At 41.4% G+C, this 288,358-nt stretch overlaps 1 protein-coding gene and 1 long non-coding RNA gene across 2 annotated transcripts; both read right to left on the minus strand.

The window, feature by feature from the left end:
* Window positions 1-1,544: 1,544 nt before the first annotated feature.
* Window positions 1,545-55,972, minus strand: LOC106091016 (uncharacterized). Its single transcript, XM_013257406.2, has 4 exons — window positions 54,586-55,972; window positions 32,380-32,696; window positions 21,879-22,054; window positions 1,545-4,021 (listed from the first exon to the last, which is right to left on the minus strand). Exons 1-4 carry the CDS (start codon window positions 55,846-55,848, stop codon window positions 2,181-2,183), a joined length of 3,597 nt encoding a protein of 1,198 aa, XP_013112860.2. The 5' UTR covers window positions 55,849-55,972; the 3' UTR covers window positions 1,545-2,180.
* Window positions 55,973-56,225: 253 nt separating this feature from the next.
* On the minus strand, window positions 56,226-218,437 carry LOC131994220 (uncharacterized). Its single transcript, XR_009396547.1, has 4 exons — window positions 217,613-218,437; window positions 178,782-178,828; window positions 99,773-99,816; window positions 56,226-56,582 (listed from the first exon to the last, which is right to left on the minus strand). It is a non-coding gene; the product is annotated as an uncharacterized LOC131994220 (long non-coding RNA).
* Between the last annotated feature and the right edge of the window lie 69,921 nt (window positions 218,438-288,358).

The raw sequence follows: 288,358 nt of genomic DNA on the forward strand, positions 1-288,358 counted from the left end.
CCATGGATCGCATTTGTCGAGTTCTTTTTCCGGCATCTCTTCTTAGGCAAAAAGGGATATAAGAAAAGAGTTGCTCTGCTATTAAAACGATATCAAGATATGGTCCGGTTCGGACCACAATTAAATTATATGTTGGAGACCTGTGTAAAATTTCAGCCAATTCGTATAAGAATTGGTCCCATTGGGGCTCACGAAGTAAAATAGAGAGAACGATTTATATGGGATCTGTATCGGGCTATAGACCGATTCAGACCATAATAAATACGTTTGTTGATGGTCATGCGAGGATCCGTCGTACAAAAGTTCAGGCATATCGGATAATAATGGCGACCTCTAGGGGTCAAGAAGTCAAGATCCCAGATCGGTTTATATGGCAGCTATATCAGGTTATGAACCGATTTGAACCTTATTTGACACAGTTGTTGAAAGTAAAAATAAAATACGTCATGCAAAATTTCAGCCAAATCGGATAGGAATTGCGCCCTCTAAAAGCTCAAGAAGTCAAATCCCCAGATCTGTTTATATGACAGCTATATCAGGTTATGGACCGATTTCAACCATACTTGGCACAGTTTTTGGATATCATAACGAAATACTTCGTGCAAAAATTCATTCAAATCGGATAAGAATTGTGCCCTCTAAAGGCTCAAGAAGTCAAGACCCAAGATCGGTTTATATGGGAGCTATATCAGGTTATGGACCGATTTAAACCATACTTGGCACAGTTGTTGGGTATCATAACAAAACACGTCGTGCGAAATTCCATTCCATTCGGATAAGAATTGCGCCCTCTAGAGGCTCAAGAAGTCAAGACCCAAGATCGGTTTATATGGCAGCTATATCAGGTTATGGGCCGAATTGAACCATACTTGGCACAGTTGTTGGATATAATAACAAAACACGTCATGCAAAATTTCATTCTGATCGGATAAGAATTGCGCACGCTAGAGGCTCAAGAAGTCAAGACCCAAGATCGGTTTATATGGCAGCTATATCAGGTTATGGGCCGATTTGAACTATACTTGGCGCAGTTGTTTGATATCATAACAAAACACGTCGTGCAAAATTTCATTCCAATCGGATAAGAATTGCGCACTCTAGAGGCTCAAGAAGTCAAGACCCAAGATCGGTTTATATGGCAGCTATATCAAAACATGGACCGATATGGCCCATTTACAATACCAACCGACCTACACTAATAAGAAGTATTTGTGCAAAATTTCAAGCGGCTAGCTTTACTCCTTCGGAAGTTAGCGTGCTTTCGACAGACAGACGGACGGACAGACGGACGGACATGGCTAGATCGACATAAAATGTCACGACGATCAAGAATATATACACTTTATGGGGTCTCAGACGAATATCGAGTAGTTACAAACAGAATGACGAAATTAGTATACCCCCCATCTTATGGTGGAGGGTATAAAAACGGAATGTGTAAACTACAGAAGAATAAGTATTGCGCCCTCTAGAAGCCAAAGAAGTCTACTCGGTAGATCGGTTTATATGACGGCTTTATCCGGATATGGATTGATTTAGACCCTATATGACACAGTTGGTGGAAGTCAAAATAAAACACTTCATGCAAAATGTCGGCCAAATCGGATAAGAAAGAATTTGTCACAGAAATAATGTCTGTCATTACACAAAAATACATGCATTAGGAAAATTACATCTAATAGACAGGGTTGTCGAGTGTGGTTAATGTGGTAATTGTATCATAGATGCGTTTTCGCTATTAATACGATTTAAATATAACATACCAACGCACGGCCCTTGAAGCCATCACACCTAATATGGTTGAAAAATCTTCTAACCAAAGACGAAACGCGTTCCATAGCAGTTGGTGTGTGTTGCCATCTATTTTTTGTTCCCTCCACCATAGGATGGGGGTATAGTCTTAGACGCATATTTCGAGGTGTTGCAAATGGAGTGACTAAATTAGTATACCCCTATCCTATGGTGGAGGGTATAACAAAATTAAAAATCCTTTATATGAAGGAAAATAAGTTACACCATTTGTCTTTGTAAGCCTTCGCAGTGCATTGCCAACATATCTATCCATCATCTGATATATTCTTAGATTAAATTTGAAACCAAAAAAAAAAAAAAATTCACATGCAGTGCCATAGTGCATCGCATCCAACAAAAGTCTCAATGGCTTGACATTGTATAGCCATTTACACCAGAGTACCCAGCTGACTAATATCGACCGTATTCATTGCTACCAGGGAGGCTGGTGATGATGTTGCTCCTGCTGATGAGATTGGTAATGCCATAGCCATTGTAGCCTGTATAGGTGCTAATGATGATGATGATGATGCAGCAGCAGAAGGCAGATCTCCAGCCATATTCACAGAGGCTGGGTGTGAATTTGGCAGCCAGGTTAAAGTGTTGGCATGAAATGGAACTGAGGTTTGAAAATGCAGCGGTAGTTGTACAGGCTGCTGATTAAATGTCTGGCATTGCTGTTGTTGTCTGCGACCAAGGGAGGTGATAATTTCAATGGGCTGTGGGGAATTTGCATTTGGTGCAGCAGCTGGTGAGGCAACTCTACCAAGAGCGGGCGTAGGTGCTGTTCTTAATTCCAATGCTAATGAGGTGGAAGTAAGAGTGGGGGTAGACCTGGATGATGTTATTGCTGCTGCTGCTGCATCTGCATCTGTTTCTGATGTTGTTATTGTTGTTCTATGTGCATGAAACATTTGTTTTTTAATGGTTTTGACATTCTGCACATGCAATGATGACAGCATGTTTTTATCTAAAACAACACAGTCGTTGGGGGGCGATTTTGACAAGCTTGTTGTAGGTAATGTTGTTAACAACGATGATGATGCTGCTGATGTTGATGCTGATGTTACCGAAGGCGCTGCTGCTGCTGCTGCGGCAGTTTCTGTCGATGTGGATAGTGAGGCAATTGGTGTGGTTGGCCTGCTTGATAATCTTGTTTGGTGTTTCGTTTTCATAGCTTCTTCTTTTTTGGGCTTATCAATGGATGCAGAAATTAATTGTCCTTCACTGTTGGCAACATCATCACATGGCCTTTCATGGTTTTGTGGTTGTTGATGCAACAAAACTGCCACACTCATTTGATGCGAAGAAAGTTCTGGGCCACCACTCAGCTTGTGCGCCTCTTTGAGTTCCTCCTGCTCCTTTAGGTTCCTCATTTGTGTGGCGACCAACTCAAATCCCGGTTTGGCTATCAGTTTTTGCAATTGCTTGACTTCCTCCACTGATTTGATATTGCTCAAGGATATTTTATTCAGTTCCTTCTGCTCTCGCCCCCCACCACCCCCAGCAGTGGTACAAATCTCATTGGCCATGTTCTGTTGCTGTTCATCGGCATGTTCGATTTCTTGTTGCCTCAAGTATTCCAGACTCAAGCGTTCCAAAATCAAGAGTTTCTTTTGCAGCTGGTCATTGGTTTCCATGAGATTGGCCTCAACCCTACGTATATTGCCGCACTGCAGCGCTAAGCTATTGTCCAATTTATCCATTTCCAATTGCACCTCCTTTTGTGTTTGATTAGCCTTCCTTAGCTGGTGCTTGCGTATCTTTGCCTGCAGTTTGGCCGCCTGCTCCTCCTCCTTGTGCAAATGTTTGTTGATGGTGTAAATTTTTTCCAACCAAAAAATTTGCATTTCCACATCCGCCTTGATTTGTGCCTCCGCATGGGAATCTTTGGAGTTTTCATTGTCCACACTTCCAGGAATATGAGTTGCAACGCTGCCTTCGTACAATTGTTTCAGCAGGCGCTCCTCCTTCTCCTTTGTGGGTCTTTGATGTTTTTCATCTTCTTCGATGAGCTTATCCTTGTGTTGACGTTTCTTTTTCTTGGTGTCTTTTTTGTTGTCTCGATCTTTGTCCCTGGGCCTGAAATTGTCCAGTATATCCATGCCTAAGGTATCCTTGTGAGTTGCCACTATATGCGTAGGGGCTGTACTGCAGTAGGTCGCAGCACAAGTAGTCGTAGTTGATGGCATAGTCCCTCTTCCAGTGACTTGGGGCTCGTATGGTTCATCTGGGATAAGGAAAAAATGAAAGGAAAGAGAAAAAATTCTTTTATTACATTTGATATTTTTTAGTAATTCGGTCAAGTAAAATATTGCAACGAGAAAAGCAGCTAAAAAAAACTTCAACCTTAAAAAATATTAACAACTAAAAGCAGGCTAAGTTCGGCAGGGCCGAATCTTGGGAACATACCACAATGGACAATGGCTAACAATTCATACAAAATATATTTGGTTGGCTGTCAAACCAGCAAAAATTAAAGCTTTCACGAACCGAACAAGGATGATCGAGAAAACGGCTTATATGGGAGACGATCAAAAATATATTGGGTTGCCCAAAAAGTAATTGCGGATTTTTCATATAGTCGGCGTTGACAAATTTTTTCACAGCTTGTGACTCTGTAATTGCATTCTTTCTTCTGTCAGTTATCAGCTGTTACTTTTAGCTTGCTTTAGAAAAAAAGTGTAAAAAAAGTATATTTGTAGTTCATTCTAAGTTTTATTAAAAATGCATTTACTTTCTTTTAAAAAATTCGCAATTACTTTTTGGGCAACCCAATATGTACTTTATGGGGTTTTAGAAGAATATTTCGAAGTGTTATAAACGGAATGACTAGATTAGTATACCCCCATCCCATGGCCTCCCATGCCAGATATGATACCCGAAGCTATACTGACCTCCTTCTTACTTCCTTTAAGTAATAGCCTCGTCTTCTCACGATTCGTATGTCCCCATAGGACTTTCGTCGTCCTACCTACCGTTTCGTTGTTCCACAGTATTACATGAGCGTTCGTTGCCCACACCCTTAACTGCGTCGACCTGAAAGGCTTTGAGTTAACCAAGTTTATTGACCGCAATCTTCTGGCATTCCTCCTTACTTCGCTATGGTATCCAAACAATACCTAGCGTGCCATCCTCAGAAAACGCATTCATCTCCTTTTTTACACTTCAAGACTGTTTGTGACCTTACTGTCATGGTTGTTATGATCCTAATGGCAAGTTCATTGTCCGTTTAGATTTTCATACTCGAAGTCCTCGCGCTAACACCACAACACCTTCCACCTTCCATGATCGTCCAGATCTCCGCCTGCAAAACCGTACTATGGTGAGGCAGACGGAAACACATATCAGTCGCTGGGTTGCCAATGTAGACTCCCAGGCATATGCAGCAGTCTAGCTTTGATTCATCCGTGTGGCATGTAGGTCCAGATGGCAATACCAGAGTTCCGTCAATCAAAGATTAACGCTGGCAGCAGTGTCTCGTACTCGGCTTTAAGTGTCGTCTTAGGTATCCGAACGGAAACCTCTTCCATTAGTTCCAGGTTTCCTATCATCGGATATACCGCGATGCTATGGCCTGCTCCTATCCTCTAACCATTCTCCCATTGCTTTAAGTCTCTTAACCACAGTGGCTGCCTCACGTTAAATCTTTATGTCTATGGGTCGGATATCTAGAATAGTCTCCAGTGCCCTAGTGGGCGTGGTCTTCATCACCTATGCCAAGACAACATGTTCTCTGACCCTGTTGTATTCTCCTAACGTTCCACTTTTTCTACATCGCAGTCCACCAACTACTGACCCGTATGTAAGTATCATCGCTTAGAACGCTCCTGCAGAGTCAGTGGATTATCCTCGGATTTAGGCCCATCTCAAGCTTACGGCCCGAACATCGGTGAGCCTACTCAGTACGTTCCTGAATGTGACACATCCAATTCAGTTTCCTGTGCAGGATCACTTCTAAGTACTTGAGTATTTTCTTGTCCAAGATCACTCCTAAGTATTTGACCTTGTCAGATTCGAAATCGTTGAAAAGGTGGTGCGACAAATTAGCTCATCTTCGTCTTCCTGGTGAACAGGCAGAATTCAATCTTCTCCGGGTTAATATTGAGACCCCTGAGTCTAGCCCAATAATATGCCATATGTAAGACATTTTCGGCCCTTCTGCATAGCTGGTTCGGATCGTTACCTCTAAGAAGTATTATAACATCATCTGCATAGCAGATGGGTTCAAATACTTCCTCAGTCAGCATGCGTAATAGGCCGATTATGGTGGTCATCCATAGAAGTCGCGATGATATAGCAGCCATATAAATTGATCTTGGATCTTGACTTCTTAACCCCTAAAGGGCGCAATTCTTTTCCGATTTGGCTGAAATTTTGCATGAAGTGTTTTGTTATGACTTCTAAAAACCGTGCCGAGTTTGGTTCAAATTGGTTGATAATCCGATATAGCTGCCATATAAACCGATATTGGATCTTAACTTTTTGAGCCACTAGAGGGCGCAATTCTCATCCAATTTGACTGAAATTTTGCGTGAAGTATTTTGTTATGACTTCCACCAACTGTGCCAAGTATGGTTCAAATCGGTTCAAAAGCTGATTTAGCTGCCATATAAACCGATCTGGGATCTTGAGCCACTAGACGGCGCAATTGTCATCCGATTTGGCTGAAATTTTGCATGAAGTGTTTTGTAATGACTTCCAATAACTGTGCCAAGTATGGTTCAAATCGGTTCATAAGCTGATATAGCTGTCATATAAAACGATCTGGGATCTTGACTTCTTGAGCCACTAGGGGGCGCAACTGTCACCCAATTTAGCTGAAATTTTGCGTGAAGTATTTAGTTCTAACTTCCAACAATTGTGCTAAGAATGATTCAAATCGGTACATAACCCAATGTAGCTGCCATATAAACCGATCTGGGATCTTGACTTCTTCAGCCTCTAGAGGGCGCAATTCTTATTCCATTTGGGTGAAATTTTGTACAACGGCTTCTTCCATGACCTTCAACAAACGTATGAAATATGATCTGAAGCGTTCTATAGCCTAATACAGCTCTCATATAAACCGATCACCCGATTATGCTTCTTGAGCACCTACAAATCGCAATTCTTATTCGAATGGACTGAAATATTACCCAATGACTTCTGCTATGGTCTTCAACATTTAATTCATGTAGGGTCCGAATCGGACTATAACTTGATATAGCTCCAATAGCATAACAATTCCTACCCATTATTTTTTGTGTTTTTCCTTTATAGAGATACCGTTGAGGAACTCAACAAATGCAATCCTTGGTAAAGGGTATATAAGATTCGGCCCGGCCCGGCCCGGATCTTAGCACGCTCTTACTTGTTTTAAAGTGAATAAAATTGTTAATTCAGATATGTTTCTTTATAAGACTGTATGAAAATAAAACTTAGTGTCTATGCTGGGAGCTTAAAGCAAAGTTTTAGTGCCGTTGCCTAGTTTATAGTTTGTAAGCCTTCAACGTTGCTTATTCTCCACTTTTTTTTCCAAAGTATGCTTTATCTCTAACAAATAAAAGAAAGTATGATGTAATCATAACTACTACTGAACAAATCCTAAAACTTCTCAAATTAAGTCCTTTTGGATATGACAGTAGCTCAATGATTGCGTATGAATATCTTTATTAAAATATTTTTTTCATAAAAGAAGTGCAAGTTTTGCCCATGAACATTCCGCTTAGGAACAGGTGCAAAGTTCTCATACATCAATAAGTGAAGTCCGAGTTTAAGCTCATTGATAAGGAACCTCCTGTTTAAAGCCAGGTCCGAATGGCGTACCGCAGTACGACACCTCTTTGGAGAGAAGTTTTTACATGGCATAGTACTTCACAAATGTTGCCAGCATTAGGAGGAGAAATCCATCGTTGAAAATTTATTATACCCACCACCATAGGATGGGTGTATACAAATCTAGTTATACCCACCACCATAGAGTAGGGGTATACTAATCTAGTCATTCCGTTTGTAACACCTCGAGATATTCGTTTAAGATCCCCTTAAAGTGTTTACATTCTTGATCGTCTCGACGTCCTGAGTCGATCTAGCCATGTCCGTCCGTCCGTCTGTCAAAATCACGATCGCGGTAGAACGGTAGAACGCGAAGTGCAAGCCGCTTGAAATTTTGCCCAGATACTTAATATTCATGTAGGTCGTTGGGGATTGCAAATGGGCCATATCGGTTCAGATTTCGATATAGTTCCCATATAAACCGGTTTCTCAATTTTCCTTGTTCGGTTCCTTGAAGCTTCAATTTTGCTGGTTTGACAGAACTTTGGTATGTAGAATAAAACCAGTAAGGAAAGGCAAAAGTTGGACTGAGCCGACTATATAATACCCTACACCACCGAGTATACGTAATACTTTTAATAGATAGCACTTATATCCAAATTTAGTCAGATTTTAATTTTGCATACCTAAATTTTGCACACGTATTGGGATGCCAATTAAATCATCTCATGAAAAATTTTGTAGAGATCGGACCAAAATTGTGGCTTCTACAGCCTTAAAAGGTCATATCAGATGAAAAATATATATGGGAGCTATATCTAAATCTGGACCGTTTTTGATGAAACTTTGCTCACATATGAGGACGTTGAATAAAACGGCCCATGCCAAATTTTGTAAAGATCGGCTACAAAATTGTGGCTACTACAGCCTTAAAAGACCATATCGGATGAGAAGTATATATGGGAGCTATATATAAATCTAGACCAATTTTTATGAAACTTTGCACACATATGAGAACGTTGATTAAAACGCTCCATGCCAAATTTTGTAAGGATGGGAACAAAATTGTGGCTACTGCAGCTTTAAAAGGTCATATCGGATGAAAGATATACATGGCAGCTATATATAAATCTGATCTGATTATGATGAAATTTTGCAGACATATTGGGACGTTACAAAAAGCATTTCGTGCCAAGTTTGGTAGAGATCGCATCAAAATTGTGGCTCCCACAGCTTTAAAAGGGCACATCGGATGAAAGATATACATGGCAGCTATATATAAATCTGATCCGATTATGATGAAATTTTGCAGACATATTGGGACGTTATAAAAAGCACTTTGTGCCAAAGTTTGCAAAGATCGGACTAAAATTGTGCCTTCTACAGCCTTAATAGGTCAAATCTGACGAAAGTTATATATAGGAGCTATATCTAAATCTGAACCAATTTAAATGAAATTTTGCAGATCTCCGATCATTGAACTCGTCTCAAAAGAGAAACAAATAAAAATTGCAGAATTAAATGCTCTAACGGGAAAAAAACTTGAAAATGCAAAAATTCGGTAAAGCCCGACCGAGATTCGAACCTGGGGACGCGGAGCAACAGCAAGAGCCGTTGCCGTCGTCTACTGGTCGAAGCCATTAATAAAACTTCCAATAGATGCACAGAATCTTGTACGTATCCACGAAGTAGTGTAATTTGTGCAAACAAAAATTTTGCCATTACACAAAAACACTTGCATTGGGAAAAGTACAGCTAATAGACAGGGTTGTCGAGCGTGGTTAATGTGGCATTTGTAATTAAGTTACAAGTACACAATATACCAACGTACGGCCCTTGTAGCCTTCACACCTAATATGGCTGATGAGTAGTTGTAACCAAATTACGAAACGCTTTCCATAGTGGTTGGTGTGTGTTGCGATCTCTGGGTTTTCTTTTCAACTTACAAAGAAAATCTCCGATCATTGAGCTCGCCTCCAAAGAGAAACAAACTAAAATTGGAAAATTTGGTAGCCCGAAGAATTTTTCGAAATGCCTAGGTGACCAACTTAAGGGGCCTGCCAAAAGGTGCCGGACAACCTAGGGCCTTGAAATTTTGCACTCGATCTCGCTAACACCTTTAACCATTTCAAAGAGTTATCTCTATGCGTTCTCAAATGACATACTTTTTACTAGTTTTTATACCCTCCACCATAGGATGGGGGATGCACTAATTTCGTCATTCCGTTTGTAACACCTAGACATGGCATTTTAAGTCGATCCAGCCATGTCCGTCCGTTCGTCTGTCGAAAGCACGCTAACATTCGAAGGAGTAAAGCTAGACTCTTGAAATTTTGCACAAATACTTCCTAGTAGTGTAGGCCAGTTGGGATTGTAAGTGGGCCAAATCGATCCATGTTTTGATATAAACCGATCTTGGATATTGACTTCTTGAGCCACTACAGGGCGCAATTCTTATCCGATTTTGCTGAAATTTTGCACGAAGTGTTTTGTTATGACTTCCAAAACTGTGCTAAGTATGGTTCAAATCGGTCCATAACCTGGTATAGCTGCCATATAAACCGATCTTGGATTTTGACTTCTTGAGACCTAGAGGGCGCAATTTTTATCCGATTTGGCTGAAGTTTTGCAGGAAGTGTTAACTGTGCTAAATATGGTTCAAATCGATATATAACCTCATATAGCTGCCATATAAACCTATCTGGGATCTTGACTTCTTAAGCTTCGAGAGGGCGCAATTCTTTTAAGATTTGGCTTAAATTTTGCACGTGATGTTTTGGTATCAGCTGCCATATAAACTGATATTGGGTCTTGACTTCTTGAGCCACTAGAGGGCGCAATTCTCATCCGTTTTGGCTGAAATTTTGCACGAAGTGTTTTGTTGACTTCCAACAACTTTGCTAAGTATGGTTTAAATCGGTCTATAATCTGATATAGCTGCCATATATACCGATCTCGGATCTTGACTTCTTGAGCCACTACAGGGCGCAATTCTCATCCGAGTTGGCTAAAATTTTGCAGGAAGTGTTAACTGTGCTAAATATGGTTTAAATCGGTATATAACCTCATATAGTTGCCATATAAACCGATCTGAGATCTTGACTTCTTAAGCCTCTAGAGGGCGCAATTCTTATCCGATTTGGCTTACATTTTGCACGTGATGTTTTGGTATCAGCTGCCATATAAACCGATCTTGGGTCTTGACTTCTTAAGCCTCTAGAGGGCGCAATTCTTATCTGATTTGGCTTACATTTTGCACGTGATGTTTTGGTATCAGCTGCCATATAAACCGATCTTGGGTCTTGACTTCTTGAGCCTCTAGAGGGCGCAATTCGCATCCGATTTGGCTGAAATTGTGCAGGAAGTGTTTTGTTATGATTTTCAACAACTGTGCTAATAATGGTTTAAATTGGTCCATAACCTGATATAGCTGCCATATAAATCGATCTGGGATCTTGACTTCTTGAGCATCTAGAGAGCGCAATTCTTATCCGATTTGGCTGAAATTTTGCACGTAATTTTTTTGTATTACTTCCAACAACTATGCTAAGTATGGTTGAAATCGGTCAGTAACGTCATATAGCTGCCATTTATACCGATCTTGGGTCTTGACTTCTTGAGCATCTAGAGAGCGCAATTCTACTCCGATTTGGCTGAAATTTTGCTAGTGATGTTTCGGTATTACTTCCAACAACTGCGCTAAGTATGGTTCAAATCGGTTCATAACCTGGTATAGCTGCCATATAATCCGATCTTGGGTCTTGACTTCTTGAGCCACTAGAGGGCGCAATTCTCATGCGATTTGGCTAAAATTTTGCAGGAAGTGTTTTGTCATGACTTCCAACAACTGTGCTAAGTATGGTTCAAATCAGTCAATAACGTGATATAGCTGCCATATATACCGATCTGGGATATTGACTTCCTAAGCCTCTAGAGGGCGCAATTCTCATCCGATTTTGCTGAAATTTTGTACAACGGCTTTTCCCATGACCTTCAACATACGTATTTAATATGGTCTTAATCGATAGAGTTCCCATATAAACCGATCTCTCGACTATGCTTTTCGAGCCCCTACAAGGCGCAATTCTTATCCGAATGGACCGAAATATTACCACATGACTTCAACCATGGTCTTCAACGTTCAATTCACTTATGGTCCTAATTGAACCATAACTTTATATATCTCCAATAGCATAACAATTCTTATCCAAAGAACTCGACAAATTCGATCCATGGTGGAGGGTATATAAGATTCGGCCCAGCCGAACTTAGCTCTTACTTGTTTTATTCGATTTTCTCCCACTGTGCGTCATTCAGTGGTGGTTATATAAGAGCAGTAGCAGGAAAGAGGTTCTTCTTGCAATGTTGACAGCTAATAAAATCCGAATTATTTGCGTGACTGGGTGATATGAGGCAACTAAATGTGAGTGCAATAAATTTTCTCTACATTGATTGAAAATGATTCAGCTTTGAGCTACTGTCTGTAACGACAGCATGTATGTCAAATTTAGTAGCAGTCTTAACACAGGGATTTGAAAGTAATTTACAAGGAAATCCTTCTACCATTGACTCAAGGTATACTGGTGGCACGTTGAAGCTCACAAACACACACACACACACACGTACTCAAACACCCACCCATGTACTCAGATATTTGTTTGATATCTGCGCGTGTCAATCATACATTCATCTACAAGTCTACACATAAGAAAGAACGATCAAAGTCGTATGGGTGGGGTTTTGTAGGACCGGGTGGCGCCCCATTTGAATGCAACGAATCTCCATGAGATGAATACTTTTGAAAAACAGAAATGCTCAACGAAAGCAAAAGTCCTTTAATACTTTGCGCTGGCAAAGCCATAGCAGAGCCAACTGACTGTGTGACTGAATGACAAAGAAAGACAAATTAAAATAATTAAGGACGAGCGGAAGTGAATAGAGCAGGGTCTTATTTCTAATGATGATGGAACTCGATTGGCTTCATGGATTTCCCAAAGATTAAATGCATAGATGTTAGTTAGGTGTATTTGAAACATGGTCCATTGTCAAAAGGTCCCTTTTTAATTAATGAATGATTATAGAATGATTGCACATGGATTATTTAGGGAATGAAAAAGGCAACACGAATATAGGGAATTCAATGTTGACATTTTCATGATGGCTATGAAAATGGGGGACGTAGAGTTGTACCAAGCATTAATACTGATTGTCTTTAATTTGGTAAATGCCAATTTTGTTTGAGCCCTCAACTCAAGAGATGACATCAGGGGTCGCCTGGTTAAGCTGGCGACCCACAGCCATTAAAGGTAGTGAGTTTAGGTGTGTGTCAAAGTCCTCAAGTTTTGGGCGTTACACAGTGGGATGGAATCAAAAAAAGAAAAAAAAAATTGGAATAAATCTGCCGTTAGAGAAAGGGTAAATATTACAAATTGCAAGTTAGCCCCTAAACATTATATTAAGAAACAGGGGCAACCTTCTCACATATCAGTGAGTGCTGTTCGATTGAAGTTTTTTTTTAGCTCAACGATAAGGGGCCTCCTTTTTAAAGCCGAGTCCGAACGGCGTGATGTAGTGCGACACCTCTTTGGAGAGAAGTTTTACATGGCATTGTACCACCGCTAAAAATTTTTTCTCATGGTCTCGCCAGGATTCGAACCCAGGCATTCAGCGTTATAGGCGGACTTGCAAACTTCTGCGGTATGGTGGCCTACGGTGGGTAAAGATAACTCTTTAAAAGAAATTGGGAAATTGAATCACAAATGAAGATTCAGCATACCGAACTAATTTTCGATAGGCCAAGGTGAACAAAGGCCCAAGAGGCCCCTTTAAATTTTGCATATCATACATAAACTCTCAACTCAAACTGTTCTCATTTCAAAGACCGTTTTACTTATTTTTCGATCCCTTCCCACTGTGCAACACTGATACAAGTGGCAGTACTTGGCGTGTTTATGGCAAAGATTTTTTCACATGAATTAATCTGAGTAGATGGAGAATATCGGTTTCGCATGAACCATGAGCTCTATGACTATTTTGACAAAACAGCAATTACGTTGGCTAGATTATGTTGTCAGAATGAGTGACCCTGACGTTTAACGCAGTGGGGGAAAAGACAAAAACTGTACAAAACTGGAAAATAAATCTGGAAACAAGTAAAAAGGCGTTAAGTTCGTACGGGCAGAACTTTGGATACCCACCACCTCAGGTATATATGTATATCACCTTTAGTCATAATAAGGAGAAAAATGTATAATTTATTCCGCTATGGAAATATGGTACGATTTGGACCAAATTCGGCACGGACATTGAGTGGTCTTATAGTAAAAGTAATTGTTCAATCTTGCCATGTCCGGCCGTCTGTCCGTCCATCCATCCGCCTGTCTGTCAAAAGCATGCTAACTTTTGAAGGAGTAAAGCCAGCCAAGGAGTAATGGCTGCCATATAAACCGATCTTGGTTTTTGACTCATTGAGGGCGCAATTTTTATCCGATTTGGCTTTTGCACGTAGTGTTTTAGTATCACTTCCAACAACTGTATTAAGTATGGTTTAAATCGGTCCATAACCTGATATAGCTCTCATACAAACCGATCTGGGGTCTTGACTTCGGGAGCCTCTAGAGGGCGCAATTCCCATCTGATTTAGCTGAAATTTAGCATGACGTGTTTCGTTATGATTTCCAACAACTGTACTAAGTACGGTTAAAATCGGTCCATAACCTGATATAGCTCTCATACAAACCTATCTGGGGTCTTGACTTCAGAAGCCTCTAGAGGGCGCAATTCCCATCTGATTTAGCTGAAATTTTGCATGACGTGTTTCGTTATGATTTCCAACAACTGTACTAAGTACGGTTAAAATCGGTCCATAACCTGATATAGCTGCCATATAAACCGATATTGAATCTTGACTTCGAGAGCCTCTAGAGGGCCTAATTCCCATCCGATTTTGCTGAAATTTTGCATGACGTATTTTGTGTTAAGTATGACTGAAATCGGTCCATAACCTGATATAGCTGCCCTATAAACTGATCTGGGGTATTGACTTCTTGAGCCACTGGATGGCGTGTTTCGTTGTGACTTCCAACAACTGTGGCAAATATGGTTCATATCGGTCCATAACATGATATAGCTGTCATATAAACCGCTCTGGGATCTTGACTTCTTCAGCCTCTAGAGGGCTCAAAAATTTTCCGATTTGGCTAAAATATATATATATATGTATAACGGCTTCTCCCATGGCCTTCAACCTATGTGTCAAATATGGTTTGAATGGGTTATAGTTTGATACACCTCCCTATTTTACTTCTTGAGCCCCTAAAGGGCGAAAATTTCTATTCGATTTGGCTGAAATTTTACACAATGACTTCTTCTATGGTCTCCAACATTCAATTCAATTATGGTCCGAATCGGACCATAACTTGATATAGCTCCAATAGCATAGCAATTCTTTTCTTTTATCCTTTGCTTGCCTAAAAAAGAGATACCGGGATAAGAACTCGACAAATGCGATCCATGGTGGAGGGTATATAAGATTCGGCCCGGCCGAAATGGACTCCCCTAACGCTAAAGAGAAAAGGACCATGATTTGGGGATCTGCATCTGGAATGTCCGCACTCTCTATTGAGAAGGTGCAGTATACGCGCTGGTGGATGTATTGGAGAAGTACAAGGCAGATATTACCGCCCTACAGGAAGTGCGATGGATCGGGAATGGCGTCACTACAACACCAAACGGTGACGAACTATACTATAGCGGCCATAACACGAGCCATGAATTTGGCTGTGGGTGACTGAAACACCTTGTCTCCAGCTTTAGGTTAGGTTAGGTTGAAAAGAGGGCGCGAATATTAATCCGCCCTATGCCACTGTGGGCATACTCCTAAGCCAGTAATCGGGTTGTTGTGCGAGCTAGGTGTCTCGATCACAGGATCAAAGAGATCAAAGAAGATCAAAGGTTCGGCGACAGCCAACTAACAACGGAACCATCAAATGGAAGCAAGACCAACATTTGAGTACTTCGTAAATAATGGATGTTCTTTTAAGGCAGATTTATTTTGGAAATATACATCTTTTGGGATTATTAATATTGTACAAAAAAAAAAAAACCGTCAACCAAAAGCGCCACCCTTTATCAGCCATGACAGAACTACCAAAAATATATTAAGATTCGTAAGAACATTGAATGCGAACAAGTATTGAGAATCTGAACACATACAATTTTTTCGATAATCCGCTTCAAAATAAAAGCATTTCAATTGTATAAGCATTGTCATTACACCATGGAATTTTCCGGCTTATTAGGATTTCGATGGCGAAAGGACACGAGAGAAATAACAAAGTTACGCTTAACTCGCATTGTTGAGTCGTTTCTGTTGAAGAAGAATTTTGTGTGACATGGATTTGATGCAAAAACCAACGAAAAAAAAAATAGCCAAAAGGAAATAGGAGGCAACTGAAAAATAAGAAAAATCATACTAAACACGCTTTAAGTCCATATTGAACCATAAAAGTTATTCTATAGAAGCAATGAAACCTTGAAAACAAAAAGAAGAAGTTATTAATTTCTAATTTTAGTCGCCCGTTAGGGCTACGATCATTTTCTTATGATGTGATTATTTCTTCTTCGAGATGAGCTTGATGATGACAAGTTTTATACAACGGAAAAGTGAAAGCCACTGGACTAACCACCAAACCAACCATGAACGTCTACAGGTTGCGGATAGTGGAATGCTCCATACGGAGTAGCTGCAACGGCAGTCGCGAACAATCAACGGTATCGAGCGGAGAGTCTCAGTGAGAAGCCGGGCGGCACCGGCTCTTGCACATACACTGAGTGCCCATGATGCTAATACTAAGGAGCGATCTAGGACAGGAAACTTAATTGAAAGTGACACACTCAAGAGCATACTAAGAAGGCCCATAGATCTCGGGCACTATGTAGAGGGTCCGTGGGCAAGAAATGGGGCTTGAAGGTGAGGATAGTCCACTGACTCTACAGGAGCGTGATTAGACCAATACTTACTTATGCCTCAGTAGTTTATGGACTACTATGGATAACAAGTGGAACATAAGGACCATACAACAGGTTCAGAGAACATTTTGTCCTGGCATAGGCGGAGCGATGAGGACCAAGCCCACTAGGGCACTGGAGACTATTCTAGATATCCGACCCATTGACATACAGATTAAGTGTGGGGCAGCCACTGCGGCTATGAGACTTAAGGCGATGGGAAAATGGGTTGAGGATGGAAGCAGCTCATACCATCGCGGTATAATTGAGGCGACGATAGGAAACCTGGAAGGAAGGTAAGAGGATAGCATATCTGAGATGAACCTTGAGGTCAAGTGCGAGGCACTGCTGCCATCGACACACTCTTGGATTGACGGAACCCTAACATTGCCATCTGGATGATTATGTTATACGGATGGATCAAAGCTAAAGGACAGAGTGGGTCTGGGGGTCTACATTGAGTACCCAGGGACTGAGATCTGTTTTATTGGTTTGCCCAAAAAGTAATTGCGGATTTTTTTAAAGAAAGTAAATGCATTTTTAATAAAACTTAGAATGAACTTTAATCAAATATACTTTTTTACACTTTTTTTTCTAAAGCAAGCTAAAAGTAACAGCTGATAACTGACAGAAGAAAGAATGCAATTACAGAGTCACAAGCTGCGAAAAAAATTTGTCAACGCCGACTATATGAAAAATCCGCAATTACTTTTTGGGCAACCAATAGATCGCCTGACCATAATACGGTCCTGCAGGTGGAGTTCCGGTCATGGAGTGCGTGAAGTGGTGTGGTGCTAACGCGAGGACTTCGATTGTGAACATCTTTACGGACAGTAAAATGGCCATAAGAGCAATAACAACCAGGACGGTAAGGTCACGAACAGTTTTGCTGTGTAAGAAGGAGATTAACGGCTTATCTGAGGATGGAAAAATCCACCATAACGGAGTAAGGGGAAGGCCAGACGATTTGGCGGTGAAGGCCAGAGGACTGCCGTCAATGAACTTGGTTTACCCAAAGCCTTTCGGGTCGACGCAGTCCGAGTTAAGGGAGTGGGCGATGAATGCGCATGCAACATTGTGGAACAGCGAAACGGTCGGTAGGACGGCGAAAATCCTATAGGGGATTCAGAACGTGAGAAGACAAGGCTATTACAGAAAGGAAGTAAGAAGGTGGTCAGTATTGCTATTGGTATCATAACGGGACACATAGGAGTACGAGCTCATTTATGTAAAATCGGTAACGCAAGTGATAGCGGGCATGCCCTGCTTTCGCGTCTAACAGATACCGGCACTTTGGTGGAGACACAATACCAGACATGAACCGACTTAGGGGAGTGGTATGGAAAACGTTTTAAGATTTCATATGTAGCACGGAATTCCTAACTAAAAATTTTCTTTTTAGAGGTTACTTTATAGTTTTTAGAGCGCACAACAAGCTGCTTACTGGCTTAGGTGTATGCCCGTAATGGCATGCGGCAGATTTATATCTGCAAACTCTTTTCAACCTAAACTAACCTTGGGTCTGCAAACTCTTTTCAACCTAAACTAACCTTGGGTCATTTTAGTTTGTGCTATAAATGTACCCCATTCTTAAAAGACTCTATTGAAGCACGAAATTCCCATGGGGATTTTAGGATAGGAACGGCCCCGTATATATCTCGCCTCGAATGTGAATATAAACTCGTTCTTTACTCCCGAATAGCATTAATTTTAACCCCTCATTGACATAATTGGCAAATATGCCCAGTTAAGGGGTTGTTTAGGGGTTGGGTCGGCTAACCAGACACTTAACCCTGAAAAAATATCAGCATCGTGCCATTTATTTGAAACCCATATGGCCATTGGTTTTTGGGGGAGTTTATGGAATGTGGCGTCCCCCAAACATTTGGCCCCAAAATTGGATATCAAATTCGTTTTCTACTCTCAAATAACATTCATTGGAGCCCCTCATTGCCACAGTCGGCAAATATATCCGGTTTGGGAGGTAACCCCTTCAAAACTATCAACGTGCGCTACTCTCGTTGAGCACGAAATTCATCATGTTCAGCATATACGTCCTATTTGGGGGTTGTAATGGAGGTGGGACGGCCCCTAGATACTTTGCCCCAAACGGTGATGCCAGATTTGTGCCCTACTCCCAAATATCTTTCATTTGAGCTCCATATTTCCATAGTCGGCAAACATGTCCGGTTTGGGGGATGGCCCAGCAAATATATAGCAGATTCGTGTTCCACTCTTAAATTCCTTTTATTTGAGCCCCATATTGCAAATGTCAGTCAGCAAATACGTCCAATTTAAGGGGTGTTATAGGGATAGGATGGCCCCATAGACACTTTTCCCGAATATTGATATCAGATTCGCGCTCTACTCCCATAGACCTTCCATTTGAGCACCATATAGCCATGGTCGTAAATTTGTCCTCTTTGGTTCATTGCCGGGTGTTTTGGGGGAGGGACGGCCCCCCCAAAACACTTGGTCCCACATTTGGATATCAGATTCGTCTTCTACACTCACATACCTTTTCTTTGAGCTCCATGTTGTCATGGTCAGGAAAAAAGTCCTGATTGGGGGTGTGTTGGGTAGGGTATCATTTTCGTGTTCTACTTTTAAATATCTTCCATTTGAGTCCCATATTGCCATGGTCGGTAAATATGTCAGATTTAGGGGTATTTTAAGGGGATGGGTGGTCCCCAAACACTTGGATAAGTTTTAAAATCTTAAATACCTTACACTTGAGTTCCATATTGTCGTGATAAGTCTATAGAATTAGTTGCTGCGTTTCGGAGTTGGCCCCCCTGGGTACCCCATCAGAAATTTCGATACCAAATATTTGTTTTTGGGTTACTATAAGAGAGCGCACACAAAATGTCCCTTAAATCGCGGCACTCATCTCCGAAATCTGGAGTTTTTGAATATTAATGTAAGGGGGAGGGTCGGCCCCCTTCAGATAACAACAATGGTAGTACCCTATTTTCACTACGGGATCATTATGCGCCATCTGTAGAAAATTTAAAAAAAAAAATAGGTTCAGCCGTTTTTGGGTCTATACGGAACAGAGAAACAAACAAACAAAAAACACAAATTGATTTTTATATATAAGAAAAGAGAAGAAGACAAGCTGAACCTCACTTTTAATGTCATATTTGTAATCTACTCCCGAATACCTTTTATTTGAGCCCCATATTATCATGAATGTCTAATATGCCCACTTGTGAGGGTTTTGGTTTTGGGGCGGACCCCTTGGTAATTACACCCAAATTTTATACCCACCACCATAGGAAGGGGGTATACTTATCTAGTTATTCCGTTTGTAACACCTCGAAATATTGATCGGAGACCCCATAAAGTATTTATATATTCTGGATCGTCTCTATATTCTGATTTGATCTAGCCATGTCCGTACGTCCGTCTGTCGAAATCACGATAGCGGTGGAACGCGCAAAGCTCTCCGCTTGAAATTTGGCACAGATACTTAACCTCAATGTAGGTCGTTGGGGAATGCAAATGGCCCATATAGGTTTAGACTTGGATATAGCTCCCATATGAACCGATCTCCCGATTTGACTTCTTCATCCCCTGGTAGCCTCAATTTTTATGACTTTCAACAACTGTGCAAGTACGGTCCAAATTGGTCTATAACCTGATATAGCTCCCATATAAACCGATCTTCGGATTTGATTTCTTGAGCTTCTGGAAGCCGCAAATTTCAATCCACTTGGCTGAAATTTTGCACATAGTGTTTTCATATGACTTCCAACAACAGTGTCAAGTACAGTCCAAATAGGTCAATAATCTGATATAAATAGCTCCCACACAAACCGATCTCCCGATTTGACTTCTTCAGCCTCAATTTTCCGCAATTTTCATCCGATTTGGTTGAAATTTTGTACATGACGTTACCTTATGGCTAGGGCGCCCCGGTGGCCGAGTTGGTAGCGTGCTTGGATTACCAGTGCAGGGGTCGTGGGTTCGATTCTCGCTAGAAGCCTTGGTGTGACGCTACTGTGGAATCACAGTGGACCTAAACTTGGCTAAGAGAGTCTGTAAAGGACTTCCACTCTAACCTAACCTACTTTATGACTAACAACAATTGAGCCAAGTGCGGTTCAAATCGGTCTATAAGCCGATATTGCTCCCATATAAACCGATCTCCCGATTTGACTTCTTGGGCCCCTAAAAGCCGCAATTTTCATCCGATTTGGCTGAAATTTTGTACATGACGTTACTTTATGACTAACAACAACAGTGCCAAGTACGGTTCAAATCGGTCTATAACCTGATATTGCTTCCATATAAACCGATCTCCCGATTTGACTTCTTGAGCTCCTGAAAGACGCAATTTTCATCAGATTTGGCTGAAATTTTGTATGTGCTGTTCCCTTATGATTTTCAACAACTGTGCCAAGTACGGTTCAAATCGGTCTATAAGCTGATATTGCTCCCATATAAACCGATCTCACGATTTGAGTTCTTGAGCCCCCGAAGGCCCCAATTTTCATCAGATTTGGATGAAATTTTTTTTTATCCGTTTTGGCTGAAATTTTGTACAAGACGTTCTTTTTTGACTTTCAATAACTGTGCCTAGTACGGTTCAAATCGGACTATAACCTGATAAAGCTCCTATATAAACCGATTTCCTGATTTGACTTCTTAAGCCCCTGGAAGCCACAAATTTCATTCGACTTGGTTGAAAGTTTGCACACAGTGTTTTCTTCCGACTTTCAACAACTGTGCCAAGCAAGGTCCAAATCGGTCTATAACCGGATATAGCTCCCATATAAGCCGATTTCCCGATTTGACTTCTTGAGCGCCTGGAAGCCGCAATTTTCATCCGATTTGGCTGAAATTTTGTACATGACGTTCCTTTATGACTTCCAACAACTGTGCCAAATATGGTCCAAATCGATCTATAACGTGATATAGCTCCCATGTAAATCCATTGCATTTCAACAAAACATATTTTGTATACGTTTTTAGCAGAATCCATAGTGGTGGGTTCCCAAATTTCAGCCCCGCCGAACTTAGCGCGCTTTTACTTGTTAAACAATTAGGCCTTCAATCATATTGAGTTAACTTTTTCATTAACCAAATTCATACCTTTTCTTTGCTATGATATTTCTTTTCAATTTCCTTTAATTCTTTAACCAAGATCATGGGGTAGGTAAGATTGTAATTTAACAAATATTTACTAAACAAAAAATGTCCATTAAGTGTGTGTGTGTGTGTGTGTGTGTGATGGCATATTCAATGAAGGTGCACTAAATTTTGTGGTCATTCCTTTTCAATATTTTATGCAGCACAAATATTTAACTGTCTCTTACCTATGAATATTTCTTCACCTTCCTGTTGGTGTTGGTGCTGGTGCTGGTGCTCCAGCTCAAATTCCGCCTCGTCGAGACCATTTAAGTAGGTTTCTAGCAGATAGTTTTTACCCAGCTCACGTTCGCGTTTACGATGTTTCTCCTCCTCAATCTTGTTAATTTGGCGCTCTTTTTCACTGTGTGTATAGATGTGTGGTTGAATGTGTGTGTGTGTGTGTGTGTGAACGTGTTTGTGTTTGGCAATGTATGCCAGCATCGGTGTGTGTGTGAGTGTGTTTGTGTTTGTGCGGTTGAGTTTTTGGCGAGTTTTGGCAAGGATGTGATTGTGCGCCACAAATGAATGTCGAGCAAGATACATGACCAGCGGGCGTGGATGCCAACATGTTCAAAAGTGAATCGCAAAAACGAAAAAAAAGAAGAAAAAGAAGAAATGATAAAAATTAAAGCAAAGAATTAAGTAGGAAAAAAAAACTCAATTAATTACATAACTGGCATTTCCTTTTAATTATGACCTAAATACACAACAAGCATCCTGGCAGCAGCATAATCGAAAGAGAGTGAACCAAAAACCAACAAGCCAAAAAACATAAATATTTGCCATGGCGTACGTCAGTAAGTCAACACACATTAGGTCAACTCCTAGAGATATCAAGTCCACTATTAAAAGCACATTATGAACGCATTTAAAGAAGCTCCTTAAAGAGCTCTCTGTACATATGACCAAAAACATTGGTAGAGTCGACTTATAAATGGATTTTAATTTAAGGGAGCTCATGTGATGGGCGGATTTCCACATGGAACAGAGGCCAACGAATAGTTTGATAGTATTTTAACTGTAATTACTAGGAATATTTGTGATTATAGTGTATAGTTTGGCGAAACAATGACAAAGAAGGCGTAACAACAGAAGAATGTAACATAAGATATAAGGTAAAGAATTGGCGAAAGCAAGGACAAACGAAAGAGATAAAGGAAACACGAATGGAGGAGCGTGGAACAGTAAGTTGATTAAAGAGAGATAAATCTTATATATAACATTGAATTTGTGTTCGTTTGTCGGTTTGTTTGTTAGTTGCGTACCGATTACCTCGAAGTATTTTAAAATCGGAAGGGGGCGGATACTCCCCCTTACCCCAAAAGTACTACCCAAAACTAAAAGTGAACCGATCGCGACAATATGGGACTTAAATGAAAAGTATTCAGGAGTAGAATAAGAATTTCATATTAAAAATTGGATCCAAGTAACTGGGGGGGGGGGGGGGGGGGTTTGGACAATCATGACAATATGGGACTCAAATGAAAGGCATTCGGAAGGGATACATCTTAAATAAAAATTTAATTTGTGTTGGTTTGTTCCGTATAGACTCAAAAACGGCTAAACCGATTACCTTGAAATTTTGTTGATATCGGAAGGGGGGCGGACCGTCCCCCTTACCCCAAAAGTACTACCCAAAAATAAAAGTGGACCGATCCGGACAATATGGGACTCAAATGAAAGATATTCAGGATTAGAGTACGAATTTCATATTAAAAATTGGGTCCCAGTAACTGGGGGGGCCGCCCCAACCCCAAAACCCCCTAAAATAGATTTTTATTTTGGAAGATCATGACAATATGGGACTTAAATGAAAGGTGAAAGGAAGTAAATTGCAAATATAGTCAAGAAGGAGAAGTAGGCTGTATAATTTGTTGATTTAGGAAGGGGGCGGACCCTCCCCCTTTATCCAAAAACACCATCCTAAAACCCCATAAAATAATTTTTTTTGGACGATCATGACAATATGGGACTCAAATAAAAGGTATTCGGGAGTAAATTGCGAATATGGTCGGGAAGGAGAAATAGGCTGTATAATTTGTTGATTTTGGTAGGGGGTGCACCCTCCCCCTTTACCCAAAAACACCACCCAAAATCAAAAGTGAACCGATCGTGACAATATGGGTATCAAATGAAAGGTATTGGAAAATAGAATACAAATATGGTATTTGGATCTATGTACCCATTGGGCAGCCCCAATCCTGACATTCCTCCCAAACAGACATATTGAGCGTTTATGTCAATATGGGCCTCAAATGAAAGGTATTCGGGGTTAGATTACGAATCTGGCATATAAAATTAGATTGAAGTAAAGGGGGTCACCGTACCAACCCCCCAAAAAACGCCTTAAATGGGCATATAACCCATCATGACTACATGGGATTCGGTTTGTTCGTTTGTTCCGTAGAATCAAAAACGGCTGAACCGATTTTCTTAATATTTTCACAGATTGTGTTAGTTTGTCGGGAAGAAAATATAGACTTTATAATTTTTTAAAATCGGATGGGGGCGATCCCTACCCCAACAAAGCCATCCAAAACCAAAAGTGAACCGATAGGCACAATATGGGTATCAAACGAAAGGTATTGGAGACTAGAAACCGAATGTTGTTTTAAAATGTGGGTCCAAGTACCCAGTGGGCCTTCCTAACCCAAAAACTCCTCTAAACAGTTGTATTCGACGTTCATGTCAATATGGCCCTCAAATGAAATGTATTCGACAGTGGATTACAAATATGGCATACAAAATTACGTCCAAGTAATGGGAGGTCGCCCCACCACCTAGCAACCCACAAATGGGCATATTAGCCTACCATGTCTATATGGGGCTCAAATGAAACGTATTGGGGAGTTGATTACGAATATGACATTAAAATTTGTATTCAAGTCTAGGTGGCGCTTTTCCCCCCAAATATAAGTCAAATAGGTTGATTGAACCATTATGACAATAGGGGACTCAAATGAAAGGTATTTGAGAGTAGAAAACGAATTTTATATACAATTTTGGAGCCAAGTGTTTGGGGATAAGCCTTAAAACACCCCCTAAACTGAACTTCATATCCGATAGTGGCAAAATAAATCTCAAATCAGCGGTTTGTGGGAGTACAGAACGAATTTTATATCTATTTTCAGAGCAAAGTGCCGGCGGCCTACCCAGCTCCAAAGCACCCTCCAAGCATTTCATTTTTACGGACCACGGCAATATGGGGCTCACATTAAATGGATTTGGGAGTGCAGCACTAATTTGATATCCATATTTGAGTCGAAATGTCTGAGTGCCATCCCTCCCCTAACAAGCACTTCTCATTACCCTAATTTGCAAAACCACCAGATCTCGGAGATTGGTATTGCGATTCGTTCGAAATTTTTTTTTGCACTCTGAGAGTCAAAACAAAACATGGTTTCTATATTTGGGGTTGGGTGCCTTGGGGGCCGTCCAAAACCAGCCAAATGGGTTTATAGACCAATCACGACAATATAGAGTTCAAACGAAAGGTGCTTGAGGGGAAAAAAACGGATTTGATATCCAATTGAAGAGACATGTGTTTGGGGAACTGCACCACCCGAAAACACTTCTCACACATCAATGAAAGCTTTCCGATTCAAGTTTAAACTCAATGATAAGGGATTTTTTTATAGCCGAGTCCGAATGGCGTGCCGCAGTGCGACATCTCCTTGGGGAGAATTTTGTACATGACCATGCGTGGCAAATGCCGCCAGCATTAAGAGAGGATCACCACTGCTTAACATTTTGTCCGATGTTATTGCCAGGATTTGAACGCAGGCGTTCAGGGTTATAGGCGGACATAGGCTACAGTGGCACGAATTCGATATACACATTCAGGGCGAAGTGCCCCAACCCTAAAAAGATATTTGAAAGTTAAAGAAGGCGCAGCGGAGCGCCGAACCGGACCAGATAGTAAGAGAATAAATTTGACCACAGGATTCCAAATTATATGAAAGTTCCTGGATCTCAAAGTAAACTTTTGTTGACAATACTTTTCTGAGCTACTATCTCTTTATAGACAAACAGGATAATGGCTAAGAGTTGCTACACCTTTGGAGTTCTGGACCGATTCGGGCCCTACTATGCTTGCATATTGCAGACCATTGTGTACAGTTTCAGCCAAATCAGGAAAATGTTGTGGCCTCAAGGGGCTCAAGAAGTGTAATCAGTTTATAAACCGATTCAGTCCATACTTGCCACGAATATTGAAGGTCATTGTGGCAGCCATTGCGCCAATTGATTTCGGCAAATCGGGTAAGATTTGCGGAGTCTAGGGGCTCAAGAAGTCTACTAGGGAGATGGGTTTATATGGGACCTGTATCAGGTTAAAGACCGATTCAGATCATACTTGACACGAATTTGGAGGTAGTAAATATAAGGTGGAGCAATGGCGAACGCAGGGACTAATGAAAGGATAGGAACACTCTTAGGACCAAAGACGGCCTCAATCAAGCATAATTGCTGCTAAGCAAAACGCAAAAATACTCTAAATAAACAAAGGAATAAAAAAACGAACGGCCGTAGCGCAGAGGTTAGCATATCGGCCTATGACTCTGAACGCCTGGGTTCGAATCCTGGCGAGACCATCAGAAAAAATTTTCAGCGGAGGTTTTCCCCTCCTAATGCTGGCAACATTTCTGAGGTACTATGCCATGTAAAACTTCTCTCCAAAGAGAGAGAGAGAGAGAGAACGGCACGTCGTTCGGTCTCGCCTATAAAAAGAAAGCCCCTTATCATTGAGCTTAAAACTTGAATCGGACTGCACTCATTGGTATGTGAGAAGTTTGCCCCTGTTCCTTAAAGAAATGTTCATGGGCAAATTTTGCATTTTGCATAGAAAAACGGACGCTCCCCATGTTAAAATTCCCCGAAAATTGATTCAGGACCATGGTTAGTGAATCTACGCCTTAAACAACTGAAGAAGAACATGTACGAGGGTTGCCTTTTATATTTCGGGATTGAACAACCCTTGTGTTGGAATCTGTTAACTGACAGCTCTATCGTAAATCTTGACATTTTTGGGGTTATACGTACTCAGAACTTTTTAACATACGAGCGCTATTTATCCTGTTTACAGTAACTTGGAAAATTCATCTCGCCCAAAGAATGGAATTAAATCTGCATCTGTGGATTAACTCAACAACAGTGCAACGATGAACTTAATTCAATATTTGGCGATGAGAGGATGGTATGGTGAATTCAACCAAGGTCGTATTTCACTCCAAGACGAATTTCGTGAAGGTCGTCCAAAAACCATTGATGCTGTACGCCAACTGATATTGGAAGATCCTCATGTGATCTATCGTGAAATTGAGACAACCTTAGGCTTTAGTGGAACCAGCATACATTGAACATTGCATGAACATTTAACAGTCAAAAAAAAATTGTTCACGTCGGATCCCACACAATTTGTCAATCGCTCAAAAAAGGCTGGTGTCGTTTGGTCGAAAGAAATGCTTCAAAAATACGATGGCGTTGCTTCGAAACACGTCTGTGACATCGTGACAGGTGATGAGCCCGAAAGTAAACATCAGTCGACTGTATAGGTGTTTCAAGATGAGCCAAATCCAACAAGAGTTGCTCGCGCACGAAGCAAATGATCGTCCGTTTTTCCGAAAAAACCGGACATGTGACAATCGTACCTCTGGAACAACGCACTACAGCCAATTCTGCGTGGCACACAATCATTTGTTTGCCAGTTGTCTTCCAAAAAATCAGGAAAACCCATCGCCGAAAACGGGTCACTCTTCACCGCGACAATGCGAGCTCTCATACATCGGCTCAAACCACTACATGTTTGAGCACTCAAAACATTGATTTGGAGAGTCATCCGGCGTATAGTCCTGATTTGGCTAGAATAACTTAACTTCAACAAGGGAATGTTCGATAATGGATTGAGCCGCGTAAAAAAACCCAAAAGCATACCGCAAGGAACCCAGGACACCACCAGGAGCGTCGAAATGTTATTATATTCTTCAGAGGAATAGGAATAGGCAGCACAATAGTATATTATATACCCAGCACCATAGGATGGGGGTATACTTACCTAGCTATTCCGATCGTATATTCTGCATCGTCTCGACATTCTGAGTCGATCTATCCGTCCGTCCATCTGTCGAAACCTTGCACAAATACTTCTTATTGCTGTAGGTCGTTGGGGATTGCAATTGAGTCGTATCGGTTCAGATTTGAATATAAGCTAATATAAACCGCTCCCCCGATTTGACTTCTTAATCACCTATAACCCTCAATTTGTATCCGATATGGCTAAAATTTGGAAAAAAAGACTTGTATGACCTCCAGCTGCTAGAGGCAAGGGTGGTATTTATACCCTAGCTCAGCAAGGCAAGTTATGCGACATAAAAGGCCTACAGACCTATAAGCCTTACGTCCTTTCTGCTCAAAACTATGGAACGTATTGTGGATACCATGATAAGGAGTAGGACATCCAGCGAACTGCTCAAATACAAACAGCATGCCTTTGTCAAGGGAAGGTCGGGGGAGACTGCCCTGCTCAAAGTTGTGCATAAAATAGAAGAATCCTTCGATGCCAAGACGTACACATTGGCGGTTCGCATTGACATCGAGGGGGCGTTTAACAGTCATGGTTTGGGTGTAGCATGCCATAACGGGTGTGTTGTAGGCGCCCATACTATAATGTGCGGACCCACACGTTGATCCAACCCTTAGACCTTTACCGGGTGAATCGGGTCCTTAGGGACTGGATAAACTATATGCTAAGGAACAGTTGGATAAATTACGGGTCCCATGACATAAATATAAGGGAGAAAGTGGCACTGGGCTCGCCATAGGGGGGCATTTTATCGCCAATCCTTTAGGTGACCACGTGGGTGGCGGTGTCGGAGAGTCGAAAGGCAGATAAAGCGTTGCCAGGTATGCTCCACCGTCTACCTGTTTCATTACTGTGGAATCTGACGTGGGCAACACTGTATTATTTAAATTTTTATGAAAAATAACGCAGGTCCTCGGCCGAGTACCAGTGCTGGCATAGAATAGTGGATAGTTGATATGGTTCAGTCCAGAAACTTTGTTCCGGGGCGTCCATGGCTCCTGAATTAAGGCAACATGAATCTTGCCTTGGCTGATTTTCTTCATCAGAGCGTGAGTAGCTGTCTCGCTCCGGTGGAGGTTGATCTGTATAACGTCAATCATTGGTCCTCCAGTATATGGGCATCTTGGGAGTGAGTGATAGTCTCATTGTTTGCTCTCTGTTCTTTAGACTGCATTGAGTTTCCTGTCACTGCACTGCCTGATGTTTTATATTACGATCTATGCTTATCCTAGTATTTCGAATCTTGAGATAGTCGGAGATGGTTCCATTGTCGGGTCCCTGTTCGTTAGGCTGATGTTCCAATATTAGGATCTTTGATTTGTCTTCCAAATCTTGAGTAAATGGCCTTCTTGGGAGTAGGTCATAGTCTTATCGCCGGCTCGCTGTGTGTTAGGCGGCGTTAAGTTCTCTATCACTGTACTGCCTGATGTTTCAGCACTATGATCGTTAATCTATCCTAGTCTTCCTAATCTCGAGAAAGTTGTTGATGGTTCGTCTTCGGTTCGTTAGACTATGTTTGGTCTCTCGGCCCTGCACTGCCTGCTGTTTAAGGTATTAGGATCTTTGCTTATCCTAGTCTTCCCAAAATTGAGTGCCTGCAATTGTTCCGTTGTCGCACCCCTGTCCGTTAGGCGTTATCGCGTCTCTCACCACTGCACTGCATGATGGCTCAACATGAGAATATTTGCCTATCCTATCTTCCCAATCTTGAAAAAGACGGCCATGGCCCCGTAGTACGCCATGCCTTTAGTCTTAGCTAAACTTTTCACGGAGACTTGATCAATGCCCACCACCAAGGGAGTTCTTTCCTCCTTCTCCTCCCTGAGGAAAACCTTCCAATTCTTAACGACCAAATCTTGGTTTTGCTTGTTTAAGACTTTCATCATGCGTTCTACATCCTTGATGAAGACTGTCGCCTTGGTGAGCTGTGGGATGTCCATCTTTCTCACAAGGTCGAGTTTGCGCCCCAACGAGATTTTTGATGGTATCCATACATTCCGCTGACGCAAAGCGCAGCGTTAAAATGTGCCCTCTGTACTTGCCCAAAACATGTTCGATAACCCATTCGTTTACCAAATGCCTCACCTGGGATCGACGAATTCTACCGGTTGCACAGCCAATGTCGATGACTGTATAAGTTATCTAATCCCAGGGTACTTGAAAGCGGGGAGCTCATTTTCTTTTTCAGCGTCTTGCCAGTGTTATACTCTTCGAGATATCTGATTCACTTTTCAGCTTCCGTAGAAGTACCTCGAATGTCAGTTCTATCCCAACCAGCATCCTGGACTTTCGCCCGATTGCGCTGCCGGTACACACTCCTCTGTTTCCTTCGTCGTGCACCCGATCGCGTTCTCGATCTGATTGTGAGCTTAGCAAAGCCATCGCTCACTTCTGCCGTCATCCCCCCATCCTCATCTCTCGATTCGGCTGCGAAGACAGCTCGTCTGAATCTTAATCGGAGACACCACCTTTACATAAAGGCTGGGGATGAACTCTGCATCCCTCTGGTTTATCCGTTTCTTCCTCATTTGTTAGTCTGACGACTGGTTGTACGCTTAAAGCATTACTCTCGACTACATGTGTCAAGGCACCCACACTTATAGGAGAGGAGGACAACATTCTACGATCTGATGCCACCACCGCAGCTGTTGAGACTTTTGGGTCCATTTTGAGCCTTCTCCTAAAAGAATTTAAAATTTTTCGTAATCGGTACCATAAAAAAGGGATTCTTGAAAGTCAGACTACAAATGAAAATTTGGCAGCCTGAACAATTTTTCGTAATGCCGAGGCGAGCAAACTTAGGGGTCTGCCAAAAGGCGCCCGGACCGCCTAGGGTCTTGAAATTTGGCACATGACCTCGATCACACCTTAGCTTTAGCCATTTCAAAGAGTATCTCTATACGTTTTCAAATGGCATATTTTTTTTATTAGTTTTTTTCCATCGGTTTTATCCCACTGAGCGAAGTCCGATTACGGCATTATGGTTGGCTGGGGATCTATAGATCCACAAAGATGGGTCGGCAGAGGTACACCTCAAGAAGGTGTACTATCTCCTTATTTCGGATAATAGGCATTGCAAATGCAATTTTGCCCATTGAGGGACAGGAACAAACTTCTCACATACTGCTGAGTGCTGTCCGATTGAAGTTTAAGCTCAATAATAAAGGGCCTTCTTTTTATAGCTATGTCGGACGGCGTGTCGAAGTGCGACACCACTTTGTGGAGGAGATTTTTTGCAATGATTTCCATAACACAAATGTTGCCAGCATTAGGAGCGGAAAACCCCAGCTGAAAAATCGTTATACTCACCACCATAGAATAGGGGTATACAAATCCAGTCATTCCGTTTGAAACACCTCGAAGTATTGATCTAAGTCCCCATTAAGTATTTATATTCTTGATCGGGCAAATGGGCCATATCGGTTCAGATTTAGATATGGCTCCCATATAAACCGATCTCCAGATTTGACTTCTTGAGCCCATGAAAGTCACATTTTTTGTCCGATATGGCTAAAATTTTGTACATAGTGTTCTGTTATGACTTCCAACAAGTGTGCCAAGTACGGCCAACATAGGTCTATAACCTGATATTGCTCCCATGTGAAGCGGTCTCTCGTTCATCCTTGTTTGGATCCCAGAAGTTTATTTTGCATGTTTGACAAAAGTTTGGTATGTAGAATAAAATGATGCCCTACAACTTAATTTATTTTGTATACATTTTTTGCAGAATCCGTGGCGGTGGGTTCCCAAGGCTCGGCCCGGCCGAACTTAGCACGCTTTTAATTGTTTATGATGACGTCGCCAGGATTTGAACCCAGGCATTCAGCATCATGCGCTACGGTGACCTCCAAGCCATTATAGCCATTAACAATATACCAATGTCTCTGGAAGAAAATCGTGTGAAAGTGGTCGCGTATGCTGATGACGTGGTTAGCACTCTTAGAGGTATACTATAGGAATCCCTACGTACGGCAGCAAAGTGGGCTACCAAAATGCCCGATGTGAGTGAAGAAGCTCCAGCTAAGAAACTTCAATGGAAAGATCTAGTGGAGGAAGTCATCTCGAAACTGGATGTCAGAGACTATAGAAAAAGCGCAAAAGATCATGGAGCTTGAGAATTCATTCTATGCTCCAATAATGGAACATATGCTCTGTAATAGCACCTAAGTAAGTAAGATCTATTGATGGACCTTTTTCGATTGTGTTAGGTGCATGGTGGGCAATTTTTAGACAGACGTCTACAAGTCGAGAAACAAGTTGATCTGAAAGCTGTTTTTTTTTCTAAATTTTAAACAAAATCCTAGGGGTGGGTTTTTAAGATTGGATCCGCTTTAGCTTATTTGTCCCATCTACCTCTAACAATCCACTTATGATCACCAATAAAATTTTTCTTTTTTTTCACCAACTTTTGCTTCTGTTGGCAAATAGCTAAAATTTTTGAGATTATTAATGACAATTTCAAGTTTCGAAATTCCCCATGGACTGTAGTACCACGTAGAGTTCACCTTTGAATTAACCAAAATCCCTGCACATTCATTAAGACGGCTAATGAAGATGTTGACAATGGTGCTGCTTAATGCTCATAAATTCAATAAAGTCTGACTTACCGTAGCAGAGACAATTGCCGTTGTATTGTCTCGTCTTGGGCCAATATAATTTTGAGCAGACGTTCATTGGCCGTGGCCGTGCAGCGGGACAATTTCGGGTGTAGTGTATTGGCCTGGGCCAACCACTGCGATGATTTATGTTTGCGGCGACGGAATTTCGCACTCCTCGCACTGCCCACAGGGCTGCCCATGCCGCTGTCCTTATCCGTGGAGATTAATGAAGACAGTTGGGGCGTAGCTGTATGCTGCTGGTGTTGGTGATGGGCATAGGCATAGGATATGGGCGCTGGTCCCAAACGCCGTAACAACAATTCACACTGCAGGAGGAATAGAGAAACAAAAGAAACTCAATTTAGTCACCAAGTTGGGCAAGGAAATATTCTTTAGGTCACTTATGATTTATCATAAGTATTGGAGGATTTTATATTTCGTTTATCTTTTCTGTTGAGCTTCTTTTGTCTTAATGTTCACATTTTAGTTGTTGTTGTTGTTGTTGGTTTTAGCAGAAAACACATAAAATAAACTAAGGTACACCAAGTTTTACGTGACTTGGTCGAATTCATTGTGCTTTTTCACCATTTACTCGTTTAATGGTTTTTTTTCTTTTCTCTCTCTCCCTCTGGATTCACTTTATCATGACATAATTGCTCTTAATTTTAAGCCCCCACCGCAGGCTATCACAAAAACAAAAACTTTTGAATTATTTATCTGTTTCAAGGAGCACAACCAAAACTGAATGTCAAGACTCAAAGCTAGCAAGCCAAAATAAAATAATTGATACAATTATTTAAGGCTTCAAGTCATATGACCCAATGAATGAAGTGATCAATTGGTAACAGTGGACCAAAGCGAAAACTTTAAAGGAAAACAAGTGTGTTAAGGAAAAAATCATTTTGAAGGATGGAAACATGGCTGACGCGAAGTGTTGCCAAGTTCACATCGATATATCTCTTCAAGTAGATTAGTGGTGCACAAAATAAAAATGAGATGGTATGAGTGATTTACGCTCTTCAATTTTTATACCCTACACCACTACTGTGGTACAGGGTATTATAACTTAGTGAATTAGTTTGTAACACTCAAAAGGAAGAGAGATAGACCCATTGATAAGTATTCCGATCGACTCAGAATCACTTTCTAATTCGATCTATCTGTCTGTCTGCCCGTCTGTCTGTCCATGTTAATTTGTGTACAAAGTACAGGTCGCAGTTTTCATCCGATCGTCTTCAAATTTGGTACAGTCATGTTTTTCGGCCTAGAGACGAAGCCTATTAAAATTGGAAAAAATCGGTTCAGATCTGGATATAGCTCCCATGTATATGTTTGTCCGATTTTCAGTAAAAATGCAATAAAATGGTCATTTGTTAACCGATTCTCTCGAAATTTGGCATGAAAGACTTTTTTACGACTGTCGACATTACTGGTGAATTTCATGGAAATCGGTTCAGATTTAGATATAGCTTTCATATGTATATATTGCCCGATTTTCACTTCTAGAGCCACTGCAAGCACATTTATTGACCAATCTTGCCAAAATATTGTACAACGCTTTCCTCGTTCACTACCACAATATACATAGATTTTGGTCAAAATCGGTTCAGATTTAGATATAGCTCCCATATATATGTTCGCCCGATTTCCAGTAATATTGCAATAAAATGGCCTTTTGTTAACCGATTTTCTCGATATTCGGCAGGAGGGATTTTCTCTTGACTCTTAATATTACTGGTGAATTTCATGGAAATCGGTTCAGATTTAGATATAGCTCTCATATATATGTTCGTCTGATTTTGAGAAATATTGCAAAAAAGTGATCATTTGTTATCCGATTCTGTCGAAATTTTGCAGGAAGGAATTTCTTATGACTCAATATTACTGGCGAATTTTATATAGAAATCGACCCAGATTTAGATAAAGCTGTCATATATGTATATCGCCCGATTTTCACTTTAAGAGCCACTGCAAGCGCATTTATTGACCAATCTTGCCAAAATTTTGCACAATACTTTCCTCGACGACTATCACATTATCTGGGAAGTTTGCTCGAAATCGGTTCAGAATTAGATATAGCTTCCATATATACGTTCGTTAGATTATGGGTTATTTGCCATAATGTTGTCATTTGTCAACCGTGGTTTTTACAGTTTGAACATATTGGGTTGCCCAAAAAGTAATTGCGGAGGTAAATGCATTTTTAATAAAACTTAGAATGAACTTTAATCAAATATATTTTTTTACACTTTTTTTCTAAAGCAAGCTAAAAGTAACAGCTGATAACTGACAGAAGAAAGAATGCAATTACAAAGTCACAAGCTGTGAAAATTTTGTCAACGCCGACTATATGAAAAATTGGGCAACCCAATATTTGCTCGCCGAGGTTCATCAAAATTGGTTCAGATATATTGGATATAGGTCCCACATTGTACTTATAGGGTAGGTGTTGGGTATTATACAGTCGGCACCGCCCGACTTTTGCCCTTCCTTACTGGGTTTTAATTCTCTCTGTGACTAAAGATTAAATTACTTGACAGAACGAATGAAGTTTTTTTAAATCAAACGAAGGCCACCGTAGCGCAGACGTTAGCATGTCCGCCTATGACGCTGAACATCTGGTCCTGCTCCGTCAAGTCCTGGCGTCCATATCGGACCATATTTGGATATAGCTGCCATATAGACCGATCTCTCGATATGGAGTATTGAGCCCATAAAAGGAGCATTTCCCATACGATTTTAATGAAATTTCAAACAGTGCGTTTTGATAGACCTCTACACCTGTTTGTTGAATATCGTCCAGATCGGAGCATATTTGGATATAGCTGCCATATAGACCACTCTCCCGAAATAGAGTATTGAGCCCATAAAAGCAGCATTTTTCATCTGATTTTGATGAAATTTGAAACAGTGCATTTTGGTTCCACTCTATAGCATTTTGTAGAATATCGTCCAGATTGGGCCATATAGGGAATATGGGCCAGATATTCTACACAATACTCTATACAATACTCTGTAGAAGTCTATCAAAACGCACTGTTTTAAATGTCACCCAAATCGCATGAAAAATGCTCCTTTTATGGGCTCAAAACTCCATATCGGGAGATCGATCTATATGGCAGCTATATCCAAAAATGGTCCAATCTGGACGATATTCAACAAACAGGTGTGGAGGTCTATCAAAACGCAATGTTTGAAATTTCATCGAAATCGGATGAAAAATGCTCCTTTTATGGGCTCAATACTCCATATCGAGAGATCGGTCTATATGGCAGCTATATCCAAATTTGATCCGTCCTAGATCACATTTCACAAGAATGGGCCGAATCATCATCAAATTCGGGTAATAAATGCATCTTTTATGGCCTCAATACCCTAAATCCGGTAATCGGGTGGTCCGCCTATAGGGTAACTATATCCAAATATAGTCCGATCTGAAGCACACTTCACAGAAATGTGTAAGGGTCTACCAAGATATTTGCAAAATTATAAATACTCAAAAAAGGTATTTACTGCGTATTTACCCAATAAATACCCAAGCGTTGGGTATTTACCCGGTAGAAGCCCATCTCTGGTCATTAACAATATTTCATTATCTCTGGAAGAAAAAGGTGTAAAAATGGTCGCGTATGCTGATGACGTGGTAATTGGGGTTTTCCAGCACTTTTAGAGATATACTTCAGGAAGCTCTATGTGAAACAGCGAATTGGGCTACCGAAAGTTGTAGCGAGTCAATTTGGACTAGTACATGTCATCTTACCCACTGTGCGTCATTAGTTGCCCTGTATTCATTTCATATACGACGTAATAGAATACATTTTACGACTATTCTGGCTACTGTGCACTATTTCGTGGTAACCGTCCACAAATTTTTACATAAATCCGCATGGGCCACACAACCATTCATACACACGTTAGTCATATCCAGCCGAAATGCTAGACACATTTAATTATCTACATACACATGGCCTGCTAACACAGCCATTCATATTTGTATGGGTTTCAGTACAAGAGATGGACATTCAGACACCACCAATGTAAAGGGGATATGGTTGGACATAGAAATGGGCATTTTGCCTAGTGGCACAGGTACTCGCAATGATTTCGTTATTCGACGTATATTTAAACAAGACAAGTGGGAAATAATTCTCATTTGGTTGATGTATTGGGTTGCCCAAAAAGTAATTGCGGATTTTTCATATAGTCGGCGTTGACAAATGTTTTCACAGCTTGTGACTCTGTAATTGCATTCTTTCTTCTGTCAGTTATCAGCTGTTACTTTTAGCTTGCTTTAGAAAAAAAGTATATTTGATTAAAGTTTATTCTAAGTTTTATTAAAAATGCATTTACTTTCTTTTAAAAAATCCGCAATTACTTTTTGGGCAACCCAATAGCAATTGCTACTTAATGACATCTTTCTAAGGAACAGATAGAATGGACACGTGTGGCATAGTCCGCAGTCATAAAGCCTCGAAACGCTGAGGATTTCATCCCCAATTAACGCGATCCGTTCGCATCTTAACGCGACTCGTCCGCATCCTAACGCTGACTTGTTCGTATCTTAACCCGGCTCGTCTACATGCTAATGCTGACTTGTTCGCATCCTAACGCTGACTCGTTCGCAACCTAAAGCGAATTGATCGCATCCAAATGCCGACTTGTTCTCGTCATAATGCTGATTCGTTCGCATCATAATAGGACTTGTCTGCATCATAACGCCGACTTGTTCGCAACCTAATCAGAGAACAGCAGCAAACTACTTTAAAAATGAATGCTCACGATAGACATGAAGTGAATGGTAGTGAATGGTGATGCTTGCGACTCTCAATGATCAAAACATAAAACGTTCCTTTAATATAGGGATACTTAAAACAACTTTCTGTTTCAAATTACATTGAAATCGGATAGTGAATGCGCCTGTTACGGGTATAAGTCCCTAAATCGGCATATTGGTCTATATGGAAGCTAAATGTAAATATGATCCGACATGGACTATATTTACTTTGAATATCGGGGCCCCTATTTTCAGCAAAATCTCACAAAAAATGCGGGCTTAAGACACTAAATCGCCGTATCGCTCTATATGGCAGCTATATCCAAATGGAGTCCGATTTGGTTTAATTCAGAACTTAACCTAAATACGAGTCTGTGCAAAATGTCAACTCAATATCTCAATTTTCTAAGAATGTAGCGTGATTACAACTGGCGGACACACGGACGAACAGACACACGGATATCGACAAATCGTCTTAGACTGTCGATCAGAAATATATATATATTTTTAGGGTCGAAAATGGATATTTCGATGTGTTGCAAATAGAATGACTAAATGAATATGCTACCCGCTCTACAAAACCTGATGTCTCATTCCTCTGCTTGGTTTTGCTTCATATGGCACTCACCTGAGTGGTGTTCATTTACAAACAACACACGATGTCCGTCGACCAAATTGAAAATCACATCTACTGAACGATTAGTAAAACGTTCGTGCGTCTCTCACTCTATTGTATATGTGCTAACTTTGTTTTTATGTGGCATGAGATACAGACAATTGCTTTGGTCAATGTAGCTATTGAGTGCTCAATTTTGGGTCTTATGCAGTTTTCTGATCCTAACGCGACTCGTTTGTATCCTAGCCCTGATATGTCGCACCCTAACGCGACTCGTCTGCGTCCTAACACTGACATGCTAACGCTGATTCGTTATCGTCCGCATGCGGACGCTGACTTGTTCGCATCCTAACGCGGGTTCGTTCGCATCTTAACGCGACTCATTTGCATCCCAACGCTGACTTGTTCGCATCCTAACGTAATCCGTTTGCATCCACACTACATTACACACCTCACCTCTAACTCTTCTCTTGTCTATCCAGTCTCCAGCAGTGAGACCAATGGTGAGCGCATTAACAAAATCTAAGCACCTCGAGCAAGGTCACTTTCGGAAGACAACCGAATACCGTAAAATCCGAATATTAGTCGAATTCTTAACCTTCAGAAAGTTTAAATATTCCGGCCTGTTCGAATACCGAAGAAATCTACCGAATCCCCCGGCCGAGTGTCCAATTGCCTAGAACAGGTAGCTACGGACTAAAAGCGCTTAACTGATTGACACCATTCAACACACTGCGCCAAGGAGCTTAGAACACCATCTTGAATTGCAATTACTGAAGTATATTAACAAAAAATCTGTACGGCGTACTCTGAAAGGGATTTCAGAGTACGCCGGTGTTCAGAGGCGTACTCTGATACAGGATGACTATGAGCACCACACAGGCTGGAACTTTAAGCTCCGACTTGTGTGGTGCCCATCGTTATCACGGGAAGCTTAGCTGAAAGCTACCGGGCGCGTTCACAGATTGTGGATGGTGGAAAGCTCCGTTTTTATGCGGAGTAGCTGCAAATGCGGCCGCGGGCAGACAGCGATTTTCGAGATGACAAGGCGAGTTATTGGCGCCTTCAAATAACCAATGGCCAACATCAGCGTCTGTTCCCAGGTTAGGGGCGGCTGGCGGCGAGCGGCCCGTCACAACGAGGGATACGTGTGCAATCCCACAAAACCCATGCGGTTGGGGCGCTGGGCAAGTAACCCGCCCCCGGAAAACTGAGAACTACAATACTATGAGAAACAAAGGAATAGTAAAAACGGACCCCCCAACGTTGACAACCCACGCAAACGAAAAAAGGACCATGATTTGCGGATCTGCACCTGGAATGTCCGCACTCTTTATAGAGAAGGTGCAGTATACGCGCTTGCGGAAGTATTAGAGAAGTACAAGGCAGATATTTCCGCCTTACAGGAAGTGCGATGGAGTGATGCGATAGCGTCACTACAACACCAAACGGTGACGAAATATACTTTAGCTGCCATAACATGAGGCATGAATTTGGCTGTGGATTTGTGGTTAGTCGGAGACTGAAACACCTTGTCTCAAGCTGTACTCCGGTGGTTGAGAGGATAGCCACAATCCGCATAAAAGCCAAATTCTTCAACATCAGCCTTATTTGTGCCTATGCCCCGACGGAAGACAAAGACGAGCAGACCAAGGATATTTTCTACGAGCGCCTAGAGAGAGAATATGACCGCTGCCCCGTCCATGATATTAAAATCGTTTTGAGAGATTTTAATGCGGGAAGGACGACATTTTTGGCCCAACAGTCGGAAAGTTTAGCCTCCACGAGATAACGTCCAGTAATGGGTTGAGGCTGATAGAAAAAAATTCACAAAGCCACATGGATGTCACCCGATCAAAACACGAGAAACCAAATTGATCACGTTGTGATAGATGGAAGGCATTCATCCAGCGTGTTAGATGTACGATCGATCCGTGGAGCAAATATAGATTCGGATCATTACCTTGTTGCAGCAACGGTTCACACCCGTTTGAACATGGCGAGGATAGTACGATCTGACACTGCACGGAAGCTGGACATTGAAAAGCTGCAAACACAACAAATGGCGGTGGCATACTCCACTCGACTGGCCCAACTGCTTGATGAAAGCACTCCTTGTTTCGATGATATAATGGCGCAGTGGCAAACTATTGGCCACTCCATGGAAAATGCCGCGAAATCCGTACTTGGGTACCGGAAGCCTCCTCCAAGAAACCCATGGTACGACCAAGAGTGTCGAGATGCTACTGAAGCCAAGAATGCGGCATATAGAGCAACCCTACAATCAGTAGCAACGCGCCAGATGAAGGAGAGGTATCGGGAGAAAAGGAGAGAGGAGAAACGTCTATTCCGCAGAAAGAAAAAGGAAATGGAAAGACGTGAGTGCGAGCGAATTGAAATGTACGGGAGTCAGAATGAACTCCGGAAATTCTACCAAAGAATTAAACACCAAACCGATGGCTTTGGTGCAGGCACATCCTCCTGCAGAGACAAAGAAGGAAATCTGGTAACTGACACAGATAACATGCTGAGGATATAGAAAGAGCATTTTACCCAACTGCTAGTGTCCGCAGAACCAATCCCTGATGATGGTATAGAATGTTTACCTCCTAGTCAGAATGAGGTCCAAGTAGCAGTGACCCGACTAAAGAACAATAAGGCAGCAAGAGCCGACGGGTTACCCGCTGAACTATTTAAGACCGGAGGCGACACGCTGATAAGGCGTATGCATCAGCTTATCTGCGCAATCTGGCTAGAAGATCGGATACCCCATGATTGCAATCTCAGCATACTATGTCCCGTACACAAGAAAGGAGACAAGACGTAATGGCCTAACTACATAGGAATAAGTCTCCTCCCCATCGCATACAAGATACTCTCGAGCGTACTGTTTGAAAGATTGAAACCTAAAGTCAATGAGATAATTGGGCCCTATCAATGCGGCTTGAGACCTGGTAAATCCACCCTAGACCAGATATTCACACTGCCTCAAATCCTGGAAAAGACCCGAGATGGCAAATCAACTTTTGCCATCTCTTTGTTGACTAAAAAGCCGACTTCGATACTCCTTTTCTTTCAAAGGTATTTCAAGCAGTGTCTGAGATTTGTATCCTTGCAAAATTAATGAGATTCTGCAGGATGACACTTGCTGACACGCGTTCCTCAATAGGAATAGGAAAGAATCTCTCCGAATCATTTAATACCAAGTGAGGTTTCAGGCAAAGAGACAGCCTATCGTGTGACCTCTTTAATATCCTGCTGGAGAAGATTATACGATATGCAGATGTGAATAGATTATCGCACACTACTCAGAAGAGAACACATACTACTCGCCTATGCCGACGACATCGATATCATAGGTCGGTCACCGGAAGTAGTAACTGCAGCCTTTGAAAGAATCGAAAGACAGTCAGTGAAAATGGGTCTGGCAGTAAATGGAGATAAGACGAAATGGATGGTTTCAACTCCCAAAACGGCTTGTACAACCGATCAGATAAAGAAAATGGAGAAAGCTGGGAACCACAACTTTGAGATTGTCAGTAACCTTATCTTCCTCGGATCCGCCGTAACCGAAACGAATGACACCAGCTTTGAGATAAAGCGAAGAATAATACAGGCAAACAAATGCTACTTTGGACTAAGTAAGCAGTTTAGAAACAAGGCCACCTCTCGACGGACGAAGATTACACTATACAAGACACTGATACTACCAGTGTTGTTATATGGTTCTGAAGCATTGGTACTTATGAAGCAGATGAGGCAGTGCTGGGAGTATTTGAGAGAAAGATTATTCGTTAAATATATGGGCCAGTTTGCGATAATGGAGAGTATAGGCGATGTATGAACCACGAGCTGTATGACGACGATAGCATTGTTAAATGCATCCAAATACAACGGTTGCGTTGGCTAGGTCATGTTGTCATCATGGATGAAGAAGCTCCAGCAAAGAGGTATTTTGAAGGCAAACACGTTGATACACGCAAACCGCGAAGACCAAAATCCCGATAGACGGATCAAGTGGCGGGAGACACCTCGAAACTTGGTGTCAGAGATTTTAGAATGAGCTCAGAAGATCGAGGCGCTTTGAACGCTATTCTACGTTCGGCTGGTGAAACAAGTGTTCTATCATATCCAATTAAAGAAAGAAAGTAAATATCGATTAATAAATATAGGGCCATCTAGCGAATTCCATCTATATAAATTTAACCGAAATTTGGAATAGCGAGTCGGCGACAATGTGCATACATTTCAAGTGCACTAAATATTGTTTTTCCCTTAAACCAACTCCTTCCTCCTATGCCAGCATAAAATTAGAGGAGTTTTCAAAGCTTTTCAGTTTTTATTTTACTTCTTCTCTGCTGCCTTAACAAATTGCCACATGAGGTGCGAAGAAGAATCCAAACTAAGAACACAAAAAAAAGGTGATTGAAATAGTTCGCGTGACCTGTCTACGCTTAACTGAGTCTTGTCGGGTTGCACACAACAACATAAAAAAAAACTTCAATGGAAACTGTCAGTGAGCGAGTAACCGCATCAGCACAACTGCAAGCACCAATTAAAAAGCACACCAACATAAATGCGTGTGCGTGCCATTCAAAAAACTGGAGCACAGCGGCAGCAAAGTATGAAAAAAATCACCTCGTGACAGGAGATGAGAAATTTTACAAAATTTAATTTCCGACAAAATTGGAAAAAGAAGCCACAGGTGTAATTGATGTGCCACCAATCATAAAACATCCTCTCATTAGACTGACTGACTGGCTGACAAGTGCCTATTCAATTTTTGCATTCTCATTAAATTTAGGACTAGCAAACAGAAGGTGCGTGAGGATTTACATAAAATGACACCTCCAATTAAAGCCTTTGAACAAAAAGAGAAAAACATTTTAAGTAGGTCTCACAGTGAAGGACTTTAAGGTGTCACTCATGTCAACATTGTAGCAATTTGTTTTGAATCAATCACATGACTTGCTGAATGAGGGTGTAAAGCAGTTAAATACTTTAAGAAATTTTCGCGATTACAGCCGTATGGCAAACAAAGAATATTTTAATACCCACAACCATAGGATGGGCGGTATACAAATTTAGTCATTCCGTTTGTAACTCCTCGAAATGTTGATCTAAGACCCCATAAAGTATTCTGGATCATCCCGACATTCTGCGTCGATCTAGCCGTGTCTGTCCGTCTGTTGAAATCACGATAGCCGTCGTACGCTTAAAGCTAGGTTAGATTAGGTTTAAGTGGCTGTCTATCATCAGACTCATCAGACAGAAGAAGGAAGATGCCTTCTAGTTCCCACCGTTGAACCATCCAGATCGCTTTAAAAATCCCAATAACTTGCGAATGTCCATATTCGCTAAATCGGACAGCATCTCAAATAAATGAGTATCTAAAGTAGAACTCCTTCTGACTGCTAGTGTGGGACACACACACAGGTGTTCTATAGTCTCTTCTTCTTTGATGCCCTCACAGCTTCTCCAATAGTCGTTGCTGGCATCCTTCAGTCTGTCAGCATGTTTTCCGAGTAGGCAGTCACCTGTCATGACAGACACAATAACTGAGACGTCTGTTCTTACCAATGACAGCAAAGCAGTAGACCTCTTCAAGTCTAGATGAGACCACATAGTTTTGGAATGCTCACCGCCCCCACCTTTGTGACCATTTATCATTCGTTGTCCTTCGGACCTGGTCCTGAAAACTTAGCTTACATGTCGCTAGACAAATACCCACAGGTTCCAGTATCCCAGGAATGTCTAGGGTAGTTCCTAGTCTCGCAAGCTCGACCGCTTTACAATTCCCTGGGATATCTCTGTGGCCCGGCACCCAGAACAGATGATTTTTGAACTGTTCAGCCATCTCGTTGAGAAATCTGCGACAATCGAGGGCGGTTTTTGTGTTCAGAAATACGTTATCCAGGGTTTTAATAGCTGCCTGGCTGACTGAGAAGATATTTATGCCAATCGTCGTTATGACATTTTACTTTTAAGACGCCATCCAACAGACCACAAAACCATATATCATTATAGGTCTGACAACTGCAGTATATACCCAATGCATAACATACGGTGTCCCAAAGGGACCCAGTAAACGAACTGCTTCCATCTCTCCAGAGAAGGCTAAAATAAAACAAAAATAAGTTCGGCCGGGCCGAATCTTATATATCCTCCACCATGGATCGCATTTGTCGAGTTCTTTTCGCGGCATCTCTTCTTAGGCAAAAAAAAGGATATAAGAAAAGATTTGCTCTGCTATTAGAGCGATATTAAGATAGGGTCCGGTTTGGACCACAATTAAACTATATTTATGTTGGAGACCTGTATAAAATGTCAGCCAATTCGAATAAGAATTTCGCTCTTTGTGGGCTCAAGAAGTAAAATAGAGAGATCGATTTCTATGGGAGCTGTATCGGGCTATAGACCGATTCAGACCATAATAAACACGTATGTTAATGGTCATGAGAGAATCCGTCGTACAAAATTTCAGGCAAATCGGATAATAATTGCGACCTCTAGAGGCTCAACAAGTCAAGATCCCAGATCGGTTTATATGGCAGCTATATCAGGTTATGAACCGACTTGTACTTTATTTGACATAGTTGTTGAAAGTAACAATAAAAAACGTCTTGCAAAATTTCAGCCAAATCGGATAGGAATTGCGCCCTTTAGAAGCTCAAGAAGTCAAGTCCCCAGATCTGTTTATATGACAGCTATATCAGGTTATAAACCGATTTGAACCATATTTGGCGCAGTTGTTGGATATCATAACAAAATACTACGTGCCAAAATTCATTCAAATTGGATAAGAATTGCGCCCTCTAGAGGCTCAAGAAGTCAAGACACAAGATCGGTTTATATGACGGCTATATAAGGTTATGGACCGATTTGAACCATACTTCGCACAGTTGTTGGATATCATAACAAAACACGTCGTGCAAAATTTCATTCCAATCGGATAAGAATTGCGCACTCTAGAGGCTCAAGAAGTCAAGACCCCAGATCGGTTTATATGCCAGCTATATCAAGTTATGGACCGATTTGAACCATACTTGGCACAATTGTTGGATTTTATAACAAAACACTTCGTGCAAAATTTCATCCCAATCGGATAAGAATTGCGCACTCTAGAGGCTCAAGAAGTCAAGAAGTCAAGACCCAAGATCGGTTTATATGGCACCTATATCAAAACATGGACCGATATGGCCCATTTACAATACTAAACGACCTATACTAATAAGAAGTATTTGTGCAAAATTTCAAACGGCTACCTTTACTCCTTCGGAAGTTAGCGTGCTTTCGACAGACAGACGGACGGACGGACAGACGGACGGACATGGCTAGATCGACATAAAATTTCACGACGATCAAGAATATATATACTTTATAGGGTCTCAGACGAATATTTCGAGTAGTTACAATCAGAATGACGAAATTAGTATACCCCCCCTCTTATGGTGGAGGGTATAACAAGTAAAAGCGTGCTAAGTTCGGCCAGGCAGAACTTTGTGTACCCATCACCTCGGGTATATATGAAGACCACCATTCGTCAAAATCCGATGAAAATTGCACACCTTATGTCCCATAGCAGTTATATCGAAATATGTTCCGACTTCAACTGTGAATAACAAATTATTGATCCTTTTAGTAGCTATATCTAAAAATAAACCGATCTGAACCATAAAGGACACGGACGAGGAAAAGCCTACCATAAGTCACTGTGTCAAATTTCGGTGAAATCGGACAAAATCACGATAGCCGTCGGATTATAAATCCGCCTTTTATGGGGCCAAGACTTTAAATCAAGATATCGGTCTCTATGGCAGCTATATCCAAATATGGACCGATCTGGGCCAAATTGAAGTAGAATGTCGAAGGGCCTAACACAACTCACTGTCCCAAATTTTGACAAAATCGCACAATAAATGTGACTTTTATGAGAACAAACCCTTAAATCGAGAGATCGGTCTATACGGCAGTTATATCTAAATCTGGACCGATCTGTGCCATATTGCATAAGTACGTCAAAGGGAGCTAACCTAAGTAACTGTCCCAAATTTGGCGACACCGGATAATAAATGCGCCTTTTATGGGAACAAAACCTTAAATCGAGAGATCGGTCTATACGGCAGCTATATCTAAATCTGGACCGATCTGGACTAAATTAAAGAAGAATTTCTAGGGGCCTAACGCAACTCACTGTCCCAAATTTCGGCGACTTCTGACAATATATGCACCTTTTATGGGCGCAAGACCATAAATCGAGAGATCGGCCTATGTGGCAGCTATATCCAAATCTGGACAGATCTGGAAGGATGTCGAAGGGCCTAATTAAATTCACTGTCCCAAATTTTGGCGAAATCGGATAATAAATGTGGCTTTTATGGGCCCAAGACCCTAACTTGGCGGATCGGTCTATATGACAGCTATATCCAAATCTGGACCGATCTGGGCCAAATTGAAGAAGGTTGTCGGCTGGCCCAACGCAACTCACTGTCCCAAATTTCAGCAAAATCGGATAATAAATTTGGCTGTTATGGGCCCAAGACCCTAAATCGGCGTATCAGTCTATATGGGGGCCATAACAAGATATGGTCCCGATATAGCCCATTTTCGACTTTAACCTGCTTATGGGCAAAAAAAAAATAATCTGTGCAAAGTTTTAGATCAATATCTTTATTTTTAAAGACTGTAGGTTTATTTCAACAGACAGAGGGACAGACGGACGGACATGGCTAGATCGTTTTAGATTTTTACGCTAATCAAGAATATAAAGACTTTATAGGGTCGGATATGGATATTTCAATGTGTTGCAAACGGAATGACAAAATGAATATATCCCCATCCTTCGGAGGTGGGTATAACAAGTAAAAGCGTGCTAAGTTCGGCCGCGCCGAATCTTGGGAACCCACCACCATGGATTCTGCTAAAAATTTATGCGAAATAAATTTCATTGAAGGGCATGATTTTATTCTACACACCAAACTTCTGTCAAACCAGCTCTAGGAACTGAACAAGCATGATCGAGAAACTGGTTTACATGGACGCTATATCAGGTTCTTGACCGATTTGGACCGTACTTGGCACAGTTGTTGGGAAAAATTGCGACTTCCAGGGGCCCGAGAAGTTAAATCGGGAGATTGCTTTATATGAAAACTATATCAGGTTCTTGACCGATTTGGACCGTGCTTGGCACAGTTGTTGGAAGTACTAACGGAACACCACATCCTAAATTTTAGACAAATTGGACAAAATGTGCGACTTGTAAGGGCTCAAGAAGTCAAATCGGGAGATCGGTTTATAGGAACTGAACAAGGATGATCGAGAAACTGGTTTACATGGACGCTATATCAGGTTCTTGACCGATTTGGACCGTACTTGGCACAGTTGTTGGGAAAAATTGCGACTTCCAGGGGCCCGAGAAGTTAAATCGGGAGATTGCTTTATATGAAAACTATATCAGGTTCTTGATCGATTTGGACCGTGCTTGGCACAGTTGTTGGAAGTACTAACGGAACACCACATCCTAAATTTTAGACAAATTGGACAAAATGTGCGACTTGTAAGGGCTCAAGAAGTCAAATCGGGAGATCGGTTTATATGGGAGCTATATAAGGTTCTTGATCGATTTAGACCGTACTTGGCACAGTTGGTGGGAGTCAAAACAAAACACCATGTAAACAATTTCAGCCAATCCGATGAAAATTACGACTTGTAAGTGCTCAAGAAATCAAATCGGGAGATCGGTATATATGGGAGCTACATCAGGTTATATACCGATTTGGACCGTATTTGGCACAGTTATTGGAAGTCACAACAGAACACTTCATGCATAATTTTAGATAAATCGGATGAAAATTGCGATTATAAGATATGTTTTTTTCCCAAATCTCAGCCAAATCAGGTGAAAATTTAGTATTCCAAGTGCTGAAGAAGTAAAATCCGCGAATCGGTTTTTGTGGGGGCTATATCTGTTGGAGGCTATCGTAGCGCATGTCCGCCTATAACGCTAAACGCCTGGGTTCGAATCCTGGCAAGACCACCAGAAACAATTTTCAGCGGCGGTTTTCCTCTCCTTTTGCTGGCAACATTTGTGAGGTACAATGCCATGTAAAAGTTCTCTCCAAAGAGGTGTCTCGCTGTGGCACGCCGTTCGGACTCGGCTATAAAAAGGAGGCACCTTATATCATTGAGCTTAAACTTGAATAGGATTGCACACATTGATATGTGAGAAGTTTGCCCCTGTTCCTTAGTAGAATGTTCATGAGCAAAATTTGCAATTTGCAATATCTGTGTATAGACCAATTCGGATCATAGTTGCCATGGATGTTAAAAGTCGGCCAAATCGGATGAAGATTGAGGCTTGTAAGGGCTGAAGAATCTAATCCGGGGATCGGTTTATATGGGAGATATATTCAAATCTGTGACAAATTGGGCCATTTGCAATCCCCAGTGTCCCCATCAATAAGAAGTCAAGTCATCTACCCCGTATAGTTTATAAGGTGACAGATCGATTTTACAAATTGTTTTATAAATGCCTTCATTAATGAAACTTTCCTCTTGTTTCAACTTAATTGTGTTGAAGCTTTTATATTGAACAATTTATTTTAAAGCTTTACTAAATTGTTCCATATATGACCATGCCAAGAGTACTCTTCGAATCGATTTAGAAAGAAAACAAAAAACATTTAAACTCATTCGAGTGAAACACATTGAGTATAGAAAATTCTTTGCAATTCTTTCTTTGAACATTTCTGTCTACAATCAAGTCATAAACCCATTACATGGCATGCCTTCCAATTCTCCTTTCACTCTGCCATACAACAATGTGACAGAACACTTCTAAGGCAGAATGTTGAAGCAACGCCAACACAAATAGCCCATGAAGCTGTAAAATAAAGTTACTACAACCATAAATCACAAATCAATGAAACCCTGACCGAGTTTAGACTAGACCACTGGATATCACTGGATAAAAGTATGCCATCAACTTCGTAGTAGTACATGTCTGCATACAACAAACAAACTCGAAGGGCGATGGCATCTTGGCATCAGTGTTAGTTTCCAATTATTTTGTAAGTTATAGATTCTGAAGTATTTATCGGTCCCATGATGGTGTTCTATGCCGCAGATGTAAAAGGTGAAAAGTAAATTTGAAAAAAAAAAAATAATGGTCTAGTCTGCTTTTAGATGTGTTAATAAACTACCAAGAAGTCCACAATATACTTTAATAAGCATTTATTTTTATGAACTCGCATTTAAAGGACAACGGTATATAGGACAGGAAATACTCATTAAGTCATACTTATATTGATTTGCGTCGCAGTAAAGTTTAATGAATATTTATGCCCTGCACTACGACTGTGGTGCAGCCCGAGCACCACAAGGGCTGTAACTTTGAGCACCTTTCCTCATTATCACGAGTAGCTTAGTTGGGAGCTACCGGGCGCGTCCACAAGTCGCGCACACTGAGATGCTCCATACGGAGTACCTGTAATTGCAGTCGCGGACAATCAGAGGTATCAGGTGAATAGATCCACCCGGTTCCACCCGGCCTCTCACTGAGCCTATGATGCCCTATATGACAAAACGTATTATTGGTAGAAATGGGCGATGGGTAAATACCCAATAGGTATTTACCCGGTAAATTGGGTAGTTACCGGGGTATATTTGTCATATAGAGCATCAAAGACTCAGTGAGAGGCCGTGTGGAACCGGGTGGACCTCTTCACCTGATACCACTGATTGTCCGCGACTGCAATTACAGGTACTCCGTATGAAGCATTTCAGTATGCGCAACTTGTGGACGCGCCCGGTAGTTCCCACCAAAGCTTATAATTTTGCAGATATCAAAATTTTTTAATGATTTCGAATTCTTTGCATATAAACCTGATCTTCTGATCTCATAAAGTCGGATTTTAGTTATATATAGCCGCTATATAGACCAATCTCCAGACTTAAAGTCTTGAGGTAAAAAATTGGTAATTTCTCATCCGATTTCGATGAAATTTGGCACAGTGAACTCTGGTTGACCCCTATTCATTTCTCTGAAGTGCGGTTCAGATCGGACTATATTTGGATATAGTTACCCTTAGACCGACCACCCGATCTGCCGATATAGGGTATTGAAGCCATAAAAGGTCCATTTATTACTCGAATTCGACGCAATTTGGCACATTGTTTTCTGATAGACCCCTACCCATTCCTGTCAAATATGGTGCAGATCGGATCATATTTGGATATAGCTGCCATATAGACCGATCTCCCGATATTGTGTAATGAGCGTATAAAAGAAGCATTATTTATCCCATTTTTGTTGAATATCGTTCAGATCGGACCATATAGACCGATCTCCCGAAATAGAGTATTGAGCCCATAAAACGAGCATTTTTCTTCCGATTTTGATGAAAATTTAATATTGGGTATTTACCCAATACTTACCCAAGCGTTAGGTATTTACTCGGTAGAAACCCATCTCTAGTTATTAGCGCCTTAAAATAACAAATGGCCTTCATGTTCCCACGATCGCGATCGGTTTAAGAGCTGGAACAAGCTTACTCATCTATGCAGCTTTGGGAGAATCGCTACCTCCATGTGCAAATGTAAAGGTAACAGGGTATTATGCTTAGTGCATATGTTTGTAAGGCCCATCAGGAAGAGATATTGACTCATTGATAAGTGTATGGATCGACTAAGAATCACTGTCTGATTCGATTTAGCTATGTCCGTATGTCTGCTAAGCCATGTTAATTTGTGTGCTACATTTTTTGATATCTGAAGGGAGGCGGACTCTCCCCCTTACCCTAATTTTCAGAAACGCCAGATCTCGAAGATTGGTCGGGCGATTTAAGCGAAATTTTGTGTGCTCTCATAAAGTACCTTAAAAATAAAAATTTTGTATCCAAATTTCGGATGGGGTACCTAGGAGGACCGCCCCACCCTAAAACCTACCAAACATATATTTAGACCAATCACGACAATATGGCAATCAAATGAAAGGTATTTAGGAAAAGAAAACATATCTGATATCCATTTGTCGAACCAAGTGCTAGGAGGACCACCCCAACCCCCAAAACACCCCTAAATCGGACAAATATACCGACCTTGACAATATGGGACTCTAATGAAAGGTATTTGCAAGTAGAATACGAATCTGATATCCAAATGTGGGGCCACGTTTCTGGGGGTCTACCCCTTCCAAAAAACACCCCCCAAACAGGACTTATTACTGACCATGGGAATATGGGGCTTAAATAAAAGGTATTTGAGTGTAGAATTAAAATCTGATATGCAAATATGACACCAAGTGTCTGGGGGGCCGCCTCTCCCCAAAGGGGACACATTTACGACCATAGCCACATGGAGCTCAAATGAAAGGTCTTCGGGAGTAAAGCACGAATTTGATATCAATATTCGGGAAAAGTGTCTATGGGGCCACCCCACCCCCAAAACACCCCCCAAATAGTAAGTATTTGCTGACTTTTGCAATATGAGGCTCAAATAAGAGGGTTTTTAGAGTGGAACACGAATCCGATATATATTTTCAAGGCCAAATCACTGAGTGGCCGCCCATCCCCCAAAACACCCCCCAAGAAGGTCACGTTTGCCGACTATGAAAATATGGGGCTCAAAGAAAAGGTATTTGGGAGTAGACCACGTATCTGATATCAACATTAGGAACCAACTGTCTAGGGGACGTCACACCACCATAACAACCCCCAAGTATCACTTATTTGCTCACCAAGGCAATTTCCGTCATAAAGAGAGTGGAACTAAATATTTATAGTTTTTAAGGCCAATAACACAAACCGGACATATTTGCTAAGAATAATATAAGAATAGAGCACGTTGCTGATATATTTTCCGGGCTTAGTGGCGACCACCCTAATCTCCAAAACACCCCTAAATCGGCCATATCAATGTGATGCTAAAATAAAAAAAAAATATTCCAAGGAAACTTTTGTTCCATATAAAGTAAAAGAAGGCGCAGCGGAGTGGGCCCGGGTCAGCTAGTTTCATATAAAACGATCTCCCGATTTGACTTCTTGAGCCCCTGGCAGCCTCAATTTCCATCCGATTTGGCTAAAATTTTGTAGAAAGTGTTCTGCTATGACTTCCGATTCTGATTGTGTCAAGTATGGTCCAAATCGGTCTATAAGCTGATATAGCTCCCATATAAACCGATCTCGCGATATGACTTCTTGAGCCCTTACAAGCCACAATGTTTGTTCTATTTCGCTGAAATTGAGCATGTGGTGTTCCGTTATGACTTTCAACAATTGTGTCCAATACGGTCCAAATCGGTCTATAAGCTGATATAGTTCCCATATAAACAGATCTCCCGATTTGACTTCTTGAGCTCTTACAAGCCGCAATTTTTGTCCGATTTCGCTAAAATTGAGCATGTGGTGTTCTGTTATGACTTCCAACAACTGTGCCAAGTACCGATCTCCCGATTTGATTTCTTGAGCCCTAACAAGCCGCAATTTTTGTCCGATTTCTCTGAAAATATGCTCAAAGTAATACCTTATGACTTCCAACAACTGTGCCAAGTACGGTCCACATCGGTGTAGAAACTGTTATAGCTCCCATAAAAACCGATCTACCGATTTGACTTCTTGAGCCACTGGAAGCCGCAATTTTTTTCCAATTTGGCTGAAATGAAACACGCGGTGCTCTGTTATGACTTCCAACAATTATGTCAAGTATGGACCAAATCGGTCTAAAAGCTGATATAGCTCCCATATATAACTTCTTGCGCCCTTACAAGTCGCAAATTTTCCGATTTGGCTGAAATTAAGCATGAGGTGGTCGGTTATGGCCTCCTACAACTGCGCCAAGTACGGTCTGAATCGGTCTATAACCTGATATAGCTCCCATACAAACCGATCTCCCGATTTGACTTCTTGAGCCCCTGGAATCCCCAATTTTTGTCCGATTTGGTTGAAATTTTGCATGTGGTGTTCTGTTATGACTTCCAACAACTGTGCCAGGTATGGTCCAAATCGGTCTATACGCTGATATAGCTCCCATATAAACCGATTTCCTAATATGACCTCTTGAGCCTTTACAAGCCGCAGTTATTGCCCGATTTAACTGAAATTTTGCACGTGGTGTTCTGTTATGACCTCCAACAACTTTACTCAGTAAGAAACAAAACGGTCTATAACTTGATATGGCTCCCGTGTAAACCAATCTCCTGATTTGACTGCTTGAGCCCATGGATGCCGGAATTTTGGCCTGATTTGGCTGAATGGTGCATTCTGTTATGACTTCCAATAACTATGCTAAGAATGGTCCAAATTAGTCTATAACATGGGAGGCCACCGTAGCGCAGAGGTTATCATGTCCGCCTATGACGGACATGATAACGGACGGACGGAATCCTGGCGAGACCACCACAAAAAATTTCAGCGGTGGTTTTCCCCTCCTAATGCTGGCAACAATTGTGAGGTACTATGCCATGTTAAACTTCCCTCCAAAGAGGTGTTGCACTGCGGCACGCCGTTCGGACTCGGCTATAAAAAGGAGGCCCCTTATCATTGAGCTTAAACTTCAATTGGACTGCACTCATTGATATATGAGAAGATTGCCCCTGTTCCTAAGTGGAATGTTCATGGCCAAAACTTGCAATTTGCATAGTCCATAAGATGATATACGTCCCATATAAACCGATCTCCCGATTTTACTTTTTAAGCCCTTCCAAGTCGCAATTTTTGTCCGATTCGGCTGAAATTTTGCATGTGGTGTTCCGTTATGACTTTCAACAAGTGTGTCAAGTACGGTCCAAATCGGTGTAGAAACTGATATATATCTTTCAAGTAATCCGGTCTCTCGTTCGTCCTTGTTCGGTTTCTAGAAAATTTAATTTGTTGTGGTTTTTGCTTGTTGAGTCTCTTATGGGCGCAATTCTTATTTGAATTGGCTGAAATTTGACCTCTTATGTGGTCTCAATTCAATTATGGTCCGAATCGGAGGTACTTTTAACGCTTCCTTTCAACAGGGCTTATAAAGATAGACTTTTTGGTTATTATCTTTTTGACAACAATGGTTTAAACAGCTCACGCACCTTGCGTGTTTTGTTTCGCTGTCAAACATTTTCAGTTTGGTCTATACTTTAACCATGAATCGTCTTACAAACGAACAACGCTTGCAAATCATTGAATTTTATTATCAAAATTCGTGCTCTGTTATGAAAATTCATCGCGTGCTTCTTCCATTCCATCGACGAATCTCATTTTTGGCTCAATTGGTACGTAAATAAGCAGAATTATCGATTTTGGAGTGCAGATAAGCCAGAAGTATTGCAAGAGCTACCAAAGGATCCAGAAAACAGTCACAGTTTGGTGCTGTTTATGGGCTGGTGGCATCATTGGACCGTACTTCTTCAAAGATGATGCGAATCGTAATGTAACTGTGAATGGTGAGCACTATCGTGAGATGTAATCCCACTTTTTTTATGCAAAATGCAAGAGCTTGACTTGCATGACATGTGGTTTCACCAGGACGGTGCCACATGCCACACATCTTCAGCTCTAACGTTTCTAAATTTCAAAGACATATCTCTACCCGTTCTCACATGACATATTTTTTACTAGTTTTTTTTTCGATTGTCTCCCACTGTGAGACGATTGGGTCGGTCCTGAAGCCAGACTTCACAGCCCTGATTTACACTAAGCCCTATCCTCAAAAACCATCCACCATAAAAAGATCTTTCATTTGGCGACTATAAAGCAGCCATGCCATTTTATTTAAAGACTAAGCAAATTCCTCCATAAAATTTGTGTGTTTAAATTCTTCAACTTCTACTAAAATTGTTGGTCACACTCACCTCCTTTTTTTGGGGACTATTGCGTGGCGGCAACACATCGAAAACTTTTGTACTACCATCCAGGTACTCCTCACAATGATGATATTGTTTAACAATGACATACTCTGTGGCCAACTGTGCGGCAGTGGCTATTGCGGGCGGATATGGTAAACTTGAAGTTGTTGAGTTTATGCATGCAGCCAGCATTGTAGCATCACTTCCGCTTCCTGGCTTAGCCATTGTCGTTGTCGTTGTCGTCGTCGTCGTCATTGTCGCTGTAAGTCTTGATGAGTTTTGTGTTACTTTAGGAATTTCTTCTTTGGTATTATTTGGCATTGATTGATTGAAATTGCCCGTAGAGTAGTTGGTGGTACAGGTGGAGGAGGAGAAGGTTTTTGTTGTTGCGGTGCTGGTGCTGGTGGAGGTGGCAGTGTTGTCGGTTTGACATCGGGGGGAACTTTGAGCAGCACTTATTTCAGAGCTGCCAGCGAATGTATTGCCCTTTTCATTGTCCTTTGGTTGTTGCTCTATGAGTTGATTGCTCACTATGCCAGTGCCTGCAGAGACATTAGCATTCACCATCTTTTCGTCCTGACCATTTTGATAATGGAGCAGGGCCATGATTAGATCGGCACATGTCGTTTGTGCATCAACACCGGCAATCCAATGCTTTTCACCATCAATCCAAATTGAGACATTATCCGATAGCGTTTCCATTGAGGCCAGCGAATCATCATCGTCATCGTTATCATCGATGATAATAAGGTTGTCATGGTTGTTGTTGTTGTTGTTGTTGTGACCACCACCACCTCTGGCATCTTTGACAATATTATCAATGTCAGTGGCTACAATGTGGGCGAAAGTTTTTTGGTGTTTGTTGTTGTGGTTGTTGCTGCTGTCATCAACGAAAATAGTTTCTTGTCCAACATTACCCATGAATGTCAATGCATTTGTGTCATCTTTGTGCAAAGCCATTACTCGAACTGTAGGATGATCCTGCCTTGCCGAGTACTCCTCATAGATATCTTCTTCAGTTTCTATGTCTACAACAACAATATCACAGTTATTGGCTTGACCCTTATTCTGTATGCTCCTGCTGTTGGGGCCATTGCTAGTGCTGTTGATGTTATCCTTTAAACTTTTCTTTGCACCATGTGCCAGCGACTGCTGTTCACATTGTTGCTGCTGTCTTGCATGATGTTTCCGACTCTTCATCGGCTCATCGCTAAGCGGGCACAACACATTGCCATTGGTGGCATTGGCATTATTGGAGAACATTGTCATTCGTATGTCGTTGGCATAAAAACGTTGCCGTTGTTGCTGCAACAGCTGTATATGCTGCTGTACACTATTGTCAATGGTGTCGTAGTCCTGATACCATATGCCATGGGCATATGCTTTGATTAGACTACCAGGGGCTGTCATGGCAGTGTCATTAATGTCATTGTCACCACCTCCTCGAAGAGCTTTATTGATTTCACTTGAGTTTGATGGAATATGGTTAGCATTACCATTTGCAAATGTTGATGATGATTGCAGTGGGGCCAGAGTGGACCCCACCAACAACACCATTGGCGATGACGGCCTATTTGTTGAAGCTGACAGAGAGTGGGATACTTTGTTATTACTTTGATTCCGGCCAATGTAGTTGTTGTTGTTGTTGTTGTTGTTATTGCTGCTACTGCTGTTGTTCACATTACTGATGTGGCCGAAGGTCTTATTGGTCATTATTGTCCGTCCTGCTGTTGTTTTTTGCCGTGTTGGTTCCTAATTTTATTTTCCTATGCCAATGTTGCTCTTGACCAGGCCCTTTGTCCCAAAAGGACAACTCCCCTTGAGTGATGTTCCTTGTCTGCCTTATGGCTTCAATTACTATCGATGTCGTAGTCGTTCTCTTTCTTTTTGTTGTTTTTGCTGCTTCTGCTTCTCGTTGCCCTTGATTGTTTCAATCATTGAGAATATCCTCTTTCGCAGAAAGTCGTTAGCGTCTCTTCATTGATGTGTTTAATTGTTGTTATCTGCAAAAATACATATAAAGCATGACTTTCGATTAGATTTGATGAGATGAGCAACAATACGAATATCAAAAGAAACAGAGCTGTACAAATGTATCTGTCTGCCACTACAACAATAATGGGCAAAAAGTCAACGCAATGACTTCCTGCAGGAAATCAAAGTGAATTGTTGAAGTCAATCTTAATAATTAATTGCATGGAAAGGATCATTGTTGGAACGGCCTTAGGATGTTAAATTTGAATTGTCTTCAGAGTTGGAAAACGAATTTTGTAGCAATTAAATTAATAGTCAGTTTATGAACAACCATAGTTGGTAGTTTTGTCTTTGAGATTTTTCACACAGTTTATTTAAAGTAAACAAGAAAAGACTAAAGTCGAGCGGTGCCGACTCTATAATACCATACACCTACCCTTAGATGGAAATTGCCAGCTATATCTTATTATGAACCCTTCCCCATACCAGAAACCAGATCTCGGAGATGGGTGCATTGAAATGTTGTGTGCCACTTTTTGGTACCAGACAAAACACGAATTTGTTATAAAATTTTTGGGGGGGGGACGCCCCATCCCAAAACCCACCCAAACGGACATGTTTACCGATTGGGACAATATGGGTATCAAATGAAAGGTATTTAAGAGTAGAGTACGAATTTGGCATAACAATTTCACCCTAAGTGTCGGTGGGGTCCCCCACCTAAAAAAACAACACCCAACAGAACACTTTTAACGCTTTGGCCAATATGGGTATTAAATGAAAGGTATTTAAAAGTAGAGTACAAATATGACAGAAAAAATTTATTCCTTGGTGTCTGAGGGACCTCCCCACCCCCCAAAACCTCCCAGCAGGACATATTTACCACATGCGACAATATGGATATCAAATGAATGGTATTTGGAAGTTAAATATGAATATGGTATAAAGAATTGGGTCCAAGTACATTGGGGGCCGCCCCAGGCCCCAAAATCCACGCCACAAGTAGCGCCCAAAATCAAAAGTGGACGGGAAAATATGGGACTTAAATGAAAGGTATGGAGGCCACCGTAGCGCAGAGGTTAGCATGTCCGCCTATGACGCTGAACGCCTGGTTTCGAATCCTGGCGAGACCATCAGAAAAAATGTTCAGCGGTGGTTTTCGCCTCCTAATGCTGGCAACATTTGTGAGGCACTATGCCATGTATTAGAACTTCTCTCCAAAGAGGTGTCGCACTGCGGCACGCCGTTCGGACTCGGCTATAAAAAGGAGGCCCCTTATCATTGAGCTTAAATTTGAATCGAACTGCACACATTGATATGTGAGAAGTTTGCCCCTGTTCCTTAGTGGAATGCTCATCGGCAAAATTTGATCTGGAAGGAAACATAGGCTATATAATTTTTTGATATGGGGAGGGGGGCGGAACCTCCCCCTTACCCCAAAAGTACTACCCAAAAATAAAAAAGTGGTGGGATCGGGACAATATGGGATTCAAATGAAAGGTATTCCAGAGTAGAGTAAGAATTTCATAATAAAAGTTGCAAGTACAAGTACCTGGGGGCCGCCCCAGCCCCAAAACCCCTTAAAATAGGTTTATTTGACAATCATAACAATATGGGACTCAAATGAAAGGTAATCGGGAGTAGATTGCGAATATGGTCAGGAAGAAGAAATATGCTTTATAATTTTTTGATAACGGAAACAGGTGAATTTTGAACTGTTCAGCCACCTCGTTGATAGATCTGCGACAGTCGAGGGCGGTTTTTGTGTTCAGAAATAAGTTCTCCAGGGATTTAATGGCTGCCTGGCTGTCTGAGAAGATATTTATGGCAATTGTGGTAAAGACATTATATCTTAGCCATTCCACCACTTCCTTATTTGCAAGGATCTCCGCCTGATACACACTGCAGTGGTCGGGTAACCTTTTCGATATGACCAGTTCTAGATCTTTAGAGTACACCCTAAAGCCCACTTGGCCCTTTAGTTTGGAACCATCCGTATAGAAGTCTATGTAACTTTGGTTACCAGGGATATCGTAGTTCCAATCGCTTCTATCGGGAATAGTGGTACAGTAATTTTTATCAAAAAAGCGGCTCAGGTAGGGCGTAATCCACACTGCCTGGAACATCGGATATTGGGTAAAGAATAACACATTGTCCGTAGCCGCCAGCCACATGACCAGTGAGAAAGCTCCCTTAACCTTACGACAGTGGTCGCTACATTTTGGGTAGCCACAATGGCCAGAGGCATAAGATGTAGCATTTAATTCAGTGCATCACATGGTGTCGACCTCAGTGCGGCTGTGATGATCCGGTTAAGTATTGAGCACTAGGTGGATTTTTCAAGCGCCGTCCACCAGACCACAACACCATATAGCATAATAAGTCTGTCAACTGCAGTATATACCCAATACATGATACGCAGTCTAAATCCCCAACTTTTGCAAATGGCTCACTTGCAGGTGTATAGGGTGAGAGTGGCCTTTTTTGCCCTTTCCAACATGCTGGATTTGAAGTTCAATTTCCTGTCCAGCAAAACACCCAGGTATTTTGCACTTTCTGTAAATGGAACATTCTCTCCACCCAGGTTCCACTGAAGGCAACTTGTATCTCCTGCTGAAAAGAACTACTACTGTCTGTCACGGATTTACGCCAAGACTATTTTCCGTAGGCCACTTCCCTATTGCACGCAGAGCTTCCTGAAGTATATGTCTTAGAGTGCTGGGAACTTTCCTCTAACCGCCATAGCCACGTCATCAGCATACGCGACCACTTTTGCACCTTTTTCTTCCTGAGACAATAATATATATTTTTAATGGCTATATTCCAAGTTAGAGGAGGCAGTACACCTCCTTGAGGTGTTCCTCTGCTAATCCATCTTTTTAGATCCACAGATCCCAAGTCTGACGTAATGCATCTTTTACTAATAAACTTTCTTACGGTAGAGTCGATGCCTATCAACTCTAACTCCTTGATGATTGGTGTCGGTTTTTCCTTGACAGCGAGAGAACCCTCTAGGTAGCCATACGACCCTCTGGGTCGTAAATGGCCATTTCAGTGAACTTGCCTTTACTATATGCATGCTGCTGCCGCGACAGGCGATCTCCAGGCATCTTCACCCCAAGATATATTTCTATCAACCTCTCAAGAGTCTTCAGCATAAATTTTTATATAACATTTCGATAAGCCCCCCATCCTATGGTGGTGGGTACAAAAAAGTTTTCTTTTGCCAAATAGCTTCCATTTTAACCGCCTTGTGGACGGCGTGGGGAATCTTGTAAAATCCCCTATAATTCAGCTAAATTTGAATCGGACATTACTTATTGATATGAGAAACGTTTTCCTGTACCTTAATGCGATGTTCGTGGGAAAATTTAATGGATGGACAAACATAGTCAGAATGTCTCTTACATATAATTTTGTCATATCATCTGATAGAGGGTATAAATGGTAGCAATTTTTTGCAACCGCAAAATCCATTTCAAAAAATTATTTTTTTTTCATATTTCATTTATTTTATAAAAACCACATTCCACGTACATGACCCCTACACAACCAATTAAGCCATTTTCCCAGCATAACAAGCTAAGACCACCACCACATTCCATCATCAAATTGGAATTTTCCCAAGGCCATAATTCAAAGTGGCGATGGGTAGACAGAAACAAGAAACTAAGTAATGTATCAAGCATTTGCCCTTTTTTTGAAAGTTGCGCATTCACAAAGCAGAAAATTGGCAATACAAAAAAAGGCAAAGAAATTTGCATTTGGGATCCTTTAAACTTTTAAAACTAAAAAAAAATAACACATTTCATCCCTTATGCGCTGTGCTTTTCATACACAAGGTGTAACTGGCCGGCCGACCGACCGACCAACCAACCGACCGACCGACCTCATACATCACTTGGTGTCATTGCTCAAAAGAGTTCTTCCTAAAATACTTTTCCTTTAAGTACAGTTCTAAGTGCAATTGACTGTGGCAAACGGCAGAGTAAACGTCAAAGTTGTTACTTTTGTCGTTGTTGTTGTTGTTTTATTTCCTTGATATTATCCCAATGTGATGTATAAATGTACAGGGTGGCTGATGAATATTGCTACAATGATGAATATTGCTACATTTTTTTTTCGGTGTATGGAATACATTTTTCTTTTATTCATGTTAAATTAAATTATTAAATTAATTATTAAATTATTATTAATTAAATTAATTAATTAATTAATTAAATTAATTATTAAATTATTATTATTAAATAGAAAAAAAGTTATTACATTTTTTTTTGGTAGCGGCTTTCATCAGCCACCCTGTACTTTAGTTAAATGCATGATTGCATGTGCGCCAGTCGCTACATATGTGTGTGTCAAATGTGTATTAGGGTGGTTGGAGAATATGGATAAAATTTGGGCAAACTTTTTGGTAGTACGGAAATGGCTATATCGCATAAGGAAGTGTTTGTAAGTCAAGGGGTGTATCAAAACTTTTTTGAAATCTTTTACAGATAGACATTGGCAAACCGCCTCACTTTACTTTTGATACACTTCACTGCAGAACTGCATTAGTATCTGGTCCTACTCGTAGTTTGCACGACGATTCACATACCCAAACGTTTATTAAGCCTCCTACACATAGAAATGTCAGGGGAAAGCAAGTTTTATTCAATAAAGACTAATCAAAGAAAATCCTTTTTTTTGGAAAAAAAATGCAAAAAAAAAAATAAAATTTGTTCACATTTTTTGGCTTGCAAACTGTAGACATACTGAATTATCGTATGTTGAAGCATACTGCAGCAAACTCATTGTAAATCCCAATCATGCATAACAAGTAAAAGTGTGTTATGTTCGGCCGGACCGAATTTTGTATTCCCTAAACCATGGATCGCATTTGTCAAGTTCTTTGCCTCTCTTTATTGGGAAAGAAATGATTATGGATAAAAATGGCTATGCTATTGGAGTTAACCAAGTTATAAACCGATTTGGACCATGCTTGGTTTGACTGTTGGGACCAAAGTGGAAGTCATTGTGCAAAATTTCACCAAAATCGGATAAGAAGTGCTCTCTCTCTCTATAGGCTCAGGAAGAATAATCGGGAGATCGGTTTATAAGGGAGCTATATCAGCAAATGAACCGATTTAGACCAAACTTGGCAAAGTTGTTGAACGTTATATCATAACATTTCATTCTATATGTCAGGCCAATCGGGTAATAGTTGCGCCCTCTAGCGGCTCAAGAAGTCAAGCAGTCAAGATTCGAGATCGGTTTATATAGGAGCTATGTTAGGTAATAAACCAATCTGGACCATACTTGGTGCAGTTGTTACACCCCTTCACCATAGGATGGGGGTATACTAATTTCGTCATTCTGTTTGTAACTCCTCGAAATATGGGTCTAAGACCCCATAAAATACATATATTCTTGATCGTCGTGACATTTTAAGTCGAACTAGCCGTGTCCGCCCGCCTGTCCGTTTGTCTGTCGAAAGCACGCTAACTTTTGAAGGAGTACAGCTAGCCGCTTGAAATTTTGCACAACTACTTCTTATTAATGTAGGTAGGTTGGGATTGCAAATGGGCCAAATCGGTTCATGTTTTTATATAGCTGCCATATAAACCGATCTTCTGTCTTGATTTCTTGAGCTTTTAGAAGGCGGAATTCTTATCCGATTTGACTGAAATTTTACACATAGTGTTTTGATATCACTTCCAACAACTGCGTTAGGTATGGTCCAAATCGGTCCATAACCTAATATAGCTGTCATATAAACCGATCTTGGGTCTTGACTTCTTGAGCTTTTAGAAGGCGGAATTCTTATCCGATTTGACTGAAATTTTACACATAGTGTTTTGATATCACTTCCAACAACTGCGTTAGGTATGGTTCAAATCGGTCCATAACCTAATATAGCTGTCATATAAACCGATCTTGGGTCTTGACTTCTTGAGCTTTTAGAAGGCGGAATCCTTATCCGATTTGACTGAGATTTTACACATAGCGTTTTGATATCAATTCCAAACACTGTGTTAGGTATGGTCCAAATCGGTCCATAACCTGATATAGCTGCCATATAAACCGATATTGGGTCTTGACTTCTTGAGCTTTTAAAAGGCGGAATTCTTATCCGATTTGACTGAAATTTTGCACATAGTGTTTTGATATCACTTCCAACAACTGTGTTAGGTATGGTCCAAATCGGTCCATAACCTGATATAACTGCCATATAAACCGATCTTGGGTCTTGACTTCTTGACCCTTTAGAGAGCGCAATTCTCATCCGATTTGGCACAAACATACATGTGAAATATGATCAGAATCGATCTATAGCTTGATACAGCTCCCATATAAACCGATCTCCCGACTTTGCTTCTTGAGACCAGAATCGGACTATTACTTGATGTAGCTCCTCCACCGTCCGTAGTCATTATTCTTTCTTTGCCTAAAAACAGATACTGCGCAAAGAACTCGGCAGATGCGTCCATGGTGGAGGGTATATAAGATTCGGCCCGGCCGAATTTAGCACGCTCTTACTTGTTGAAAGTTAAAGCGGAACACTTTATGCGAAATTTCAGCCAGATAATCAGATAATAATTGGGCCCTCTAGCGGCTCAAGAAGTCAAGATCCAATATCGGTTTATATGGCAGCTATATCAGGTTTGGAACCAATTTGGACCATACCTAGCTCAGTTGTTGAGAGTTAAAATAAAACACTTCGAGCGAGATTTCAGACAAATCGGAAAATAATTGAGCCCTCTAGCAGCTCAAAAATTCAAGATCGAAGATCGGTTTAGATGGCAGCTATATCAAAACATGGACCATTATGGCTCGTTTACAATCCCAACCCACCAACACTAATAAGAAGTTTTGTGGAAGATTTCAAGCGCCTAGCTTTAATCTTTCGAAAGACAGAAGGACGGACGAACAGACGGACGGACGGACATGGCTAGATCGACTTAAAATGTCATGACGGTCAAGAATATATGTTAAAAATTTAATGACGAAATTTGTATGCCCCTATCCTATGGTGGAGGGTATAAAAATAAAAATCGAACCACAAATGCATTCGTAAATTGCAAAATATTGGTTTGCCCAAAAGAAAGAAAGTAAATGCATTTTTATTAAAACTTAGAATGGACTTTCATCAAATATACTTTTTTTTACACTTTTTTTCTAAAGCAAGCTTAAAGTAACAGCTGATAACTGACAGAAGAAAGAATGCAATTACAGAGTCACAAGCTGTGAAAAAATTTGTCAACGCCGACTATATGAAAAATCCGCAATTACTTTTTGGGCAACCCAATATGAAGCAGGTTTCAGCCAAAATTCCAAAGAAAAATTAAGTGGGAAGATATTGTTAATCTCAAGCGGACTTTGCGGACCTTAAATGGAGATTTGGCAGCCCCAACAAATTTACGAAATACCGAGGTGACCAACTTTAGGGGCCTGTCAAAAGGCACCCGGACTTGAAGTTTTGCACATAATCTCGCTAACAGCTCTGCTCTAAACATTCCGAATTTCAAAGAGATATCTCCAACCGTTCTCACCCGGGATAATTTTTACTAGTTTTTTTCGATTTTCATCCACTGTGCGCCGCATCCTCATCAACATTGTCTCGAGTGTCTGCAGGATCGAGAAGATCTTAGCCTGAAAGACGCTGCACCCGTCCAAATGTCTATAAGATTCTCTAATTTCAAGGAATTCAATGAGGTCTCCTATCCCCATCCGTATACACCGAGGGTCCGTGAAGGGCGGGGTACCCCAAACCCATAGATCCCTTTTCGGGAAAGCGACTTCCAACCCATTTGGTATTTAATCAGTCGCAACGCATATAAAATGGCGCAGCATTGCTATCCCCTCACGTAACAAAAAAATGACTTAAGTTAGAGAAGCGCCATGTAACTGACTTCCTCAGTCTCATGGCGATCTTTGTTGCCACAGGACCAACGTATAGATGCGAAGGCATAAAATAGGGAATGACATTCAGCGCCTCTGTCGGGGCACTCCTACTTGCCCCAGAGATTAGCAATGCCGCAGTACCTTACAACTTTTCGATCATGCTGCGAAAGGCACAGTTGTCCAGAGCTTTGTGCCACACCGGCTCAAAGCCATAGGTGAGGATTAGCTGAACGACCGCCGTAAACATCCAGTGCACCGTCCCCTGTCTTAGCTATAAACTCCTTCCTATCGAGTGCGCCAGGAGCAGATCCCATACAATGCCCTTTTGACACTTTCTTCGACGTTTCTTGGACAACATACCTTCTGGCCAAGAATCACTCCCAAGCACTTGCCCTTCGAAGTTAACGGTAACTCCATCCAGGACAGGTCCCTTAAAAACACACAGCTTCCTCCTCGTGGTGAAAAAGACCAGTTTAGCTTTTCTGGAAGTTCAGTTCAGTCTTTATGCCGATCCTGTTGACACTCGCCCATCTGGACAGCTTTCTCAAAGCTCTCTGAACGAGGTCCGTAAAAGTAGAGAGGAAACGTCCACCCACCATGATGAGAACATTGTCCGCCCAGGACGGGATATCGATATGAGCACCACACAGATCGGACCCTAAAGTTCGAGCCTGTGTGGTGCTCATAGCGGTAACTAGAAGCTTAGCTGCAAGCTACCAGGCGCGTCCAAAGGTTGCGGATATTGGAATGCTCCCTTACGGAGTATCGAGCGGAGAGTCTCAGTGAGAGGCCGGGCGGCACCAGCTATTGGGTAAATACTGAGTGCCTATGATTCTCGATATGACAAGACGAGTTGTTGGCGCCTTTAAATAACCAAAGACCACTATGTTTTCGCGTCGATCGGTCCCTTGGGACGGGCTCGATATCCTTGTTTAATTTGGCCCAGATATGTCAAGATTTGGATTTAGGTGCCGCATATATCGATCTTTCGATTTCAGGAATTGGGACCACCATAGGCGCATTTATTTTACAATTTCGTTGAAATGTGGGAGAGTGAGTTCTGTTAAGATCCTTGAAATCCTTGTTCAATATGGCCAGATCGGTCCAGATTCTTATATAGCTGCCTTATATACCGATTTAAGCGTTTAGGCCTGTAAAAATCGAATTTATTATCCGATTTTACTGGATTAGGCACAATAAGTTGCGCTAGGCCCCTTGACATTCGAAGGCTGAATTGGCTGAAGTTTTGTATGAAGTGTTTTGTTATGGCTTCCAACAACTGTTCCAACTGTGGTTCAAATCGTTTCATAACCTAATATGGCTGTCATATGAACCGATCTCCCGAATGTACTTCTTGAGCCTCTCGAGGGCCCAGTATACGTGCCAAATATGGTCCGCATCGGTGCATAACCGTATATAGCTCCCGTATAAACCAATAAGGCGGAATTCTTATTCGATTTGGATGAAATTTTCCTCAAACTTCCTTCCTTCTTCCACTATGTTCTCCAACAATCAAACCAACAACTGTGCTAAGTACGGTTCGAATCGGTCTATAACCTAATATAGCTGTCATATAAACCGATCTTGAATTTTGCCTTCTTGAGCCTCTCGAGGGCGCAACTCTTGACCGATTTGGCTGAAATTTCTCATGACGTGTTTTGTTATGACTTCTAGCAACTGTGCCAAATATGGTTCAAATCGAGCCATAACCTGATATAACTGTCATTTGAACCGATCTGAGATTTTGACTTTTTGAGCCTCCAGAGGGGGTAATTTTTATCCGATTTGGCTCAAATTTTGTACAACGGCTTCTCCCATAACATTCAACATACGTGGGGAATTTGGTTCGAATCGGACTATAGCCTGATACAGCTCCCATATAAACTAATCTCTCTAACTTACTTCTTGAGCCCCTAAAGAGCGCAATTCTTACTGGAATTGGCTGAAATTTTACACAATGACATTTACTATGGTCTCCAAAATTCAATTCGATTATGGTCCGCATCGGACTGTAATTTGATATAGCTCCAATAGCATAGCAATTGAAAATGCAAATTTTGTCCATGAACATTCCACTAAGGAAAAAACTTCTCACATATCAATGAGTGCAGTCCGATTCAAGTTTAGGCTCAATGATAAGGGACCTCCTTTTTATAGCCGAGTCCGAAAGGCGAGCCACAGTGCGACACCTCTTTGGAGAGAAGGTTTATATGGCATAGTACCTCACAAATGTTGCCAGCATTGGGAGGGGAAAACCACCGTTGAAAATTTTTTCTGATAGTCTCGCCAGGATTCGAAGCCAGGCGACGTTCAGCGTCATAGACGAACATGCTAACCTCTGCGCTACGGTGGCCTCCTGATTGCCCGCGGACAGTGTTTGCTATTTTCGGCAGACTTTTTTCTATGAGTGTATATAAGATTCACCCCAGCAGAGCTTCACATGCTTCGTAAATTGTAAATTTTTCGTTACCATTTCGAGAGTAGCAGCACTTGGAGAAGCATCTGTTGAATTCATTCATTCGTTTAGATGATATCTCAAACTTGAATGTCGTTAACATCATTAAAGTTTGAATTTTCTTTAGCACATTCCCTCTCATCTCTACCTTCCCATAAAAACAAAAAACAAACGCTTCCTCCAGACGAATAGTGTTCAGAGTTTCCTGCACTCATTTTTTAAACAATAACCACATACACACGTCTGCCTACACGGCCATAGATACCATACCATCCAGCAATAATTTGGAACGGAAAAGGTAAAACGAGCATGAAATGAAAATAAAACAAAAGCACTTGCCATTGAAGACCATCCGTCCGATTGGTATCCCTCTCTCGCTCCCTAGGAAACTAACAAATGTGGCAAATACAATAAAACAAAAAATTGTGTTTTTTTTTCTTATTTCGTTTAGTAGCACCTACAACTACCACACACTGAGCCCTGAATGAGAAGAAAGCTGAAAACTATCAAAACAGTTTAAACGCTTCAATAACTGTGCTAAATAAGTTGAAGAGGAAACAAAACCCGACCAAATGGATATCAGGAAAAACACACAAAAGTATTTTAGTTTTCTTTTTCTTTATTTTTCGTTCTAGTGGTTGACGAACGGAGGGTTTTTGTTTCCCCCTATTCAATTGAAAGGGTGCAGCAAATAAGTTGAAATTTATTAACCTTACGTCATGGGAAAGGATATAGGGTCCCTAAACGCAAAAAAAAAAAAACAAGTAAGAGCGTGCTAAGTTCGGCCGGGCCGAATCTTATATGCCCTCCACCATGGATCGTATTTCTCGAGTTCTTTGCGCTGCATCTCTTTTTCGGCAAACAAAGAATATTGAATATGAACTGTTATAATATTGGAGCTATATGAGGGTTATAGTCCTATTCGCACCATAAATGCTGAACATTGTAGAAGTCATTGTGTAATATTACAGTCCATTCGGCTAAGAATTGCGCCTTGTAGGGGCTCAAAAAGCAAAATCGGGAGATCGGTTTATATGGGAGCTATATCAGCTCATTTACCGATTTGCGCCATACTGTGCACAGTTTTTGGAAGTCATAACAAAACACCTCATGCAAAACTTCAGCCAAATCGGTTGAGAATTGCGCCTCCTAGCGGCTCAAGAAGTCGAGATCCAAGATGGGTTTACGTGGCAGCTATACCAGATTATGAACCGATTTCAATCATTATTAGCACAGTCGTTGGAAGTGATACCAAAACACCACGTGCAAAATTACAGCCAAATCGGATAAGAATTGCGCCCTCTAGTCGCTCAAGAAGTCAAGATCCCAGATCGGTTTATATGGCAGCTATATCAGTTTATGTACAGATTTTGACAATACTAAGCGCAGTTGTTAAAAGTGATACCAAAACACCACGTGCAAATTTTCAATCAAATCGAACAAGAATTGCGCCCCCTAGAGGCTAAAGAAGTCAAGACCCAAGCTAGGTTTATACAGCAGCTATACCAAAACATGGACCGATTTGAGCCTATATCAAAACATGGACCGATTTGTTGGATATGATACCAAAACACCACATGCAAATTTTCAGTCAAATCGAACAAGAATTGCGCCCTCTAGAGGCTAAAGAAGTCAAGACCCAAGCTAGGTTTATACAGCAGCTATATCAAAGCATGGACCGATTTGAACCATACTTACCACAGTTGTTGGAATTGATACCAAAACACCACGTGCAAAATTTGAATCTAATCGGACGAGAATTGCGCCCACTAAAGGCTCAAGAAGTCGAGATCCAAGATCGGTTAATGTGGCAGCTATACCAGATTATAAACCGATTTTAATCATACTTAGCACAGTCGTTGGAAATGATACCAAAACACCACATGCAAATTTTCAGTCAAATCGAACAAGAATTGCGCCCTCTATAGGGTCAAGAAGTCAAGACCCAAGATCGGTTTATGTGGCAGCTATATCAAAACATGGACCGATTTAACCCATTGACAATCCCAACCAACCAACCCTAATAAAAAAGTATTTCTGCAAAATGTCAAGCGCCTAGCTTTACTCCTTCAAAACTTAGCGTGTTTTCGACAGACAGACGGATGGGCATGGCTAGATCGACTTAAAACGACATGAAGATCAATAATATATAAACTTTATGGGGTCTCAGACTCATATTTCGAGGTGTTACAAACAGAATGACGAAATTAGTATACCCCCATCCTATGGTGGAGGGTACAAAAATAATTCATTGGCCATAAGTTCCATAACTTCTTTTAGGTAAAACGTTGCAAATTAGTTTACGATAAAATTGCAAGAATGGAAAGGGACGAATACAATATAAACTGGCAAGCAGACATTGATGTTGTTTCAGCATACATAGGGCTGCTGTATTAGCAAACATTTTTTACTGCCATTTCAACTAACAAATTCAGCTATACTGAGTACACAAGTCTGCTGAAATAAAAATTTGTATGCAGACATTACTGCTTTCTCACTTTTAGCAGACAAAAACTGCTGATTTAGCAAACAGTTTTGCTGTTTTGAATAACAAATATGGTTCAGTGTATGGGTCTAGCAGAACTCACTGTCGCAAATTTTATCGAAATCTGATGAAAACTTAGCAGTTTATTGCTTCAAAACTTTAAGTTTGGAAATCGGTTCATATAGCGGCTATGTACAACTACAGTCTGATATTATGAATTCAGAAGATCAGGTTTATATACAAAGGATACGATATATCATCAAAATTGCTTGCAAAATGTTTTATGTAGCCAAGATATTTGCAAAATTATAAATACCCACTTTTTTTGGGTATATATGGGTATTTTCCCGGGCATCATAGGTACTCAGTACTTAAGCAAGAGCCGGTGCCGCCAGGCAGGGTGAGTATTGGTTTGCAATTGCGCCACCAAACAATTTAGTCCGTCGAGTAGAGTATGCCGTTGCCATCTGTTGCATCTGCACCATTCCGAAAACTAACTTTTATACAGTTTCAGATCGTGCGTTTGTCGCAGAATATTAATGGTCCAAATCGATGATCGCTTTTTGGATCAATCGAACGTCTAATACACTGGATGAATGCCTTCCATTCATCAGAACGTGATCATTTTTCTACCCACCACCATAGGACGCAAATGCAAATGCACATTTGCCCATGAACATTCCACTAAGGAACTGGGGCGAACTTCTCACATACCAATGAGTGCTGTCCGATTCAAATTTAAGCTCAATGATAAGGGGCCACCTTTTTATAGACGAGTTCGAACAGCGTGCCGCAGTGGAACAAATTTTTCTGATGTTCACGCCGGGGTTTGAACCCAGGCGTTCAGTGTCATAGGCGGACATGCTAACCTCTGCGCTGCGGTGGCTACCATAGGATGGGGATATAGGTTGCCCAAATAGTAATAGCGGATTTTTCATATAGTCGGCGTTGACAAATTTTTTCACAGCTTGTGACTCTGTAATTGTATTCTTTCTTCTGTCAGTTATCAGCTGTTACCTTTAGCTTGCTTTAGAAAAAAAAATAGTGTAAAAAAGTATATTTGATTAAAGTTCATTCTAAGTTTTATTAAAAATGCATTTACTTTCTTTTAAAAAAAAATCCGCAATTACTTTTTGGGCAACCCAATACTAATCTAGTCATTGCGTTTGTAACACTTCGAAATATTGATCTAGGACCATATAGAGTATATATACTCTTGATCGCCTCTACATCCTGAGTCGATCGAGCCATGTCGGCCCGTCTGTCGAAATCACGATAGCGGTCGAACGCGTTAAGCTAGCAGCTTGAAATTTTGCACAAATACTTAATACTGATGTAGGTCGTTGAGGATTGCAAATGTGCCATATCGGTTCAGATTTCGATATAGCTCCCATATAAACCGATCTACCGATTTGACTTCTTGAGCCCCTGGAAGCCAAAATTTTTGTCCGATTTGGAAGAAATTGTGCACATAGTGTACTGTTATGGCTTCTAATAGCTGTGTTAAGTAGGGTCTACATCGGTCTATAACCTGATATAGCTCTCATATAAACCGATCTCCCGATTTGACTACTTGAGCCTCTGAAATCGCAATTTCCATCCGATTTGGACTTGCAACAACGGTCCGAATCGGCCAAGAACCTGATATAGCTCCCATATAAACCGATCTCCCGATTTGACTTATTGAACCCCTGGAAGCCCCAATGTTTGTCCGATTTGGCTGAAATTTTGCACATAGTGTTCCGTGATGACTTCTAACGGCTGTTCTAAGTACGCTTCAAATCGGTCTAAAAACAGATATGGCTCCAATATTTTAGCGGAATCCATGGTGGTGGATTCCCCAGATTCGGCCCGGCCGAACTTTGCACGAACTTGTTATTGTTATCCTCTGACTCGGTGAACAACCATGTCGCTTTGTGTATATTCCAATCTGGATGTAGGTCCCATATAATTCGATTTGAAGAGGGCAATGGAGGCCACCGTACCGCAGAGGTTAGCATGTCCGCCTATGACGCTGAAAGCCTGGGTTCGAATCCTGGTGTAACCATCAGAAAAAATTTTCAGCGGTGGCTTTCCCCTTTTAATGATGGCAACATTTGTGAGCTACTATGCCATGTAAAACTTCTCTCCAAAAAGGTGTCAAAACTGCGGCTCGCCGTTCGGACTCGGCTATAAAAAGGAGGCCCCTTATCATTGAGCTTAAACTTGAATCGGACTGCACTCATTGATAGGTGAGAAGTTTGCCCCCTGTTCCTTAGTGGAAAGTTTATGGGAAAAATTTGCAATTTGAGGGCAATGCTTATCAAGTTTGGCTTAGTTTACATGTTGAGTTCAGGAAACAGAACCAAAATTCCAATTAAGCTTCTTGAGTTTTTATAGAGCCTAGACCAAATCAAAAAAAGTTTTGGGTGCCCTGATTTCCAACACCACTGTAGCACAGTGGTTAGCATGTCCGCCTATGACGCTGAACGCTTGGGTTCGAGTCCAAGGCTTCTGGCGGGAATCGAACCTATGACTCCTGCACTGGTAATCAAAGCACACTACCAACTCGGCTACCAACTCGGCTACCAACTCGGCTACCTGGCCGCCCTATTTCCCCTTCTAATGCTGGCAACATTTGTACGGTGCCATGTTTTGTAAAAACTTCTCTCCAAAGAGGTATCTCACTGCGGCACGCCGTTCGGACTCGGCTATAAAAAGGAGGCCCCTTATCATTGAGCTTAAACATGATCCCACTTCCAAAAAGTTCATAAGGAAAACATCATCCACACAATTTGCCGAAAGTGATCCATGGTTCAGTGCAAATGCTTAAACTTAACATTTTAACAGTTTTTTAAGTTTCATTGATTTGCCATAAATAGCCCTAAATTAGATTTGTGTTAATTTCATCACTCCACTGCACCCCTTACCCACCCATGTATATTCAGTAAAGACACACAGTTCCCAAAAAAAGAAAGAAGAGGAGCACAAACCAAATTAAAGACTACAGGTTGAAGTATAAATTTTCATACCTTAACTTTGGGTCGATGGTATTTTGTTTGTTTTGTTTTTTTTTTTTCGATTTTTCCACATTGCCTTCAACCCCCCCCCCCCCCCCACTTTGGGAAGAAGATGGAAATTCATGTATCTTGGTAGATTGGTCTGTGGGTTGGTGGGTAAAGTGGATGGGGAATGTGGGTTGGAAGCTCAAATTGATTTCATGTAGGGAACAACATTGTAACGTTAAACGGATAAATGTCAACAATGGATGAATGAAGCGACGAGTATGTATGGAATGGAGCGAATATTGTGAAGTGAAAGCAGATACCGACAGCACAACACAGCCAAAGGGAAACCAGCCAAGCATGTAAATGGATAAATAAAACAACAAAAACAACCGGAAAAAGGCGATGGAACACTATTGTTAAATTGTAGAGTAGTTCGTCAGAGTCCAGCTGCCTTGGTGTAAATGGAGATGAGTGCCAAATTGAAGGTGGCAATGCCAGCAATGGTGATAAAATGGCAATACCCCAAAGCGGAACCGTGTTGTACGCTCTGTTACATTTTCTTGTAGCGCACTGAAGCCATGCCAAGACAATGTTGTAAATTGTTGAAATGACCAAAAATATACATACATACCTATATATTTGGTTATTTCATGGCAAAGCGTATGAAAATAATTGTGAAAGGTGAAAAAATTTACTGCATTAAGGTGTTGTTATTTGCAATTTTCGCCCCTGGTCTCGAATTTTGGCGAGATTATCACAAAATATTTAACTCGGCTAGAAAAAGGAGGTCTCTCATAATTCTCTTATCCCCAATGAAATGCTTATGGGGAAATTTGTAATACCTGTTTTTCGGCTATTCACTTTCGCAAATGGGGGCTGGTCTGAATCATATTTCATTGCGGTTCCGAGAACTCTTATACAAGTCACAGTTTCAGCGAATTCGGGCAACAAATCCGCTTTTAATGGGATTAGGATCCTTAATTGGAAGATCGTCTATATGGCAGCTATATCTTAATATAGCCTGATCAGGACCATATGATGGTCGTATGACGGCAGGCATAATACAAGTGACTGTTTCAAATTCACGCGAAATCCGGCCTACGGGAAATGTGTAATCATTTGCCCCAAATATACCGCTCCTAAACTGGAGCATAAGTTGCCTGTCACAGGACATTTCCTACAGGGAATGAAAAGTTTCCATTGCCATAACTTATGATTCTTAATTGTTTTTATCAAAATTCGCCTCATTATTGTTACAAATTGCTTATCCGTTAACTATTGGTTGCCCAAAAAGTAATTGCGGATTTTTCATATAGTCTGCGTTGGCAAATTTTTTCACAGCTTGTGACTCTGTAATTGCATTCTTTCTTCTGTCACTTATCAGCTGTTACTTTTAGCTTGCTTTAGAAAAAAGTGTAAAAAAAAGTATATTTGATTAAAGTTCATTCTAAGTTTTATTAAAAATGCATTTACTTTCTTTTAAAAAATCCGCAATTACTTTTTGGGCAACCCAATATATATGTAAATTAATGTTGCAAATTTGCAAATCTTGCCCATGAACATTCCACTAAGGAACAGGGACAAACTTCTCAATGAGTGCAGTCCGATTCAAGTTTAGGCTCAATGATAAGGGACCTCCTTTTTATAGCCGAGTCCGAAAGGCGAGCCGCAGTGCGACACCTCTTTGGAGAGAAGTTTTACATGGCATAGTAGCTCACAAATGTTGCCAGCATTAGGAGGGGAAAACCACCGATGAAAATTATTTCTGATGCTCTCGCCAGGATTCGAATCCAGGCATTCAGCGTCATAGGCGAATATGATGCTCTCGCCAGGATTCGAACCCAGGCGTTCAGTGTCATAGGCGGACATGCTAACCTCTGCGCTACGGTGGCTAACTATTGTTATCTCCCTTAAAAAAAACTTGCAAGGCATACTCATCCGTTTTCGAACTGTCCCAGGACATATCCTACGGCATTAGAATGGTGGCAATTCATCACCTCGAGCGACAAACCCTTATAAAAGTGATAGGTTTTTCCATGTAAGGTGACGAGAACTGGGACCGGTACCTATCACCAGAGGACCTATTCCGTGACAGGTTTGGAACCTGTCCCATTTCCCGTAGGTCGGTTATAAATGCCCTTAATCAGCAGATCGGCCTTTATGGCTACTATATTTGAATAAAGACCAATCTGAACCATATTTGAGTTGGATATTAGGAGGTTTTTATGCATTCACTTGTTACGATTTTAGCAAAATCGGATCATGGATCGCATTTTTATACCACCATCATAGGATGGAGGTAAACTAAATTCGTCATTTTGTTTGTAACTCCTCAAAATATTCATCTCAGACCCCATAATGTTTATATATATTCTTGATCGTCATGACATTTTATGTCGAACTAGCCATGTCCGTCCGTCTGTCCGACCGTCCTTCCGACCGTCCGTCCGACCGACCGTCCGTCTGTCTGTCGAAAGCACGCTAACTTTTGAAGGAGTAGAGCTATCCGCTTGAAATTTTGCACAAATACTTCTTAAAGGTGTAGGGCGGTTGGGATTGTAAATGGACCATATGGGTCCATGTTTTGATATAGCTGCCATATAAACCGATCTTGAATCATTACTTCTTGAACCACTACAGGGCCCAATTTTTATCCGATTTGACTGAAATTTTGCAGAAGGTGTTTTTTTTATGATTTGCAACAACTGTGCTAAATATGGTTGAAATCGGTATATAACCTGATGTAGCTGTCATATAAACCGATCTGGGGCCTGACTTCTTGAGCTTCTAGAGAGCGCAATTCCTATCCGATTTGGCTGAAATTTTGAACGACGTAATTTGTTATGATATCCAGCGCCAAGTATGGTTCAAATCGGTATATATCCTGTTATAGCTGCCATATAAATTGATCTTGAGTCTTGACTTCTTGAGCCTAATATATATAGCTGTCATATAAACCGATCTGGGGACCTGACTTCTTGAGCTTCTAGAGAGCGCAATTCCTATTCGATTTGGCTGAAATTTTAAACGACGTAATTTGTTATGATATCCGGCGCAATGTATGGTTCAAATCGGTCCATAACCTGTTATAGCTGCCATATAAACTGAGCTTGGGTCCTGACTTCTTGAGCCTCTAGAGGGCGCAATTCTTATCCGATTGGAATGAAATTTTGCACGACGTGTTTCTTTATGACGTCCAACAACTGTGCTAAGTTAGGTTTAAATCGGTCAATAACCTGATATAGCTACCATATAAACCGATCTCGAATCTTGACTTCTTGAGCCTCTAGAGGTCGCAATTATCATCCGATTTGACTGAAATCTTGCATGAGGTGTTTTTTTTTATGATTTGCAACAACTGTGCTAAGTTAGGTCAATAACCTGATATAACTGTCATATACACCGTTCTGGGGTCTCGATTTCTTGAGCCTTTAGAGGCCGCTAATCCTATCCGATTTCGCTGAAATTTTGCATAACGTGTTTCGTTAGGACTTTCAGCAACTGTGCAAAGTATGGTTCAAATCGGTCCAATCCCCGACAAACCTGCCATATAAACCGATTTGGGATCTTAACTTCTTGAGCCTCTATAGGGCGCAATTATTATTTGATTTGGGTGAAATTTTATGCAACGGCTTCCCTCATGATCTTCAACATACGTGTCACTGTATCAAAACTCAGAGAAATCGGGTACCAAATAAGCCATTTATGGATGAAAGACGGTAAATTGGGAGATGGGCTTATATTCATAGGGCAGCTATAATCAAATATGGTCCTATCTGGATCATACTCTTCACTGACGATGAAAAGCCTAACACAGATCTCAGTGCCAAATTTCAGCAAAATTGGGTAATAAATGAGGCTTCCATTGGCCTATGACCTTACATCGGCAAATCGGTCTATGTGGGGGTTATAACAAGGTATTGTCCGAGGTGAACCATACTGAGGGTACTTAAATAACTCCAAACTACTAAATTTCCCATGAATATTCCATTTAGGAACAGAGGATACTTCTCTCCTATCAATGGGTGCAGTCCGATTAAAGTTTATGCTCAATGAAGAGGAGCCCCCTTTTTTATGCCGAGTCCGAACGGCGTAACATATAGCGACACTACTTGGTAGAAAACTTTTAACATTGCAGGATACCTCACAAATGTAGCCAGCATTAGTAAGGGGATAACCACCGCTGAAAATTTGTCTGATGTTCACGCCGGAATTTGAACCCAGGAATTCGACGTGGACATGCTAACCTCTGGACCTTAGTGACCTCCAACAACACTTTGCCACTTGCCAAATTTCAGCGCAAACTGGGTATAAATGCCCTTTTATGGCCCCAAGACCACTTATATTGCGATCGGTCTATATGGGGACTATCGAGCTTAACCTGCCTATGGTCACCATGGATCGCATGGTGCAGGTTATGAAAGGTATATCGCAGACCATAGTAGAAGTCATTGCTCAAAATTTCATATATATTCATTCAGGGGCTCAAGAACTAAAACCGGGACATGGTTTTATATGGGATCTATGTCAGGTAACGGATGCAGTTGCAAATCATATTTGGCATGTATGTTGAAGGTCATAGAAGAAGTCATTGTGCCAAATTTCAGCCACATCGGTTAATAATTGCTACCTCTGGAGGCTGAAGTAGTCAAATCTGGAGATCGGTTTATATGAATACTACATCCAGATTTGGACCGATTCTTGAGCCTTTACAATTTTTTCTGATGTGGCTTAAATTTTGCATGAAGTATATCAAAAGTGAACCGATAAGGACAATATGGGTATCAAATTAAAAGTATGTGGAAGTAGATAACGAATCTGGCATACAAATTCATGTCCATGTAAAGGGGGTCACCCCACCCCCACAAAAACGTCCATAGTGGGCACATTAGCCAATCACGGATATATGGGACTCGGTTTGTTTGTTCCGTATAGACTGAAAAACGGCAGAACCGATTTCCTGGAAATTGTGTAGGTTGGTCTGGAAGGAAACATAAGCTATATGATTTTCCGATATCGGAAGGGGGACGGACCCTCCGTGTGTGTCAAAAACACATCCTAAAATCAAAAGTGGACCGATCGGTACAATATATATATCAAATGAGAGGTGTTGGGGAGTGGAATACGAATATAGTATTAAAATTTGAGTTTAAGTACCCATCGGGCCGCCCCAACCCCAAAACTCCCCCAAACAGACATATTCGACGTTCATTTCAATGTGGGGCTCAAATGAGAGGTATTCGGTAGTAGATTTCGAATCTGGCATATAAAATCAGATCGAAGTATATGGGGTCACGCCACCCCTCAAAAACGCCATTAGACTCATTAAGGCTATATGATATTTGGCTAAACCGATTTTCTTAAAATTTTCATAGATTGTGTAGGTTGCTCTGCAACGAAACATAGGCTTTATAATTTTTAGATATCGGGTGGAGGCGGACCCTCTCCCTTACCTGAAAAACGCCACCCATATACGAAAGTGGTCCGATGGGCACTACAAGAGTATCAAATAAAAGCTATTAGGGAGTAGATTACGAATTTGACATTTAAATTTGCGTTCAAAGCGCCACCTAGAGCTTTTCCTTCTAAAGATACCTCAAATGGGTTATTTGACCCCTTATGACAATATGGGACTCAAATGAAAGGTATTTGAGAGTAGAAAACGAATTTGATATCCAATTTTGGATCCAAGTATTTGGGGGTACGCCCTAAAGCATCCCCTAAACTGAACTTCATTTGCGTTGGGAAAAAAGAACGAATTTGATATCTATTTCCAGTGCAAAGAGTCGGTGGCCGCCCCAGCCCCCAAAAACGGTTCATATTTACCGACCAAGGCAATATGGGGCTCATTTTAAAGGGATTAGGAAGTGCAGCACGAATTTGATCTCCATATTTGAGTCGCAATGTCTAAGGTGCCATCCCTCCACTAAAAAGCACTTCTCATTACCCTAATTAAAAAAAAAAAAACAGGAACCAAGCAGGTCCAAACTTCTCAAGTTTAAATTCAATGATAAAGGACCTTTCTTTATAGCCGAGCTCGAAAGGCGTCCCCCATGCGACACCTTTTTGGGGAACATTTTTTTGAATGACCATGCATGGCATAGTACGTCGCGAATGTCGCCACCGCTTTGTCCAGGATTCGAATGCGTTCAGCGTCATAGGCTACAATGGCACGAATTCGATATCCGCATTCTGGGCGAAGTGTCCCCGAATGGGTCTATAACCTGATATAGCTCCCATATACACCGATCTCCCGATTTGACTTCTTGAGACCTTACAAGTCAAAATTTTTTTCCGATTTGGCTGAAATTTGGCACATAGTGTTTTGCTATGACTTCCACCAACTGTGTCCAGTATGGTTCAAATCGGTCTATAACCTGATATAGCCCCCATATAAACCGAATTGACTTCTTGAGCCCCCGGAAGCCGCAATTTTTGTCCGATTTGGCTGAAATTTTGCATGTATTGGTTTGCCCAAAAAGTAATTGCGAATTTTTCATATAGTCGGCGTTGACAAATTTTTACACAGCTTGTGACTCTGTAATTGCATTCTTTCTTCTGTCAGTTATCAGCTGTTTATTTTAGCTTGCTTTAGAAAAAAAGTGTAAAAAAGTATATTTGAATAAAGTTCATTCTAAGTTTTATTAAAAATGCATTTACTTTCTTTTGAAAAATCCGCAATTACTTTTTGGGCAACCCAATAGTATTTTGTTATGACTTCCCAAGATTCGGCGAACTTAGCACGCTTTTACTTGTTAGTGTTTAGAGCGCACAACAAGCCGATTACTGGCTTAGGTGCATGTCTATAGTGAATAGGGTCTGATTACTATCCGCACTCTCTTTTCAACCTTACCTAACCTACTTCTTATTGATGTTAGTCGTTGGGGATTGCAAGTGAATATCGATTCTGATTTGGATATACATAGCTTGCATACAAACCGATCTCCCAATTTCATAACTTGTTCTCTGATTTGGCTGAAATTTTGCTCATATTGTTCTGTAGCGACTTCCAACAACAGTGCCAAGTACGGTCCAAATCTGTCTTTAATCAGATATAGCTCCCATATAAACCGCTCTCCCGATTTGAGATCTTGGGCCCCTAGAAGTCCGTATTGTTATAGAATTTGGCTGAAATTCGGCACATGGTGTTCTTTTAGTACTTCCAATAACCGTGGTCTGTACGGTCCAAATCAGTCAGTAACCTGATATAGCTACCATGTAAACAGATGTCCTGCTTTCATTAATTCCTGGAAGCCCAAATTTTTGAGGGATTTGGCTGAAATTTTGGTCGTAGTGTTTTGTCACGAATCCATGGTGTTGGCTTCCCAATATTCGTCTTGGACGAATTCAGCACGTTTTTCCTTTTTTTACCCAATTTTAGCTTAATATCATTCTTTTTAAAAACTGCAGCTATTAAAACTACGAATAGGTGGACTAATTGCCGCAACACTCAGATAAATCGGTAGATAGATGCCTGAATTTTGGTGTTTTATGTTGTGGAAATGACTCTTGACTTTGTTTCTCTTATCCAATAAAACTCTTTGCCTAGTTGCTTCAATGTGGATAATATATCCATTATACCGTTGGATCGACACACCACGCACACTTGGAAGGCCAAAACACAAGCAGCGTAATGTTGCAGTAAACAAACAAGCGGAAATGCGTTCAAAATGTCAAAAGCAGTGTAAGGCGAGAATACGAGTACATGGGTAAACCAATTCAAAACAAAATCGGTAATGCGCGCCAACAGAAACAGAAACCAAATCCAGAAATCGAAACCGAAATAGCAACATTAACAGAAAAAAAATCCCAAATAAGAGCAAAGACATAAAAAAAACCCAAGTCGAAACAGAAATGAAACAAAAGGGGGTAAAACAATGCGGCAGCAACAATAGCAGCAAATGAATAAACTAAAAAGCATTTACAGATCAAATACCCCCTCCTGGTGTTTTTGTTCTCATCAAATACTACGCTCGATGGATGGCCAGGAAACTCGAGACTTGAGTGTAAAACGGTCTGCTTTGTAGCACTTCGTAAGTCATGAATTGGACACCACACACAACATGCTGGCCCCCAGAATTGAGCTTAATGCTCGATGCTAGGCCAAATCGGTGAGGCAGACAAACAAACACAGGCACACACACACACACACACACACAAACGACGTAATGGCAACCACCAGAAAACTAAAACGCCAAAAACAGAAAGAAATCCACACTTGTTCTTGTTGGTCTCTTATCGAGACCCAGTGAAGCGAGCAACCCCACCGAGGCAGAAGGTCAAGAACATTGGCGATAAAACTAGAAACCCTAAAACCAAAGCAAATGGAGGCTATGGCACAAGGAATCACAAGGAAATCCCTTTGCAACCGACATAAGACCCACAGACCTACTCCTGCGGTAGCATGCAATGTCACCTAGCCATCATTTTTTACACAACCAAACATACATGGAAACGGCCAGCCAGCCAACCAACAAAACGACCCACAAACATCACATCAGACCTAAATGGAATGAAAATACTTGTGGTCGACGACCATAAGAGTATTTGTGGCATTTTATTTGCTTAGATGGTATCTGGGAAATATTGTGTGAACCAAGATGATCACCGAGGCAGAGGTTTGTCCGAGGAAGGGTTTTTCTAATCCGATCCAATTTTCACTTGCGTTTATTGCTTAGCGACAATGTTTGAGATACTAAATTCGGAATTAAAGTTTTAACATAAATACAGGCAGGCAAATGTGTCATAATTCATGCTTAAAAACACACCTGATTGAAATTCGGCAAAGCTGTCAATAACAAATGGCCTATCCACTTATCTTTGGTCATTGGCCATACACTGAGCTTAGGAAAAAATACAGCAAGAAATCACTAGAAAATGATTAGATCAATTCTTACAGTCTCGCCCATTTGCCTAGCAGCCACCGCGTTCGCTGTCCGCTCCCTGCCCTAACGCATCCATAACTTAAGGTGTAGCTGAGCTCGTCCGTGAATCTAATTCCATCGGTCGAGTCCATCCCCACGCTCACCTGCATCCTAAATCCTACCCTGTTGCTTGTATTGATATGATCGATGCCCCATCCCCTCCGGGACCGGACCCATCGTAGTACCACCACCCTTCCCTTATAGCTCGAGCTAGACTTTTGTGGGTGCCTGTGTGCTTGTCGACCCCTGTGTGCCCCTTTTTTGTCTTATTCCCATCTCGGGACTGTCACAAGTCTCTCTTCGGGTCTGAAATGCCCCGATTTCGGGTCATCCGTCTGTGGAACGGACGAACACGCAAAGTTAATCGCTTGCAATTTTGCGCAGATATTTCTTTGTCATGAAGGACGTTGGGCATAGCAAGTTGGCAATATCGCACCCTAAATCCTACCCCGTTGCTTGTATTGGTACGATCGACGTCCCACCTCCTGCGGGACCGGACCCATCGCAGTACCACCACCCTTCCCTTTTTGCTCGAGCTAGATCTTTGTGGGTGCCTGTGTGCGTGTCGACACTTGTGTGCCACTTTTCTGTCTTATTCCCATCTCAGGACTGTAACAAGTCTGTCTTCGGGTCTGAAATGCCCCCATTACGGGCCATTTCAACCCTGTCCGTCTGTTTGTGGAACGGATGAACACGTTAAGTTAATCGCTTGAAATTTTGTGCAGATATTTCTTAGTCATGAAGGACGTTGGGCATAGCAAGTTGGCAATATCGCACCCTAAATCCTATCACGTGGCTTGTGTCAGTATGATCGACGCCCCACCCACTCCGGACCGAACCCATCGCAGTACCACCACCCTTCCCTTTTTGCTCGAGCTAGATCTTTGTGGGTGCCTGTGGGCTTGTCGACACTTGTGTGCCACTTTTCTGTCTTATTCCCATCTAGGGACTGTCGCAAGTCTCTCTTCGGGTTTGAAATGCCCCGATTTCGGGTCATCCGTCTGTGATGACCCTATTTCGGGCCATTTCAACTCTTTCCATACGTCTGTGGTCGTCCAAAACGGTGTATAACCTAATATAGGTCGACCACATGGGACCTTGAAAATTTTCACATGATCTCGTTAACACCTCAGCTCTAAGCATTTAAAATTTCAAAGAGTTATCTCTATCCGTTCTCAATATTTTTCGCTAGTTTCTTTCGATTCTATCCCGCTGTGCGACGATCAACTTAAGATTCGGACAACAGATTACCCTGCGGCAGAAATAGAACAGGAACACTTTCTCCTACTGAAGGCTCTGTCTGCAAACTCCGCTGATAGAGGTAGTATTCATACTCTGCCTATTGCCATTAAAAAAATTGCTGGGGGATCCGCCTACAGCATACGAATAGAGCCTTGCTAAGAGCTAGGCACTTCAGAGAGTAATAGGCCACATTTTTTGGCTATGTTGGGGAGGACCACTTTTCTGCAACATTTGTGGTGACAAAAAAAATTAGAAACCAAAAACTCCACAAAACCTAAAGATACCAAAAAACTCTACCATTGAGCAAAAAATTCGTCGTTTTGGGAACATGGTGTTTCGATTTGTATGTGCGCACCTAGTCAATCTGCAAGTTCTATTCCAACCCAAAAGCAGTCCCTCAAATGCAAATTTCCCATGAACATTCTATTAAGGAACAGCAACAAACTACTCAAATATCAATGAGGGCTGTCCGATTCAGTTGCAAGCTCAACGATAACGGGCTTAATTTTTACAGTCGACTCCGAATGGCGTGCCGCAGTGCGACACCTTTTTGGAAAGAAGTCTTGATATGGCAAAGTACCTCACTAATGTCGCCAGCGTAAAGAGGGAATAACCACCACTGAAAAATATTTCTAATGTTCTCGCAAGTATTCGAACCAAGGCATTCAACGTCATGGCCGGACAAGCTAACCTCTGCGTCACAGTGGCCCCAAATGCCAGTCCCTCCGCTTGCAAGAAAAAAAGACAGCACCTTACGATCTCACATCAGGGACCTGTTCAATATAGGGAGCTAGAGTAGCGTCTTCTAGACAGACAGATAACTACTAGTCATGCATTCGATTTAGTCAAGAGAGTGCTCCAGTGGTCATGATGGAGTATCTGACTTTGTCAGGCGAGAATCTGGTGATCATTATGATCCCGACTTTCCTATCTGTAAAGTCAGAAGCTTTAAACCAATCATGAGAAACAGTAATCTTCTTCATTTGTTAGAGTGCCTGATACCGTCACTGCATTACGTTTACTACTAAACCGTCCCAAGGACAACCGAGCGACTTGATCAACTGGAGATAATGTTCTCACAAGGGTGAATGCACATAAACTTGATAGTTAAGTGAAGGTCACCTCCTTACAAACTTAATTTGGCTATGACAAAACATTTATCCCATTAGGCGAACGTAGAATAGCGTTTCAAGCGCCTCGATCCTTTGCGCTGCTTCTAAAATCTCTGCCACCAAGTTTTGAGGTGTCTCCCACCACTTTCCATCTTTCCATCGGGTTCATGGTCATCCCGGTTCACGTGTAGAACCGTAATCTACGCCCCCTTTAAGATCTCTGACACCAAGTTTGGAAGTGTCTCCCACCACTTTCCATATTTTCATCAGTCTCTTAGTCATTCCGGTTTGCGTGTAAAACCTCGATCGCCTTCAAAAGACTATTTTGCTGGGGCTTCTTCATCCATTTTTACAAGACGACCTAGCCAACGCCAAACGCCAATCCAAAATGATATTACGAAGCATTTTTCTCTCAAACACTCCAAATACTACCTCATCTCCCTTCGCAAGTATCCTTGCTTCGGAGCCATACAACAACACCACGGGTAGTATCAGTGTTTTGTAAAGTGCAATTTTCGTCGAGAGGTGGCTTTGCTCCTCATCTGCTTGCCCAATCCAAAGTAGCATCTGTTAGCCAATATTATCTTCCGTTTTACTTCAAAACCAGTGTCATTTGTTTCCGTTATGGCGGTGCCAAGGTAGACAAAATTGCTGACTATCTCAAAGTTGTAGTCATCAACTTTCTCCATTTTGTTTATCTGCTCCTGCTTACAGGGATTTGTGCAAGTTGATATCATCCTATCTTTCTTCTTCTTCTTTAATTGGTTATGACAGAACATTTGTTCCACTAGCCGAACGTGGAATAGCGCTCCAAGCGTCTCGATTTTTCTGCGCTCATCCTAAAATCTCTGACGCCAAGTTTCGAAATGTCTCCCACCACTTGATATTTCCATCGGGCTTTTGGTCTTCCTGGTTTGCGTGTACCAACGTCTTTGCAGGAGCTTCTTCATCCATTCTGACAACATGACCTAACCAACGCAGCCGTTGTATTTTGATGCGTGTAACTATGCTATCGTCGTTATACAGTTCATACAGCTAGAGGTTCATACGTCGCCTATATCCTCGATTAACGCAAACTGGTCCATATGTATTACAAAGAATCTTTCTCTCAAACACTCCAAACACTGCCTCGTCTGCTTTCACAAGTACGCATGCCTCAGAACCATATAACAACACGGGTAGTATCAGTGTCTTGTAAAGTGTAGTCTTCGTCTGTCAAGAGGTGGCATTGTTTCTGAACTGCTCGCTTAATCAAAAGTAGCCAGTATTATTCTTAGCTTAATCTCAAAACTGGTGTCATCCGTTTCGGTTACGGCGGTGCCGAGGTATATAAAGTTACTGACTATCTCAAAGTTGTGGTTTCGTCTTATCTTACTGCCAGACCCATTTTCACTGACTCTCTTTCGATTCTTTCAGAGGCTCCTACTTCCGGTGACCGACCCATGATGTCGATGTCGTCGGCATAGGCGAGTAGCATGTGTTCTCATGTGATTAGTATGCCATATCTATGCACATCTGCATCTCGTATAATCTTCTCCAGCAGGATATTAAAGAGATCACACGATAGGTTGTCTTCTTGTCTGAAACCTCGTTTGGTATTGAGATTCGGGGAGATTCGTTCCTATTCTTACTGAAGAACGCATACAGCAAGCGTCATCTTACAAAGTCGTATCAGTTTTGCAGGGATACAAAACTCAGATATGGCTTGAAATACCTTTGAACTTATAGAGAGATCGAAAATGGCTTTGTAGTCAACAAAAAGAAGGTAGGTGTTGATTTGTCCCTCACGGGACTTTTCCAGGATTTAGCACAGTGTTAATATCTGGTATAAGGCGAATTTACTAAGTCTAAAGCCGCTTTGATAGGGCCCAAATATCTCATTGACCTTAGACTTGAATCTTTTGCAAAGTACGCTCGAATGTAATATGTATGTCATGGGGAGAGGTAGTTGGCACACACCACCTTGTCCCCTTTGTTGTGTATGGGACATAGTATGCTGAGGTTCCAATCAACGGTTATGCGTTTTTGTAGCCAAATTGCGCAGACGAGTTGATGCATACGCCATATCAGCGTGTCGTCTCCGGTCTGAAACAGTTCAGCTGGCAACCCATCGGTTCCTGCTGCTTATTGTTTTTCAATCGGGTTACCGCTACGTGGACTTCGTTTTGACTAGGTGGTACACAATCTATACCATCATCTGGAATTGGTTCTGCGGTGTACTTATGGCAACCATCATCAGATACCAGCAGCTGGGAAAATTGTTCTTCCCATATCCTCAAGCTCACTATCTGTATCAGTTAACAGATTTCCTTCGTTGTCTCTGCTGGAGGATGTGCCTGTACCAAAGCCATCGGTTTATCGGTGTATAATTCTTTGGTAGAATTTTCGGATATCAATTTGGCTCCTGAACATCTCGATTCGCTCACACTCACATTCACGTCGTTCCTTTTTCTTTTCCTTTCTTTCTTTTCTCCCGTTTCCTCTCCTTCATCTGACGCGTTGCTACTGACTATAAGGTAGGCCTGTATGCCGCATTCTTGGCTTCAGTAACTTTTTGACATTTCTGGTCGTACCATAAGTAATGGGCAATGGTTTACCATTGCTATACTATTGCGACAGGGAGTGCTTTCTTCAAGTAATTGGGCCAGCCGAGGGGAGTATGCCGTTTCCCCCGGTAGAATTTGTAGCTTTCTGATGCCCAGATTCCGTGCCGTGTCAGATCGTACCTTTATCACCATACTAAAACGTGCGCGAACCTTTGCTGCAACAAGATAATGTTCGGAATCGATGTTCGCCCCTCCGATCGATCGTACATCCAGTACGCTGGTTGAATGCCTTCCATCCATTACAACAACATCTATTTGGGTTCTCGCGTTTTAATCGGGTTTGCAGCGCCAGATGGCGCCACGTGTGAATCTTTCGAATCTGGTGCTGCTAACTACCATCTTCTTTGTCAGGGGCGAATTCTCTAAGCCTCAATCCTTAATCGGACGTTTCTTTGTGTAAGCTAAATTTCCGACTGTTGGGCCAAAGACATTTTCCTCTCCTATGATAACCTCCACCATAGGCTGGGGGTATACTAATTTCGTCAATCCGTTTGTTACACATCGAAATATTGTTTTGAGACCTAACTCGATTTAGCCATGTCCGTCCGTCTGTCAAAAGCACGCAAGGCTGCGAAGGAATAAAGCTAGGCCCTTGAAATTTTGCACGAATACTTCTTATTTGTGTAGGTCAGTTGCGATTGTAAATGGGCTATATCGGTCCATGTTTTGATATAGCTGTCATATACGCCGATTCTGGATCTTGACTTATTGAGCCTCTAGAGGGCGCAGTTCTTATCCGATTTGTCTGAAATTTTGCATGAGGTGTTTTGCTATGACTTCCAACAACTGTGTTAAGAATAGACCTTTTATAGCTGCCATATAAACTGATCTCGTATTGTGATTTCTTGAGCCGCTGAAGAGCGCAATTTTACGAATATGGTATTAAAAATGAGGTTCAAGTGATAGGAGGAGGAGGTCAATCTTGACTACACGGGGTTCAATAAGTAGTAGGTAGTAGATAAACAAATTGTATTAGGAAAATATATATGGTAGTAAGTAGGATACAAAAGGACTCACGGAGACACAGGAATCTTGGAATAATGAAGTTGATCAAAGGTTTATAATTACGGAATTTATGGTGAAGGAATCCTTGAGGAGCTTCAAACCATTTAAGTCGCCCGGACCTGATGGTATAGATCCGGCTTTGCTACAGAAAGAGGCAGACTATCTGGCGCCTCATGTGCCAAAATTTTCACAGTGTGTCTAGGACTTCCTTATACTACGAAAGCCTGGCAGGAGGCAAGTGTGTGTTTATACCCTAGCCCGACTAGGCAAATTATGCGCCACCAAAGGCCTACGTCCTTTCTACTCAAAACCATGGAACGGATTGTGGACACCATGATAAAGAGTAGGACATCCAGCGAACTGCCCAAATACAAACATCATGCCTATGTCAAGGGAACGTCGGTGGAGACTGACCTGCACGAGGTTGTGCATAACATAGAAGAATCCTTCGATGCCAAGACGTACACATTGGCGGTTCGCATTGACATCGAGGGGGCTTTTAACAAAGTGCGGACCGATACACTTATCCAATCTTTAGACCAGTACCGAGTGGACAAACCATATGCTATGGAACAGGTGGATAAATTGTGTGTCCCATGGCATAAATATAAGGGAGAAAATGGGGGACATTTTATCGCCACTCCTATGGGTGACCACCATAAATGACATATTACGGATGCTGACTGGGGAGGGATATGAACCCGTCTGCTACGCAGACGACATTATAATACTTCTAAGGGGTAAGGATCCGAACGAGCTATGCAGAAGGACCAAAAGGGTCTTCCATATGCCATATTACTGGGCTAGACCCAGAGGTATCAATGTTAACCCAGAGAAGACTGAAATATGACTGTTCACGAGGAAGAAGAAGGTGGACCAATTTAATGCACCACATTTCCTCAATAAGACGATTTCGATATCTGACAAGGTCAAATAGTAAGGTGTGATCTTGGACAGGAAACGGAATTGGAAGTGTCACATTCAGCAACATACTGAGAAGGCTCATAGATATTGGGCACTATGTAGGCGGGCCATAGGCTCGAAATGGGGATGAATCCGAGGATAGTCCACTGGCTCTACAGGAGCGTGATCAGACCAATACTTACTTACGCTTCAGTAGTTTGGTGGACTGCTATGGAGAAGAAGTGCAACATTAGGACCATACAACAAGTTCAGAGAACATGTTGTCTTGGCATAGGTGGAGCGATGAGGACCAGGCCTACTAGGGCACTGGCGATAATTCTAGATGTCCGACCCATTGACATACAGATTAAGTGTGATGCAGCCACTGCGATGGGAGAATGGGTGGCGATGGGAGAATGTATTGAAGATGGGAGCAGCTTACACCATCTCGGTATAATCGAGGCGACGATAGGAAACCTGGAAGGAAGGAAAGAGGTTTCCGATCGGATACCTGAGATGAACCTTGAACTCGAGTGCGAGGCACTGCTGCCATCGGCACAGTCTTGGATTGACGGAACCCTGGTATTGCCATCTGAAAGATCATGTTACAAGGATGGATCAAAGCTAAAGGACAGAGTGGGCCTGGGGGTCTACATTGAGAACCCAGGTACTCAAGACCTGTATAGACTGCGTGACCAAAATATGGTCCTGCAGGCGAAAATCCGGGCGATCACGGAATGCGTGAATTGGTGTGGTGCTAACGCATGTCGAGTGTGAACATCTTTACCGACAGTAAAACTGCCATAAAGGCAATAACAACCAGGACGATAAGGTGACGAACAGTCTTGCCGTGTAAGATGGAGATTAACACCTTCTCTGAGTATGGCAAAATCCACATTGTTTGGGTGCTGGGCCATAACGGAGTAAGGGGGAATGAAAGGGCAGACGATTTGGCGGTGAAGGCCAGAGGACTGCCGTCAGTAAACTTGGTTAACCCGAAGCCGTTCGGGTCGACGCAGTCCGAGTTAAGGGAGTGGGCGACGAATGCGCATGCAACATTGCGGAACAGCGAAATGGTCGGTAAGACGACGAAAATCCTATGCGAAGATCCAAATCGTGGAGAAGGAGGTCAGTATAGCTATTGGTATCATAACAGGACACATAGGACTACGAGCTCACTTATGTAAAATCGGTGCGGCAAGTTATAGCATGTGTAGGGCATGCGGGAAAGATGATGAGACGTTGAAAGAGACAATACCAGACATGAACCAACTTAGGGGAGTGGTATTGGAAACAATTATGGATCTTGTAAGTAGCACGGAATTCCTAAATTAAAATTTTCTTTTAAGAGGAAAGAGAACCTAACCTAAAGCAGAGCGGTCCGGGTACATCTAGTAAAGGGTGAACGTTGCGTCCAACAGCATCTTTGAACAAATACGGTCCAATGATTCCACCAGCGTACAAACCACACCAAACAGTGCATTTCGAACCGAACACTGATTTTGGTAATAAAATTCAATGATTTGCAAGCGTTGCTCGTTAGTAAGTCTATTCATGATGAAATGTCAAAGCATACTGAGCATCTTTCTCTTTGACACCATGTCTGAAATCCCACGTGATCTGTCAAATACTAATGCATGAAAATCCTAACCTCAAAAAAATCACCCTTTATTATATATAAACAATATATTCTTCTTGCAATAAAAACACGCCCGACAAAGTTTTATTGTTTTAACTTTGTTTCAACATTGCATAATTAGAAAATAATAGTCGATATCCTCTTCAAACAAATGAGCATCAATAATGCACAATAATTTTGAACTTTGACATTCTGCCAATTTGCCAGTAATGACAAATATAACTCAACCATTCTTTTCGAACAAAAACATGAAATTATTTTCGAACAAAAAACATGAAATAAAAGCACAAACATGTTATCATGATAATTAGCTTTTGCGTCAGAGTTGCCCTTGCGGAGAAATATTATCCAAATCATGTGGTAAATTTTATTCAATCCATCCCCAACCCACGCTATAGGATTGGGGGTTTTTGCTAATTTAGTCATTCCGTTTGTAACATCCCGAAATATTGATCTGCGACCTCATAAAGTGTGTATATTCTGGATCGTCTCGACATTCTCAGTCGATCTAGCCATGTGCATCCGTCCGTTAGTCCTTCGGTCGAAATCACGCTAGCGGTTGAACGCGTAAAGCTAGCCGCTTGAAAATATGCGCAGATAATTCTTATAATTGTAGGTCGTTGGGCATTGCAAATGGGTCATATCGGTTTAGATTTGGATATAGCCCCATATGAACCAATCAATCGATTTGACTTCTTGAGCCCCTAAAAGCCTTAATTCTCAGCCGATTTGGCTGTAATTTGAAACAAGGACTGTTGCAACATCCATGCCAAGTACGATCCTAGTCGGTCTATTAACTGATTTAGCCCCCATATAAACCGATCCCCGGATTTGAATTCTTGACACCTTAAGAACCTCAATTTGAGTCTGTCTGTCTATCCGTCTGGCCATGTTAAGTAAGGTTTAGTTTAGGTTTATGTGGCAGTCTGCCATCAGACTCACTTAGACGTCTGCATTCATTGTGAAACCGGAGGAACAGAAGAAGGAAGATGCCTTCTAGTTCCCACCGTTGAACTATCCAGATCCTTAAAAAGCCCAATAACTTGCGAATATTCACATCCGCTAAATCAGACAGGTTCTCAAGGAAATGCGAACTTAAAGTGGAAATCCTTCTGACTGCTAGTGCGGGACACACGCACAGAAGGAGTTCTATAGTCTCTTCTTCTTCGATGTCTTCACAGCTTCTGCAAAAGTCGTTGTTGGCAACCTTCAGTCTCTCGGCATGTTTTCCGATTAGACAGTGACCTGTTGTGACGGACACAATGACTGAGACGTCTGTTCTAACCAATGACAGCAAAGCATTAAACCTCTTCAAGTCTAGATAAGGCCACATAGTTTCGCAATGCTCACAGCCTCCTCTTTGTGACCATCTTACATTCGTTGCCCTTCGGCGGTTTTTGTGTTCAGAAATACGTTCCCGAGGGATTTAATGGCTGCCTGGCTATCTAAGAAGGTATTTATGTCAATCTTCGTAATGACTTTATATCTTAGCCATTTCTCCACATCCTTAATTGTAAGGATTTCCGCTTGATACACACTGCAGTGGTCGGGTATTCTTTTTGAATTCACTCCAAAGCCCACCTGGTCGTTTAGTTTGAAAACATCCGTATAGAAGTCTATGTAACTTCTGTTACCAGGGATATCGTAGTTCCAATCGGTTCTATCAGAAATAGTGGTATAGTACTTCTTATCAAAAAGCGACTAAGGTAGGGTGTAATCCACGCTGTCTGGAACATCGGAAATTCCATCAAGGATAACACATGTCCAATGAGAAAGCTCCCTTAACCTAACGGCAGTGGTCGCTGCAATTTGGATAGCCACAATGGCCAGAGGCATAAGATGTGGCATTAAATTCAGTGCATCAGATGGTGTCGTCCTCAGTGCGGCTGTGATGCACAAACAAGCCATTCTTTGGATCCGATAAAGTATTGAGCAGCAGGTGGACTTTCGAATGGTCCCAAATTTTGGTAAAATTGGACAATAAATGCGTCTTTTAGGGGCTCAAAACCTTAAATCGAGAGATCGGTCTATATGGCAGCTATATGCAAATCTGTCTGTCTGTCCTTTCATCTGTCTGTCTGTCCGTCTGTCCATGATAATTTGTGTACAAACAACAGGTCGTACTTTTCATCCGATCGTCTTCAAATTTGGTACAGACATGTTTTTGGCCCAAAGACTAGGCGTATTGAAATTGGAAAAAATCGGTTCAGATTTGGATATAGCTCCCGTATATATATGTTCGTCCGATTTGCAGTAATAATGCAATAAAATGGTCATTTGTTAACCGATTCTCTCGAAATTTAGCAGGAAGGATTCTCTTAATTTTCCACACTACTGGTAAATTTCATGGAAATCGGTTCAAATTTAGATATAGCTCTCTTATATCGCCCGATTTTAAATTCTAGAGTCACAGCAAGGGTATTTATTGACCAATCTTGCCAAAATTTTTCCAAAGACTTCCACAATGTCTGAGAAGTTTGGTCCGAATCGGTTCAGATTTAGATATAGCTCTCATGTATATGTTCGTCCGATTTTGAGAAATATTGCAATGAAATATTGCAATAAAGTGCTCATTTGTTGACCGATTCTCTCGAAATTTGGCGGGAAGGATTTTCTTATGACTCTCGACATTACTAGTGAATTTCATATAAATCGGTTCAGATTTAGATATAGCTCTCATATATATATCGCCCGATTTTAAATTCTAGAGTCACAGCAAGGGTATTTATTGACCAGTTTTGCCAAAATTTTGCACAACGCTTTTCCCGAAGAGCTCCAAAATGTCTGAGAAGTGTGGTCGGAATCGGTTCAGATTTAGATATAGCTCCCATGTATATGTTCATCCCATTTTGAGAAATATTGCAGTAAAGTGCTCATTTGTTAACCGATTCTTTCGAAATTTGGCTGGCAAGATTTTCTTATGACTCTCGACATTACTGGTGAATTTCATAGATATCGGCTCAGGTTAAATATAGCTGCCATATATGTATATCGCCCGATTTTCACTTCCAGAGCCACTGCAAGCGCATTTATTGACCAATCTTTCCACAATTTTGCTCAACGCTTTCCTCGACAACTACCACAATATCTGAGTAGTTTTCTGGAAATCGGTTCAGCGCATACAAAAGTGTATAACTAATCCTGGAGGATGCTTTGAAAAAATTTTGTTTTTGATGAAAATATTTGCATTTTCATTATTGGGACAGAAACTTTTGTAGCAGCCCACGTAGCAGGCATACTATAAGGTGGACTTGATCTACTTTGTATAGGTCAGAGAGTGTTAAAGTTATAAATAATCCAGAACTACCTAACATACTCAGGGGCATTACTCAAAACATTTGTCACCTAATCCTTTTTAGACCCTCCACCATAGGATGGGGGTGTACTAATTTCGTCATTCTGTTTGTAACTCCTCGAAATATTCGTCTAAGACCCCATAAAGATTTAGCCATGTCCGTCCGTCTGTCCGTCCGTCTGTCGAAAGCGCGCTAACTTTCGAAGTAGTTAAGCTTGCCGCTTGAAATTTTGCACAAAAACTTCTTATTAGTGTCGGTCGGTTGAGATTGTAAATGGGCTATATCGGTCCATGTTTGGATATAGCTACCATATAGACCGATTTGGGGTCTTGACTTCTTGAGCTACTAGAGGACACAATTATTATCCGATTTGGCTAAAATTTTGCATGATGTGTTTTGTTATGACTTTCAACTGATGGGCTAAGTATGGTTCAAATCGGTCCATTACCTGATATAGCTTCCATATACACCGTTCTGGGGTCTTGACTTCTTGAGCCACTAGAGGGCGCAATTCTTATCCGATATGGCTGAAACTTTGCATGGCGTTTTGTGTTCTAACTTTCAACAACTATGCCAAGTATGGTTCATATCGGTCCATTACCTGATATAGCTTCCATATACACCGATCTGGGGTCTTGAATTCTTGAGCCACTAGAGGGCGCTATTATTGTCCGATTTAGCTGAAATTTTGCACGAGGTGTTTTGGCATGTCTTTCAACAACTGTGCTGTGAATAGTTCAAATCGGTTCATAACCTGATATAGCTGTCATATAAACCTATATGGGATCTTGACTTCTTGAGCCTCTAAAGGGTGCAAGTATTATCCGATCTGGCTGAAATTTTATACAATGGCTTCTCTCATGACCTTTAACATACGTATCGAATATTGTATGCATCGGTTTATAGCCTTATACAGCTCCCCTGCGGGCGATGGTGGAGGGTATATACGATTCGGCCCGGCCGAACTTAGCACGCGTTTACTTGTTTTATCTAAAATTTTCTACGCCCCAATTTGTTTGTTGTATTGTGTAATCGATCAATAAACCTACAAATGGCAACACTTCCTATGGTCTGTATTAATGATGGTGATTGTGGTCTCCATTGATGATTCCAAAGGACAATGGCAAACAAAAAAAAAACATTGCCACACATCATGAACTGGGGACAAACAACAACATTGGTGTCATAATCCAGGACTCAGAGTCAGTGTTTGGCTCTAGCCATTCTGGTTGTGGCTAATAATGAAACAAAACACAACAACAAAACACAACGTTGTATATCAGTCCCAACAAACAACAAAAGTCACCATGGAAAATGCATTCAATTCTGAGGCCTTGTGGCTCTTGTTAAAGAAATTCCGGAAGCCAACCCAGCAAATTTTTATTAACTCCAGCATCGCCAAGGCGGGCAAGCAGGCAGGCAGCTGAATGGCTGTATATCGACTATTGTTGTTCCAATAATTTCCATGGCAAACTTTGTTTATGAACTGGCATTAGACACTACATTAGCGAAATGTAGGTGCCGGTGTGATGGTGGCTACAGCGGCTTGGCATGTTTAGAGAAGCCCGCGCTGGAGTGTATAATTACAAAGGCATTAATATATATGGACTTGACGGTGGAAGAAGCAACAGCGCAAATTAGAAAAAACAAAACAGCCAGCTAGCCTCAGCTCTAATGCATGGCTTTATGGATTCCAATAGCCAACCATTCAGTCAGCCATTCATTTATGTTGCCCATCACTAGTGGTCCACAGGCCACAAACACAGCCAAGCAAGGCAAACCAAGCCAATGAGCCGCCAAACAGGCATTCAACCATCCGTCCGCTAACTCATTGCATGGTGGATTTCAAATGATGCTGCTGCTGTAGTAGCCAACTCGGTTAAAGATTGTAATGAATGCCAATGCACAGTGGTACAAAAGGGAATTTAAAATTCACAATCAGCTACCAAATGCACGCACAAATGCACAAATCTTAAACACCAAGGAATAAATTTGTGTGTCGCAAATACTTCTTATCGATGTAGAATAGGTTTAAGTGGCTGTCTGCTGTTAGACTCACTTAGACGTTTCGTTCATTGTGATGTAGGTTGTTGTGGATTGTAAATGGGCCATATCGGTTCAGATTTGGATATAGCACCCCCACATAAACTGATACCTATTTTTGACTTCTAGGGCCCCTGGAGACCTGAATTTTCTTCCAATTTGGCTGAAATTTGACACAAGGACTTGGGTTTTGATCTCCACCACCGTTACTGAGTATGATCCGAATCGGTATATTAACTGATATAGCACAAACCGATCCCAGATTAGACGCCTCAGCTTTCATCAAATTTGGCTGAAACGTGACACAAGGACTTGGGTTCTGGCTTCCAATATCAATGCGGTGTATGATGCGAATCGGTCTCTAAACTGAGGTATTCCCCAATGAAAACCTTTCCCCGGTTTTGACTTCATGAGCCCCTAAAAACCTCATTTTTCATCCGATTTAGCTGAAATTGAGCACAGGAACTTCCGGTCTGACTTTCAACATAAGTGCCGAATCGGTCTATAAACTGATATAGCCCCCATACAAAATCGATCTCAAAACTTGAACCCTTAAAAGCCTCAGTTTTATCCGATTTGGCTAAAACTTGGCACTAGGACTTGGGTTTTGACTTCCAGAATCAGTGCTGAGTAGGATCCGAATCGGTCTATAAACTGATATAGGCCCCATACAAACCGATCCCCGAATTCGACTTCTTCAGCCCCTAGAAGCCTCAGTTCTCATCGGAATTGGCAGAAGTTTGGCACAAGAACTTGCGTTCTGCCTGTGGTGGACTCTCCCCCTTACCACAATTTTCAAAAACGTCTGATCTCGCAGATGGGTGCACCCATTTAAGCGAAATCTTGTATACCACCTTTGGTACCCCAAAATCACGAAATTGCTTTACAAATTTGGGATCAAATAACCTAGGGGGGACGCCCCATCCCAAAACCCACTCGAACGGACATGTTTACCGATTGGGACAATATGGGTATCAAATCAAAGGTATTTAAGAGTAGAGTTCGAATTTGGCAAAAAAAAAATGGCACCCTAAGTGTCGGGGGGTCCCCCACCCCCAAAAACCCCACTCAACAGGACACTTTTACCGTTTTGGGCAATATGGGTATCAACTGAAAGGGTTTTAAAATAGAGTACAAATCCGACACAAAAATTTATTCCTTGGTGTCTGAGGGGCCTATCCACGCCTCAAAAGCCTCCAACAAGACATATTTACCAATTAGGACAATATGGGACTCAAATGAATGGTATTTGATAGTAAAGTATCAATATAATATTTAAGATTGGGTCCAAGTACCTAGGGAGCCATCTCAAGCCCAAGACCGCCCCAAAAGTATTGTCAAAAATCTCCGATCGGGAGAATATGGGACTCAAATGAAAGGTTTTCGAAAGTAGAATACGAGTAGGGTGTCAAAAATGGATCCAATACCTGGGACGTCGCCCCAAGCCCATTACCGCACTAAAAGTACCGCTCAAAATAAAAAGCGGACGGATCAGGACAAGTATCAAGGGAGCGCTCCCACGCCCAAAACCTCCCTAAAAGTACCGCTCAAAATCAAAGTGGACTGACCGGGACAATATAGGACTCAAATGAAAGGTTTTTGGGAGAAGAATACAAATATTGTGTCAAAAAATGGATCCAAGTACAAAAGAACCACAAAAATCACTAAAAGTACCGCCCAAAATATAAAGCGGGCGGATCAGGACAAGTATCAAGGGAGTCTTCCCACGCCCGAAAGTACCGCCCAAAATCAGAGTGGATCGATCGGGACAATAGGGGATTCAAATGAAAGGTTTTCGGGAGAAGAATACAAATATTGTGTTAAAAAATGGATCCAAGTATCAAGGGAGATATTTCAAGACCGAAACTGCCCTAAAAGTACCGCCTAAAATCAAAGTGAACCGACCGGGGCAATATGGGACCTTAATGAAAGGTAATCAGGAGTATAATACGAATATCATATCAAAAAATGAATTCAAATACCTAGAGCGCAGCCCCAAGCCCAAAACCGCCCCAAAAGAACCGACCGAAATCAAAAGTGAACCGATCGGGACAATATGCGGCTCCAATGAAAGTTATTAGAGAGTAGAGTACGAGTATGACTATCGAATATTAAAAATTTGGTGTAATTAATGAGGGGGCCCGACCTTAAAATCAAAACCGTCTTAAGTGGGCATATAAGACTAACATGACCCAGGACCCAAATAAAAGATATTCGCGAGTAGACGACGAATATATGGTATTTAATATCAGGTTCATGTGATAGGAGGTTACCTATCCCTCAAAACCCCTTCTAATATGTGAATATTTTTCAATCATGGCTATATGGCTATAAGTAGGTATTTGGTAGTCGATAAACAAATTGTATTGGGGAGATAAATAAGTAATCGATTATAATATCGCGGTATAATCGAGGCGACGATAGGAAACCTGGAAGGAAGGGAAGAGGTTTCCGATCGGATACTTGAGATGAAACTTGAAGTCGAGTGCGAGGCACTGCTGCCATCGGCACAGTCTTGGATTGACGGAACCCTAGTATTGCCATCTGGAAGATCATGTTACACGGATGGATCAAAACTAGAGGACAGAGTGGGCCTGGGGGTCTACATTGAGAACCCAGGGACTGAGTTCTGTTTTAGACTGCCTGGCCATAATATGGTCCTGCAGGCGGAGTTGAGGGCGAGATCACTGAATGCATGAAGTGGTGTGGTGGTGTGAGGATGTCGTGTGTGAACATCTCTACCGACAGTAAAATTGCCATAAGGACAATAACAACAAGGACGGTAAGGTGACGAACAGTCTTGCAGTGCAAGAAGGAGATTAACGCCTTCTCTGAGGATGGCAAAATTCGCATCATTTGAGTGCCGGGCTATAACGGAATAAGGGGAAATGAAAGGGCAGACGATTTGACGGAGAAGACCAGAAGGTTAACCAGAAGCCTTTCGGGTCGACGCAGTTCGAGTAAAGGAAGTGGGCGACGAATGCGCATGCAATATAGTGGAACAGCGAGACGGTCGGTAGGACGGCGAAAATCCTATGGGGGATCCAGATCGTGAGAAGACGAGGCTATTACTGAAAGGAAGTAAGAAGGAGGTCAGTATAGCTCTCGGTATCATAACGGGACACACAGGAATACGAGCTCATTTATGTAAAATCGGTGCGGCAAGTGATAGCATGTGTAGGGCATGCGGGGAAAATGATAAGACGTTGAAGCATTTCCTTTATTATTGCCCGGCTTTCGCGTCTAACAGTTAACGGCACTTAGGTGGTGACACAATACTAGACATGAACCTACTTAGAGGAGTGGTATTGAGAACAATTAAGGATATTATAAGTAGCACAAAAATCCTTACTTAAAATTTTCTTTTTAGAGATTACTTTATAGTATTTAGAGCGCACAACAAGCCGATTGCTGGCTTAGGTGTATGTCCATAGTGGCATGGGGCGGATTAATATCTGCACCCTTTCTTCAACCTAACCTAACCTAACTAAGAAACTTATTTTTCGCGTGGTGCCAATGAAGGCGCAGCAGGGCGGGCCGGGTACAGCTAGTAATATATAAACGTCAATATCTTTACCCTGACAAGAAAAAATATTTCCATTTGTTTTTTAACATTCTTGGCCGCACAGGTGCCCATAGCCACTGTGCCTACATTACTGTAATGAGAATGGATATTACAATAAAACCGCTGACACTGCTGCCGCTGCTGCTGTCGTTTGGTTGGTTTGGGTACGCTTCACTAACAAACTCCAAGTGCGGAATGTGTAACCAACTGCCAAACAAAAGATACGATTCGAGTGCTCGAGGGACTTACAGCAACGTTTTGCTCCAGTTCCTTAGATCTTTAGCTGAACAAAACGGTGACCAAACCATGGGAAATATCGAAAGCAAAGCAGAGTAGCAGCAACACAGAATATCACACAATAGACTTGAAGCGGATACAATTTTTGGCAACATGAAACTACATTCAGATACACACTGGCAGAGGAGCTTCAATGAATTCAGAAAATGTAAAGAGTCACCCTTTCATCGCCAAAAGAATGGAAAAAAAGAGGGCAAAATTTGGCCCTCATATTGGTGTTGAATGTTGTAAAGATAGCGTTGAAAAAACATGGTGGCGCTGGCAGTAAGTAGTTTACGTGTTACTTCAAATATTTATAATTGGTACACTGAATAATTACAGTCGTTTGTTGGCGGTTGGACTTCCTCTTTTTTGTGTGTGTGTTTTTTTTTCTAACTTTTGGGAAAATGCTGCTTTTGCTCTATAATAAGAATGGAGTTAACAACACACATCCATGGCTAACACACATCATACTCGTATGAGCCCATTATGATTATTATTAGTATTCCTCTACGAATGTGGCTGAGGCCATAGTTCACTTTATTTTATGTCATTCATGTGTCTTGGACGAAGTGCTTTTGTCGTCATTTTCATTCCTCTTCTGAATTCTATTTTTCGGCAAATGAATTCCAGCGTTAGAGTATTGATGGCAGGTTTGAGTCTCATGCAAAAATGTCATTCAAAAACACAAAAGGGGAAAATATTTAGGCAAATCCTGACTTAATCTAAGTAAACTAAAGAAAGGTTATATGAGTTGCTGAAAGAGATCTAATATTTGTTTTAGAATTCAGTTTACTTACCGCAGATTTTAAAGTGGATCTCCATTCACAAAGAAAATTTTGTTCTGAAAAAGAGAAAACATATGAATTTATTAATTATTTTCGAACATTTTAAGATAAGACAGCGAAAACTTAGACTTTTAAATTGAAACAAATAAAAAGGTATTAAGTTCGGCCGGGCCGGGCATTTATGGGCTTCAGGCCCTTTATCGGCAGATCGGTCTATATGGGAGCTATTGGGTTGCCCAAAAAGTAATTGCGGATTTTTCATATAGTCGGCGTTGATAAATTTTTTCACAGCTTGTGACTCTATAATTGCATTCTTCCTTCTGTCAGTTATCAGCTGTTACTTTTAGCTTGCTTTAGAAAAAAAGTGTAAAAAAAGTATATTTGATTAAAGTTCATTCTAAGTTTTATTAAAAATGCATTTACTTTCTTTTAAAAATCCGCACTTACTTTTTGGGCAACCCAATATATCTAAATATAGTCCGATCTGAACCGTATTTGGGACGGATGTCGGGAGACCTCAAACTACCCACTGTTTCAAATTTCAGCGAAATTGGATAAAAAATAAAGCTTTTATGGGCTTCAGACCCTTTATCGGCAGATCGGTCTATATGGCAGCTATATCTAAATATAGTCCGATCTTAACCATATTTGGGTCAGATGTCGGGAGGTTCAACACAACACACTGTTTCAAATTTCAAATTTCTAAATGGCAGCTATATCTAAATATAGTCCGATCTGAACCATATTTGGACCCTATGTTGGGGGGCATAAAACTACTCACAATTTCAAATTTTAGCAAAATCGGGCGTTAAATAAAGCTTTTATGGGCTTCAGACCCTTTATCGACAGATCGGTATATATGACAGCTATATCTAAAATAGTCCGATCTGAACCATATTGAGTTCGGATATCTGGACGCTTAAAACAACTCACTGTTTCAAATTTCAGCGAAATCGGTTAAAAAATAAAGCTTTTATGGGCTTGAGACCCTTTATCGGGAAATCGGTCTATATGGCAGCTATATCTAAATATAGTCCGATCTAAACCATATTTAGGTCCAATGTTGGGAGGATTAAATATACTCACTGTTTCAAATTTCAGCGAAATCGGACAATAAATAAAGCTTTTATGCGCTTCAGGCCCTTTATCGACAGAGCGGTATATATGACAGCTATATCTAAAATTAGTCCGATCTGAACCATATTTGGGTCCTATGTTGGGAGGCATAACACTACCCACCGTTTAAAATTTTGGCGAAATCGGTTAAAAAATAAAGCTTTTATGGGCTTCAGACCCTTTATCGGCAGATCGGTATATATGACAGCTATATCTAAATATAGTCCGATCTGAACCATATTTGGGTCCTATATTGGGAGGCGTAAAATTACTCACTGTTTCAAATTTCAGCGAAATCGGACAATAAATAAAGCTTTTATGCGCTTCAGGCCCTTTATCGACAGAGCGGTATATATGACAGCTATATCTAAATTTAGTCCGATCTGAACCATATTTGGGTCCTATGTTGGGAGGCATAAAACTACCCACCGTTTAAAATTTTGGCGAAATCGGTTAAAAAATAAAGCTTTTATGGGCTTCAGACCCTTTATCGGCAGATTGGTATATATGACAGCTATATCTAAATATAGTCCGATCTGAACCATATTTGGGTCCTATATTGGGAGGCATAAAATTACTCACTGTTTCAAATTTCAGCAAAATCGGGTATTAAATAAAGCTTTTATGAGCTTCAGACCCTTTATCGGCAGATCGGTATATATGGCAGCTATATCTAAATATAGTCCGATCTGAACCATATTTAGGACAGATATCAGGAGGCTTAAATTAACCAACTGTTTCAAATTTCAGCAAAATCGGTTAAAAAATAAAGCTTTTATGGGCTTTAGACGTTTAATCGGGAGATCGGTCTATATGGCAGCTATATCTAAATATAGTCCGATCTGAACCATATTTGCATCAGATATCGGGAAGCCTAAAGCTACTCATTGTTTCAAATTTCAACGAAATCGTTTTAAAAATAAAGCATTTATGGGTATTAGACCCCTTTATCAAAAGATCGGTGTATATAGCAGCTATATCCAAATATGGTCCGACTTGGCCCGTTCAAGAACTTAGCTTGCGTTCATCAAAAAGATTTGTCCGTGCCAAATTTCAGCACTATATCTCAATTTTTGAAGGCTGTAGAGTGATTACAACAGACGGACGGACAGGCAGATAGACAGACAGACGGACATTGTTAAATCGTCTTAGAATTTGACGACGATCCAATATATATATACTTTGTAGGGTCGGAAATTGATATGTCGATGCGTTGCAAACGGAATGAAATTTTGGACAACTAAAAGTTGGATATCATCTCGCGATAGCGCTCACCATTCACAGTTACGTTACGATTCGCATCATCTTTGAAGAAGTACGGCATGCGCATGCGCTGTTTAAAGCTGCGTAGCCAAAAAGATAATAGCTAAAAATCGCCGTTTAACATCTTGTTTTTCTCGATATTTTGAATCGATCTACACATGTCCGTCTGCCCGTTTGTCCCTCCGTTCGTGGAAATAACGATAGTTGAAGCTAGCTAATTAAAATTGTGCACACATACTTCTTATTGATGTATGTCGTTGGGGATTGCAAATAGGCCATATCGGTTCAGATTTGGATACAGCGCCCATATAAACCAATCCATCGATATGATTTCTTCAGCCCTAAGAGAGCCCGAATTGGCTGAAATTTTGCATATAGTGTTCTGTTATGACTTCCAGCAACTGCGTCAAGTATGGTCCAATTCGGTCTATAACCTGATATAGCTCCCATATAGACCGATCACCGATTTGACTTCTTGAGCCTTTACAACCCACAATTTTTGTCCGATTTGGTTGAAATTTAGCTATAAGCGTTCTGTTCGGGCTCCCAACAACTGCGTCAAGTACGGTCCAATTCGGTCTATAACCAGATAAAGCTCCCATATAGACCGATCTCCTGATTTGACTTCTTGTGCCCTTACAAGCCGCAATTTTTGTCCGATTTGAGTAAAATTTTTCACATAGTGTTCTGTCACTTTCTGTCACCTGTCAACTTTCAACAACTGTGCCAAGTATTGTTCAAATCGGTCCATAATCTAAAATATCTCCCATACAAGGGTTACCTTTTATATATTCCAGGATTGGACAACCCTTGTGTTGCAATCTGCCAACTGACAACTCTATCGTAGAGCTTGACATGTTTGAGGTTATACGTACGTTTTGACTTACGAGCGCTATTTGTGTTGTTTACAGTAACTTGAATCATTTATCTCGCCTAAAAAATGGAATTAAATCGAGAAGATTGCATGAACATTTGACGGTTAAAAAAATTTTGTTCGCATTGGATACCAAAAAATTTTGCTTTGAAACACGTCTATGACATCGTGACAGGTGATGAATCGTGCATTTACGGGTATGAGACCGAAAGTAAACAGCAGTCAACTGTATAGGTGTTTCAAGATCGGGAAAACTAACCGCCAAAGACAGATCATTCTTCACCACGACAATGCGAGCTCTCACATATCGGCTGAAGCAAAACTGCATTTTTGAGCACACAAAACATCGATTTGAAGAGTCATCCGCCGTATAGTCCTGACCTGGCACCGAAGAGGTCAACGTTTTTCTACACCTGAAGAAGCGGTTTATGCGTTCAGAATGCATGTTTTGGAGATACCTCAATCAGAGTGGCAAAAGTGCTTTGACATTGGTTGAAACCCATGCAAAAGTGTGTAGATCTTAATGGGGAATAGTTTGGAAAACAATAAAGCGATTTTCGATGATTAATATTTGTGTTATTCTCTAATCCCAAAATATAAAAGGCAACCCTCGTATAACTAATTTCTCAATTTGACGTAAACAACTACGGAAAGCAGTTCTTATTTATTTATTGACTATCTATTTTTAAAATAAATCGTGCAAAAAACTTGACAAATGTGATCCATGGTGGAGGGTAGATACGGCCTAGCCGAAGTTGGCAAGCATTTACTGGTTAAACCATAGGCAGGTTAAGTTTAAAGATGTGCTATGTAGGACCATAATTGAATATTGCTGTCATAAACACCAATATTCGATTCAAGATATTTGGACAACTAAAGGCGCATTTATGCCCCTGTTGCCCCCTGTTGTTTTAAAGCCCTGGTCAATCGTGCTGAGTATGGCTCAAATTCGACAATATTTGTATGTAGCTGCTATATAGACCGATCTCATGATTTTATGATTTGGATCCAATAAAGGCGCATTTATAACCATATTACGCTGAAATTTTGCACAGAGAGTTGTAAAAACCACGTCCGTGTCGAGTATGGTCCAGATCGAACCATATTTGGATATATCGTCCATGTACTTCGATCTCCCAATTTAAGCTCTTGGCCTCATTTAGGACGTATGTATTATTCGATTTCACTGAAATTTGGGACAATGAGTAACGTAAGACCCCCAGACATTCAGGCAGATTACAGTCTACATCGGACCATATTTGAATATAACTACCATATACACCGATCTTCCAATCTCCCAATTTAAGGCGCATTTATTACCCGAATGAGCTGAAATTTGGAGATTAAATTGTTTAATGCCCTTGAACATTCATGCCGAGTGTGGCTCAGATCGGACCCTATTTGGATATAGCCACCGCATATACTGATCTCCCGAGTTGACTTCTTGAAATTTGGAAAAGTGCGTTGTATTAAACTCCTCCACATCCGTGCCAAATATGGCCCAGATATCTTAATGTTAGTTTTTTAGACCATATAACGGGTTTTTACGATCCGATTTTACTGAAATCTAGTACAGTATGTGGTTTAAAACACCTAAATATCCAAGTCGAAGATGATGTCCAGAATAATATTTGTGGGTTAAAAAATGGGAAGACGGATTTAAACGAAATATAGATAAGATTTTTATCCATGTTAGTGGGTATTCAAAGTTCGATACGGCCGGACTTAACACATTTTTCTGGTTCTGTATTGAATTTGCAGTATTTGCGCTTCGAGTGTAAGCTGCTGTGTGATCTGTTTTCTTTGGTATCTTTTTTCTATACCCACCACCGAAGGATAGGGGGTACATTCATTTAGTCATTCCGTTTGCAACACATAGAAATTACCATTTCCGACCCTATAAAGTATATATATATTCTTGATCAGCGTAAAAATCTAAGACGATCTAGCCATGTCCGTCCATCCGTCCGTCCGTCTGTCTGTTGAAATTACGCTACAGTCTTTAAAAATAGAGATATTGAGCTGAAACTTTGCACAGATTGTTTTTTTGTCCATAAGCAGGTCAAGTTCGAAGATGGGCGATATCGGACTATATCTTGATATAGCCCACATATAGACCGATCTGCCGATTGAGGGCCTTAGGCCCATAAAAAATACATATATTAACCGATTTTGCTGAAATTTTGGACAGTGAGTTGTGTTAAGCCCTTCGACATCTTTCTTCAATTTTTCGCCGAAATTTGGGACCGTGAGTTGTGGTAGACACCTCGACATCTTTCTGCAATTTGGTCCAGATCGGTCCAGATTTGGATATAGCTGCCATATAGACCGATCTCTCGATTTAAGGTCTTAGGCCCATGAAAGGCGCATTTATTGTCCGATTTTGCCAACATTTGGGACAGTGAGTTGTGTTAGGCCCTTCGACATCCTTCTTCAATTTGGCCCAGATCGGTGCAGATTTGGATGTAGCTGCCATATAGACCGATCCCCCGATTTAGGGTCTTAGGCCCATAAAAGCCACATTTATTACTTTTTTGCTGAAATTTTAGACAGTGAGTTATGTTAGGTCTTTTGACATTTTTCTGCAACTTAGCCCAAATCGGTTCAGATTTGGATATAGCTGCCATATAGACCGATCTCCCGATTTAAGTTCTTGCGCCCATAAAAGGCGCATTTATTGTCAGATTTTGCCAAAATTCGGGACAGTGAGTTGTGTTAGGCCATTCGACATCCTTCTTCAATTTGGCCTAGATTGGTCCAGATTTAGATATAGCTGTCATATAGACCGATCTCTCGATTTAAGGTTTTGGGTCCATAAAAGGCGCATTAATTGTCCGATGTAGCCGAAATTTGGGACAGTGAGTTAAGTTAGACCCCTCGACATCTTTCTGCAAAATGCCATAGATCGGTCCAGATTTGGATATAGCTGCCATATGGACCGATCTCTCGATTTAAGGTCTTGGGCCCATAAAAGGAGCATTTAATGTCCGATGTCGCCGAAATTTGGGACAGTGAGTTAAGCTAAGCCCCTCGACTTATTTCTGCAATTTGGCCTAGATCGAACAAGATTCGTATATAGCTGCAATATAGACCGATATCTCAATTTAAGGTCTTGTCGCGTTTGGAGTCGTTAATAACTTAGTTGGATTTATATCGAGCTTTCTCAGAGATCGCACTATACAAGTTGTAGATGGGTTCTTATCAGATGAGTATACATTGACCGCAGGTGTGCCACAAGGCTCTGTTCTTTCCCCTTCCCTTTTTCTTATTTTCATTGACGATCTATTGGGGCAGACTTCAAATCCAGTCTACTCATTTGCCGATGACAGTAGTCTGGAACCATAGGCCCAGTCCTCAAGAAATTGTGGACAGGAGGCGCATTATGGATGAGACGCTCTCCCAGGATTTGTTGGCCATTTCCGAGTGGGGTAGAATGAACAGAGTAGACTTTAACGCACAGAAGACGCAGTGCTGTTTCTTGTCTCACAAGCGATTCACTGACCCACTTCAATCGTCGATATCTATCGACGGTATAGATATTGAGCAGACAGATGCTCGTGATGTTCTGGGCATGAAGATACAATGTGATGTCCGTTGGTCAAAACACGTATTCGAAGTGTCGAAGAGAGCATTCAAGTGTTTGGGCTTTCTTAAGCGGTGCATCTTACATATTTCACCTCTTCTGATCTTCTCAATATCTATACTACCTACATCAGGCCGAGGATGGAATATAACTCTCATATAAGGGCAGGAGCTCCAAAATCATCCTTGGAGCTACTTGACCGGGTACAACGGAGAGCGATGGTGTGGATTGGGGACAGTAGGGTATCCAACTCTATTGCTTCTCTTAAACATCGTCGGAATGTAGCGTTGAATGGCTCTATCGTTATTTTCATGGCGAGTCTTCTTACACCTGACATTAGGATGTTCACCAGGAATACAAGACTTGCCAGGAACTCACACCCGTTTGTAATTGATTGGCCAGTCGACCGAACCATGCATTACCGAGAGAGTTAATTTTTCGCCCGAACCATTTGTATGTGGAATCGACTTCCGGCTAATGTCTTTCCCACCGACAATGACGTTCAGGAATTTAAGACTAATATCTATAAACACTACTCCCTCTTTCCCCTCTCCAACCCTTAACCTTCCTAATTCTCAACGCAATGCACTGCATATATAGGGGACATCCCCTGCATGTTGGTAACATGAAAAAAAAAAGTTCGGCCGGCCAAATCTTATATACCCTCCGCCATGGATCGCATTTGTCGAGTTCTTTTCCCTGCATTTCTTCTTAGACAAAAAAAGGATATAAGAAAAGATTTGCTCTACTATTAGAGCGATATCAAGATATGGTTCGGTTTGGACCACAAATAAATTATATGTTGGAGACCTGTATAAAATATCAACCAACTCGAATAAGAATTGTGCCCTTTGGGGGCTCAACAAGTAAAATATAGAGATCGATTTCCGGCTATAGAACGATGCAAACCATAATAAACACGTCTGTTGATGGTCGTGAGAGCATCTGTCGTACAAAATTTCATTCCAAACGGATAAGAATTGCGCCCTCCAGAGGCTCAAGAAGTCAAGATCCCAGATCGGTTTATATGACAGCTCTATCAGGTTATTGACCGATTTGAATCTAACTTTGCACAGTTGTTGGAAGTCATAGCGAAACACGTCGTGCAAAATTTTATGGCGCCCTCTAGTGGCTCAAGAAGCCAAGACCCAAGATCGGTTTATATGGCAGCTATATCAAAAACCCAACCGACCTACACTAATAGGAAGTATTTGTGTAAAATTTCAAGCGGTTAGCTTTACTCCTACGAAAGTTAGCGTGCTTTCGACAGACAGACGGACTGACATGGCTATATCGACATAAAATGTCACGACGATCAAGAATATATATACTTTATGAGGTCTCAGACGAATATTTCGAGTAGTTACAAAAAGAATGACGACATTAGTATACCCCCATCCTATGGTCCGATTTCGCCGAAGTTTGGGACAGTGAGTTGTGTTAGGCCACCCGCCATTCTTCTTCAATTTGTCTCAGATCGGTTCAGATTTGGATTTAGCTGCCATATAAACCGATTTCTCGATTTATGGTCTTGGGCCCATAAAAAGGACATTTATAAACCGATTTCGTTGAAATTTTACACAATGACTTATGTTAGGCTTCCGTGTCGTATATGGTTCAGATCGGTCTATATTTGGATATGGCTACCAAAAAGATATTGTTCTACAAAATTGAACAATGACTTGCGCTTATTAGACCTCTCAATATCCGTGTCGAATTTGATTCAAATCGGACCATACATCGTTACGGATTGTGACGAAATGGGGTTTACATATTGGATTGCCCAAAAACTAATTGCGGATTTTTCATATAGTCGGCGTTGACAAATTTTTTCACAGCTTGTGACTCTGTAATTGCATTCTTTCTTCTGTCAGTTATCAGCTGTTACTTTTAGCTTGCTTTAGAAAAAAAGTATAAATAAAATATACTTTATTAAAGTTCATTCTAAGTTTTATTGAAAATGCATTTACTTTCTTTTAAAAAATCCGCAATTAATTTTTGGGCAACCCAATATATACCCGAGGTGGTGGGTATCCAAAGTTCGGCCCGGCCGAACTTAATGCCTTTTTACTTGCTTTTTATACCCTCCACCATAAGATGGGGGGTATACTAATTTCGTCATTCTGATTGTAACTACTCGAAATATTCGTCTTAGACCCCATAAAGTATATATATTCTTGATCGTCGTGAAATTTTATGTCGATCTAGCCATGTCCGTCCGTCTGTCCGTCCGTCCGTCTGTCTGTCGAAAGCACGCTAACTTCCGAAGGAGTAAAGCTAGCCGCTTGAAATTTTGCACAAATACTTCTTATTAGTGTAGGTCGGTTGGTATTGTAAATGGGCCATATCGGTCCATGTTTTGATATAGCTGCCATATAAACCGATCTTGGGTCTTGACTTCTTGAGCCTCTAGAGTGCGCAATTCTTATCCGATTGGGATGAAATTTGGCACGACGTGTTTTGTTATGATATCCAACAACTGTGCCAAGTATGGTTCAAATCGGCCCATAACCTGATATAGCTGCCATATAAACCGATCTTGGGTCTTGACTTCTTGAGCCTCTAGAGGGCGCAATTCTTATCCGATTGGAATGAAATTTTGCACAACGTGTTTTGTTATGATATCCAACAACTGTGCTAAGTATGGTTTAAATCGGTTCATAACCTGATATAGCTGCCATATAAACCGATCTGGGGTCTTGACTTCTTGAGCCTCTAGAGTGCGCAATTCTTATCCGATTGGAATGAAATCTTGCACAACGTGTTTTGTTACGATATCCAATAACTGTGCCAAGTATGGTTTAAATCGGTCCATAACCTTATATAGCTGTCATATAAACCGATCTTGGGTCTTGACTTCTTGAGCCTCTAGAGGGCGCAATTCTTATCCAATTTGAATGAATTTTGGCACGTAGTATTTTGTTATGATATCCAACAACTGTGCCAAATATGGTTCAAATCGATTCATAACCTGATATAGCTGTCATATAAACAGATCTGGGGACTTGACTTCTTGAGCTTCTAGAGGGCGCAATTCCTATCCGATTTGGCTGAAATTTCGCAAGACGTTTTTTTATTGTTACTTTCAACAACTGTGTCAAATAAAGTACAAGTCGGTTCATAACCTGATATAGCTGCCATATAAACCGATCTGGGATCTTGACTTCTTGAGCCTCTAGAGGGCGCAATTCTTATCCAATTTGAATGAATTTTGGCACGTAGTATTTTGTTATGATATCCAACAACTGTGCCAAATATGGTTCAAATCGATTCATAACCTGATATAGCTGTCATATAAACAGATCTGGGGACTTGACTTCTTAAGCTTCTAGAAGGCGCAATTCCTATCCGATTTGGCTGAAATTTCGCAAGACATTTTTTTATTGTTACTTTCAACAACTGTGTCAAATAAAGTACAAGTCGGTTCATAACCTGATATAGCTGCCATATAAACCGATCTGGGATCTTGACTTCTTGAGCCTCTAGAGGTCGCAATTATTATCAGATTTGCCTGAAATTTTATACGACGGATTCTTTCATGACCATCAACATACGTGTTTATTATGGTCTGAATCGGTCCATAGCCCGATACAGCTCCCATATAAATCGATCTCCATATTTTACTTTTTGAGCTCACAAAGAGCGCAATTCTTATTCGAATTGGCAGACATTTTACACAGGTCTCCAGGTCTCGCTCTAATAGCAGAGCAAATCTTTTCTTATATCCTTTTTTTTTGCATAAGAAGAGATGCCGGGAAAAGAACTCGACAAATGCGATCCATGGTGGAGGGTATATAAGATTCGGCCCGGCCGAACTTAGCACGCTTTTACTTGTTTGTATTGTTTTTAGCCCAAGAAAAATATGAAGTACTTTGCTACTTAATGTTCTGTTAACGTTTCGTGCTAATGTCAATGATGTTGGTTGGCATTGGATTCATTGGCAACGTACAAATGCCCTTCCCTGCCTAGCATGCATATATGGATGGAGGGGAGGGGGAGGAGGCACACATGCCAACATTCAGACGGACTCAAAACCAGAGGGGAAGTAACCATATAACATAGCAGCATAGCCAACTCTTTATTATTACTGGTTATAAATTTAATCAGCTCAGCGTTTTTGTTTTCGAGAGCATTATGGAGCGTGTGAATATCATTAGTCTTTGTTACCTTAGCTTTCATTACCTGAAGGGTTTTTTTTTATTTCATTTTTTGGATATGTTGCTGTTGTGTGATTCGCGAGGTTTAAAAATGATTTAAGCCAGGTTTCTTTGCTTGCCAAATCTCGTCATATAATCGAGTTTTTGTCTACATACATGTGCTATGACTCTCTCTCTCTCTCTATGGTTGTTACGTTTTGTTCATTTTTGGTAGAAGGAGGAGGAGCAGAAAGTGCCTCAGTTACTACAAACAGCATTAACCACATAATTAAAAATTGTTTAATAAAGACTTTATTTTCCTGGCCATTTCCCGGAGTATAAAAATGGCAAGATGACTGGCGATTACGATTACGACTTGGCTAGGTAGTACAGGGAGATGTCGATGGTGGTGGCGGCTGTTGATGTTGATTTTGGTATGGCTCACTGAGCCAAGTTAAAGATATATAAAACTTAATTAAGAGTTTCAAGTCACATATGTGTGCACGAGGAGTATGTATCATGTGTCAGTGCATGGCACTCGGCAGTCATTACCTTCTTGGTTGATGCCTCCAAATGGGCGATATTAAAAATTCACACGTTTCTATTGCGGGGAAATTAAATTTATTTCCCTTCAAAACCAGAGCCCGACAATGACAGAGCAATGGCAAGAAGGGGAAGGAAGAAAAATGCATTATTGCCTACACTTAACTGATAATAAATCATGGCCCTCAGAGAGAGAGGATGGATGACAGGGTGAGGTATGGTTATCTTAATGGCAACAAAGAATGATTTTGCCTAAGAAAATTAGACACTTAAGGCCACCCAGGTGAATAATAGTAGGGCTGCACAATGTGACCATTATAAATAACCAAAAAAAAAACGGAAGAACGGCCTAATAAAGCTACAAAATAACCTTAATATGCTTAATATAAGATGGGCCCCAGCCACCCTCCTTCTTTTAAATACACATTCAATTAATCTGTGCTATAATAATAATGGCAATATCTAAAGCAACCAAAAAAGGATATCTTCTTACTCAATTAATCACAATCAGTTAATGCAAAAACTCTACCTTGAAAAAAAAATGGAATATTTATGGCCAACGTCACAAAGAGCTGCGGAAGTTATTAGCTAAGAGCTAGGGTTTTGGTAGTGCAAACAAGATGTTTGGTACCAAGTCCTGTCATTTCTATGTTAAATTCTCTTAATCTTATTGCCAAACACGAAAGAGCGAGCACCAAGGATAGCATTTGTCAAGTTCTTTACCCGTCATCTCTTTATAGGCAAACAAAGGATAATGGGTATGTATTGCAAAGCTATTGGGGCTAAATCGGGTTATAGACCGATTCAGGCCATACTTGGTTTTGATGATGGAGACCGTAGTCATTGTCCAAAATTTCAGGGTTGCACTTATGGTGGGATCGAGAAGTAAACTATATGAGGTAATACACCGATTTGAATCGTACTTGGAACAGTAGTTGTAACTCATAACAGAACACTACATGCCCAATTTGAGCCAAATCGGATGAAAATTGAGACTACCAGGGGCTCAAGAAGTCAAATCGTTAGATCGGTTTATATGGAAGCTGTATCAGGCTCTTGACCGATTTGAACTGTACTTGACACAGTTGTTGGAAGTCATAACAGAACACTATACGCCAAATTTCAGCCAAATGGGATGAAAATTGAGGCTACCAGAGGCTCAAGAAGTCAAATCGGGAGATCGGTTTATATGAGAGCTATATCAGGTTACACACCGAATTGAACCGTACTTGGCACAGTTATTGGAAACCCCAACAGAATACCAAATGCAAAATTTCAGCCAAATCGGATGAAAATTGAGGCTTCAAGGGGGCTCAAGAAAAAAATCGGGAGTTCGGTTTATATGGGAGCTTTATCCAAATTTCAATCGATATGGCCCATTTGCAATTCCCAATGACCTACATCAATGGTATGTATTTGGGAAAAATTTCACGCTGTTGGCTTTACGCGTTTGACCGCTATCGTGATTTCGACAGACGGATGGACGGACATGGCTAGCTCGACTCTGAATGTCGAGACGATCCAGAATATATGCATACTTTATGGGTTAGCAGATCAATATTTCGAGGTGTTACAAAAGGAATGACTAGATTAGTATACCCCCATCGTATGGTGGCGGGTATACCAACATGCGTAATGTCCATCATTTTCCTGAAGGACTATGTCCTCCTTTACAAATACCTAGAGGATTTTTTTATCGCTCAAATCGAATCGTAAAAAGTTGTGGATTTGTTGCAATGTTTTCGCCCTTCGGCTCACTGCGCGTCGTCCAATTGATTCGAGCCATAATTCTGCAGTCGATTAGCGATATTATCACAAAAAGTCACTTTGGAGGCTATAGAGATGGGCTACGAGAAATGTGTTGAGAATAAGGAGTTGGTGCTCTTCACTCGGAGATTTAGGATACTAGACTTCAGACTCCCGTCATTGGACGGGATCACTCTGCAGTTGTCAAGGAAGGCAACATACCTTCGCCTAGTGCTCGATTCGAAACTGTGCTGGTAAAGAAAAGATGCCGAAAGGCAATGTGCGCCTTCTACATCTGCAAAACAATGATCGATAGGAAGTGGGGAGCAAGCCCGAGGATGATATATTGGATGTATGATGTCATTGTGAGGCCAGTGCTGACATATGGGGGCATTGCTATGATGGAAGGCTGTGAAGTAGAGCACACGGGCCAAGGAACTTCGAAAGGTACAGATATTGGTCTGCGTAGGGATCACAGGCGCAGACAGATCTGCAGGCGATGCTGAATTTGCAACCTGTTGAGGTATATATTCGAGGCTGTGCTAATAAGTTAGCCCGGCCAAAGCCGGTTAATTTCCACTCTTTAAAATGCACACACCATTCTTATATAGAAAATTTTTATACCCTCCACCATAGGATGTGGTATACTAAGTTCGCTACTCCGTTTGTAGCACCTCGAAATATTGCTCTAAGACCCCATACAGTATATATAATCTTGATCGTCTTGAAAGTTTAAGTCGATCTAGCCATGTCCTTGAGCTTCTAGAGGGTGCAATTCTTATAGGAGTTGGCTAAAATTTTGTACTATGACGTCGTCTATGACATTTAATGGATGTACTAAGTATGCTTCGAATCGGTCTTAAACCTGATAGAGCTCCCATATAATCCGAACTCCCGATTTTACTTCTTGAGCTTCTAGAGGGCGTAATTTTTATCCGATTTAGTTGAACTCTCACTGTATCTATGACCTCTAACAAACATGCCAAATATGGTCTTATTCGGACAAACCGATCACCCCATTTTACTTCTTAAGTCCCTCTAGGGCGTAATTCTTATCCGATTTGGTTGACATTTTGCACAATGGGATCTACTATTGTCTCTAACATCCAAGCCAAGTATGGCCCGAATCGGTTTATATCCTGACATAGCTCCAATAGCATAGCAATTCTTATCCATTAACCTTTGTTTGCCTGTTAAGAGATACCGGGTAAAGAACTTGACAAAGGCGATCCATGGTGGTGGGTATAAAAAAATCGGCCCGGCCGAACTTAGCACTTATTGTTGACTTTATTTTACTTTTGGAGCTATGAGAAAGGAGACAACTTTAAGCTATTAGGCTGAGGGAACTTGACATGCTGCGTGAAGGTGGACACGCCACTGCTCGATACTGGGGGCCATGGATTCAGGATGTAGGTCCATCGGTCCATAACCTGATATAGCTGTCATATAAACCGATCTTGGGTCTTAACTTCTTCAGCCTCTAGAGTGCGCAATTCTTATCCGATTGAAATGAAATTTTGCACGATGTGCTTTGTTAAGTTATCCAACAACTGTGCCAAGTATGGTTCAAATAGGTCCATAACCTTATATAGCTGTCATATAAACCGATCTTGGGTCTTGACTTCTTGAGCCTCTAGAGGGCGCAATTCTTATCTGATTTGAATGAATTTTTGCACGACGTGTTTTGTTACGATATCCAACAACTGTGCCAAATATGGTTCAAATCGGTCTATAACCTGATATAGCTGTCATATAAACAGATCTGGGGACTTGACTTCTTGAGCTTCTAGAGGGCGCAATTCCTATCCGATTTTGCTGAAATTTTGCAAGACATATTTTATTCTTACTTTCAACAACTGTGTCAAATAAGGTTCAAATCGGTTCATAACCTGATATAGCTCCCATATAAACCGATCTGGGATTTGACTTCTTGAGCCTCTAGAGGTCGCAATTATTATCCGATTTGCCTGAAATTTTGTACGACGGATTCTCTCATGACCATCAACATAAGTGTTTATTATGGTTTGAATCGGTCTATAGCCCGATACGGCTCCCATATAAATCGATCTCTCTATTTTACTTCTTGAGCACCCAAAGGGCGCAATTGGCTGACATTTTACACAGGTCTCCTACATATAATTTAATTGTGGTCTAAACCGGATCATATCGCTCTAATAGCAGAGCAAAACTTTTCTTATATCCTTTTTTTTTGTCTAAGAAGAGATGCCGGGAAAAGAACTCGACAAATGCGATCCATGGTGGAGGGTATATAAAATTCGGCCCGGCCGAACGTTTACTTGTTTTATAACATATTGACTTATTTTGACCTCTTGAGCCTATAGAGGGCGCACTTCTAATCCGATTTGGCTGAAATTTTGCGCGAGGCGTTTTATTATGACCAAAAGCAACAAATGTGCTTAGTATGGTCTAAATCGGTACATAACCTTTTACATATATATAAACTGATTTCGGATCTTGACTTCTTCAACCGCTAGAGGGCGATTTGACTGAATTTTTGCATGAAGTATTTTGTTTTAACTTCTTACAACTGCGCCAAGTATGGTCTAAATCGGTATAGCTGGTATGGTATAGCTCCCATATAAACCGATTTTGGATCTTGACTTCTTCAACCGCTAGAGGGCGCGATTATTATCCGATTTGACTGAATTTTTGCATGAAGTGTTTTGTTCTAACTTCTAACAACTGCATCAAATATGGTTCAAATCGGTTCATAACCTGGTATAGCTCCCATATAAACCGATTTCGGATCTTGCCTTCTTCAACCGCTAGAGGGCGCGATTATTATACGATTTGACTGAATTTTTGCATGAAGTATTTTGTTTTAACTTCTTACAACTGCGCCAAGTATGGTCTAAATCGGTATAGCTGGTATGGTATAGCTCCCATATAAACCGATTTAGGATCTTGACTTCTTCAACCGCGCGATTGAACCTGGCATAGCTCCCATATAAACCGATCTCGGATCTTGACTTCGTGAGCCTCTAGAGGGCGCTATTGGCTGACCATTTGCATGAAGTGTTTAGGTTTGACCATCACCAACTGCTCCAAGCATGGCCCAAATCGTTTTAGAACCAGATATAGCTCCAATATAAACCGATCTCCCGATTATACTTCTTGAGCCTCTAGAGGGAGTAATTATTATTCGATTTATTATCCATTCCAAAGTTGTTGGGCTTTTTACAGCGATTTTGAGGGTTCAACGGAAGGTACTAGAAGACAACTTTCTTCCCCCCTTGCTGCGGCATCACAAAGGACTAAAACGTCGGAGTGAGTCTGAAGGTAGACTGCCACTTGAACCTTACCTAATCTTAAATACCAAAATAACACCTTTTATTGGAAAATCCTATATAGGCTAGTTTTTTCTTAAAAGAATATCTTCAATAGGTACCTCAGGAATATCATTACACCTTCTTCTAAGTGATATTCGTATATCCCATTTCCTTGTCGACAAGTTTAAATCAAAATTAAAAACAAAACCAAATATAAAGAACATTCAGGAGATTTGAATTTTTTCCATTCTCATTAGGATTTCCACAAACGCCGTTCTACTTACAAAGAATTCTCAGATTTTTTCAAAAGTTTATTTAAGAACCTGTCATTTTGGTTACCTTATTTCCTTGAAAGCTGTTACGAATGTTACAAAAGTTTGAAAACTTTTGTCCATTTCCTTTTTCCACTTTGACGTATTCAGAGTTTTGCCCAGGTGTGAGAAGCACTTCACCTACTTGCACAGCGAGAGCGAATGTAACACCATTCGCCAGGTTTTTGTTTGGTCGAAATACTCATGCTCACATGTCAAACGAGTGCAGTTGAAAGTGGAGGGGGTTAAAAAAGAAGAGAAATGACTACATGTGATACACCCTACATATTGTACCTATTTACATACAAGGGCACTCAATAAGGCAAGTAAAAACATGAAAAATTCGACCGAGCCGAATCTTGGAAATTCTATCATCATGGATTTTGCAAAAAAAAATTTATGTGCCACATTTCTGCCAAATCAGCCACAACATTTAAGCTAATGGGGGGGGATCGGTTTATATGGGAGCCATAACAGGTTATAGACCGATTTGGGCCACACTAGTCATGGTTGTTGGAAGTCGTAACAGAACACTACATGCAAAATTTCATCTCATTGGAATGATAATAAAGGCTTTTAGGGGGTTCAAGATGTCAAATCGGGAGATCGGTTTATATGGGAGCTGAGCCAGGTTGTTCACAGACTATTCTTGGCACGATTGTAGGAAATCGTACCAGAACATAATGTGCAGCTCACTTGGAGAATAATCGCAGTTTCTAGGGCCTCAAGAAGTCCAATGGAAGGACCATTGTATTTGGAAGCTATATCCAAATCTGAACCAATATGACCCATTTTCCATCCCCAACGTTCTACATCGACACGAAGTAGGTGTTCAAAATTAGGCGGATATCTTCATTTATTCTACCGCTATCTTGATTTCCACAGACGGACGGATGGACAGACATACGGACGGACGGACATGGCTGAAGCTACTACTTGAAATATCAAGACGATCAAGTATAAATACTTTATGGGATCCCAGAGCAATACCTAATTGTGTTACAAACGGAATGATTAGATTAGTATACCCCCATCCCATGGTGGGGGATACAAAAAATAAGAAAATATGAATAGTATGGATATATGGGAATGCTATTTACCAAATTTTGTGTGAATTTTTTGAGAAATGTGCACAATTTTTTATTGTGAGTGGGACCAGGGAGTTTGGATTGCAGGTTATGGTCTCCTGGTTTTCTAAGAAACACAAGGAGGAGTAAAAGCATGCCGCCTATGACGATGAACGCCTGGTTTGGATACCTGAAAAGAATATCAGAAAACATTTTTCCCTTTCTAATTTTGGCGAAATTTGTGAAATGCTATGCCAAGTATAGTGCCCATATAAAAACTCCTCCCCAATGAGGTGTCACACTGTGGCACGCCGTCCGGACTCGGTTATAAAAAGGAGGCCCCTAATTATTGAGCTTAAACTTGTATAGGACAGAAGTCATTGAAATGTGAGAAGCTTACCCCTGCTCCTTTATGAAATTTTCATGAGCCAATTTGCATTTGCATTGGTAGACATTGATTTCAGAACTTAATATTAGCAACTTCCGCTCAATCCGATAAGAAATGCTCCTTCTAGAAATTTATGAAATCATATCGGAAGACTGGTTTATATGACAGTAAACATGTTATATGAGGTTATGAAGCACCATACTTGTCATGGGTATTAGACAAGTATTGCTATGGTAAAGGAGCTATATCAGGTTAGGGACCGATTCGGAACATTTATGGTTTGGATACTGGAGACCATAGCAAAAGTCAGGGACGTAGCCAGGGCGGGGAAGTCATAGCAGAACGCTATGTGCAAAATTTCAGCCAAATCGGACAAAAATTGCGGCTTCCAGGCGCTCAAGAAGTCAAATCGGGAGATCGGTTTATATGGGAGCTATTGGGTTGCCCAAAAAGTAATTGCGGATTTTTCATATAGTCGGCGTTGACAAATTTTTTCACAGCTTGTGACTCTGTAATTGCATTCTTTCTTCTGTCAGTTATCAGCTGTTACTTTTAGCTTGCTTTAGAAAAAAAGTGTAAAAAAAATATATTTGATTAAAGTTCATTCTAAGTTTTATTAAAAATGCATTTACTTTCTTTTAAAAAATCCGCAATTACTTTTTGGGCAACCCAATATATAATGTTCAGGACAGATTTGGACCGTACTTGATCGTCTCGACGTTCTGAGTCGATCTAGCCATGTCCGTCCATCCATCTGTTGAAATCATGATAGCGGTCGAACGCTTAGAGCTAGCCGCTTGAAATTTTGCAAATATACTTAATGTTGATGTAGGTCATTGGCTATTACAAATGGGCCATATCGGTTCAGATTTAGATACAGCTCCCATATAAACCGATCTCCCGATTTGACTTCTTGAGCCCTTACATACCGCAATTTTTATCTCATTTGCCTGAAAGTTTTCAGACAGTGTTCTGTTATGACTTCCAACAACTGTGCCAAGTACGGTCTAATCGATCTTTTACTTGTTTCATTTAGTAGCGGCCTTATTTCATTTTTATACCCATCACCAAAGGATGGGGGTATATTCATTTTGTCATTCCGGTTGCAACACATCGAAATATCCATTTCCGATCCTATAAAGTATATATATTCTTGATCAGCGTAAAAATCAAAGACCATCTAGCCAAGTCCGTCCGTCTGTCTACCGAAATCACGCTACAGTCTTTGAAAATAGAGAAATTGAGCTGAAACTTTGCACAGATTCGTTTTTTTATTTATAGACAGCTTAAGTTCGAAGATGGGCTATATCGGACTATATCTTAATATAGCCCCCATATAGACCGATCCGCCGATTTAGGGTCTTAGGCCCTTAAAAGCCATATTTATTATCCGATTTTGCTGAAATTTGGGACAGTGAGTTGTGTTAGGCCCTTCAACATCCTCTTTCAATTTGGTCTAGATCGGTCCAGATTTGGATGTAGCTGCCATATAGACCGATCCGCCGATTTAGGGTCATAGGCCCATAAAAGCCACATTTATTATCAAATTTTGCCGAGATTAGGGAAAGTGAGTTGTGTTGGGCCCTTTGACAGCCTGCGTCAATTTGGCCCAGATCGGTTCAGATTTGCATATAGCGGCCATATAGACCGATCTCTCAATTTAAGATTTTGGGGCGATAATTGACGCATTTAATGTCAGATGTCGCCGAAATTTAGAACAGTGAATTGCGTTAGGCTCTTCGACGTCCTTCTTCAATTTAGCCCAAATCGGTCCAGATTTGGATATAGCTGCCATATAGACCGATATCTCGATTTAAAGTCTTGGGCCCATAAAAGGCGCATTTATAATCCGATTTTGTTAGGCTTTTCGACATCCCTGTCGTATATGGTTCAGGTTGGTTTACTTTTAGATATAGCTACTAAAAAGACCAATATTTTGTTATACACAATTGAATAATGTGTAGTATTTGGTCCAAATCGAAACATATTTCGATATAGCTGGTATGGGACATAAGGTATACATTTTTCACCGGATTTTGACGAACGGTGGTTTACATATATACCCGAGGTGGTGGGTATTTAAAGTTCAGCCCGTCCAAACTTAACGCCTGTTTACTTGTTAATATCGGGGTCTTTTTTCATTGTGTTGCAATTAAGCCCCATTTTTGGGTCTTTATTTCATTTACCGTTTGGGGTTTTATTACATTGGGGCCTTTTTCGTATCGCCCACAGTTTCATCAAACAGGCTGCGATCTTCTACTCAGAAAGGTTAGAAGAGGGAATTTATAAAGCTAAGGCATATCTAACCATAAATTTCTCCTCTTCATACTGTAAATTACCCATAAAAGAAATTGTGAGTTGTACTAACCTGTCCCACTGATGTGATGTAGGGTATGTAGAGCCAGAGCAACCTGCTCTAGAGACACACTTATGTAGCCCTATTTTATTTCACAACATTTTGACTGACATATGCATTTCTATGGATATTGCTATGCCGTTGTTCCTAAAGAATGGCACAATTTCCATTGAGCTTTCAAAGGCTACATTTTCAGGCAAATCAGAGAAAACACTTTATTTTGATCCTGTTTTTGTATTCTTTATATACGAAATCGAAAACATTTTATGAAATAAACACATATGAAAAAAAAACAAAACAAAAGTACAGAAACTTTGTTTGTGTGTGTTTGTTTTGTGTACTCCACTTCAGCAACAACTTTGGGAAATAAAAATTCCGTATGTTAAGTGACACCTTTATGACAACAACTTTCACTGGCTGTCCATCAGTCATGCAGGCATACAAGCATTCGCCAACATTGCCAGCCATCGTTGTCCTGTGGCTGGCATTTGCTCTCACTCCAATTGTCTCCACCTACCTGCATTTGGGCATTCATTCAGTTGAGAGCTTCATTCACATTCACATTCACATTTCAATTCATAATTCTGTTTATTCTTGCAATAAACCGAATCTCCGAAGAAAAACAAGAAAAACCTGGAAAAGCCTTTGTCATTGCTTTCTTGAAGTGCTTATAGCACCTGAATCATCAGCAAAGGAAAAAAGGTTAAAATTTTTCTTGCTAAAAGTTCATGCTGCCAAGAGGAGCTATGGTAGAAGTGTTGAATGAAAAGGATGCGAAAAAACGCCATACAAAGTTTTCCCATTCACTGCACTCCAATCCGTCCCCGGGAGTTTCTACGAAATGTTTATTGTTATTCATCTGTCCGTCAGTGATTTCTTAAAATTTTCAAAGGAAAGAAAAAATTCTGATGTCGTTTATGGTATTCCATAAAATTAATATTTATAAGTGAAACCTAAGCTGCACTTCTTTATGTCGAGTCACGCCAGTCCGGCTGCAGGTTGCAATTGCAGTATAACAAAAAAGTAAGCTCGGACTTTAATGGAAGTGATGACAAAGCAGGATACACTGGGAATAGAGTGAACAAAACCAATGGATCACCATCAGTGATCGCTAAAACAAACTAAGGATTCTAAGGGCTGAAGAAGTCAAATCCGGGGTTCGGTTTATGTGGGGGCTACATCTGAGTATAGACCGATTCGGATCGCACTTGCTATGGATGTTGAAAATCATAACACAAGTCTTTGTTGCAAATTTTAACTAAATCGGATGAAAATTGAGGCTTCTAAGGGTTCAAGAAGTCAATTCGGGGGATCGGTTTATATGGGGGCTATATCTGTTTATAGACCGATTCGTATCACACTTGGAATGGGTGTCGAAAATCACAACACAAGTCTTTCTTCCAAATTTTAGCCAAATCGGATGAAAATTGAGCCTTCTAAGGGCTCAGGGAGTCAAATCCATTGATCGGTTTATATGGGGGCTATATCTGTTTATAAACCAATCCACATCATACTTGGCACGGAAGTTGAAAGTCACAACCCAAGTCTTTGTTTTAAATTTTAGCCAAATCGGAAGAAAATTGAGGCTTTTAGGGGCTCAAGAAATCAAATCGGAGGATCGGTTTATGTGGGGGCTTTATCCAAATCTGAACCCATATAACTTATTAACAATCCCCAACGACCTACATCAATGACTTAAACCACACAGAGTGCAATCCGGGGCACGGGATAGCAGAGAGCACTACACAAGCTGGAACATTGAGGTCCGATCTGTGTGTGGTTCATTACAGTCACGAGAAGCTTAGCTGTGAGCTACCGGCGCGTCCACGGGTTGCGGATAGTGGAATGCTCCATATGGAGTAGCTGCAACGGCAGCCGCGGACAATCAACGGTATCGAGCGAAGAGGCTCAGTGAGAGGCCGGACGGCAACGGCTCTTGCGCTTATGCTCGATATGATAAGGCGTGTTATTGGCGCCTTAAAATAACCAATGGCCACCCTTTTTCCACGGCGATCCAAAGGACCTTTGGACCGAAACGAGCTTGCTCACCTACAGTTACTAACGAGGATCGCCACCTCCACATGCAAGCGTGGTTACAACAACAACAACCTACATGAATCAGATATATCTGTGCAAAATTTCAAGCGGCCAGTCTTACTGGTTCGGCCGCTATAGCGATTTCAACAGACGGACGGACATGGACCCAGACGATCTAGAATGGGGTCGCAGAGAAATATTTCAAAATGTTACAAGCGAAATGTCTATAAATTAGTAAACCCCCTTCCAATGGTGGTGGATATAAAAATATGGTTGAGTCGCTGGGCCAGTTACCCTTTTTTGTAAAAACTAAAGAAGCGAATGAATGGAAAAACTGACTCCAGATATTTCAGGTGTAGATTCGCAAAGCATGCTACTTAAATCGTTTGCAGGTGTCGTCGACATCACTAATGTTGATGACACCTGCAAACGATTTAAGAACCATGCTTTGCGAATCTACACCTGGAATCTATATCTGCGACTTATCAAGAGAAAGTGGAACATACGCACTGGCAGATGCACTAGAAGAGTTAAGGGCCTACAATACTGTCTCACATAAAGTGCGAAGTGAAAATTTGAAGAGTAGTTAAAACAACACAAAAAAGACAAGTCGGAGACTCTAGATTTACTCCGCAGATTGAGAGGCTAGAACCTTAAAAAATCAGCAAGTTTATATACCACCACCATAAACAAGACGAGCGATACCTTTTTAAATACAAGTGAAATCGTACTGGATCGCATTTGTCACGATCGTTGCCCAATAACTCTTTATCGGCAAACAAAGTATAATTGATAAGGATTGCAATGCTATTGGCGCTATTGGAGACCAAAGTAAAAGTCATTGTGTAAGATTTCAGTCATGTTGGATAATAATAGCGCCCTCTAGCGGCAGAGAATTAAAAACACGAGATCATTTATATGAGAGCTATATCAGGTTATGAACCAATTTTGACCATTATAAACCAATTTGGACTTGGCGCAGTTGTTAGAAGTCAGAACAAAACAACTCGTGCAGTAGTTCAGCCAAATCGGATAAAAATTGCGCCCTCTAGTGGGTCAAAAAACAAGATCCCAGATCGGTTTATATGGAAACTATATCATGTTATGAAAAGATTTGGACCATACTTGGCACAGTTATTAAAAGTTAAATATATCGAATAAAAATTGCGTCCTCTAGTGGCTCAAGAGGTCCAAATCCGAAACCGGTTTTTTTGGGAGCTATATCAGGTTATGAACCGATTTGAACCATACTTGGGACAGTTGTTGAAGGTCAAACCAAAACACTTCATGGCAAATTGCTGCCAAATCGGATAATAATTGCGCCCTCTAGAGGCTCACGAAGTCTAGTCTAGATTATGTCACATAGTTTTGGAATGCTTACAGCCCCCTCTTTGTGACCATTTATCATTCGTTTTTCTTCCGGACTGGTCCTGAAAACTTAGCTTACATGTCACTAGTGGCTTATCCACAGATTCCAGTTTATCTGGAATGTGTAGTGTAGTTCCTCGTCCGCTTTACAACTTCCTGGGGTATCTCTGTGGCCCGGCACCCAGAACAGATGAATTTTGAACTGTTCAGCCATTTCGTTGACAGACCTGCAACAGTCGAAGGCGGTTATTGTGTTCGAAACTACATTCTCCAGGGATTTAATGGCTGTCTAAGGAGATATTTATGCCAACATTATATCTTAGCCATTCCACCACTTCCTTAATTGCAAGGATCTCCGCATGATTCACCCTACAATGGACAGGTAACCTTCTCGATATGACCAATTCTAGTTTTTCAACGCACAACCCAAAGCCCACCTGGCCGTCTAGTTTGGAACCATCCATATGGAAGTCTATATAACTTTTATTACCAGGAATATCATAGTTCCATTCGGTTCTATCAGGAATAGTAATGCAGTACTTTTTATCAAAACCGCCTCAGGCAATGTGTTATACACACTGTCTGGGTCAAAGGGCATTGTAAAATGCAAATTTTGCCCATGAACATTCCACTAACGAACCGGGGCAAACTTCTCACATATCAATGAGTGCAGTCCGATTCAAGTTTTAAGCTCAATGATAAGGGGCCTCCTTTTTATAGCCAAGTCCGAACGGCGTGCCGCAGTGCGACACCTCTTTGGAGAGAAGTTTTACATGGCACAGTACCTCACAAATGTTGGCACCATTAGGAGGGGAAAACCACCGCTGAAATTTTTTCTAATGGTCTCGTCAGGATTCGAACCCAGGCGTTCAGCGTCATAGGCGGACTTGCTAATCTCTGCGCTACGGTGGCCTCGAATGCCCAACGGGCATTGTATCACGGATAACACAATGTCCATGGACGAAATACGACCAAAGAGAACGCTCCCTTATCCTCATTGCACTGGTCGCATCAGTTTGTCTATCCACAATGCACAGAGGCATTAGGGGTAGCATTAAATTCAGTGCATCAGATGGTATCGTCCTCAGTGCGGCTATGATGCAAACTCAAGTCATCCTTTGGATACGGCTGAGAATTGAACAGTAGGTAGATTTTGAGGCGCCGTCCACCAGCCTACAACACCATATAGCACCATATATATGGTGCTGCAGTATACAGCCAGTGCATGACACAGACTAATGGGAAAAAGTGTTCCGTCTTTGTGTGGTAAGTTTTCCCTGCTTTTGGGAATGGAAATGACTTTCGTATCTCTCCATTCCATAGGTATATATGATTAGTTGATACAGGCAGAGTATATCTTCTTAGGCCAAGGAGTCAGTCTATCGGACACAGCTTGTAATACAACCGATGATACATCATCCGGGCGTGGCGATTTAAACGAGTTAAACGTTTTTTATCGCCCAAGGAATTTTCGACTCTAATACAATTTCCAATTGGGGAAACCTGACAACCTCATATGGCGCCTCGTTGCCTGTTGGAGAGTTTCCCGGAAAATGTGTGTCAACAAGTAGTCTCAGTATTTCCTCACTAGACATTGTTCATACATGCTCTGACTTCTGTATATATCACACCGTAATAGGTTGCGAGCATAGGATATTCCTTGGCCTAGAGGTCTTAGAGGTATCCTCCACGGAGTTGCCGAATTCCACACAGTAGTTATTCTCGAGTGGTGTTCCTGTGGCTTTCGCCCTGTTAAAGAGCCTTCTGCAACCCTTCTTTAGACCAACCCGTTCTGGGGTCCATCAAGGCGGTCGCTGTTTGGCACTTGCTTTGGCCTTAGGACAAATGGTGTCCTTGTTTAATTCGAGACAATCCCCGAATTCTGATAACATTTCTTTCCATTTTCAAGGTCTAATTGAGAGAGCGTGTGTCTCCTAACTAACACCAAGCCCCTAAAGGTCAACAGCCGCATGGAATTCCCCAAGTAATCTGAGCAGATAATTACAACAATTATGGCCAATCTCAGACACCAGTACCCAAGTGACTCCTTTGCATGTTTGCCAACAATCTCAACCCATATCAAATGACACAAAGTCCTTTCCCACATACTCAATGATGCAGAAGGGGGGTGGGGGGGAGGGGAGGAGACACATGTATTCCACCTCACCCGAAAAGATTCCCATAAATAATAAACGACAAACGAATATGAATGAATATGCCTGGGCATATGGAAAAGCATGTGCACAGGAGCCCATAATATATGTAAATATCTACATATGCCATGATTTATATTTGATTTTTCAAAAATCTACAGGAGATGCTTCTGCATACATGTATGTGGAAGTGTGTGAGTGTGTGTGTGCGTTTGTATGCGTGCTTGTGGCTACATCAGCATACTTGATGGTAACGTTGCTAAAGCTAAGCCATGTTAATAATTCATGGTTACAACGATTTTGAATACATTTCCCACAGTTGTCTGATGAAGTGCTTGGGGGTTGGGGAGGGAAATACCCCATTGTGGCACTTTAAAATGTTTAACGCACCACCACCCACCATGTTGACCATGTTGTCGAAGTTGGCCATATTATCATAATTCTGACAATACCTCCGGGTCAGAGTCCAACATAGGTAGTCAGAAGTCAGAAGACTATGGCAACCAAACGAATGTTTTGTGTTCATATGCAACAAAGTGTACGATTTCAAGGAAATCTTTCCTTGGGCACACAGCCACACAAGCATCACATTATCACAATTACCAACGCCACAAATACGCAAGTTAACACTCTCACACCCAAAATCGAGTAAGGTAGTAAGGTAGACCAATGTTGCCGTTTCGTTGTCTTGTGATTATATGGTATTTAACAGTGTTAGGAAGTAAGAAGGAGGTCAGTATGGCTTTTGGAGTCATAATGGGACATATAGGACGAAGAGCTCTCTTATGCAAAATCGATGTGGCAAGTGATAGCATGTGGGGAAGATGATGACACGTTGGAGCATTCAATTCCTATGTCATTGCCCTGCTTTCGCGGCTAACAGACATCGGCAATGCCAGACATAAACCAACTTAGGGCCGTGGTATGGACAACCATTAAGGGTTTTGTAAATAGCACTGAATTCCTTACTTAGATACTTTTTTGAGGTTCCTTTTTATACCCACCATGGAAGAGGGGTATACAAATTTCATCATTCCTTTTGTAGCACATCGAAATATTGATCTGAAACCCAACGATGAATACATAATTTTGATGGCCTTGACATTTAGCCACGGACGGACCGTTCGTCCTTCCGTCGCCTGTCTGTCTGTCGAAAGCACCCTAACATTCGAAAGAATAAAGCTAGGCGCTTGAAAATTTTGTACCGTAGCGCAGAGGTTAGCATGTCTGCCTATGACGCTGAAAGCCTGGGTTCAAATCCTGGCGAGACGATCAGAAAAAAATTTTCAACGGTGGTTTTCCCCTCCTAAAGCTGGCAACATTTGTGAGGTACTTTACCATGTAAAACTTCCCTCCAAAGAGGTGTCGCACTGCGGCACGCCGTTCGGACTCGGCTATAAAAAAGAGGGCCCTTATCATGGAGCTTCAACTTGAATCGGACTTCACTCATTGATATGTGAGAAGTTTGTCCCTGTTTCTTACTGGAATGTACATTGGCAAAATTTCTCATTAGTGTAGGTAGGTTGGGAGGTAGGTTTGCGTTAACGGAGAATATAGGCGACGTATGAACCACGAGCTGTATGAGCTGTATGACGACGATATCATAGTTACGCGCTTCAAAATACAACGGCTGCGTTGGCTAGGTCATGTTGTCAGAATGGATGAAGAAGCTCCAACAAAGAAGTCTTTTGAAGGCAAACACGGTGGTACACGACACCTCGAAATTTGGTGTCAGAAAATTTAGAATGAGCGCAGAAGATCGAGGCGCTTGGAACGCTATTCTACGTTCGGCTAGTGGAACAAATATTCTGTCATAGCCAATTAAAGTAAAGTAAAGAGCCCTGAAGAAGTCTAGATTCGGGATCGGTTTGTATGGCAGCTATATCAACACATGGACCGGTATGGCCCATTATACCGGTCCATGTGTTTCGAGGTGTCTCCCAGCACTTGATCTTTCCATTGGGCTTTTGAACTTCCCGGTTTGCGTGTACAACCGTGCTTTCTTTCGCTGCATCCATTCTGACAACATGACCTAGCCAACGCAGCCAACGACATACAGCTCATACAGATCGTGGTTCATACATCGTCTATATTCTCCATTAACGCAAACTGGTTCATATATGTTACGAAGAATCTTTCTCTCAAATACTCCAAACACTGCCTCATCTGCTTTCACAAACACCCATGCTTCAGAACCATATAACACCAAGGGTAGTATCAGTGTCTTCGTCTGTCGAGAGGTGGCCTTGTTAACTAAACTGCTTACTTAGTCCAAAGTAGCATCTGTTTGCCAGTATTATTCTTCGCTTTATCTCAAAACTGGTGTCATTGGTTTCGGTTATGGTGGTGCCGAGGTAGATAAAATTACTGATTGTCTCAAATTACTGATTGTTTCCCAACTTTCTCCATTTTCTTTATCTGCTCGGTTGTGCACGGCGTTTTGGGAGTTGAAACCATCCATTTCATCTTATCTCCATTTACTGCCAGACCCATTTCCACTGACTTTCTTTCGATTCTTTCAAATGCTGCACTTACTACTTCCGGTGACCGACCTATGATATTGATGTCGTCGGCATGGGCCAGTAAAATGTGTTCTCTTGTGATGGGCCCAATTATCTCAATGACTTGAAGTTTTAATCTTTCACACAGTACGCTCGAGAGTATCTTGTATTCGATGGGGAGGAGACTTATTCCTCTGTAGTTGGCACATTCCGTCTTGTCTCCTTTTTGTGTACGGGACATAGTATGTTGAGATTCCAAACATCGGGTGTGTCTACTTCTAGCCAAATTGCGCAGATAAGCTGATGCATATACCTTATCAGCGTGTCGCCTCCGGATTTAAATAGATCAGCCGGCAACCCGTCGGCTCCTGCTGGCTTGTTGTTCTTTAGTCGGTTCACTGCTACTTGGATCTCATTCTGAGTAGGAGGTAAACATTCGATACCATCATCAGGGATTGGTTCTGCGGTATCCTCTTCGCCGCCAATGTCGTACACTAGCAGTTGGGTAAAATGTTCTTTCAATATCCTCAGCAGGCTATCTGCGTCAGTCACCAGATTTCCTTCTTTGTCTCTGCAGTAGGATGTGCCTGCACCAAAGCTATCGCTTTCATTTTTAATTCTATGATGGAATTTCCGGATTCCATTCTGACTCCTGTACATTTCAATTCGCTCACAACCACGTCTTTCCATTTCCCTTTTCTTTCTGCTCACTAGACGTTTCTCCTCTCTCCTTTTCTCCCGATACCTGTCCACCATCTGGCTGTTGATTGCAGTGTTCTCTGTATGCCGCAAACTTGGCTTCAGTAGCATCTCGACCATGGGTTTCTTGGGGGAGGCTTGCGGTACCCAAGTACAGATTTAGCGGCATTTTCCATGCAGCGGACAATGGTTTGCCACTGCACCATTATATGATCGGAACAAGGAGTGCTTTCATCAAGCAGTTGGTTCAGTCGTGTGGAGTGTGCAGTTGCCATCTGTTGTGTTTGCAGCTTTTCAATGTCCAGCTTGCGTGCAGTGACGCCATCACAGATGAAGTGGGCAGTTTAGAAACAAGGCCACCTTTCGACAGGCGAACATTACACTATACAAGATACTGATACTACCCGTGTTGTTATATGATTCTAAGGAATGGGTACATATGAAAGCAAACGACGCAGTACTTGAAGTGTTTGAGAGAAAGATTCTTCGTGAAATATATGGACCAGTTTGTGTTAATGGAGAATATAGGCGACCTATGAACCAGGAGCTGTTTGCGCTGTATGACAACGATAGCATATTTACACGCATCAAAATACAACGACTGCATTGGCTAGATCGTCAGAATGGATGAAGAAGCTCCAGCAAAGAAGTCTTTTGAAGGCAAATACGGTAATACATGCAAACCGGGTCGACCAAAAGCCCGATGATAAGATCAAGTGGTGGGAGACAACTCGAAATTTGGTGTCAGAGATTATAAAATGAGAGCAGACGATTGAGGCGCTAGGAACGCTATTTTACGTTAGGCTAGTAAAACTAACATTCTGTCATTGCCATTCAAAGTAAAAAAAGCTTCCGTGCAGTGTCAGATTGTACTTTCATTGCCATGCTTAAACGGGTGCGAACCTTCGCTGTAACAAGGTAATGATCTGACGTTATGTTGTATACGTTACCTAGTGACATTATCTTGTGTATGCTAAGCTTTCCGACTATAGGACCAAATCCCTATATTTGCATTAAAATCTCCCAGAACGGTTTTAGTATTATGGGCGTGGCAGCGATCATAGAAAATATCCTTGGTCTGCTTGTCCTTGACTTCTGTCGGGGCATGGGCACAAAGAAGGCTGATGTTGAAGAGCTTTTATGCGGATTGTGGCTAGCCTCTCATCAACCGGAGCAAAGCTTGAGAAAAAAGTGTTTCAGTCTACGACAAACCACAAATCCACAGCCAAATTCATGTCTCGTGTAATGGTAGCTATTGTACAATTCGTTACCGTTTGGTGTTGATGTGACGCCATTCCCGGTCCATCGCACTTCCTGTAAGACGGCAATATTTGCCTTGTAACTCTCCAATACCTTCGTAAGAGCGTATACTGCACCTTATTTATTTCATGGTCCTTTTTTCGTTTGCGTGGGTCGTTAACGTTAGGGGGTAAGTTTTTACTATTCGTTTGTTTCTCCGAGTTCTTATATTAGGTTGCCCAAAAAGTAATTGCGGATTTTTTAAAAGAAAGTAAATGCATTTTTAATAAAACTTAGAATGAATTTTAATCAAATATACTTTTTTTACACTTTTTGTCTAAAGCAAGCTAAAAGTAACAGCTGATAACTGACAGAAGAAAGAATGCAATTACAGGGTCACAAGCTGTGAAAAAATTTATCAACGCCGACTATATGAAAAATCCGCAATTACTTTTTGGGCAACCCAATAGTTTTGCGGGGGTCAGTTACTGGCACAGCGCCCCAACCGCATGGTTTTTATGCCATCGCACATGTATCTCTCGATGTCGCCAGACGCTTGCTCCAAGATCTGAAACAGACGCCGATGTTGACCATTGGTCATTGGAAGGCGCCAATAACTCGCCAATGCCGCCGCTTTCCACTATCCGCAACCTGTGGACAGTGCCCGGGGTATCTTAAGTTCCGTACCACAGAACTTAGCCCAATGTTGTTTATGGCAACACTGGTAACGACTTAAACGCCCCACATCACCAATAACCTCAAAAAGGTATTTTAAATAATATTTGGTTTTTATTTTTTACTTTACGTGTAGACGTGTCATTCTTTGAACCAAGATTTAAAAACATGTGGCGAGGAAAAGTTAAAAAAAACAAAAACATAAAATGAAATAAAATAAATTTCAATCCGCAACGCGCCTAGCATTCATTTTTCTTCGAAAACCAAATAAAACATTAATAAATTATTATATGAGAGTGTAACCCCCAGCTCCAAGCACAGAAAAGGTAGCACAGTGTTTTCGAATATTCTTTGATAAAATGCTAGTTGCTATGATGTAGGATATGTGTATAAAATTTGGTCGATATGTTCCCAAGGGAGTGGCTATGCAAATATTAAAGGAAATATTCAACCAACGAATAAAGCTAGGGAATATTGTCTTAGAACAGCTTACATTAAAGGCTTAACCATTTCTCTAACAACTCTATGGGCATTGCAAGGACCTTTGTAGGCTGCAGTACAATTGCTTCTATGTATGTCACGCAGCATGAAACAAACTATTTGCTACTTTGAACTCTAATCTATAAACACCGTGCAGAGTAATGCCAAACGTACATCCATCTGTCCATGCATCCATCCATCTGCCCATCCATCTACACATGGAAAACAAATGACGGATTTGTTTAAAATTCCAAACACACTTATTGGGCAAAAAAACACAAAAAGAAATAAACTTCGAATCAACCAACCCAACAACCAACCAACCGACCACCAGAAACAGAACAGTAGCTCCATGCTTCACACCAAACCAAAAGGCCAGCAGCAGGAGAATAACAAACAAATCTGTTGCCACCATTGCGGCAGGAGACCTCAGACGCGCAAACAAATACACGTTCCAGGGGCAGGGCGCACGGCGCAGTTTGAGAGCGAAAAAAACGAGGACTTGTAGAAAACTTGGACTTGACTAAAATATGAAATTAGTCTTGTAAGTCACCAACATAATGGTCGCCACCAACTCCATGGCCTCATACGACATATTTTCATTATTTTCATGCCAAGCGCCCCTTGGCCCTGCCTCGCCACACTTGAGCCATTCATGGTGGCTGATGGACACTTTTCTAAAATTTGCAACAACACCAACCACAAGAAACCGGCGCAGAGCAGACGACTAGAAGACGACGCTGCAGCAAAATTATAATTCTTTTGAAGAAACCTATTTGTGTTTGCTTTCCGAGGAGAAGTTTTTACATTTCTATGGGAAATGTGAATGAATATGAAAGAATAATAACGTCATCATCAGTTTGTGCTTTTGACAACATTAAGTGTTGGACTAAGAACTCATTGGTGTCTTGTGTTGCACAGTGGTCATTTTTACACCCAAAAACAAAAATCTGTTTTATTGGAAAAGTACTAATTTTAATAGTGACTATGTAACATTTGATGTTAAAGTCACTTCCCTTGTGGTAAAACTTTTATGAGCTTTGTCTGTGGCAAAGAATGGCTTTTTTATTGAAAAACTCGAAAAATTTTTTTAAGCCAAAAATGATTTGAATACAGCAGAAGAAGATTTTTTACATCAAACTATGATTCTTTTGGTTTGTTTATATGTTTTGTTTCTTCCCTTTTGGTAAAGAGTGTAGTTAAGAACAAGTAAAAGAGTGCTAAGTTCGGCCGGGCCGAATCTTATATACCCTCCAACATGGATCGCATTTGTCGAGTTCTTTTCCCGGCATCTCTTCTTAGACAAAAAAAAGGATATAAGAAAAGATTTGCTCTGCTATTAGAGCGATATCAAGATATGGTCCGGTTTGGACCACAATTAAATTATATGTTGGAGACCTGTGTAAAATGTCAGCCAATTCGAATAAGAATTGCTCCCTTTGGGGGCTCAAGAAGTAAAATAGAGAGACCGATTTATATGGGAGCTGTATCGGGCTATAGACCGATTCAGATCATAATAAACACGTATGTTGATGGTCATGAGAGGATCTGTCGTACAAAATTTCAGGCAAATCGGATAATAATTGCGACCTCTAGAGACTTCAGGAAGTCAAGATCCCAGATCGGTTTATATGGCAGCTATATCAGGTTATGAACCGATTTGAACCTTATTTGACACAGTTGATGAGAGTAAGAATAAAATACGTCACGCAAAATTTCAGCCAAATCGGATAGGAATTGCGCCCTCTAGAAGCTCAAGAAGTCAAGACCCAAGATCGGCTTATATGACAGCTATATCGGGTTATGGACCGATTAGAACCATACTTGGTACAGTTGTTGGATATCATAACAAAATACTACGTGCAAAAATTCATTCAAATCGGATAAGAATTGCGCCCTCTAGAAGCTCAAGAAGTCAAGACCCAAGATCGGCTTATATGACAGCTATATCGGGTTATGGACCGATTAGAACCATACTTGGTACAGTTGTTGGATATCATAACAAAATACTACGTGCCAAAATTCATTCAAATCGGATAAGAATTGCGCCCTCTAGAGGCTCAAGAAGTCAAGACCCAAGATCAGTTTATATGGCAGCTATATCAAAACATGGACCGATATGGCCCATTTATAATACCAACCGACCTACACTAATAAGAAGTATTTGTGCAAAACTTCAAGCGGCTAGCTTTACTCCTTAGGAAGTTAGCGTGCTTTCGACAGACAGACGGACGGACAGACGGACGGACATGGCTAGATCGACATTAAATGTCTCGACGATCAAGAATATATATACTTTATGGGGTCTCAGATGAATATTTCGAGTAGTTACAAATAGAATGACGAAATTAGTATACCCCCCATCTTATGGTGGAGGGTATAAGAACTGATTTTTTATACCCTCCACCATAGGATGGGGGTATACTTATTTCGTCATTCCGTTTGTGACACCTCGAAATATTCGTCTAAGATTCCATAAAATCCAATGTGTTCTTGATCGTCATGACATTTTAAGTCGATCTAGCCATGTCCGTACGTCCGTCTGTCGAAAGCACGCTAACTTTCGAAGGATTAAAAGCTAGATGCTTCAAATTTTGCACAAATGCTTCTCATCAGTGTAGGTTGGCTAAGATTGTAAATGGGCCATATTGGTCCAGGTTTTGATGTAGCTGCCATATAAACCGATCTTGGATCCTGACTTCTTGAACAACTAGAGAGCGCAATATTTATCCAATTCGGCTAATATTTGGCATGAAGTGTTTTGTTATGACTTCCAATAACTGTATTAAGTATGGCGCAAATCGGTACATAACCTGGTGTAGCTGCCATATAGACCGATCTTGGATCTTGACTTCTTGAGCCACTAGAGGGCGCAATTCTTATCCGATTTGGCTGAAATTTTGCATAAAGGGTTTTGTTATGACTTGCAATAACTGCGCTACATATGGTTCAAATCGGTTCATATCCTGATATAGTTGCCATATAAACCGATCTTGAATCTTGACTTCTTGAGCCACTAGAGGGCGCAGTTCTTTTCCGATTTGGTTGAAACTTTGCATAAAGAGTTTTGATATGACTTCAAATAACTGTGCTAAGTATGCTTCAAATTGGTTTATAACCTGATATAGCTGCCATTTAAACCGATCTTGGATCTTGACTTCTTGAGCCACTAGAGGGCGCAATACTTAATTGATTTGGTTGAAATTTTGCGTAAAGGGTTTTGGTATGACTTCCAGTAACTGAGCTAACTATTTTTTAAAATCGGTCAGATCAGCTCCCATAGAAATCGATTTCCCGATTATGCTTCTTGAGTCCCTACAAGGCGCAATTCTTATCCAATTGAACTGAAATATTACCCAATGACTTCCACTATGGTCTTCAACATTCAATTCATGTATGGCCCGAATCGGACAACAACTTGATATAGCTCCAATAGCATAACAATTCTTATCCATTATTCTTTGTTTGCCTAAAAAAAGATAACGCGCAAAGAACTCGACAAATGCTATCCATGGTGGAGGGTATATAAGATTCGGCCCGGCCGAACTTAGCACGCTCTTACTTGTTGGTTTTTGGTTTTTCATTGGGTAAAGCTCAGTCTGACAGCATTTCGAATTGGAAGTTTCGCTATCGTCTTTTTGGTAGCTATATCCAAATATAGATCAATCTGAACCATATACGACACGGAAGTCGAAAAGCCTAACATAAGTCACTGTGTCAAATTTCAGCGAAATCGGATTATAAATGAGCCTTTTATGGGGCCAAGACTATAAATCGAGATATCGGTCTATATGGCAGCTATATCCAAATCTAAACCGATCTGGACAAAATTGAAGAAGCATGTCAATGGGCCTTACCCAACACACTGTCCCAAAATGAAGGCGAAATCGGACAATAAATGCGGGTTTAATGAGCTCAAGACTATAAATCGAGAGATCGGTCTATATGGGGACTATATCTAAACCTGGAACTATCTGAGCCAAATTGAAGAAGCATGTCGAAGGGCCTAACACATCTCAATGTGCCAAATTTTTGCGAAATCGTACAAAAAAATGCGCCTTGTATTGGCCCAATACCTTAAATCGAGATATCGGTTGTTAATGTTGTAGCCACATTTTCATGTGGAGGTGTCGAACCTCGTCAAGCTCCTATAGGTGAGCAAGTTCGTTCCGGTCCAAAGGACCCATCGCCGCAGGAACAGGGTGGACATTGGTTATTTGAATGCGCCAATAACTCGCCTTATCATATCGAGCATCATAGGCACTCAGTATTTGTGCAAGAGCCAGTGCCGCCCGACCTCTCACTGAGACAGTCCACTCGATACCGCTGATTGCCCGCGACTGCCATTTCAGCTACTCCGTATTGAGCATTCCCCTATGCGCAATCTGTGGGCGCGCCCGATAGCTCGCAGCTAAGCTTCTAGTGACAGCAATGAACACCACACAGATAGGACCTCAATGTTACGGCCTGTGTGGTGCTCACAGTTATCCTGTGCCTAGAGATCGGTCTACATGGCAGCTATATGCAAATCTGCACCGATCTGGGCCAAATTGAAGAAGTATGTCGAAGTGCCTAGCACAACTCACTGTCCCAAATTTCAGCAAAATCGGAAAATAAATGTGGCTTTTATGGGCCTAAGATCTTTAATCAGTGGATCGGCCCATATAGGGGCCATATCAAGATATCGTCCGATATAGCCCATCTTCGAACTTAACCTGATTGTGGGAAAAAAACGAATCAGTGCAAAGTTTCAGTTCAATATCTCTATTTTTAAAGTCTGTAGTGTGATTTCAACAGACAGACAGACACAAAATGAATGTACCTCCGTCCTTCCGTGGTGGGTATAAAAATGGATAGGACTCGTCTTATTAGTGGCGTGAAGACCCAGTGCCAATATTTTATGTATCTGCAAGAATATTAGAATTTAAATCGCCTGTTGCCATGATAAACTCATTATACCCCAATGTAAAAGTTTCGAGTCTTCTCTGGGTTAACATTGAGATCTCTGGGTCTAGCCCAGTCAGGTTTTACAAACAGAATGACGAAAATAATATCCCCCCTTTTTATGGTGGAGGGTATAAAAACCGAAACATAGTGACTGGTTTTGCCTTTTCTAGCAAAGTTTGCAAAGTATTCTTCAATCATTTTGCAATGGCCGCTGCTTAGTGAGGCTTGTAATTCTTTTACCAACCAACAGCTTTGTATTTACAGCGTCCAAGATCACTGTGCAACACGCGAACATTGCCGCACTAACAAATGACACCTCATTTGGAGAGCATTTCAAATTGTTCGCATAATTTACAATTCTTTTTGGTCGTATATTTACGTTGCCTGATGTATTTCTCTCTATCTCTCTCTCTCTCTCGCATTGTGTGCAATGTTGGTTGATTTTACTTCGAAAAGAAAAACATTTCTAGAAATTGCACGAGCCATGAATTTTAAATGCATAATTTCATCAGTGGAGCAGGGATGGTGGCAGAGTTTGTTTTGCACTGCTCATTTGTACACTAACTTGCCTTGAGCTCAAGCTGTCAAGCTTTCATCTCTCCAATTAAGCATTTCTTGAAATTGGAACCATGGGACACAGCTCAGCGCAAGTTTGATTTTAATGCGATAATAACTTGAATTCGTATCTAAGTTAAAAATCGTTTCTTTGCCCGTTTCAAAAAAAAAGAGAGAGAGAGAAAGCGAAGAATGAGTCAGAAAATCACCGCTGTCAACTGAAAAAATGCGTTTCCGCTTCAAGCCCTACGGGGATGACATTGTGTAGACAAATTATTTCAGCAAAGCTCAAATGGAACTTGATGGTGATAAAGCACAATGTCTGAAGAGGTTAAATCGAAAGATTTGCTTTTTAGACCCTACACCACTACTGTGGTAGTATAACTTAGTGCATTTGTTTGTAACACCCAAAAGGAAGAGAGATAGACCTATCCCAAAGACCGTTGATTTGAGCTCCATTTTGCCATCATCGGAAATGAAGTTCAGTTTAGGGGGCGCTTTAGGGCGTACCCCCAAATACTTGGTTCCAAAATTGTATATCAAATTCGTTTTCTACTCTCAAATACCTTTCATTTGAGTCCCATATTGTCATATTCAACCTATTTGATATATTTTTGGAAGGAAAAGCGCCACCTAGACTTGAACACAAATTTGAGCGTCATATTCGCAGTCTACTCCCAAATACCTTTCATTTGAGTACCATATAGACATGGTCGGCAAATATGCCCATTTGGGGATACTTGGGGGTGGGGCGGCTTCCCATTACTTGGACTTAATTTTGTATGCCATGTAATCTATTATCGAATACTTTTCATTTGAGGCCCATATTGGCATGAACGTCGAATAGATCTGTTTAGAGAAGTTTTTTGGGTTGGCGAGGTCAACTGTGCACTTGGACCCAAATTTTAGTACGATATTCGTTTTCTAGTCTCCAATACCTTTCATTTGATACCCATATTGTGACTATCGGCTGACTTTTGATTTTGGCGAGGGAGGGAGGGACCGCCCTCATCCGATATCTAAAAATTATGTAGCCTTTGTTTGCTTTCAGACAAACTTACACAATCTGTGAAACTTTAAGAAAATAGGTTCAGCCGTTTTTGATTCGACGGAACAAACAAATAAACCGAGTCCCATATAGTCTTGATGGGTCATATGGCCATTTAAGGCGTTTTTAAGGGGTAGAGTGACCCCCTATACTTCGATATGATTTTTTATGCCAGATTCGTAATCTACTCCCAAATACCTTTCATTTGAGGCCCATATTGTCTGTCTGTTTGTTTGGGGTGACCCGATGGGTACTTAGACCCAAATTTTAGTATCATATTCGTATTCTATTTTCCAATACCTTTCATTTGATACCCATACTGTCTCGATCGTTCCACTTTTGATTTTGGGTGGTGTTTTTGGGAAATGGGGGAGGGGCCGCCTCCTTTCGAAATCAACAAATTATAAAACCTATTTCTCCTTCCTGACCATATTCGCAATCTACGCTCGAATACCTTTCATTTGAGTCCCATATTGTCCCGATCGGTCCATTTTTATTTTTGGGTAGTCCTTTTGGGGTAAGGGGAAGGGTCGGCCCCCTTCCGATATCATAAAATTATGATATGTTTTGATCCAGACCAACCTACACTATCTGTGAAAATTTCAAGGTAATCGGTTCGGCCTTTTTTAAGTCTATATGAAACAAGCAATCACAAATTCAATTTTATATATAAGATGTGTAACCAGCTTCCAAATACCTTTCATTTAATACCTTTTTTATCCCAATCGGTAAATATGTCCTGTTGAGGGGTTTTGGGGGGAGGCCCTTCAGACACCAAGGAATATATTTTTATGTCAGATTCATATTTTACTTTAAATAGCTTTCATTTGAGTCCCATATTGTCAGGATCGTCCAAAAAACCTACTTTATGGGGTTTTGGGGTAGGGGCGGCCCCCCCAGTTTCTTGGCCCCAATTTTTAATATGAAATTTGTACTCTACTCCTGAATACCTTTCATTTGAGTCCCATATTGTCCCGATCGGTCCACTTTTATTTTTGTGTAGTACTTTGGTGTAATGGGGAGAGACCCATATTGTCCCAATCGGTAAACATGTCCGTTCGGGTGGATTTTGGGATGGGGCATCCCCCTTGGTTATTTGACCTCAAAGCCTCAAAGTTTTATACCAATTTCGTGTTTTTGGGGTACCATAAGATGGCACATAAAATTTCGTTTAATCGGTGCACCCATCTCCGAGATCTGGCGCTTTTGAAAATTGAAGCAAGGGGGAGGGTCCGCTTCCCCTTCGGGGGGAGAAAATCGGTTTAGCCGTTTTTGAGTCTATACGGAACAGGCTAACATACAAATGGCAACAACATTATTAAATTCTTGATCGTGCTGACATTCCTAGTCGATTATGCTATGTCTGTCCGTCTGTCTGTCTGTTGAAAGCACGCTAACTTTGGAAGGTGTAAAGCTAGGTGCTTAATATTATGCATAAATACGTCTTATTAGTTGGAGGCCGCCGTAGCGCAGAGGTTAGCATGTCCGCCTATGACTCTGAACGCGTGGGATCGAATCCTGGCGAGACTATCAGAAAAAATTTTAACGGTGCCTTCCCCTCCTAATGCTGGCAACATTTGTGAGGTAATATGACATGTAAAACTTCTCTCCAAAGAGGGGTAGCACTGCGGCACGCCGTTCGGACTCGGCTCTAAAAAAGAGGCCCCTTATCATTGAGCTTAAACTTGAATCGGACTGCACCCATTGATATGTGTTCCTTAGTAGAATGTACATGGGCAAAATTCTGTTGTATTCTTGGGAAGTTTTTGCTTTAGACAGAGATCGGACCGATAACCTTACTAATTCCAAACATATATACTGACTCAAAATCCTTAAAGACATTTTGCTTTCACGGGGATCATTCCAGAAACCCCTTCTGAACAAAACTAAATAAATGTGTCAACTTTATGTGTAACATTGATTGAACTTCTCTGTTTTACTTAAACAAGTTTTCTTTTTTGTTTATATTTAACATCACACTTGTACCATAATTAAAGATGTCATTTTTTGTGTCATATGTCAATTCAGTGAAATTCATTGCAGGTCAACAACGCTCAAAGTGTTTTAAAAGCATCTCAATTAGTTGAACATAACTTTTTAAGCTGGGGATAGAAGAGACCATACTACGAATGTGTTGTTAGATGTCACCATAGAATGGAAGAATGAACACAGCAACTTTAAATAGTTTCGCAAATATTTTCATTTCGAAGATTCATTTGCTGTGGTCGAGAAACACTAATCGACATCTATGTATGTCAGTATCAGTACACATCTACCCAATTGAAGATGTCCAAACATGTGCCGCACTGAAAAACGAGGTAGTCAAAGAATTTTGCTCCAAAGACCAAAATTTCACGGAAATTTTCTTTGAAGGCAGAATTTCAATAAAATTTCTGTAAACAAATTTCGCTAAACACAAAATTTTAGGAAAAATTACTTAAGACAAGATTTCAAAGAAATCTTCTTAAAGACACAATTTCACTGAAAATTTCTCTAAAGACAAAATTTTTAATAAATTGTCCTTAAAGAAGACAAGTAAAATCAGTAAGGAAGGGCAAAAGTAGGGCGGTGCCGACTGTATAATACCCTACACCTACCCTATAAGTACAATGTGGGACCTATATCCGATTCTGAACCAATTTTGATGGTCCTCGGCGAGCAAATATGTTCAAACTATAAAAACTACGGTTGACAAATGACAACATTATGGCAAATTAGCCAAAATCTGACGAACATATATATGGGAGCTATATCTAATTCTAAACCGATTTCGAGCAAACTTCTCAGCTACTGTGGCAGTCGTCGAGGAAAGCGTTTTGCAAAATTTTGGCAATATTGGTCAAACAATGTATATTGTGGTAGTCGTCTTGGGGTGAAAAACTGGCGATATACATATAAGACAGCTATATCTAAAACTGGGCCGTTTACTATTAAATCCGCCAGCAATATTGAGAGTCATAAGAAAATCCTTCGTGCAAAATTTCGAAAGAATCGGTTAACAAATAAGCATTTTTTTGCAATATTTCCCCAAAATCGAACGAACATATATATGAGAGCTATACCTAAATCTGAACCGATTTCCATGAAATGCACCAGTAATATTGAGAGTCAAGAGAAAATCCCTCCTGCCGAATATCGAGAAAATCGATTAACAAAAGACCATTTTATTGCAATATTACTAGAAATCGGGCGAACATATATATGGGAGCTATATCTAAATCTGAACCGATTTTGACCAAAATCTATGTATATTGTGGTAGTCATCGAGGAAAGCGTTGTTCAATATTTTGGCAAGATTGGTTAATAAATGTGCTTGCAGTGGCTCTAGAAGTGAAAATCGGGCGATATATACATATGAGAGCTATATCTAAATCTGAACCGATTTCCATGAAATTCACCAGTAATGTCGACAGTAGTAAAAAAATCTTTCCTGCCAAATTTCGAGAGAATCGGTTAACAAATTACCATTTTATTGCATTATTACTGGAAATCGGGCGAACATATATATGGGAGCTATATCTAAATCTGAACCGATTTTGACCACACTCTATGTATATTGTGGTAATCGTCAAGGAAAGCGTTGTGCAATAATTTGACATGATTGCTCAATAAATGTGCTTGCAGTGGCTCTAGGAGTGAAAATCGGGTGATATATATATATATGAGAGCTATATCTAAATCTGAACCAATTGCTATGAAATTCACCAATAATGTCGAGAGTCAAGACAAAATCCTTCATGCTAAATTTCGAGCGAATCAGTTAACAAATGAGCACTTTATTGCAACAATTCTCAAAATCGGATGAACATATATATGGGAGCTATATCTAAATCTGAACCGATTTCGAGCAAATTCCTCAGATATTGTGGCAGTCGTCGAGGAAAGCGTTGTGCAAAATTTTGGCAAGATGGGTCAAACAATGTGCTTGCTGTGACTCTAGAAGTTAAAATCGGGCGATATATATATGACAGCTATATTTAAATCTGAACCGATTTCCATGAAATTCACCAGTAATATTGAGAGTCAAGAGAAAGTTCCTCCTGCCGAATTTCGAGAAAATCGGTTAACAAAAGACCATTTTATTGCAATATTATCGGAAATCGAGCGAAACGAACATATATATGGGAGCTATATCTAAATCTGGACCGATTTCAATGAAATTCACCAGTAATACTGAGAGTCACGAGAAAATCCCTCATGTCAAATTTCTAGAATATCGGTTTACAAATTACCATTTTATTGCATTATTACTGAAAATCGGACGAACATATATATGGGAGCTATATCTAAATCTGAACCGATTTTGACCACGCTCTATGTTTACTGTGGTAGTCGTCAAAGAAAGCGTCGTGCAACATTTTGGCAAGATTGGTCAATAAATGTGCTTGCAGTGGCTCTAGGAGTGAAAATCGGGTGATATATATATATATATATGAGAGCTATATCTAAATCTGAACCGATTTCGACCAAATTTAACGCACCACGTTTCCTCAATAAGACGATTTCGAGACCTGACAAGGTCAAATAAGGAGTGATGTTCCATAGGAAACTTGATTGGAAGTGTCACATTCAGCAGCGTACTGAGAAGGCTTGCAGATGTTGGGCACTATGTCGACGGGCCGTAGGCTCGAAATGAGGCCTGAATCCTAAGATAGTCCACTGGCTCTACAGGAGCGTGATTAGACCAATACTTACTTACGCCTTAGTAGTTTGGTGGACTGCTATGGAGAAAAAATGCAACACAAGGACCATAAAACAGGTTCAGATAACATGTTGTCTTGGCATAGGCGGAGCGATGAGGACCACGCCCACTAGAGAACTGGAGACTATTCTAGATATTCGACCCATTAACATACAGATTAAGTGTGAGGCAGCCACTGCGGCTTTGATACTTAAGGCGATGGGAGAATGGATTGAGGATGGGAGCAGCTCATACCATCGCGGTATAATCGAGGCGACCACAGGAAACTTGAAAGGAAGGGAAGAGGTTTCCGATTGGATACCTGAGATGAACCTTGAAATAGAGTGCAAAGCACAGTCTTGCATTGACGGAACCCTAGTATTGCCATCTAAAAGATCATGTTACACGCCTGGTGGTTTACATTGACAACCCAGGGACTGATATCTGTTTTAGACTGCCTGACCATAAACGGTCCTGCAGGCGGAGATCCGGGCGATCACGGACCACGCGTGAAGTGGTGTGGTGCTAACGCAAGGACGTCGAGTGTGAACATCTTTACCGACAGTAAAATTGCCATAAGGGCAATAACAACCAGGACGGTTAGGTCACGAACAGTCTTGCAGTGTAAGATGGAGATAAACGCCTTCTCTGAGGATGGCATCGTTTGGGTGCGGGGTCATAACGGAGTAAGGGTGAATGAAAGGGCAGACGATTTGGCGGTGAAGGCCAGAGGACTGCCGTCAATAAACTTGGTTAACCCAAAGCCTTTCGGGTTGACGCAGTCCGAGTTAAGGGAGTGGGCGAGGAATGCGCATGCAACGTTGTGGAACAGCGAAACGGTCGGTAGGACGGGAGCTATATCCAAATCTGAACCGATATGGTCCATTTTCAATTCCCAACGACCTATATCAATATAAAGTATCTGTGCAAAATTTCAAGCGGCTAGCTTTATACGTTCGACCGCTATCGTGATTTCGACAGACGGACCGACAGACGTACATGGCCAATTTGGACCATAATCGGATCCAACATCGGTAGGCGTAGTAGGTAGGCACCGTTCCAAATTTCAGCGCAATTGGGCATTAAATACAGCAACAATGGGTTTAAGACTAAAAATCGGCAGATCGGTTTATATGGCAGCCATATCGAAACATAGTCCGATTTGGAGCTTATTCGATTCGGACATCGGTAGGCACTACTTCAGGTACGCTGCTTCAAAATATTGATAAATTACTATGAACAACTGAAAATGGTCTCGGCAAATCGGCAGTCTATATCGAAATATAGTCCAATTTAGACCATATTCGGTTCGGATAACGGTAGGCATAGTACGACTCACCGGTCAAAATTTCAGCGAAATCGTATAATAAATGCGGCAATTATGGACTTAAGACTAAAAATCGGCAGATCGGTCTATATGTAAGCTATATCGAAATATAGTCCGATTTGGACCATATTCGGTTCGAACAACGGTAGTCATAATACAACTCACCGTTTCAAATTTCAGCGAAATCGGGTAGTAAATGTGGCTTTTATGTATTTTTGGCTGCTCTTTCCATACAAGCTCGACCACAGTGCCCTGGGTCTAGCCCAGTCATATGCCATTTGCAAGACCCTTTCGGCCTTTCTGCATAGCTAGTTCGAATCGTTACGCCTAAGAAGTATCATAACATCGTCTGGATAGCGGACGGATTCAAATCCTTTCTCATTCAGCATCCGTATATCACCCAAAGTAGTGCCGATAAAATGGCCGCAATAGCTTGGCAAGTCGTTTGTGTAATAGCAAACAGCACTACTTGCGGGGCAATGATATATGTCCCCGAACATTTCCAACTCCTCATGTCATCACAGACCCTGCGAAAGTCCGTCTTCCCTTTTGTCCAACGTTGCGTTAAAGATATGCCGTTACAATGGCTAGCCAGAACTCCCTTAACCAGAACGTGGTGATATTTCCTCAACCCCAGGTAAAGGTAAGTCTTGTTCTGCGAAACACTCGGCTACCGGGTCATGCTCAGTCTGCAACCCTCGGAGTCAACCAAAATCTAACTCGCGCGGTTATACCTTAGAAGGCGTCTACCTCACAAAGAAGCTTGCACAGGAGAGGTTTCACTTCAACAGTACCACTAGCGACGCTCATCATCGATCCATCCCATACTGGCTAACTCGTTGGCAGCCAAGTTCTCCGTCACTCCATAGTCTGCATAGCAGACGGATTCAAATCCTTCCTCTGTCAGCATCCGTAATAGGTTATTTATTGTGGTCACCCAAAGGAGTGACGATAAAATGCCCGTAATGGGTTAGCAAATCGTTTGTGTGATAACAAACAGTTCTATGTGCGGGGCAATAATACATGTCCCCGAATATTTCCAAATGGTCATGTCACCACAGACCCTGCGAAAGTCCGTCTTCCCTTTTGTCGAATGTTGCGTTAAAGATATGCTGTTGCAATGACTAGCCAGGACTCCTTTAACCAGACCGTGGTGATATTTCCTCAACCCCAGGTAAAGGTAAGTCTTGTCGGCTACTGGGTCATGCTCAGTCTACAACCCTCAGAGTCATCCCACAACTTACTCGCGCGGTTATACCTTAGAAAGCGTCTATCTCACAAAGAAGCTTGCACAGGAGAGGTTTCACTTCATCAGTACCACTACCGACGCTCATCACCGATCCATCCCATACTGGCTAACTCGTTAGCAGCCTATTTCTCCGTCACTCCATCGTGTGCATAGCAGACGGGTTCAAATCCTTTCTCATTCATCATCCGTAATAGGTTATTTATGGTGGTCACCTAAAGTAGTGACGATAAAATGCCCGTAATGGGCTAGCAAATCGTTTGTGTAACAAAAAACAGTACTACACGTGGGGCAATGATACATGTCCCCGAACATTTCCAACTCCTCATGTCATCACAGACCCTGCGAAAGTCCGTCTTCCCTTTTGTCCAACGTTGCGTTAAAGATATGCCGTTACAATGGCTAGCCAGAACTCCCTTAACCAGAACGTGGTGATATTTCCTCAACCCCAGGTAAAGGTAAGTCTTGTCGGCTACTGGGTCATGCTCAGTCTACAACCCTCAGAGTCAGCCCACAACTTACTCGCGCGGTTATACCTTAGAAAGCGTCTACCTCACAAAGAAGCTTGCACAGAAGAGGTTTCACTTCATCAGTACCATTACCGACGTTCATCACCGATCCATCCCATACTGGCTAACTCGTTAGCAGCCTATTTCTCCGTCACTCCATCGTGTGCATAGCAGACGGGTTCAAATCCTTTCTCATTCAGCATCCGTAATAGGTTATTTATTGTGGTCACCCAAAGGAGTGACGATAAAATGCCCATAATGGGTTAGCAAATCGTGTGTGCCATAACAAACAGTTCTATGTGCGGGGCAATAATACATGTCCCCGAATATTTCCAACTTCTCATGTCACCACAGACCCAGCGAAAGTCCGTCTTCCCCTTTGTCCAACGTTGCGTTAAAGATATGCCGTTACAATGACTAGCCAGAACTCCTTTAACCAGACCGTGGTGATATTTCCTCAACCCCAGGTTAGGTTAGAAGGAGGGTGCAGATATTAGTTCGCCCCATGCCACCATGGACATACACCTAAGCCAGTAATCGGTGTATGTCCATAGTGGCATGGGGCGGATTAATACCTTACCTTAACCCCAGGTTACGTCTTGTTCTGCGAAACTCTACAACCCTCAGAATCAGCCCACATCGAACTCGTGCGGTTATCCCTAAGAAAGCATCTACCTCACAAAGAAGCTTGCACAGGAGAGGGTTCACTGAACCAGTACCACTATTGACGCTCATCACTGATCCATACCTTCCTGGCTAGCTCGTTGGCAGCCTAGTTCTCCGCCACTCCATGATGTCCTGGATCACAGCAGGCCATCCCCATGGTTCCAGAAAACTCTGCGTATCAGCCTCAACCTCCCATGGTCCGATGCCAGAGCCTCTTGATTAGGCTGTACGATCAGGTGGCCGCTGCTGCTGCATTTACATCGTCTCCAGTGCCTTCATGATAGCGAAGCAAAATTTTTGCAAATTTTGCCCATGAACATTCCACTAAGGAACAGCGGCAGACTTCTCACATATCAATGAATGCAGTCCGATTCAAGTTTAAGCTCAATGATAAGGGGCCTCCTTTTTATAGCCAAGTCCGAACGGCGTGCCGCAGTGCGACACCTCTTTGGAGAGAAGTTTTACTTTTTACTTTGGGAGGGAAAAACCACCGCTGAAAATTTTGTTCTGAAGATCTCGGCAGGATTCGAACCCAGGTGTTCAGCGTCATAGGCGGACATGCTAACCTCTGCGCTACGGTGGCCTCCTGAAAGCGAAGACCCTCCCTAATAGCGAAGACCTACACTCATTCCCAAGCAAATATGTCCCAAATTCTTAGGAACTCAATGTAGTAGACTCGTAACCTCATGTAGTTAAAGTTAGATCCATACGTGCATGTAGAAGGCAGTCCATCAACGACCAATACGAGTTACAAAATAAGTTTAGCTCATCTTATGGTAAAAGAAGGAAGGAAGGATGCATGTTTTTGAAAAATAGGCTCCATTTAAAAAAATCTCTCATAACTTGACCATGATTCCCTAATTGCTGACCTACACTCATATCGCTCATACTCGAGGAAGAGGAAAAAACCTGAACAGGGAACAGGAAAATGTATGTAAATCAACTCAATTTTCCTTTCATTGGAAAACTGGCCATCGATAATTGGGCAATGCTGGCCATTGTTGTTCTTTTCATAGATTCGTTTGGTCTTACGTCAACGGGCTGTTGTTGTGAGCTGTCATGTAGTTGGTGGTCATGTTATCGATGTTGTTACCGTTTCTGCTGTCATACGAATGCCCGTAATTAGTTTTGCAACATGTACAACAATTTATGTAAGCGAGTGTGTGTGTGTGTCTGTGTTACGAGGCATCAAGGCAACTAGAAACGTGTTGTGTGTGGTATAGAAACTTTTTGTGGGTGGATAGAAAGTTTTTTGGCCACAAATGGAGTAGAAGGGCTGACAGAAGTCACAGCTCGCATTGTGCAAAAACTCCCCAACGAATTCGAAATGTTATACAAAAAAAAATTAACTTTTATTTAGTGAATATATAAAGGGCACGGTATCCAAATAGTCCATTAAAACCCCCCACGACTACAAAGAGTTTACTGAAATTCTCAAGATTGTTTAAACTTTTCACCCATCAATTTAGCCGTAATGATTTTTTTTTTTTTGCAATTATCTTATGCACCTTTTCAACGTTTTCTGTAGCTTCTAGCATTACTGTAAATTAAATAAGTCAGTTAGTTTTGTTCACCATAGCTGTTGGGCTTTGCATGTTTATTTGCTGCTGTGCTCAAAGCTTTTCTTGTCCCTCCTCCAGTGGGCCGGCTGATGCAAAAGATAGGCAGTTTTTGCATCACTGTCTTTAGCATTTTACATCAAATTTCTAATTTTCCATAGATAAGAGTTATTGCAACTTTATTTTGTGTAAACATGCTCCAGTTCTGTGCCAGAGAATGGGTGAAATGTGCAGCACTGTCATCAAAGAACCGACCATCTTTGCAGATGAGATAGCCTGCCTGGGCATGGATGTAATAACATGACGTTAAAATGTTGTGTAACTGTCAAAGCGCATGCCTAACCGTAATGCAATTTGCATCAACGGTTACTATGGCTACAACTAAATGGACAGCGTTGGGCAAGTAAATAGCACAGATTGAACTGAGCTATGAAATTGAGCCTAAATGGCTGGGAAATTCAAATGAATTCTAAGAGGATGCAAGTTTGTGGGAACCAAAAGATGATGTTGTGGGAAAAAGATCTAAATGCCCTATTTGGTTGGTCAAGGAGATAAGGCGAGCCCCCCGACACTTGATCCCAAACACGAACGTTACTTTGAAATACCTTTCATTAAAGAGCAATATTGCACCGATCGGTCGACATGGCCGTTTGGGTGGGGCATTCCCCTTTGATTTGGAGATTTTTGGTGTTAAGACAAGCCCTCTGACCCCCCATTGTTATGCCAAATTCGTACTCCACTTTGAAATACCTTTCATATAAATCCAATATTGCCCCATGGTTGGTTATAGAGGTGAGGCGAGCCCCCTGACACTTGACCCCAAACTCTTTTACCAAATTCGAACTCTACTTTGAAATAACTTTCATTTAAGTGCAATATTGCACCGATCGGTCTGCATGCCCGTTTGGGTGGGGCGTTCCCCCTGGATTCAGGGGCGAGCCCTCTGACCCTTGGCCCCCTATTTTTATGCCAAATTCGTACTCCACTTTGAAATACCATTCATAGAAATCTAATATTGCATTAGTTGGTCTGCATCCCCGTTTGAGAGGTTTTCGGGTGGGGCGTTCCCCCTAGGTACTTGATCGCAAATTTAAATTTTCTCCTCCTCTGATCTTCTTAATATCTATACTACCTACATCAGGCCCAGGATGGAATATAACTCTCATATATGGGCAGGAGGTCCAAAATCATCGTAGGAGCTACTTGGCCGGGTTCAACGGAGAGCGATGGTGTTGATTGGGAACAGTAGAGTAAATAGCAAATTTTGCCCATGAACATTCCACAAAGGACCAGGGGCAAACTTCTCACATATCAATGGGTGCAATCCGATTCAAGTTTAAGCTCAATGATAATGGGCCTCCTTTTTATAGCCGAGTCTGAACGGCATGCCGCAGTGCGGCATCTGTTTGGAAAGAAGTTTTACATGGCATAGTACCTCACAAATGTTGAGTTCCTGGTGAAAATTCTAAGGTCAGGGATAAGAAGACGAATATCCCTGGAACACACGCCATGAAAGTAACGATAGAGCAATACAACGCTACCCACATTCCGACGATGTTCAAGAGAAGCAATAGAGATTAGGATCCGAACCCGCTATGCAGAAGGGCCGAAACGGTCTTGCACATGGTATATGACAGAAATCTACCTGTTCACGAGGAAGACGGAGGTGGGCCAATTTGATGGATCCGAACTAGCTATGCAGAAGGGCCGAAACGGGCATGCATATCGCATATGACTGGGCTAGACCTAGAGGTCTCAATGTTAGCCCTGCTGCCTGTTCACGAGGAAAACGGAGGTGGGCCAATTCGGTGCACCAAATTTCCTCAACAGAACGATTTCAATGTCTGACAAGGTCACATAAAGAAGCGTACCGAGAAGGCTCACAGATGTTGGGCACTATGTAAACGGGGGTTGTAGACTCGAAATTGGGCTGGAGTCCGATCTCCCGATTTATGTTTTTGAGACAATAAAAGCACGTTAATTACTCGAAATTTGACACGGTGGGCTGTGCTAAGCTCCTCGACATTTGTGTTTGATATGGTTCAAATCGGTCTATATTTGGATATATACCGATCTCCTGATTTTAGTTCTTAGGCCCATAAAAGTTGCATTTTTTAACCGATGAATGCCGTTCAGTGGGTAGTGTTAGACTCTTACATTACTATGTTTAGATATAACTGCTATGGGATGGATGGCCACCGTAGCGGAGAGGTTAGCATGTACGTCTATGACGCTGAGCGCCTGGGTTCGAATCTTGGCGAGAACATCATGATAATTTACAGCGGTGGTTATTCCCTACTAATGCTGGCGACATTTGTCAGGTACTGTACCGTTTGGTATGTTAGCCATGTATAAACTTCTGCAATGCGGCATAACGTTCGGACTCGACTATAAAAAGGAGCTGGAAACTTGAATCACATACCACTCGTTGATTTATGAAAAGTTTGCCCCTGTTGCTAAGTGGAATGTGGAATGGGAAAATTTTTATTTGTATGTGTAAAACGTATCTCAGTCCATGGGTTCTTAATTTAGACTCAAAGGCCCACTCTGTCCTTAGCTTTGATCCATCTGTGTAGAGTGATCTCCCAGATGGATACCAGAGTTCCGTCAATCCAATACTGTGCCGCTGACAGCAGTGCATCGCACTCGAACTCAAATATCGTTTCAGGCATCCAATCAGAAACCTCTTCCATTGCTTACAGGTTTCCCATCATCGCCTCGATTATACCGTGATGGTGTGACTGACCTGCTCCTATTTTCTATCCACCTAAGTATTTGACCTTGTCAGATATCGAAATCGTTTTATTGAGGAAACGTGGTGCGTCAAATTGGCCCCCCTTTGTTTTCCTTGTGAACAGCCATATTTCAATATTCTCTGGGTTAACATTGAGACCTCTGGGTCTAGCCCAGTCATATGCCATATGTAAGACATTTTCGGCCCTTCTGCATAGCTGATGCGGATCCATACCCCTTAGAAGTGTTATAACATCGTCTGCGTAGAAGACGGATTCAAATCCCTCCTCAGTCAGTATCAGTAATAGGTTATTTATGACGATCACCCTAAGAAGTGGCCCTACCCATTACTGTCAAATTTAGTGCAGATCGGATCATATTTCGATATAGCTGCCACATATACCGATCTCCCGATATTGTGTAATGAGCCTATAAAAGGAGCATTTTTTCCCCTCTTAACCTTTTTGTTGAATATCGTCCAGATCGGACCATATTTGGATATAGCTGCCATATAGACCGATCTCCCGAATTAGAGTATTGAGCCCATAAAACGGGCATTTTTCATCCGATTTTGATGAAATTTCAAACAGTGTGCTTTGGCACCCCTCTTAACCTTTTTGTTGAATATCGTTTTATAGGCTCATTACACAAGTACGGTCCGATCTGTACCATATATGGCAGGAATGAGTAGGGGTCTACCAGAACACACTTTGTCTTTCAATCGAATTTCATCGAATTCGGGTAATAAATGGATCTTTTACGGCCGCAATACCCTATATCGGAAAACCGGGTGGTCGGTCTGAGAGCAACTATATCCAAATATAGTCCGATCTGAACCGCACTTCACAGAAATGAATAGGAGTCTTCCAGAACTCACTGTGCTAAATTTCACCGAAATAATGACCAATTTATTGCCTCAAGACTTTAAGTCTGGAGATCGGTCTATATAGCGTCCATATAAAACTAAAATCCGACTTTATGAGATCAGGTTTATAAAGGGTGATTTTTTTGAGGTTAGGATTTTCATGCATTAGTATTTGACAGATCACGTGGGATTTCAGACATGGTGTCAAAGAGAAAGATGCTCAGTATGCTTTGACATTTCATCATGAATAGACTTACTAACGAGCAACGCTTGCAAATCAATGAATTTTATTACCAAAATCAGTGTTCGGTTCGAAATGTGTTCATTCACCGTAACGTTGCGTCCAACAGCATCTTTGAAAAAATACGGTCCAATGATTCCACCAGCGTACAAACCACACCAAACAGTGCATTTTTCGGGATGCAGGGGCAGTTCTTGAACGGCTTCTGGTTGCTCTTCACTCAAAATGCGGCAATTTTGCTTATTTACGTAGCCATTCAACCAGAAATGAGCCTCATCGCTGAACAAAATTTGTCAAAATTTGAACACATTTCGAACCGAACACTGATTTTGGTAATAAAATTCAATGATTTGCAAGCGTTGCTCGTTAGTAAGTCTATTCATGATGAAATGTCAAAGCATACTGAGCATCTTTCTCTTTGACACCATGTCTGAAATCCCACGTGATCTGTCAAATACTAATGCATGAAAATCCTAACCTCAAAAAAATCACCCTTTATATAAAGAATATAGTCATCAAAAATTTTTTGGAAATTTTTTTTTTACCCAAGATATTTTACTTTACTTTAATTGGCTATGACAGAATATTTTTTCCAATAGCCGAACGTAGAATAGCGTCCCACCGTCTCGATCTTCTGCGCTCATTCTAAAATCTCTGACACCAAGTTTATGCAAATTGGTCCATATATTTTACGAAGAATCTTTCTCTCAAATACTCCAAGTACTGCCTCATCTGCTTTCACAAGTACCCAAGCTTCAGAACCATATAACAGCACGGTTAGTATCAGTGTCTTGTATAGTGTAATCTTTGTCCATTGAGAGGTGGCCTTGTTTCTTAACTGCTTACTTAGTCCAAAGTAGCATCTGTTTGCCAGTATTATTCTTCGCTTAATCTCAAAATTGGTGTCATTCGTTTCGGTTATGGCGGTGCCGAGGTAGATAAAGTTACTGACTGTCTCAAAGTTGCGGTTTCCAACTTTCTCCAGTTTCTTTATCTGTTCGGTTCTGCCAGACCCACTTTCACTGATTCCCTTTCGATTCTTTTCAAGGCTGCAGTTACTACTTCCGATGACCGAGCTACGATATCGCAGTCATCGGCATAGGCAAGTAGCATGAGTTCTCTTCTGATTAGTGTGCCATTTCTATTCACATCTGCATCTCATAAAATCTTCTTCAGCAGGATATTTAAGAGATAACACGATAGGTTGTCTCCTTGTCTGAAACCTCGTTTGGTATTAAATGGTTCGGAGAGATTCTTTCCTATTCTTACTAAGGAACGCGTATCAGCAAGTGTCATCCTGCAGAGTTTTATCAATTTTGGAATACCTTTGAACATAAAGGAGTATCGAAGGTGACAAAGATATGGTAGGTGTTGATTTGTTCTTCTCGGGTCTTTTCCAGGATTTGGCGCAGTGTGAATATCTGGTCGAGGGTGTATTTACCAGGTCTAAAGCCGCATTGATAGGGCCCAATTATCTCATTGGCTTTAGGTTTTAATCTTTCACACAGTACGCTCGAGAGTATCTTGTATGCGATGAGGAGGAGACTTATTCCTCTGTAGTTGGCACATTCCGTCTTGTCTTCTTTCTTGTGTATGGGACATAGTAGGCTGCGGTTCCAATCATCGGGTATGCGTTTTCTAGCCAGATTGTAGCAGATAAGCTGATGCATATGCCTTATCAGCGTGTCGCCTCTGGTCTTAAATAGTTCAGCGGGTAACTCATCGGCTCCTGCTGCCCTGTTGTTCTTCGGTCTCCCGACCGTACTTGGACCTCATTCCGACTAGGAGATAAACATTCTATACCATCATCAGGGATTGGTTCTGCGGTATCCTCTTCGCCGCCAACGTCCGACACTAGCAGTTGGGTAAAATGTTCTTTCAATATCCTCAGTATGTTATTTGTGTCAGTTGCCAGATTTCCTTTTTTGTCTCTGCTGGGGGGGTGTGCCTGCACCAAAGCCATCGGTTTGGTGTTTAATTCTTTGGTAGAATTTCCGGACTTCATTCTGACTCCTGTACATCTCAATTCGCTCACACTCTCGTCCTTCCATTTCCTTTTTCTTTCTGCGGAATAGACGTTTCTCCTCTCTCCTTTTCTCCCGATACCTCTCCTTCATCTGGCGCGTTGCTACTGATTGCAGGGTTGCTCTATATGCCGCATTCTTGGCTTCAGTAGCATCTCGACATTCTTGGTCGTACCATGGGTTTCTTGGAGGAGACTTCCGGTACCGGATTTCGAGGCATTTTCAGTGGAGTGGGCAATACCCAAGATATCTGCAAAATTATAAATACCCAAGCGTTGGGTATTTACCCGGTAGAAACCCATCTCTAGATATGGCCTTTTACAGCTGTGGAAACCACAACTTGACCCTATATTTCCAAAATGCGGATAGCGCGGCATGGGATAGCTGTGAGCACCACACGGGCTGGAGCATTGAGGTCCGATCTGTGTGAGTATTCATAGCTGTCACAAGAAGCTTAGCTGCTTGCTACCGGGCGCGTCCACAGGTTGCGGATAGTGGAATGCTCCATACGAAGTAGCTGCAACGGCAGTCGCGGACAATTAGAGGTATCGAACGGAGAGTCTCAATGAGAGGCCGGGCGGCACCGGCTCTGGTACAAATACTGAGTGCCTATGATGCTCGATATGACAAGGCGAGTTATACGCGGCTTTAAATAACCAATGGCCACCCTGTTGGACTGGTACGAGCTTGCTCACCTACAAGAGTTTGACGAGGATCACCACATTCAATTGAAATGTGGCTACAACAACAACAACAACAACCAATCCGAAGGTTTTGGATATAAAAATTGCTAATGCAAGCAACATCAATGTACATCTTGTAGTTGTGTAAATATTTTTATATGATGGCAATGTCGCCTGGCCCCCTCTCTTGGTTTGGGGGAAAATACGAAAATGCAGCAAATCTTGTTTACTTAGAGTCTTCTTAGCTAGCTTGGCGATGAAAAGTTATGCAGCGACCAGATTCCAACTCTACTAAGAAAATGCCAACACAAAGAATGTAAAATATGGCCACAACAGACTTGAAAAAAGTCTTCCATCCAAAACCCCATAGCCATAACCAGAGTCAAAGTGCTTAGCCCTATGCTCATACAGTTACGAATGGCAGCTATTCTCTTCTATACACTGTTTGTGGACCCTTTAATTTATAATGGACTATTTTTTTTTTCTTAGTTGGTTTCTATGCGGCTTGAATGGCTGGTCAGTTAAGTTAGATTATTAAGGGATAAAATGCATGGACATCTTGCAGCTCAATGTGGGGCTTGAATTAGGCAAATATTTTAATTGAATCACTTTTAACAAATGACCAACATAACAAATTTTCACTTAACACTTGTAGTGGCAATGTGCCTAAAGTCGATTGAATAAAACAACAACATTGTTGTCAACAGCATTTGTGGCTACGAACGGTCACACCAACGGCCTAGCAAACTTGATGCGATTATGGAGCAAGGTTAAGCAGCCATCCAACCATTATCTGCATTAAAAATAGCAACAAAACGATATCAACATAGGCTAAGATGTAGGTTGAAACTTGTGCTTGCCAAATGACAGTGAACTGTCTTGGCGAACACGACAAGTGGTACTTCTGTTCAACAGCAAAATGCTATCATTTTGCTCTTCTCTCTAGTTTAGTTTGCAGACCTCAATTTGTGACGATCTGTCATCTGTTGCCACTTGGGCCTTATCTTGAAAAACTAGCTTACATGGCGATAGAGGCACACCCACTAATTGCAGTTTCCCTAAAAATTGTAAGGTAGTCTTGCAAACTCGCCTCCTTAGGATATTTCTGTGGCCCGTTTTGGAAGACTATTGAATTTTAAACTTTTCAGCAATTTCTAGAATCCAATCTAGAAAAAGACTTGATAGCCCAAGCATATAAAACATTGAAGGCAATGTCCTTAGGATAACGACTGTACTTGTTGAGTTTCCTGCTTCGAGAAAAGGCGTCAGCCCAAGACAAATCCTGGATGAATGCGGAGATTCACAAAAATGGGAAGAAGGTCCGCAAACTTTGTAAGGGAGCAAGTTTCAACAAGCCGGGCCGATTCTTGGGAACCAAAACCATGCATTCTGCTGAAACTTTCTACATACCAGGAGAGTCTGTAAAGGACTGCCACACTTTTCTAGACCATACTTTGCACGATTGTTGCAAGTCGTAAAAAAACATTACGTGCAAAATTCCACCCCAATCGGTTAATAATCGCGGCTACTGGAGGCTCAAAATATCAAATCGAGAGATCGGTTCTCTTTTAAGGCAAACAAAGATAATGGATAAGAATTGCTATACTTATACTTATGGGTTATGAATTGGATGTTGGAGACCATAGTAGTAGTATATTAAAGGGCCTGGGAGAAGCCTTTTGTAAAAACCTTCATTCAAATCGGAAAGAATTGTGCGATTTAAACCAAACTTAGCAAGTTTCAGCCAAATCGGATAAGAATTGTGGCTCAAGAAATCAAAGTCCCAGCATTTTATATGGCAGCTATATCAGATTGTCAACTGATTTATACCTTACTTGGCATAGTTGTTGGAAGTCACAACAAAATACGTGGTGCAAAGTTTCAGCCAAATCAGATAAGAATTGCGCCCTCTAGTGGCTCAAGAAGTCAAGACCCAAGATCGGTTTATATGGCAGCTATAACAGGTTATAGACCGATTCAAACCATACTAAGCACAGTTGTTAGAAGTTACAACAACAAAAAAAAGTCATGGAATATTTCAGCCAACTCCCATAAGAATTGCGCCCTCTAGTGGCTCAAGAAGTCAAGATCCCAGATCGGTTTATATGACAGTTGTATTAGGTTGTCAACTGATTTATACCTTACTTGGCACAGTTGTTGAAAGTCACAACAAAACACGTCGTGCAAAATTTCAGCCCAATTGGATAAGAATTGCGCCCTCTATAGGCTCAAGAAGTCAAGACCCCAGATCGGTTCATATGGCAGCTATAACAGGTTATGGACCGATTTAAACCATACTAAGCACAGTTGTTAGAAGTTACAACAAAATACGTCATGCCGAATTTCAGCCAAATCGGATAAGAAGCTATATCAGGTTGTCAACTGATTTATACATTACTTGCCATAGTTGTTGGAAGTCATAACAAAACTCGTTGTACAAAATTTTAGCCAAATCGGATAAGAACTGCGCCCTCTAGTCGCTCAAGAAGTCAAGATTCAAGATCGGTTTATATGACAGCTATATCAGGTTATCAGGACCAATTTGTACCATACTTAACAAATTTGTTAGAAGTCGTAACGAAAAACGTCATGCCGAATTTCAGCCAAATCGGATAGTAATGGCGCCCTCTAGAGGCCCAAGAAGTTAAGACCACAGATCGGTTTATATAGCAGCTTTATCAAAACATGGTCCGACTTGAACCATACTTAGCGCAGATGTTGGAAGTTAAACCAAAACACCACATGCAAAATTTAAGTCAAATCGGACGAAAATCGCGCCCTCTAGAGACTCAAGAAGTTAAGACCCCAGATCGGTATATAGGGCAGCTATATCAAAACATGGTCCGACTTGAACCATACTTAGCGCAGCTGTTAGAAGTGATACCAAAACACCACGTGGTAAATGTAAGTCAAATCGGACGAGAATTGCGCCCTCTAGAGGCCCAAGAAGTCAAGACCCAAGATCGGTTTATATGGCAGCTATTGTGTAATATTTCAGCCAATTTGAATAAGAATTGCGCCCTGTAGGGGCTCAAGAAGTAAGATAGGGAGATCGGTTTATATGGGAAATGTATCAGGCTATAGACCGATTCAAATCATATTTGACACGTATGTTGAAGATCATGGTAGAAGCCGTTGTACAAATTCGGGTAATAACTGCCCCCTCTAGTGGGACAAGAAAATAAGATTCCAGATGGGTTTATATGAGAGCTATATCAGGTTATAGACCGATTTGTACCACACTTAACAAATTTGTTGGAAGTCGTAACGAAAAACGTCATGCCGAATTTTACCCAAATCGGATAGTAATGGCGCCCTCTAGAGGCTCAAGAAGTTAAGACCCCAGATCGGTTTATATGGCAAACATGGTGCGACTGGAACCATACTTAGCGCAGTTGTTGGAAGTGATGCCAGAACACTACGTGCAAAATTTCAGTCAAATCGGACGAGAATTGCGCCCTCTAGAGGCTCAAGAAGTCAAGATCCAAGATCGGTGTATATGGCAGCTATATTAAAGCATGGACCGATATGGCCCATTTACAATCCCCAGCCACCACCAATAAGAAGTATTTGTGCAAAAGTTCAAGCGGCTACCTTTACTCCTTCGAAAGTTAGCGTGCTTTCAACAGACAGACGGACGTACATGGCTAGATCGACTTAAAATGGCATGACGATCAAGAATACATATACTTTATGGGGTCTTAGATGAATATATCGAGGAGTTACAAACAGAATGACGAAATTAGTGTGCTCCCATCCTATGGTGGAGGGTATAAAAAACTTTATTTGTTTTTTTCTTAAGCCACTATTTTGTAAACAACAACAAAACAAGTAAAAGAGTGGTAAGTTCGGTGGGGCCCAATCTTTGAAACCCTCCACCATGGATTCTGCTAATATATGGGATCTATATCTGTTTATAGACCGACTTTGATCATACTTGACACAGTTGTTGAGAGTTATAACAGAACACTATATGGAAAATATCATCCAAATCGTACAAAAATTGCGGCTTGTAAGAGCTCATGAAGTCACATCGTGGGATCGGTTAATATGGGAGCTATATCAGGTTATAGACCGACTAGAACCCTACTTTTTACAGTTGCTGAAAGTCATAACAGAACACTATGTGCAAAATTTCAGCCATATCGGACAAAAATTGCGGCTTGTAAGGGCTCAAGAAGTCCAATCGGGAGATCAGTTTATATGGGAGCTATATCCAAGTCTGAACCGATATGGCCCATTTGCAATCCTTAACGACCTACATCAATATAAAGTATCTGTGCAAAATTTCAAGCGACTAGCTATACGTGTTCGACCGCTATCGTGATTTCGACAGATGGACGGACCGATATTGCCAGATCGACTCCGAACGTGGAGACGATCAAGAATTTATATACTTTATGGGGTGTTAGATGAATATTTCAAGGTGTTACAAACAGAATGACTAGTTAAGTATATCCACATCCTATGGTGGTGGGTTTAAAAATTTCAATTAAAGAAGATGGATTTTCAATTGAAAAATTTTTTAAATGTGTGAAATTTTCAATTAATTTTTTAATTGGCCCAATTAAAAAATTAATAAAATTTTTCGAAATTTTCACTAAATTTTTTAATCGATACAATTTGATAATTGAATCATTTAATTTTTTAATTGAAAGTAGCAAAAATTTCAATCACGACTGTAATAGGAAAAAAATCATATTCAATTAAAAAAATTATCGAAGCAATTAATTTTTTAATTGAAAACGATTTTACTTTCAATTCAATTTTTAATTGAAATCTTTACGTCGATTTTTTTTTTTGTCTAGGTTCTAAGACCAATTTTAATTTTTCGATTCAATTAAACAAAATTATTGATTCAATTAATTTCTAATTGAGATTTAAAACAGTATCAATCACGATTGTGATTGAAAATTGTTTGAGATTCAATTAAAAAATTAATTGAATCAATTGAATTTTTTATTTGGAAGTAACAAAAAATTTCAATCAAGTGTGTAATTAAAAAAAAATCATATTCAATTCAAAAATGATTGATTCAATTAATCTTTTTAATTGAAATCGATTTTATTGTCAATTGTGCGATTTTTTTTTCTGTGTAACTGTTGTTGTATAATGTCCAAACATCAATATGACATCAGCTCTTATTTGATCCCACAATCATTTAACCAAACACACACACACACACACATATATACACACACACACACACACACACAAACACAGGAAAAGCTTTCTCATATATATATAAGCCTCAGTAATCCAGAGATACATATCTTTTATTAAAAATTAAAACAAAAAATATAATTAAATTTTTTCCCAACAAAATGAAATCGTGTTTTTCGCGTTTCTGACTAAAAAAAAGCTTTAATGTGACGTCAAATCTGCCATTTAAGCTGACTATTGAGAATTGCTGGCATTGAGGGGCAGCACAAAAGGGGCAACCAGTTTGTCCATAAGGAGTTCTAGTTATGCGCTCCACTGACTTTTAAACCGCTACTAAAGCAGCTCCAGCACCAGCCACCAGCTGTAACCAATGGCAGCTTTTTTGCGCTTTTCCGCAGCTTAAGACAAAATTTCTCAACTTAAATACGAATGGCCAGCCAGCCAGCAAAGAATAAACAAAAGTGGCTGAATTAAAACAAATCCAAGTGGAACACCCGCTCCCGTTTTTTTGTATCGAGTCGAACCAAGCCGACCAAGTTTGCAGTTATGGCTTAAGGTTAAAGCCCAAACAATCCTAACCACCACCATCGTCATCACAATGATCTATAAAACATTTTCATGAGGCTATGATGTGAAAACAAAAATAATAAAATATAACAAAAAAAAAGCCAACAAAACACAAAAACAAAAAAAATTGCCTCAGACAAAAATGTGACTACAACGCAAATAGCCTCAGACGACAACAAGTTGAGGAACAACTGGCACATATGGGCAAGTAATGCCATAGCGCTAAACAACATTCTGCAACTCAAAGCTCCTTCAAGGTGGCTGAGTTGCTCAGTTCTAGATGACGACAATAACGACCACGCCAATCATCAATGGTCGCGTCAAAACAAAATTCATTTCATTTGCGTTTGATTCGAAATAATTTAGATCATAATAATGACACTGATGGCTAGACGAACGGAATATGATTTTTGGAACACCTTGACATCTTAGAGCGAAAAATGTTTGCTGTATGGCGGTGTTTTGTAAAATGTCCTAAGTCTGATGATTGGATAACCAATGCGAACTCCACCATGATTACAGAAAACCGATACACAGACAAAGGGCACAGCAGACGGACATGGCTATGCCGAATCGGAAGAAATTTTTGAGTCAAACCATACATTTTATTAAAGCCACGGTAGTGGCACAAGTTTCAGTTTATGTTTTTACAAAAAATTCCATTGAAATGTTTCCTATGTATACCAATTCCATGCTTGGACCTAAACTAAATAACAAAATTCTTTAAAACGGAATACGCTCAAATATTGAAGACATATCGGATAAGAATTGCTCCCTCTAGAGGTTCAAAAAGTATGATCGGGAGATCGGTTTATATTGGAGCTATACGAAATTTCAGCCAAATCGGATAATAATTGCGCCCTCTAGCGGCTTAAGAAGTCAAGACCGAGATCGGTTTACATGGAAGCTATATCAGTTTATAAACCGATTTGGACCATACTTGACATAGTTGTTGAAAGCTACAAACAAAACACTTGGTGCAAAATTTCAGCCAAATCGTATAAGAATTGCGCCCCCTAGAGGCCCAAGAAATCAAGATCTGATATCGGTTTATATGGGGGATATACCAACATACAAACATGCATGGCACAGTTGTTGATGGTCAAATAAAATCACTTCTAGCATTATTTCAGCCGGTTTATATGGGAGCTATATTAAGTTATGATCCGATTTAGACCATACTTGGTAGAGTTATTGAAAGTCAAAATAAAACAATTAGATCAAAAATTTCAGCCAAATCAGATAAGCACTGCGCCCTCTAGAGGCTCAAGAAGTTATGATCCGATATCGTTTTATATGGGAGATATACCAGGTTATAAACCGAATTTAGCCATACTTGGCATAGTTGTTGATGGTCAAACCGAAACACTTTATGCCAATTTTGAGCCAAATCACATAATAATTGCGCCCTCTAGCGGCGCGAGGTTGGTTTATATGGGAGCTATATCAGGTTATGAACCGATTTGGACCATACTTGGCAGAAATGTTGATGGTCTAAATGAAATACTTCTTGCAACATTTCAGCCAAATCGGATAATACTTGCGCCCTCTAGAGTCTGAAGAAGTCAGAGCCGATATCAGAGTCATTGAAAGTCAAAATAAAACACTTAGTGCAAAATTTGAGCCAATAAGCACTGCGCCCTCTAGAAGCTCAAGAAGTTAAGATCCGACATCGGTTTATATGGGAGATATACCAGGTTATGAACATAAATGAGCCATACTACTACTTGACACAGTTGCTGATGGTTAAACCAAAACACTTCATGCTAATTTTTGAATAATAATTCCGCCCTCTCGCGGCTCAAGAAATCAAGATCCGAGATCGGTTTATGTGGGAGCTATATCAAGTTATTAACCGATTTAAACCATACTTGGCAGACTTGTTGAAAGTCAAAATAAAACACTTTGTGCAAAATTTCAGCTAAATCGGATTATAAGTGCGACCTCTAGCAGCTCAAGACGTCAAGATCCGATATAGGTTTATATGGCATCTATACCAAAATAAATGGACCGATTTGGACCATTTACAACCCCAACAGACCTCCACTAATAAGAAGTATCAACGCTAAATTTCAAGCACTTTGCTTGGACAGAAAATTGAATTGGAAGTGTCACATTCGAGAGCGTACCGAGAAGGATCACAGATGTTGGGCACTACGAAGACCCTACGGCGCGAAATGGGGCCTGACAAGACCAATACTTACTTACGCCTCAGTAGTTTGGTGGACTGCGATGGAGAAAAAGTGCAACGTAAGAATAAAACAACAGGTTCAACGAACATATATTCTTGGCAAAGTCGGAGCAATGAGGACCGCGCCCACTAGGGCACTGGAGCCTATTCTAGATATCCGACCCATAGACATACAGATTAAGTGTGCGGCAGCCATTGCGGCTGTGAGACTTAAAGCGATGTGAAAATAAATAGAGGATAGGAGCAGGTCATACCATCGCGGCATAATGGAGACGACGATAGGAAACCTGGAAGGAAGAGAAGATCGGATACCTGGGACGGTACTTGAGATCGAGTGCGAGGCCAGCGGCACAGTATTGGATTGACGGAACCCTAGTATTGTCATATGGAAGATAATGTTACTCGAATGAATCAAAGCTAGAGAACAGGGTGGGCCAGATCTCCCGAAGAGCATAATCTGTTTTAGATTGCATGACTATAATACGGTCCAGCAGGCGGAGATCTGGGCAATTACGGAATGCGTGCGGTGTTTACGCGAGGACGTCGAGTATGAACATCTTTACGGGCGGTAAACAGGCCACAAGGGCAATAACAACCAGGACGATAAGACAACGAACAGTCTTGGAATTTAAGAAGGAAATTAACGCCTTCTCCGAGGATGGCACGATCCGCATCATTTGGATGGCGAGCCACAGCGGAATAACTGGGAATGAGAAAGCAGACGATTTGGCAGTGAAGGCCAGAGAGCTGCCGTCAATAAACTTGGTTAACCCGAAGCCTTTCGGGTCGACGCAGTCCGAGTTAAGGGCTTGGGCGACGAATGCGCATTTAACCCTGTGAAACAGCGAAACGGTCGGTAGAACTGCGAAAATCCTATGGAGTGATCTGGATCGTGAGAGGACAAAACTATTTACGCGAGGAAGTAAGAAGGAGCTCAGTATAGCTTTCGGTATCCTAGCGGGACACATAGAACTACCAGTTCACTTATGTAAAATCGTAGGGCATGCGGGGAAGATGATGAGATGTTGGAGCATATCCTAGGTGATTGCCCGGCTTTCGCGTCTAACAGATACCGGCACTTAGGTGGGGACACAATACCAGACATGATCCAACATAGAGCGCACAACAAGCCGATTACAGGCTTAGGTGTATGTCCATAGCGTGCTTTCTACAGACAAACAGACGGACATGACTGCCTCGCATGTCCGCCTCTCCTTTAGGTATCGTCGGATTAATGAACGGGGAAGAAAGCAGTTAAATAAGAGAGATGCGCAGTTCGAGCCCAGCGAGTAGTGATCCAGTTGTAAGCAAGGCCTTTTTTAGGTTCACAAGAAGATGGAGAAAGCAATCCGGGGTACGACGAAGGAGACTGGGGAATACAATGGGGCAATAATACAGAATGCTGGAAGGAATAAAACTGACATTCCCATCACTTCTATGGAAGCTGATAAGAGAATCAGATCTCCCGAAGAGCATAATACTGCTAAACGCTGAAAAATAAAACCAGTTCCTCGCTTTCAAAGCTCTGTAAAGACCAAGCCAACCTTCCCTTAATGGAAATTCCAGACAGTGTTTTGCGGGGGAAGACCAATTCGGAACAGGAACAAAAGAAGTTAGCACAAGAGTCTTCGGGGGCCAAGAAGATGGTCTCTAAAAGTGGTAAAAAGCAGCCCCCTCACGCCATAGTGGCAAGGATGCACAACAGAGATGAGCTGACATATGAAGTCAACGATATCAGCAAAGCATACGGTAGGATTCCACCAGATAAACCTTCCCAAGTGGAGAATCTGGTTAAAGAGCAGATTTTGGAACATGTGTTGAACCCTGAAAATAGAGTCCAACCATACAGATTATGAGCTGCGAGTATAGAGGGAGCATTTTAATGATACGCTTTGCGTCAGCAGAATGTATTGATACCGTCGCAAAAGCACGTTAGAAGCATCCACACTCCCTGGGAGTTTGCAAAGCCCGACCTGGTGAGAAAAATGGACATACTCCAATTCACAAAGGCGACGGTCTTCATCAAGGAACGGGATAGCAAATTCACGACGGGACTCATGGTGGGATTCTTGGCCATACAAAACAAAGCTTTGGTCGTGAAGAAATGGGTGGCCTTCCACAGGGAAGAGAAGGAGGAAGGAGCTCTCCTTGTGGTGGGCATTAACCAAGTCTCCCGGACATGTCTGGCTAAGATTAAAGGCATGGCGTTCTACGGAACCAAGGGTGTTCTTTTCAAGATTTGGAAGACTAGGATAGGCAAGGATCCACATATTGAGACATCAGGTAGTGCAGAGGCAAGAAATTCGATGCAGTCTAACGAACAAGGGAGCCAACGACGAGACCATCACCGACCCTCTTGATATTGGGAAGACAAAGATCCTAACACTAAAACATCAGGCAGTGCACATCCCCCTATATTGACGACCCCCGCAACAGTTTTAAGGAACATGTTTTGCGTATCTGCACCTGGAATGTCCCCCCTCTTTCTAGAGAGGCCGCAGTATACACACTGGCGGTCGTATTGGAGAAATACAGGCCAGACATTACCTCCACACACGAAGTGCGATGGCTTGGGAAGGGCTCCACAATAACACCGAGTGGTGAGTGGTCAAAGACTGATTTGGACTGTACTTAGCACAGTTGTTGGAAGTTATAAGAGAACACCACATGCTAAATTTTAGCTAAATCGGACAAAATTGGCGGCTTTAAGGGACTAAACAGGTCAAATCGTGAGATCGGTTTATATGGGAGCCATACCAGGTTACAGACTGATTTGGACCTTACTTGGCACAGAGGTTGGAAGTCATAACGGTACATAAAAACTGCGGCTTTTAAGGGCTTAAGAAGTCAAATCGGGAGATCGGTTTAAATGGGAGGTTCTTGACCGATTCCGACCACACTTGGTGGTTTGAAGTCGCAACAGAACACTACGTTCAAAATTTTAGCCAAATCGGACAAGAATTACGGCTTGTAAGGGCTCAAGAAGTCAAATCAGGATATCGGTTTATATGAGAGCTATATCCAAATCTGAACCGTATGGCCCATTTGCAATCCCCAAGCACCTACATCAATAAGAAGCATCTGTGCCAAATTTCAAGCGGCTAGCTATCGTGATTCCGACAGACGGACGAACGGACAAGGCTAGATCGACTCAGAATGTCGAGACGATCAAGAATATATATACACTTTATAAGGTCTTAGGTCACCATTTCGAGGTGTTACAAATTTAATGACTACTACCCTACATAAATTTGGACATATGTTCATCATTTTACACCTACCACTTCTTTTCATTATTGCCTCAATATTGTCATTAAAAAAAAACATCTTCTCATTTAAGAAGCATATTCACTTTTCCAGCCAATATTTCTTAAAATATTTATTCTGTAACATATTTCTTATTGCAAGGAACCAGAAATGTCCTTGGCAATATTATTTACCAGTAAAATTTTAATCTTACACATACACGCGCACACACACACACACACACACACACTTATTATCGCATACAAATAGTTTATATGCAAAATTTCCGTTGCCCACAGCATTTAACTGTCAGTCAACTGTGAATAACCAATGCAATGTCCCCAGGCTGTCGTACACAGAAAATTTATATAAAAAATCAGTTTCAATCACGTAATTAATAGAACCAATTAATTTTTTAATTGAAACTGCTTCAATCACAAAAATGATTATATCAATCACTGTTTTTGAAAACGTTATTGAAAATCTTTTCAATAAAAAAAATTGCATATTCAATTAAGAATATGATTGACAATTTTGATTAATTTTTTTAATGATCCAATTAAATAAATGATTGAAATTTTCAATTACTTTTTTAATTGATGATTGAAATTTTTGAAAATTCCAATTAATTTCTATATTTGGTACACAGACGTTTACCTCCTAGAAGATAAGCTTGAGGTGCGTTATTTGGGCAAAAGTCCGTGGGCACTCGTATAAAAAACTCTCCCGTGAGGGTTCTCCAAAAAATGTCGGGTCTTGGTTAGAGATGCCCTATAGATTTGTTGTTGTTGTCGCTGCAATGTGTTGTGCGACAGCTATTGGCCGAAGAAAGACTCCGTTGGGTTAATCCGGCAGGTAGAACCGACTGCCATGGTATTGTCATAGATTTGTCGAAATGTGGGACATATGGGTCTTTGAAATCTCCTTCGCTTTATATTGTACAAAATAGCCTGAAGTTACTTAAATATCACATTTGAAAAATGTTTAAGATTCGATTAAAAAATGATCGAATCAATAAATTTTTTAATTAAAAACAAGTAAAAGCGTGCTAAGTTCGGCCGGGCCGAATCTTATATACCCTCCACCATGGATCGCATTTGTCGAGTTCTATGCGCGGCATCTCTTTTCTGGCAACCAAAGAATACTGAATAACAACTGTTATGCTATTGGATCAATATCAAGTTATAGTCCGATTCGGACCATAAATGAATGCTGAATATTGTAGAAGTCATTGTGTAATATTTCAGTTCATTCGGATAAGATTTGCACCTCGTAGGGGCTCAAGAAGCTAAATCGGGAGATCGTTTTATATGCGAGCTGTATCAAGCTATTGATCGATTCAGGCCATATTAGACATGTATGTTGAAGGTCACGAGAGAAGCCAATGTATAAAATTTCAGCCAAATCGGATGAGAATTACGCCCTCTAGAGGCTCAAGAATTTAAGATCTCAGATCGGCTTATATGGCAGCTATATCAGGTTATGTACCGATTTGCGCCATACCTAGCACAGTTATTGGAAGTCATAACAAAACACCTCATGCAAAATTTCAGCCAAATCGGATGAGAATTGCGCTCTCTAGAGGCTCAAGAAGTCAAGACCCCAGATCGGTTTATATGGAAGCTATATCAGGTTATGTACTTATTTGTGCCATACCTAGCACAGTTATTGAAAGTCATAACAAAACACCTCATGCAAAATTGCAGCCAAATCGGATGAGAATTGCGCCCTCTAGAGGCCAGGAATTCAAAAACACCTCATGTAAATTTTCAGCCAAATCGGATGTGAATTGTGCTCTCTAGAGGCTCAAGAAGTCAAGACACAAGATCGGTTTATATGGCAGCTATATCAAAACATGGACCGATTTGGCCCATTTACAATATAATCCCTAAATATAAAAATCAATTTGTGGTTGTTTGTAGGTTTGTTTGTAAATCTGTGTGTTCCTGATAGACACCGACCTGATAGACTCGGCTAAACCGATTTTCTTGAAATTTTCACTGATGGTGCATAATGATCTCGTGGTGAAAATAGGGTACTACATTTTTTGATATCTGAAGGGGGAGCGGACCTTCCCCCTTATCCTAATTTTCAAAAACGCCAGATCTCGAAGATGGATGGTGCAATTTAAGCGAAATTTTGTGTGCTCTCGTAACGTACAAACAAAAATTTGGTATTCAAGTTTCGTATGGGGTACCTAGGGGGGACGCCCCACCCCAAAACCTACCTAATATATATAAACAGCAATCACGACAATATGGGACTCAAATGAAAGGTATTTCAAACTAGAAAACGTATCTGATATCCTATTGTCGGACCAAGTGTTTGGGGAACCACCTTAACCCTCAAAACCCCCCTTAATCGGACATCTTTACCGACCATGGCAATATGGGACTCATATGAAAGGTATTTGCGAATAAAATACGAATCTGATATCCAAATTTGAGACAAAATTTGTGGGGGTCCACCCCTGTGCCAAAACACCCACCAAACAGGACTTATTCACTGACCATGGCAATATGGGGCTCTAATAAAAGGTATTTGAGTTAAGAATACGAATCTGATTTGGGGGGCCGTCCATCCCCGAGAACATCCCCCAAAGAAGACAAATTTATTTGACAAATTTGGAAGTAAAGCACAAATCTGATATCAATGTTCGGGAAGAGTGTCTATTTGGCCACCCCACCCCCATAACACCACCCAAATAGGACGTATTTCCTGACAATTGCAATATGAGGCTGAAATATGAGGTAATTTACAGTAGAACACGAATCTGATATACATTTTCAAAGCCAAGTCACTGAGTGGCCGCCCCATCCCCCAAAACACTCCGCAAACCGGTCATGTTTGCCGACTATGGAAAAATGGAGCTCGACTGAAGGGTATTTGGGAGTCGACCATGAATCTGACATCAAAATTTGGAACCAACTGTTTAGGGGACGTTCCACCACCATAACAACCTCCGAGTAGGACGTATTTGCTTACCAAGACAATTTTGGTCTTTAAGACAGTGGAGCTCGATAGTTATAGTTTTTAGGGCCCTTACCCCAAACCGAACATATTTTCTGGCTTTTTCAATAACGGGTTTAAGTGAATGGTATTTGAGATTAGAAAACGAATTTGATAGCCAATTTTGAGGCCAATGGCAATATAGGGTTCAAATATATGAGAATAGAGCACGTTGCTGATATATTTTCAGAGCTTCGTGTTTGGGGGACCACCCAACTCCCCAAAACACCCCTTAATCGGGCATATTTACCGACCATGTATGACTTAAATAAAAAGAATTGGGGGGTAGAGCAAGAATTGATACCCTTTTTCGGAACCAATTTTCTGGGGGTCTACCCCTTTCCCAAAATACCCCACAAACTGCAATTTTTTACTGACCATCGCAATATGGGGCTCAAATAAAGGTATGCGGGAGTAGAATACGAATTTAATATCCAAATGTAGGACCATGTATTTTAGGCATCACCTCTTAAATTTTTAATTGAAATTTTTTTGCGATTTTTTTTTCGGTGTATATTTTCTTTTCTTCAATCAGCACAAGCTAAGATCAGCCATTGAGGTGGAAATTGATTTTATGAAATTTCCTTCACATATTTTCTTCATTTTTTTAATTTGCTTATATTGTCATTGCACATTATTCTCCATGAAGTAAGCAATTAAAGATTAAATATGGACAAAAGGGAATATTTTATACCTTACGGGTAAAAATGCCAATTTAACCCCAATCGTTGGTTAAGGAACAGCTGGTAGACTTTTCTTCATATTAATGAATGCTGTTCGAATGAAGTTTAAGCTTTAAGGATAAGGAATATGATTTTTATAGTCGAGGTTATAGGGTCAGGAGGACACCGTAGCGCAGAGGTAAGCATGTCCGCCTATAACGCTGAACGCCTGGGTTCGAATCCTAGTTGTGTGAGAAGTTTGCCCCCGTTTCTTAGTGGAATGTTCATAGGCAAAATTAGCATAGGTTATAGGGTCATACATTTTTACATTTGTGACGACCTAAGAAATGTCCAATCATTCGAAGACATATCGTCCTTTACGGGCATAAAAGAAAATACTTTGCCGTATAAAACTGATAATCATGGTCATAATGAAAACGTCTTGTAAGTCACATCAATATGAACCAGAACAAGTAAAATTGTGCAACAAGGCCGAATCTTGGAAACCCGACACCATGGATTACAAAGGGTGATTTTTTAGCTATTATCTTTTTGGCAACAGTGGTTTAGTTCATCGCGCGCTTCTTCCATTTTATGGTCAGTTTAATTGACCCACTGAAGCGGCTATTCGGGCCATAGTGACTAAATTTCGCACCAAATTTACTTACGTAGACTGCGAACTGAAGCAAATATTGCAGCTGTGTCGGCCAGTGTTAATGATGACCATCAATTCGTCGCCGTTCGTAGCAATTGGGCCTCTCTTACTCAATAACGTGGAAAATTTTGCGGTAGGATTACGGTGTGAAGCCTTTCAAAATACAGCTGGTGCAAGAATTGAAGCCGAACGTCCTACCGCAAAGCAGAATTTTTGGTGAATGGGCTCTTGGAAAGTAGTCCGAAGATCCACTTTTTTTATCGAAAAATTGTGTTCAGCTGCGAAGCTCAAGAGCTTCCAATGCATCCAGAAAAAGTCACAGTTTGGTGTGGTTTATGGGCTAGTGGCATCATTGGGCCGTACTTCTTCAACGATGATGCGTAAAATTTAAACTTCTTGGTGCCATAGAAGACTAATCAGGAGATCGGTTTAAAAAGGAGCTATATCAGCCAATAGACCGATTTGGCCCATACTTACCATGCATGTTGGAAATTATAACAGAGCACTAGGTACAAATTTCCGTAACAGAGCACTAGGTACAAATTTCCAGTACCGTGTGGACTGAGTCCTTAGATACTGGATAAATCATGTGCTAAGGCACCGGTGAACAATCTATGGATTCCATGACAAAAGTATAAGGGAGAAAGTGACACAGGCCACGCCGGAGGAGGGCATTTTATCGCCACTCTTATTACGGATGCTGGCTGAGGAGGGATTTGAAACCGTCTAACCGGCGATATTATAGTATTTCTTAAGGACAAGGATCCAAATCAGCTGTGCAGAAGGTTAGGTTGAAAAGAGGGTGCGGGTGCCATTATAAACATACACCTAAGCCAGTAATCGGCTTGTTGTGCGCTCCAAAAAGAAATCTTTCATAAGTAACCTCAAAAAATAAAATCTAAGTTAGGAATACCGTGCTACTTACAAAATACTTAATTGCTTTCCATGCCACGCCTGTATGTTGGTTCATGTCTGGTATTTTGTCCCCTCCTAAGTGCCGGTATCTGTTTGACACGAAAGCCAGGCAATGACATAGCAAATGCCCTACACATGCTATAACTTGCCGCACCGATTTTGCATAAGTGAGCTCGTAGTCCTTTGTGTCCCTTTTATGTTAATGAAAGCTTTACTGAGCTCCTTCTTATTTCCTTTCAGTAATAGCATCGTCTACTCACGACCTAGATCTCCCCATAGGATTTTTGCCGTCCTACCAACCATTTCGCTGTTCCACAAGTTTATCGACGGCATTCCTTCGGCCTTCACTGCCAAATCGTCTGCTTTCTCATTCCCAGTTACTCGGTTATGGCCAGGCATCCAAACGATGCGGATCGTGCCATCCTCAGAGAGGCCGTTAATTTCCTTTTAACATACCAAGACTGTTCGTGATTTTACTGTCCTGATTGTTATTGCCCTGTTCCATAAAGATGTTCATACTCGACATCCTCGCGTTAACACCACACAATCTCACGCATTCCGTGATCGCCAGGATCTCTGCCTGCTGGACCATTTTATGGTCAGGCAATCTAAAACAGATCTCATCGCCGGATTCTCAATGTAGACCACCAGGCCAACTCTTTCCTCTAGCTTTGAACTATCCGTTCAACGTTATCATCCAGATGGCAATACTAGGGTTCCGTCAATCCAAGACTGTGACCCTGGCAGCAGTGCCTCGTACTCAAGGGGCAAGGATCTGAATCAGCTTTGCAGAAAGGCCGAAGGTGTTTTGTTGATGGCAAACGACTGGGCCGGACCTAAGGGTCTGAATGTTAGCCCCGAGAAAACTGAAATCTGCCTGTTTAGAGGAAGACGAAGGTCGGCCAATTGGACCCACCACGTTTCCTCAATACAACGATTTCAATATCTGACAAGGTCGAATACATAGAAGTGATCTTGGACAGGAAACTTAATTGGAAGTGTTACATACAGGAACGCACTGAGAAGGCTCCCAGATGTTTTGCACTGTGTAGGCGGGTCTTAAGCTCAAAATGGGTCCTGAGGATAGTCCACGGGCTCTACAGAAGCGTAATGAGACCCATACTTATTTACGCCTCATGTAATTTTGGTGCACTGGGATAGAAAAAACAGTGCAACGTAAGAATAATACAACAGCTTGTCTTGGCAATGCGATGAGCACCACTCCCACTAGGACACTGAAGACTAGATATCTAAGACATACAGAGTAGGCTTGAGCAGCCACTGCGGCTATGAGACTTGAGGCGATGGTAGAATGGAAAGAGGATAGGATCAGGTCTTACCACCGCGTTATAACTAAGGCGACGATAGGCATTCCATCCAGTTTTCCTATCGTCGCCTCGATTATACCACGATGGTGTGATCTGCTCTTATCCACTATCCATTCTCCCATAGCCTCTTGTTTCGTAGCCGCCGGTTTCCGAACGGATACCTGTGACGACACTTAAGGTCGAGTGCGAGCCACAGCTGCCAATGGCACAGACTTAGATTGACGGAAATCTGGTATTAACATCATGAAGTTCATGCTATACAGATGGATCAAAGCAATAGGGCAGAGTGGGCCTGGCGGTCTACATTGATCTGTTTCCGAGTGCCTTACCAAAATACGGTGCTGCAGGGGGACAACCGGGTGTCACGGAATGCGGGAGGTGTTGTGTGCAAGATGGGCTATATCGGACTATATCTTGATATAGTCCCCATATAGACCGATCTCTCGATTTAAGGTCTTAGCCCCATTAAAGCCACATTTGTTGTGCGATTTTGCTGAAATTTGGGAAGGCAAGTTGTGTTTGTGAAAAATAAAGAAATAGTAAAAACGGACGACCTTCCAAGCATTGACGACCCATGCAAACGAAAAAAGGACCATGATTTGTGGATTTGCAACTACATTGTCCGCACTCTCTATAGCGAAGTCACAGTAAACGCTCTGGCGAAGGTATTGGAGAAGTCCAGAGCAGATATCACCGCCTTACTGGAAGTGCGATGGACTGGGAATGGCGTCACTAAACACCAAACGGTGACGAACTATACCATAGCTGTAATAACACGAGGCATGAATTTGGCTGTGGATTCGTGGTTAGTCGGATACTGAAACACCTTGTCTCCAGCTTTACTCCGGTGGATGAGAAGCTAGCCACAATCCGCATAAAAGCCAAATTCTTTAGCACACCAAGGATATTTTCTACGAGCGCCTAGAGAGAGATATTAAATCGCTCGCTGCCCCGCCTATGATATTGAAATCGTTCTGGGATGCAAAGATAGGAAAGGAAGGCATCTTTGGTCCAACAGTCGGAAAACTTAGCCTCCACGAGATAACATCCGATAATAGTTTGAGGCTGATAGATTTCGCCGCGGCAATAAACATGGTAGCAAACATGGTTATTAGCACCAGAATTTTACATCGAAGGATTCACACGGCCATATGGCTGTCACCCGATGGAAGATGGAAGGCATTCATCCAGCACGTTAGATATAGGTCCGATACGTGGAGCGAATATAGGTTCGGATCATTACCTTGTTGCAGCAAAGGTTCGCACCCGTTTGAGCATGGCGAGGAAAGTACGATCTGACACTGCACGGATGCTGGACATTGAAAAGCTGCAAACACAACAGATGGCAGCGGCATACTCCACTCGACTGACCCAACAGCTTGATGAAAGCACTTTTTGTTCCGATTATATCATGGCGCAGTGGCAAACTATTGCCCACACCATGGAAAATTCCACGAAATCCGTACTTGGGTACCGGAAACCTTCCCCAAGAAACACAGGGTACGAGTAAGAGTATCGATATGCAACTGAAGCCAAGAATGCGGCATATACAGTATTGGAAGAAAAGGAGAGAGGCGAAACGTGTATTCCGCAGAAAGAAAAAGGAAATGGAAAGACGTGAATGTGAGCGAATGTACAGAATGAAGTCCAGAAATTCTACCATAGAATTAAACAACAAACTGATGGCTTTGATGCAGCCACATCCTCCTGCAGAGACAAAGAAGAAAATCTGGTAACTGACACAGATAGCCTCCTGGGGATATGGAAATAACAACCGCTAGTGTACGATTTTGGCGGCGAAGAGGATGCCGCAGAACTAATCCCTGATGATGGTATAGAATGTCTAGACTGAATGAGGTCCAAGTAGCAGTCACCCGACTGAAAAACAACAAGACAGCAAGAGCCGAAGGTTTACCCGCTGAACTATTTAAAACCGTAGGCGATAGGCTGATATCGTATGCATCAGCTTGTCTCCACAATCTGGCTAGAAGAACGCATACCCGATGATTGGAACCTCAACCTACTATATCCCGTACACAAGAAAGAAGGCAAGACGGAATATGCCAACTACAGAGGAATAAGTCTTCTCCCCAACGCATACAAGAAACTCTCGAGCGTACTGTGCGAAAGATTAAAACCTAAAGTCAACGAAATAATTGTTGTTGTAACCACATTTTCATAAGGAGGTGGCGATCCTCGTCAAGCTTCTGTTGGTAAGCAAGCTCGTTCCGGTACAAAGGATCCATCGCCACGGCAACAGGTTGGCCATTGGTTATTTAAAGGCACCAATAACTCGCCTTGTCATATCGAGCAACGTAGGCACTCAGTATTTGTGCAGGAGCCGGTGCCACCCGATCTCTCACTGAGACTCTGCGCTCGATACCGCTGATTGTCCGCCACTGCCGTTGCAGCTACTCCGTATGGAGCATTCCGCAACCTGTAGACGCGCCCGGTAGCTCGCAGCTTAGCTTCGCGTGACAGGAATGAACACCACACAGATCGGACCTCAATGTTTTAGCATGTGTGGTGCTCACAGCTATCCCGTGGCGGGAACGAAAGAATTGGGTCCTATCAGCGTGGCTTCAGACCTGGTAAAACCACATAGACCAGATATATACACTGCAGCAAATCCTGAAAAATAACAAAGCCGCCTTCGATACTCCTTTATGTTCAAAGGTATTTCAAGCCATGTCTGAGTTCGGTATCTCTGCAAAATTTATAAGACTCTGCAGTATGACACTTGCTGATACACGTTCCTCAGTAAGAATAGGAAAGAATCTCTCGGAGCCATTTAATACCAAACGAGGTTTCAGACAAGGAGACAGCCTATCGTGTGATCTCTTTAATATCCTGCTGGAGAAGATTATACGAAATGCAGATGTGAATAGATATGGCACTCTAATCACAAGAGAACACAAGCTACTCGCCTATGCTGATCACATGGACATCATAGGTCGGTCACCGGAAGTAGTAACTGCAGCCTTTGAAAGATTCGAAAGAGAGTCAGTGAAAATGGGTCGGGCAGTAAATGGAGATAAGACGAAATGGATGATTTCAACTCCTCAAAAGCCTTACACAACCGAGCAGATAAAGAAAATGGAGAAAGTTGAGAACCACAACTTTGAGATAGGCAGTAACTGTATAACCTCGGCACCGCCGTAACCAAAACGAATGACACCAGTTTTGAGATAAAGCGAAGAATAATACTGGCAAACAGATGCTACTTTGGCCTGAGCAAGCAGTTTAGGAACAAGGCCACCTCTCGACAGACGAAGACTACACTTTACAAGACACTGATACTACACGTGTTGTTATATGGTTCTGAGGCATGGGTACTTGTGAAAGCAGACGAGGGAGTGTTTGGAGTGTTTGAGAGAAAAATTCTTCGTTAATGGAGAATATTGGCGGCGTATGAACCACGAGCTGTATGAGCTGTATGACGAAGATAGCATAGTTACACGCATTAATATACAACGGCAGCGTTGGCTAGGTCACCTTGTCAGAATGGATGAAGAAGCTTCAGCAAAGAAGCCTTTTGAAGGCAAACACACGGGAAGACCAAAAGCACACGCAAACCGGGAAGATCAAAAGCCCGATGGAACGATCAAGTGGTGGGAGACACCTCGAAACTTGTTGTCAGAGATTTTAGAATAAGCGTAAAACACGAGGCAGTGTTTGGAGTGTTTGAAAGAAAGATTCTTCGTAAAAAATATGGACCAGTTTGCGTTAATGGAGAATATAGGCGACGTATGAACCACGAGCTGTATGACGAGGTCAGCATAATTACACGCATCAAAATACAACAGCTGCGTTGGTTAGGTCATGTTGTCAGAATGGATGAAGAAGCTCCAGCAAAGAAGACTTTTAAAGGCAAACACGGTGGTACACGCAAACCGGGACGACCAAAAGCCCGGTGGGAAGATGGTGGGAGACACTTGGAAACTTGGTGTCCGAGATTTTAGAATGAGCGCTCTGCTAATGGAACTTTAATTGGCTGTCAGAGCCAATTAAGTAAAATAAGGTACAACAACTATTACATGATGCAGGGAACTAAAAGAAGAACTACTTGAAATGATATATCCTTAAATCCTTTCTTATTACACGATTTGCTTTCCACTCGCCACTCAGTTTTTCATGAAATAAAATTTCTATTTTCTTCCTTACTCATAGGTATGATTGATTGTTGTCATTTATTTTTAATTTAACCACAATCATACATTAATGACGAGCGCCAACCACAACATGGACGTTGAATGGGAAAGTTTAAATAATTTTCTTCATTTGAATTGCAAGTCAGCTGAAACCTCCATCTACTTGCCACAAAGCCATAATTGGTGAGGAGGAGGCTTTTTTGTTTCGTTTCGTTTTTGTTTTTCGCTACTTATCCAAGTACTGCCACTGTAATTTCCACACTTTTCTTTGATTTATCTGGGCATTATTAAGTATCATTGTTATTGTTGTTATTATTTACTTATTTTTATGGTATTCATTATTTTCCCCCACTTGTTTGCTTGCTTATTTCTTTTTTTTTTTTTTTTTGTCTCCATTTGAGCACATATCTTTAAAAAAAAAGAAAATATAAAACAATTTTTGAATTAAACAGTTCAAAGCGTCTGTCATTGAGATTTAATTTCAAGAGTGCTTTCATCATCTCCTCATCAACGAGTGCACAGCAACAGCATTACGAGTATAATAAAAACCAACAAAAAAAGGAATATTACAGATCAAATCGCAAGTGGTAAATGAGGCAAATCTTGCACAGTGGAACAACAGAAGAAGATAAGATGTACAATTTAATTAGAAAACACCCAAATTCAACACGGACATTGAGTGGTCTAATATATATGTCACTATTCAATTTGTAGAACAAAATCCTTGTCTTTTTTGCTGATATATTCAATTATTAACCGATCTGAATCATATTAAGGTCGGATATCATGAGGCTCAGAAAAACTCACTGTTACAAATTTCAGCGGGCTATAAATAAAGCTCGGTCTATAAGGCAGCTATATCTAAATATAGTCCTATTTGAACCATATTAAGGTCGGGTATCAGGTGGCTAAAAATATCTCACTTTTTCAAATTTTAGCGCAATCGGTTAAAAAATAAAGCTTTTATGGGTTTTACGCCCTTTATCGGCAGATCGGTCTATATGACAGCAGTATCTAAATATAGCCCTATCTGAACCATATTTGGGTCGGATGTTGGGAGGCTTTAAACTGTGCGCTATTCCAAATTTCAGCCAAATCGGACAAAAAATTAAGCTTTTATGGGCTTCAGTCCCCTTATCGACAGATCGGTCTGTATGGCAGCTATATCTAAATATAAGCCGATCTGAACCATATTTAGGTCAGATGTCGGGAGGCTTAAAATAACTCACTATTCCAAATTTCAGCAAAATCGGGTAATAAATACAGCACTTATGGTCCTCAGACCCTTTATCGGGAGATCGGTCTATATGGTAGCTATATCTAAATATAGACCGATCTGAACCATATTTGGGTCAATTATCGGGAAGCCTTAAACTACTCACTGTTTCAAATTTCAGCAAAATCGGTTAAAAAATAAAGCTTTTTTGGGCTTCAGACCCTTTATCGGGAGATCATTCTATATGGCAGCTATATCTAAATATAGTCCGATCTGAACCATATTTAGGTCAGATGTCAGGAGGCTTAAAATAACCAACTGCTTTAAATTTCAGAGAAATCGGGTAATAAATATAAAGCTTTTATGGGCTTCTGACCCTTTATCGGGAGATCGGTCTATATGGCAGCTATATCTAAATATGGACGATCTAATCCATAATTTAGTCAGATATCGGCAGGCTTAAAATAACCCACTGTTGCAAATTTCAGGGAAATCGGGTAATAAATAAATCTTATATAGGCCTTAGACCCTAAACCGGCAGATCGGTATATATGGCAGCCAAATTTGGGTCAGTTAACGGGAAGCCTTAAACTACTCACTGTTTCAAATTTCAGCGAAATCGGATAAAAAATAAACCATTTATGGGCATTAGACCCTTTATCGGCAGATCGGTCTATATAGCGGCTATGTCCAAATATGGTCCGATTTGCCCCGTTCAAGAACTTTTCCAGCGCGCATCAAAAATATGTATCTGTGCCAAATTTCAGCTCAATATCTCAATTTTTGAAGGCTGTAGAGTGATTACAACAGACGAACGGATAGACAGACAGACACACGGACATCGTTAAATCGTCTTAGAATTTTACGACGATCCGAAATATATATACTTTTTAGGGTCGGAAATTGATATTTAGATATGTTACAAACGGAATGACTAAATGACTATACCCCCTATCCTATGGTGGTGGGTATAAAAACCTTAAAAATTAAGTGTTTTAAAAAGACTTACCTTAAGACGAATTTTGTAGATATTTTCCACATCAAGTTGAGAAATCTCTGTAAATATAAATATAAAAAAATTAATGAGCATGAGCAATGATTTCTAGGGAAATCGAACTCTAAGACCATTACGTTATTAAAGCAAAATGACATTAAAGATGTTGTCAATTCAAACATTGCAAATTTTGCCCATGAAAATTCCACTAAGGAACAGGAGCAAACTTCTCACCTATCAATGAGTGCAGTCCGATTCAAGTTTAAGATCAATGGTAAGGGACCTCCTTTTTATAGCCGAGTCCGAACGGAGTGCCGCAGTGCGACACCTCTTTGGAGAGAAGTTTTACATGGCATATTACCTCACAAATGTTACCAGCATTAGGAGGGGAAAGCCACCGCTGAAAATTTTTTCTGATGGTCTCGCCAGGATTCGAACCCAGGCGTTCAGCGTCATATGCGGACCTGCTAACCTCTGCGCTACATTGGCCTCCTGCTCCTCCTTCAAATATAGACTCAACTTATTTCAAAATTTGCAAATTTACCCATGCCCATTCCATTAGAGAACAGGGTATACTTTCCTTTTATCTATGACTAGCCGAACAGGGGCCCGCTCCGCTGTGCCTTTTTTAGCTCTGTAATATGTTTTTAGGTCGGGGACACTTGGCCCTGAATGTGAATATCGAGTTCGTGCCACTGTAGCCTATGTCCGCCTGACGCTGAACGCCTGCGTTCGAATCCTGGCGAGAACATCGAAAAAATTTAAAGCGTTGGTTTTCCCCTCTTAAAACTGGCGACATTTGCGAGGTACCAAGCCATACATGGTCATGTACAAGGAGGTGTCGCACTGCGGCACGCCGATCGGACTTGGCTATGAAAATGGTCCCTCATCATTGAGTTTAAACTTGAATCGGAAAGCACTCATTGATGTGTGAGAAGTTTGCCCCTGCTCTGTTCCTGGGCAAGATTTTACTCTACTCCCAAATGCCTTGTTTTTAAATCCTATATTACCGTATTGGTAAATATTTCTGGTTTAGGGTGTATTTCGGGGGCGGGCCACCCACACACTTGGCCCTTAAAGTAAATATAAGCTTTGTGCTCTTCTTTCAAATACATTTTATATGAGCCCCATATTGGTATGATCGGTAAATAAGTTCTGTTTGGGGGTGGGGTGAACCCCCGAAAACGATTATCTATTTCGTATCCTACTCCCAACAAATAGCTTTTATATAGTATGTCACATATTTTCATGGTCGGTGAATGGGTAATAAAATTATCCTTTCCCCTGTAAAAGGGTAATAAAACTGCGCTTTCTCAGGGGAAAGGGTAATAAACCTGACCTTTTCCAGGGCAAAGTGTAATAAACCCTAACCTTTTGCTGTGGAATAGGTAATAAAACTACCCTTTCACAGGGGAAAGGGTATTAAAACTACCCTCTCTCAGGGGAAAGGGTGAATAAACTACCCTTTCCCAGGAGAAAGAGCAATAAAACTAGTTTTTCCCAGGGGAAAGGGTAATAAAACTAACCTGTTTCAGGCGAAAGGGTAATAAAACTACTCTTTACTACGGGAAAGGGTAATAAAAATACCCTTTCCCAGTAAGGTGTAAAAAAACTACCCTTTGCCACCCTTTGACAGGAAAGGGGTAGTAAAACTACTCCCAGGGGAAAGGGTATATAAAATACCAATTTCCAAGGGAAAGGGTAATAAAACTACCCTTTCCCAGGGTAGAGGGTACAAAAATTACCCTTTCCCAGGGTGATTTTGAATTAGTGTTTCCCAAACATCCGATTGCGGAACAAATTTAGGGGAAACTAACTTCTCACAATATCAATTGAGTAATGCCCGTTTAAGCTCAATGATAAGGGGACCTTCTGTTTTATGCCGAGTCCGAACGGCGTGTCACTGAAAAGTGACACCTCTTGGTTGAGAAGTTGTACATGGCTGCAATACTCACAAATGTCGCCAGCATTTGATGAGGGGATTACCACCGGTGAGAAATGTTTTATGGTGTTCTCGCCGACAGGCTTTGAACTCAGGCGTTTGAGCACGATATGCGGGCATGCTAAGTTCCCATGGTAAAGGGTAAAAAAACTACCCTTTCCCAGGAGAAAGGGCAATAAAACTAATTTTTCCCAAGGGAAAGGGTAATAAAACTAACCTGTTTCAGGGGAAAGGGTAATAAAACTACTCTTTACTAGGGGAAAGGGTAATAAAAATACCCTTTCCCAGTGAGGTGTAAAAAAACTACCCTTTGCCACCCTTTGACAGGGGAAGGGGTAGTAAAACTACCATTCCCAAGGGAAAGGGTAATAACACTGCCCTTTCCCAGGTGAAAAGGTAAATAAAATACCAATTTCCAAGGGAAAGGGTAATAAAACTACCCTTTGCCAGGGTAAAGGGTACAAAAATTACCCTTTCCCAGGGTGATTTTGATTTAGTGTTTCCCAAACATCCGATTGCGGAACAAATTAAGGGGAAACTAACTTCTCACAATATCAATTGAGTAATGCCCGTTTAAGCTCATTGATAAGAGGACCTTCTGTTTTATGCCGAGTCCGAACGGCGTGTCACTGAAAAGTGACACCTCTTGGTTGAGAAGTTGTACATGGCTGCAATACTCACAAATGTCGCCAGCATTTGATGAGGGGATTACCACCGGTGAGAAATGTTTTATGGTGTTCTCGCCGACAGGCTTTGAACCCAGGCGTTTGGGCACGATAGCGGGCATGCTAAGTTCCCATGGTAAAGGGTTAAAAAACTACCCTTTGCCAGGGGAAGGGATTGTAAAACTACCCTTTCCCAAAGGAAAGTGTAATAAAACTTTAATGCCCCAGCGGGAAGCGGTAATAAATAAGCGGGAAAAATATAAGTGGAACGGTAATCTAAGTACTCGGCACGAAGGACAGGCAAAAAAAATTACCCTCGCCGAAGGACAAGTCAAAAATAACTCAGCCCGAAGGGACGGGATAATCAAAAACCTTTCACAAATATGGTAAAGGGGTACATTCCAACGGGAACTGGGAATAAATTTACGCTTATCGAAGGGAGAAGGTGATAAAATTACCATTCCAAAGGAAAAAGGTAGTAAAATTACTCTTGCCAAAGCCTTGCCAAAGGGAGACTATAATAAAATTACCCATCTCAAAGGATAATAAAAATACCCGCCCAAAAGGAAATGGTAATTAAATTACCCGACCTCTCACAAAGGAAAGCGAAACTACCATTCCTAAGGAGGAAGGGTAATAAAATTGCCCGTCTCAAATGACAAGGGTAATAAAACTGCCCTTCCCAAATGGGAAGGGTAATAGAATAACCCTTCCCAAGGGTAAAAAACTACCTTTTACAAATGGTAAAATATTACCAACCCTTATGAAAAAGTGTAATAATCCTACCCTCCCCAAGGGAAATCCTCCCCTTTCCCAGGGTGTCGAGGGCTATGCGCCTTTTGAATTCAGAAATGTGTTATCCAGAGATTTCATGGTTGCATAGCCTTCATTGTCAGAGATACTGCAGGCGTTGACAAAATTCTACCATAAGTTCATAAAAATGAAGCAACGCACGGATGGATCAGATCAACCACAAATGTTCATAAATCAACCAAATATTTGAATATGTGCATAGCTGTTCATTTTATGACAACATATAATCCATAGTTGTATTTATACCCACCACCATAGGATGGGGGTATACAAATCTAGTCATTCCGTTTGTAACACCTCGAAGTATTCGTCTAAGACCCCATAAAGTAAATATGTTCTCTCAGGACGTCTCGACGTTCTGAGTCGATCTAGCCATGCGCGCCCGTCCATCCGTCCGTCAGTCGAAATTACGATAGCGGCAAAAGGCGTAAAGCAAGCCACTTGAAATTTTGCACTGATACTTAATATTGATGTAGATCGTGGGGCCATATCGGTTCAGATTTAGATATATTGTACCTCCCATATAAGCCGATCTCCCGATTTGAATCCTTGAGCCCCTGGAAGCCTCAATTTTCGTTCGATTTGGCTGAAAGTTTGCATGTGGTGTTTTGTTATAACTTTCAATAACTGTGCCAAGTTCGGTCCAAATCGGTCTATAACCTTATATAACTCACATATAAACCGATCTCCCGATTTGACTTCTTGAGCCCCTGGAAGCCGCAATTTTTGTCCGACTTGGCTCAAATTTTGCATGGGGTGTTTTGTTGCGACTTCCAACAACTGTGCCTAGTACCGTACGAATCAGTCAATAACCCCATGTAAACCGGTCTCTCGATCATTCTTGTTCGGTTCCAGAAGCTTTCGCTTTTGCTGGTTTGACAGAAGTTTGGTATGTAGAATAAACGCATGCCCTTCAACTAAATTTATTTTGTTTGAATTTTTACCAGAATCCATGGTGGTGGGTTTCCAAGATTCGGCCTGGCCGAACTTAGCATGCTTTTGCTTCTTTTAAGATTGAAGTTAGTTTTTCTTAGTTGCTGAGAATTGGACCACCCCTGAATGTGCTATTCCAAAACGCCTTACTATATTACACTACAGTCGCCCATATACATGCAATATTTTGAGATTCATTTAAACTTAAGGTTGGTTTGTATACAAATTTTGTAGGGTGATGTTTACAACGGTCGGTGCATAAAATCAACAATGCGCGTTCACAAAATTCCCCCCTCATGTTGACAATACTGATGCGTAATTATGCAAGGTCTATTTTTATCAGTGGACCTACACTGATTGTATGGCTCCGAAGCATGGGTACTTGCGAAAACAGATGAAGTGGTACTTGGAGTGCTTGAGAGAAAAATCCTTCGTAAAATATATGGGCCAGTTGGCGTTAATGGAGAATATAGGCATTGTATGAACCACTAGCTATGTGACGACGATAGCATAATTAAGCGCATCCAAATACAACGGTTGCATTGGCTAGGTCATGTTGTCAGAATGGAGGAAAAAGCTCCGCCAAAGTAGTCTTTTGAAGGCGACCATAGTAGAATACGGCACGGAATAGCTGTGAGCACCACACAGGCTGAAGCATTGAATCCGATCTGAATGGTGTTCATTGTTGGCACTTAGAAGAAGCTTAGCTGTGAGCTACCGGGCGCGTCTACAGGTTGCGTATTGTGAAATGCTCCATACGGAGTAGCTGTAACAGCAGTCCGGACAATCAGAGGTATCGAGCGGAGAGTCTCAGCGAGTGGCCGGGCAGCATCGACTCTTGCACAAATACTGAGTGTTTATGATGCTCGGTATGACAAGGTGAGTTATTGGCGCCTTTAAAAATCAATGGCCACTCTGTTCCCGCCGCGATCGCTCCTTTGGACCGCAACGTGATTGTTCACCTACAGGAGCTTGACGAGCATCACTACCTCAACATGCAATGTGGCTACAACAACAACTAAAACTCTGTTGGACTAACAAAGTGGAGGGTGTCAGAGAATGGAGAAAAAACGCAGAAGATCGAGGAGCGTGGACTTCTATTATTCGCTCGGCTAGAGGAATAAATTATCTGTAATGGCGAAAGGGGGCCATCAAACCCAAAGGATTCTTAATTTAGACAAAATTTTCTCAAACATGCGCGATGAACTCATACCAATAACAAACTCTTTCGGAATGTTAGGATAGGCTGAATGGGTTGCTTACCAAAGGTGAGTTCATTCGGAGGTCAGTTTGGTCCATTGTGGTACCCTAGATAGAGAAAGGGAAGAAAAAAGATAATGTGAGACCTCGTACTAGAGGTTATACACGAGTAAAACAAAAAGACAGAAGGTGTGGAGAAATCCGAGCGGGAGGTGAAGAACCGCCCTTCCCTACACAAGCACAGACTCACCTACGCCGGAGCCCCCGTCAGAACCATCCTGTTCCCTCAACAAACCTCAGGGGAGATACCAGAGGTACGTTCGCAAGTTCAGCCAGATCACAGAAGAAACGGCTCCCAGAAAGGAGAGTCTACGTCTCTGCAGACCTGGACAGGCACTCATGCCCAGGAACCCATGTCAGCGTCACATCGTTGACCCGGACATTATCCAGGGATTCCAAACAGTCCGCCACGCATCTCGACCTCTGCATCTTCGACCCCAAGGTCTTGAGCGCCGAATTACTGTCCCCGTAAATTCTGAGTGTCGGGGGCGGTAAGCTCCTTGCAAGAATTTCTCTTGCGGCTACTGCAACGGCAAAGACCTCAGCCTGAAAGACCGTACACTCCGTCCGGCAGTCTCAGAGACATACTGATATTGAGTGCATCAGAGTAGATCCCCAATCCAGTCCCTAACTCCATCTTGGAGCCATCTGTGTAGATCGTGGTCTCATCTTGTCAAGTACACTATCCGCCCTCCATTTGTCCCTCTCAGGAAGTCGAATCGCAAATGCCCTCACTCCAGTCGGCACTGGTGCCAGTTAGTCGGAGATCCTACTCAGACTACCCTCCGTATCCATAACACCCAGAATCGAACTGTGGCCGCAACCATCCTTCTTCAGCATGCCCAGAGAGCTAAGCGCGACCCTGGCGGCACAGTTCCAAATATAGGCCCCAATGGGCTGCATATCTAGCATCGCCAGGCTTGCCTGCGGTGCGGATCTCAGCGATCCTCAGTGATCCCGACGCAGGCCCGTCTCTGGCCCTTCTCGAAATCCTTCGCATTCGTCCTCTTCCCTACGGCATCCCACCATACCAGTGCTCCATAGGCCAGTAGGACAGGTCTCACGATGGGTGTATACATCCAATAAATCATCTTGGAAGTCACCCCACACTTCCTACCGAACATCCTCCTGCAAGAGCAAAAAGCGCACAGTGCCTTACGGCTTCTTTCCTCGGTGTTCCTCTTCCAGGACAGTATCGAATCGAGGACTATGTCTAGGTACTACGCCTCCTTCGACAGCCGCAGGGTGACCAAGGACGGGAGTCTGAACTCCGGTATCTTATATCTACGCGTAAAGAGTACCAGCTCCGTCTTCCCTGGGTTGGTACTCAGCCCATTTACAGTAGCCCATCGCGACAACCTCCTCAGTGACCCTTCCATGATCTCTCTGATCGTCTACAGAAACTTGCCTCGGACCAGCAGCACGACGTCGTCCGCATAAGCGATAATCCTCGTGCCGTCCCCACTGAGATCCATCAGGATTTCATTAATCACGACACTCGGGGCATTCCTGTGGTCACCCACCTTCTGACCACACAATCTCCTGCCATAAAGCATATTATTCGTCCATTGAGAGATTAAGGGCTCAATTCCCGTGCGGTCCAGTGCGGCGACTATCGCCCCCTCAATATCCATGAAGGCCGCCATCCTTCTATCGGAGAGACGTCTCGACCTCCTGTACCAACTCGTGAAGGACAATCTCCACCGACCTGCCTTTGAGGTATGCGTGTTGTGCCCCACTGAAGTTCCCGGCATCATTCCCCCTCTCACCTTCAGGTCAATCAGTCGTCCCAGTGTTTTCAGCAAAAACGATGACAGACTTAAAAGTCAATAATCCTTCGTCGTACTGCGGTTTATTCTTCCCGCCTTGGGAATAAAGACCACCTTGACTTCCCTCCATGCCCTCGGCATGTAGGATCATGCCAGGCTCGCCCTGAAGATCTGCTGAAGCCATGGCGGGGTGACTCCAAGGGACTCCTGCAGCAGTGCCGGGATAATTCCGTCAGGACCGGCCGTCTAAAATGGCCGGAAAGTGCGGATCGCCCAAGCTATCTTCTCCTCGTCAACGATGTCCCTGATGAGGTCATCCGTTAAGGCCACGCGTGTAGGTATTACGATGTCCTGATTGCCGACCAGGAGTTTCACCGCCTCCTGCCCAGTGTAAGTCCCGTCCTTCCTCCTCAGGGAGCTAGGCGTGATGGGATCCTTCGAGCACTTTGCGCAACCTATATTCCTTACTTGTGCATTCCAATTCCCCACAAAATTTCGCCCAGGAACTCCTCTTCGCCTTCCTCGCCTCCTTCTTGAACTTGCCAAGGGCGTCACGATACTCGTCCCAGCCCCAGCCGCATTCTGCCTCTTGGCCTTGTTAAAAAGCCTTCTGCTATCCTCCTTTAGCGCCTTCAGTTCCGGTGACCACCATGACTGGCAGGTTTTGCGAGACGGTACTCTTCCGGGAAATGCCTTCAAAAAGGCCTTGTTCAGGAATCTCGTGGCAAGATCAACTCTTTCGGAAAAACTTGTGGAAATTTCCTGGAAAATATTTATCCGCAAGTATAACTATTTGTGGATACAAATGATTTCTCTCTAGACATTGCAGCCTAGAGCCGTAGGATGTATATCTCAGATACATCAGAGAAGATTTGGATCATACTTGGCATGAGCTTAGGAAGTTATTTTAGAAAACAAATTTAATCAAAGGATATATAAAAACTTCTGACTTCTTTAGGAAATATGGTATTGTTCAAATTAAAATTGACTGTCAACACTGCTACACAATGTCCGAACACTGTGCGCTAGCTTCAAAGCTTTTTTGCTTTTGGTGATTTAAGGCACAACGAGTGTGATGTGGTTTCATTGTTGGCACTGCTGTCACTGTTTTGTCTTGGTGTTGCTGGCATGGTAGCTGATGCTGACGACGCATCGTAAATGTAGCTTGACGGACGGACTAATGCTTGGCTAGCTGCATGGCTGGCTGACTGGTTGGCTGGTTAGCTGGCTGGCTTGCTGTCTGCATTGTTGAAATGCTTCCATCTCTCTGTTTTTGGTCCGATTCAGTGTTGGCTATGGTCTGCAGTCTCTAACTGCGGCTAAAGTCACACTGTGACGACTTCAAATATTTGATGATTGCCAGCGTATGAGTGTTTTTCAGTTTTTTTTTCACTTTTTGTTATTAAATATTATTGCTATTATCGTTATAGTAAAATCTCATCTTGTTTCAGGCATTGTAATTTTTATGGCCCTGCTGTGGCACATAACTTCGTTGTCTCATTGCTGCAGGCAGATAGAGGGAGCTCCATTCAAAGTACGCACTTTTTAAAAAGCCATTAAACAAAAAAAAAACGAACATTGTTCAGTGGTTTTGTGGTGTGATTGAAAGATGAAACTTGGTGTGTGGCAAAGTAGACAGACACCTGAATCACCTGCTGGAAGGGCTCTCCTTATTAAATGAAGTTGCCTTGGTTTTAGTTTTCTCGTGGCTTGTTGATTGAAGAAGGATGGGTTTATTGGAGAACAATTATTGCAGTAGTTCACATTTTAATACCCTCCGCCATAAGATGAGGGTATACTAACACATCGAAATATTGATCTGAGAACCAACAAAGTTTATATATATTCATGATCGTCCTGACCTATCAAATCGAAATAGCCATGTCCGTCCGTCTGTCTGTCTGTCGAAAGCATGCTTACTTTCGAAGGCATAAAGCTAGGCGCTTGAAATTTTGCACAAATACTTCCTATTAGCGTAGGTCAATGGGCCATATCGGTCCATCTTTCGATATAGCTGCCATATAAACCGATCTTGGGTCTTGACTTCTTCAGCCACTAGAGGGCGCAATTCTTATCCGATTTGGCTAAAATTTTGCATGAAGTGTTTTGAGTATGAGTATGATGAGTATGGTTGAAATAGGTCCATAACCTGATATAGCTGTCATATAAACCGATCTCGGGTCGTTACTTCTTGAGCCTCTAGATGACGCATTTCTTATCAACATTTCTAAGCGAAATTTTGTACGAGTTGTTTTGTAATGACTTCCAACAACTATGCCAAATGTGGTTGAAATGTTTATAACCTAATATTGCTCCCGTATAAACCGATCTCCCGATTGTACTTCTTGACCCTCTAGAGGGGGCAAATCTTATCCGATTTGGCTGAAATTTTGTATTCATTGAGTGACTTGGGGTATGTTGGAACTTGGGAAAATTCAAGCTTATCTAGGTATTCCTTTTACATCCATTAAACGTAGTGAGCTGAAATGTGCCACGGGTTCACTTGTACAACGATAAAAAGGTGGGTTGGGACTTCGGATGATAACCTACTATCATCCGGAAAACTTAACGAAATTACTTTAAAATAAGTAAGAGCGTGCTAAGTTCGGCTGAGACGAATCTTATAAACCATGGATCGCATTTTTCGATATCTCTTTTTAGGCAAACAAAGAGTAATGGATAAGACTTGTTATGCTATTGGAGATATATCAAGTTATAGTCCGAATCGGACGATAAGTGAACTGAATGTTGAAGACCATAGCAGAACTCATTGTGTAATATTTCAGCCCATTCGGATAAGAAATGCGCCCTCTAGCGGCTCAAGAAGCAAAATCGGAAGATGGGTTTATATGGGAGTCGTATCAATCTATAGATCGATTCAGACCATATTGAACACGTATATTGAAAGTCATGGGAGAAGCCGTGGTACAAAATTTCTGCCAAGTCGGATGAGAATTGCGCCCACCGGAGGCCCAAGTAGTAAAGATCTAAGATCGGTTAATATGGCAGCTGTATCAGGTTATGTACCGATTTGCGCCATATTAAGCACAGTTGTAGAAAGTCTTAACAAAACACCTCGTGCAAAATTTCAGTCAAATCGGATGATAATTGCGCCCTCTAGCGGCTCAAGAAGTCAAGATCCCAGATCAGTTTATATGGCAGCTATACGAGGTTGTAGATCGATTTCGACAATACTTCGCACATGATAATTGCGCCCTCTAGCGGCTCAAGAAGTCAAGGACCAAGATCGGTTTATATGGCAGCTATACCAGGTTGTAGACCGATTTCGACAATACTTCGCACAGTTGTTGGAAGCGATACCAACACACCACGTGCAGTCAAATCGGATGATAATTGCGCCCTCTAGAGGCTTAAGAAGTCAAGACCCAAGATCGTTTTATATCACAGCTATATCAAAACATGGACCTATTTGGCCCATTTACAATTCCAACCGACCTGCACCTATAAAAAGTATTTGTGCAAAATTTCAAGCGGCTAGCTTACTCCTTAGAAAGTTTGCATGCTTTCGACAGACGGACAGACGGATGGACGTGGCTAGTTCGACTTAAAATGTCATGATGATCATGAATATATATTTACTTCATGGGGTCGTAGATGCATATTTTGAGGTGTTACAAACAGAATGACGAAATTAGTATACCTCCATCCTATGATGGGGGGTATAACAAGTACAAGTGTGTTAAGTTCGGCGGGGCCGAATCTTGGGAGCCCACCACTATGGAAAGTTTATACAAAACTAATTTAGTTGAAGGGCATAATTTTTATCTACTTACCAAACTTTCGTTAAACCAGCAAAAATTAAGGCTTCTAAGAACCTAACCAGGATAATCGAGAGACCGAGAATTTATATGGGAGCTATATCAGGTTATAGACTGATTTGGACCCTACTTGGCATAAATGCTGAAAGTCGTAACACAACATCTAAAATTTCAACCACATCGGACAAACATTGCGGCTTATAAGGACACAAGATGTCAACTCGAGAGATCGGTTTATATGGGAGCTATATCAGGTTATACACCGATTTAGACCGCCTTTTGCACAGTTATTTAAAAACATAACAGAACACTACAAAAATTTTAGCCAAATCGAACAAAAATTGCCACTTGTAAGGGCTCAAGAAGTCAAATCGGGAGATCGGTTTATACGGGAGCTATATAAGGATATAAACCGATTTGGACCGTACTTGGCACGGTTGTTGGAAGTCACAGCCTAGGTTAGGCTAGGATAGGTTTAAGTGGCAGTCTGCCATCCGACTCACTTAGTCGTTTTCGTCCATTGTGATACCTAAGGAACAGAAAAAGGAAGATGTCTTCTAGTTCCTACCGTTGAATGTTCACATCCCTTTAATCAGAAAGGTTCTCAAAGAAATGAGAACCTAAAGTGAAACTCCTTCTGACTGCTAGTGCGGGACACACACACAGAGGGTGTTCTACAGTCTCTTCTTCTTCGATGACCTCACAACTTCTGCAAAAGTCGTTGCTGGCAACCTTCAGTCTGTCAGCATGTTTTCCGATTATACAGTGACCTGTCATGACAGACACAATGACTGAGACGTCTGTTCTAGCCAATGACAGCAAAGCAGTAGACTTTTTCAAGTCCAGATAAGGATACATAGTTTTGGAATACTCACAGCCCCCTCTTTGTGACCTAATGTTATCCTTCGGGCCTTATAGCATAATAGGTCTGACAACTGCAGTATATGCCCAATGCATGACACGCGGACTAAACCCCCAACTTTTGCCAATGGCTCTCTTGCGGGTGTATAGGGCAAAAGTGGCCTTTCTTGCCCTCTCCAAAGTGTTGAATTTAAAGTAAATGGAACATTCTCTCCACCCAGGTTCCACTGTAGGCAACTTGTATCTCCTGCTAAAAACAAGTACTTCTGTCTTGCACGGATTTATACCTAGACCATATCGGTAGCCCACTTTGCTGTTGCATGTAGAGCTTTCTGAAGTATATCTCTTAGAGAGCAGGGAAACTTTCCCCTAACCGCAGTTGCCACGTCATCAGCATATGCGACCACTTTTACACCCGTTTCTTCCAGAGACAATTATACATTGTTAATGGCTATATTTCAAAGTAGAGGAGACAGTACACCTCCTTGAGATGTTCCGCTGTTGAACACACGGGGAAAATACGGACAGGCGGACGGTCGGACAGGCGGACGGTCGGACAGGCGGACGGTCGGACAGGCGGACGGACGGACAGGCGGGCAAGCGGACGGACGGGCGGACGGACAGACGGACAGGCGGACGGACGGACAGGCGGGCAAGCGGACGGACGGACGGACAAGGCTAGATCGAACGTAAAGACGATCAATAATATATTTTTATGCTTTATGGGGTCTTAGACGAATATATCGAGGTGTTGCAAACGGAATGACCAGATTAGTATACCCCCATTCCATGGTTGTGGGTTCAAAAATGCAAAATATGAACAGCAATTACTTTAGGCTCATTGGCAAAAAACACTTATTACTACCTCAACGAATTCAAGGGAAGGTTTAAGTGCTGGTCTTGGTAAGCGTCAACAACGATTGCTGGTATAAGGTGTGAGCATGCCATTCGCTACATGTTTAACGTGTGCACCACCTCAAAGGTGGTTCTTGCTGTTGTTCTCTGCTCCCAAAGTCTACTAAAATGTGGTTGCGATACATAAATACGCAGCAAAATTAAAATTTGCTAAAGACATTTGACAACGCTTCCTTTGAATATAAATTGTCAAAAAAAAACTTGTTGACAATGCTTAGCCTTAAAGCATTTACACTTGTTCGACAGCACACATAAAAATATGCAAAAAACACATTATTCCCCATCATATTTGGTCTCATCTATGATTTATGAGCCATTAACTCTTAAAACTCAGAATGTCATTTAAAGACAACGGCGACAACAACTACAACTGCAACAAAAGCTATTATAGTGATTATAAAAATGTATTATAATTATCTTATTAAGCCACTCTGTAATTGACGTCGAGGAAATAAATTGAGTTAATGTGAGTGCGTGTGTTTGTGTGTAAAGTTGGTTAAATTGTCGTTTTCTGAGAAAACACACACTAAAATGGTCGAATCAAAAGACATCAACAAAGACATTCATCATTTTTTGATGTAGCCCAGGCCGAGACCAACAGACAGGCTTTCTGCCTGACAGACAGATAGACAGACAGACACATGCCAGTTATTGGCCGGAGGGGGTAGTGAGAGAGAGAGAGAGACACACACACACACACAAAGAATGGGAAAAACAAAACGGTTCTTGATTCGAACAAAAGAAAACGCTCATTATAAATTATGTAAATTTCCATATGACAAACATTTGTGTACCATTCTTCTGACAATGGCAATGATTTAGCCTGACGCTGCTATGGCGGTTGTCGCCCATGGCGTCTGCTAGAAAATCCGAACCAGTGTTGCCGTTGCCGATCATTTTCAATAAATTTGAGACATTCAAGTATTCATCCAAGTATTCTTGATCGTCGTAAAAATCTAAGAAGATCGAGTCATGTCTCTTCGTCCGTCTGTTGAAAGCCCGCTACAATCCTTAAAAATTCAGATATTGAGCTGAAAGTTTGCACAGGTTCTTTCCTTGTTCATAGGCAGGTTAAGTTCGAAGATCTGCTATATCGGCCTATATCTTGATACCGATCTGCCGATCTAGGGTCTTAGGCCCATTAAAGCCACACTTTGTATACGATTTTGTTGAAATTTGAGACACTGAGTTGCGTTAGGCCCCTCTGTATTCTTCTTCAATTTAGCCCAGATCGGTCCAGATTTGGATATAGCCGCCATATAGAGCAATCTCTCGAATTTAGGTCTTAGGCCCATAACAGGCACATTTACTGTCCGATTTCGCTGAAATTTGGAACAGACAGGGATGTCGAGGAGCCTAGATCGGTCCGGCTTTGCATAAAGCTGCCATATTGGCCGATCTCTCAGTTAAAGTTCTTAGGCCCATTAAAGGTGCATTTATTCAGCGATTTTGCTGAAATTTGGAATAGCAAGTTGCGTTAAGCTCTCCGAAATCCAGATTTGGATAGACCTCCCAAATATACCGATCTCCCGATTTAAGGTTTAAGACCCATTGAAGGCGCATTTATTAACATTCCCTTTAAGTTCTTCGACATTCTTCCCTTATATCGGAGATCGGACTGCTGTAAAGCTGCTATGGGTTCCTAAATGATGCATTTATCAATGGGCAACGGGGTCAATATATATACAGTATATCCGATATACAGATTAAGTGCGAGGCAGTCATTGCGGCTATGAGATTTAAGGCAATGGGAGAATGGATTGAGGATGGATGATCATACCATCGCGGTGTAATCGAGGCGACGATAGGAAACCTGGAAGGAAGGGAAGAGGTTTCCGATCGGATAACTGAGACAACACTTGAGGTTGTGAGCAAGGCGCTGCTTCAAGCGGCACAGTCTTGGATTGACGGAACCCTTGTATTGCCATCTGGAAGATTATGTTACACGGATGGATCAAAGCTAGAGGACAGAGAGGGGCTGGCCGTCTACATTGAGACCCCAGGAACTGAGATCTGTTTTAGACTGCATGACCATAATACGGTTCTGCAGGCGGAGATCCGAGCGGTCACGGAATGCGTGAGGTAGCGTGGTGCTAACGCGAGGTCGTCGAGTATGAACATATTTACGGATAGTAAACAGGCCAGTGCAATAACAACCAGGACGGTAAAATCACGAACAGTCGTGGAATATAAGAAGGATCTAGTGCTTCCTCACTAGACATTGTCCATTCATTCTCTGACTTCTGGATATACCCCACCGTGATAGGTCACGAGGACAGAATCTTCCTTAGCCTAGAAGGCTCTGAGGTAGCCTCCACGGAGCTGCAGAATCCTAACCAGTTTTTGTTTTGAGCCTTTCTCAGCTCAACCTTTTATTTTCTTAGCTCACCCTTATAGATGTCACAATCGTGTGGTGCTGTTGTGGCTTTCGCCCCTTCTGAAGTCCTTCCTTAGACCAACCAGCTCGAGGGTACAGCATGACGGTCGCTTTTTGCCTCTTGTCTTGGAACTAGAACATGTTGACACAAGCGAGCCATTCAGGGCCTTCGTAATCCGCTTGACCATTATGTCTATATCTCTCGCAGTTGCCACTTTCTTTTCTGGTCTAGAAAGGATAGACGTGCAAAATTTGTGCCGAAATTCACCCCAATCCGCCTTTCTTCTGTTTGGACGAGGGACCACTTCTGCAACATTTTCCCCAAAGCTGATACCAATATAACGATGATCAGGGAAGCTCTGGTCATCCAACACTTCCCAGTCGCATATTCTTCCACTTATATCTTCCGATACAAAGGTAATATCAGGTACCTTCTGCCTGTACCGTGGTAATAATGGTCCCATGGCAGCCGGTGGTATGTACCGGATTGAACCGATGAAGTCCTTCATCGGTAAGGGCTGCCGCCTCAGTGTGCAACACACTGCTACAACAACAACAATGAAGGTCAGTTTATCCCCTTTATTACAAATCGCCAGATTCTGAAGAATCTTGTGAGGATGAACTCCTGGTGGAATCAGAAGACGAGGCTAACACAACATTGGTGAATCCTGACTATGATTCGGTCTCTACAGATAAATCTCCACCATTGTAAGGCCGCTTCGGCGGCACTAAGGCTCCTCCTGATGGCGGGGGGATTTGACGTGGTTCTCATCCAGGAACCATGAAGGAATGGTTCATGGACTAAGAATTCCGGAATTTAAACTTCTCAAGGGTTTTGGAGAATGGGAGACACAGAGCCTGTATTCTTGCAAAGAGTAGTCTAAATGTTTTTCTTCCTCCGTCGCTAAGCACTGAAGATTTAGTAATAGCCAGCCTTGAAATAAACAAATCTCATTACTGGCTGGCTTCCCTCTGAATCGTGTGCCATATATAATGGCACACGATTCAGAGATGCCGCCTTTAGTCGCTGGTTGAAGCCGCTTCTGTAGGGAAGAAAAGCCTCATTGTAGAAAGTGATGCCAATGCACATCACCAGTTATGGGGATGTTCGGATGTCAACCAAAGGGAAGCTTAATCGGACAAAAATTGCAGCTTGTAAGGGCTCAGCAAGTCAAATCGGGAGATCGGTTTATATAGGAACTATATGAGGTTATAAACTGATTTGAACAGTACTTGGCACAATCGTTGGACAAATTTCAGCCAAATCGAACAAAAATTGCGTCTTGTAAGGACTCAAGAATTCAAATCGGGAGATCGGTTTATATGGGAGCTGTATCCAAATCAGAACCGATTTGGCCGATTTACAATCCCCAACGACCTACATTAATATTAAGTATCTGTGCAAAATTTCAAGCGGCTAGCTTTACGCGTTCGATCGCTATCGTGATTTCGACAGACGGACATGGCTACATCATATCAGAATGTCGAGACGATCCAGAATATATAGACTTTATAGGGTCGCAGATCAATATTTCGAGGTATTACAAACCGAATGACTAGATTATCATACCCCCATCCTATGGTGGTGGGTATAAAAATTCACAGTTTGGTGCGGTTTATGGGCTGGTGGCATCATTGGACCGTACTTCTTCAGATGATGAAGTGAATCGTAATGTAACTGTAACTGGTGAGCTGATATCCAGCACGCGAAACAATGGACTTATTGAGAGGTGAGTTTGGTTAACATTTTAGTTCACGTTCAGGACCGGAAATTTGGCCGCCTAGATCGTGCGATATAACGCCTTTAGGCTAACTTTCGAAGGAGTTAAGGTACAAATACCTTGAAATTTTGCACAAATACTTTTTATTATTTAAGATTGATTGGGATTGTAAATGGGTCATATCGGTCCATGTTTTGATATAGCTGTTATATAAACCGATCTTGGGTCTTGACTTCTTGAGCCTCTAGAGGGCGCAATTTTTGTCTGATTTGACTGAAATTTTGCACGTGGTGTTTTGGCATCACTTTCAACAATTGCGCTAAGTAGGGTTCAAATCATTACATGTTTTGATATAGCTGTTATATAAACTGATCTTGGGTCTTGACTTCTTGCGCCTCTAGAGGGCGAAATTTTTGTCCGATTTGACTGTAATTTAGCATGTAGTGTTTTGGTATCTTTTACAATAACTGTGATAAGTATGATTGAAATCGGTTCATAATCTTGTATAGCTGTCATATAAACCGATCTTGGGTCTTGACTTCTTAAGCCTCTAGAGGGCGCAATTATCATCCGATTTGACTGAAATTTTGCACGTAGTGTTTTGTTATCACTTCCAACTACTGTGCTTAGTATTGTTTAAATCGGTTCATAACCTGGTATAGCTGCCATATAAACCGATCTTGGTCCTTGACTTCTTGAGACTCTAGAGGGCGCAATTCTCATACGATTTGGAAAAAATTTTGTACAACGACTTCTCTCATTACTTTCAACATACGTGTATGATATGATCTGAATCGATCAATAGCTTGATACAGTTCCCATATAAACCGATCTCCCGATTTTGCTTCTTGAGGGTTAAGTAGGGTACAAATCGGTCCATGTTTTGATATAGCTGCCGTATAAACCGATCTTGGGTCTTGATTTCTGGAGCCTCTAGAGTGATCAATTTTTTAAAATTTGGTAGTGTAGTCATGTGCCAAGTATCTTTTACAATAACTGTGATAAGTATGATTTAAATCGGTTCATAATCTGGTATAGCTGGCATATAAACCGATCTTGGGTCTTGACTTCTTGAGGCTCTAGAGGGCGTAATTCTCGTTCGATATGACTGAAATTTTGCATGAGGTGTTTTTTTATGACTTCCAATGTCTGTGCTAAGTATGGCGCAAATCGGTACATAAGCTGATATAGTTGCCATATAAACCGATCTGGGATCTTGACTTCTTGAGCCTCTAGAGGGCGCAATTCTCATCCGATTTGACTGTAATTTTGTACAACGACTTCTTTCATTACCTTCGACATACGTGTATGATATGGTCTGAATCGATCAATAGCTTGATACAGCTCCCATATAAACAGATCTCCCGATTTTGCTTATTGAGCCGCTAGAGGGCGCATTTCTTATCCGAATGAACTGAAATATCGCACAATAGCATATTCTTATTCAAAATTCTTTGTTTGCTAAAAAAAAAAGATACTGCGCATAGATCTCGACAAATGCGATCCATGGTGGAGGATATATAACATTCGGCCACGCTCTTACTTGTTTAACTTGTTATAGCATGGGACGTTCTTACTTTCATGTACAGGGGACATCCCTTGCTTGTTGGCTGATTTAAAAAGTATTCAACTTTAACATCTTATACCACAGTAGAATGCAGGAGACCTTTATTTCAATTTGTATATATAAGGAAATATGTATTTTCGTGCTCTCAGAGAAATAAATATAAAATAGTAGAAAATTAGGAAAATTTGCAATCTGCGTGGTTAAAAATTAAACTAAAAGATGTAATAGTGTACTAGCATTGGATATTTTAATGACATGTTCAGACTTCTTTTAACATTTTCCTATGCGAAACAACAGATTTGTGATCTTTGGGTGTAAACATTACGGTGAGACATTATTTAAAATTTTCGTTTGGTTTCTCCCTCAACGTGGTAGGTGGCATATCGTTTTTTGGTGTCGAACAAGTTTATAGTGAAATTAAATTCTATCGGTGGTGTATAGGATGGGAAGATCTCCGAAGTAATTTCCACATTACTTATGTTATACACATAATTCTGAAAAATGAGTCGCCTTAGTTTCCCAGTAATCAAACAACAAAAACTTTCAACTCACCCCTCGTATGGGACACGATACTGGGATATTACTATTTCTAGTGACTTTTTCCATGAGATACTTCAGCATGGGTACGGCCATGACATGCTTCACTAGATCGCAAATATTGACTTTGGTGTCTATAAATTTAATAAGTTTTAGACCTTTAGAAGGTTTTGCATGTATCACCAATCCAAGATCCATGTTCCTGGGCATTTCACGGGACAACTCAAACATCATGCCCATATTGTATTTGCTGTTAGCCAGCTTTAGCATACTGCATTCATATTGTTTGACAAGAACATCGAATTTGAGCCAGACAAGTTTGTGAAATTCGAACTCGAAAGGTCGTTTCGATGACTAGGTGGTTGGTGATCGTAATTTGACCAAAGAGAAATGTAACAATGTCATTTGAAACAATAAAGTCTGTAAGTTAGACTCACCCGTATTGAGGCCACACAATCGATTGCAATAATAATGTAAACAATTTTAGTTAACATTGTGTCCATTCTTGTCAAATGATCTGCCAAAAATAACCTTTTTCCCTTGTGGCAAAAGAGTAAATTCAATTTTAATTTATTTCATATAATGGCAATTACCTGGCTTATGGAAATTCTAATGGCTTGTGTTGCGATAAAATGTTTTAAATTTCCAAGTGAAAATACATACACAAACTACCGCCCAAGGCGGAAGGGATGGGTGAGGGCGCTTGAAGCACCTCGAAATATGTGCACAAGACCCTACTACGCAGATAGACTTATATGGGAGCTATATCTGTTTATAAATCGATTCGAGCCATACTTGGCATGGAGGTCAGGTTGGTTGAATGTTTTTGCAGAAGTCAATGTGCAAAGAGCCAATTTTGAAGAAGCTCAAGAACTATATAAACTGGAGATCGATTGATATTTGGGAGATGCATATATCAGGCGGAGGCCACCGTGGAGTAGAAAAGTAGAAATTGATATGTGTGATATATTTGTAGTAAAATTAAAAAAAAAAAAAAAAAAAAAAACAAGTAAAAAGGCGTTAAGTTTGGCCGGGCCGAACTTTGGATACCCACCACTTCGGGTATATATGTAAACCACCTATCACAGTCCGGTAAAAAATGCACAATTTATGTCCCCATAGCAGCTATATCCAAATATGGTACGTTTTGGAACAAATTCGGCACTTACATTGAGTGGTCTAATAGGTACAAGTCATTGTTCAATTTTGTAAAACAAAATATTGGTCTTTATGGTAGCTACATCCAAATATAAGCCGAATGTCGGAAAGCCTGACATAAGTCACTGTGTCAAATTTCAGCAAAATCGGACAATAATGTCGATGGGCCCTACACAACTCATTGTCCCAAATGTCGGCGACATCGGAATATAAATGCGCCTTTGAGGGCCCAAGACCTTAAATCGAGAAATCGGTCTATATGGCAACTATATCCAAATCTGAACCGATCTGGCCCAAATTAAAGAAGAATGTCGATGGGCTTTACACAATTCACTGTCCCAAATTTCGACAACATTAGACAATAAATGCGCCTTTTATGGGGCCAAGACTTTAAATCGAAAGATCGGTCTATATGGCAGCTTTATGCAAATCTGTGCCGATCTGGGCCAAAGATGTCGAGGGGCCTACCATAACTCACTGTCCCAAATTTCGGTGAAATCGGACAATAAATGCGCCTTTTATGGGCCCAAAACCTTAAATCGTTAGATCGGCTATATGGCAGCTATATCCAAATCTGAACCGATCTGGCCCAAATTGAAGAAAGATGTCGAGGGGCCTAACACAACTCACTGTCCCAAACTTCGGCGACATCGGACAATAACTACGCCTTTTATAGGCGCAAGACCATAAATCGAGAGATCGGTCTATATGGCAGCTATATGCAAATCTAATTGAAGAAGGATATCAACTGGCCTAACATAACTCACTGTCCTAAATTTCAGCAAAAGTGGATAATAAATGTGGCTTCTATGTGCCTAAGACCCTAAATCGGCGAATCGGTCTATGCGGGGACTATATCAAGATATAGTCCGATATAGCCCATCTTAACCTGCCTATGAATACAAAAAGAATCTGTGCAAAGTTTCAGCTCAATATCTCTATTTTTAAAGACTCTAGAGTGATTTCAACAGACAGACGGACAGATGGACGGACACGGCTAGATCGTTTTAGATTTTTACGACGATCAAGAATATATATACTTTATAGGGTCGGAAATGGATGTGTTGGACACGGAATAACAAAATGAATATATACCCATCCTTCGGTGGTGGGTATAACAAGTAAAAGCGTGCTACGTTCGGCCGGGCCGAATCTTGGGAACCCACCACCATGGATTCAGGTAAAATATGGGAGCACTATCTGGCTATAGACCGATTTTGGCACAGTTATTGAGAGTCATAGCAGAACACTACATGCAAAATTTCAGCCAAATCGGATAAAAATCGCGGCTTTCGGGGGCTCAAGAAGTCAAATCGGCAGATCGCTTTATATGGAGCTATATCAGGTTATAGACCGATTTGAACCGTACTTGGCACAGTTGTTGAAAGTCATAACAGAACACTACGTGCAAAATTTCAGCCACATCGGACAACAATTGCGGCTTTTTGCATGCCACCTCATGGTACCCTAAAATCACGAAATTGGTATAAAGTGATGGGGTCAACTAACCTGGGGGGACGCCCCATCTCAAATCCCACCCGAACGGACATGTTTACCGACTGGGACAATATGGGTATCAAATGAGAGGTATTTAAGAGTAAAGTACGAACTTGACATAAAAACGTCATCCTTAGCGATGGGGGGTCCCCCAGCCCCAAAAACACGATCCAACAGGACACTATTACCGCTTTGGGCAATATGGGTATCAAAAGAAAGGCATTTAAAAGTAGTATGCAAATCTGAAAAAAAGGTTATTCCTTGATATCTGGGGGGCCTCCCTACCCCCAAAACCCCCGAGCAGGACATATTTACCGATTGGGACAATATGGATATAAAAGCTGATATAAAAATTTATTGCTTGGTATCTATTCCACCCCAAAAACCCCTCAACAGGATATATTTGCCGATTGGAATAATATGGGTATCAAAAGAAAGGAGTTTGGAAGTTGACTAGACTTTTGTTATTAGAATTTGGTACAAGGTGTCTATGGGGCCTCCCCAACCTTAAAAATTCCCCAAAACGGACGCGATTGTCCAACGTCACAAAATGGGTATCAAATGAAAGTTCTTTGGGAGTTTACTACGAATTCGGTAAACACATTTGGTAGAGTCTGGGACGGGCGTACCCACTAGATACCCTTCAATAGGACGAAAAGTTCGGTAGGGATAATATGAGAATTAAAAGAAAGATCTATGATAGTAGAGTTCGAATATAATGGGTCACGTCTTGTCGTTCAGCAGGACATGTAGATTGCGACAATAAAGAACTCAAATAAATGGTCTTTTGAATCATAGCTTCGGGGGCACCGACCCTCTCCTCTCAATAAAAATAACACAAAACTGCCATGTAGGACGACCGAAAATATATAAGTGAATGGGCGTGTCAGAGGGCAATCCCCCTCCCCCAATCCTACCGATCGGGATAGAATGGGACAGCAATAAAAGGTGTTTGGTAGTAGAGTACACTTTTTACCCTCCAATTGGGATAGACACAGGATGGACCTGCGGGTCTACAAATGTACTATCGCAAGTGGTAGCTTTGAAATGTGATTTTGAGTGTGTGTATCCAGTACAAAAACGAGAACGAGACCCATAGCCCTGAACATTTTGATGGCCACCTTAAAACGCTCAAACAAAATCTTGCTCTAGCACCATGCTGATATTCCAACCGGCCATGTTTGCCTACCAAGGCAATTAGAGGCACAAATAATAGGTATTTGATAGTAGAAAACGAATTTTATATCTTATTTTAAGACCAAATGTTTGGGGTTAGTCTCACTCCATAAACTCCCCCTAAACCAATGGCAATTAGGACTCGAATAAAAAAAAAATTGAGAGTAGAGCACGATGCAGATATTTTTTCTGGTCCAAGTCCCCACCCTACATACACCTTAAACTGGACATATTTTTGGATCATATCAAGTTTCGGGGCAAAGGGTTCGGCTACTCCAATTGACCACCAAAACTAAGGAACTGAAATAGATCTAACATCCAAAATTTATTGGACAGACCCTCCCCTTACACTATTTACAAAAACGCCAGAGCTCTGATACGGGTGGGGCAATTTAAGCGAAATTTTGTTTGTTTACTTTAACTCAAAAACAGAAATCTGGTTTACAAATAGAAATATAGGCTAATAATGACAATATTAGGCTCAATGAAAGGTATTGGAGACTAGAGCACGAATCAGATGCAGGGGGTCCACCTCAGAACCATATAACGGCACGGGTAGTATCAGTGTCTTGTATAGTGTAATCTTCGTTTCTCGAGAGGTTACCTAGTCCAAAGTAGCAGTATTATTCTTCGCTTAATCTCAAAACTGGTGTCATTCGTATCGGTTACGACGGTGCCGAGGTAGTTAAAGTTACTGACTATCTCAAAGTTGTAGTTCCCAACTTTCTCTATTTTTTATCTGCTCGGTTGTGCAAGGCTTTTTGGGAGATGAAACCATCCATTTCGTCTTATCTCCATTTACTGCCAGACCCATTTTCATTGACTCTCTTTCGATTATTTCAAAGGCTGCAGTTACTACTTTCGGTGACCGACCTATGATGTCGATGTCGTCGGCATAGGCGAGTAGCATGTGTTCTCTTGTGATTAGTGTGCCATATCTATTCACGTCTGCATCTCGTATAATCTTCTCCAGCAGGATATTAAAGAGATCACAGGATAAGCTGTCTCCTTGTCTGAAATTTCGTTTGGTATTAAATGGTTCCGAGAGATTCTTTCCTATTCTTACTGAGGAATGCATATCAGCAAGTGTCATCCTGCAGAGTCTTATTAATTTTGCAGGGATACCAAACTCAGACATGGCTTGAAATACCTTCGAACGTAAAGGAGTATCAAAGGCGGCATTGTAATCAACAAAGATATGGTAGGTGTTGATTTGTCCTTCTCGGATTTGGCGCAGTGTGAATATCTGGAAATTTTCCAAGATTTGGCGCAGTGTGATTATTTGGTCTTTTCCAGGATTTGGCGCAGTGTGAATATCTGGTCGAGTTTGGATTTACCAGGTCTAAGACCGCATTGATAGGACCCAATTATCTCAATGACTTTAGGTTTTAATCTTTCACACAGTACGCTCGAGAGTATCTTGTACGCGATGGGGAGGAGACTTATTCCTCAGTACCATCTATCATCGGCCACTCTTTTAATTTTCTACACCCTTCCATTGAGATAGGGAATTTTAATTCAATACATTTGTTTGCAACGTTGAGTAGTTATGAGGAAAACTACCTCTTGCCAATAGGGGTCAGAGTTTTTAGAACCGAGATTCAGGGAAGCTTGGGCAGACTACAAGTAGGCTTTACAATGGGGCAAATAGAACCATGTTGCGTGAGGAAAATTGACCAGGACCTCTGGGAAATTGGTCAAGCCCTCATGTTTCTGATTTTTGCGAATAGAAGGAAGGAAGGTTTGAACGAGTGTTTTAGGTTCCGTTGAATGCTGTCCAATCAACCTGGAGTCTAAATCTGAAACACTCCAGCCAGTGTCTCCTTTCTTGGGTACGGGACATAGTATGCTGAGGTTCCAATCATCGGCTATACGTTCTTCTAGCCAGATTGCGCAGATAAGCTGATGATAAGCATCAGCATATTCACATAGTGTTTTGGTATCACTTCCAACAACTGTGTTAAGTATGATTCAAATCGGTTCATAATCTGGTATAGCTCTCATATAAACTGATCTGGGATCTTGACTTCTTGAGCCTCTAGAGGACGCAATTCTCATCCAATTTGGCAGAAATTTTGTACAACGGTTTCTCTCATAACCTTCAACATACGTGTTTAATATGGTCTGAATCGATCTATAGCTTGATACAGCATCCATATAAACCTATCTCCCGATTTAGCATCTTAAGCCTTTATAAGGCGCAATTCTTATACGAATGGACTAAAATATTGCACAATGACTTCTACAATGTTCTTTGTTCAATATATTTATGGTCCAAATCGGACTATAACTTATTATAGCTCCTCATTATTCTTTGTTTACCTAAAAAGAGATACTGCGCAAAGAACTCGACAAATGCGATCCATGATGGAGGGTATATAAGATTCGGCCCGGCCGAACTTGGCACGCTCTTATTTGTTTTCTGATGGACCATGCTCACCTCGGCACTACGGTGGCCTCCTTAGAGTTCCCTTAAAAACCCAACTCCTGATTCTTATTACAAGGCGCCTAAACCTTAAATTTTTGTCTGACTTGACAAAAATTTGCCCTTCAACTAAGTTTTAATAGAAACCATGGTGATGGGTTTTCAAGACACGGCCTGGCCGATTTTACCACATGTTTACTTCTTAATATTCTTTTCCATGAAGTTATTTCCCAATATGGCAACTCTGAACCCTACACAAGGCATTGAATGATAAAGCGTAGAAATTATCTGTCCATCCAATTCGGTTAGCATTCAGGGCTAATCACCACTGTGGGGTTCCGTTAGCTACGAAATTAATTTGTTAACACTTCAACAGCACTTTAACTAAAGATTGAAGCCATTCTCCAAGATTTGAATAGGTTTTTGGTGGTATGGACATCATCACAGACATGTCCATACTATGGTGGTTTCTGGAGGCAGTATTTCTTTGTTCTTATTGTTCGAAAATTTCCCTTCTTTTTGTCATAATTTTCGGTTTTGTTTTGTTTTTTTTTTTTTAATATTATTTCTTGATTTATTATTTGACTCCATTCAATGATGATGATTTTGTTTGCATATGAAAAATAAAAAACATTAATTTTTTAGTCTTTGGTCTCTTCTTCGAATGTGTTCATATATTTTTTTATTGACCACTAAAAAAAAAGTTATGGCCAGAAGTTGTAAACTCACGGAAATACATTCTAGTCGCCTTTTGTGAGTTTATTTGAATGTCTTTTGTTTCTTTGAAAGATGTGAACATGCATACATCAAAATAGACCCACTTATTTAGGGATTTTATACGATTTCATAATAGACCATCAACGCATGGCTGGCATCAGCAGAGGTATCAGCAGCAGCATTTGTACAATAGCCAGTCATTCTCCATACATTTAAATGGAGTCACCTACCTTTGATTAAGGCTTAAGTTTAAACTCAATATGGATTATCGTGGGCACATAATCATAACCAGGCGCTTAGGATGTTATTACATAAACCACCATCATCAATGTACCGATGACAGTGGTTTCCAAATCCCAGACAAATGTTTAAGAATTCTGAGATATCTTTAATGTTGTAAAGCAAGTTGGCAGAAGTAGATGTGGTATTATCATGCCACCAGGCTAGTTTAAGGCTTTGTTTACATGTTTCGACAAATATATAAAGCCTAACATACTCTTACTTATATTATGGTGAAAAGGAGCTTGTTTGTTTTTATACCCACCACCATAGGATGGGGGTATACTAATCTAGTCATTGCATTTGTAACACCTCGAAATATTCGTCTAAAACCCCATAAAGCATAGACAACCTTAATCGTCTTGCCGCTCTGAGTCGATCTAGCCATGTCCGTCCGTCCTTCTGTCCAAATCATGATAGCGATCGAACGCGTAATGCTAGGCGCTTGAAATTTTGCAAAGATACTTAGTATCGATGTAGGTCGTTGGGGATTGCAAATGGGCCATATCGGTTCAGATTTAGATATAGCTCCCATATAAACCGATTTGAATTCTTGAGCCCTTACAAGCCGCAATTTGGCTGACATTTTGCATGTGGTGTTCTGTTATGACTTCCAATAACTGTGCCAAGTATGGTTCATATCGGACTATAATCTGATATAGCTCCCATATAAACCAATCTTCCGATTTGACTTAGTGAGCCCTTACAAACCGCAATTTTTGTACGATTTTGCTGAAATTTTGTATGCAGTGTTCTGTTATGACTTTCAACAACTGTGCCAAGTACGATCTAAATCGGTCTTTACTCTCATATAGCTCCCATATAAACCGATCTCCCGATTTGACTTCTTGAGCCCTTACAGGCAGATATTTTCGCCCTATTTGGCTGAAATTTTGCATGTGGTGTTCTGTTATGACTTCCAACAACTATGCCAAGTACAGTCCAAATCGGATTATAACCTGATATAGCTCCCATATAAACCGATGTCCCGATTTAAATTCTTGAACCCTTACAAGCCGCAATTTTTGTACGATTTTGCTGAAATTTTGTATGCAGTGTTCTGTTATGACTTTCAACAACTATGCCAAGTACAGTCCAAATCGGATTATAACCTGATATAGCTCCCATATAAACCGATGTCCCGATTTGACTTCTTGAGCCCTTACAAGCCACAATTTTCGCCCGATTTCGCGGAAATTTTGCATAAAATATTCTGTTATGACTTCCAACATCTGTGTTAAGTACGATCTAAATCGGTCTATACTCTCATATAGCTCCCATATAAACCGATCTCCCGATTTGACTTCTTGAGTCCTTACAAGCCGCAATTTTCGACCGATTTGGCTGAAATTTTGCATGTGGTGTTCCGTTCTAAGTTCCAACAACGGTGTCAAGTACGGTCTATACTCTGGGCCGAACTTTGGATACCCACCACCTCGGCTATATATGTAAACCCCCTTTCGCCACAATCCGGAGAAAATTGGATAACTTATGCACCCATATTCGGCACGGACATTCGGTGGTCTAATAAATATAAGTCACGGTTGAATTTTTTATTTCAAATTTCAATAAAATCGGGTAATAAAGCTTTTATGAGCTTCAGACCCGGTCTATATGACAGCTATATCCAAATATAGTCCGATCTGAATCATATTTAGATCTAAAACTACTCACTGTCTCAAATTTCAGAGAAATTGGGCAATAAATAAAGTTTTTATGGGCTTCAGACCGTTTATTGGCAGATCGGTCTATATGGCAGCTATATCTAAATACAGTCCGATCTGAACCATATTTGGCCCAGATGTCGGGAGGCCTAAAACTACTTACTGTCTCAAATTTCAGAGAAATTGGACAATAAATAAAGCTTTTATGGGATTCAGACCCTTTATCGGCAGATCGGTCTATATGGCAGCTATATCTAAATATAGTTCGATCTGAACCATATTTGGGTCAGATATTGGTAGGCCTAAAACTACTCACTGTCTCTAATTTCAGCGAAATTGTGCAATAAATAAAGCTTTTATGGGCTTCAGACCCTTTATCAGCAGATCGGTCTATATGGCAGCTATATCTAAACATAGTCCGATCTGAACCATATTTGGGTCGGATAACGGGAGGCCTTAAACTACTCACTGTTTTAAATTTCAGCGAAATCGGGTAATAAATAGGGCTTTTGTGGGCTTCAGACCCTTTATCGGCAGATCGGTCTACATGGCAGCTATATCTAAATACAGTCCGATCTGAACCATATTTAGGTCAGATGTCGGGAGGCCTATAACTACTCACTGTCTCAAATTTCAGAGAAATTGGGCAATAAATAAAGCTTTTATGGGCTTCAGACCCTTTATCGGCAGATCGGTCTATATGGCAGCTATATCTGAATAAAGTCCGATCTGAACCATATTTGGGTCAGATGTCGGGAGGCCTAAAGCTACTCACTGTCTCAAATTTCAGCGAAATTGGGCAATAAATAAAGCTTTTATGGGCTTCAGACCCTTTATCGGCAGATCGGTCTATATGACAGCTATATCCAAATATAGTCCGATCTGAATCATATTTAGATCTAAAACTACTCACTGTCTCAAATTTCAGAGAAATTGGGCAATAAATAAAGTTTTTATGGGCTTCAGACCCTTTATCGGCAGATCGGTCTATATGGCAGCTATATCTAAATATAGTTCGATCGGAACCATATTTGGGTCAGATGTCGGGAAGCTTTAAGCTATTCACTGTTTCAAATGTTTCAGCGAAATCGGATCCAAAATAAAGTAATTATGAGCATTAGACCCTTTATCGGCCGATCGGTCTAAATGGCAGCTATATCCAAATATGGTCCTATTTGGCCCGTTCAAGAACTTAACCAGCGTGCATCAAAAAGACTCAAAAGAGGCTGAACCGAATACCTTGAAACTTTCACAGATTGTGTAGGTTGGTCTGGAAGGAAACATAGGCTATATAATTTTTTGATATCGGAAATGGGGCGGATCCTCCCCCTTAGTACTATCCAAAAATAAAAGTATACCGATCAGGACAATATGTACTCAAATGAAAGGTATTCAGGAGTAGAGTACGAATTTCATGTTTAAAATTGGGTACAAGTAACTGGGCCGCCCCAACCCCAAAATAGGTTTATTGGACCAGCATGACAATATGGGACTCAAATGAAAGGTATTCGGGAGTAGATTACGAATATAGTCTGAAAGAAGCAATAGGCTTTATAATTTGTTGATATCGGAAGGAGGTGGCGCTTTTCCTCTTAAATATACGTCGATTAGATTAAATGACTCATAATGGCAATATGGGACTTAAATGAAAGGTATGTGAGAGTAGAAAACGAATCTGATATCCAATTTTGTAGCCAAGTGTTTGGGGGTACGCTCTTAATCACCCCCTAAACTGAACTTCTTTTCCGACTATAGCAATAGGAGCTCAAATCAAAGGTATTTGGGAGAAAAGAACGAATTTGTTATCTATTTTCAGGGCAAAGTGCCGGTGGCCGCCCCAGCCCCAAAATACCCTCCAAACGGTTCATACTTATGGACCAATGGCAATACGGGGCTCATATTAAAGGGGAGTGGGGCACGAATTTGATACCCATATTTGAGTCGAAATGTTACCCCTAAAAAGCACCTCTTACTACCCTAATTTTCAAAAACATCAGATCTCGGAGATTGGTAATGCGATTCGTTCGTAATTTGTTTGCACTCTCACAGTCACCAAACACACAAACATGGTTTCTAGCCCAAAACCCTTCAAATGGATGTATGGACCAATCACGAAAATATAGAGCAACGCATGGGGAACCGCCCCACCTCAAAATGCTTCCCTATATAATATAAAAACTATTTGGGGTGAAAATTTATTGGTTTTCGCGAAATTGATATTCATTTTTGGGCCAAAGACCCTGGGGTCCACCCCTCCCTCAAACACAACTTATTAACCGATTATGCCATTATGGGGCTCATATGAAATGCTTTTGAAAGTAGAGCAAGAATCTTATATGAATTTTAATGGCCAAGTGACCACTCCCGAAATTCCCCCTAAACTGGAAATATTTACTAATACTAATAGGACTCAAAGGATAGGCATTTGGGGTAGAGTAACAATTTGCAGGAGCAAACTTCTCACACATCAAAGAGTGCTTTTCGATTCACGTTGAGTTTATCAATGATGAGGGACCTTTTTTTTCATAGCCGAGACCGACTGGCGTGCCACAGTGCCACACTTTTTTGGGGAGAATTTTTTACATGAGACCATGCAGGTCAGGGTACCTCGCAAATGTCGCCGCTTTAAATTTTGTCTGATGTTCTCGCCAGGATTGGAAAGCAGGCGTTCAGCGTCATAGGCGGACACAGGCTACAGTGGCACGAATTCAATATTCGCCCTCAGGGCGAAGTGTCCCCACCTTAAAAAGGTATTAGAGAGTTAAAAAAAGGTGCAGCGGAGCGGGACCGGTTCGGCTAGTAGCTCCCATATAAACCGATCTCTCGTTCTGACTTCTTGAGCACTTACAAGCTGCAATTTTTGTCAGATGTGGCTAAAATTTTTCATTTTGTGTTCCGTTATGACTTCCAATAACTGTGTCCAGCACGGTTCAAATCAGTCTTTAACCTAGTGTAGCTCCCATATAAACCAATCTCCCGATTTGACTTCTTGAGTCTTACAAGCAGCAATTTTTGTCCAATTTGGCTGAAATTTTGCTAAATCGTTCTATAACCTGATATAGCTCACATGTAAACCGGTCTCACCATCATCTTTGTTCATTTCCTAGAATCTTTAATCTTTGCTGGTTTGACAGAAGCTGGGTATGTAGATTTTTAGCAGAATCTATGGTGGTGGGTTCCCAAGATTCAGCCCGGCCGAACTTGGCACGTTTTTTCACAAATTTTTAAAATTAGATGCCTTAATGACTATACCACTCTATATTCTAATGAATGCTTTCAAGATTTCATTCTTACTAATTTGGTTTTTGTGCCTGCTCGTAGATCATAATAAATGATAAAAAAAAAATAAAATGTTTCTTCCTAAGTAAATAGTAGACTTAAAAAAAGAAAAATACACGCCAAACAACTGGAGTTTTGTTGCAATTAGGCTTAAAACAATGTTTTTTGCAGTTGAGTCGAAAACAACCAAAAAAAAAAAGAATTATACAAAGTAGAGTAGAGTACAAGACCATGGCCTCATTTCAATTTGTAAGGAGGAAACATCATTAACCCTTTTGAAAATTTCTATTTAATTATGAGTTCTTGAGAAAAAAATTCGAATTGCGAAACGTATTTGGCTAATTGCGATAGCAAGATGAGAATTTTTATGTACAAATTGCCCTCGGGGAGGTAGGCACTTAACTTTAGTTTGAGATCATTAGGATTTGGCTTGACAGCATCACATTCCATATTTGCAAAATTTCAAAATAATTAACGTTTGTTTAAACTCAAGCTACCATCGTTTCTTGAGAATTCATTAAGGTATTGCTTTGCTAATAGTCTCATTCATACAGCCGAACATAGCTTAAAAGCAAAAATTTTTAATAATTTAGAAAATTTGTTTAAAAAGCCAAATAAAGGCAAATGGGTAATAGAACAATCCAAAATAAAATTCCACTCAGATCGTTAGGTAACACATGGTCCGATTTGGACCAAATTTGACACGAACACTGAGTGGTCTAATACGTACAAGTCATTGTTCAATTTTGTAGATCAAAATATTGGTCTTTTTGGTAGTCGTATCCAAATATAGACCGATCTGAACCATATACGTGTCAAATTTCAACGAAATCAAATTATAAATGCGCCTTTTAGGGGGCTAACATTTTAAATCGAGAGATCAGTCTATATGGCAGATCTGACCGATCTGAGCCAAAATGCAGAAAGTTGTCAAGGAGCCTAACACAACTGACTGTCCCAAATTTCGGCGAAATCGGCCAATAAATGCGCCTTTTATGGACCCAAAACCTTAAAACTAGAGATCGTTCTATATGGCAGCTATATCCAAATCTGGAGCGATCTGGCCCAATTTAAGGAATGATGTTGAAGGCCCTAACACAACTCACTGTCCTAAATTTCGGTGACATCGGACAATAAATGCGCCTTTTATGGGCCCAAGACCTTAAATCGAGAGATCGGTCTATATGTTAGCTATATCCAAATCTGTACCGATCTGGGCCAAATTGAAGAAGGATGTCGAAGGGCCTAACACAACTCACTGTCCCAAATTTTGGCAAAATTGGACAATAAATGCGACTTTAATGGCCCCAAAACCTTAAATCGTGAGATCGGTCTATATGGCAGCTATATCCAAATCTGGACCGATCTGGGCCAAATTGAAGAAGGATGTCGAAAGGCCTAAAACAACTCACTGTCCCAAATTTGGGCAAAATTGGACAATAAATTCGCCTGTTATGGGGCGGGGCTTTAAATCTAAAGATCGGTCTATATGGCAGCTATATCTAAATATGAACCGATCTGGGCCATATTGAAGGCAGATGTGGAATGGCCTAGCGCGACTCACTGTCCTAAATTTCAGCAAAATCGGATAATAAATGTGGGTTTTATGGGCCTAAGACCCTAAATCGGCGGATCGGTCTATATGGGGGCTACATCAAGATATAGTCCGATATAGCCCATTTTCGAACTTAACCTGCTCATGGAAAAAAAAAGAATCTGTGCAAAGTTTCAGCTCAATATCTCTATTTTTAAAAACTGTAGCGTGATTTCAACAGACAGACGGACGAACATGGCTAGATCGTCTTAAATTTTTATGCTGATCAGGAATATAAATACTTCATAAGGTCGGAAACGGATATTTCGATTTGTTGCAAACGGAATGACAAAATTAATATACCCCCATCCTTCGGTGGTGGGTAAAAAATTAATTTGTGTTTGTTTGTTTGTCTGTTCCGCATAGACTCAAAAACTTCTGAACCGATTTCCTGGAAATCCATAATGACTCCGTGGTGAAAATAGGATACTAAATTTTTTGATATCTGAAGGGGGAGCGGACCCTCCCCTTAACACAAATTTTCAAAAGCGCCAGATCTCGGAGATGAGTTTTGCGATTTAAGAGGAATTTAGTGCGTCCTCTTATAGTAATCTAAAAACAAAAATTTAGTATCTAAATTTCGGATGGGGTACCCCTAGGGGGGCCGCTTCATTCCCAAAACCTACCATATATATATTCAAAGACCAATCACGACAATATGGGACTCAAATGATAGGTATTTAAGAGTGGAAAACTTATCTGATATCCAATTATCGGACCAAGTATTTGGGGGACCATCCCAACCCCCAAAACAGCCCGAAATCATATTTACTGACCATGGTAATATGGGACTCAAACAAAAGGTATTTTCGAGAGAAATACGAATCTGATATCCAAATGTTGGACCAAGTTTCTGGGGGTCCATCCCTCCTGCAAAATACCCCCAAATGAACTTATTTACTGGCAATATGGGTCTCAAATAAAAGATGTTTGAATGTAGAATACGCATTTGGTTATCAAATATGCGACCAATTGTATGGGGGGCCGCCCCTCACCAAACAGGACAAATTTACGACCATACCAGTATGGGGCTCAAATGAAAGGTCTTTGCGAGTAAAGCACGAATCTGATATAAATATCCGGGAAAAGTATCTATGGGGCCATCCCACCCCCATAACACCACCCAAATAGGAAGTATTTGCTGACCATTGCAATATGAGGCTCAATAAAGAGATATTTTAGAGTAGAACAAGAATCTGATAGATATTTTCGGAGCCAAGTCACTGAGTGGCCGCCCCACATCCATCAAAACACCCCCAAACCGAACATGTTTGCCGTATATGGAAATATGGGTTCAAATGAAAGGTAATTGGGAGTAGCCCATGAATCTGAAGTCTACATGCGGGACCAGTTGTCTAGGGGACGTCCCACCCCTATAACAACCCCCAAATAGAAAGTATTTGCTCGCCATGACAATTTGGGTCTTAAAGAGAGTGGAGCTCGATATTGATAGTGTTTAGGCTGCATACCCCAAACCGGACATATTTGCTGACTTATCCAATAAGGTGTTTATATAAAAGGTATTTGAGATTAGAAAATATATTTGATATCCATTTTCCAGGCCAATGGCAATATGGGATTCAAATAAAACTGATATTTGAGTAGAACACGATGCCGATTTATTTTCAGGGCTAAGTGCTTGAGGGACCACCCCACTCCCTATAACACACCTAAATCGGACATATTTACCGACCAGGACAGTGTTGGGCTCAAATGTAAGGTATTACTCCCGACATTACTTGTGAAGTGCATATTTATATTCACCCTCTGTTGGGCAGAAAGGTGGCGAAATAAGGAAAATTTTAAGGCATAATTAAAAAAAACCGAACGGGGAATAAAGGGTTAAAATTTTGTACTATAACATATAAAGTTGCCAAAAAAATATGAGTAGTTCTTTTTAAAATGGCTTTTTTTTTGGGTGAATGTCTCATATGGGAAATACATCCAAATGTGAACCGATTTCTTCCAGTTTTAATAGACTTCGTCTCTATGCCAAGAAAGTGTCTGTCTCAAATTGGAATACGATGACTGAAGATGAAAATTGCGATTTGAATACAGATAAAAATAAATTTGAAAAAAACAACAATTTTGTCGAAAAAGCGACGACGAAATTTGTTAATTTTCCTGCAACAATTTATTTTGAATCTCAGCGACCGAAAGTACAAATTTGTTGTTGGAAGGCACTCACCTTGGAAGCCAACATAAAACAACAACAACAATAGTATTCAAAAACAAAACAAAAAACTAATTTTTCAAGATAAAGCACAAAAGAAAACGGATGGCAGATAGTCACAAATTCGAGCAATTTTTACTCGACTCCGACTCAGACTACGACTCCGGGTACTTAAAATGCTTTATTTTAAACCCGCCAATAGAGAATAGGGGTAATACCCAACTTAAACGATGTGAGTATCAAATGAAATCTATTAGCGAGTAGATTACGAATATGTAACAACAACAAATAAAAATTGGACCTGTGAAGGACCTACGGGATCTTGAGGAAAGATATTAAGAAGTAGATTATGAAAACGCATAAAACAAATAAATACCACCTCCAAAATCTCAGAAAAATGGAGTAAAAATTGCGCATTCCAGTGGCTTCGAGCGTTAAATTGGAAGAACAGTGTATATGGCAGCTATATAAGGTTATCAACCGAATTAGTCCATACTTGGCACAGTTGTTGAAACTCACACCAAAACGACATAAGCAAAATTTCAGACAAATCGGATAAGAACTGCGCCCTCTAGAAGCCCAAGAAGTCTAATGTGGAAATCGTTTTATATGGCAGCTATATCAGGTTACCAAAACACCATGTGCCAAATATCAGACAAATCGAAGAAGAATTGCGCCCTCTAGAGGCTCAAGAAATCAAGACCCAAGATCGGTTAAAATAGCAACGTTATCAAAACATGGACCGATTTGGCCCATTTACCATCCCAACCGAACCATGCCGGGATAGCTGTGATCACCACACAGGTTGGAACATTGAGGTCCGATCTGTGTGGTGTCCATTATTGTCACGAGAAGCTTAGCTGCGAGCTAACAGGCGCGTCCACAGATTGCGGATAGTGGAATGCTCTATACGGAGTAGCTGAAACTGCAGTCCCGGACAATCAGCGGTATGGAGCAGAGAGTCCCAGTGAGAGGTCGGGCAACACCGGCTCTTGCATAAATACTGTGTCCCTATGATGCTCAATATGACAAAACGAGATATTGGCGCCTTTAAATAACCAATGGCCATCGTGATCCCGCGGCAATCAGTCCTTAGGACTGGTACGAGCTTGCTCACCTACAGGAGCTTGATGAGGATCACCAATTTCATATGAAAATGTGGCTAAAACAACAACCTACAATAACAAGAAGTATTTGTCCATCCTACCGACCGTTTTGCTGTTCCAAAGGGTTGCATGCCCATTCATCACCCACGCCTTTAGCTCGGACTGCGTCGACCCGTAAGACTTCGGGTTAAGCAAGTTTATTGACGGCAGTCCTCTGGCCTTCACCGCCAAATCGTCTGCCCTTTCATTCCCTCTTACTCCGTTATGGCCCACCAACCAAACAAAGCGGATTTTGACATCCTCAGAGAAGGCGTTAATCTTCTTCTTACATTGTAAGACAGTTCGTGTCCTTACCATCCTGGTTGTTATTGCAATTTTACTGTCCGTAAAGATGTTTACACTCGACGTCCTCGCGTTAGCAACACATCACCTCACGCATTCCGTGATCGCCCGGATCTCCGCCTGCAGAACCATATTATGGTCAGGCAGACTAAAACAGTTCTCAGTCTCTGGGTTCTCAATGTAGACCCCCAGGCCCACTCTTTCCTCTAGCTTTGATCCATCCGTGAAACATGATATTCTAGATGGCAACACTAAGGTTCCGTCAATCCAAGAGTATGCCACTGGCAGCAGTGCCTCGCACTCGACCTCAAGGTTCAACTCAGGTATCCGATCGAAAACCTCTTTCCTTCTTTCCAGGTTTCCTATCGTCGCCTCGATTATACGGCGATGGTATGAGCTGCTCCCATGGTCAATCCATTAGCATTGGTCTAATCACGCTCCTGTAGAGTCAGTGGACTATTCCAGGATTCAGGCCCCATTTCGAGCTTACGGCCCGTCTACAAAGTGCACAACTTCTGAGAGCCTTCTCAGTACGCTCCTGAATGTGACACTTCCAATTCAGTTTCCTGTCCAAGATCACACCTAAGTATTTGACCTTATCAAATATCGAAATCGTCTTACTGAGGAAACGTGGTGCGTTAAATTGGCCCACCTTCGACTTCTTCGCGAAAAGGCATATTTCAGTCTTCTCTAAGTTAACATAGAGACCTCTGGGCCTAGCGCAGTCATATGCCATATGCAAGACCCTTTCGGCCCTTCTGCATAGCTTGTTGGGATCGTTACCCCTTAGAAGTAGTATAACATCGTCTGCGTAGCAGACGAGTTCAAATCCCTCCTCCGTCAGCATCCGTAAGAGGTCATTTATGTTGGTCACCCATAGGAGTGGCGATAAAATGCCCTCCTGTGGCGTGTCTTGTACCACTTTCTCCCTTATATTTATGCCATGGGATACACAATTTATCCACCTGTTCCTTAGCATATGGTTTGTTCAGTCTCTAAGGACCGGGTCCACTCGGTACTGGTCTTAGGATTGGATCAATGTCTTGGTCCGCACATTGTTAAAAGCCCCTCGGTGTCAAAGCATCGAAGGGTTCTTCTATTTTATGCAGAACCTAGTGCAGGGCAGTCTCCACCGACCTTCTTTTGACTTTGGCATGCTGTTTGATTTTGAGCAGCTCGGTGGATGTCCTACTCTTTATCATGGTGTCCACAATATGTTCCATGGTTTTGAGTAGAAAGGATTATAGAGCTGTATGCATTTGGTGTCGCATAATATGCCTTGCCGGGCTTGGGTATAAATACCAACCTTGCCTCCCGCCAGCATATGCAAGCAAATTATTGGCCATTTGGGCCGCTATATAGTCTGCTTGCATCTGTAGTAACGCTGGAAATATACCATCAGGTCCGGGTGGCTTCAATGGTTTGAAGCTCCTCAAGAAGCTTAATTCCGTAATTATAAACCTTCGATCAACATCATTATTCCAAGATACCGGTGTCTCCGTGAGTGCCATCGTATCCTGTGGAAAATGGATTTTCATCAAAAGCCTCAACATGTCCTCCGGGCTTGGGTATAAATACAACCCTTGATTCCTGCCAGGATTTCGGAGTATATGCAAAATATTAGCCATTTGGGCCGCTAGATAGTCTGCCTGCATCTGTAGTAACGCTGGAAATATTCCATCAGGTCCGGTTGACTTAAATGGTTTGAAGCTCCTCAAGGATTCCTTCACCATTAATTCCGTAATTATAAACCTTCGACCAACATCATTATTCCAAGATACCGGTGTCTCCGTGAGTGCCATCGTATCCTGTGGAAAATGGGTTTTCATCAAAAGCCTTAACATGTGCTCCGTTGTCTCTGCTCTCACTCTCATGTCGTCTACTAAAGTTTCAGTTTGGACATGGGTTTCAACTTTCACAATTTAACTTTTTGAGCCCATAGATACCTCAATAACTCTTTGATAGGCTTTCGTGAAAATAATCCACATGTAAAATGACTTAATATGTCTTTTCACTTAGTTTATCCGAAACTAAATTTTAGTTAATTTTAAACTTGTAAAATGATTTAATATGTCTTTTTATTTAGTTTATCCAAAACTAAATTTTAGTTAATTTTTAACTTGTAAAATGACTTAGTACGTCTTTTCACTTAGTTTATCCAAAACTCAATTTTAGTTAATTTTTAACTTGTAAAATGACTTAATATGTCTCTATACTTAGTTTATCCAAAACTCAATTTTAGTTAATGTTCACATTCAAAAACTATATAAATTTTTGACTTAAAACCAAAGCCTTACCTCACTTATATAAGGACTTGCAACTTGACGAAATAATCCTGGAGACCACTGTGCTTTGATGGTGGTGCGGTGTTGGCGGTAAAGTTGTTCAATTTCATGTTCTACTTCTTTGCAACCACAATCGATGCAACAAAAACGCCTGCGCAATACACTCACTGTGTGGTATGACTTAACTTTGCAATGGGAATATTAAAAGAAAAAACAAAAAAACTTTCAACTCTTTTTTCTTTGGTTTTACCACAAGAAAAAAAATGCAAAACTTTAAAACTTTTCACTCAAACAATGAATGAATGGCATGGCGGCAGAGCTACTATTTCACCTGGCAACACTAACACAGGTACCATGAAAACAATTGACTTTTCATTTGCAACTCTTTTGTTATGTTTAGCCAAGTATTTTGTTGCTGTTGCTGTCGTTGTTGTTGTTGTTGCCAAATAACATTTCCATTTGAACCCAGCATTGGATTGTTGGGGTTCACTTGATTTTTTTTTTTTTGTTGCTGTTTCTCCTGCAATTTCTTACTTTTTCTTCACTTCAATTCAATTTTGTATTCACTTCAGCTATGCGGTGCCACACAAAACAAACAGCCAACTAAATAAACCAACGAACGAGTGGATTCAACACAAACACCTGTTAAGTAATCCTCCTTTTTTTTCCTTGGAATAAATACTTCTTTTTCTTGCATTTATTTTTTTTTTCTTCTTCTTTTTTTTTTTTGACAATACGTTTCGTTTTCTTAGCTTCACTTCTAGTACAGGGCTTTCCACATTTGCGCTTTAAACGAAAAGCTAGATAGGTATTGCGAAAATCTTTTTTTCTCGATTTTGCGAACAACCAACCGTCTTAGTGACTATCGACTACCGCAACGTTTCGACTCTGCTGTATAACTGAAGCGAATAAAACTTTAAAGTCAACGCATGCGCTGCCACTTCACACACACTCAGTGTCTGTCGTTAACATTTCTTACAACAGCAGATGTCGGGTAACAGTAGACAGACGGCAGCGCACGACATTTCTTTTGAGCGGTGGCTAGGCAGGGTAGCAAGCAGCGCATGCGCACCAACCGGCACACACTTGGCCAGGTTAACAGAAGCCATTCACTCGCAAGAAGCTTACACTTGCTCACACGAGCATGACTGCTAGTGTGTGCTTGCGCTCGCCACTCTCTTCCTATCGCTCAAGCCACCACAGCAGTTGCCGCCGGGTAGATTAATAACAGTTTGTTTTATGTTGAATTTCAGCTCATTTTTCACAGCGTTTGACTTTTACAAAGCTTGACTCCTCGACTGGCTGGCTGTTGGAAGCGTAAACTGTTTAGTTTTTGTTTTGCTATATGCTTTGCGGCTAAATTGCCACACAACAGCCACAGACGCCGGGCAACAGCAGCAACAGCAAAAGCAGAGACAACAAATAATGACGCAAAATATTGTATTTAACAGACATCAGACGCAACTGAATTGCTTGATTATGGACAATACCGTGTATAGTATGCATGAAGGTGTGTATGTTTGCACCTAACATCATTGGCCATAGTAAACAGTGTGGAGCATTTAAATAAAGTTGTACCTAGTTATTTTCAAACCAATAAGGACATCAAAAGTCGGATGGTGCCGACTGTTTAATACCCTACACCTACCCTATAAATACAAAGTGGGAGCTATATCAGATTATGAAACGATTTGAACCATACATAGCGTAGTTGTTAGGAGTTAGAACCAAACACTTTATGCTGAATTTCAGCTAAATAGGATAATAATTGCGCCCTCTAGTGGCTTAAGAAGTCAAGATCCGAAATTGGTTTATATGGGAGCTATAACAGGTCATGAACTGATTTTGACCATACTTGGCACAGTTGTTGATGATTAAAACAAAACACTTCATGCTAAATTTCATCCCAATGGCTCCCATAGATCCGAAATCGGCTTCTATGGGAGCCATATCAGGTTATGAACAATTTTAGACCATACTTGGCATAGTTGTTGATGATTAAACCAAAACACTTTATGGTAAATTTCAGCCCAATCGGATAGTATTGTAATTGTGCCCTCTAGCGTCTCAAGAAATCAAGATCCGAAATCGGTTTATATGGGAGCTATACCAAAACATGGACTGATTTGACCCACTTAATGTGGGAGCTATATCAGGTTATAGACCGATTTGGACTGCACTTGGGACAGTTGTTAGAAGTCACAACGGAACTAGAGAATTCAAATCGGGAAATAGGTTTGTATGGGAGCTGTATGAGGTTATAGACCGATTTGGACCGTACTCAGCATAGTTGTTGGAAGTCATAACAACAATTGTGGTTTCCAGGGGCTCAAGAAGTGGGATCTTTAACAGTTGTTGGAAGTCATAACAAAACGGACAAAAATTGAGTTTTCCAGGGCCTCAAGAAATCAAATCGGGAGATGGGTTTATGTGGGAGCTATATCAGGTTATAGACCGATTTGGACCGTACTCGGCAGAGTTGTTGGAAGTCAAAACGGAACTCCATCTGCAAAATTTAAGCGAAATCGGACAAAAATTTTGGCTTCCAGGAGCTCAAGAAGTCCCATTGGGAGATGGGATTATGTGGGTTATAATCAGGTTATAGACCGATTCGGACCGTACTCGCCAGTGTTGTTGGAAGTGATAACAAAATACTATCTGCAAAATTTAAGCCAAATCGGACAAAGCTTGTGGTTTCCAGGGCTCAAGAAGTCAAATCGGGAGATCGGCTTATATGGGAGCTATATAAGGTTATATACCGATTTGGACCGTAATCGGAAGAGTTGGTGGAAGTCATAACAAAACGGACATACATTTTGGTTTCCAGGGGCTCAAGAAGTCAAATCGGCAGATCGGTTTATAGGGAGCTATTTCAGGTTATAGACCAATTTGAACCGTACTAGACACAGTTATTAAAAGGCGTAACGGAAAACCATCTCCAAAATTTTAGCCAAATCGGACAAAAATTGAGGCTTGTAAGGACTCAAGAAAGGTAAAACCCCCAGATCGGTTGTAGACTGATTTGGATACACAGGATACGACGGGACTCACGGAGACACCGGAATCTTGGAGTTATGATGTAGATCGAAGCTTTATAATTACGCCTTACGTCCCTTCTACTCAAAACCATAGAACGTATTGTGGACACCATGATATAGAGTCCACATACAGCAAACTGCTTAAATACAAACAGAATGCCAATGTCAAGGGAAGGTCGGTGGACCGGTGCATAAAATAGAAGAATGCTTCGATGCAAAAACCTACACACTGGTGGTATGCATTGGCATCGAGGGGGCTTTTAACAATGTGCGGACCGACACACTGATCCAATTCTTAGTCCAGTGTCGGGTGGACCCGGTCCTTAGAGACTGGATTAACCATATGCTAAGGAACAGGTGGATAAGTTGTGATGGAACACACACAAATAAGGGAGAAAGTGGCATAAGGCACCCCACAGGAGTGCATTTTATCGCCACTCCTGTGGGTCACCACCATAAATGACCAATAACGGATGCTGACTGAGGAGGGATTTGACCCCGTCTGCTACGAAGACGATGTTATAATACTTCTAAGTGTTAGGATCCGAACGAGCTATGAAGAAGGGCTGAAAAGGTCTTGCATATACAGGACCAAACTGGGCTACACCTAGAAGTCTCAACCCAGAGAAGACTGAAATATGCCTGTTCACGAGGAAGACGAAGGTGGGCCAATTTAACGCACCACGTTTCCTCGTTAAAACGATTTCGATATCTGACAATCTTGTCAGATATCCAAATCGTGTGATCTTGGACAGGAAACTGAATTGGAAGTGTCACATTCAGGAGCGTACTGAGAAGGCTCACAGATGTTGGCCACTATGTAGACGGACCGTAGGCTCAAAATGGGGCCTGAATCCAAGGATAGTCCACTGGCTCTACAGGAGTGTGATTAGACCAATACTTACTTACGCCTCAGTAGTTTGGTGGACTGCTATGGAGAAAAAGTGCAACATACGGACCATAAAACAGGTTCAGAGAACATGTTGTCTTAGCATAGGCGGAGGGCACTGGAGACTATTTTAGATATGCAACCCTGTGGAACAGCGAAACGGTCGGAAGGACGGCAACAATTCTATGGGGGCTCCAGATCGTGAGAAGACAGGGCAATTACTGAAAGGAAGTAAGAAGGGGGTCAGTATAGCTATCATAACGGGACACATCGGACTACGGTGCGGCAAGTGATAGCATGTGTAGGGCATGCGGGGAAGATGATGAGACGTTGGAGCATTTCCTTTGTCATGGCCCGGCTTTCGCGTCTAACAGATACCGAAACTTAGGTGGGGACACAATACCAGATATGAACCAACATAAGGGCGTGAAATGGAAAACAATTAAGGACATTGTTAGTAGATCGGAATTCTTTACTTAGATTTTCATTTTCGAGTTTACTTTTTAGTTTTTAGAGAGCACAATAGTCGCATGGGGTAGATTCATACCTACACCCTCTTTATAATCTACCCTAGCACAGTTGTTGGAAGTCATAACTGATAACCATCTGCAACATTTTAAACAAATCAGACTAAAATTGTGGCTTCCAGGGCATCAAGAAGTCAAATCGGGAGATTGGTTTATATGGGAGCTACAATATATCAGGTTATACATGGCACAGTTGTTCAAAGTCATAGCAGAACACTATCTGCAAAATTTAAGCCAAATCGGACAAAAAAATGGTGTCTTCCAAGGGCTCAAGAAATCAAATCGGGAGATCGGTTTATTTCAAATCAAACTTGGCACAGTTAGATCAAACTTGGTACAGTTATAGGTCAAAACGGAACACCTCCCGCAAATTTTTAGCCAAATCGGACAAAAACTGCGTCCTCTAGGAACTCATGAAGTCAAATCGGGAGATAGGTTTATATGGGAGGGTTATCGACTGAGTCGAACCGTACTTGACACAGTTGTTGGAAGTCATACCGGAACACCATCTGCTAAATTTTAACCAAATCGGACAAAAATTGTGGCTTCCAGGGGCTCAAAAAGCCAAATCGGGAGATCGATTTATATGGGAGCTATATTCAAGTCTGAACCGATATCCCCCATTGGCAATCATCATAGACCTACATCAATATTTAATATCTGTGCTAATTTTACACGTCGAGCGCTATCGTGATTTAGACAGACGGAAGGACATGGCTAGATGGACTCAGTATGTCGAGACGATGAAGAATACATGGACTTTATGAGGGCTTGGATCAATATTTCGAGGTATTACAAACGTAATGACTTTTATACCCTTGCAATATTTTCAAAATACGCACTTTGATTGTCCCTTAACATAATTCAAAAGAGTTAAGCTGCCCGTACCTGCCACAAAAAAAAATTGAAAAAGGAAAGGTTCAAGAAGTGTTTTGGTTAGGTTAGGTTCAAATGGCAGTCTGCCATCAGACTCAATTAGACGTTTTCGTCCATTGTGATACCACAGAAACAGAAAAAGGAAGATGCCCTCTAGTTCGTACCGTTGAACCATCCAGATCTCTTTAAAAAGCGCTACAACTTGCGAATAATCATAGCCTCTACATCACACAGGTTCTCAAAGAAATGAGAACCTAATGTGGAACTTCTTCTGATTGCTAGTGCGGTACACACACATAGAAGCTGTTCTATAATCTCTTCTTGTTAGATGTCCTCACAGCTTTTGCAAAAGTCGTTGCTGGCAACCTTCACGTTTTCCGATTAGACAGTGACCTGTCATGACGGACACAATGACTGAGACCTCTGTTCAAGACAATGACAGCAAAGCGGTAGACCTATTCAACTCGAGATTAGGCCACATAGTTTTGGAATGCTCACAGCCCTTTGTGACCATCTATCATTCGACGTCCTTTGGGCCTGGTTATGAAAACTTAGCTTACATGTCGCTAGAGGCATACCCACAGATTCCAGTATCCCTGGAATGTGTAGGGTAGTTCCTAGTCTCGTTCGCTTTATATTTCCCTAGGATATCTCTGTGGCCCGGCACCTAGAACAGATGAATTGTAAACTCTTCAGCCATCTCGTTGAGAGATCTGCGACAGTCGATGACGGTTCTTAAGTTCAGAAATACGTTTTCCAGGGATTTAATGGCTGTTTGGCTGTCTGAGAAGATATTTTATGCCAATTGTCGTTATGATGCTACGAGTATATCTTTGCCATACCACCACCTCCTTAATTGCAAGGATCTCCACTTGATACACACTGCAGTGGTCGGGTTACCTTTTCGATATGACCAGTTCTAGATTTTTAGAGTACACCCTAAAGCCCGCCTGGTCGTTTAGTTCGGAAACATCCGTATCGAAGAAGTATGTAACGTCTGTTACCAGGGATATCGTAGTTCCAATCGGTTCTATCGGGAATAGTGGTACAGTAAATTTTATCAAAAAGCGGCTCAGGTACGGTGTAATCCACACTGCGTGGAACATCGAATATTGTATCAAGGATAACCCCAACATGACCAAAGAGAAAGCTTTCTTAAGTGGTCGCTGCAATTTGCGTAGCCACAATGTCCTGAGGCATAAGATGAAGCATCAGATGGTGTCGCCCTCAGTGCGGCTGTGATGCACAAACAAGCCATCCTTTGGATCCGGTTAAGTATTGTGGAGTAGGTGGACTTTTGAAGCTCCGTCCACCAGACCACAACACCATATAGCATTATAGGTCTGATAACTGCAGTACATACTCAATGCATGACACGCAGTCTAAACCCCCAACTTTTGCCAATGGCTCTCTTGCAGGTGTATGGGGCAAGAGTTGCCTTTCTTGTCCTTTCCATAATGTTGGATTTGAAGTTCAGTTTCCTGTCCAGTGAAGTTACAAAATTTTTTATTTGAAGATTTTAGTCAAGACATCGTAGGTATTTTTGGAATTGTGGCATATCAGAAAAATTTGTTATGATAATTTCGCTAGGCTTTAAGGCGATGAGCGTATTAGGCGGACCTGCTAATTTCTGGCGACAGGGTGGTCTCCTCCAATTTATGAACAGTTGGCATAAATATTTGTGAAACCGGAGGAAAAAGTACTTGGAGCGTTGGAAAATACAATTTTACTTGAATCTATGAATCACCACATGGAAATACACACGAGTACTCAACTGAAGCTTGTTCATGTTGTGAGAACCTAAGAAATTATTCTGCTTCAAAAGTCATTTTGGAACAAACCTGGCAAGGGTTCACTCCAACAGAGCAGATAGAAGCAAAATTGTAAGAATCGAGTACTGACCGTAGCGCAAATAGCAAGAAGGCCAAAATGAAAGAGCAACAAAAAAAGATATAAGCTTGAGTGCATAAATTGATTTTGGTCCACTGCAATGTCCATAAAGAACGTTTACACTTCCCATGACTACAAGGTCGACAATTTCATGCTGAGAATAACTTTATGTCAGCACATCACGTTATAAAAATCCATGTTCTTGATTGAAGCATCGTAAAAATTAATAACAGCACACGCAGTCATACTAGCATGGAAATTAGTTTTAATACTCTAAGTTAGCATATGTAACTAAAATACATATGGAACATCTGGCTCAATATAAAAAGTTCAAGTTAGGGATGCCCACGAATGACTCCATGGGAGGAAAAATGTTCCATTTACAGAAAACGCAAAATACCTGGGTGTCTTGCTGGACAGGAAATTGAACTTCAAATCCAACATTTTGGAAAGGTCAAGAAAGGCTAATCTTGCTCCATACACCTGTAAGAGAGCCATTGGCAAAAGTTGCCCAATGCATGACCGGGTGTCATGCATTGGGTATATATTGCAGTTGTCAGACCTATAATGCTATATGGTGTTGTGGTCTGGTGGACGGCGCTTCAAAAGTCCACCTACTGCTCAACCGGATTCAAAGGATGGCTTGTTTGTGCATCACAGCCGCACTGAGGGCGACACCATCTGATGCACTGCATTCAATGCTACATTTTATGCCTCTGGACATTATGGCTAGACAAATTGCAGCGACCACTGTCGTGAGGCTAAAGGAGCTTTCTCTTTGGTCAGGTGGCGGCTACGGACACTGTGTTATCCTTGATACAATACCCAATGTTCCAGACAGTTCCACCCTACTTGAGCCGTTTTTTCATAAATTGCTTGCAATTAAGGAAGTGGTGAAATGGCTAAGATATAATGTCATAACGACGATTGGCATAAATATCTTTTCAGACAGCCAGGCAGCCATTAAATCCATAGAGAACGTATTTCTGTATTCAAAAACCACCCTCGACTGTCACAGATCTCCCAACGAGATGGCTGAACAGTTGAAAATTCAACTGTTCTGGCTACCGGGCCATAGTGATATCCCAGAGAATTGTAAAGCGGACGAGCTTGAGAGACTGGGAACTAACCAAACACATTCCAGGGATACTGGAATCTGTGGGTATGCCTCTAGCGACATGTAAGCTAAGTTTTCAGGATCAGACGCGAAGGGCAACGTATGATAGATGAACACAAACAGGGGGCTGTGAGCATTCCAAAATTATGTGGCCTAATCCAGATTTGAAGAGGTCTACTGCTTTGCTGTCATTGGCTAGAACAGAGGTCTCAGTCATTGTGTCCGTCATAACAGGTCACTTTGTAATCGGAACACATGCTGACAGACTGAAGGTTGCCAGCAACGTTTTTTACAAAAGCTGTGAGGACATCGAAGAAGAAGAGACTACAGAACACCTTCTGTGTGTGTGTCCCGCACTAGCAGTCAGAAGGAATTCCACTTTAGATCCTCATTTCTTTGAGAACCTGTGTGATGTAGAGGATGTGAACATTCGCAAGTTGTAGAGCTTTTTAAAGCGATCTGGATGGTTCAACGGTAGGAACTAGAGGGCATCTTCCTTTTTCTGTCCCTATGGTAACACAATGGACGAAAACGTCTAAGTGAGTCTGATGGCAGACTGCCACTTAAACCTAATCTACAATCCAAATGACGAGATTTGGGGAAAAATTCACTTTATAGGGCGCAACCTCTAGTACTGAGCCCAGTAATGAGATTCTGAAGTCCGTTTCTGGGACAAAGGCCGCTCGATTCCCTAGCGACCCAAAATGCCCCTCGGGGGGGTCGTGCTCCCTATTGCTGTCGTTGGAATTGCCAGGTGGATGTGGAAATGCCTTCAGGAGTAAATTGAATGTGGTCTCCCTTTACACCCACGTTGCGATGCCTTCATACTCATCATCATTCTCCTACTACTTTTAATCATTACTTTTGAATAAAAAAGAAATTTGTGTTCCCATAATCTACTCCTTAATAACTTCGATTTGGTGACCATATTGCCTAGGCCTAAAGAGGGTCCAAATCCCCAAGATCCCGTAGGTCCAATTCCCAGGTGAAATTTTTAGTTTTTGTTTTACATATTCGTAATCTACTCGCTTAGGTTGGGTATCCAACCCCTTCTTTAGTGGTGGCTGTAAAATATAGCATTTTTAAATGCCCGGAGTCCACAGCGGAGTCAGAGTCGCGCAATTTGCCTGGAGTCGGAGTCGAGTTAAAATTGCTCGACTCCGCAACCCTGATCTCAACCATACACCAATAAGAATAATTTGTGCAAAATTTCAAGTGCCAAGCTTTACTCCTTCGAAAGTTAGCATGCTTCGACAGTCCGACGGACGGAAGGACATGGATAGATCGACATAAAATGTCATAGCGATCAACAATATATATACTTAATGGGATGCAGTCAATATCAGTATGACTTTGAGACTGCGCCGGACGAGTGTACGGTCTTTCAGGCAGAGGTCTATGCCATTGCTGTGGCCGCAAGAGAAATTCTGTTAAGGGACTTACCCCCCTCGAAACTCATAATTTATGTGGACAGTATGACGGCGCTCAAGGCCTTGGGGTCGAGGATGGTGAGGTCGAGATGCGTGGCGGATGGTTTGGAATCCCTGGATAGGCGGCCCGAGCCTATCCTGAGAATTTCCAGAAATGAGAGGGCGGACGAGTGCAAGGGGTTCGTCTACGCCAGGCGGATCAGTCATCGGTCTTGCCTACGTGCCATTTGTCGAGCTACTGAACACAGTAGATGGGATGGCCAGGGCGGCGTCGGTGGCGAGGTGGGACTCGGTGGATGGTTGCCGGACTGCAAAGGCGCTATGGCCGGCCATCGACCATAGGGGGACGAGGGAGTTGCTGGCGTTCAATAAGAGGTCGATGTGTACCTAGACAGGGGTCATAACCGAACACGGTGCCATAGGCGCATAGGGATACCGCACAATGTCTTCTATAGGAGTTGCCTCGCTGAGGATGAGGAGGAGACTAGTGAGCACTTGCTGTGTTCCTGTACGGGTCTGCAGAGACCTAGGCACTCCTTTCTGGGGTACCGTTTCTTCTGTGATCTGGGTGAACTTGCGAACGTGCCTCTAGTATATCTCCTGAGGTTTGTTGAGGGAACAGGATGGTTCCAAAGGGGGGTGCCATTAGCTCAGGCATAGGTATATCCGTGCTTGCGTGGGGACGATCGTTTCTTCATTCCCCGCTCGGGTTCACTATTCCTCCTGTCTTTCTTTTATTCGTGTATGACCTCTAGTCTGAAGTTTCACATCTTCTTTCTCTTCCCTTTCTCTCTCTGGGGTACCACAATACGCCAAACTGGCCTCCGAGCTCGCCTTTGGTGGGCAACCCTTTCAACCTAACCTAACCTAGCATTATGGGATCTTAGACGAATATATCGAGGTGTTACAAACGGAATGACGTAATTAGTATGCCCCCATCCTATGGTAGAGGCTATAAAAACGAAAGATGTGAGTGTGAGCGAATTGAGATGTACTAGAGTCAGAATAAGGTCGGAACATTTTAGCAAAGAATCAAACATTAAAAGCCATCGGGGCTTTAGTGCGGCACAACCTCCAGCAGAGACAAAGAAGGATATCTGGTAACTGATACAGATAGTGTGTTAGGGATATGGAAAGAATATTTTTCCCAGCTGCTAGTGTCCGACGGTAGCGGCGAAGAGGATACCGCAGAACCAATCCCCGATGATGGTATAGAATGTTTACCTGCTACTCAGAATGTGGTCCACGCAGCAATGACCCGATGGAAGAACAACAAGGCAGCAGGAGCCGACGGGTTACCCGCTGAACTATTTAAGACCGGAGGCGATACGCTAATAAGGCGTATGCAATAAGAATAGGAAAGAATCTCTCCGAACCATTCAATACCAAACGCGTTTTCAGACAGGGCGACAGCTTATCATGAGATCTCCTTAATATCCTGCTGGAGAAGATTATACGAGATGTAGATGTGAATAGATATGGCACACAACTCACGACATCGATGTCATGGGTCGGTCACTGGAAGTAATAACTGCAACCTATGAAAGAATTGAACGAGAATCAGTTAATGTTAGTCTGGCAGAAATGGAGATAAAAAAAAATTGATGGTATCAACTCCCACATCGCCTTGTACACCCTAGCAGATAAAGAAAATGGAGAAAGTTGGGAACCACGATTTTGAGATAGTCAGTAACTTTATCTACCGGCGCACTGCAGTAACCGAAACGAATGACACCAGTTTTCAAATAGGTTAGGTTGAAAAGAGGGTGCAGATATATTGTAAATCCACCCCCTTGCCACTATGGACATACATATAAGCCAATAATCGGCTTTATGTGCGATCTAATTATTAAAAAGTCTGTTAGTCTTCAAAGCCGTGCAATGACATAGGAAATGCCTCAACGTCTCATCATCTACCCCACATGCCCTACACATGCCATCACTTGTCGCACCGATTTTATATGAGCTCGTATTCCTATGTGTCCCGTTATTATACCCAAAGCTATACTGACCTCCTTCTTATTTCCTTTCACGATCCGGATTTCAATATAGGATTTGCGCTGTTCTACCGACCGTTTCGCTGTTCCACAGCTGTTGTTGTTGTAGCCACATCTGCATGTGGAGTTGGCGATCCTCGTCAAGCTCTTATAGGCGAGTCAGCTCGTTCCGGCCTATACACCCGATCGCCGCGGTAACTTGATGGCCTTTGGTTATTTAAAGGCGCCAATAACCCGCGATGACGCAAGGGCCGGTGCCATCAGGCCTCTCACTGAGACTCTCCACTCGATACTGCTGATTGTCCGCAACTGCAGTTGTAGGTGCTCCGCATGAAGCATTCCTCTATCCGCAACCTGTGGACTCGCCTAGTATCTCCCAGCTAAGCTTCTTGTGTTAAAGAAGAACACCACACAGATTGAACCTCCAAGTTCCAGCCTGTGTAATGCTCTTAGTTATCCCGTGCCGGGCTGTTCCACAGTGTTCATCGACCACGCCTTTGACTCAGACAGCATCGACCCGAAAAGCTTCGATTTAACCAAGTTTATTGACGGCAGTCCTCTAGCTTGCACTTCCAATTGTCTGCGATGTTTCAAATAAAAACAAAATGCAAATTTTACCCATTAACATTCCACTAAGGAAAAGCGGCAAACTTCTCACAAATCAGTTGCAGTCCAATCCAAGTTTAAGCTCAATGATAAGGGGCCTCCTTTTTATTGCCCAGCCCGAACGGCGTGCCATATTGCGACCCCACTTTGGAGAGAAGTTTTACATGGCATAGTACCTCACAAATGTTGCCAACATTAGGAGGGGAAAACCACCGCTGAAAATTTTTTTTGATGGTCTCGCCAGGATTCGAACCCAGGCGTTCAGCGTCACAGGTGGACTTGCTAACCTCTGCGCTACGGTGGCCTTTAAATAATGATTAAGCAAGCAGTTTAGAAACAAGGCCACCTCTCGACAGACGATAATGATACTACCCGTATACGAGACATGGGTACACTGCAAGCGAGGCAGTGCCTTGGAGTGTTTGAGAGAAAAATTCTTCGTAAAATATATGAGCAAGTTTGCATTAATGGAGAGTTTAGGCGTCGTATGAAACACGAGCTATATGACGACGATAGCATAGTTGCACGTATCAAAATACAACAAGTGCATTGGCTAGGTCATGTTGTTAGAATGAAAGAAGAAGCTCCAGTGAAGAAGTCTTTTGAAGGCGATCACGGTGGTACATGCAAACCGGATCAAGTGGTGGAAGACACCTCAAAACTTGGTGTCAGAGATTTTAGAATGAGCGCAGAAGATCGAGGCGGTTGGAACGCTATTCTTAGTTCGGCTAATGGGACAAATGTTCTGTCATAGCCAATTAGCGTAAAAGTATTAACATTTTGCTACCAATCCTGCGATCATTGCTCCCGTGGTGGATTATGAAATAGTCGTTGGCCGAACTCCAAACCTATTCACTCGTCAAAATTGGCATCCCTACTGCTTGGCTCCAAAGATTATATGGAAACAACTTCAATGGCATAAAGACTTCCCTAGCTTTGGTCACAATTGACTTATCCAAGTGTTTAAATCTTCACTTATCTTCTCTAAGCTGTTGTGCCGTTGCTGTAGCAGTTGCTGCTCTTGCTGCTACTTGGTTGCGGCTAAGTATAAATAATTTCTCGGCGTAATTATTAGCCATGCCAAAGATAAACACACGTTTAACTGTTTTTTTTTTCTACTCTTATTTTGTTTCTTTTGCTTTTGGGTTCAGTTCCAGAACGTTGGTTGCCTCTTCATTGGAGCCGGAGACTGACTGACTGACTATTACATTTCATCCTATGGCATTTCATCCCATGGAGTCAGTCCCATAGCTGTGACTGACCTGAAATAGTTTCATCTCTACTTTTGTTCGAAATGCAAAAATGTTGGAAAATGATTTGCCTACCAAAGGTACAGCGTGTACGAGTCATCATACCATAGGATGAGTGCCACAGCCTAGACTTGATCCAGCTTGATTTTCCCCCTATTTTAGCAACTGCTGCTAACTCTGCTTTTAGCTTTTGTATTTTCTCAGTTTTGTGGAAACGAAAGATTTTTAAAACAAAAACAAAACAAAACCCTTGTACCATGGGGGGCACTACATTCGGGGAGGATTATGTGAGCAAATAAGAAAGAGTCAGCTGCCTTTAATACCACAGTAGCGGCATAGCATTTTCTATGTTTCATTCGAGACTTACAAAGCTTACGGATATGCTCGTACTTTGTAAAGATAACTGAAATGAATTTTGTCAGCGGTGAAATAGATCCGTAGGGATGGGAAAGTAGTTTTGGGGTAAACAAAAAAATTAAAGACTGCAAGCCAGTCTTTATAGTATTTAATACTGCTTAAAAATGTCTAACGCAAGACAAGTGGGTGGGGATTATACTTATCGACCGGACTGAATGGTTCCCGCAAGAGGATTCCATGGGATCCATATCATAGGGTTTGTGTGAGAGCAGGGCCCTTGGCATGCACTGCCGCAGAATAGACATTGGTGTCAGAATGCCTCAAAGGGAAAGCCCACACCTCCAAGAGTACCTGGATATGCATGTACTCCCCACTCTCGTTTCTTTCCTGACTAACACCTTTTCTTCCCATATGCTTTCATCTCTCTATCCAGAGTATCGCAATGAGGCAAAATGCACTCAAAGTGAATGCACTATCCATTTAACCTCACCACAGTCAGCGAATGGAAGCAATGGGGTAGTTTCCCTGATACACCACAGTGCCTGGGAAATGATAACGGAGGTAATGATAGTCAGATCGGTAAAAACGATTAACGGGACTGCATGGCATATTGCATGCTAAATTGCAAAGTGCGAAACCATATGCCGTACTTTACATACTTCATTTGGCTATGACAGAACATTTGTTCCACTAGCCGAACGTAGAATAGCGTTCCAAGCGACTCGATCTTCTGCGCTCATTCTAAAATCTCTGACACCAAGTTTCGAGCTGTCTCCCACCACTTGACTTTTCCATCGGGCTTTTGGTCTTCCCAGTTTGAGTGTACCACCGTGTTTGCCTTCAGAAAACTTCTTTGCTGAAGCTACCTCATCCATTCTGACAACATGAACTAGCCAACGCAGCCGTTGTATTTTGATGAGTGCATCTATGCTATCGTCGTCATACAGCGAATACAGCTCGTGTTTCATACGACGCTTATATTCTCCATTAACGCAAATTGATCCATATATTTAACGAAGAATCTTTCTCTCAAACACTCCAAGCACTGCCTCGTCTGTTTTCACAAGTACCCATGCCTCAGAACCATATAACAACACGGGTAGTATCAGTGTCTTGTATAGTGTAATCTTCGTCTGTCAAGAGGTGGCCTTGTTTCTAAACTGCCCGCTTAATCCAAAGTAGCATCTGTTTGCCTGTATCATTGTTCGCTTTATTTCAAAACTGGTGTCATTCGTTTCGGTTATGGCGGTGCCGAGGTAGGTAAAGTATACTCACTATTTCAAAGTTGTGGTTATCAACTTTCTCCATTTTTTTTACCAGGCGTTTTGGGAGCTGAAACCATCCAAAATGCAAATTTTGCCCATGAACATTCCAATAAGCAACAGGGTCAAACTTCTCACATATCAATGAGTGCAGTGCGATTCAAGTTTAAGCTCAATAATAAGGGTCCTCCTTTTTATAGCCGAGTGCGAACAGCGTGCCGCAGTGCGACACCTCTTTGGAGAGAAGTTTTACATGGCATAGTACCTCACGAATGTTGCCAACATTAGGAGGGGAAAACCACCGCTAAAAATTTTTTTTGATGGTCTCGCCAGGATTCGAACCCAGGCGTTCAGCGTCATAGACGGACATGCTAACCTCTTCACTACGGAGGCCTCCGTAGCGCAGAGGTTAGCTGAAACCATCCACTGAAGCCATCATGCTGAAACCATCCACTTCGTATTATCTCCATTTATCGCAAGACCGATTTTCACTGACTTTCTCTCGATTTTTTCAAAATCTGCAGTTATTACTTCCGGTGACTGACCCATGCCATCGATGTCATCGGCATAGACGAGTAGCATGCCATATCTGTCCACATCTATATCTCCATATCTATTCACATCTGTATCTGGTTCCGAAAGATTCTTTCCTATTCTTACTGAGGAACGCGTATCAGCAAGTGTCATCCCGCAGAGCCTTATTCATTTTGCATTGATACCAAACTCAAATATGGCTTGCAATACCTTTGAACGATTAGGGGTATCGAAAGTGGCTTTGTAGTCAACAAAGAGATGGTAGATGTTGATTTGTCCTTCTCGGTCTTTTTCAGGATTTGACACAGACTGAATATCTGGTCCAGGGTGGATTTACCAGCTCTAAAGCCGCATTGAGAACAAGGAGACAGCCTAGACGGGTATCGAAAGCGGCTTTGTAGTCAACAAAGAGATGGTAGACGTTGATTTGTCCTTTTCGGCCTATTCCCGGATTTGGCGCAGAGCGAATATCTGGTCCAGGGTGGGTTTACCAGGTCTAAAGCCGCATTGATAGAACCCAAATATCTCATTGCCTTGGGGTTTTAATCTTTTACACAGTACACTCTAGAGTATCTTGTATGCGATGAGGGGGAGGAGACTTATTCCTGTGTAGTTGGCAAATTCCGTCTTGTCTCCTTTCTTGTGTATGGGACATAGTATGCTGACGTTCCAATCATCGGGTATGCGTTCTTGTAGCCAGATTGCGCAGACAAGCTTATGCATACGCCTTATCAGCGTGTCGCCTCCGGTCTTAAGTATTTCAGCTGGTAACCCGTCGGCTCCTGCTGCCTTGTTGTTCCACAGTCGGGTCACTGCTACTTGGACTCATTCTGACAAGGAGGTAAACATTCTATACCATCATCATTGATTGGTTCTGCGGTATCCTCTTCGCCGAAAACATCGGTCACTTGCAGTTGGGTAAAATGTTCTTTCCACATTCTCAGCATGTTATCTGTGTCAGTTACCAGATTTCCTTCTTTGTCTCTGCAGGAGGATGTGCCTGCACCAAAGCCATCGGTTTGATGTTTAATTCTTTGGTAGATTTTCCGGACTTCATTCTGACTCCTGTACATCTCAATTCGCTCGCACTCACGTCTTTCCATTTCCTTTTTCTTTCTGCGGAATAGGGGTTTCTCCTCTCTCCTTTTCTCCCGATACCTCTCCTTCATCTGGCGCGTTGCTGCTGATTGCAGGGTTGCTCTATATGACGCATTCTTAGCTTCAGTAGCATCTCGACACTTTTGGTCGTACCATGGGTTTCTTGGAGGAGGCTTCCGGTACCCAAGTACGGATTTCGCGGCATTTTCCATGGAGTGGGCAATAGTTTGCCACTGCGCCATTATATTATCGGAACAAAGAGTGCTTTCATCGAGTAGTTGGGTCAGTCGAGTGGAGTATGCCACCGCCATTTGTTGTGTTTGCAGCTTTTCAATGTCCATCTACCGTGCAGTGTCAGATCGTACTTTCCTCGCCATGTTCAAACGGGTGCGAACCTTTGCTGCAACAAGGTAATGATCCGAATCTATATTCGCTCCACGGATCGATCGTACATCTAACACGCTGGATGAATGCCTTCCATCTATCACAACGTGATCAATTTGGTTTCTCGTGTTTTGATCGGGTGACAGCCATGTGGATTTGTGAATATTTTTATGTTGAAATCTGGTGCTACTAACTACCATGTTTTTTGCCGCGGCGAAATCTATCAGTCTTAACCCATTCCTGGACGTTATCTCGTGGAGGCTAAACTTTCCGAGTGTTGGACCAAAAATGTCTTCCTTCCCTATTTTCGCATTAAAATCTCCCAGAACGATTTTAATATCATGGGTGGGGCAGCGGTCATATTCTCTCTCTAGGCGCTCGTAGAAAATATCCTTGGTCTGCTCGTCTTTGTCTTCCGTCGGGGCATGGGCTGATGTTGAAGAATTTGGCTTTTATGCGGATTGTGGCTAGCCCCTCATCCACCGGAGTAAAGCTGGAGACAAGGTGTTTCAGTCTCCGACTAACCATAAATCCACAGCCAAATTCATGCCTCGTGTTATGGCAGCTATAGTATAGTTCGTCACCGTTTGGTGTTGTAGTGACGCCATTCCCAGTCCATCGCACTTCCTGTAAGGCGGTTATGTCTTCCTTGTACTTCTCTAATACATCCGCCAACGCGTATACTGCATCTTCTCTATAAAGAGTGCGGACATTCCAGGCGCAGATCCGCAAATCATGGTCCTTTTTAATTTTGCGGGGGTCGTCAACGTTGGGGGGGTCCGTTTTTACTATTCCTTTGTTTCTCATAGTAGTCCTCATAGTTTTCCGAGGGCGGGTTACTGGCTCAGCGCCCCAACCGCATGGGTTTTGTGGGATTGCACACGTATCCCTCGTTGTGGCGAGCCGCTTGCTCCAACATCCGACGCTCGCCGCCAGCCGCCCCCTAACCTGGGAACAGACGCTGATGTTGGCCATTGGTTATTTGAAGGCACCAATAACTCGCCTTGTCATCTCGAGTATCATTGGCACTCAGTATTTAATTAAGAGCCGGCGCCACCTGACTCCTCACTGAGACTCTCCTCTCGAAAATCGCTGACTGCCCGCGGCCGCATTTGCAGCTACTCCGCATAAAAACGGAGCTTTCCACCATCCGCAACCTGTGGACGCGCCAGGTAGCTTTCAGCTAAGCTTCCCGCGATAACGGGAGCTCAAAGTCCCAGCCTGTGTGGTGCTCATAGTCATCCCGTATCGGCCGGGATCGGTTATATAAGGAAGATATATCAGGTTATAGACCGATTTGGACTGTATTTGGACAATTTTTGAAAGTCATAACAGAAATTTATCTACAAAATTTCAGCCAAATCGGACAAAATTGTGGCTTGGAAGAGCTGAAGAAGTCGAATCGGGAGATCGGCTTATATAGGAGCTATATCAGGTTATAGACCGATATGGACCGTACTTGGCACAGTTGTTAGAAGTCATAACAGAACACAGTAAACCACAAAAATTGTGGTTTGTAAGGGCTCAAGAAGTCAAATCAGGAGATTGGTTTACATGGGAGCTATATCAGGTTATAGACCGATTTGAACCGTACTTGGCACAGTTGTTGGAAGTCATAACAGAACATTGCATGTGAAATTTTACCCTGCGGCTTCCATGGGTTCAAGAAGTCAAATCGGGAGATGGGTTTATATGGAAGCTATATCGGGTTATAGACTTATTTAAACCATACTTGGAACAGTTATTGGAAGTCAAAATATAGGGTTGCCCAAAAAGTAATTGCGGATTTTTTTTTTTTTTGCACTATTTGCAAAAATTTACCCAAATCGGACATCCATTGTGACTTCCATGGGCTCAAGAAGTCAAATCGGTAGATGGGTTTTTATAGGAGCTATATCAGGTTATGGACCGATTTGAACCGTACTAGGCACAGTTGTTGGAAGCCATCACAGCCAAATCGGAAAAAAAACTGAAGCCCCCAGGGACTCAAGAAGTCAAATCGGGAAATCGGTTTATATGGGAGCTATATCAGGTTATATACCGAATTAGCCTATGCTTGGATAGTTTTTGAAAGTCATAACAGAACTTTATCTGCAATATTTCAGCCAAAACGGAAAAAAATATGGTGTCCAGAGGCTTAAGAAATCAAATCGGGAGATATATTTAGAGATATATTTAGCTATAGCTAAAACTGAACGGATATGGCCCATTTGCAATCCCCAATGACCTACATTAATAGTAAGTATCTGTGCAAAATTTGAAGCGGCTAGCTTTACGCGTTCGACCGCTATCGTGTCTTTGAGAGACGGTAGCATGGACGGACATGGCTAGATCGTCTCCGAATGCCGAGATGATCAAGAATGTATATTCGTTATAGGGTCGTAGACGAATAATTCGTGAAGTTACATCCTATCCTAAACAATAAAAATGCTAATTTTAAAAGTCGAATATCCCTGAATCCAGTGGGCAGTTATATCTATGCGTTATCAAATGGCATATGGAAGAAAGATACAACCATTGTTAAATTTACCGATCGATTTGGAATCACTTTCTGATTCGATTTAAATATGTCCATTTATCCGTCTGTTCATGTCAATTTGTGTATAAAGTACAGGTCGCAATTTTCATCCGATCATCTTCAAATTTGGTACAGGCATGTTTTTCGGCCTAGAGACGAAGCTTATTAAAATGAGAAAAAATCGTCTCGGATTTGGATATAGCTCCCATATAATAAACTGATCATTTGTCAACCAATTCTCTGGAAATTTAGCAGGAAGGATTTTCTCTTGACTCCCGACTGGTGAATTTCATAGAAATCGTTTCAGATTTAGATATAGCTCCCATATAGATGTTCGTCCGATTTTGAAAAATATTGCAATAAAGTGCTCATTTGTTAACCGATTCTCTCGAAATTTGGAAGAAGGATTTTCTCTTGACTCTCGACATTACTGGTGAATTTCATAGAAATAGGTTCCGAATTAGATATAGCTCCTATATATATGTTCGTCAGATCTTGGGTAATTTGCAATAATGTTGTCATTTGTCAACTCTATTTATTACAGTTTGATTGTTTAATAATAACCCATCTGAAAACATTGGGGGAGGTCCTTCAAAATTGGTTCAGAATTAGATATAGCACCCACTTTATGCATATAGGGTAGATGTAGGGTATTATACAGTCGGCACCGCTCGATTTTTGCCCTTTCTTACTGGCTTTTACTTGTTTTTGTTACTTTCGTGAGCACCCCTCGCTAAATCAACCCAGTATCCATGCAAAATAATCAACTTACATGGCTGATAAAACTAAACAACTACAAACTGACTTTTTCTAGAGGCAATTGTCTGCGCGAAAAAAAAACATCCCCCCCCCCCCCCCCCCTTTCACAGCAAACTTTCGCACCACATGCAATCATACTAAGTGTCGGGCAAGAACTTCAAATCCGATTTGAACTTTATCGTGTTTTTTTTTCAATTTATTTCGATGGTTTCTTTGTTTCGGTATAGCCTTTGCCAATTCGAAGGGTATTTTGTCCTGGAAATTACTCCATCATAGTTTAAGAGTTTCAAGTTGAAGGGCCTCTCTCGAAATCTAACGAAATTTTATGCTACACCAAATTTCATCAAAAATTTTCTTATCTTTTTCAGATAGGTAGAGGTTAAACAGTGCCGGAGATATCACCCCACCTTGGGGAACTCCCTGTTTTACTCTACTCTACTCCTTTGACTTCTTATCCCTAAATTCCACAAATGACTGGCGACCAGCGTTTCAGGCCTGGCTGGAGGGACCTGTTGGCGGTGTCCTCAAATAGTTTAACATGGCTGGCAGTATCGAATGGCTTCGATAGGTCCAGTGCCACGAGGACCGTCCTATCATATGGCCTGGGCTGATTGCAGCCACGGCAAATGTGTGCGGTGATGGCATGCAAAGCAGTGTTGTTGTGCGATGCAGTCTTGGACACCCATGTTGATGCTCGGCGGATAACTCGGGAGGAGTTATACCTCAAGGGTCTTTGCTACTGGAGATCGGTGTGTGCGACTTCCCGTTGCTCGGGTCCTTTCCAGGCTTCAGTAGCGGGGTCACTCTCCCCATCTTTCCGACATCGGGAACAATAATAGTGTACAAAGACAGGTTGAAGACAGTGGTAAGGTACTCAACTTCAGGTAAATCCAGATTCTTCAGCGTCAGCGTAGAGATTCCGCTGGGGCCCAATGCCATGGATGACATTCGTTACTTCGCCCACAGTAAATTGTGATGGCTGTCCATCGGCTGGGAGACCTAGGATACGGCGAATGGCTCTGCTCCTTGCCCTGTCACTCTTGGGATGCACAATAATTTGACGATTGAACAACCTGCCGCATCTCATCGTATCAGTCGCAGTAACGTCGCCAAATGTAATTGAGGTCCTGTCATCCCGGGTGATGGGGTTCGAGAGTGACTTAACAGTGGCCCACAGCTTGCCTAAACCGGTACCTAAGATACATTGTTCCAAGTCTTCCAGACACAAATTCCGCCTATGTTCTTAGACTACCCTGTTTATTTCCAGATTCAGCTCGCTGATCCTGGTGTTAATGGGGTCCGCGCAACGAATCCCATTACGCTCGTCTGCGAGTACTACTGTCAGCCCCGGGAAATTGGGCCGCACTTGGGGTATTCGATCGGTTGGTATAAAGCGAGTTAATGATGTCTCGGAATTTCCTATCGGCAACTAGCACATCCCCGGGGGGGTGGCAGTTCACTGCAGCGGCGATTGGTATACTCTCTGAGGCCAGCCCAATCGGCCTTCTTATGATTGATAAACGTTCGGCGTTCAGAGGTTATGAAGTCGGGTGGTCGGTCGATGGTGAGAATTATGGGGAGGTGGTCTGAGCCCAAAGAGATGACGCCTTGCCAGGATATGTCACTCTGGTGAGATGCTGCACCTCCTCGGAATCCTAGTGGGGGCATCCTCATTCACCGTGCAAAACGTGGAGCCTTCAATCTGCTCTGCCAAAGCCATGCCACGCTGGTAGTTACCCATAGGAGAATGCCATGAAATGTTATGCGCATTAAAGTCCCCTAGAACCAGACGATTATGGCCAGATAACAAGCCACTGGGGGAAGACGGGGTTGTAAGCTTGGCCATTAATTGGGACACAGCTGCCAACCGGCGGTATGTACACCTTGTATAGCTCTATCTCGGCAGTACCGGTCTTGATTACTATCCCCATGCACTCCATGTAGGCGAGATGGATCTATAATGCGCGGATTGGTGTATCACGAAGGCCAATCCCCTACCTCTATTACTTGCGCGATGATTACGTAGCACATTGTATCCGTGGCAACTGTGCAAGCTGCAAGTATTGCTCAGCTTTGTCTCCTGGATCGCTGCGCAATATCTTTTCCCGACTCATATAATCCACAATCTCATCGATCTTGCCACGGAGACCAATGCACTTCCTGGCACTGGACTGGCAATATTGGGGCTGCGATGCTGCTGTTTCGTATATTGCCGCACGGGAGAGATCGGTGGGTCACATAGTCCGACGACGAGGACGCAGAAGGTGACGACGACACTTGTGACCCACTACTCTCTATGTTCGCATAGCACCTTGGTAGGAGTCTGTTGATAGATGTCGAATTGCCAGAACACCGGCTTTTCACCGGAAGAAGACGAGAGAATTGCTGGCCTTTTATAAGAGGTCACTGAGTACGATTACATCAGCGGACACTGTGCGATAGGCCAAATGACCGCGCGGAAGGGAATCAAGCACAACGACTAGTGCGGACGCTGTTTTAATTGAGAATGTGTGGTGGGGGAAGATCGGAATTTTAAATTTTGTAAAAATTTCATAAAATTTCACTACTGTGGTACCACAGCGAAAAGCAATCAACTATCTAAGTGAGTCAGATTTTTAATGGAACAATCGCCCTGTATGCAAAGGCCCTAACCGTTGCCTACACAGAAGTAGGATGTGTATGTTATCCCCGATATCAGTGTTGATTTGCGCTTGCTATCAGCGACAACAAAAAGCCGCTGCTGAATGTTGAACGCTTAATAAAAACCGAACTTTCCGGTGGCAGTAAAATGTTTTTTTTTTTTTTGGTGGGCCTTCCAACAAACACTAGGAAGGGGCCAATTCAATTTTTGGTGGTGGGTAAGATAAAGACAATTTAAAATTGTTTGTCTTGTCGTCGTCGTCGTCATCATCTCATAGCCAAGTAGATGGCTGTGTGTGTGTGTGGGTGTGGGTGCACGCGTAGATTTTCTTTCATTCACAATGTTGTAAATTGCGTGGGTAGGCCATGTTTTCATGTTTGCTTCTTTATGGTGTTTTTGGAAAATTCACTACAAATGAATTTTAAATGAAACCCGAGCGTTTTTTGTTTAACCAACGAGCAAAAATCTGGAAAATTAAATTTTTATGGTCCAACATCAAAAGTGAAATAAATAGGCAACCATTCGAATGTCTACTACAATGGGGGTACAGTAAGGCCAAAATTCGAACGAAAGCCGTATTTGGATACCCTATCCCTACACAAGTGTTTCTCTACAATATGTAATTGTAGTATCATAACAACAAATATCAAAAAACACCAGCTTTACAGAGAACTCAGGTAACAATTATGGCTACACTCAGAAAAATAAGTTTGCTGTTATCAGCAAATCTTTAACATCAGCCTTATTTGTGCCCATGCCCCGACGGAAGACAAAGACGAGCAGATCAAGGATATTTTCTACGATCGCCTAGAGAGAGAATATGACCGCTGCCCCGCCCATGATATTAAAATCGTTCTGGGAGATTTTAATGCGAAAATAGGGAAGGAAGACATTTTTGGTCCAACACTCGGAAAGTTTAGCCTCCACGAGATAACGTCCAGGAATGGGTTAAGACTGATAGATTTCGCCGCGCCAAAAAACATGGTAGTTAGTAGCACCAGATTTCAACATTCAAAAAAAAAATTCACAAAGCCACATGGCTGTCACCCGATCGAAACACGAGAAACCAAATTGATCACCTTGTGATAGATGGAAGGCATTCATCCAGCGTGTTAGATGTACGATCGATCCGTGGAGCGAATATAGGTTCGGATCATTGCCTTGTTGCAGCAAAGGTTCACAGCCGTTTGAACATGGCGAAGCTAGACATTGAAAAGCTGCAAACACAACAAATGGCAGCGGCATACTCCACTCGACTGACCCAACTGCTCGATGAAAGCACTCCTTGTTCCGATGATATTGGGTTGCCCAAAAAGTAGTTGCGGATTTTTTAAAAGAAAGTAAATGCATTTTTAATGAAGCTTAGAATGAACTTTAATCAAATATACTTTTTTTACACTTTTTTTCTAAAGCAAGCTAAAAGTAACAGCTGATACCTGACAGAAGAAAGAATGCAATTACAGAGTCACAAGCTGTGAAAAAATTTGTCAACGCCGACTATATGAAAAATCCGCAATTACTTTTTGGGCAACCCAATATAATGGCGCAGTGGCAAACTATTACCCACTCCATGGAAAATGCCGCGAAATCCGTACTTGGGTACCAGAAACCTTGGAGGAGGCCCATGGTATGACCAAGAGAGTCGAGATGCTACTGAAGCCAAGAATGCGGCATATAGAGCAACCCTGCAATCAGTAGCAACGCACCAAATGAAGGAGAGGTAAAGGCGGAAAAGGAGAGAGGGGAAACGTCTATTCTGCAGAAAGAAAAAGGAAATGCAAAGACGTGAGTGTGAGCGAATTGAGATGTACAGGAGTCAGAATGAAGTCCGGAAATTCTACCAAAGAATTAAACATCAAACCGATGCCAGGCACATCCTCCTGCAGACACAAATAAGGAAATCTGGTAACTGACACAGATAACATGCTGAGCATATGGAAAGAACATTTTACCCAACTGCTAGTGTCCGACGTTGGCTGCGAAGCGGATACGGCAGAACCAATCCCTGATGATGGTATAGAATGTTTACCTCCTATTCAGAATGAGGTCCAAGTAGCAGTGACCCGACTAAAGAACAACAAAGCAGCAGGAGCCGACGGTTTACCCGCTGAACTATTTAAGACCGGAGGCGACACGCTGATAGGGCATATGCATCAGCTTATCTGCGCAATCTGGCTAGAAGAACGCATAGCCGATGATTGGAACCTCAGCATACTATGTCCCTTACCCAAGAAAGGAGACAATGGCTGGAGTGTTTCAGATTTAGACTCCAGGTTGATTGGACAGCATTCAATGGAACCTAAAACACTCGTTCAAACCTTCCTTCCTTCTATTCGCAAAAATCAGAACAATGAGGGCTTGGCCAATTTCCCAGAGGTCCTGGTCAATTTTCCTCACGCAACTTGGTTTTATTTGCCCCATTGTAAAGCCTACTTGTAGTCTGTCCAAGCTTCCCTGAATCTTGGAATTTAGGTAGTTTTCCTCATAACTGCTCAACGTTGAAAACAAATGTATTGAATTAAAATTTCCCATCTCAATGGCAGGGTGTAGAAAAGTAAAAGAGTGACCGATGATAGATGGCAGTGGCAACAGCAACGACACCCACATTGACAGCGACAGCGATGTGTGTGTGCGTGTTTGAGTAAAGCTTAAGGCTGCCATTGCAGGATTCAAGCAGGCAAATTCACTTAAACAGCATAAAAAGAATTTCAAGGAACCAGCAATTAATAGTAAAATATTTGCTTTAAATAATTAAACTGGTAGCTTTTAATTCAAGTTCTCTTCTAATTACATTTAAAAAATAGGGATGAAAGAGTGAAAAGCCATTAAACATGATTTAAAATTACAAAGTTTGCAAATTTTGTGGGTTTGCAGTCCATCATAATCTCGCCCTTCTTAACATTGCTAATCTTTATGGTTTTCGTTTCTTTTAGCGGAGATTGAAGTCATCTATGGTTTGTGGGATCCTTTTTATACCCTCCACCATAGGATGGGGGTATACTAATTTCGTCACTCTGTTTGTAACACCTCGAAATATGCGTCAAAGACCCCCATAAAGTATATAAATTCTTGATCGTCATTTTAAATCGATCTAGCCATGTCCGTCCGGCCGTCCATCTGTACGTCCGTCCGTCTGTCTGTTGAAAGCACTCTAACTTTCGAAGGAATAAAGCTAGCCGCTTGAAATTTTGCACAAATACTTTTTATTAGTGTAGGTCAGCTGGTATTGTAAATGGGCCAAATCAGTCCATGTTTTGATATAGCTGCCATATAAACCGATCTTGGGTCTTGACTTCTTCAGCCTCTAGAGGGCGCAATTCTCGTCCGATTTGACTGAAACTTTGCATGTATTGTTTTTGTATCACTTCCAACAACTGTACTAAGTATGATTCAAATCGGTTCATAATCTGGTATAGCTGTCATATAAACCGATCTTGGGTCTTGACTTCTTTAGCCTCTAGAGGGCGCAATTCTCGTCCGATTTAACTGAAATTATGCACGTGGTGTTTTGTTATCACTTCCAACGACTACGCTAAGTATGGTTTTAATCGGTCCATGTTTTGCTAAAGCTGCCATATAAACCGATCTTGGGTCTTGACTTCTTGAGCCTCTAGAGGGCGCAATTCTCGTCCGATTTAACTGAAATTTTGCACGTATTGTTTTTGTATCACTTCCAACAACTGTGCTAAGTATGATTCAAATTGGTTCATAATCTGGTATAGCTGTCATATAAACCGATCTTGGATCTTGACTTCTTGAGCCAATAGAGCGCACAATTCTCATTCGATTTGGCTGAAATTTCGCATGAGGTGTTTGTTTATGACTCCTAATAACTGTGCTAAATATGGCGTAAATCGGTATAGAACCTGATATAGCTGCCATATAAACCGATCTGGGATATTGACTTCTTGAACCTCTAGAGGGCCCAATTCTCATCTGATTTTGGTGAAATTTTGTACAACGGCTTCTCTCATGACCTTCAACATACGTGCCTTGAATCGATCGATAGGTTGATACAGATACAGCCATATAAACCTATCTCCCGATGTTGCTTCTTGTTTCTTTTATCCTTTGTTTGTCTTAAAAGAGATACCGTGGAAAGAGCTCGACAAATGCGATCCATGGTGGAGGGTATATAAGATTCGGCCCGGACGAACTTAGCACGCTTTTACTTGTTTCTCCTTCCCCAGTTTGACCTCAACTTGTCTTTTTTCTTCAAGAAAGTTGCCTTTATGCCTCCCATTAAGTATCATCTAATTTGTTTATATAGGAGAATTTTGTTTTTTTTTTAATTTTCTTTAGTTCCCTGCTGAACTTTGAACTTTTTTAAAAATTTTTTTTTTACTCTTCTACTCTCAGAGGGGATTTTTGTTCGTGTTGTTGTCCTCAGCTGCTGCTGCTGCTGCTGCTGCCATCTTCATAGGATACAATAATTTATTTATGGTATTTTATGGTAGATAAAAAATGAAAGCTCATAACTTAAAATAAACCACAAAATCTTACACAAAAGCAAAACAAAAACAACAATAAAAATTCACGTAGCCCAGCGGCAACAAAAATAATGACAACACCAACAATGGGAATTCCTCAAATATTCCAACCACAATGACCAAAAAAACCACAAAACTTATTCAGTGTGTCTCATTGAACCGAAACGGCTAATAAATACACATCCATTGGAATTGGACAACGATAAGGTACTTCACTCTCTCACTTTCATACACACACACACACATACGCACACACACACACGCACTCATTCACAACATCTTAAAACGCATGCACTTTTGACTCAGGCATGGAAAGAAGGACAGTGATGCTGAAATGCAAAATGGTATAAATATCACAAGTAAGGATGGCCTTATAAGTAAAACTCGCCTTATAAGTGAAAATCGGAAAATGCATATATGTGGGAGCTACAATATATCCAAAACTGAACAAATTTCTATGAACATCATTAGCCATCAGAAATGTTATAAGTGAAACCTTTGTGTCAAATTTTTGTGAAGATCTGTTAACAAATTACTAAATTATTGAGTATTATTCAAAATCGGACGAAAATATATATAAGAGATATATCTTAATCTGAACCGATTTGTATAAAATACCAATACCCGGAGCCATAAAGGAATACTTTGTGCCAATTTTCGAGTGAATCGGTTCACAAATGACCAAATTATTGCAATACTAGTCCAAATCGGACGAACGTATATATGGGAGCTTTATCTAAATCTGAGCCGATTTCTATTAAATTCAATATTATCGAGGCTTATAAAGGAACCCCCCGTGCAAAATTTCGTAAGAATCAGTTAACATACAATGATGTAATTGGAACTTTAGTCCTAATCGGACGATCATATACACTGGAGCTATATCCAAATCTGAACCGATTTTTTCCAATTTCAATAGACTTCGTCTCTAGGCCCAAGAAAACGCTTGTGCCAAATTTGAAGACGATCGAATGAAAATTGCGGCCTGTAGTTTGTACACAAATTAACATGGACAGACGGACAAAGCTAAGTCGAATCAGAAAGTGATTCCGAGTCGATCGGTTACTTACTTACTTACCAATGGGTCTATCTCTCTTCCTTTTGAGTGTTACAAACAAATTCACTAAATACCCTGCACTACAGTAGTGGTTTAGGGTATAACAAGTAAAAACGAGCTAAGTTCGGCCGGACCGAATCTTGGGAACCCACCAACATGGATTCTACTAAAATATGGGAGCTATATCAGATTATAGGCCGATTTTAACCGTACTTGGCACAGTTTTTGGAAGTCATCGGATGAAAATTGAGGCTTCCAGGGGCTCCAGAAGCCAAATTAGGAGATCCGTTTATATAAAAGCTACATCAGGTTCTTGACCGATTTAACCGGTACTTGGCACAGTTGTTGGAAATCATAGCAGAACACCATGGGCACATTTTAGCCAAATCGAACAAAAAATTGCGACTTCTAGGGGCTCAAGAAGTCAAATCGGGAGATCGGTTTATATGGGAGCTATATCAGTTTATAGACCCATTTGGAAGGTACTTGACACAGTTGTTGGAAGTCAAAATAGAACACAATGTTCAAAATTTTAGCCAAATCGGATGAAAATTGAGGTATCCATGGGCTTAAGAAGTCAAATCAAGCGGCTAGCTCTACGCATTTGACCGCTTTCGTGATTTCGACAGACGGATGGACAGAAATGGCTACACCGGCTCAGAACTTTGAGACGAATATTTCAAGGTGTTACAAACGGAATGACTAGATTAGTATACCCCCATCCTATGGTGGTGGGTATAAAAACGGTGGGGCCTAAACTTTGCACGGACCCTCCCCTTACCCCAATTTTCAAAAACGCCAGATCTCGGAGATAGGTCCATCGATTGAAGCGAAATTTTGTATGCCACCTTAAGGTACCCCAAAAACACGAAATTGGTGTAAAATGTTTGGATCACATCACTTGGGGGGACGCCCCATCCCAAAATACACCCGAACGGACATGTTTATCGATTGGGACAATATGGGTATCAAATGAAAGGTATTAAAAGTAGAATACGAACTTGGCATAAAAATGCAAACCTAAGTGTGGGGGGGTCCCCTACCCCCTAAATCACCACCCAACAGTACACTTTTTTCCACTTTGGGCAATATGGGTATCAAATGAGTGGTATTTAAGAGTAGAGTACGTATGTGGCTTATAAATGTCACCTTAAGTGACGGCGGGGTTCCCAACCTCCTAATAACGCCACTCAAAAAGAAAACTTTTACCACTTTCGGCAATATGGGTATCAAATGAAGGGTATTCAAAAGTACAGTACAAATCTGAAATGTATTCCTTGGTGTCCGAGGGGCCTCTCCACGACGCAAAACTCCTTGCCAGAACATATTTAACAATATGGATATCAAATGAAAGGTATTTAAATGTATAGTAAAAAGCTGATATAAAAATCCAATCCTTGGTGTCTGAGGCGCCATATTTACCGATTGGGACATATTTACCGATTGGGACAATATGGGTATCAAATGAAAGGTGTTTGGAAGTTGAGTACACATCTGTTATAAGAATCTGATCCTAGTTGTCTACGGACCTCTCCAATCCCAAAACCGACAAATGGGTATAAAATAAAAGATCTTTGAGAGTTGACCATGAATCTGATATACACATTTTAGACAGAGTCTGGGACCGGCCCACACACCTAATACGCTTCCATACGACGTGTAGTTCCATCGAGATAATATGAGAATTAAACGAAAGATCTATAATAATAGAGTTCAAGTATTTGTGCGATTTGGCTGGTGTTTTGTTATGAATTCCAGCAACAGTGCCAAGAACGGCCAAAATTAGTTTATAAAAATCCGTCTCTCGATTATCCTTGTTCGGTTCCTAGAAGCTTTAGTTTTTGCTGTTGTGACAGAAGTTTGGTATGTAGAATGAAATTATGCCCTACAAATTAATTTATTTTGTATACATTTTTTGCAGAATCCATTGTGGTGGGTGCCCAAGATTCGGCCCGGCCTTGGCTGTTATAGCCGAGTCAGAACGGCCTGCCGCAGTGCGACACATCTTTGGGGAAAAGATTTTACATGGCGTAATACCTTACAAATCAAGTAAATATTAGGAGAGGCAATTTTCGCCAGAACTTGAACCCGGACGTTCAGCATCATAGACGGACATGCCAATGTTGCTGCTCTTTCCATCGGGACAGGGAGTGATTTCTTCAGCTGTTGTGTTTTCAGCTTTCCAATGTCCAGCTTGCCTATGTCCAGTTTCCAACACTTAGATGTGTGCGAACCTTAGCTGCAACAAGGTATTGATCCAAATCGATGTGCGCCCAATGTATCGATCGTACATCTAAACCCACTGGTTGAATGCCTTCCTAACCTTCCAATGCCTTCCATCACAACATGTATTTGGTTTATTGTGTTTTGATTCGATGACAGCATATGGCCGTATGTGTCCTTCGATGTTGGAAACTGGTGCTGGTAACTGCCATGTTCTTTTCCGCGGCGAAGTCTATTAGCCTCAATCCATTATCGGAAGTTTCTTCATTGCAACTGCATTACTCTAGACATTATAAACTCACCCATAGACCGAGCAAGGGCTGCCGTCCTGATATCTGATATGTTATGATGTTTAATATGCCGAAAAGGTGTATTTCACACTAGATCGGCAGCTATTTCATGAAAAGTATGGAACTGATACACTTGACAATAGCAAAAGAGCCTGCCTTTACCCTGACAAAATACATTACAAAGACTCCTTCACGAATGATTCGGAACGCGAACAAAACATATCGAGAAGGTTACATGATCAATGTAGGATATTATCTCCCAAAAAAAATGGCTAAACAGTTCCACAGGATACAGTAGAGCCGTAAAACTTCTAAGCTTCAACTTCATTTTTATGGTATTTATACCCTACACCACTACTGTAGTACAGGGTATTTAGTGAATATGTTTGTAACACCAACAGGAGGAGAAATAGAGCCATTGTTCAGTATACCGATCGACTCAGAATCACTTTCTGATTAGATTTCTGTCTGTCTGTTTGTCCGTCTGTCTGTCTATCTGTCCATGTTAGTTTGTGTACAAACTACAGGTCGCAGTTTTCATCCCATCGTCTTCAAACTTGGTGCAGGCATGTTTTTTGGCCTAGAGACGAAGCCTATTGAAATTGGAAAAAATCGGTTCAGATTTGGATATAGCTGCCATATATATATAGCCGTCCGATTTGCTGTTATAATGCAATAAAATGGTAATTTGTTAACCAATTCTCTAGAAAATTGGCATGAAAGTCTTTCTAATGACTTTCAACATTACTGGTGAATTTCATTGAAATCGGTTCAGATTTAGATATAGCTCTCATTTATATATATCGCCCGATTTTCACTTCTAGGGCCACTGTAAGCTCATTATTGGACCAACCTTCCCCGAATTTTGTACAACGCTTTCCTCGACGACTACTACAATATCTAAGAGTTTTGCTCGAAATCGGTTCCGATTTAGATATAGCTCCCATATATATGTTCGTCAGATTTGCAAAAATGTTGTCGTTTGTTCACCGTATTTACTACAGTTTGAACATATCTCCCCTTTCCCTTTTTCAAAAAATGTTCTTCTCTTTTTTTTTTCTTCTCACCTCTCCTTTATTAAAAATATTTCAACCTTTTCAAGTCTCATCTCCATACGAAACGGAATATCTTTTGTACCACTTTATTATTGCATTCCTAAGCCGTTGTCCTATGACCTCTTTGGCGTCCTAGTATTGATTGAATTTCTTTGGTAGATATTGGCAAACGAAAGAAAATCTCTTTTGCATTTAACAAAAATACAAAAGAGAGACTGAATGCGTGTGGCTAAGCCCTCAGACTCATGCACTAACAGAAAAGAAGATTTGGTATTACATTAAAATTTTTCTTTTCTTAAATGTTCACTTTAACTTAGTATAAGATTTAAAATTTCAACAAGTAAAAGCGTGCTAAATTCGGCTGGGTCGGATCTTGGGAACCCACCACCATAGATTCTGCTAAAATATTGGTGCTATATCTAGGTATTGACCGAATTGAACAGTACTTGGAACAGTTGTTGAGAGTTATAACAGAACCCTATATGCAAAATTTCAGCCGAATCGGATAAAAATCCTAGCTTTCAGAGGCTCAAGAAGTCAAATCAGGAGATCGGTTTATATGGAAGCTATATCAGGTTATGCATCGATAAGGACCGCGCAGTTGGGAGTCATAACAGAACATCATGTTCAAAATTTCAGCCAAATCGGACGAAAATTGCGGCTTCGAGGGGCTCAAAAAGTCAAATTGGGAGATCGGTTTATATGGGAGCTATATCCAAATCTGAACCGATATGGCCCATTTGCGATTCCCAACGACCTAAATCAATATTAAGTATATGTGCAAAATTTCAAGCGGCTAGCTCTACGCGTTCGACAGACGGACGGAGTGACGGACGTGGCTAATCAGAACTTGGATACGATCAAGAATATATATAGTTTATAGGGTGCTGGATCAATATTTCGAGGTATTACAAACGGAATGACTAGATAAGTATATCCCCAACCTATGGTGGTGGGTATAAAAAGGCTCAAAATTACCCAAATACAAGTAAGAGCGTGCTAAGTTCGGCCGGGCCGAATCTTATATACCCTCCACCATGGATCGCATTTGTCGAGTTCTTTGCGCGGTATCTCTATTGAGGCAAACAAAGATTAATGGATAAGAATTATTATGGTATTGGAGCTATATCAAGTTATAGTCCGATTCGGGTCATAAGTGAATTGAATGTTGAAGACCATAGTAGAAGTCATTGTGTAATATTTCAGCCCATTCGGTTAAGAAATGCGCCCTCTAGCGGCTCCAGAAGCAAAATCGGAAGATCGGTTTAAATGGGAGCCGTATCAATCTATAGATCGATTCAGATCATATAGGACACGTATATTGAAGGTCATGGGAGAAGCCGTGGTACAAAATTTCCGCCAAGTCGGATGAGAATTGCGCCCTCTAGAGGCTCAAGAAGTCAAGATCCAAAATCGGTTTATATGGCAGCTATATCATGTTATGCACCGATTTGCGGTGTAATGACTTCCACAGTTGTTGGAAGTCATTACAAAACATCTCGTGCAAAATTTCAGCTAAATCGGATAAGAATTGCGCCCTCTAGCGGCTCAAGAAGTCCAGATCCAAGATAGTTTTATATGGCAGCTATACCAGGTTGCAGACTGATTTCGACCATACTTTGCACGGTTGTTGGAAATGATACCAAAACACCACGTGCAAAATTTCAATTGTCAAATCGGACAATAATTGCGCCCTCTAGAGGCTTAAGAAGTCAAGGCCCAAGATCGGTTTATATGGCAGCCATATCATTTTATGAACCGATTTGAACCATACTTAGCACAGTTTTTGAAGCCGATACCAAAACACCACTTGCAAAATTATAGCCAAATCGGACAACAATTGCTCCCTCTAAAAGCTCAAGACCCAAGACCGGTTTATATGACAGCTATATCAGGTTATGAACCGATCTCAACCGTACCTTACACAGTAGTTGGAGGTGATACCAAAACACCACGCACAAAATTTCAGTCAAATCGGACAATAATTGCGACCTCTATAGGCTCAAGAAGTCCAGACACAAGATGGTTTATATGACAGCTATATCTAAACATGGACCGATTTGATCCAATTACAATCCCAACCTACCTACACTAATAAAAAGTACTTGTGCAAAATTTTAAACGCCTAGCTTTACTCCTTCGAAAGTTACCGTGCTTTCGACAGACAGACGGAGGGACGGACATGGCTAGTTCGACTTAAAATGTCATGACGATCAAGAATATACAATATATACTTAACTAGCCGAACCGTGCCCGCTCCGCATTTGAGTCCCATATTGACATGATTTTCGAATATTTCTGTTTAAAAGAGTTTTGGGGTTTGGTGGGGGGGGGTCCCGTTGGATACTTGGACCCAAATTTAAATACCATATTCGTTTTCTGGTCTCCAATCCTTTCATTTGATACCCTTATTGTGCCCATCGCACCACTTTCGGATATGGGTGGCGTTTTTGGGGTTAGGGGGAGGGTCCGCCTCCACCCTATATCTAAAAATTATATAGCCTATGTTCACTTCCAGACAAACGTACACAATATATGAAAATTTAAAAAAAAATCGGTTTAGCCAAGTATCATTTAGTCATAATGGGTCTAATGGCGTTTTTGAGGGTTGGCGTGACCCGCTATACTTCGATCTTATTTTGTATGCCACCTTAGAAAGCTACTCTCGGATACCTTTCATTTGAGCCCCATATTGCAATGAAAGTTCAATATGTCTGTTTGGGGGAGTTTTGGGGTTGGGGCGACCCGACGGGTACTTAGACTCAAATTTTAATACGATATTCGTATTCTACTCCCCCAAACCCTTCATTTGATACCTATGATACCTAATTCTAATCTCAAATACCTTTCATGTGAGCGGCATGGTCGAAAAATTTTTACCCTTTGTGGTGTGTTTTGGGGAAGAAGTGTTGGCCTAAATACATGTTCCTACATTTGGATATCAAATTCGTATGCTACTCCCAAATACCTTTATTTGAGCCCCATGTGGCGATGGTCAGTAAAAAAAAACTGATTGTGGGGTATTTTGGGAAAGAGGTAGACCCCCCAGAAAATTGGCCCCGAAAGTGGGAATCAATTCTTGCTCTACCTCCCAATACCTTTCATTTAAACTCCACATTGACATGTTTGGTAAATTTGCCCGATTTAGAGGTGTCTTGGGGGGTGGGTTGGTCCTCAAACCACTGAGCCCTGAAAATATATCAGCAACGTGCTCTATATTTGAACCCCATATTGCCATTGGCCTCGAAATTGGATATCAAATTCATTTTCTAATCTCAAATACCATTCACTTAAACCCCTTATTGAAAAAGCCAGCATATATGTCCGGTTTGGGGTATGGGCCCTAAAAACTATGAATATCGAGCTCCACTGTCTTGAAGACCCAAATTGTCTTGGGGGTTGTTGATGTCAGATTCATGGTCTTCTCCCAAATACCCTTCATTTGAGCTTCATTTTTCCATAGTCGGCAAACATGCCCGGTTTGGGTGGTGTTTTGGGGGATGGAGTGGCCACTTAGTGACTTGGCTTTGAAAATACATATCAGATCCGTGTTCTACTCTAAAATAGCTCTTATTTCAGTCTCATATTGCAATGGTCAGCAAATACTTCCTATTTGGTGGTGTTATGGGGGTGGGGTGGCCCCATAGACACTTTTCTCGAACATTGATATCAGATTCGTGCTTTACTTCCAAAGACCTTTCATTTGAGCCCCATATTGCTATGGTCGTAAATTTGTCCTCTGTGGGGGATATTCTCGGGGATGGGCGGCACCTTAAACACTTGGTCCCACATCTGGATATCAGATTCGTATTCTACACTCAATTATTTATTTTAGCCCCATATTGCCATGGTCAGTAAATAAGTCCTATTTGGGGGGTGTTTTGGGATTCATCAGATATAAGATTCGTATTTTACTCGCAAATACCTTAAATTTGAGTCCCATGTTGCCATGGTCGGTAAATATGTGCGATTTAGGGGTGTTTTAGGGGTTGGGGTGGTCCCCCAAACACTTGGTCCGACAATTGGATATCAGATACGTTTTCTTATTTTAAATACCTTTCATTTGAGTCCCATATTGTCGTGATTGGTGTATATATATATTTGGTAGGTGTTGGGGTGGGGCGCCCCCCTAGGTACCCCATACGAAATTTGGATACCAAATTTTTGTTTGTAGGTTACTATAAGAGAGCACACAAAATATCGCTTAAATCGCACTATCCATCTCTGAGATCTGGCGTTTCTGAAAATTAGGGTAAGGGGGAGGGTCCGCTCCCCCTTCAGATATCAAAAAATGTAGTACCCTATTTTCACCACGGGATCATTATGCACCATCAGTGAAAGTTACAAGAAAATCGGTTCAGCCGTTTCTGAATCTATAAGGAACATACAAACAAACACAAATTGAATTTTATATACAAAGAAGGGGTCTTAAACGCATATTTCGAGGTGTTACAAACAGAATGACGAAACTAGTATTCCCCCATCCTATGGTGGAGGGTATAAAAATGTTATTGAGAAAAGTAACATGCATGACTGAATCTCACTTTAAGTATACCACCATGTGTTAATCTTTTATCTTTTTTTTTTCTTTGAGTGTAACCATGACCATAAAATAAACTACAGTCATATATGCACACATTCATCCTGGTTACTTTTACTGGCAAGATTTATTGAATGAAAGTTTAATAAAACCGAAATGAAAATAAAATCAAACAAGCACTGCAGCATATTCATCCAGCCCTTTTTTCGTGACAGCAACGACCAACACCCCCAAATGTGAACCTTTTCTTCCAAATTTTTTCTTTTTTGGTTTTTTTTTTTTTTTCATTGCCATTCATTGTCCCGATAAGAATTGGACACAGAACGGACAGACAGCAATTACATAGGGACAAATGGAGATTGCCTTGTATGTCCGTGAGTGCGAACAAAGTCAATATCGGCCAAAATGCAATTTGTTAAGCTTCGAAAATATTATGACAGATATCAAAAGGCAAAACAGACAGCCGATAGATATGGACGGGCGATTTCTTCGAAAGAAATTTTCACTTTCAGATTTTGTTTTTGTGGCTGATTGCAATGAGGCGAAATGTTCAACCTAAGGAGGAATGACATCTGAATGATGATGGCGATGATAAAGCATTAACCATGGCTAAAGTTTATGGCGGTCATTCACCACCGATAGTGGCCATGTTAGTTATCGAGCGAAAATTAAGGTATAAAAAGGCAGATAATGTGAAGGCATATCGGAGGGAGGAGATATCATGGGCAAAGAAAATGAGGTAAGAACTGGAAAGAGGACAGGCGTAAAGTTGAGATGACTAGTAAAGAACGAGAAAAAGTCCTTACGGGAGGTTGAAAGAAATAAGGGACTGAAAGTGAAATTAATGGATTGACAAAAAGTCAGATGTAGCCATGGGCGTAAGGATGTGCGTCCATCAACCAATGAATAGAGGAACCAAGTCAAGGAGGTATACCAATAAATTTCCCATGTACCTTCCATTAAGGAATAGGGGATACTTTCGAATAAAGTTAAGCTCAATGACACATACATATAGAAGCCACATAGAAGCCTCATTTATTTTCTGATCTTGCTGAAATTTGGGACAGTGAGTTGTGTTAGGCTCTTCGACATCCTTCAGCAATTAGGCCCAGATCAGTACACATTTGGATATAGCTGACATATAGACCGTTCCCCCGATTTAGGGTCTTAGGCCCATAAAAGCCACATTTATTACAGATTTTGCTGAAATTTGGGACAGTGAGTTGTGTTAGGCCCTTCAACATCCTTCTGCAATTTGGCCCAGATCGGTACACATTTGGATATAGCTGCCATATAGACCGATCCTCCGATTTAGAATCTTAGGCCCATAAAAGACACATTTATTGTCCGATTTTGCCGAAATTTGGGACAGTGAGTTGCGTTAGGCCCTTCGACATCTTTCTTCAATTTGGCTCAGATCGGTCCAGGTTTGGATATAGCTTCCATATAGACCGATCCGGCGATTTAGGGTCTTGCGCCCATAAAAGCAACATTTATTAACCGATTTCGCTGAAATTTGGGACAGTGAGTTGTGTTAGGCCCTTTGAGATTCTTCTGCAATTTGGCCCAGATCGGTACAGATTTGGATATAGCTGCCATATAGACCGTTCCCCCGATTTAAGGTTTTGGGCCCATAAAAGGCGCATTTATTGTCAGATTTTTCTGAAATTTGGGACAGCCCTTCGACATTTTTCTTCATTTTGGTCCTGATCGGTCTAGATTTGGATATAGCTGCCATTAGACCGATCCCTCGATTTAAGGTTTTGGGCCCATAAAAGGCGCATTTATTGTCCGATGTCGTCGAAATTTGGGACAGCGAGTTAAGTTAAGCCCCTTGATATACTTCTGCAATATAGCACTGTTCGCTCCAGATTTGGATATAGCTGCCATATAGACCGATCCTCCGATTTAGGGTCTTAGGCCCATAAAAGCCACATTTATTATCCGATTTTGCTGAAATTTGGGACAGGGAGTTCCATTAGGCTCTTCGACGTCCTTCGTCAATTTGGCCCAGACCGGTGCAGATTTGGATATAGCTGCCAGATAGACCAATCCCTCGATTTAAGAAGCCACATTTATTATCCGATTTTGCTGAAATTTGGGACAGTGAGTTGTGTTAGGCCCTTCGAGATCCTTCTGCAATTTGGCCCAGATCGGTACAGATTTGGATATAGCTGCCATATAGACCGATCTCTCGATTTAATGTTTTAGGCCCATAAAAGCCACATTTAATATCCGATTTTGCTGAAATTTGGGACAGTGAGTTGTCTTAGGCTCTTCGACATCTTTCTTCAATTTGGCTCAGATCGGTGCAGGTTTGGATATAGCTGCCATATAGACCGTTCCCCCGATTTAGGATCTTAGGCCCATAAAAGCCACATTTAATATCCGATTTTGCTGAAATTTGGGACAATTAGTTGTGTTAGGCCCTTCGACATCTTTCTTCAATTTGGCTCAGATCGGCCCCGATTTGGATATGGCTGCCATATAGACCGATCCGCCGATTTAAGGTTTTGGGCCCATAAAAGGCGCATTTATTGTCAGATTTTGCTGAAATTTGGGACAGTGAGCTGTGTTAGGCCCTTCGACGCCCTTGTTCAATTTCACTCAGATCGGTCCAGATTTGGATATAGCTGCCATATAGACCGATCTCTCGATTTAATGTTTTAGGCCCATAAAAGGCGCATTTATTGTCCGATGTTAACTCTTAGCTTTTTATTGTTTAGTCTGTATAGAAAAAACTTGCTTAAATACCTTAATTTGTTCTTTCTTGCTTGTTTTCTTTTAGATTGTATATTTTACTAGATAATCTCTTAATGTTCAGTTTTGAATTAATGCTGAGATAACATCCAACTTTAAATTAAATCGAACATTCATGCAGTACAATAGAACAACAGAGCCTCCTCCAACTTTCTAGCAATTTCATCATTAGACTGTTGTATTATATCTAAGAAAGCTACATTTTAATCAAAAAAAAAAAAAAAAAAAATAGGCAAATCTATAGAAAAAAAAAGAGCAAAGCTTTAAAATTAAAACTCTGATGCAAATGACCAACCGAGATGGCCGCCCCCTCCCTAGCTGGAATTTCCAATAATTGTAAATTGTGCAATTTTATATATGATTCGATACGATTCGATTCGATTTGAGCAACATTAACAACAGATCAAATGGACCTTTATGGCAATTCGCGACCAGAAAGCAGACCATCAGTTGTGCTGCTGCCCAGCCATGGTGACGACAACTGCGAAACTCTGTTACAGGCCAAAGCTAAGTTAAATGTTAAAGTGTCAAAGCGCTTGGTGTGCCGGGACGGCCAAAAGGAAACGTTTTGCATTTTATGTCTTCGTTTTTTTTTATTTTTATTTTTTTTTGCTATTCCCCCTCGGCTCACACTGCCGCAGTCATTTAAATGCTGCTGATGCTGCTGCTGTCAATGCTGGGCGATTTACAAGTAGATTTCTATATTTCTGTTGGAAATCTCCAGCTGTTTGTTTGTTGCCTTATTTTTATGGCGTTTTGTTTTTGTTTTTCTGGTTTTTTAATATTTTTTTATGACATCGTTTTTGTTAGTCTTGTCTTTGGCCTGTTTGGTGTTTGTTCTCCTCTTGTTCTTAATGGTATGGCATTATTGGTAAATGGTTTGCTTTTATGCTGTCAAGTGTCTTCACAATACAAGAAACAAAGAAAAACACTGTAGGCGAATATTTTGCTGTTGTTTTTTTTTGTTACTAGAAGTTGGGGAATAATTTTTATTTATTTAAAACGATTGATTTTTAGCAGAACAAAAACTGACCTCATTAAACATCTGCCTGGCACGACAGCCGCTAAACTATGCTTTTGCTTTAATTCGAAGAACAAAAAAAACTTATTATCGAAATTATGTGTAGCCTGATAAGAAAAGACCTATTTTACAAGGCCTATTGCAAATGGAAAGGTTTTTCCACGAAAATATCTTTAAGTGACACACCATTGAATTTTATCCGTTTCAAGTTGTAGCGCAATGATAAGTGACCTCCACTTATACAGCATGACAGCCGGTTGTACGCACCGGATTGACCCGATGGCACCCTTATCGCCTCGGGCTGCCGTTTCAGTGTACGTGTTCTTCCTTTATTCGTCGTGGGAGAGACACATTCCGATGTGCCTTCTCCGTACGCTTCTGGTCCGTGCCGGGGTCGAAAAGATCCGCGGGCACTGATTCTGTTTGGGTTGCCAGAACCGCCTCCACCATCGGTCGGTTTCGGTGAGGTGTAAACGGTGCATGGAGTGGGTGCATTTCCGATCTTGCTATGGCCTTATGGTCACACTGAATATGTTGCAATGTGCTGTGCGAATATAGACAGCAGTGGGTCACAAGCGTCTTCGTCGCCGTCGACTATGTGACCTCCCTCGACCACTCCCGTGCAGCATTATACACGACCGCAGCATCACAGCCCAAATATTGCCAGGCCAGTGCCGGGAAGTGCATTTTTTTTATGCCCACCACCATAGGATGGGGATATACTAATCTAGTCATTCTGTTTGTAACACCACATAGAGTATACATATTCTTGATCGTCTCGACATTCTGTTTCGATCCAGCCATGTCCGTCCGTCTGTCGCAATCTCGATAGGGGTCGAACGCGTAATGCTAGCAGCTTCAAAAGTTGCAAATATACTTTATATCGAAGTAGGTCTTTGGGCATTGCGAATGGGCCATATCGGTTCAGATTTGGATATAGCTCCCATTAAAACCGATCTACCGATTTGACTTCTTGAGTCCCCCGAAGCCACAATTTTCGTCCGATTTGGCTGAAATTTCGAACATACTGTTCTATAATGACTTCCAATAACTGTGCTAAGTACGATCTAAATCGGTATACAACGTGAAATAGCTTCCATATAAACCGATCTCCCGATTTGATTTCTTGAGGCCTTACAAGCCGCTATTGTTGTCCGATTTGGCTGAATCTTTGCACGCGATGCTTGGCCATGATTTTCAACAACTGTGCCTAGTACGGTCCAAATAGGTATATAACCTGATATATCTCCCATATAAACCGATCTCCCGATTTGACTTCTTCCACAATGTTCGTCCGATTTGGCTGAAATTTAACATACCGTGCTCCGTTATGACTTTCAACAACTGTGCCAAGTACGGTCCAAATCGGTCCATAACCTGATATAACTCCCATATAAACCGATCTCCCGATTTGTCTTTTTGAGCCACTAGAAGCCGCTATTGTTGTCCGATTTAGCTACAATTTTGCACATAGTGTTATGTAATGACTTTCAACAACTGTGCCAAGTACGTTCCAAATCGGTCTATAACCTGATATAGCTTCCATATAACCGATCTCCCGATTTGACTACTTGAGCCACTGGAAGCCACAATCTTTGTCCGAATTGGCTGAAATTTTGCATACCGTGCTCCGTTATGATTTTCAACAGCTGTGCCTAGCACGGTCCAAATCGGTCTATAACCTGATATAACTCCCATATAAACCGATCTCCCAATTTGATTTCTTGAGCCACTAGAAGCAACAACTTTCGTCCAATTTGGGTGAAATTTTGAGCATAGTGTTCCCTAATGACTTCCAATAACTGTGCTAAGTACGGTCCAAATCGGTCTATTACCTGATATAACTCCCATATAAACCGATCTCTCGATTTGACATCTTGAGCCACTAGAAGCAACAACTTTCGTCCGACTTGGCTGAAATTTTGCACGTAGTGTTCCCTAATGACTTCCAATAACTGCGATATGTACGGTCCAAATCGGTATATAACCTGACATAGCTTCCATATAAACCGATCTCCCAAATTGATTTCTTGTTGTCCGATTTGGCTGAATCTTTGCATGCGATGTTAGGCTATGACTTTCAACAACTGTGCTATGTACGCTCCAAATCGGTATGTAACCTGATATAGCTCCCATATAAACCGATCTCCCGATTTGACTTCTTGAGCCTATAGAAATCGCAATTGTAGTCCGATTTTGCTGAAAATTAGCATGCCGTGCTCTGATACTACTTCCAACAACCGGTCTCCCAATTTGACTTCTTGAACTCCTGAAAGCTGCAATTTTTGTCCGATTTAGCTACAATTTGGCCCATAGTGTTTTGTTATGACTTCCAACAACTGTGCCAAATACGGTCCAAATCAGTCTATAACCTGATATAGCTCTAATGTAAACCGGTGTCTCGATCATGGTTGTTCTGTTCCTAGAAGCTTTAATTTTTGCTGGTTTGACAGAAGTTTGGTATGTAGAATAGAATTATGCCCTACAACTTCATTAATTTTGTACTGATTTTTACCAGAATACATGGTGGTGGGTCCCCAAGATACGGCTGAGCCGAACTTAGCAAGCTTTTACTTGTTGCAATTAAATATCAATGGTCTGAGAGGAAAGATCAACGAGATAGTGGATTTTATGAGTCGTAAGAACTTATTGGTTGCATCGATCCAGGAGACAAAGCTGACCAACACCTGCAGCTTGCACAGTTGTCACGGATACAATGTGTTATGTACGGATCGCTCAAGGAATGGAGGTGAGGGATTGGCATTCGTGATACACCATTCCGTGCAGTATTGACCAATCTCGCTTACGCATGGCGCTAGTGAACCCAACATGGAGTGCATGGAGATAGCAGTCAAGTCCGGTACTGCCGAGATGGAGCTATACAACGTGTACATATTGCCAATTGGTAGCTGCGTCCCAATTAACGGCCTGGCTTACAAGGCCGACATAGGTGGGCTACTGCTAGGCTACAATCACCTGGTTTTAGGAGACTTTAATGTGTATCACGTTTCATGGCATGTTCCCCTAGGTAACGACCAGCGGGGTATAGCTCTGGCAGGGCAGATTGAAAGCTCCACGTTTTGCACGGTGAAAGAGGATGCCTCAACTAGGATTACGAGGAAATGCAGCAGCTTGCCAGAAATTTTCATTGCATCCTCTGATCTCCTTAGTTACGTATCCATGCAAGCCGTCATCTCTTTGGGATCAGATCACCACCCCATAGTTCTCACCATCGACCGACCACCCGACTTCATAACCTCTGTGCGCCGGAAACTTTTCAATTAGAAGAAGACAGATTAGGTCGGTTTCAAAGATTACACCAATGGCCGCTCCAATGAACTGACACCTCCCTTGAATATGATCGTTGCCGAGGTGCAATTCCGAGACATCATTAAAGCAGCAGCCGCTCGCTTTATACCAGTCGGTCGAATACTCCAAGTGCGGCCCAATCGCAATCCAACCCCGACGCAGGCAATGGTACTCGCAGACGAACGTGATGGAATTCGTTTTACGGACCCCACTAACCCCAAAATCGACGAGCAGAATCTGGAATAAACAGGGTAATCAATGAACATAAGCTGGAACACTTGGGGTAATGTAACTTAGGCACCGGTTTAGCAAGCTGTGGTCTACTGTTACAGGATGACAGGACCTCAATCACTTTTGGCGACGTAACTGTGACTCATGCGAAAAGATGCTCCAGTTCAACCGTCAATTTATTGTGCATCCCGAAAGTGACAGGGCTAGGAGGAGAGCCATTCGTCGTATCCGTCGAACAGATGGACAGCCATCACCGTTTACCGTGGGCGAAGTTAAGAATGTCATCCGTGGCAACAAATCATACAAGGCGTTGGGCCCCGACCGAATCTCTACACTGATGCAGAAGAATCTGGATCTACCTAGAGTTGAGTACCTCACAACTGTCCTCAACCTGTCTACTCCTCCCAAGCCATGTTGGAGAATTTCCATTCGCCAGGCATCAGCATGGCTTTTGAAGGCTGCATAGCACAACAACTGCTTAGCATGCCATCACCGCACACATTTGTCGTGGCTTCAATTAGCGCAGACCATGTTAAAAGACGGTCCTCGTGGCACTGGACCTATCGAAAGCACTCGATACGGTCAGCCATGCCAAACTCTTTGAGGACATGGCCAATACCTGCCTCCAGGCCAGGCCTGAAACGCTGGGTCTCGAATTATCTGTGTGGTCGCCAGTCATTTGTGAAATTTAGGGATAAGAAATCAAAACACCATAGAGTGAAACAAGGAGTCCCCCAAGGCAGGGTGATATCTCCGACACAGTTTAACTTCTACCTATCCTGTATTCCACCCCCTCAAGAGGGCATTGAGATCGTATCAAATGCGGACGATTGTGGCATCAGACCCCCAACCATTGATGACATCTGAGATAAGTTGAAAGTCTACCACAACAAACTTGCCCCATACCTCCAACCATACTGTCCCACCAAATCTTCAGCCACATTGTTCACTACAAATACGCGTGAGGTGAATACCGACCTGACTGTTATGGAGAAATAATTCCGACCATCAAGTGTCCCAAAATACTTGGCGTCAAAATTTGAGAGCTCTTACACATTCTCCTCACATGCCTAAGCAACTTGCTATAACGTCAGAAGTAGAAACAAGGTCCTCAAGTCACTTGCCGACAGCACTTTGGGTGACAGATGCATCATAATATGGTTTTATTTAGACCGGGTGACATCGGGTATTATGTGGAAGGCTGCATCTCCTAAACTAAGGGTCTTAGAGAGAAATTGGCCTTTATTCGTGACACCATGGAAAAATTCGAAATTTCATCGAAAATCCTTCAAAAATCGAAATGTCACAAGGAAAACTTTAAAATGCCTGTATCTCCCAAACTAAGAGTGCTAGAGGGAAATGGGCCTCAATTCGTGACACCATGAAAAAATTTAAAATTTCGTCGAAAATCCTAAAAAAATCGAAATTTCACAAGGAAAACCTTAAAATGTCTGTATCTCCTAAACCATGCAAAAATTCAAAAATACATCGAAAATTCTTCAAAAATTTTAATTTCACAAAGAAAATTTTAAAATGGCTGTATCTCCTAAACTAAGCGTCCCAGAGAGAAATTGGCCTCAATTCGTGACACCATGAAAAATTTAAAATTTCGTCGAAAACCCTTCAAAAATCGATATGTCACAAGGAAAACTTTAAAATGCATGCATCTCCTAAATTAAGCGTCCTAGAGCGAAATGGGCCTTAATTCGTGACACCATGCAACAATTCAAAAATACATCGAAAATCCTCCAAAAATTTTAATTTCACAAGGAAAACTTTAAAATGGCTGTATCTCCTAAACTAAGCGTCCCAGAGGGAAATGGGCTTTAACTCGTGACATCATGCAAAAATTCAAAATTTCACCGAAAAGGTGAATTTTGAACTGTTCAGCCATCTCGTTGTGAGATCTGTGATAGTCGAGGGCGGTTTGTGTGTTCAGAAATACGTTCTTCAGGGGTTTAATGGCTGTCTGAGAAGTTATTTATGCCTATCCTCGTTATGACATTATATCTTAGCCATTCCACCACTTCCTTAATTGCAAGGATCTCTGCTTGATACACACTACAGTGTTCGGGTAATCTTTTCGATATGATAAGTTTTTGATTTTTAGAGTACACCCCAAAGCCCACCTGGCCGTCCAGTTTGGAACTTTCCGCATAGAAGTCCATGCAAATAGTTTATGCAACTAGTCTAGTTCCAATTGGTTCTATCAGGAATAGTGGTACAGTACTTTTTAACAAAAAGCGGCTCAGATTGGGTGTAGTCCCCAACGCCTAGAACATCGGACATTGTATTAAGGATAACACAAATCCGTAGTCGCCGCATGACCAAAGAGAAAGCTCCCTTAGCCTCACGGCAGTGGTCGCAGCAATTTGTCTAGCCACAATACCCAGAGGCATTAGATGTAGCATTAAATTCAGTGCATCAGATGGTGTCGTCCTCAGTGCGGCTGTGATGCACAAACAAGCTATCTTTTGGATCCGATTGACTATTGAACAGTAGTTGGACTTTTGAAGAGTCGTCCACCAGACCACAACACCATAAAGCATTATAGGTCTCACAACTGCGGTGTATACCCAATGCATGACGCGCGTTTTAAACCCCCAATAACCCAGGTATTTTTCGCTTTGTGCTTTCGCGCTTTCGCGCTTTCTGTAAATGAAACATTCTCTCCTGGTATGGTCTTAATCAGTTCATAACCTGGTATAGCTGTCATATAAACCAGTTTGACTTCCTGAGCATCTGGAAGGAGCAATTATTACTCGATTTGCCTGAAATTTTGGACGTGGAATTTTTCTAAAACTTGCTATGACAATAGCGGTCCATATCGGTCTATAGCTTGATATAACTCTTATATATTTGAAAAAGTTATTCAAAGAAATTGTTACATGTGGTCCATGGCGGAAAGTTTTTAAGATTCGGCCCGGTCGGACTTAACCCGCTTTTGCTTTAATGGCGCGCCGCAGTGCGATACCTCTTTAGAGAAAAGTTATTCCATGGCATGTTACGTACCTCCCAAATGTCGCCAGCAATAGGATGGGTTAACCCCCACTGAAATTTTTTATACCCTCCACCATAGGATGGGGGTATACTAATTTCGTCATTCTGTTTGTAACTCCTCGAAATATTTGACTAAGACCCTATAAAGTCTACATTCTTGTTCGTCGGGACATTTTAAGTCGATTAGCCATGTCTGTCCGTCCGTCTGTCTGTCGAAAGCACGCTAACTTTTGAAGGAGTAAAGCCAGCTGCTTTAAATTTTGCACAAGTACTTCTTATTTGTATAGGACGTTTGGGATTGTAAATGGGCTATATCGGTCCATATTTTGGTATAGCTGCCATATAAACCGATCTCGGGTCTTGACTTCTGGGGAACTAGAGGGCACAATTTTTATCAGATTTGGCTTAAATTTTGCATGACGTGTTTTGTTATGACTTCCAACAACCTTGCTGAGTATGGTTGAAATCGGTCCATAACCAGATATAGCTGCCATATAAACCGATCTCGAGTCTTGACTTCTTGAGCCACTAGAGAGCACAATTCTTATCCGATTTGGCTTAAATTTTGCATGACGTGTTTTGTTATGACTTCCAACAACTGTGCTGAGTATGGTTGAAATCGGTCTATAACCTGATAGAGCTGCCATATAAACCGATCTCGGGTCTTGACTTCTTGAGCCACTAGAGAGTATAATTCTTATCCGATTTGGCTGAAATTTTGCACGACGAGTTTTATTACGACTTCCAATAACTGTGCTGAGTATGGTTAAAATCGGTCCATAACCTGATATAGCTGCCATATAAACCGATCTCGGGTCTTGACTTCTTGAGCCACTAGAGAGCACAATTCTTATCCGATTTGGCTGAAATTTTGCACGACGAGTTTTATTGCGACTTCCAATAACTGTGCTGAGTATGGTTGAAATTGGTCCATAACCTGATATAGCTGCCATATAAACCGATCTCGGGTCTTGACTTCTTGAGCCACTAGAGGGCACAATTGTTATTCGATTAGGCTGAAATTTTGCACGAGGAGTTTTATCATGACTTCCAATAACTGTGCTGAGTATGGTTGAAATCGGTCCATAACCTGATATAGCTGCCATATAAACCGATAGGGGATCTTGACTTCGTGAGCCTCAAGAGGGCCTAATTATTATCCGATTTGGCTGTAATTTTGTACAACGGCTTCTTCCATGACCTCCAACATATGTTTCAAATACGGTCTGAATTGGTCTTTAGCCAGATACACCTCCCATATAAATCGATCTCCCTATTTTACTTCTTCAGACAAAATTCTTATTCGATTAGGATGAAATTTCACACATAAACTTCTACTGTGGTCTACAACATTCAATTCAATAGGCACAATTCTTTTCTTTTACCCTTTGTTTGTCTAAAAAGAGATACCGGGAAAGAACTCGACAAATGTGATCCATAGCGGAGGGTATATAAGATTCGGCCCGGTCGAACTTAGCACGCTTTTACGTGTTTTTTTTTTTTTTGTTGTTCTCGCCAGCATTCGAAATCAGGCCAGTTCAACGTCATACCTCTACCTCTGTCGTACGGTAGCCCACTTCGTTTGCTCTATAGGCCATATTAAAAATTTATGGTTTAACTTAATACCATGACTCTGACTTGGAATTTTCCACCTCCCACACCTTTACTCTAAAATTCTTCCACAGTGTATATGCTCTGGAAACTTTATACCTTGTACTTTAAAATTTTTCAAGTTAGCTCACTTTTGCATGCAACACTTATAATGCACAATATGCAAACAATTAAATTTTCAATTAATATTAATGTCACTTTCATTTCAACAAAACTGTGCCATTACAACTTGCAACAAATTACCACCACACCAGGCACCACTCGTAATTACTAGAGGTTGATGGGCGATCACGACTTGCTAACCATAGAGCCATAGAATCAGCAGAAACACCGGCCACTGCTGCACAAAGTGCATGGCAGTTTAAGTTTCCTACATTTGTTCTCCTTCAAGTCGCAAAGTGTTGCCAACAAAAAACTTCATTTTTCATTTTCGATTACATGATCCCCTAACGAGTTTCGGAAGGTCCAAACTGAACTCAACACCACTGCAAGCGACACGGCTCAATGCGATTGCACTCCATACCATGCTTGCCTATCTCATTGAGATCTAATAAATCTCCTAATGAATTCATGACATGTATTTGTGTGTCAATGGATCTGCGAAGCACTTTAATTAAATGTGAATTCGATTTCAACTGAATTACATTTGCAGCCATGCCACACCATACGATATGATACCCTCCTCTGCCAACAACGGGAAAAACTAAATCTCTGCACCGGCAGTGCTCGCCATCGGCATTGGCTAAATAATTCATGTCGTAGCATTGGAGCATAAAAACAATCTCGGCGAAAAAAAATCGACAGCAGCTTCACAAACCGAAACCGAAACGAAAACAAGAAATATTACCATGAAAAGTGAATGTTAATGTCTGCGGGCATTTGGAGAGAATGAAAACTTGCCTCCACCAAAACAAAAAAACAAAACTCATCCACATGTTCTGTATGCTGTAAGTGGCGCACACAATAATACACAAAAGCATAACAAAATAAAATAAAATATGATGTTTCAGATTGTTAATTTTCGCAAAAAAAACACTCCAACAAATATCGTCTGAACATCGTAATTATAAGTTAAATTTTCTCAAGTACGCACACAAATATATATGCGTTGAGATCTAAAGTAACCTAAATCGCAGGAGAGTCTCGCTGTTTTTACTACCGTATAAAAGTAAAGTATCCCCTGTTCCTTAATGGAATGTTCAATAGCTTACTACAAGACGTATTATTGCACGTTTGAAATCTGTAGATTTCCATACACGCAAAATAATTCGTTTCACATACAGGAAATTTTCGTCAAGTAAACTTTTTTTGTGATAAACGTTGTTTTGTTTACGATGAAAGTGCATGTGTTGCAATAAACTTTTGCAAGAATTTGTGTAAATAAAAAGGGTTTTTATCCGGATACCCAACACCACTACTGTGGTACAGGGTATTATAAATAACTCTGATTCGATTTAGCTATGTCCGTCTGTCTGTCCCTTCGTCCATGTAAATTTGTGTACAAACTACAGATCGCAAGTTTTATCCGATCGTCTTCAAATTTGGTACAGGCATGTTTTTCGGCCTAGAGTCGAAGCCTATGGAAATTGGAAAAAATCGGTTCAGATTAGGATATATTGGGTTGCCCAAAAAGTAATTACGGATTTTTCATATAGTTGGCGTTGACAAATTTTTTCACAGCTTGTGACTCTGTGCTTGCATTCTTTCTTCTGTCAGTTATCAGCTGTTACTTTTAGCTTGCTTTAGAAAAAAAGTGTAAAAAAAGTATATTTGATTAAAATTCATTCTAAGTATTGTTAAAAATGCATTTACTTTCTTTTAAAAAATCCGCAATTACTTTTTGGGCAACCATAGCTCCCATATATGTGTTCGTCCGATTTTGCAGTAATAATGCAGTAAAATGGTCATTTGTTAACCGATTCTCTCGAAATTTGGCGGAAAGAATTTCCTTATGGCTGTCGACATTGCTGGTGAATTTCATAGAAATCGGTTCAGATTTGGATATAGCTCCCATGTATATGTTCATCCGATTTGGAGAAAAAATTGCAATAAAGTGCTCATTTTTTAACCGATTCTCTCGAAATTTGGCAAAAAAGATTTTCCTATGACTCTCGACATTACTGGTGAATTTCATATAAATCGGTCCAGATTTCCATATAGCTGCCATATATATGTATATCGCCTGATTTTCATTTCTACAGCCACTGCAAGCTCAGTTAATGAGTAATCTTGCCAACATTTTGTACAACCCCTTGCTCTACGACTTCTACAATATCTATGAAGTTAGAGGTCGAAATCGGTTCAGATGTTCTTCAGATTTTGGCTAATTTGCAATAATACTGTCATTTGTCAACCGCCATTATTACAATTTGAACATATTTGCTCGAAACTTGATACGGATTGTTTAATAACCCATCTGAAAACATCCACCGAGGTCCATAAAAATTGGTTCAGAATTAGATATAGCACACCCCGGTAGCCGAGTTGGTAGCGTGCTTAGATAAGCAGTGGAGAGGTCGCGGATTCGATTCCCGCCAGAAGCCTTGGTCTGTCGCTACTGTGGTATCACAATGGATTAAAAATTGTCTAAGTGAGTCTGTATTGTACTGCCACTCTTACCTTACCTAACCTAGATATTGTTCTACACTGTAGGGTATTATAAAGTCGGCACCGCCCGACTTTATAACACCGGAATCTTGGAATAATGAGTTTGATCGAAGGTTTATCATAACGGAATTAATGGTCAAAAAAGACTTGAGGAGCTTCATACCATTTAATTCACCCGGAACCGATTCACTCGGAATATTTCCGGCTCTACCACAAAAGGAGGCCGACTATCTGCGGCCTCATCCGGCCACTATTTTTACAGCGTGCCAAAGACTTGCATTTACTCCGAAAGTTTGGCAGGAGGCAAAGTTGGTATTGTACCCAAGTGCGGCAGGGCAAGTTATGCAGCACCAAAGGCCTACAGACCTATAAGCCTTACGTCCTTTCTACTCAAAACCACGAAACGCAAAACCACGAATGATAAAGAGTGGGACAACCAGGGAACTGCTCAAATACAAACAGCATGCCTATGTCAAGGGAATGTCGGTGGTGACTGCCCTGCACGAGATTGTGCATTGAGACATTGAGGGGGCTTTTAACAATGTGCGGACCGACACACTGATCCAGTCCATAGACCAGTAACGGCTGGACCCGGTTTTTAGATACATAACAGGTGGATACATTGTGTGTCCCATGGCGTAAATATATAGGGGAGAGAGTGGCACTAGGCACGCCACAGGGGGCATTTTATCGCCACTCCTTCGGGTTAACACCATAAATAACGGATACTGACTGAGGAGTGATTTGAACCCGTCTGCTATGCAGACGTTGTTATAATGCTTCTTAGGGGTAAGTATCCCAGCCAGCTATGCAGAATGGCCGAAAGGGTCTTTCATATGGCATATGCCTGGCCTAGACCCAGAGATCTCGATGTTAACCTTGAGAAGACTGAAATATGCCAGTTCACGAGGAAGACGAAGGCGGGGCAATTTAACGCACCACATTTCCACAATAAGACGATTTCGAGACCTGACAAGGTCAAATACTTAGGTGTGATCTTGGACAGGAAACTGAATTGGAAGGTCACATTCAGGAGCGTACTGAGAAGGCTCACATATGTTGGGCACTATGGGCCCGACTACATAGTGCCCAACAGGCACTCGAAGGGGGGGTCCTAAATCCGAGGATAGTCCACTGGAGCTTGATTAGACCAATACTCACTTACGCCTCAGTAGTTTGGTGGACTGCTATGGAGAAAAAGTGCAACGTTAGGACCATACAACAAGTTCAGAAACATGTTGTCTAGGCATAGGCGGACCGTTGAGGACCGCGCCCACTAGGGCACTGGAGACTATTCTAGATATCCGACCCATTGACATACAGATTAAATGTGAGGCAGCCACTGCGGCTATGATACTTATGGCGATGGTAGAATGGATTGAGGATGGGAGCAGCTCATACCCTCGCCGTATGATCGAGGCGACGAAAAGAAACTTGGAAGGAAGGTAAGACATTTCCAATCGGATATCTGAGATGAACCTTGAGGTCGAGTGCGAGGCACTGCTGCCAGCGGCGTTTGGAAGATCATGTTACACGGATGGATCAAAGCTAGGGGACAGAATGTGTCTGGGGATCTACATTGATAAGCCAAGGATTGAGATCCGTTTTAGACTCCCTGACCATAATACGATGCTGCAGGCAGAGATCCGGGCGATCTCGGAAAGAGTGAGATGGTGAGGTACTAAAGCGAGGACCTCGAGTGTAAACATCTTGACAGACAGTAAAATGGCCATAAGGGCAATAACAACTAGGACGGTAAGGTCACGAACAGTCTTGCAGTGTAAGAAGGAGATTAACGCCTTCTCTGAGGATGGAAAAATCCGCATCGTTTGGGTGCCGGGCCATAACGGAGTAAGGGGAAATAAAAGGGCAGACGATTTGGTGGTGAAGGCCAAAGATCTGCCTTCAATAAACTTGGTTAACCCGAAGCCTTTCGGTTCGACGCAGTCCGAGTAAACGGCGTGGGCCATGAATGCGCATCCAACCCTCTGGAACAACGAAACGGTCAGTAGGACGACGAAAATCCTATGGGGGGATTCAGATCAGGAGAAGACGAGGCTTATAGTGGAAGGAAGTAAGAAAGAGGTCTGTATAGCTATTGGTGTCATAACGGGACACATAGGACTACGAGACCACTTATGTAAAATAAGTGCGGCAAGCGATAGCATGTGTAGGGCTTGCGGGAAAGATGACGAGTCGTTGGAGCATTTTCTTTTTCATTGTCCGGCTATCGCGGCTAACAGACACCGGTACATAGGAGGGGACATGATACCAGGGGGGTGGTATGGAAAACAATTAAGGATTTTGTAAGTGGCATGGAATTCCTAACTTAAAATTTTCTTTTTATGCCCACCGAAGGATGGAGGTATATTCATTTTGCCAATCCGTTTGCAACACATCGAAATATCCATTTCCGACCTATAAAGTATATATATTCTTGATCAGCGTAAAAATCTCAGACATTATAGCCATGTCCGTCCGTCTGTGCGTCTGTCTGTCATTAAAAAATAGAAATATTGAGCTGAAATTTTATATAGATTCTTTTTTTGTCCAGAGGCAGGTTAAGTTAGAAGATGGGCTATATCGGATGGGCTATATCAGACTATATATAGCCCCCATATAGATCGATCCGCCGTTTTAGTGTCTTAGACCCATAAAAGCCACATTTATTATCCGATTTTGCTGAAATTCGGGACAGTGAGTTGTTTTAGGCCAGCCGATATACTTCTTTAATTTGGCACAGATCGGTCCAGACTTGGATATAGCTGCCATATAGACCGATCTCTCGATTTAAGGTCTTGAGCCCATAAAAGACCCATTTATTGTCCGATTTTTCTGAAATTTGGGACAGTAAGTTGTGTTAGGCCCTTCGACTTCCTTCTTCAATTTGACCCAGATCGGTTCGGATTTGGATATAGGTGCCATATAGACCGATCCTCCGATTTAGGGTCTTGAGCCCATAAAAGCCACATTTATTATCCGATTTTGCTGAAATTTAAGACAGTGAGTTGTGTTAGGCCCTTTGGCATTCTTCGTCAATTTCGCCTAGATCGGTCTAGATTTGGATATAGCTGCTTTATAGACCGATCTCGAGATTTAAGGTCTTGGTCTTGGGCCCGTAAAAGCCACATTTATTATCCGATTTTGCTGAAATTTGGGACAGTGAGTTGTCTTAGGCTCTTCGACATCCTTCTTCAATTTGGCCCAGATCGGTTCAGATTTGGAAATAGCTGCCATATAGACCGATTTCTCGATTTGAGGTTTTGGGCCCATAAAATGCGTATTTATTGTCCAATGTCGCCGAAATTTGGGACAGTGACTTAAGATAAGCCTCTTGAAATACTTCTGTAATTAGCACAGATCGGTCCAGATTTGGATATAGCTGTCATATAGACCGATATCTCGGTTTTAGGTTTTGGGGCCATAAAAGACGCATTTATTGTCCGATCTCGCTGAAATTTGAGACAGTGAGTTTAGTTAGGCTCTTCTACGTCTTTCTTCAATTTGGCCCAGATCGGTCCAGATTTGAATATAGCTGCCATATAGACCGATTTCTCGATTTAAGGTTATGGGCCCATAAAATGCGCATTTATTGTCCGATGTCGCCGAAACTTGGGACAATGAGTTAAGATAAGCCCCTTGACATACTTTTGTAATTAGCACAGATTGGTCCAAATTTCAATATAGCTGCCATATAGACCGATCCCTCGATTTGAGGTTTTGGGCCCATAAAAGAGGCATTTATTGTCCGATTTCGCCGAAATTTGGGACAGTGCTTTGTGTTAGGCTCTGCGACATTTTTCTGCAACTTGGCCCAGATCGGTTCGGATTTGGATATAGCTGCCATGCAGACCGATATCTCGATTTAAAGTCTTGGCCCTATAAAAGACGCATTTATAAACCGATTTCGCTGAAATTTGACACAGTGACTTATGTTAGGCTTTTTGACATCCGTCGTATATACGTATATGTCGTATATGGTTCAGATCGGTTTATTTTTAGATATAGTTACTATACTTATTAGTATTTGGTCCAAATCGGAACATATTTTGATATAGCTGCTATGGGACATAAGGTATGAAATTTTCACCGAATTTTGATGAAAGGTGGTTTACATTTATACCCGAGGTAGTGGGTATCCAAAGTTCAGCCCGGCCGAACTTAATGCTTTTTTACTTGTTACTTGTTCGAGGTTACTTTTTAGTTTTTCGAGCGCACACCGATCCGATTGCTGGCCTATGTGTAAGTCTATAGTGGCATGGGGCAGATTAATATCTGCACCCTTTTTTCAAACTAACCTAACCTAACCTACTGGTTTTGATATTGGAAGGGGGCGTACCAAAAACACCACCCAAAATAAAAAAGTTTACCCCTGGAGACAATGCAAATGGAAATTTTGCCCATGAAAATTCCACTAAGGAACAGGGGCAAACTTCTCACCTATCAATGAGTGCAGTCCAGTTTAAGCTCAATGATCAATGAGCCGAGTCCAAACGGCGTGCCGCAGTCCTACACCTCTTTGGAGAGAAGTTTTACATGGCTTAGTACCTCACAAATGTTGCCAGCATTAGGAGGGGAAAGGCACCGCTGAAAATTTTTTCTGATGGTCTCGCCAGGCGTTCAGCATCATAGGCGGACATGCTAACCTCTGCGCTACGGTTAGCGAATGAAAAATTCTCTTTTTATGGGGTCAATACTCTACATCGGGAGATCGGTCTATATGGCAGCTATATCCAAATATGGTCCGATCTTTACAATATTCAACAAACGAGTGTAGACGTCTATCAAAACGCACTGTTTCAATTTTCATCCAAATCAAATGAAAATCCTCCTTTTAAGGGCTCAATACTCTATATCGGGAGATTGGTCTATATGGCAGCTATTTCCAAATATGGCCCGATCTGGGCGATGTTCGATACAAAGGTGTAGAGGGGTACCGGAAATCGCTGTGCCAAATTTCATCGAAACATGATAAAAAAAATTCTCCTTTTATAGGCTCATTACACTATATCGGGAGATTGGTATATATGCCAGCTGTATCTAAATGTGGTTCGAACTGGACCACATTTCACAGAAATGGATAGGGGCCTACCAGAACTCACTGTGCCAAATTTCATCAAATTCGGGTAATAAATGGTTCTTTTATGGCCTCAATACTTTATATGGGGAGATGGGGTGGTCAGACTATAGGGCAGCTATATCCAAATATACTCCTATCTGAACCGCACTTCACAGAAATGGATAGGGGTCTACAGGAATCTCAGTGCCAAATTTCATTGAAATCGGATGAAAAATTACCAATTTATTGCCTCAAGACTTTAAGTCTGAAGATCGGCCTATGTAAAGGTTATATATAACTAAAATCCGATTTCATGAGACCAGAAGTTCAAGTTCATATACAAAGAGAACGAAATCATCAAAAATAGTTTGGAAAATTTTGTTATACCCAAGATATCTGCAACATATCTGCAAAGGGTATTTATTGGGTATTTACCGAATAAATACTCAAGCGTTGGGTATTTACCCGTTAGAAACCCATCTCTACCCATTTGCACTCCCCAACGACTTAAGAAGTATCTGCACAATTTTGCAAGCGAATATCTTAACTCGTTCGTTGGCTATCGTGATTTCGACAAATACTTCTTCGTATAAATCATTGATCATTTGTACGTTTACCTCGATCTGCAATCTACAGACCGTGGCCTCGGTCTCGCATTGCACATTTTCTGTTAACAGTCATAACAAGGCTTTAATTATGGCCTATAAACTATTGTATAAATATGTTTTGACACCAACACTAATACCACTTAGGCGATGCACATACTCACAAGTGCATGTTGCATAGGTGTCCCAATAAAATGCCAGTTTGGAATTTTTTATGCCAACAAATGTCCAGTCTCTGCAAGTGACGACATACTATTAATTAAAGCCCCAGTTTATTTATTATAGTCTAGTTTTTTGCTTTTTGGGCGACAAAGTGGCTAAAATATTACAAAAAACATACCAGCACACGATCGGAAAATCATGTTATGTGCCAAATACATATTAAAAACACAATATTTATGCTGTTATCGAACGATTATGATAGATTTTTCTAATCAAAATGCACATTTGATAATAGTGATTATTTATGGGAGACCAGGCAGGCCAGCATTTAGCAGGAAATTAAGTCATCAACAGCTACGATGTGAAGTGTTTGTTTAGGAATAATAATTTTTGGAAAGGACACTAATACGATAGTTCGGTAAAAAAAGGTAGTGCTGTTTAGATTAAAACCAAATCATAATTTATGATACAAAACGATGATGACGCTGATGGGTGAACGTTATAAACAGGATAAGCTAAAAATTTAGAGGAGAGAAAGAAAGGACAATGTATTTATCGGACACTAATATATTTACGTGGTGTATCCCTGATGTAGAATTACTGACATGGATTAAAGCTTTCGTTGCTATAAGAAAGGCGCTGACATAACTTTACCGATATTTTCGATTTATTTTGTTTTATAAGTAGCTTACGACGTCAATCATGAAGGGGTTGGAGTTTCTTGGCATCAAGTCTTAAAAAGATAGGTCAGCCGAGGAACACCTCAAGGAGGTGTACTGACTCCTCTAATATAGGAGGAATATAGCTATTATACACAAATGGGGGAATCCTAGTGGAGCTTAAAGCGGTGACGTCGCTATCGGAATTCCCTCTGTGGAGTAAGTGGGTTGTATTGGTTATTACCCCACTCATCATACCCTCCACCATAGGATAAGGGTATACTAAGTTCGTCATTCTGTTTGTAACTCCTCGAAATATTCGCCTAAGACCCCATCCTCTTATATATGACAAGTAAAAGCGTGCTAAGTTCGGCCGGGCCGAATCTTTTATACCCTCCACCATGGATCGCATTTATCGAGCTCTAGCCACGGTATCTCTTTTTAGGCAAACAAAGGATATAAGAAAAGATTTGCTCGGCTATTAGAGCGATATCAAGATATGGTCCGGTTTGGACCACAATTATATTATATGTGTAAAATGTCAGAATTGTGCCCTTTGGGGGCTCAAGAAGTAAAATACAGCGATCGATTTATATGGGAGCTGTTTCGGGCTATAGACCGACTCAGACCATAATAAACACGTATGTTGATGGTCATGAGAGGATCAGTCGTACAAAATTTCAGGCAAATCGGATAATAATTGCGACCTCTAGAGGCTCAAGAAGTCAAGATACCAGATCGGTTTATATGGCAGCTATATCAGGCTATGAACCGATTTGAACCTTATTTGACACAGTTGTTGGAAGTAAGTATAAAATACGCCATGCAAAATTTCAGCCAAATCGGATAGGAATTGCGCCCTCTAGAAGCTCAAAAAGTCAAGACCCAAGATCGGTTTATATGGCAGCTATATTAGGTTATGGACCGATTTGAACCATACTTGGCACAGTTGTTGGATGTCACAACAAAATGCTTCGTGCATAATTTCATTCCAATCGGATAAGAATTGCGCCCTCTAGAGGCTCACGAAGTCAAGACCCAAGATCGGTTTATAGGGCAACTATATCAAAACATGGACCGATATGGCCCATTTACAATACCAACCGACCTACACTAATAAGAAGTATTTGTGCAAAATTTCAAGCCGCTAGCTTTACTCTTTCGAAATTTAGCGTGCTTTCGACAGACAGACGGGCGGACGGACATGGCTAGATCGACATAAAATGTCACGACGATCAAGAATATACATACTTTATGGGGTCTCAGACGAATATTTCGAGTAGTTACAAACAAAATGACGAAATTAGTATACACCCCATCCTATGGTGGAGGGTATAAAAATCAATTTGTGTTTGTTTGTTTGTGTGTTCCTTATAGCCTCAGAAACGGCTGAACCGGGTTTCTTGAAATTTTCAGGGATGGTGCATAATGACCCCGTGGTTTAAATAGGGTAATACATTTTTTGATATCTGAAGGGGGGCGGACCCTCGCTCTTACCATAATTTTCAGAAACGCCAGATCTCGGAGATGGGTGGTGCGATTTAAGCGAAATTGTGTGTGCTCTCATATAGTACCCTAAAAATAAAAATTTCGTATCCAAATTTCGGATGGGGTACCTAGGGGGCTGCCCCACCCTAAAACACACCAAACATATATTTACCCCAAACACGACAATATGGGACTCAAATGAAAGGTATTTAGGATAAGAAAACGTATCTGATATCCATTTGTCGGACCAAGTGCTAGGGGGACTACCTCAAGCCCCCCTAAATAAAGGGGTCCACCCCTTTCCCAAAACACCCCCCAAACAGGACTTATTTACTGACCATGGGAATATGGGGCTTAAATAAAAGGTATTTGAGTGTAGAATTCGATCCTGATATCCCAATATGGGACCAAGTGTTTGGGGAGCCGTCTGTCACCAAAAACATACCCCAAAGAGGACAAATTTACGACCACAGCAATATGAGGCTCAAATGAAAGGCCTTTGGGAGTAAAGCACGAATTTGATATCAATATTCGGGAAAAGAGTCTATGGGGCCACCCCACCCCCATAACACCACCCAAATAGTAAATATTTGCTGACAATTGCAATATGAGGCTCAAACAAGAGGGTTTTTAAAGTGGAACACGAATCCGATATATATTTTCAAGGCCAACACACTGAGTGGCCGCCCATCCCACAAAACACCCCCAAGTCGGTAATGTTTACCGACTATGGAAATATGGGTCTCAAATTGAAGGTGTTTGAGAGTAGACCACGTATCTGATATCAACATTAGGGACCAACTGTCTAGGGGACGTCCCACTACCATAACAACCCCCAAATAGGACGTATTTGTTCACCAACACAATGTGGCTCTTAACGAGAGTGGAACTAAATATTTATAGTTTTTAGGGCCAATACCCCAAACCGGACATATTTGCTGACTTTTGCAATAAGAAGTTTAAATGAGATTAGATAACGAATTTGATATCCAATTTTGAGGCCAATGGCAATATGGGGTTCAAATAAATGATATATAGATATATGAGAATATACCACGTTGCTGATATATTTTCCGGGCTTAGTGTTTGGCCCGGAACACCCCTAAATCAGGCATATTTACCGACCATGTCAAGGTGGAGCTATTTTCGTAGCATGGTGTTTCACTAAAAGCTCTTTAATTGTCGAAAACAGTAAAAGAAGGCGCAGCGGAGCGGGCCCGGGTCACCTAGTACACTAATAAAAAGTATTTGTGCAAAATTTCAAGCGGCTAACTTTACTCCTTCGAAAGTTGGCGTGCTTTCGGCAGACAGACGGACGGACAGATGGACGGACGGACATGGCTAGATCGATTCAGAACAACGAGACGATCAAGAATAAATGTACTTTATGGGGCCGTAGACGAATATTTCGAGGTGTTACAAACGGAATGACTAGATTAGTATACCCCAATGCTATGGTGGTGGGTATAAAAAACTGTTGTAGCGCTCTTATTGAAAAACCCGATGTATAATACTTGACTATAGATTATTACGCAGTCAAATTTGTGGATCATGTTTCATGGGGTGATAATGGCTTGAAAAGTTAAATGCAGGTATCTTCTTATATGGGAGCTATATCAGTTTATAGACCGATTTGTATCGTATTGTACTTGGCACTGATGTTCATAACAGAAATTTTTGTGCCAAATTTTCGGCCACATCTGATGAAAATTGTGGCTTCTAGGGCTTAAGAAGTCAGATCCGTTGGTCGGTTTATATGGTGGCTACATCTGAATCTGAACCGATATAGCCAATTGCCAATCCCCAATGACCTACAGCCATAATAAATATCTGTACATATCTTTATTCACTCGAATGCTATTGTAAGTTCGACAAACGGACAGATGGACGGACGGACATTGCTAGATCTGTGGGAAAATGTGGTCCTTGTGGCCTCCTATTGCACCTGAAGAAATAGACCTCCCCCGTCTAACCAAAGTAGTTCGGGCAAAGTTACGATCTGGCAGATGCAGCCGCCTCTGGATTGGGGTGCGTCCAGACACCTCCTAGTCACAGAGTTCCTGGATCTGGATACTCAACAGAATCTAGCAGAGGAACGTTGGAACACAAGACACAGCTACAACAACAACAACAATAATAGAATCTCTAAAATTCCCATTTCTATGAAAATGTTCTGAATTGACACTTAAGACTATCCTTCATAACCACAGATATCACGGTAGATGACAAATACATTTTACTTACCGCTTGGTTATTATTAGGAAGTGATTTCAACTATGCCATGACTTACCTAGAAATAAAAAGAAATGGTAAAATCTTATTAGATGTTAAAGCTAATATCCAATATCGAATAAATAACATTCGATATTAGATATCATTGAATATCTAATATCGAACGAAAGTTTATTTCTTAAGTATAATCAACAACTATAAGACATAAAGTTAGATAGAAGCCGAATCGTATAGGTTACCCATATGTTACTGTAGAAGGTTCACTATATATCTAAGAAAAGTACAAGCTACCGCCTTCAAAGAATTTGGATGAATTGGGAAAGGTTACACAACAACATCTAATGGTGGTATGATGAACGATATGGTCGAAACTAAGCCACAGTCGGCAAAAAAGAAAAGATGTTTTCATCTATCTTGTCTGTTGCCATGTTCTGACACAATGCAATGACGAAAAAACGAAGGATATGCTTAACGAGCGCCAAGAAAGAACATTTGAAATCTGCTCCGCACATGACACGACCAAATCGAGCAAGGAAATATTAATGCCTATATCTTTGGTCTAACGGTAGGAAAATATAGCCCCTATGAGGAAACGTCCGATAATGGATTGAGGCAAATAGAATTTTTCGCGGCAAAAGAAAAAATGGTAGTTAGCAGCATCGGAATGCAAAATCGTGATACTCACACGGCAACATGGTTTTCCCATGATCAAGCAATGAGAAACCGACCTCTACTGTGCGGCAATATACGCACCCCAGCCCCAATATTGGCGGGCCAGTGCCGGGAAGTGTAGGTTAGGTTTAAGTGACAGTATACCATCAGACTCAATTAGACGCTTTCGTCCATTGTGAAACCGCAGGAACAGAAGAAGGAACATTGCTTCTAGTTCCTACGATAGAACCATCCAGATCGTTTTAAAAAACCCAACAATTTGGGCATGTTCACATCCGTTAAATCAGACAGGTTGTGAAAGAAATGAGAACCTTAAGTGGTCCCTGCTAGTGCGGGACACACACACAAAAGGTGTTCTAAGTCTCTTCTTCTTCGATATCCTCACAGCCTCTGCAAAAGTCGTTGCTGGCAACCTTCAGTCAGCATGTTTTCCGATTAGACATTGACCTGTCATGACAGACACAATGACTGAGACGTCTGTTCTAGCCAGTGATAGCAAAGGGGTAGACCTCTTCCAGTCTATATTAGGCCACATAGTTTTGGAATGCTCACAGTTCCCTTTTTATGACCATCTATCATTCGTTGTCTTCGGACCTAGTCCTGGAAACTTAGCCCACACAACGCTAGAGGCATACCCACAGATTCCAGTATCCCTGGAATGTGTTTAGATAGTTGCTAGTCTCGCAAGCTCGTCCACTTTACAATTCCCTGGGATATTTTTGTGGCCCGGCACCCAGAACAGGTGAATTTTGAACTGTTCAGCCTTCTCGTTAAGATATCTGCGACAGTCAAGGGCGGTTTTTTGGAAATACGTTCTCCGGGGATATAATGGCTGCCTGGTTGTCTGAGAAGATGCATATGCAATGCAAATTTGCCCATGAAGATTCCATTTACAAACTGGGGCAAATTTCTCACAAATGAATGAGTGCTGTCCGATTCAATTTTAAGTTCAATGATAAGGGACCTCCTTTTTATAGCCGAGTCCGAGTCCTTGCTGGCGTGCTGCAGACACCTCTTTGGGGAGAAGTTTTTACATGGCAAAGTACCTCACGAATGTCGCCAGCATTAGGAGGGGATAACCACCGCTGAACATTTTTTCGGATTGTCTCGCCAGGATTCGAACCCAGGCGTTCAGAGTCATAGGCGGAAATGCTAACCTCTGGGCTACGGTGGCCTCCTAGTGGATGATATCAACTCCCACAAAGTCCTGTTATCGCGAGTAGATAAGGAGAAATTCGGGAATTACAACTTTTAGATATTCGGAAACTTTACTTCCCTTCTTATCTGCCTCCATTGACAACTTTTGAACAAGCAGTACTTGGAGTGTTTGGAGTGTTTCGTGATAGGCGTCGTTTGAACCACGAGCTGTATGAGGAAGCAAACGAGGCAGTACTTGGAGTGTTTGAGAGAAAGATTCCTCCGCAAAATATATGGACCAGTTTTCGTTAATGGAGAAGATAGGCGTCGTATGAACCACGAGCTGTATGAGCTCTATGACGATGATAGCATAGTTATGCACATCAAAATACAACGGCTGCGTTGGCTAGGCCATATTGTCAGAATGGATGAAGAAGCCCCAGCAAAGAAGTCCTTTGAAGGCGATCACGGTGGTACACGCAAACCGGGACGACTAAGAGCTCGATCAAAAGATCAATTGGTGAGGGACACCTCGAAACATGGTATCAGAGATTTTAGAAGGAGCCAATGGGACAAATTTTTGTCATAGCCAATTTAGGTAAGTAAGTGCTTAGGATATGAAAACAAAACTTTCCCTACTTTTGGTATCTGCTAGAAACTACGACTAGGATACCCTTAATCACAGTATATAAGGTAAACCGAATGGAGATTAGCATAGCACTGTCTCGCTCAGTACATAACCTAACATATTTCTCTTATAAATGTACCTTCCAAATATCAAATTTTCTAACTTCCGTTCCTCATTCATAATCACTTCGTTAATCAGCAACATATTAAAAGGATACTTGTATCAAAGGACATTACGGTAGTAATTCAAACCACCGCAATTACATTAAGCTTACAAGAAATTTATATTCGTCACCAAAATTAATGGCGGTTAACACCCTTTTAAAATTGAAGAAGGCTATCCCCTTTTCCCTATTGAGTTAATGGTACCGTATCACGACAACATCAAAACCGTTAACACCCAAATTGAAGCCATGTCCAACATTTCATCTTAATTCCCATTTTAATAAAAAGCCAACGTTTCCTCCCAACTTTATTGAGCAATATTGAAGTTGCCATATAGCTCAAAGCCATTAGAGCATGTGGCCTCTATGAGTACGAGTACAGAGCTAGAGGCTCCCCCATTAGATAATACATTGTAGTGGATGGAGCATGTGAGTAGTAGTTACACATTGAATGGATGGTCATAAACATGTTGGATATTATTGAAAAGTTTAAATGTCTCTGATTCTGAGATTTAAGTGCTCCCACACACACACACATCAAATTTGTAAACAGTTTGCTGGGGCTGCATCAACAGCCTTCTATGCATCAACAGCCTTCTATGGCTGAAATTGCACAAACATACAGAACAAAGTTACCAGAGGCTAAGATTTTTATACCCACCACCATAGGATGGGGGCATTGATTGATATTGATCTAGGATCCCCTAAAGTATATATATTCTTGATCGTCTGGAAATTCTGACTCGAACTAGCCATGTCCGTCCACACGTCCGTCCGTCTGTCGAAATCACGATATCGGTCGAACGCGTAAAGCTAGCCACTTGAAATTTTGCATAGATACTTTATATTGACGTAGGTCGTTGGGAATGGCAAATGGGCTACATCGGTTCAGATTTGGATATAGCTCCCATATAAACCGATCTCTCGATTTGACTTCTTCAACCCCTGGAAGCCAAAATTTTTGTCCGATTTGGTTGAAAATTTTCCCATAAGGTTTCGTAATGGCTCTCAACAACTGTGTCAAGTACGGCCCAAATCGGTATATAACCTAATATAGCTCCCATATACCGATCACCCGATTTGACTTCTTAAGTCCCTGGAAGCCTCAGTTTTTGTCCGATTTGGCTGTGATGACTTCCAACAACTGTGCCAAGTACGGTTCAAATCGGTCCATAACATGATATAGCTCCCATAAAAACCCATCTACCGATTTGACTTCTTGAGCCCATGGAAGGCACAATTTTTGTCCGATTGAACTGAGATTTTGCACATAAGATTCCGATATGAATTTCAACAACTGTACCAAGTACGGTCAAAAACCTAATATAGCTCCCATATAAACCGATCTTGAGCCCTTGGAAGGCACACTTTTTGTCCGATTTGACTGACATTTTACACATAAGATTCTCATATGACTTTCATCAACTGTGTCAAGTACTGTCGAAATCGGTCAAGAACCTGACATAGCTCCCATATAAACCGATCTCCCGATTTGACTTCTTGAGCACTTGGAAGGCACAATTTTTGTCCGATTTGACTGATATTTTTCACATAGTGTTCTGTTATGACTTCTAATATGTGTGCCAAGTACGGTCCAAATCGGTCAAGAACCCGATATAGCTGCCATATAAACCGATCTCCAGATTTGACTTCGTGAGCCCATGGAAGCCACAAACTTTATCCGATTTTGCCGAAATTTGTCACATAAGGTTCCGTTATGATTTCCAACAACTGTGCAAAGTACAGTTCAAATCGGTCAAGAACCTGATATAGCTCCCATATAAACCGATCACCACATTTGACTTCTTGATTCCCTGGAAGCCTCAATTTTCATCCGAATTGGGTGAAATTTTGCACATAGCAATCTGTTATGACTCTTAACCACTGTATGTTCCTAAAAGAGGACATACGAGCTCAGTTCTTTTCTGGTTACGGAGCCGAACAAGTTCCAGACTAGCTCGTACCAAGATCTATTTGAGATAGATTCTTCAGGACTCGTTTTCCCGATAAGATTAAGCATCGGATGCTGTGTTTTGATGACGGCGACACCTCGATCTTCACTGATGGAGACCCGACATGATCTGTCATGTATTCCAGACGATTATGGTAAGAAGGACCCTCCTGTGCGAACGTATCGGTTGCCAGTCTTGAATTCAAGCCATTGATTGAATTACTGAACCTAATATAAGAAAAAGTCAGTGTCTGAATTCTTTATGCCGGATTGCCAAGATTCTCTAACCTGCTTCCAGCTCGCAAAGGATGGATGAACCTATGCTGCCAGCATAGGTTCACTATGGCGACGCTTATGGCAACCCAGCATAATAGTTACCTTGATGAAGACAAGACCAGAGTCGACCACTTACTTTGGCCATTTTCAGCGCGATGAAGAATTTGAACCCCTACAAGTTCAGATTCTTTATCTTGCTGATGTTTATGAAAATGTTTAGCTGAGATGGTACACGTTAGGAGTCTCCACAGGCACAAAGCCAAAGAAGCTGTACGCTTTCTAATACTGCAGAAGGATGTTCGGTTAGAAGTGGTGAGTTAAGCCAGAACCGATTTACGGGTATGCGACTGCCGCTAGGCGCTGCACGCCTTCTACTCCTGCGGAAGAATTTTCGGTAAGAAGTGGTGAGTTAAGCCAGAGATGATTTACGCGTATGGTGAGTTAAGCCAGAGCTGATTTACGCGTATGCGACTGCCGCTAGGCGCTGCACGCCTTCTACTCCTGCGGAAGAATTTTCGGTAAGAAGTGGTGAGTTAAGCCAGAGATGATTTACGCGTATGGTGAGTTAAGCCAGAACTGATTTACGCGTATGCGACTGCCGCAAGGCACTGTACGCCTTCTACTTCTGCGGAAGAATGTTCAGTAAGAAGTGGTGAGTTAACCCAGAGATGATTTACGCGTATGCGACTGCAGCATACATTTTTTCCGTATATATGACGTCATTGCCTACGAGGATGACATTGCCATCGTGGTGGGTGGCCGTTTCCTCTCTGCTAAAATAGACCTTGTTCAGGGTTCATTGAGAAAGCTATCTGGATGGGTTAGGGACAAGGGGACTGAGCTGGCATTTTTCACCAGGAGAAGAAAGCTAGGCAAATGCAAATTTGCCCATGAACAAACCACTTAGGAAAAGGGGCAAACTTCTCACATATCAATGAGTGCTGTCCGATTCAAGTTTTAGGCTCAGTAATAAGGTACCTCCTTTTTTTATAGCCGAGTCCGAACGGCGTGCCGCAGTGTGACACCTCTTTGGGGAAAAGTTTTTACGTGGCTGCCGTACCGAATGGTACAGTTCCTCACAAATGTCGCCAGCATTAGGAGCGAGAAACCACCGCTGATAATTAAACCCAGAAATGGCACGGGTACCATATGGCCAGGATTCTCAGGTTTGCAACCAGCACTAAAGGACAGACAGACAGAATGGGATCACTATTGCTACGCATCTTATTATGATTACTTTAAAAAGCTGTATTTATGAGGATGAGGTGATAGACGATCAAGCACTAGTGTTGGTTGGATCTTTTAAGATATGCTATGGCAAAGACACTGTAGAGAGGGAAGACACTTGTTCTCCGTTCTAGATGATATTGCATCTCTGAGTGGACTGCTCAAATACATCGACAGGATGAGAGGGTTTGTCACAGGAAGGGATTGTACTGACTGTGTACACAATAGGATTCTTCATTCATATATGGGCCAGCAGGGTTACTGGTGGGCAAACACACTGAGAAGATTCATTGGTGGGTGTAAAAGGTGCTTCTCGTGGGATGTAGATAGTTTTCCCCCTGTTCCTAATATAAATTTGTATTTGTGAGTCCATCTCTAAGTCGAGAGACTAACACCATTTTGAATTTCTGTACCCAAAATCGTAGGATGGTGCAGCGATTGCAACACATCCTGTTGGAATCGGACTTAATTTGCATATCACTGTCATGTAGACCGATTAGCTGATCTAGAGCCTTGAGCCAATAAAAGGCGTATTTATTGTAGTTCTGGATTTAGCTGAAATTTTGAACACTAAACCGATGCAAGCGGCAACCCTTCATACCATACTTATATACCATCATAGTTGTGTGACGATGCACAGTGGGCCAAATGGCAAAAAAATTGGAAATAAGTCTACAACTTTTTATCTGTTGATTTTAGCCATACAAAATGTTCTAGACATTTGTAGAGGAGGACATAGGCTTTCAGAAAAGTGCTGTTGTTGGTCCATATCTTTAATACAGGGTGAGCTACAGGGTGTGAAAGTTGACCACTTTTGACTTCTCCAAGCTTCTGGGGGCCATAACTTTTGATCTACTCAACCGATTTACATGATTTAGGACTCTAGAGAAAGAGCTTGACAAGATCTAAAAAACTTATGCATAAAGTACCATGCCATCGTGTACTGTTAAGGAGTTATGAATTGTTTAATTTTAAAATATGAAAATTTGGCCTTGGTTTTTTTCAGTGTTTTTTTAATAACTCCGTCAATTTTAAAGCTATAAACTTCATACTTCACACAAATTATGCCAGCATATGTGTGCATAAAATACAAAAGGAATCACGTGAATATCTTTAGCGGTTTAAAAATGGCATCGTTTTCAATATGAAAAATATTTTTTTTGTCAAAAAATTGCAAAATTTTTCAAAAAAGATACTCCCATTTCCTTTAAGTTTTCGCAAACTTTGGCCGTCAAAGCATTATCATTTCTTTCCATTTTCACAAAGTCGAGGTATTAAGAAAAGTTTTAAGTGCTAATTTGGCTAATTTCGATATCAAACAACACCGTTATCTTAAGACCAAAATGGCCAATTTTTTTACTAAACTTCAAAAGTTTCTCACTGGAAAAAAAGTTCCACGGGGATTTTTTCGCTTTTTTTGAACTTAAATGAAAGCTTAAAATGTTCCCAACATTTTAAGGTATGTCTCGCCATATCCTAGCCATAAATGAGATCGTAGCGATCAAAATACTGAAAAAAGTCAATTTTCAAGTAGTGCTATATTCATTGCTAAAAAACAAGTATTACGTCACATTTTATTGCAAAGATGTTAAATAAACTTTTATTTGGTAACACTTCTTCTACAAAACACAAAAAGAATCATGGAAATATCTCTATTCTATTCCATTTTATGGAACCGGCAATAAAAAAGTCAATTTTTCAAAAAAGTCGAATTTCCCAAATTTTGTTTTTGTTGTCCTAATTGCACATGACACACTATAGCCATATTTACGCAACATACCTTATCGTAAAGGAAATTTTCATACCTTTCCAACGATGTATAAAACATTTCTCAACTCGGATTCTATCTACTCTAAAATTCATTTACACTTCATTAAACTCTATATAAAAATGTCTATTTGTGAAATGGAACCTTATATGGGGCCTACACTAAAACATTGATAGATTTGCCCAGGGTTTACAATACAAATGTGTTAGAATAAAAAAAGGTCTCCTGCCAAAGTTTAAAAAAATTGGAATAAAAATATGTGTTTTAGAGCGAAAACACTTCGCATCGGCGTGCGTTTGTATAGTACCTACATCTATTTTTAATGTAAGCTGATGATTTTTGAATAAAAAGTAACCTAGAAATATACCTGCATATATATATATATTTGTGTTAAGATTTGATGCAGACAAATGTTACCTGTTTCGCTATGTCGAATTCCCAGGAAATCCACCGTATCAATGAATGTGAAAAAACCTACCCATAAAAAATTCATTGTCATTTTTTTTAACCAAATTCGAGTCCAGGTAAATAATTATAGAAGAGTAAGTAAAAAGAGGCACTTTGGACCCCTTTTTACGATTGCGTCTGATACCTGAAATGGGTCATTAATTGTGAATATATTGCATAAATATTTGAACAAAATCCAAATTTTCTTCATTATATTTCGTAGAGGCGTAAAGGACATTTATAAGTTATGGAAGTCATACTGAAGTATTCCACTCTTTCGAAAATTGTATGGGACATCAAAAATGATTCCAAATCATACACGGAGTCATTTAAGGAACTTGTTTACACTTTGGACCACATATATGGAATAAGGCTAAATAAAGACGCTTTAGACAAACTTGAAAAATTCTACAAATCATTTGAGAGAAGGTTGCCAGAATGTTCATTCGCAAAAATCAAGATTTTCAAAATGTATGAGAAGTGGCTGAAATCGGATCTACTTATTGAAATTAAACCGCTGATTCCCGGCCGGCCTAGCAAAGCATACGACGAAGTTACGGAGAAAACCAAAAAGAAAAAACAAGAGGAACTATTGGCGGCACATCCGCCAAATTTAATAAAAGATACGTTCAAAACAGCATTGTTAAAAACACAACCAAAAAATGTTGGACGAATTGTCGATGTTTTACCATTAGCATCTCCGAAAAGGGTAAAGAGAATGGTAGAAAGTATTCCAACTCCAAAATCGACTACAGAATTCACGGAGGAAGATGCACTGGCCCTGATTTTGAACCTAGGCCTCTCAAGAAACAAATACTCAACAATGAGGAAGGCTCTTCGTGAAAAAGGATGGGGTTGTTTACCCTCAAAACATAAATTGTACAACACCAGGACGAAAATGGTGCCATCAAATATAT

Source organism: Stomoxys calcitrans, chromosome 1, assembly GCF_963082655.1.
Source record: "Stomoxys calcitrans chromosome 1, idStoCalc2.1, whole genome shotgun sequence".
Classification (NCBI taxonomy): Eukaryota; Metazoa; Arthropoda; class Insecta; order Diptera; family Muscidae; genus Stomoxys; species Stomoxys calcitrans.

Bases quoted from the DNA above. Each gene is read 5' to 3' on its own strand.
- LOC106091016 (XM_013257406.2), bottom strand. From the start codon at position 55,848: ATGACAATGTTCTCCAATAATGCCAATGCCACCAATGGCAATGTGTTG. The intron at 32,697-54,585 runs GTGAGTGTGACC...TTCCTCCTGCAG, and splicing joins ATAGTCCCCAAAAAAAGGAG to TGTGAATTGTTGTTACGGCG. The intron at 4,022-21,878 runs GTAAGAGACAGT...TCCTTATCCCAG, and splicing joins AGGTGAAGAAATATTCATAG to ATGAACCATACGAGCCCCAA.